This window comes from Melanostigma gelatinosum, assembly GCF_949748355.1.
Source record: "Melanostigma gelatinosum genome assembly, chromosome: 7".
Taxonomy (NCBI): Eukaryota; Metazoa; Chordata; class Actinopteri; order Perciformes; family Zoarcidae; genus Melanostigma; species Melanostigma gelatinosum.
This window is the reverse complement of record NC_136640.1, coordinates 17136235-17396071: the sequence shown is the minus strand read 5'-3', so window position 1 is coordinate 17396071 and position 259837 is coordinate 17136235. Positions and strand designations below refer to the sequence as shown.

Below are 259837 nucleotides of genomic sequence, written 5' to 3'. Positions count from 1 at the left end.
TATTGTTGACGCTCATGCACGTTTAGCCCCCACCAGTGAAAAATTAGATGAGAAAAGAGGTAATTTCCTCTTTCTCTCAAGATGGTGTGTAATTGTGTGAGCTACAGTGAGAGGGGGGGGGGTGTATGTGTGAGGCTTCTCCCTCCCCGTTCCTTCTGACAAAGTCTTTAATTCACCGTAATTATACAGATGGATTGAAATATACAGCAAGACAGGGAATCACTCCAATTATGCAGAGTTGATTAAAACTTGGACCCCATGCCAGGCTGCTGCAGGAGCATGTGGGGTGGGGGGTTGATAGTTGATATGTGCACCATAGAAGCACTGAACACATAAAACCAGTGAACATCTGCATCACGAGGACCAAACCACATTAGAGGATTTTTGTATCTCTTGCAAGAGATGGGCGTTTCACTCTCTACCACAAAGCTGAAATGTAACAATATACAGTTTGATGGTGTGGTGCATAAGGAAAAAAGCTCACCACCTACTAATGAAGATGGATCAGTGCTATTCATTTACTGACAAACGCACTGGGTGTACAGCACAGCCCATCTCCTGTGTTGTGTCGCTGCATATAGCTACAGCATTTACAAGCAGTGGTGAGGATAAGTCCTTGGCATCGGGAGACTATGGTCGGTGGAGGAGAACGAGGAAGAGACAAGGAGAGGGAGGAAAAAAAGGGGAGATGGAGAATAACAGAAAAACAAGACAGGGAGTCTAAAAGTATGAGGGGGGAAAGAGAAAAAAAGATCACAAATAGGGAGGAACAGACTGAAAAGGGCAAGACATTTGTCACCCTTTCATACAGGACCATAGGAAGAAAGAACAATATCATTAATCTCCTGACATTTCAATATTGTATTAACCTTTCTAGTGGAATTCTTTGGGCTCATTAGTCTTTTTTGATAGGAAGAAAAATAATAATCGATGGAACAAGCTCTGGACACGATCTAGAAATATACTGCAATCAAATAACATACAACCTCAAGCCAGTCATATGATTCTGACCTGTCTTCAGCAATCACTCCCATTATCTACTTTGAATTCATTGGTTAACATACAAACGTATCAAATAAAAAGATAAATGGGGATGAAAGGGTGCAGCTGTTGCTCTCAAGTAGGTCACAGTCATAAAAGACAAAAATGGCTCTGCTGTATACAGCTTAAGATGGCAACACACAAGCACATCAGCCATCTTATGTGAAGAGAAAAAAGCCCCAAGGCCACACAAAGCGTAATGAACCCTGGTCTCATCTTCCACACTCAGTCAGAGGCTGTCGGCAACAGAGAAATAGAAGTACGAGTAGTTGGTATGGAGGAGAGATGAATCCAAAGGTGCCCACATCCTTTGCAACTCACCGCCACCATCCTTCCCTCCTTGTAATACCTCTACAGCCTGCTCACCCTTGTCCTCACTTTCTGTCTGTCAATGCCTGAAGAGCACCAGCCATTCCAATCACCAGCACTCCCCCAGGTCATTTGACTAAGAAAACACCCTAATTTATCCCCATTATGCGCCCTCGCTGAACATCGAGCACCGCCAGGCCTTTTGTCTATCACCATTTACATTTAGCCTCTATGATTGGTCGTGTCAGTGTTTTGTTGAGCGTGTTCAGCGATGCTGTTGAGCAATGAAAACATGTGTCCTTTGAATGGTGTGATTTTATGTTTGCATTGGGCATTCCTAACCTTGGGGAGGAGTAGCATGGGTTCAAGGGTTATTTCAATACTGTCATTAGAGGTATACCGAACACCTTGTCTAAGGCGAGAGCCTACTAATGGGTTTCTTTGAATTTACAGGGAAATGAGTGGGTGGTAGTTTTATACTCCTCCACTGTATTTCTCTCTGTGTGAAAGTGTTTTTATTAGTCTTCTATTTCATAATTTAGCAGAAATCAATCGTATTTGTAATAAAAGGAAAATTGCTTTGGACAGGAGCCATCAACAATCCATGGCGGGTATAGACTAAAGCAGTGATTCTCAACTGGTGGGACCCGTTTTCAGTGGGCCTTTGCCTGACAAAAAAAAATTGTGATTTTATTTTGAAGGGCATTTTCTATGCAGCGGAATTATTCCAGCATTTACGGCACTTGTGGTGTGAGTTGTGAAAGTCAAATCATAGGACGATCTCCAAAAGAGAGAAATGGCCAGAGAGTCTCATCTGCTTAACTTGGTTATGGAGGCATCAACATGTAATAGAGATGGTAAATTAACAGTGAAAACTCGTCATAGCTTAATTTAACATTCATAATTACACTTCATGTTACTTCTCCTGATCTTTACCTCCTATAACAAGGTCCATAGGGGCATCTCAATAAATAAACATGTTATATTATATTATATGTGTTATTTACTGCTTTTTTTCGTGTTGGAATAAATGTTAAATATTTAACTGCAAAGTAGTAATGCTTGTTTGATACTTTAATTTTTTTGCATTAAATCATACTGGGATGTTTGCTGAAATTGATAGGATGGCCCTACCTAGAAAATTTTCCACCAGTCTTATAAGACTGTATACTGACATCAGTCATTGAATGCATGCTTCTCACACAGGGTTCCCACGCTTGCCTTGAAAAAAATTTCCATGCTACCTCCTGATTTTCCAGGTACCATATTAAGAGATGATCTATAGGCCCCTGAAGCTTTCTGCCCCCATCCGCGCCCCCCTCCCCTCACACACAACCCCCTAGGACACCTGACTACTTACTTGATTTTGCCAGTCAAGTCTACATTGTAAATGCTTAGAGATTATGTCTTATTGATAATATCAATGCATGAAATAATGCAACAAGCTGTAGATGAACAACAAACGTATTTTGTAGACCCAGACAGCCAGAACCTCACTGCACCGACTGTCTCCTAAAAATTACATTCCCCCAAAACTAAAATGCATTCTCAATTACGTTTGACCAAAAACGTATTTTCTCCCTGATTACGTTTGTGTTTGACTTATTACATTGACGTATTACAAATACATTTCCAATCAACATTTTGACACCACCACCGCCTCTCCTTCTCCCTATTACGCGGTCAGAATACTACCACAACACGCCGCCTGCCTCCGGCAGAAATGCGCTCATTCACGCACGGGAACAACACAGAGTTGTCGGCCAAGATACCACCAAAACACCCCGCCTGTCTCCAGCAGAAACGCGCTCATCCAGGCCGAGCAATGAGGAACATTACGCGGCTACAATACCTCCACAAAGGCCCACGTGTAAAATCCGGGAGTATTTGTCATACGTCAAACACAAACGTAATCAGGGAGAAAATACGTTTTTAGTCAAACGTAATTGAGAATGCGTTTTAGTTTTGGGGGAACGTCATTTTTAGGAGACAGGACTGCACCATTAGACCACTATTACAAGACTTGTCATATATTCATTCGTCAACTGCCTTCTTCACTGCCTTCTTCTTCTCCACCTTCTTCTTTTCCACCTCCTTTAACTTGAGGGTCCTCAACATATGCAGCGTATATTTTCGTGTTCTCCTGCTTAGAAGTTTAGCAAAACTCAGGCGTTGAGCTTTCTTCAGGCCCAATATTCTGAGAAGTTTGTTGTTTTCCATCGGCCATTTTCCACTGGCTCCAATCGGGAAGCCAAAGACTTTGACCTCTGTCACCCGAGATCTGCTCTGTTTGATTACAGGGGTTAAGGGACAGTACTTTCTCTCTTTCTCAGTCCTCGCTTTCCTCAGGGAGCCTTTTTTTTTCGGACCGTATTGTAACGTCCACAATGAGCACCTTCCTTTTCTTTGAGCAGATTAAGTCTGGAGTTAGGATCTTCCCGGAGGGCATTATACAGCTTTTCTCTTTCTCCACTCTCCAGCCGTTGCGCTCAGCTTCTGTTACGAGGATGTCACACACCTTATCGTGTCTTTGGAAATGACCAAATCGACCCACAGGACATCCCCCCCACAAGACTTGCGTCCCCCGTGAGGGTGCCTAGCTCAGGGAATGCCAAACGCTGTCATGTCTGGTTAATAATATTGTTCAGAGGAGCTCCGTGGATTGTATCGAGCTGTATTCACTGTGTCTAGCAAGCCACCGGTCGCTGTTTACTACAGCTGTAGGAACACAAAATAAACTGATTTGGCTGTGATTTAACGGAAAATAAACCGACAAAAAGGGACTCCGAAATAACTACATAATGATGCCGATTTGTACTTGTCTTCTCCAACAAAAAGGGACTCCGAAATAACTACGTAATGATGCCGATTTGTAGGCTACTTGTCTTCTCAATGGAGCTCTGATGGATCGGTGCTAGGCTATGCTAACATCGTAGCAGCTCCACCAGCACTCAATAACGTCATGTAGACGTAAATACGGCAGCGTCTATTAATTGTTTGTACCATATGGTTTACACACACATGTATACACATAGTTTGGTCCGGTCTCTGTTGATATGAGGTATCGTAGAGCTCTGGGTGAACACGGACGGCTACAGTATTTATTTCCTGATTCAACAATGGCAGGAAGCCAGTGATGACAGGGGGAGCAACTCAACGCTGATAGGCTATCGCGCCACAGCGTCACGAGACTATTTCGCAGAAGTTGAAAAATTTCAACTCGCGCGTTGGCGATTTTGCGGCGTCCAACGCGCCGCGCCATCGCAAAATCGCGGCGGGCCAGTCTCATCGTGTCTGTGCATAGACTTTGTATGTAATCTCGACGTGCGTCAAAAAATCGACGCGTCCGGTGTGAACGCAGCATTAGTAGTCTACCCCAGGCTTTGCACCTGATCAGCTAGATATTGTGGCAGCTCCCAGGACACCTCATTGGTCTGAGTGTTCCAGTAGTAGTAGCAGCCAAAGTTCTCATCCCACACCTCCTGCCAGTCTCCCATCTCTACACCCACTGCAAAAAAACAACAACCATGCTTGGAAACGGATCAAAGCAGATTTTAGGTGATATATTGCAGACAATCCTTATGTTCTGCTGTACTAAAGGTGGCTGACAGATTTCAACATCAAGGCAGTTAATTTGTCAACCAAATGTGTAACCTAGCAGTATTGATGAGTTGTATTCCAAAGAATAATTGATTAGTATTGTAGTGGCCATTTGTCGGCTAAATCAAACTTAAACAAATAATAATCAAACGCCACTGATGCACCGTGGTCGGTATTCTTACGCAGCCAGATGAGAGTGAAATGTCCAAGCAGGATACCATTTTTGTGTATTTATTAAATAAAGCAAATAAAACAAGCAAACAAACTAACTAAACTCCTGTCGTGCTGTCTGTCCTGTGCAGTGCAATGCTGCTGTGCATTTGCTGTGCATTTTCATTTGTAACTTTGTAGTGTGAAGCATTCATTATAACGTTTAATCTGGTTGTCATGAAGAAGCTCTGGACAGATCATTTATACTAATGCCCACTGACATGGTTTGAGAACCACTGTTATCTAACTTTTGCTCTCCAAGCATCTTAGTTTGCACATATTTAGATAAGAGAAGTCTTTTTCTTTTTTTGTATTGTCTCGCGTGTACGTTTTGGTGACATTGCAGGCTTTTTCTACACTGTCAAAAATGAAGCAGCTCTAACTCACTTTGTCTATAGAAAAATCTCTTACTTCTTGCCCTTCAAAGAGGGTTTAACAGAAGAATTACATGAAGTCCTAAAAATTACATTTTCAGTTGATAAGACAAGGAAAGAAATTGGTAGTGAAGTAAAACTACATCATCATGAATTGGAGAGAGTATAACACTTGTGGTTTGACAAAAGTGTCACATAGGCTGGGAAGTGAACGGGGCGCAGATAGACCTGCTTTGAAAGCCATAGAGTGAATTAATTAGATCTATATTAGAATATAGTGTATGGATCAGCAGCAAGCACAGCCCTTAAAAATGTTATAAATGTTATTATTCAATATCAGGCAATGAGATTATGCACTGGTGCCTTTTTAAAACAAGCCCAACTGCTGCATTACAGGTGGAAACGGGAGAAATGCCGCCAGAGTTAAGAAGAACTCAGTTAGCATTGAGCTATTGGGCTAATCTACAGGGCATCCAACACAGGAAACTCTAAAACCCTGCTGGGAAAAGTAGAGGAGGGAGACCAGAAGCTTTCAACTTCAGTCCAACAGTTCCACTACCAGAAATAGCACCGTTCATACTTCCTGATGCAACAGTAGACTTTGCATTATTAAAAAATAAGAACAAGGGTAGAGCGGGTATTTTTAATTTGCATACATTACAGGCACATATTGACAGTTAAAAGTATGCTACTTAAAGTAGGAAAACATGATACTGGCAAATGCTAGTATAGTAGACAAGAGGAAACGGTACAACATGTTATTGTACACTGTCAGAAATATGAGCAAGACTAGCAGCTAATTGGAAACCCCTGTTCTTAGAGGCTTAGATGCACCTCATTCTGCACATTGGATGAAGCTTCCAGGTTAAACTGTCAGCTCCCGCTCTGGCAGGACTACTGAAAATGCATCGTATCATCATGTTAACTCAGTGAGTTCCCAGATGTTATCTTCTGCAGGTAATTATTACTTGCGTCATCCATATTTAGAACTCCTAAGTCAGGGGTCGGCAACCCGCGGCTCTTTAGCCCCTCTGTTGCGGCTCCCTGAGTCTTTGTGCGAAAAAAAATAAAAAATAATTTATTATTTATTTTTATGTTTTTTGTCAGTGGACAATCTTTCAAAGGGAACACCTCGGTAAAGGGAACAGACTCGGTAAGGTTATCAATGGATAAATCCAAAAAAAGAAAACTCCTGGAATAAAATAGAAAATAGAGAATTTAATTCTGCGTGGACGTATTTATTTGCGTTCACTGCCAACAACGCTGGCCTACCTGTATGCTTAATATGTGGCGAGAAATTTGCAAACAACAAAAAATCGAATGTTGAAAGACACTTTCAGACCAAACACACAGCATTTGCTGAAAAATATCAAGCTGGAGATGCGCTAAATATCGCTCCCGCCTCACAGATGACAGCCTGCAGTCCTGTTTGAAGCTCAAAGTCACATCTTACAGCCCTGACATAGAGAAACTCTGCAGCGATGTTAAGAAACAAAAGTCACATTAAACAGGTGAGAACACTATCATTTAATTGGCTATTATCTTGGAGAAACATATTTATTTTAGATCCTGAACTGATGTAGTTGTGTTTTTATGTTCAGGCGCGACGGTTGATGGCTGTACATGTCTGAGGAAAGAAGAGGATGACATCGCACTGAAATGGACTTTAGTCTTACTTAAATACAAACTGCCTATTTTTTATCTTCACTCATTTTAAGATATTAGGCTGCAGCTATATGTTATATTTATTTCTAAGTAAGCTACTTTTTATTTAATATTTTTTCCACAAACATGGGGAGAGGACCCAAATAGACTTGACTTGTTCCGTGTTTGATTCACTTCTGCAGCTATATGTTATATTTATTTCAAAGTTATTTTATTTATTTTCCACAAACATGAGGACCCAAATAGACTTGAATTGTTCCGTGTTTGATTCACTTCTGCAGCTATATGTTATATTTATTTCTAAGTTATTTCCCACAACTATGGGGAGGACTCAAGGCCTGCATAGTTCTGTGTTTAGTTCTGTGACCTCAATGTAGGCCTACACATGCCAGTGTATTTTTTTTCTCCTCTTCATGAAAGTTAAAATAGCAATAAAATGTCAAATTGTCTATTCTTGTTCTATTATTTCATAAATACAAACTATAGTTTTTGTATATATAATATAACTATATAAAACGTATATAAGCTGTGATATCGAATAGCTTTTGCGGCTCCAGACACATTTTATTTGTTGGAAAATAGAGCAAAATGGCTCTTTGGACAGTAAAGGTTGCTGACCCCTGTCCTAAGTGTACGAACACGATTCTTTCGTATCTTCTCCGCCTTCCTCTCCGCCTTCAACCACGCCTCCTTCTTCCGCCACACCACCTTCTTCTTCTTCGCCTGCTTTAACTTGAGGGTCTGTGAAATATTCAGCGTATATATTAGTGTTCTCCTGCTTAAAAGTTTAGCAAAAATCAGGCGTTGAGCTTTCTTCAGGCCCAATATTCTGAGAAGTTTGTTGTTTTCCATTGGCCATTTTCCCCTGGCTCCAATCTGGAAGCCTAAGACTTTGACCTCTGTCACCCGAGGTCTGCTCTGTTTGATTACAGGGGTCAAGGGACAGTACTTTCTCTCTTTCTCAGTCCTCACTTTCCTGAGGGAGCCTTTTTTTTTTCGGACCGTATTGTAACGTCCACAATGAGCGCCTTCCTTTTCTTTGAGCAGATTAAGTCTGGAGTTAGGATCTTCCCGGAGGGCATTATACAGCTTTTCTCTTTCTCCACTCTCCAGCCGTTGCGCTCAGCTTCTGTTATGAGGATGTCACACACCTTATCGTTTCCGCAGCTCATGTGTGAACCATGGAGCGGAGCGTGAGAAAATTACCTCACGTGACTTGACAGGGGCATGGAGATCAAAAACATTGCTCAGGGATGTATTATAGTGTTCCACTAATTCATCCATTGATGCAGAGGATGGGCAGGTGATGAGCTGGAGATCCGTGGTCATTGTGGCTGAGTCAATGTTTTTCCAGTTCCGGAAAGACATTTGACGTTTAGGTCTAATAGTAGGCAGCACAAAAGTCAAGGCCATTGAGACCACCTTGTGGTCGGACACACCGAGATCATAAACCTGTAGGTTACTGATGGAAGCAGAGTCAGTGATAACCAGATCCAGAGTGTGCCCCTTGGTGTGAGTGGGAACCTCAACATGCTGCTGCAGGCCAAGACACTCAAGCATACTCAGAAAATCTGCTGCAATGTGACAGGAGGGGTTGTCGACATGGATATTTAAATCACCAACAATGACAATGTTAGTTGACGTAGTCCAGAGTGAGGTAAGCAGATCACTTATCTCAGGTAGAAAAGATGGGTTTGGTTTCGGAGGACTGTATATGAGAAGCACTGTCATGGAGAATGGAGGTTTGCATTTGAAGGCCAGGCATTCCATAGAGGAAAGATCAGGCATTGGCAGAGGAGACAGTTTCAGTTCAGCCCGGTGCATGATGGCTAGTCCACCACCACGACCAGAGCTGCGGACTTTCTCCATGTAGTTATAGCCAGGGGGGCATGCTTCATTAAGCGCGGAGTAGTCTCCTGGTTTATGCCAGGTTTCAGTTCGGCACATGAAGTCAAGCCCTTTGTCCAGAATATGGTCTTATATGAGGAGGGATTTATTAGTGAGGGATTGTGTGTTTAGCAGCTCCATGGTGGTAGGAGACAGAGCTGAGGGTGGAAGTCTCTGCAAGCTCCGTAATACACTGCGATCCACTCCATGTTTCCCATTTCGCCGAGTATTGGGTAGTCTCGCGATGTTTCCGATGATGACTCCTGGGTTTGTTTTGTTTGGCCGTATATGCATCATAAGAGTTTTTGACATGCTCCAGCATGTGCTGGTCTAACTCCTTCTGTTCCAGTGCCCTCAGGAGGTGCTCGTGTGAAAAGGGATCGGAGGCCTTCGCAATGTCGATAAACACTACTGCTAGGGGGCACCTTTCTGACTTACTCAGCTTCATAACTCCATCCAGAATCATAAGGTTCTCTGAGCTGCCAGGGGAGGCAATGAACTCCCTCTCCTCTTCTTCACTTGTGGGGCCTACAGCACTCTCAATTACCTGCTTTTAGACAAAAACATAAGGGTGACATATTAAAGCTCAGAATAAATGTCTTTAAACTAATTCACATTTGTGTTGGACTTAAATGAGACTTGCCTTCACTTTGGTCTCCTTCACAGATCGCGGGGCTGCAACAATTGCAGCACTTTCCTTGGTGTGATGGGCTTCATGCGCTGTGCTGTTGCCATTGACACGAGAGCTATAAAGAAAAGTACAAAATACATCATACACGTCTGAATTGCTGTACTTGAGACAAACCCAAAGAAATGTTTAAAGAATTGTACTTGAGGTCAGATAGGTACAGTGAAAGATTAAGCTGCTGCTCACACAGTTGTGATGATACTGTGTCTCTGTCAGTTCCTCCGACCTGTTAGTAGTCTGCCCCAGGCTTTGCACCTGATCAGCTAGATATTGTGGCAGGCAGGTCAATGGACACCTCATTGGTCTGAGTGTTCTTGTAGAAGTAGCAGCGAAAGATCTTATCCCATAACACCTGCCAGTCTCCCATCTCTACACCCACTGCAAAAAAACAACCATGAGATGCTTGGAAACAGATCAAAGCTGATTTTAGGTGATATATTGCACACAATCCTTATGTTCTGCTATACTAAAGGTGGCTGATAGATTTCAATATCAAGGCAGTTCATTTGTCAACCAAATGTGTATCCTAGCAGTATTGATGAGTTGTATTCCAAAGAATAATTGATTAGTATTAAATGTATTATTATAATAATATAATTATATGAATGGATTGTTTTTATTCCAAGTACACCAGCAGCTTTAATGCTTCCTTATGTTATGGAGACAACTATAATTAATATGATATCTCTGTCTTATAAAACATGAACACATCTTAAATACAGCACACAGTTACCTCCAGAAAGTGAGCACTGAGTATTGTACTCAAACTCTGTGCTTTGTTGGTTCTTGTCTGCATCACAGCTGGTGTCTGAGTATCAACCTGAGGTATTGGGTGGAGAACTGATTGCAGTTGTTGCTGAACTTGTTGTCTTTACTAGCAGCAGTTGTCCAGTTAAATGATGCATTGTTGCGGATTAAGAAGCTGTTATTGGAGCGGTTGGTGAGCGGCGTGTCCAGCGGTGTTATCAGACCGACAGAGTGGACGTTTGAAGTCACGGTTTGAGGCGGACAGACACAAAATGGAGGACTTTCCTTTTCTTATTAATGCTTAATTTGTTTTGCACAACTATTGTGAAGTCCACACATAAACTATAAAGGAACGAAACATGAATTGCTCTCCAGTATGACGGAGACTTCAGCAGCAGAGCTACGAGTGAGAACAGACAACGAAACCGAGGAAATAAATGAGACGTTTCTGGATTACATGAAGCAACAATCAAAGTTCAAATTAGAAAAGACGACATAAAGTAACTAGGACAGTACTACACAACTCAGATAAAGTCCCCAACATACAAGAGGGTCCACCTTTAAACATTTATAGCATTTATAGTGTAGCTATAGTGTACCGCACAATATCGGCCCGCGGGCCGAGAGTCTGAGACCCCTGCTTTAAAACAAAGCTATTCGTACCTTAGCTCCCATCTGGTTTCCACGCTGGCCCGCCTGCAGGTGCAAGATTTCCCTCATTTTGACGGTAATTAAACAATCTTTCGAATACCGAGCGAAACAGAGCTGTTAATGTATATGTTACACTCGAGCTGGGGCTTCCCTAGACACTGAATTGATTTGAGGATGCTGATTGGCTAAATTGTATTTCACTCATTTATATCTTTAATCAGCATTAAAGCGTCATTGGCTAAACTGCTTCATAGACCCGCCTCTTTGGGGCAGATTTCATTATGGGTGTGTGATGGTGTGTTTGTGTAAGAGTGTCCCCCAATGTCCGTGTACGTTTTAGTCATCCGTTTTACCGTTCAGTCGGAAATACGGAAATACCATGGTATTCTCGTTTTTCGTTTTTGTAAATCCCTTTTTTGTTTTTTCCTTTTAAAACAAGACGCAGAGCACAGCAGGTAACCTGAAAGAAGAATATTTCAAAATAAAAGTGAAGGCAATATAATGACCGTATGCAAGAAATTAATACATTAATTAATTAAAAAACTTCTAATAAAACAAGACATGGTGATGTAATAATATATTGAAGTGCTGAGCGCAACTGCCAACGTGTTTATTTATTGTGGTTTTAACTTATTGATCATTCTTCGTACAACCATTTAGAACAAATGAAACACAATGTTATTTGATCTACCGATATATTTTATTCTACTTTAGGGTAGCACTGTTAGCTTAAGATGACGTTACTTATACTGTAAAAACGTTTATTTTTATACACCATTTCTTTTCACAGAGAATAACTGCAATATTAACTTCGTCAAGTTAGCATCATTGCAGAAATTACAGTATACTTATGGTAAGTACTTCCAAAATAAAGTTGCCAAACTGAAGCAATCAGTTTACAATAGCACACGATCATGAGTTCATTTTGTATGTGAATACTGATAATAAATATGTATTTATTTATCTGTTTGTATTCAACGATATTAATCAAGGATTAATGTCATGTAGTACAGAAATGACGCGGGCCGCGAGTCTGAGACCCCTGTCCTAAAGGTAGAAGTAAATGATTTGATTCGTTTGACAGACTTCTTCAGTTCTGATACCGATACCTATAGGTTTTGGGTATCTGCCGATACGGAGAGCCTTTGTTACCCAAAGTGCTGAGTGAGCGCAGTGTTGCTGTGGGCACTGTGCCCTTGCAGTTGAGTTCAGCCTTTTTGCTTTTGTCCACCTAAAGTTAAATGGAAGAATCGCCATTGTTATGTGAATACATTTGTTTTCATGCATGACTAAAAGCTGAGTCATGCACAGTATATTGGATGGTGTCCACCTACCACAGTGTGTGCTATACAGTAAATGTTCATCATATGCTTATTAACTTCAGTTTTTGAGCGCCTTGTTTATAAACCGTGGCGGTTTGAATTGTATTTTGCACGTGTTGATAAATGAAACTGTTTCATTCTTCTCTGACTGCACCTGCAATTTAGCCACAGCTGGTCGGCCTCTTTGGATTCTGCTTGGTGTGTGATATTGCTTCCTTAGCAAGAGTGCTGATTATAAGACCTATACTGCAGTGAATCTGGTGAATATATCCCGCTAATCAAAGGGCTTATAACTGTTAATAATTATCATAAGCAGTTTGATAAAGACGATAACTCATTGATTAAAATGTTAGATGGTGAGATCAGCTTAGAGATGCAAAGAGGACTGCAGAGAAAAAGCTGAGGGAGGGAAGATTCCAGGCGACCGCATCGAGGAGGCCATATTCCTCTGGGTTAATTGTGTGGACCCCATCTGCACTAAATAAGGATGGTTCGAATGACTGGCTCAGTGACAAATGGATGTACAAATCACCCAGATTACTTCCCAGTTATTAAAAAAACTCTTGGTTTTGGCTGGCTTTCACACTCCCTCTCTCATTACGTCTGGCAGTATCCCCACTGACGGCTATCTTTTACAATAACTCCTCTCCGCTCAATTTTCACATGTTGAAACAAGCCAAAGTGTTTAACATTGATTAAAAGCAACTTTTTGTAATGATGTGAAATTATGATGAGTCGGTTGGTGAGATCATTAAACGTAAATGAGTTTTGATTGATTGTCTGAAGAGGTGGCGTTTGACCTGCAGCTGCAGTGTAAATGGCTGTGGAGAGATGCTGGAAAGCTGTCTGCACGCTGTGCACCTGTGATGGCGGCTTCCTTGCCGACGCTCCCGCGGAGGATGGCGACAGTAAGATGAGTTGTCAGACAGTGCACAGCTGTACACTTAATTACCTCCTAGTTTGGGAAGGAGGTTAATGAAGCAGTTTGGCGTTCAGAAATGAGAGACAGCCTGAATGTGCACAAAAGAAATTAGTTTCTGGCTGCTGGAACAGGGCGGGAAGCAACAGCAGTTCAAATTATCGATTGGATAAACCGAAACATTTGAAGGGATAAAGAAAGAGGATGCTTGAAGACGAGTTGGGGTTACTGTGGATTACAGATGTGTACATGTTTATTTCTATACAGAGTAATTAGGCATACTTGCATGGGTATATTACATCCTGAGTGAATCTGTTGTCTTCAAATGTTCTTCTTTCTGAGAAATTAGACTCATTCATTCACAGGAAGTTGGTGAAGCTGATTGTGTGCAGGTGCTATTTTAAGTGCTCAGAACCTGTACAATGTCCTTAAGAAAAAGACGTGTTATTTTGTAAGACTTCTTAGTGCAATCAGTGGTCCACTTAGTTCTTTTGAAGTTTAAGATTATTATACGATTTTAACCGAGACCATTTTCTGCTTGTGTAGTTTTGTGGCTTAATCTACAGTTTGACAGACATTGTTTATGCGGCTAAACAAAGGATCAGTTATTGGCAAGGCATTTTTCTTAATTCAATTGTACATTATTATAGTTTAGTAGAGCAATATGTATGCATCGTCATGATAACATGTGCTAAAAATGCAACTTTACAAACGGTCCATGAAAATAAATGACTACAGCACTAACTGGTTGCAAAAATGTCTTCATGATCGACTAATCTGCAAATTATCTTCCTAATTAATCATCTACTCGTTTGGTTTATTAAATGTCACAGTCGTTAAATATGTCCCTCACTATTTCCCAGAGCCCAAGGTGATGTCTTCTTTTGTCCAACCAATAGTCCAAAACCTAAAGATATTCAGTTTACCATCTTCAGAGGACAACATTGAATCTTCACAGTTGTAGGGCTGGAAACTGGTACTGGTACTTACTCAAACAAGTAATTAGTTATTAAGATGGATAGGTAATCATTTGATTCAGTGCATGTATTAATCAACTCAGTTTTAGGTCTGTTACCAATCATTTGCTGAGCATTACAGTTGGTGTATACTATAAGTGTTGATATCCTATAGGCACAGTAATCTAGGTATTTTTCACTCAAGGTGACCTTCAAACCTTCAAAGTGAGGGAGGAAAAAAATATCATTGTACTAAATGCAACACACAACCCCATTGTCAATTCCCCTTCCCCCAGTTATAATGCTGTGGACATGCCACTACACTTCTGAGCCTTCCCTAGAGCACACAGGTAGAGTAACTGTAAGGACCGGAGCAAAGACCATCCAGCCTCATTGTGCATATTCATGCCATTATGGGGTGAATAACCCTGGTAGCCAATGTATCCGCTTAATATCCTTAATCACCTGCATCTCATTGTGGGGCCTCGACACACCTCCACTCATTAAAATGATGGATGGAGGCATAAGGGGATGCTCTCCCCTGTTCCAAATTTGTTCTTGTTTAGAAAGGGGCTTATTAGCGAACACCTGGGGGAATGAAGGGGGGAAGGGAGCTCCAAAAGCTGAGAGCGCAGAGGAGGGGGTGAGAACTCTAAGACCACAGTGTCATAGCTAAACCATAATAAACATACTGATGTTATGAATTAAACATTTTCTCTGTAAACATCCAATCTCGGCACTAATTACATAATTTCATTTCCAAAACTAGAATAGGTTGTTACGCTTCTGATATTACATCTGTACATTCCTGTATTTATTTACATTTAACAATTGACGTCAAAACACAAATTAAATGGACAAGAATATCCACCAATTGTTGCAGTAAATGAGTTCAGTGGAAATTGAACCTGTCATCGCTCTGGTGGCTTTGAGCAGAGGACTCTGAGCCGTCGGGCTGCTGAGGCTCCAGGATGTTCAGTTGTGCAGCCAGTCATTAGCTTGTAAAAACACAACTTTCATTCCAGTTCTTTGAGGCTCAGGAGGAAGTATAGAGGGGAGGAACCTTCTCTCTTTCTTCATCACTGGTGTTCCAATAAGCCAGACAGACAGCGGTTGACATTAAAGACTCCCATAGGCCAGGTTATTGCTTCTGTGAGAACAAGCAGTAGGCAGGTTCGATGTAATAAACTGGAACACATTTATTTTGGTCGGTAATTAGGATGGGTTTCTGTCTAGAACTCCCTGTGTGTCATCCAAAGTCATCCTCTGATTTTATGGATATTTTGTTTAGCTGCGTCAGCAGTAAGCCCACCGGTGTGAGTGATGGGAAATAAGAGGAGTACTGTGTTTGCTCTCTTATGTAACCTCATTGAAGCCTCCTTACGCCTAATTGGCAGCAATCTACGTCTGTCAAATTCAATATAATTCCTTCACCGTTAGGTTTAGCGTCCCTCCATGGCTCCAAATGCCTTTACTGAATGACATGGGATACTGATATTGTGAGTAATGGCAAACACTGATGGAATTGGCATTGGGTAATGCATTTGAATAGCTACTGTACAGAACAGAAATGACTGTTTAGCCTCTGAGCCAAGGATATTGATAGTTCTCTCCTTGACTGTGGTTGTTGAAGTACATCGTGTCCTGTCGGGTGAGGCCAGCTAGGATGATTTCAAATTAGAATGCAGTAGATGCAATGACATTGAGCTTCATTGTGATGCTTTTCAGTTAAAGCTATAACAAATGTATTTGTAAACTTGTATAAATCGTTTTTCATAGCTCCACAAATGTTAGTGTTGTGTACCATAACCATAAAATGAATTGTTTGAGATTACTTTTTTTTTTTTAGTTTGTTAGTTATATTTGTATATTGTAAACCAATCGCATGAAAATATCCTTTTCATTGCATGTGTAGCCAAAGCCTAATACAGATTTGCCACACGGTTGCTCTTGGCAATGTGTTCTTTCATCACCATGAACATGGTCAACCCCATGTTGTCGCAGAGCCATATGTGCATGCATAAATACTTTTTCCCATGTATTAATTGTAAGTATTTTGATATTCGTGACATAAACTAGATCATTGATTGTTTGAAAGGTGAAATAGGAGTGGATACCACTGGTACAGATACATTGGATCATTTAGTGATACAGGCCCTATGAATAGCTATCGCCTTGGAATGGTTGCACATAATGACAGCTGCTCTAGCATTGTTGTTGTGCCTGCTGATCCAACACAACTTGTAAAATTGCTACTTCTTTGTTCTTTTTGTTGACAGCGCTAATGCCTGGCAGAGCAGACACAAGTATTGCTCTGCAAACAGGTGATTGAGGATGTATCTACGAATGTATTTATGTACAGGGTTTCCCAGTGCATTCATGGCATGGTTTAGAAAGTGTATGCATTTGATAAATAATGTTAGTCAATCTTAGCTTTCAGCTAAGAAATATGTTGCTAACAATATATTATGACTTTTTTCAGCATACTATAATATGGATTTTTCCATATAAAAATACTTTGACCTAGTCATGATTTTTGACATACTATACTATGACCTTTTCACGACATTTTTTGAAATAGTATACTATAACTTTCTTTGGCATACTTTGCTATGACTTTATTTACATATTACAGGATTTCTTTTGTTTTTTACATTCTACACTATAGCTTTTAAAATACCATACTATGAATAGTTGATGCTATTTTTTGATATACTAGAATATAACTTTTGTTTGACATACTTTACTATGACTGTTTCCCCATACTAAAAAGTCCAAATATCAGTAAACATGAACAAGTCTCTCTTTAAGAGAGAAACTGTGTTCACAAATATTGATAGACTTTTCCAACTCCATTGAAATAAAATATTGGAATTCTTAATTTAAGTGGTGTTCCCCCAAACATAACTTGGTATTTCATTTTTTTTGGTAAGACTGTTTTGATATTATCCTTGAATCATTAAGAACAAGCATCGGGGGTGACAGATATCCCTGTTGTGGTCAGGTGCATGTGATGAATTAATGATAAACACACTAAAAAGCCATATATCTGTAATTGTTGAACATAACAGTTGCTCTAACACTGCTATAGAGCCTCGCCAATGCACGACAACCTATGCATTTATATAACTGCTTTGTTTTTTTTTTGACAGGTTTTTGTTAAGAAAAAGAGACAGTCCCTTATCCTCTCAGAAGGTTGACACAACACCACAGGAACATGTATAGTTTGAATTTTTTATTCATCTCTTTTTACTTTTTTGCTTTACGAAACAAATGCTTGCAGATGTCCAATGAATAAACAATAGCACCCTTCCTCTAAAAACAGGGGTCCCTTACCACATCAAGAAAAGAGACTCTTCTTGTCCAATTACAACCTCTCCAGATTCCCAAAGTGACTCTTATTTCCTGTATTTGACATTTGTTTAAGTGCATTAGTAGACAACATAACCATTTCGATTAATGTGCAATAGCTGAGTTTATGGTCAATGCGAAAAGATATATACATTGCAGCTATGACTCACATTAACTGTCTTTCAACACTTGAGCTAGCATCAGAACTGGAGAGGGAGGCAATCACGACGCAAGGAGTCTCCTTTCAAGCCCAGCCTTCGTAAACAGCAACCTTAACCTACATCATCATCAGGATTAACTAGACTTTTTTGTCACACCTGTTTTCCTCCAGTAAGACAAAAAGGTTAATAGATAGAATGGTTTAAAATAAAGTTTAGTGATTGTGCTTTTAAAACCAAAGTAAAACAAACATTGACATCAACACGAAACATAACAGTGCATTACAAAATACAAAAGAAAAGAAAAAAAAAATCCCAAAGTGGCACTTTCTTGGGGCAGCTAAATAATATAGCAATTTACAACATGGATGGAAATGATAAAATAATAATTATATTTACTGGCATAATAAAATTAGAATTCACAAAATAAAAAAGGAAGACAAATTTGAGGTACCACAGAGGGTAAAACAAGAAGACATCATGTATACACGTATATTTACACACAGTCCACATCTCTCTGCTTGCAGCTGTTGTATTACAGTAAGAACTGACTGTATGGGCTCTCCAAAGCTCTTGTCGAGGCAAGCAGAGTCATGTCAATGTCTGGAGTAAGACTTCACTCCATATTGCATTGGAATTAAACGTAAATATACTACTGCGTATTTTGTTTTGAATGCACTCTTATCTTCAGACACGCTTTCCTTTTTTTTAATGGACATAGAAAATGATAAGGTAGAAAAAAAACCATTGGTCTGTTTTCCAGATGTAAAGAAACACTACTGATGTACAGCATAATGGCAGCCAACATGATGGTGAAATACTGAGATATTTAAAATTGTAAGAGAAACAATGGTAATCCACTCTTGGAAAAGTCAGGTCAGTTCCTCTTTTCCTCATCTGTTCTTCAGCTTTCTGCCATCTAGGTGAAAAAAGCAAATATTTTGTTAACATCCATCTTTCATAGCTTGAGCGATATATTGACGTCAGCGTACTGCAAATATATCTCTACCTCTGTACATACAAGCCAGTAAGTAACAAGAAATTGTAGTATAGAAATGTGTAACTGGGTTTGAGGTAATTTAGAAACATCACGTATTCGATTACATAGTTGGACAACAGAAAACAGACGTTTGTACTGTATGTATCTTGGTCATAATCGTTAATGTGTAATTTCTATTGTATTTTTTAAACTCTGAAATATCGTTATTGGTGTGATCTGTTGAGTGATAGCCTGTGTACTCAAACAGTGTTTATGATATACTATTCTATTACATATTGTACTGTGACTGATGCAATTACTTTTTCTTTTACATATTAATGACAACTATACTATGACTTAACATCTTAACATACAATACTTTGCCTTTTTATATAAATTTTCAATGACATTTTAATAAGTTTTTATGACATGCTATAATATGACTTTGATGAAAACCAATACTCAGTTTTTTTACATTTTCATGAGAAATTATAACTAGTGCTGGGCGCGTTAACGCATGTTTTTTTTTTATACTGAAAAACGAGACAATACATAACAAGAGGATGACAAGAACAGTGGGATAAAAGCCAGCAAACATCCTGTCGTCAGACTGTCTCATGTTTGCCGTTTTGTATTTGAGATATGATGTCCCTTCAGGGTTGCCGTAGAGAAAAGGCGACTTCCGCTGCTCTCCCTGGAGGCTGCGGTAAAGTCAGCAGACACTTTCATTCTTCTCTGACATCATAACCAAAAACAAGAACGACACACGCGCCTTATTTGCTACTGTCGACAGGCTAACAAACCCTCCAGTGTCGGTAGCTGCTGAACTCCAATCCACCTGGGCATGCAATCAATTTGCCTCCTTTTTTACTGACAAAATTCAGAAAATTAGACAAGCAGTCAGTGCCTCCACATCAACCACAGGATATGTGTTGTCCCGATCTCTGAATAACATCCATTCAATGGACCGTAGAAGCCTAGAAGACATTATACAACATCTGAAGTCATCCTCCTGCTGCTTCGATATTCTACCAACACACTTTTTCAAAAATATTTCAAACTGCATGACCACTGATCTTTTACAAATTGTAAACACATCCCTTCTCTCAGGTGTCTTCCCACAAGCCATAAAAACTGCAGTTATTAAACCGCTCCTAAAGAAGGTTAGTTTAGACTCCACAACAATGAAAAATTAAAGGCCAATATCAAACCTAAAATAATTGAAAAAGCGGTTTTCCAACAGCTGACCAGCTTCTTGGCCGTAAATAACTGCTTTGATGTTTTCCAGTCAGGCTTTCGACAGCACCACAGCACTGCAACTGCTCTTGTTAAGGTTTTCAACGACATCCACTTAAACATAGACAATGGCAGAAGTTCAGTCTTAGTGTTACTGGATCTCAGTGCTGCATTCGACACGGTCGACCATGCCATACTCCTAGAAAGACTAAACATCTGGGTGGGACTCTCTGGCACAGCACTTAACTGGTTTGAATCCTACTTGAAGGGCCGAGAATACTTTGTGTCTGTGGCTGATTACACATCAGAGCTGACTAAAATGACATGTGGTGTTCCCCAAGGTTCAATACTGGGGCCTCTTCTGTTCAACATCCACATGCTTCCACTAGCTCAGATTATGGAAAACAACAAAGTGTGTTATCATAATTATGCAGACGACACACAAATCTACATAACTATGTCACCAGGGGACTATAATCCCATACAAGGGCTGGGTAACTGCATTGAACAAATCAACAACTGGATGTGCCAGAATTTTCTTCAATTAAACAAATAAAACAGAAGTAATTGTTTTCGGTACCAAGGACGAACAATTGAAAATCACTGCTCAGCTTCAGTCACTGATGTTAAAACCCACAAACCAAGCCAGAAATCTAGGTGTAGTTATGGATTCAGATCTCAACCTGAACAGCCATATCAAGACAATTACAAAATCAGCCTATTATCACCTGAAGAATATATCAAGGATTAGAGGACTTATGTCTCAACAGGATTTGGAAAAACTTGTCCACGCATTTATCTTCAGCAGACTGGACTACTGTAACGGTGTGTTTACAGGTCTCTGTAAAAAGTCCGTCAGAAAGCTGCAGCTGATTCAGAACGCTGCAGCTCGAGTCCTCACTAAGACCAGGAGGGTGGATCATATCACCCCAGTTCTGAGGTCTTTGCACTGGCTTCCTGTCCAACAAAGAATTTACTTTAAAATCCTGCTGTTGGTTTACAAAGCATTGGATGGTTTAGGGCCAAAATACATCTCTGATCTGCTGCTACCTTATGAACCATCCCGACCCCTCAGGTCGTCTGGGACCGGTCTACTTTCTGTTCCCAGAGTCAGAACTAAACATGGAGAAGCAGCGTTCAGTTTTTCTGCTCCACATATCTGGAACAAAGTCCCAGAAAGCTGCAGGTCTGCTGAGACCCTCAGCTCATTTAAATCAAGATTGAAGACCTTTCTGTTTGCTGCTGCCTTTAATTGAACCACATTCAATTAATATATTAATCAATTTCCTGCATTTTACTACTGCATTTTGTTTTTTAATGTTTTAATGAATGTTCTTAATTGTGTTTAAATCTCCTTTTCTTTTGCCTTATGTTTTGATGCTTTTAATGGTTTTATGTAAAGCACTTTGAATTACCTTGTTGTTGAAATGTGCTATACAAATAAACTTGCCTTGCCTTGCCTACATGTTCGTGCACCTATGCTGAAATTCATGGTAAACACATTTAAACGGCACAGATCGGGAGTGAGCGAAGGACTTTGAAAGTTAGCGGAAACATTAACGTGAGACAACATCCGGTTTTCAGAATAAGATGCCAACAAAGTATGAATTATATTCACATTAAGTATAAAACATGCTACCTGCATCTCGTGATCCAAATGGTATTGCCCTTTTGTTCATATAGCAGTACTTTTAAAATTAAAGTGCGCAATACACTACTTTATAATTCATTATTGAACTTTGCCATAACAATGCGATAAAATATTTTAATCGTTGCCCAGCACTAATTATAACTTATTTCGTGATATCCTGGCAACTTACAATACCACGATGTTTTTATGATTTTTCTATGAATATTTTTTACGAGATACTATTCTGTGATGACCTACTATAATATGAGATTCTATATTATGAATTTATGATGACAACCTATGCCCTAACTTTTTACGACATTACATTTTCATCACCTACACTACTTTGTAATGTTTACCTCAAGCTCTTCATCTCCTGGTTGGAAGGCCCCCGCGGTGTTAAGGCCCATGTCTGCAGGGTTCCTGCGGCCTCCTTCTCCTCTTCGCCGACCCCCTGAGCCCCTCGAGGACATGGAGCTGGAAGAGCTTGGGTCCCGGGGGCTGTTGACTGTGGGGAACTGGGGTCGGCTATAGGGCAGAATGTCCTCGGAACCTAGGGACACAGAAAAGTTGTAGGAGGAATTCTCGAACACATTGCATCGAGGGAAACCCTCACATTGTTCTTGTTGTACCTGGGTGTTGCCGTGCCCTGCTGGTGGTGCTACCCTCATGTTTATTCCCTTTCCCTCCATGAGCAGTCTTTTGTCTCTCTTGAGCGTCTTTGCGTTCAGATGAGCTGTTTCTGGGGTCCGAGCCCTCTCTCGGCCGATAACCCCCCGTTCCTCCTCTCTTGTCTCGAACCTCCCCTGCTTTGGGGGAAATCACTCCCCGGCCCTCCAGGACTGCCTTGGAGGGGTGTGTGGGCGACTTGACCACTGCCGGAGGTGGGATTGGCGGAGGTGGGAGACCTGAAGGACAAACACAGGAAGAAAGAACATTAACCACAGACATCAACTTTTCTTTTTTTTTTAAGTTTTGAAACTTTAGTGTGTATCATCTTTCACTCAGATGTCTCAGACCTGCAAGGTGATACACAAACACAGCTGCAGTGTGTGCACTCGAGAGGCAGAATCTGGATAGATATTTATGAGATTTGAGTGAGAGGAAGAGGCGAGCGTGACGGTCAGCAGCTGGCTCTCTGACCTGCTCGAAACTCCCCTGTCAATGAATCAATGCTCCTTGTCCTTGAGCCATATTCATACGAGGTGGGCCACACTGCCAGCTAAACAAAATGCAGAGAAAAAAAGCCTAGTCTGCCTGCGATCAATGGCTTTTCATCAGCTTCTGACCTGAAGGATGGTTTTGTCAGCAACCACGCTCATAATCCACACAGGATTAGAAGGCTAATAAACGTATCACGTGGCAACTCTTACACCTTGCTTTCATTTGGAAAGCAACCTTAGACTTTTTAAGATTGTGGAACACTGGACTTTGTGGGGCAGATGATGTCTTGTTGGTACAATCAGGCAGCTTCAATACACTCCTTCCTGAATACAAAAGGGGGAAGTCAATATCATACAGCAGAGAGGCGTCTGCAGTTTTTTAATATCTCTCTTGCCTCCTGAGTCTGCCTAAGTCCGATCAATGCCACAGGCTGTGAGATATGCCTCACTACTAGGGAAGAGCAGAGCGCCTGTTAGATTTATGAGTGAATATCTGCGAGGACAGTGCTCAGGTCTGAAAAGTGTCTCTGGGCTTGCCAAGGAGGGTGTATTGGAGGGCCTGGTGGTTAATTAAGCAGACAAGGCTGAGACCGATCAAGAGAGACAGGAAAGGGTTAAGTACAGAGAGGAGGTAGACAAAGGCACTAGAGTCAAATACAATATGAATCACATGGGGGAATATAACTTTGGAGCATCCACTGTGCAAACGAGAGTGAAATGAGTAGGTAAGAGCCTTCTCTTAGGCTGTCTGGATAGTAGTCTCAGTCTAGAGTACATGGAAAGGTAAAGAGACGAAAACAAACAAATTATAGAAACGCACGTAGTGTGTGTGCGCGCATTACAAACAATGTCAGGGTTTTATTTCTTTACTGTCCTTAACTAAATGAAACCCCCTTCCTTCACCTCAGCACCAGCCTTCCAGACTACAGAATGGGAGGGGGAGGGGGGGTATATAACCTCCAAATGAAAAACAATCCATTCAGATGAAATGTAATCAGCAGGAGAACTGGTAGACAGACAGAGCTGTCAGTCCGCCCCCTCACTGCTCAAACAAAGACGGAGGAGAGGGGAGCTTGGGAGAAGAGGAGCGAGTAGAACGGGATGGAGAGATCATTTCAAAAGGGAGGGGCAGCGAATGGGGAAGAAGCCAGGATATAAGGACGATGGCAGGAGGCGGAGGTTTAGGGTGGGGGGGTTGGATTTTGTGCAGTGATATAGCCGGTCTGGCTCCCAGTGAGTTGGACATTAAATCTCCCTGTCAAGCGCTTCCAACACTCAAGGACACCTGACACTAAGAGGAGAGCCATCTCTGGGACAGCACATACTGTACACAGCGGAGTGATTGTGTGGTGATAAAAAAAAAAGAGAAGATATTTCCACACATCAAAGCCGAGAGGAAACGGGCAGAAAAAGTGTTTTCTCCCCCACTGGTAGGCTGTGTCGTAAAGAATGATGCTGTAAAAAGTAAATTGCTCTTTTACTTAACAAGGTTAAAGCTCTTCCTTCTGTGTACAGCTGCTCCGGTATTTAGCCCCCGTTTAGTTTATGTTCGACTCCGACCGAGTAAAAGGTGGCACTTCAGTCTGAGCCACAGCACCTGGATCAATTTCATTAGTGGCTAGAGTGGAGAGACATCCCAGTGTCAGCACAGCCAAGCTGGGCAGAGCTCCCCTGAGACACACCCCCCCCCCCACTCCTCCCCGCCATGGCCCTGGCCTCCAGCCCGCTACTCGCCCGATCTGTTCAGCACTGCACAGATTAGGAGCAATGCCATGTATGCGTGTGCATAAACACATGAGAGAAGATGATAAAAACTCAGTCATTTACGGACACTACATCACACTAAACTGCATTTTCCCTCCCATATCTGTAGAGGGAATGGAGGCAGAGTCATTGACACAAACTGGCCATCTGTGTGCTTGTGGGATACAGCTTAACTATTTTGTGTCTATCTCTCTATTAGTCTGTTGGCTGTATTAAGTCATTAGTACCTTTACAGACAACCCTGTTCATACCCATTACCAACGTAAGAGTTAGTTAGTAGATGATAGTTGCAATATTTCAAATCACAGTCAATATTATAGGCCAGAACATAAATTGAGACCATTTTCTATAAATTAAACTTCAGGCCTGAACAGGAAGTTTACATAGAAATACACAAGTTATATTTGTAGCAGCAGAGTAGCTCACTTGACATTAATTATCCGGGTAGAAATCTACCATAACATGCAATACATATCCCACATGAGTTTACTGGATATCTTCCTTTTTGAAAACAGTTTGAAATCCTAATTATTGTGTTTTTGTTAATCATGTGTACCTTCATTATAGGGTTCACGTCGCTGGTTTCCTGGATGAACTGCAGGATGCTGTTTCTGCTTCTTAGGAGGCCGCCTGTGCACAGCTGCCATACTCATGTTACTGTCTGTGGACACTGGGCTACCAGGACGGTGGCTTGGCGGGTTTATTTGGTATTTTCGTGCTGAGAAAAGCAACAAATGGATAGTTTAGTTTGCTTTACCGTTCCTTGTATTTTTTCGCAGTAACGTTTCTTGTGGATGTGGCGACTATATAATAAAACCTACCAGAAGCTCCTCCAACTTCGGGACCCAGTGTGTTGGGATATTTGGCCACCCTGACGCCTGAATACTCTGCAGCTGCAGCAACCGCTTGAGCGAAGTCAGCATCAGTGAAGAATGATCCGTCTGATGAGCTGACGGCACTGGACCTCCCTGAAGAGACATTATCCTCTTCAGAAGCGGATCCCCATCCGTTGATCATGGAGCCGGTCACCGAGCTCTCCAGGTCGCCCATGCTGGACGCGGGCGTCTGTTCAAGCCCTCGTAGCAGCAACCTTCGAGGGTGCATCTGGGGATGGTGGGGGTGTGTGTGGTGGTAGTGCATTTTGGCCACCTCTGCATCTGTCTCGTCGCCCTCCTCTTCCTCTTCCTCCAATATATCATCCTCCTCCTCCATACCATCAGTGTCCAAGGCCAATGGGCTGGTGATGTACCCATAAGTGTGTGAAGGGGAGAGGGGCCTTGGAGGGGCTGGGGGGCTCACAGTGTGGCGCCTGCAACGGGTAAGAAACACGCAGTATCAGAAACCCGTCATGTTTTGGATATATTCTGTAAAAAAAGTAAAATATACCAGCATCATGGGACCAAACTGCAAATTACATGTAATTTAAATTCATTCTGATGATTTTCTGAAGTACACCTCAGCAAATGTTTGCGAGTTTGTGGCTATATTGTCCTCTTTCAGAACCAGATAATAAGCAATAAAAAAAAATGCCAACAATGACGTAAATTATTATTTAGTTTGGCAGCTTAATCTTGAATTGATGGTGTCTTCATTTATTTGAGCACTAATGAGGATGAATTCCTGCTCACAGCTGGTTTACCACAAAAAAAAATATTACTTGGACAAATATTAATATTTAGACTGTCTTTGTTATTTCAAACAATCAAACCATTGCAAGTCGATTTATATACTGTACTGAAATGAGCTGAAACAAATGGCTCCCAATGTAAGAAATCAATCTAAGATCTGCTTTTGAAAAATGGCCACGAGCTCGGTTCAATATAGGCTTTGGAATTAATGGGCTAAAACATAAAAAGAGTTGTGAATTTCAAATACTTGGGAGATTGTGATTCTCTTTGAGGCTTCAAATCATTGATAAATTCCCTGAAAACCTTTACACCGCTCCACTCTCCTGCTGCTACTTGTTTCGCTAGTAGACATCACACAGGTGTACCTGCGTTCATGGCTGTCAAGTGCGTCCTGGAGCATTGGCTGCATCTCCTCCTGGGGTGAGGGGGTGAGAGTGGCTGTGGACTGGTGACTGTAAGATACAGCTGCAGGGGAAGAGGCTGCCCCTCGGATGGGAGGGGTGGGCCCCCTCTCCATCTCCATCTCCTCTTCCTCCTCCAGCTCATCAGGCTGCAGGTACATGTGAGAGGGGGGCATGGGGCACTGCATGTCTGGTTCACAGCTGCCAACCGAGGGAAACGAGCATCGTTACCGTCGTATCACTCACACAAAAATAACGAATGTTTTCATATACTGAAGCCAGGAAAACATAAACTGAATATTCATGGCACCCTTCTATCAAGGTTTGACAAGAGCCTAGCACTAATGGATAGGAAACCCTTGGGGCAAATGCTTCCAATGGAGGCGAGAAACGGCAGAAAAGGCGAGAAGAATGAACTCTTATTTAAATAGAGTGTGTGCATGCCTGTCAGCTTGTCTGTGTCTTTGTGTCTGTTCAGACATGTCCCACCTTTCTTCCATCGACAGGGAGTACTCCTCTGTGCTCCGACTTGGGGGTGGGTTTGCAGGGGGAGGGGGCAAAAGGTCAGCCCAATTCATTGTGCTCTGTTTGGGTAGTTTGGGGGTGCGCACTCCCTTCTTCTGACCCTGACTCCCTGCTCAAAAATGAAAAAAAAATACTGTCAATCGCAAGACACCTGCAGACACACATACTTATATTCACTCTATCTCTGAAAAGCACATCAATTATTAATGTTGAAGAAATCGCAGGGTAATGAGCAAGGAATTGACAGCAGTTAAAATACATTAACACGACTGGCTGACAAAGAAAAGATCATTTTACATGCAAGAGTGCAAAGGCTAATGCTAACCCTCCACTTTTATGCAAGTGTGCACACATACCTCTCAGCTAATAAATGATGGGACATACTATAAAGCACAGCCATTTCCCTGCAGCAGTGTTGGCAAGTACCAAGAGGAAAGGTAGGAGGAAGGGGCCCAATTAATACCAAACTATTAGAATTGTGAACCAATGAGCTGTGAGGTGCAGCGAGCACTAAAGGCTTCTCCTTAATGGCTTGAACTTCAAACGCAATATCAGAATGGATACATGGCATTAAGGTGGCAGTGTTGCGTGCCGTCTGCAATGTGTTATCATTTGTCCTTGTCCGCAGACATTGAGGCCCTGATGAAATTAGGCTACTCCATACTGGAATTAAAGTAGAGCCAATTAAAGGAGAAACAAAACAGAATAAAAAAGGCTCCTTTTATCAAATTTGTTTTAAACATCCCTTAGATGACGTTGCACCCAGAAAACAAAAGGAGCAATGAGCAAATGCCTGGCATTGTGCTCATGTCTTTGTTTGAAGTCATTGTTATCAGTTTCCACTTCTCTTCTGCAATTTTCCACTTTCTGAAGGCATCTCCCTTTCAATTTCTCTTCAATGTAAGCTGACATGGAAATTAATCAAATTACCATTTAAAAGCATGCATTATTAGCATCTCAAAGTGATTTATTGCTGTTGAGCAATACTGGGATTTTCAAATGGAGCCGTGGGTTGTGTGTGATTATATGGTTCAGAATAACAATAAGCTGGGAAAATTTGGCAGTTAAATTAAATTAGGTCAAATGGGTCATAGTATAGTATGTTAATAATAAAGTCATAAAATGTCCTCAAAAACGTCATTTGAAAGTCATTATTTCACTAAAAAGTTGTTCTGGTTTTTCCTTTATGCCATAACTTTCTTACCGGAGGTGCTACTGCTGCCTCGGTCGGAGCTGTTGTAGGAGCCTCCAGTGTGAATGTCATGGGCCTGGTTGTAGGGGATGGTGGCTGGCATAGGGCTAGGGCTGTCCCCTCCTCTGTAGCGGTCTGAAGGTGGGAAGAATGGAGTGTATGGTTAGTACGGCCCCAGCCAGACATTTTGCCAAGTCAGAAACTTGCAAGCAAAGCATCCACTTTTGAGAATAAGGAAATGAAGGACGGTATTTCATCGGTAGAACAAAACCATTTCGCAATGGAAAAGGGAAATTCTGTATACCATGAAAATACATTACACTGTGTACAGTGTTACACACAAGAAGAGGCATGCAGTTCATGCTTTATCATTTTCAGGTGAGTAGGTGAACACATGCAACATCTGCAGAACACATCTCAAAAACTATCACACCAGATGTGGTTCCCTTCTGCAGGTATAATAAGGTGATGATAGCTTCGTTCAAAGCGGTTAAATATCTTTGTCTGTCCTTTAGAAATCCGACACCACAGATAAACACTCACACCTGCCTTCATCACAAAAAGAAAACCCGGATACCACATGACGACAGCAATCCAGGCCTGGCCCACATTTAATGGCAAAGATTGAACATGATTGCGTGGCGGATGATGAAGGGTTACATGAATGCCATACAGAGAGGCAGAAAGAGAGTGATGTTGACTGAAAAGGAGCGAGAGACAGAACCGAGGAAAATACGAGCATGGAACTCTTCTACAGGCTTCCACAGTGAAGCTGGATGAGCCGGGAGAGAGGAGAAGACAGAGGGAAAAATCAAGTGGAGGAAGTTCATGGCTTGGAGATGACCTCTTTAACCATGGCTGCTGAGTAGTCCACACACTCACCCTTGTTCAGCTTGTTTTGCTCCATGATGTTGTACTGTAGCTGGGAGGCCATTTCTTGTTTCTGCTGCTGAACTGAGGGGGGCTTCCAGCAGTGTTTTTCATTCATCTCCCCTCCACCCAGGAGTCCTCCTCCACTCCCTCCGGTTCCTCTGTCCGAGTTAACGTTGTTGCCCATGATGGAGGACTGGATGAGCTGGGTGGTGGCGTACGGTGTCGGCTGGCCCCCTGGACCCACAAAGCGGCCATCTTTCAGGTTTGGGCTGTTAAAGGTCTTCATCTCATTGATCTTGTTGGACAAGTCGACGTCTCCATAGACTCCTGAATCTGGCACCATGAGGTTGGTCTGCTTGTTTTCCATCTGGTTGTTATAATTGGCGATGCAGTCGGCTGGAGAACATGAGGAGGTTATTTAGTCAATCTCGTCTAAAGCTGATTAGCTTAGGAGCAGTATGCCAGTTTGGTGAAAGTTTGAAACAATAAGGCATCTACTGTCGAGATCAAAGCATTTATTTGAGGAAAGCAAACACATTTACATAACAATTTCAAGCTTTGGAAAGAGGGACACTAGAGAGACATGTTTTCATATTTCCGTTTATAGTCTCCGTTATATTTGCCAAATGATGATCTACTTTAGGTGACTGACACAGGTGGTATAACACCTTTCTCGCTCAGTCTCATCCATGACTCAATGTGGGTGTCATCTCTGTTATTTTCCATCTGACGGTGGGAGCATCTTTGCTCATTGAGAGGGACAGAAAGACACGTCTGTATCAAAGACCTGGAATGAGGCTCGCAGTAAAAGCACAGCGCCACTGACAGATCCAATTTTCTCTGGCTCATAAAATATTCAAATCCTCCAGCAGATCTAAGAGCCAGCCTTGCGGTAAATACCAAGGCCGGCCGTAGGTGCACGCCGCTCGCGCCACGCGCCTCACATTTCAGCAGCACGGAACAGTTCGACACTTCAAAGGTTGACGTGTGAAGGCGCCCCTATGGCTCAGATAAAGGGACATTAAGTCCTATTTCTTTGCACTGTCACCTAGTCAGTGATCCTCTTAATGTTCACAGAGTTTAGTTTGGCACACACAAAGCATGCGTCTGGCAAGCTCCTCAGTGTCATACAGCGGGGTGTCATGCGATGAGTGAGAGCTGCCTTTAGCCTGTTAAACATCTTACACCATGTTACGGTAGGGTGGAACACTCAAACCACAGACGGCTGATTAGCACAAAGGAAAAACTAAACTTGGTGACTATGTCGACAAAATGAATTATTAATGCTCATTGGGAAAGGTTTGAAGCAGGCAGAAACTATTGAATGGCTGGATGGATATTAGGCAGAACAGCTGGACAGGAATTATGGGCTGCCCTTAAAGGCACAGTCCCAAAGTGCCTAATTTAGAACATAAAGCATTTCATTGCAGGCCAAGTTTCCAAGGAAAGGGTTGTTTAAGACTTGGGTCACAGCTGAAAATGAATAACTAAGTCCTGTGTCATCCAAGCTGACGTTTTTGGCGACAACTTTTACTCTGCTCCCTTTGATGTGATAGGTCACCTTGTGTGTGTGTGTGTGTGTGTTACAGTATTGTATAGTAATAGTGTATGTGATTTTTCCCTTTTTTTGTCAACTACACTAGTGCTGAATAAACAAAAGGCCACCTGGTGGTGTTCCATAAGTCGCTTTCCCTTATTTCCTCTCCACCTATCCTACATTCTCGCTCTCCACCTGCACTCATACATTTCAGTGTATTAGCATATAGGCATTTGTCATCACTCCTTTCTCCCCCCCCCCCCCCCATCCCATCTGGTCTTCCAGGTGCACACTTCTCCCTCTATCATTCTCTCTTCCTCTGCTTCTGGCCACCGTCTGCAGTCCAGCCTTGACCTCTTCGCCCGCTGCCCATTTCTTAAATAACTGAGCACTTAAGGGAAATTACATTACCGGCTATAACAACAGTATGGAAATCAGCAGAGCAATTCGATTAGCAACAGAGTAGAGCCATAAGCCCCTCTCAGTGTGCTCCTTTTATTTCCTGCCTAAAACAGCTCTACTTTAACCTCAGATAAATCAAATACACAAGCACACAGCCTCTCTTAATCCTAATATTTCTTCAGGTCTTTTTCTTGTGGAAACCTATAGAGAGGAGAGATACACAGAACAACTCTCCAGGGAGGTAACCCAGATATCAGATTGTGCTTCCTTTTGCACCGTGGATTCCCCCGGCTCCTACATTTGTTATCTCCACCGTTATTTTGTCAAGGGCTGCATCATTGCGTTTGAGGGAGTGTTTATTTTGGCTGTCTCCTACATACGGAAGTGTCGGCACTACATACCTGGGCGGCTGTACGTTGCCAAGTTGCTGTCGCTGTTGCCATTGCCTGCAGTGCAGCAGTTGATGCTGCAGTCTTTGTGGTTGGAGCAGGAGTTGGGCCACGTGTCTGCCAGCCAGGGCTGAGTGGCAGATTCCCCAATGTTTAGCAAACCAGGCCTGTAAAATAAATGGGACCAAATGGTTAACAATAGTAAGAGACTAAAGCCAATACCACAATAACATTTATGTGAATGAACTAAAACACCCACAGTAGCACACGATTTGAAAGAGATTATGTGGAATTTATTCATCCAGCAGCTGAGAATAGGAAACATCCAGCTTTACTACTTTTTGCCTTTTAGCCACACACACACACACACACACACGCGCTCGGGGAGCACATTAGAAAAAAGCCCCGCTAAATAGATTGTGTGTGCTTGACTTGCACACAGCCGATGACACTTTCCCTAAGCCCTCACGAGCATTAGCGAACTGCCTGGATTAGACAACCAGATAAAATTCACTCCCAATGTTGCGAAATGTGCGTCCTGAACAGCCAGTGAACCGCAAATGCTCCCTGAGTAGATTCTATGATGTCACAAAACATCTCTATCATTAAAAAAAAAAAATGAGTTGAGCTATACGGAAGGAAACTGGAGCACCAGAAGAGAAACCCGGGCGGACCAGTCCTTCACGTCATCTCCTGGCCATCCGGCTCTATTGTTTCCATGCCTTGCTCCCCTTTCTTCGGCTTTATTCCCAATACAATACGAGATCACTTGTTCAACTGGATTCTACTGTACAACGTGACCTCAGGCCAGTGTTAAAAGGGCTGGGACTAAATAGCCTTCTATTGCTCATGAAATGAAGCAATCTAGCATACAAAGGGAATGCAGGCTACTCTACCAGGGCCATATACCATGTTTCAGTATTCAGATGCCCACAGTATTACTTCCAGTTTGCATATTCCAACACTGAATTAGCATTGAATTACGCTTCCTCGTTCCCTCTCAAATTACTCATTTCTTGGATTCATTTTGGGTAATGAACACATTTGTCTTGCACAGCCAAATACGATCTCACAATAGCTCCTCAATCACCCCGGCAGTTGTGTGTTGATATTGAAAGGCCATTGTCTTTGTGCAGAGCCGACACAGCCATGCTGCATATGGGATTCAATCATAGCGCTGGATAATATAATGAATATGGATTTACTGCTGATGGCTCCAAGCTAACTATTTATTCACACATGAACAACACGCACACTCATGTACACTTGCAGTCAGCGCTGTGTGCATTATGCACTCTCAGTAAAGACTGGGCAACAATTAAATACATATTTCCTCTTTTTGTCTGCGTACTCAATTTTCACTATTTCCCCGCTGTATGTAAACATGTGGTAGCGAGTTGATGCAGTGTTTGTCATGCGCACAGTCTCAGATGTCAGTGTATGTGCACAATGCACCATTCCACAACATGAAGAGGTGTGTGCATGTATCTCCATTCATCTTTTAGGGTGAAGCTATGGCACAGCCTTGTGGTTGGATGTGGCTCTCCACCATATAGGATGAGGATGGGCTCCTGGCAGACTACATGGGGCTTTGTTCCTGTTATCACATATTTAATGCACCTCCTCACCCCTCCTCAGCTCTCTGCTGCTTAAGAAAGTCACAGCACTCCCCCTAGTGTTTGTTGGAAAGAAGTACACTTGCCCAACCCTACTCATCTGTTGAGGAGCTTTACCATCCTCGTTCAATTTACCAAAATGTGGTTAGTATTTAAAATATTACTGAACAGACTCTTTCTCAAAACAATAAATAAACTCTTACCTTCCAGCGCTGCTTACACCTTCTCCTCCTCTCTGATATGCCACTGAAAAGAGAGAAAATAAGTTACGGACATGATTTATTACTACTGTCATCACATCAGCATCTTTGTCATGGAAGGTCCAATTATTAATATTGATTATGAATAGTTTGTTTTGTCAGCGATGATGGGAATGCTACTTTTTAACAAGTGTGAGTTATTGTATCAGTTTAAGTGAGAATGTGAATGAATGTGTGTGTGTGGCATAACTTCGGCTGAGTCACACACACACACACAGAGCAACAGAAACAGGAGGAGGATATGTAAGAGGCTTATGAAGAACGGAGATGCAGAGCTCTTTGGTTGTCTGGCTTGGGTTCAGTATGTTTGAAGCTCTGCGCACTGAAAGTTGGACTCTTTCAAGGAGCTCTAAGCTGCCGGTGTGTGTAGGAGAGATAAACTTCCAACTTGAATTACAATCTTTTCCCTGAGAGGAGTGGAGGTGGAAGAGGAGGAGGTCGGGCCTTAGCTGTGTCGATTCTGTCTCATTTTCAAAACAGCAAGTGTGGCTTTGGCCCTTTGCATGCAGACAGAGGAGTTCTTAGAGTAGCTCTCTCTAATGCAGACCAAAGTATCAAAATCTAATTCAAGATTAGAATTGTAGCATAAGGCACTGTGACGTCCTGGTTTTACACTGGCTACCAGCACAGGGATTTGTTTTCTTCTTAAAGAGACAGAAACCTAACCACACAATCAAGGAGTGGGTTTCACCTGAAAGATTTCCAGCAGATCAAAAGAACAAGCTTGCAATTATTCTACCTGATTGCAAGCCTCGAGGCAGTCAGGAACAACACTGCTACTGTTTATATGTGACCTCTGCACAGACAGGATCAGCCATACCACAAACACAAACTGGACTACATTGTCTCTCTCACGCTCACCTTTACTTCCTCGCACCCATTCACTGTTTCACATTCACCATTGCACTAAGCACTGCCAACACCCCTGACACACCTCCAGGGAACAAAGAACTTCAGACGGACGAAAGTCCACGAGTGGAAGAAAAAGGAGGACTGTAAATACAACCGCGCAGAGAGAGAGAGAGAAAGAGAGAGAGAGAAAGATAGAGAGGCACAGAGAGCTTTTCTTTTATCTGTTTTACACTGTCTCACTTCAATTCAAAGATATAGCTCCGCTACCGCTTGCCTATCTAATTGGTATGTTGGAGCGCTGGCGGTGTGTCATTCTCTTAAATCCCCTCTGAAGTTGCCAGCAGCACTTTGATCAAGTTACCACTAGTTTTAACAGCCTCTCAGTCGTGTGGCCTGCCCCTCTAGAAGCATTACGCTCCGACACGACCCAAGCATTTGGGTGACCATTTATTTCTAGCAGGTAGATCTCTAAACTGTGCCAATTTTTGACTCGTTATTTCTTGGTGCTCACCGAGTGTCCCCTCGCTTTCTTTTCTACAGTAAACGGCTCGAATCTATTAGGAATGAGGCTGCTCTGGCCATTAAAATGAGCGTTTCACATATGTATTGGAAAGGTTGTTGCTCGTGTACTGTGCAGCAAATGAATAAAAGTAGACATCCCATATTGTATATAAAGTAAAAAAAGCAAGAAAGTGCTTACCTGTTGGTGTGAAAGTAAAGGATGGCACTGTAGGGACAGAACAAAGAAAGAAAATAAAGCATTGATGTATTGTGCATAAGTTCCTGGGACTTCATTTATAGGCTTCATCACCACATAGTTTCTTTGAAAGTACACAAATTCACAAAAAGTATTTTAGCCTGCATTCACACGCTACTCGCTGGCCCCTAGTCTTTGATCCCTGCAGACATCCCTGGACCCAAACCGGGGGGGAAAGTGAGTGTTGAGCCAGCTGCTGGTTCAAATCCTGGCTCAGACTGTCAGAGGCCTGCTGGGCAGGGGTCACACACTGCGGAGATATCTGTTGCTATCTCTAACACTCACATCATCACACATACAGCTCAATTACTTACACTTTGGCATGGAAGGGGGCCCATGTGCAAAGGAAACATAAAGCAGGCAGATTCAGATTCTGTATCATGGCGAGTTTGGGTTGTGAGTATCTTTTATGAAATGCACTTTGTTTGTTGCGGCCCTCTTTGAAGAAGTAAAGGAAGCTAAAGTATGGATTGCCGTTGATGCAACATTGCACCATGCCAGTAGACATCCAGTACGCTGCCTTAAATATGTGCATCGTAGAAATGTTGCTGTCTGTCTTCAACCGACAGAATGAGATGAAAGACGCTGCTGTCACATTTTCATTTCCTCAAACAATTCATTCATACAGAACCTGCACCAACAAATGTCCACTAAATGCCACAAGCGTGTCTGAATCTCTCTTCTCGATGCTCAAACTAGTCTTCAGAGATGAGCAGTTGGATGGCTGTTTGATGCATGCCTTTGATGAAGGAACAGACCAACACTTGGAAGGCAAAACATCTGTGAGAAATGCAAACGTGATTGAAATACATCAACCGGGATCAATTCTTACACAAGAACGTCACAGATGTTCAATCCCGGACTAGACGAAGCTTTTACTGAGCAATGCGTCTTTGTCGAGTAATAATTTGGTTCCTGTAATCTCAGGCTTTCTTTTGTTTTAGCTGATGCGTTTGGAGTATTTCAGTTGCAAGATTGTTTTTGAGGATTTCTACAGCAGTCATAATAACATGTGCAATACAATACAGTATGTCAACACATGAGCACCATAGGGTTTACATGATAATCATTGGCAGGGGAATAAGAAAAAAAGCTATTTAATTTTTTTTAAAGTTGACTAATTTGAATATCGATAGAGGCAACACAAGCATACACTGTAGCAGATGCACACATACACAAGTCTCAATTCAGACAATTTCACCCCGAGTGCAGATTGTTGCTTCATGTGGTTGCAATTATAGTCCTTTCAAAACATTCTTAGTAACCAGTTCCAACAAAGACCGTGGCCTCTTGTGGTCTGGGTGCAGGAGGAGGAGGAGAAGGAGGGGGGGGGGGGGCATGTCTGCCTACTGTGCCCCAGAAGAGCTTTGTGAGTTTGTGAGTTAACATCAGCATGTAGAATCACAGAGAGTCAGAGGGTAACATCAGCCTACAGTCTACAGCCGCCTGGCCACAGATCAATACTGTCACGCAAAGCCTTCAAAGTTACTATTCTGTATCAGCGCGTTGCCTCTGAAGAACCCCTGTTTGTAAGTTACTTTGGTTAAAAGAACACTGGTACTGTCACTGAGGCTATTAGCTTGGATGAGGAAATCGCAGATTGCACATCATTTCTTCCCAAAGCAACACTAACTCTGGAACCAAACAGCAACATCCAACAACATATAGGCATGAGTGTGTTATCAGAAAATACAATAAAATCAAGACATCATTTGAAATGTCATGTTGGTCTTTCATAAGATGTTCAAAACAATATCTTTTTCATACCAAAATACAGAAAGCCACAGTTGTGACCATTAAAGACCATATATAAGTGTACAAATTGTGAAAGACCACAGCGCTTAAGGAAAAGCTGAGCTGAGGTGTCTCTCACTTTCACATGACTCACAACTCCCACTGTTAGCATGACTGCAGTGGGTTCACTGTGTTTTCTGTATAACAGCCACAGATTAGCACATTGTCTGTGTGCGTCTCAGGGTTGAAGGGCGAATCTCCTCTAACCCTGGCAGTCAGCAGTAAACCTGAGCCCAGGAGTAAAGACGGCGCAGGTAGCACTCACAGGCAGCAGCTGCACAGCCCAAGGCCACACATTAAGCCAGCCCCACACTTAAAGGAGACTCAGAAAGAAAGGCTAATAGCTCTCTTTATACTCTAACTATTGTGGGCAGAGGTCGGGCATGTCATGAGCCCTGTCACTTTGACTCAAGTCAGGTACAATCCGACTGGGTTACACTGTGGCTACTCTAGAAGGTTGAAATGCAGCGCGGGTCGTGATTCTTGGATGTTTCTAAACATATGGTAAGTAGACACTAGCTTGCGAAATGCTCAACTCCTCCATATCAAAAGGCCCCTCTCTAAAAGGACAGTGAGAGTACTTCAGGCATGGGCAAATGTCAGCATGTCCTTGATAAAGAGGTATTATGGTAAGACATTCTCTCTTTCCCAGCACAGTCAGAGGGGAGTTGCTAAAAGCAGAGTTGTTGGACCTCAAAATGCACTTTACTGAAAACACTCTTCAACCGCCCTTGCAGAATCAGTGTGACAGAAGTATGAAAAAGAAATAAAAGACGTCTTCATGCAGGACTCTCAGCGGGGGCTCACATCACATCCTAAAGCGCTCTGTTGGACTTTTGGTTCGACTTCACCTCAGGCACTCTACAAAGACATCTCTCTGTGTGCGACAGGCAGGATGTGAGGTAGGTTGGCAGCATTTGAAGATGGACGAGATTGGTTTGAAACAGAAATGAACACAGTACCGCACAAATAAATATCGCATTACATTTTCTCACCAAATTTCGCAAGAAAACCTCATGTTACCCCAAACCAGCACTGAACATCAGAAATTGAAGTCGATATTCCTGATAGCGTAAAACGTGTCCTGATGCACTTATGTACTGACCCTTGCGTATGCCTGCATAGCTGCTGGAGAGGCCATTCCTCTTCTTTCGGTGTCTGTACAACCAGATGCTGAAGACCATGAGGATGATCCAGCAAGCGGCTCCTATGCCTGCTATGAAGGCCGGCTGCTTGACCACATCTGAAATCTGCTGGGATAGGGGGTTCTGCTGGTCCACGGTCTCTGTCATTCGCCCAGATGCATCTGAGGATGGGGAATGGAGGAGATGTAAAAGCAGGATTAGAAAGGATAGAAACAAAAAGGTGCATTTGGTGGTACGAAATCGGATAGCACAAGTGAAAAGAGGGGATTTAGGAATGTGAAAAACAAGAGAAAAGAGGGAACGAAATATTATTTAAAACTCAAACGATGTGGAAAAGCCTGGAATAGAGAAAGTGTATTTGAAACAAATGGAGTCAGCACAGTACATACATATGAACATTCTTCCTTCTCCCGATGCACAAAAAGATTGTTCCTCTCAGCGGGTGTGTATGAGGCTGGGTTGTGGAAATGGAGTCGTTTCTCTCTATTATTCAAAAGGCTTTCATCTCAAATCCCAGTCAACAATGGCAGGTGAGCAGACGAAAGCAACCAAAGACATTCAAACAGAGCCTGCGCACCACACGAGCCTGATGGAGCCGGATAGGAAAACACAGAGACGCATCACTTACACCGAGCAACGGTGGATTCATAATGACATGAATAAATCCAATGAGATCATCCTCAAATACAGTAATTAGCAAACTCGGGCACATCTGTGAAAAGCGAGGCGTGAACGCCTCGAAGCTGTTTCTACTGTGCGATGCACTGTGTTAAGGCGCCGTCTGTACGGCTGCTCACAACAACTCGCTCTCCTCATCTGTCTATTCTCTCTGTGCTTCTCCCTCATGCGTGATACATGAAAGACTTCTTCGGGTTGCCCCAACCCCCGTTATTCTGAAATGTCTTCATGTTCGTGTTACTTTGTCTTCATCTCTTTTGCTCAAGCCTTTCATGTTGCAGTCACTCTTCTCTACCAACTCTCTAAGCCAGAGGCAAAAACACTTCCCAGACAAAACCAGCTCCCTGCCTTTGCCCCTCCATATCCCTCCGTCTGTCTTTGTCTCAGTCCGTGTCTCCATTCCGCTGCCTCTCTTCTCACTCCTCTGTCTTCCCAATGTGTGGCTCTGCCTGGCCGAGTGCACGGAGCATGCCAATGTGACTAAGCAGCCCACAAGGGACTGTACAGGTATCTAGGCTGGGATGACGCACACAAGCTCAGAGTGTGACAAATGCATTCGGGTGAAGCGCTGGTCCCCGAGGCACATTGTTCCACTCCAGTGTTGGAACATGGCAACAATCACCACAGGAACTCTTCAAGGGAGACGAATTGTATCAGTCACAGCCGATGCTTCTTCGTGCCCATCCCAGCCCACTCAATCACACATTTACAACCAGGTTGAGTCCTCTCTCTCTCTCTCTCTCTCTCTCTCTCTGGGTGGGGCAGCAAGCTCAACAGGAATTGAATGTGCCCGCGTTGATCACACTGCCAGCTACTGTAGCTAAAAGCCATCTCTGTGCTCAAAAACTACCAAAGTTCCCTTTCATCCAAACTCATCATAGTTTCTCATCTTCCGTGGCAAGTCTGCTGATGTCTCAATAACAGTAATCACTTCAATTGTTGTTTTTAAGCATCGCTGGTGATGAAGAAAGGGAAAACAGGCAGAGGCTTGGACTAGTCCATCACAAAGAAAGGAATTACATAATAGTCTGTTTACTTGGCAGAGAGTCATATGACTGAAAAGCTCGTCATTTGATATGGACTGGATTAATGCCATAATTATTTGTCAGATGATTGGGTTTCATTCTGTGTGAAAGAATTGCCGGAGGACATTGTAAGACAGCAAACGTATCCACTGACAGAAAAATAATAAGAAGCATGTGACCTCCTGTGAAGAGAGAACTAAAGGTTGTTTCTACCCACCGAGCTGGAAGAAGGTGATATCGCTCTTGACCCCGGCACCCGCCCCGGTGCTGGCTGCTACCTCCACGCTGTAGCGGATCCCTGGGGCCAGACTGGGAATCAGCACGGATAAGGCTGAGCCGTCAACTGTACGGTTGATGTGGTACCGGCTCTCATTCCCCAAGCACCAAATCTGCAATAACAGAGACAAAGACAAAGTGGAGATCGAGGCAATGTTTGGAGAGTTTCTTGACAACATTCAGTTTGGTAGCTGCCACCAATCTGTGTCCTCGTAATTGGTTGGTGCCGCCATTGCAACATGTCGGCGCACCGCGGGTATTATGTTACATCTCTGAGGTAGGAAAACATTTTACAAAATGGCTTCATGTTTTACAGGCCGTGCTCAACACAGGGTCAGTATTAGCCGAGGTAGCCATAACACGGCTCCGTGTAGCCGTAAGCCAATGAAAAACAAATGGGGATCAGTAATCACCCCCATAACCCAATTTCAGCAGAAGCTAAGTGCTGTCACTCACAGGAAGGAGAGTAGTCTCACAGGCTGACTCAAACCAGGGCCACAAAGAGAAGCATACATTCAACTCAGCATGAGGCCTGAAGACCTCCACATCCTGAACCCCCTGACATTCTGCTTTCTTTACCCCCCACCTCCTCCCACCAGTTAACCAGGTTAACATACACACTTCCTTGGGCCTGTCCTATACACGTGTGCGCGTGTTTGCTCTTCTGTGATGGAACTACAAAGCCCTGAAATTTTCTGTGTGTCTTAAAAAATTGAGGTAAGTGGAAGTGCCACCAGGGAACAGGGCCCGGTAATGAGCAGGGAACGCTCTCGAGCTGGACTTAAAAACCATGAAATTACTCTGAAGCCCATCACCAGAAAACATTTACCTGGAAAATGAACAGTGGCTTAACTTTTTCACTGGCTCTGCCTCATCTCCCCTTCCGCCACTAACCTATATTTGCTGTGACGCAAAAAAAAAGGCTTTCCAATTAAAGTACAGGACTGCCACAGGATAACGTGCGAGTGGACAGCTCTGTCCAACGTGAGGTCATTACGAAAGGAGCAGACATTATCAACTAAGGAGGAGGGAAAGGGGACTCATTATCATTCCAAAGAAATGACTGGAATTATAATAGAGGTCTGTCTCTATTATTACAGCGTGTTACCCTCCACTCTCTTACATGTACACTCTTAGCTGCCTTTACATGGATGTCTCCACTAGATCATATAATACCGTGAATACAGTGAAGTTCACTTTTAAGTAGTCGGTCCACTTAAAATGGTGCATTCTTTTAATTTGCATTTGTATCAGTGGAAATAAATCGTTAAGATAATGTATCTGTATGGAACATGTCAGCAATTAATCTCCACTAAACTCACTATGATCTTTAATGACTACCAATAGAAAGGAAAACAACCTATCAATAATTACCACAGATATTTCTCACTACTCTTCACCTTTGGATGGCCACAACATGTGTGGCTCTACCATTTCCACCAGGTGGCACTGTTTCACAACAGTTTCCAACAGCTCCCCTGTTTTAGACTCCTTTCCTCTGTCGTCACACAGAGGAAGAGCACTGGGGAGTGTACAAAGGTGCGCCTCAACCAGGAATTCATTATCTTTCCATGTCTGCGCATTGTCTCTTTCTCTGTTATCTGCTCTATGGGCATCCCTGTTTGTGTCTCCTTTGTGTGTCTCCACAATACGAGTCCCACTATCTCAGACCCGAGGTAGCTGCTGGCTGTTTTGTTTTTTCGTGTTACCTTGTACTCCTGGACCACCCCATTCTGCTCGTCTTCTGGAGGGGGTTGCCAGGAGACCACGATGGCGGTCCCATTGTCCCCGCTCTCCGCCACTGTAACCTCGCGAGGAGGGGCACTGGGGGCTGAGGGGGGGGATTGACAAAAGATAGAAAACACACCTTCATACATGAGACATGCATGCAGTCTCTCCCTGTCTCCACTCATTCCATTTAGCTTAATCTCTATGTGAGACAGAAGCTGTGGTGAGAACAAAGGACGAGTAATCAAAATTACAATACAAGTGCCTTTGTGTGGGTAAATAAAAGCAAATAACCGTTTGCTCAAAACAGACAGGGCTTTCTGAACGCGGGTAGTATGGTGGTGTTTAAACGCCAACCTGCGGCCCAACGGAAATAATTATGAACGCAACATAAAAGACGTAATCACAGCACGAGTGTTAAAAAAAACAGGCATTTTTTAGAGCTCCGAAAACCATTATCAACAGAGTTGGGAACAAAGGAGAAGAAAAAAAAAAAAGATCAAAACACTCCCACACATGCAACACTGCAACACGCAGACATTCACCAGCAAACGCTCACATTTCTCTTAACTGGTCGCTACAGATAAAAATTTGCAGTTGGGTTTCAACCAAACCTCATGAGACTGCCACAACCACACCCTACGAGACATTAGTAAAACACTTGCACTGAAGTGTTGTATACTGGTTTCCATAGGGCCGTTTAAAGAGCTGAACATCCACCGTGGCATGCTTGAATACACCACATTTGAACATAACATAACCGTGGCCTTACTGCCTGCTGTGAACAGCTGCTGTATACTCTCACACATGCAGGCTGTGCATATAAAATTGTGTAAACATGAAAACATGCACGCACACATGCAAGCACTAAAGCAAACTCGCACACATCCACATCTCCCCCACCTTCCTCCAGCGTCTTGCCAATTTTGACATCACTGTCTGCTCCCTGGAATTCATTGAAGAAGGGGCGGAGTTTAAATTCATATGCGACTCCCTTCCGAAGCTGCGGCACAACGGCGCTGTCCTCCCCAGGGGTCCGCACCTCGAACACAGCCCATTCGCTCCTCTGCAGCCCCTCCGGTGAAGGCCTGTACATCACCTTGTAGCCCTGGATGTACTGTGACTGTTGCTCCACCTTGTGAATGACACGGGAACACAGACAAAGATGGTGTCAGCTTGACTTGATTAGCTGCTTCACAGTTCAGTGGAAACTGATACAGTAATGGAATGGATTGTCGCATCACTGGAAAGCTATGGATTCGTGCAACTGATACGGCAGGCGCTGGGTGGAATGGGGTGCTAACTCATCACATCATCCCTCTGTTCATCCATCCACATCTACATCTCTCTTTTTGACTGTCTCTCTATGCGCCATTTGGAGCAGCAGCGATTTGTGCGAACCGCAGTATGAGGTCATTGGCCAGAGGTTCCTGTAAGTCTGGAGCTGGTTAAATCGGGCCCAGGCTCCCAGAACAGCCTGTCTCATCCTGTCCTGCTCTCCAGTGTAGTGACTAGATGCTGAAGTCAAGGAAGAGGGGGAAAAGTAGGTCTTACAGAAGTTGAGAGTACATGCATCAGCATCAACAACAGCATCTGATGCAGCTAAATAAAGTGTTGCTTTATTATATTATAATTTATTATTAGTATAACTGCTCACACGTATGCTTACATCCCTAAGACTCCCCGTGGAAGGCAAGCAGTACCGGCTCAAGATTTTACAGATTTTTTGTTTTTTATTCCTCCCCCATAAAATATGCTGCTGGCTCAGGTGGTCTTCATTAGCCCGAAAACTGCACAACCATTTACCACCACACAAAGGAAAATGTAAAACCAAGAAACTCCACATTGGGAATAGATTTAACCCCACAAAACAAGGAAACCGTGGCACTTAACTGCCATGTCAGTCTCCCCCATGTCATGTGTTTTTTTGGAACATTCCAAGGAGACAGGGTAACTGGGCAGTAATGTTTTAAATCAGTCTTGACATGTCAGTATCCTTTTCACATTTCCTCAGTCCCATTCATCACTCACTATGGCACTTCATAATACCTGGGAATGTAGGGGTGGCCCTATGTCAAAAGGCACAACAGGGACTCCTCTTAGCTTTCAGTGAGCCATCCCACAGACCAATATCAACTCTACGAGGTGGACAGTGTAATTATATTTCCTCATAATAATAAAAAAGATACAGTAACCAGACCAATCGCAGGTGGACATAAGTACTTTACATTCAGCTTGTACCAGCAAAGAAAAGCCACAAAAAGCTCCCATTTATACTTGTACTTCTTCCTCTCCCACCTATCCGTTTTAACATCTGTAATCCATTTCCACTTAAGAGCATGAGTTGGCCGCCTCTTCCCTCTCACTTGTTTTTATTTTAAAAGCCTTCAAGTGTTTTCAATCTTGCAATCGGGCACAGGCTGGCACGCCACGCACTGCTATACGGTACTACATGGCCCGCAGAAGGCTGGGCTCTGTAGTCTGGCTTTCGGGCAGTTGAGTGGTCCACTGTGGGCAAAGCCGAGAATTTCGGTCTCTGGCCAGCGGACCAGTTCAGGCTCATGCCAGATGGACACTAAGAACTCTTGGACAGTGTTACAAGCTGCTCCCTGCAGTGTCGTTCCTCTGAAGGGTGCTAGAGCGTTAGAACATTAGCTCGGCTGAGTGGCCTGACGAATTGACCGTAGGCATATCACTAAACTAACCTTGGAGCTTTAGTGACCAGCTATACCAATGATCCATATGGCCATCTGTAGCTGGCTGCAGCTGTCTGAAGATAAAGAAGGAGAGCATTATACTCACTGTCCACTGCACCCTGACAGATGAGGAGGAGAGAATGGTGGGGTTGTGCAGGTGGATCAGCACTTCTCCCAACTCCATTTGGATCTGTCGATGGTCAACACCCTGACTGGTGGGAGGGATATCTGTACGCAGCAGCACAGGCATCAAATATGAATCATCTTGTCCGAAACTACAGAAACGCATTGCGTTACTGTCTATCAAATTCAGTAAGAAGGCACTTGTCACCTTGTGTTTTCACAGCTTCAGTGATAGGACTGGGGTCACTCAGCCCATAGGCATTGGCTGCCCGTACTAGGAAGAGGTAGACTGCACTGGGCTTCAAGCCCTTCAGTACAAATGACTCAGTTTTCACGTGCTCTGCCAAGGTCTGCCAGCTGCTCCCTGATGCATGACTGTGGACACACAACAGAGATAATCAAGGTTTAAGAGATTGCATGAACGCCATGCAGTGATTTAGTTTCTGATCGTTGCGCTGATTAGTTTTACCTGAAGGCCTCTATTATATAGGAAGTGGGTGTGGCTCCAGCATTGAGGTTAGGTCTCCAGGAAAGGGAGATGGAGGTCCGGGTAACGTCAGTGACCTCAGGTTTGGAAGGGGCACTGGGGATCAGGTTTGGGTCAGTAGGCCTGTTTGGCTGGACTGGGACTCCAAACTCTTAATGTGGAACAGCGAAAAGGAACAAAACAGGTCAGAATGTAGTTTATTTCCCAGTAAAAAAAAAAACGTCATTCAAAACATCACCAACCTTTATTACCTCTCTTATTTCATTTTTTTTTTCACAAAGGAGGACAACTCCTGCTCCGACACTAAACCTCACTAATGGGTAAGTCTTACCGTGGACCTCTAAGTAGGCTTTCCATGAGGCCTCTCCACTGGGCGTGGAGGCGATGCAGGTGTAGGTACCAGTGTCACCAAGCTGATGGGAAACAGAGGAGGATATTTGGTCAAATGGAAATTATTCAAACGTGTGCCACAGTTTCGTGCACTGGTAGTCATCTCTTTCCCCGTTTCTGCCTCTTGCTATCTCCCCCCCCCCACTCACACACCATCACTTTCCTGCTTATTGACATTCTGGTGGGGTCTGTAGCAGGCAGCTGTCATTGCGTGATAATCTTAATATCATCTGTGTCATAGCAGAAAGTAAGGGGAAGCAGCTGGAAAGGCCAAGAGGCAGATCATTCCTAGTCAAATGGAAAATATTTTCACAGGCTCATTGACTAATTGGAGACCTGTTTCTCTGACTACCATCCCCCTGAGTACCAAACATGGAAGCCACTGCTCTGTGCAACAGATGTGGTGACAAGCTGTACGGAAAATATAGAACCTTCATTATTCATACAATTTTTGTTAGATATAAAAAGGAAGTTGGGAAAAGTGGGGCTCACTGACGTTTTAGAGTGCAGTGTGCATTGGTGAACTAGAGTGTAGTCATTTGTAATTTAGTTATATTTCAGTACAGAGATTACACAACACCAAAAAGCACTGACAGAGCGTATACTTCTCTCTCTCTCAGGCGGAAGTTTGTTATTATAAATAATGGACAATGTAATCTGCATTATATCTCCATCAAAATACACAGAGAGAGAGACAATCATGTGGTACATGTGCCAGATTGTTTCCATTCAAAGTGCAGTCGTACATGAGAAAAAAAGAGCTGGAAAAAAGCCCTTTCTCTCACAAAATTCTTGGATCGACACCTGGATTTTGGATACAGACCAATAACAACTCATTTGTTTCTTGGCTCATGGTGTTTGAATTGAAATCGGTTGACACATTTTGGAGAGGGTTTGCTCGCTAACAGGCTAATGAGCAAAACACAAAACAAAACCCCCTGTTGGCAAAGATATATGGCGTGTTTTCACAGTACTGCATTTAAAAAAAGATATCCCCCTCTGTCAACTGCAGTCAACGTCAGCGGGTAAGACAAATAATTCTGTTTTGGTTAGGTGGTGATGCATAGCACGCTGAGGGCTACTGTGCTGGTGTGTAAACAAAACAAAGAGAGGAAAACATTGAGATGAATTGAGTGTGAGCATGTCCTGCCGATGGACCCTCAAGGTGCGTATTGTTTTGTCTGGGAGACAAGACAATGTATTGAAACTCAATAACAATAAAACTCACGCAAGCACATTGTTTAAATAAATGACCTCACGCATCAAAAACATCTTCATTAAAATGTTGTCAGGGAGGAATGACAAGTTCATGAATGCAAAGTGCCTGCGGAGTTTACGCGGCTACAGCGGGAGAGGGATTCAGACGCATCCCCTCCTGCCTGCCTTGCACTGGCAGCCCAATCACACTGCAATCTTGTCACCGCAAGACATGCCAGCATTCATCAGAACGCCGCAAACTGACGCGAACTCTGACCCCGCGACGCCTCCATCTGGAAGACACGTCAGCACCCCCCCCCTACATGTCTTTCCCTGAGAGTGTGTTCAGCGTCACGCAGCTTGCCATCACATCCCACATATGTGCTTACACGCAAAATGACACACACAACCCACTGCGCTCGCTGACTGACGAGAACTACAGACTGTTCGACTTCACAGACTCCATTTCAAACCTGCAGCAACTGAGTGACAGCCCACTGAGGGCTGGCTGCTGGCAGGGAACACATGCTTTATTTACCAACCAGCAGGGGTTTGTCCATCACATTATGGATGTGATGTGTGCGACTTTGAAGTATATTTGAAATGGATCCAGACATGAAAGGCTGTCGAATAAAAATAACCTTGATTAAAAAAAAAAATAATAATTGTATTTCTTAAGAAATACAAGGCAAGTTTAAACGTCCATCGTCAAAGAACTCCAAATGCCACCGAACATGCCTGGGGGTCCTGTGTTGTAGGTTTACCTTGGTTGATGTTAAAAAGGGATCTGAGCATGTTTGTACATGTGAGCAGGTGTCTTACCTTTGCATAGCGTATCTGCAATGCACCCGTGTCCAGCTGTTTGACTCTGGAGTCATGTGTGGACACCAAGACACCATCCTTCCTCCACAGGATGGTGGGGGTGGGGTTTCCCGTTGCCACACAGTTGAGGACCACTGTGCCGTCCACAGCTACTGTCTGATTGGTTGGGCCCTGGCGGATAACTGGTGGCGGACGGTCTGAGATAACTGTGGAAGGAGAAGGGAGAATGAGCAATTATGTGTCGCGGTGGGGGGGACTGTGAAGGTGTTCATGTGCTGTAGCAGGAACAGAAAGAACAGTGGATTCAGACAAATACAGCTTGTGTGCAAGCACACAAACAGCAGAGAATCTGCCAAACAGCATGTAGCAATGTGAAAACTGAAAGGGTTGTGGGAGAGGAACTAAATCCAATTTGAAGAACTGGAAACAATTTTCTAATCATTCAGCAGCAGGAGTCGAAGCAGCGTAATTAAAATGAAACAGCCTCAGATACTTCAGTCTTCTCGCTGCAGCTCTAACAGAAGCCTGGCAATACCCATATGATCGCTCATGGCCAACAATCCCCTGGCCCATCCCCCAGCCATAACACACAACACAAGGGAGAAAATGCTTTAAAAAAAAACAAAAAAACCATCCACCCAGAACAGACAATGCTATTAGCATGAGGGCGTTTAAACTCCTCCTCCCTGCCTCCCAGCCTGTGAACTCTGTGTGCTCAACCAGTACACAAAAACAACAAAGACACAGCGAGAAAGCATGTATTCAAGAGACAGAGAAAAGCTGCAATGTGCAGAGAATAGAGGAGATGAAGCGGCAGAGGGAAGAGAGGTGAGAGACACTGTAATTACATGCACCCGGTAATTTTTCCTTTTTCATTTTGTCTCTAATGCGCTATTTCATCAAATGGGTTGTCTGCCTCCCTCTGATTATTATCATTCACAGCACTATTGATGACCATTGCTGTCAACCCCACTGATTTACTAGCAAGCTACATTCAGTGAGGAACAATCAAATTAATACCTAACACAGTGTAACCGCAACACATGATGTATGCATGTGTTCATAGATCCTCAGAGCCATGCTGAGGTGTAATCTATTGGCCGCTTTGTCTTTGCTTTTGTGACGGGGATGGTGCAATTACTAAAACATTGTCAGCATGACCTGTAATTACCAGATCTGCCTGCAGAGAAGTGGTGGCCTCGGAGTGGCCTGCTCACTTTAATAACTGTTATTATTATCCAGAGAGCATGACAGAATGAGAGCGAGAAGAGGAGAGCGAGATGGAGCATAGCATTGTTTGGCCTGAAATGAAGACGGACATTTGGTAAATGAAGGGATGAATCTAGGTGTGTCACAGGCAAAATAATAGCTGCCCAGATCTCTGCGGGAATGGTGGAAAGGAAGCCACGGTTAGTCTACCAGGCTGACAGGGATTGGCTAACGGAGTAATTAGAGGACCCAATCCAGACCTCACCACAGAGCCACAGTCTTCCAACGGTAGACAGCAGCAAGCCAGCTAAGGAATACCGAAGAAGACATTAGCCAGTGTGAAGCCAGCAAAGCCAAATACCGAGACACAGTCTGGGTGCACAGGCACCAGAGAGTCTCTACCTCTGACAGGAACACATTGAACAGGCCAGACCTAACCTCGCAAACCTCAATTCGGATATTAATATGCTCTACGGCATTTCAGATGAGCAGCATTATCCGCATGAGCCAAAGCTTATTCGAAACACCAACAGTTATCCACTTGAGTTTTCTTTCAGTCTTCCTCTAATTCCCTCTGAGACTTTGCTGTGTGCAGAAAACTGTGCTGAAAAGACGGTTGCTTACCGTCAGTGATCTCCAGCAGAGCCTTGGTGAGGACACTGCCAGCAGTGTTGATGGCCTGGCAGCTGTAGTAGCCCATGTCTGAGCGCTCAGCATCAGTGATGGTCAGGTCCCCCGACTGAGACACAGAAAACCGGCTGGAGGGTTGAGGAGGTTGGTAGGAGAAGAGCAGGTTCTATGGGGGATCAACAAAAAGCACAAACAGTCAGACTTCTATGAACAAAGACTCCAAAATGGCATAATGCATGCAAGCATCTGTCTTAGAATATCAGCTATTAAGTGAACCATGCCTTCAAAATAGTTCTTCCCACAGCTTTGAATGAGTATGGCATGTTTTCCAAACAGATGAAGAGTGTTTTAAACATTGATCTTGGTACATCTTATTTACCTGACTGCCTTCCCGCTGCCAGAAAATGGCGGGCTGAGGGTTTCCGGTGGCCTCGCACTGGAAGGTGACGGTTCTGCCAACCCCAACCACCTGGTTCCTTGGTCTAACCACAAATGCCGGGGGCACTGGAGGACAGCCATGAGAATGGTTAGCCATTGAATAGATGAACACAGCATATCATATTATTTGACTTATCATAATATTACAGTTACAAGTAGTCTGGGTTATTTGAATAAAAGACAAAATACATTTGACTGCAGCTATTGTGTGTCGACTGTATTAAAACATGGACCGAAGAATTCAGTCTCCCTTTCAAAACTTTGCGCAAGTGTGTATTACAGCAGATTAGCAGTACACTGATCAAATTCACAATGCAGGCATACACTAGATGTAATGAATGGGAAAACCAACGACCTCCTCATTTGCATGGGCAAGGGCATAGACCGTTAAAATTTACATGGAAATGGAGAATAAATTTGAGCCATCTGTCCATGCTGACACCCTCCAATAATGCAGGCCTCAACCAGGATGCAGTACCCATGCATCTTCATGACAAATCTGGTCTAATAGGCCATCTATGTGAGGACCCACACCCTGAACGTATAGAGGCCCACATGCAGGCCAGTTTACACCTCAACTCTGAAAAGGTCCTCAAATTTGCTCAATACAGCTGCAGTGTTTTACATGAAGTCAGGCAATCTGAAAACTGTCGTCTGAAATACAGACACAATTTGTCCATGAATAAGATGGGGTGTTTGGTGATGCATAAAAGGGGGAAATAATAGAATGTAATGATGCGGCTTTACCTTGGAGGCCCAAGCGGAGCATATTTTTTACCCATTTAATGTCCTTTTGTCACTGTTGCCCATGACAACAGAAACATGAGTGCTGATTGGAAGGTGGAGAAGTGATGGGAGGAGGATGGAGGGGGGTTGTGACAGCTTCCTGTCTCTGTCAGGACGGTGAATAGGTCACGGGTGACATTTCAACTTACCAGATATGACTAAAAAGGAAACAAAAACACAACAACAACAAAACCCAAAGATGAATAAATAAATAACAAACAGCAGGACATAAAGAGGAGTGATAAAGAAAACAACAATGTGATGTCCATGGATACAAATAATCGTAGTTAATATTCTATGAATAAAAGACAAGTCATATATCACCCTTGTCTCAAACCCTAGGGTCCACATGAGACACGTATGCACACACACACACACACGCACACAAAAACCATCTGATTCAACATTTCTCCTCAGTCCGAGGACATATTCAAAGACAGGAACAATTCTGGATTAGGTACAATAAAATGACAAAAAAGGCACACAAGCAATATGAAACACACGAGACAGATGTTTTATGCTTAGCAGACATAATGTTTGCTTTACTTTCTTCCTCTCTTTCCAGGTGTGAGAGTGAACGTCCCTCTGCCCTTAATGAGGTTCAGAGCACCCTGAGGAGCAGCTGGATCACAATCCCTCTGACACAGCCTTGCAAATGTAAACCTGGTTCATAAAACCACAAGGTGAATGTTAACTGTCACTCTTTGTGCCATAAATCTCCCCCCGCCAATCAGTCACCTTATCTAATCTGTCTGCTTCAACGGCTCCCACGGAAACATAAACGCTGTCAGTCAGAGTAATGACCGAGCCCTGCCTCCTCCCCCTGCTGGCCTTTTAAATGCAGATAAGACTAGCATCAAACGCTCCCAGAAGAAGATGCTCACCGCTATCCATGCGTGAGAGGCTCTAGGTACACACAATCATGAGAACGTACACACCCGCAAACACACAAACCCCCTACAACACCTCCACACACATCCATTCACGAGTGGCTAAGCCTTTAATTCGGTAACCCTACCTCTCCCATGCCGCTGTGATCACAGTTGTGGACCTGGAGGGAGAGGTGAGATTTAAATCTGACCGGGCTACTTTGTTGTAGACTTTCCGCTAGCTTACAGCGCAGAAGGGAGTCTCCATCAAGAAGCTGATCACAGCGGCTGAGAAAAACACACTGAGCACGGTGGCCTCCAGCCCAACAGGAGGCAGGCTATGTACCAAACACCACAGCAGAGATATTAATGGGGATTTGAGCAGTGCTGCTGTTCAGTGGGCCTGACATCAACACAAGAGTAGGACCGCGTGCAGAGGATTCAACATGATTAATAGTGGCTCCCATTGGGAGGTCTGTAGCGTGCTTTAAATGCTCCGTCCTTCTCTTGAGATCGTCTATGCTGTATCAACTGAAATGTGGTTCTCACAACTTTGCGTGACTGTGAGTAATACGCTATAAGGGTCTATTTGATGGTTAAGACAAATCAAATGCAGAGATACAGAGATAGAACAATGAAAAGCATCAGTTATATATGTGGCGCTCAACCGGGTTTTGGTATTCATCATCACTGTAACAGTACATGGTGGGTTGGCAGGAAAGCTACTCTCACTCGCTCTGTTTTGGCACCAGTTCCAAGTCTCCTTCCAGCCCCTTTACATGGGTTATTAGCAAACGCTGCTCTAGGGACTGTCATTCCATTCAAGACCTTTCTACACATAAATCACTGCTAACGGCAAACTTAACCAGCTGAGAAAGAATAACACCCTGATTTTCTGAGTTCTGTCCAACACAATCTGAAATTTGCATTTCTTTTGGTGGAAGTTTAATTAACAAAGTATTGTATAAACATTATCTGAACACACCAGACCCAGATCAAAATGCCTTTGTGTGATTCTTTAAAAAATACCCACTTTCACATGCAGACTCAAGCAGACTCAATAGCTGAACAGCCCATCTCATGCTACATGTGGTTTAAATGAATGATTTTACGATGGAACTATAACTGCGGCTGGTGACTTGGCCAACTATGAGTCTCTTCCATCAATCAATGACATTTTTTACTTGACATATTTTAAAGTCCAAAGGAGGTGTAGTGAACTGACAAACGTGTGGAAGACAATAATTCACTGATTAAGTCGTAATGAGAGCAGAGCACATTGAAAGGAAACTAGACCAGGGCACCACTTCCACAATGTCCACATTGTTCCCGAACAATGTGACCATGGAAGGTGTAAAAATTCTTCTCATTAACTGTCCAGCTCTTAAAAGGGATTTGCTTTCCAACATATCTGCAAAATGGTGTGCCTTGCTGTATTTTAATTTCCACATATTGCAATGATACGCAAATTGCATAATGACACTGCAGGGAATGACTTTATTTTTAACCAGTTTTTGGAGAAAGAAAAAAAATCCAGTTTTAATTCTGTTGGTTTTAGCGCCCATTTACACATCACAGCAGAGAACTTGAAATCAAAGAATATTGACATTAATTCCACTTTGGCCTTATATTTCAGATTCCATATTGTTTTGGGGTGTAGTTTGCTCTGCCAGTGGCTCACTACCGCTGAAATTATTATTCCTGCCCCCCACATTAATGTTGTCTTCACTACTACAGCGACATCTTACTACCTATGGATCGTTTCGCTGCCTTGGCCTGTTTAGACCTACAATTACCCGGCCTCTCTTTCCTTTCCTGTGCCCGCATCTGTAATTAGAAGCATGTCATTTCCGGGTGTGGGACTGTGGCCTGCTTGTCTTTAATTAGCTGGACTACTCAGTGCCCACAGCCTCGCTGGCCTCCTCATGTCCTGGTCTGGATGAAGCTCAGGGATCTGAAGGGTGGATGGAAATGGTTCTAGGAACTTAGAAGGCTCAGCGGTTCAGGCATTAGTCCGATCGAACCACGAGAGCAGAACGAGGATTCCTATTCTGTTCTGCCTTCCACCAAATTTGACACTCCAAGAAAGCATTTGTCCCGTAAATCTATTGCAGAGGTTTGTTTTCCATACCTGTCGTATAACATGGGGGTTGAAAGGCATAATGTATGAAAAGAGGGCTAGTGCCACGCTTCTGCATGTAGGCAACAGGGAATTGGCCTGATGTTAAGACATTTAATTTCCACTGAGGACAAGAGAGGTTTTTAGCATTTCAAAGATGATTCTAAGCCAGGGGAACAGCTTATTGAACCAGCACATCAATGCTGCTCCCTTTCATTAACTAAGCTTTCATCAGGGTGAGAGAAAGAGTGAAAACAGGCAATAAGAGAAGGAGATATATTGATGGGTGTATCGGCAGGTGTGGCTAATCTTGCTCTTCAACCAATCAAAAGATTGCTGGTGTTGTGAGAGAAAATCAAGAAATAACTGCAAAGGGTAGCCATGTGATGATGAAGTATCTGTCTTTGCGGGTGGGGGGTTGGCAGAGGAATACAATTGCCTTGTCTCTTTATATCTCTGCAGCATAGACTGCTGGAAGTGACATTAATATGACTGACCTCACCGCAGAAACATCTCCCTCCTCCTCTATCACCATAACCGCCCCCCAGCCCCAATTCCCGACCCGTTCTGCATCAGTGACAAGCTGCAACCAAGACCGACATATTCACTGTCCCTCCATCCAATCCCCATCTCCAATGCACTAAGCCTCCTCCTTCCTTCCCTTCTTCTCTCACCTGAGTCCCTACATTCCCATTCGTGTGGCGTTAAATGGCCCCTGTGTTTCTCTGATTCTCAGGAGGGTTTACGGGTGATCCCGGCCCCCAGTTCCCTTGAATGGTTTCTTTCTGAATGTTCACACACTGTGACCAGCTGCTATATATTCCAACTTTGTTAATGAGATGTCCGATGGAGAGGGCCACAGGAGACACACAGCTATTCCATAGGTTCACATATAGCACTGCATGTCTTAAAACATGACGGAAGACATGCCTCGAGAGAAATGCCACTTGTATTGGGCAATTGAAATCGATTGCTGCTGAGCTCCGATGTCCACAACTCCACAGCTGTTATGGATTTTTGCGTTTCTTTTTATTAGAAATCAATCAGCTAATTGAGAGAGAATAGTTGAACGTGATGACCGTGTCGTGCTAAAGCTGAGGGCTATTATTGCAATTTGGTTGGGCTAAATTGCATTTGAATCAAGCTGCACAATGACCCAAAATGGAAATGAACTCCAAATAGCTGACCAAGGAGCTGTAAATGAAATGTTCAGCAGACTGAACAGTGTAAAAGCTGAGACTCGTCTTACCGTGGACGGTGAGCGTGGCCGATGCCTCCGCCTTGCCCACCATGTTCTCGACCACGCAGGTGTAGGAGCCGACATCAGCCGAGGTCAGACGGCGGATCTTCAGGGTGTGGTCCTCACGAATCTCGTATCTGGATTAAAACAGGGTTTAATGTATCCAACGTTGTCATATACACAAAAATTGTATTGACACAGACACAATGCGTCAGCCGACGACATAGAAAAAAGCAAGCAGTGGATCAGACAAAGAGAGGAGGAGGGTGCGGGAGAAAGCTATTGTGTGATGAGTCATACCTTCCTTTGGGCAGGTCACCATCGTCTTTCCTCCAGCGCACGGTGGGAACCGGGTCACCACGGGCCTCACATCTGAACTCTACACTTTGATCCACTAACACCACCTGGCTGCCTGGGCGACGTACAAAGTTGGGACGTTCTGCATTGATGGAAACATCACGCACATGTATAATTATAGCACGGAACGGTAGAAGTGGAATAATGTTTTGATTAAGTGAAAGTCATTCAATTTGTTGCTTTGATATCCTCAATGAATCTCAGTCCTGTTCTTTGTTGTCAAGCTTTAGAGCGAAATTGTAAATTAAATTGAAAATGTAATGAAATCCAGTGGAAGAAGCTATCTTGAAGTTTCAGTTTTAGGTCCTGTGAGGTGTCCTGGAATGAAATCGACGATGTAATGTGAGCTAATCAAATTTAGTTTTTATACAGAGACAAAAAAAGAACATGGTAATAGCCAATTTATGGTGAAGGACATAGGTTAAATAAAACACAAATACAGTCTGGATTACATGGACTAGACAGCGCACAGAAGTGACGAGACAAACTTAAGAAGAGGAAACGGTTACTGCTTCGTGGTACAGTATCGGCTTTTAATTACACGTGACAAGACACTAAATGAATTGAAGACTTGACACTGGCACAGAAAGTCTAAACTCTGACTCTCTCTGGACACCAATGTTTATTTTCTACATTCTAAAAGGCTCGATGCTAATCCTTCTATTTACTCACACATTCCATCGGACTTGGTCCCAAAAACGAACCATGGTGGTTTACGATTAACCAGAGTTTCTAGGTAACGATGCTCCCTCAGATGGACAAACACAACAACTAGGGCCTGGCCTTGTTTAAGGCCTGATAGTATTATATCGCTATTAATATTTCGCTTCATTGTTCCTTCTGACAGATCATAAGAGGTCTCTCAGGAAAAGAGGTGAAGAAGGTAAAAAAATAAATAAAAATCAGGAATCTGGACATGCTCTCTGCTCGGGACACAGAAGAGTATCGGGGCCAGAGGTCATTGATGATGAAATAGGGTGCAGCTGGTCATAGGAGAAAAGCTGCTGGGGCCAGCGTGGGATTCATAGTTAAGTGTGAGATTGGAGGTCATCTCACACTCTATCTGATAAAGGTCAGTGACACCATTTAGTTCCCTGGGAGATTGACAATCTAAGCTTAACATCTGGATTGGGTTTCTCACTGCAGACAAACAGGGAAAAAAACGTATGTGTGTGTGTGTGTGTGTGTGTGTGTGCATGTTTGTGAGTTGTCTGTTGACAGCGAGTCAAGAAGACAGCGGATAGAGATAAATAAAAAAGAAAATATTCATCACCAAGCACTGTGAGTTCAGCTATTTCACTTTCGCGTTCTCCGACCATGTTTGTGCCGACGCACACATACTTCCCAGCATCACTCTTCCGGGCATTTGTGATCATCAGCTTCCCTCCGCGTATCTGAGGGAATATAAGAGGAGGTGAGAGGCTTATCCTGGAGACGGAAAACAACAGTATTAGAGTGTGAGAGACACTTGGGGCCTTTGGCTGACACAGAGAAAGCAGAAAACAGTGTAGCTCGAACATTACAAAAACATTTCCTGATTGCATTTAAGAATGGCTCGGAGCACTTATCAAAACTCTATTCCAACACAATGATGAAATGTACTCACAAACACATAATGGCTTGGTGCTAAAGTGGGTTTTGGCTCTGAGTTTATTATAGCCGTTTTTTCGCTGTTTCCACTCAGCTTCCACTTGAAGTCTGAATCACTATCAGTCGGCCTGTTCCTCCTCAGGGGTAAGCTGAGCCAAAGTACACTTTCCCAATCCAACACAACCACAGGTCCCTGCGGGAACACCTGAGGCCCTGCAGGACTGAGAGCAATTTTCCAGTCGCCTCAAAGAGCTTCAGGATAGTTTTGGCTGTTATCGTGGGGTATATTTTAAAGAATCGGTTTCTTGGATGTATTTTTTTCAGTGTGTGCATACAACTACAAGTGAAGCCCACATGAACAGCACACACACACACACACACACACACACACACACCCCCAGCAGTGAATGTCATGTCTGTTATTTCCCAGGGCTTTGATTACAGGCCAGAGGAGGTGCTTTGTTCTCAGGCAGTCAGAAAGGCAGCCCCGGCCCCAGCACAGGCCCCTCAACCCCTTCTCTCATCTCACAGCCATGCCAGTCAGCGCAGACACAGACAATAGCATGGCGCACCAATGACCTCTTTGCCTTGATGGGGGCTTAAGGTTTTAAACGCACACATCAGCCCGCGAGACCAGGACCACCACCTGCAAGCATGTAATCGATACCCTCATTAGAGGAGCACTGACACAGAGCTTGACACACAATATTGCAATAAATGCGTGACTGCCGTGTTCAACTCAAGCCCTCCTACATGTGTGTCCACTTGAGAGCTAGAGTATGACACGTCTCTGTGAATCTCCATCACTGTACTTCACATGCAGTCAAGTTTTCATCACTTGCGTGTGACGAACACACTTGTATGTGTGGATTTTAGTTTCTGTAAAGTCGTCAGGCTACGTCTAAGTGTCTTGATGGACAACTTTGCAAGCAGACACATTCTTCTGGTTTAGAGGCATTCCTGCGCCCTTCAGCCCTGTTTAATATTCATGATAAAGCAGGAGGGCAGAGGGACTTGAAGAGGCTGTGGAAGGCTGGCTTATTTAGGGAATCCTGTGGTGCTGGAGGGGTTTGAAGTATCATTATGTTACTGTTTGTTTGAGGAAAGGCTTAACAGCTAAAACACTGTGACACTCACAAAGGCCCAAGGTCAGGGCAGAGCATGCAGCAGAGAAAGAGGGGGGGGGGGGTGTGTACCGTTGGGTCCACAGAGCTTTGACATGAGGATCCACTTAGGGCCCCGTCTACTCTATCTATATTCTTACCTCTGTGTGTCTGTGGCAGTTTACCATTCTCTACAGAAATACTTGGAGTGCCAGAGCAGCAGGGAGTCCAAGAGCAAGTAAATGAATGCAGCAGCGGCGGCCCTCGTTTTCTCTGCATGCATATCCTCTCCACACAACACAGCGAAGCACACAGGCGGCTGAAAGCCCCAACAATCTGTCCATTATCCCTGCATTACAGGGAGACGGCTCCATCCTGTTGCCTTTTGTCTCGTGTCATTTGGCAATGCTGATAATGAAAAAGAAAGCCTCTATTCAACACGCATTCTGTTGGTATTCACACAGCAGTTATTTTTACAGGCTGACAATTAGCCACAACGATTGCACAAAAGGAGGAGGACAATGTGCTGCATTATGGTCGTTTATGATGTTGCCAACAAACGCTTGCTCTCAGCAGACAATGGTCTCGGTTTGAACACTGGCATTTCTCCTGTTTCTGTTTATTCATCCTTTGCTCATGGTTCCTGAAAGACCTGTTTGACCAAAGTAGAGAGCGATGAGGCCAGGTGCTGCTAGTGGCACAGCAGCATTACAGGGTAATAGCCCTGCCTCGCTCCTCACGGCGTGGTGGGAAACTTTTCAAAACCGCCCCACATGAAGTCATAAATATATGTGAGATGACACACAGCAGGTCGCTGTTTTTTTTACACACAGCTGCCTACAATAGAAAGAAAACAGACGGGTTCCTTCTGATGTGTCTGCCTCTCTCTGAAGTTCATTCCCCCTTTATGCTGCAGCCACCAAAGCCAAGCCGACCTATCCCAGTAAAGTGCAGTACAGAGGGACCTCGCTCTGATCACCAGGGATCACCAAGGAGACTGCACGTTCCAGCATGTTGCACGGTGGGAGGAATGAACTGAACCAAACAACAATGCAGGCTGGATGAGGGGGGCCCATTGACGAGCTCAGCTGTTCATCACATTATAAAGATTACACCCTCTGCCTCCCTCTCCAAAGTCTTCACTGGCACCAATATTCCCTATATTCCATAAACAAACTCTGAACATCGCCCCATGATTGTCCTATTTCTAATACGACTTGATCTGTTAACATGGGTGTCTGCCGGAGGACCGCCCAGACTCCTATCTGTCACCACAGTTGATTACACAGACCGGTACTTACACGAAAGCATTACATGACGTCGCGCGCTACTTTTAAAGCGGCCTTTTGGGAAGACTCAGTCAGTTTACTGCGAGCAACACCAGCTGGTCCACGAAGCTCTCTTAAATCTACCAGATCCTGTTTTCAGTTCTACAGAAGGCCCAACACTGCTGCAGGCTACATGGACAAAGAAAAGTCTTCAGAATGTTTCCTCTGAGAGGATTTCACCCATCAGTGCAGAAAATCACATTTGCAGCATTGATAATAAGTCGTCACTTCCACCATGCAGGGGGTAGGATGGATGTTTTTGCAGAAATGATTTATAAACAGGAACATGTTTGTGTGTTTTATTTGATAGGGATAAAATGCAATTAAGAGAAAGGCCATGCGTGCTGTGTAGTTTGCCATTAGGTGATGAACAAAACTGGAAAGAGGTTTAATGTTGGGCATCGTCTCCTCCAATAAAATAGTATTCCTCTTTTTAGTTTTGTTCATTACCAAATGGCAAACCGCCTCATGCTGTATTGTTTCATTTTGCCTAAAATACGAACTTAAGTGCAACAGTAGGCACAAATAGGTAGTTAGGTGTGAATGCAGTAGAAAATGCAGTAGAAAAAGAAACACAGAGGAAGAATACTCACGCTGTTTATGAGTTTGATTTTGGGATCAGGAGCTTAGTGCATGCAACCTCAACTGGCCCTCGCTGAGCAACACTGCGTTCCGTCATGTGCAGGCCTCCGTTGCAGGGAGCCAACAGCGATAAATCACTGTTTCAACTTACCCAGTAATGGAAATGTTTTGTACACTACTAGCCCCGGATTTCATCATTACGCTACAGGCATACAGAGCTGAACGTCTTTATTAGTATCTTGGATTAATTATCCGAGGAGGATCTGGTTGTCCGTGACTGTACTGTGAAGTTCGCCATCGTCAGCACTCGGGGGGCCCAAACCATTTGACTGCTCAACTACTTCACAATAAGCAGCCAGATCCTTAAAGCCCCACCGGTCAGATTGTGAAAATGGGTTCCAGAGCCACAGCTAACTACTTCCTCCTCACTACCTGTGCTTGTGTTAGCCGAGTGCTGAGTCAGCCTCGACTGCACACATCCAATCAGTACAGTCGAATGAAAAAAAAAAAGAAGAAGTTTCGTCCTAATCATGGAAAACAACTATGGACCCAGAATTGTGTTTGGCTAAGACAGTTTGAGTTTGGATTATTGATTGATTGGTTGATTGATGCTGCAGTAGCGGCTGTGCTGTTCTAATTAAAGCTGAATAATTGGGGGTTTGGTTGTAAATCACATGTAAAGTAAAGAGTTGTTTGGCTCTCGCAGGCACTGCTGCTGCTCAGTGCAGCTTTCTCCTCTTTGATTTCGGTCAGCTCATTCCTCCCTCCTGATACACGCTTCTCGTGGTTGATTTCATCAGCAGGTCATCGCTAATCAATGCACCACTGCTGACTGATTCTATCTGCCTCAGTCATTAGAGGTTGTAGCCAGCTCTGGGTTTTGGTAATTGCCGTATGTGAATAATGAGGCAAACAAATCAATATTTCAACAAACACTGAAGCGGTGGATTTAACCTGCATCACTATCTCATGCATTTAAACATGTCCTTGTTTACAAAGCAGTCTTCAGGCATCGAGTCGCCTACGTGTCAGCAATAACAATGTTAGAGTTACTGCACTTTGCAGACAACAAAAACAAAAAAAAGATTCTTACCGTGATTCTCTCATCTCGGTCGTCGATGTTTATTCCTTCTTTTTTCCACGATATAGTGGGTTCGGGATGTCCTCGTGGAGGCTGACACTCCAGCACCGCCGGCTCTCCTGCTGCCACAATCACATCTGCAGGGTTTTGTCTGAAGTCGTCACGTAGAACTGAGAGAAAACAGAAAGAAGAGGAGAACAAATTAACAAAATGTCAGTATATCCTCCTTTAGGGAACACAAAGCAAATCAACAGTTAAAGAAACAGATCATTTAAAAAAAACTGAAAAACAAAACAGAACACCTTGAGCTGTTCCTACATTTAGAAAACCGAAGGCAGCTCGTAAAGCAGCAGCCCAGATGTTTTGAAACAAATAATTAGTTCCGCACAGATGACAAAATGTTAGAAACACATTGCTATTAATTTGCCATGAAAACAGTAACAGCCACTCCAAAATGTGTTTACAGCATATAAAATTGCCAAACAAATGTGGGCTACTGCACACACTAGGTTTATGCAGTTGCTTTTCCATGGCCTACTTGCTCACATATATCCTTACTGTCAATAAGCTTTACAACAGCAATAATGAACAGATATTTGTGCCCATCAACATCTCGAATAGCAATGACCTTCCTCTTTGTTGCTCGAACCACACAGCCCTTCATAAACACACACACACACACTTTATTATACAATGATGAGCACCTCTCCATCATCAAGGCAAGGCAAGTTTATTTGTATAGCACATTTCAACAACAAGGTAATTCAAAGTGCTTCACATAAAACCATTAAAAGCATCAAAACACAGGGCAAAAGAAATGGAGATTTCAAAAACAATTAAAATGCAGAAATGCAGGAAATTGATTAATATATTAATTGAATGTGGTTCAATTAAAGGCAGCAGCAAACAGAAAGGTCTTCAAACTTGATTTAAATGAGCTGAGGGTCTCAGCAGACCTGCAGCTTTCTGGGACTTTGTTCCAGATATGTGGAGCAGAAAAACTGAACGCTGCTTCTCCATGTTTAGTTCTGACTCTGGGAACAGAAAGTAGACCGGTCCCAGACGACCTGAGGGGTCGGGATGGTTCATAAGGTAGCAGCAGATCAGAGATGTATTTTGGCCCTAAACCATTCAGTGCTTTGTAAACCAACAGCAGGATTTTAAAGTCAATTCTTTGTTGGACCAGCTCTTGGATCAGCTCTTCATATCTCCCTGACGGTTCATATTTACATCCCCATGCTCATACACCCGTGCTATCTTCACGTAGATGAGAAGAATCTAGATCTAATCTACCATTGCTGCCTTGCTAAGGACTTTGATATGATGTCATTCTTCTTTGCATTGATTTTCTCCACTGGAGTGCTGTAAAAAGAAAAGATGACACAAATTCCTAGTTCTCATTTGTTGGTACAAATTTGACACTGAATAGATGTGAAGGTTTGAAGAGATGAACTGAGCAATTCGGATTTTTATTTGAGGCTTAATGCAAAATCAAAATTGTGAATCTTTCCCTGCCTGCCTTTTTCAGAACATCACATATCATTACTAACCGGTAGTTGCATCAACGCAGATCAATGGATATCTATTTTTTGAGAGGCAGAGCAACAACATATCTCTGGACTTCATATCTCCAGTGTTACAGATAAACTGGAGGTTTATTGAGAGGGGAGAAAGTAATGAAAAAAGCCACAGGCTCCCTTCTGCAGACAGTGTGCCAGTAATCATTTCCCCAGCTTTGCTGCACATCGATATAAAAACTTATGAAAATAGTGCTTGTAAATTTCAAGCTGAAATTCAGGCCACACACAGAGTATGCAAGGTCAGCGCACTGTGTGAATTGTTGTTGTTTTATGGAAGAGTAATGTGAATAGGCTTGTGCCTGTGTTTTGGGGATGAAGCAGAGCTTTTGCAGTCTATTGTCTCATGGTCCTCAGCTTGCTCTAAAGTCACCTCAGTCACAGATCAAAGTCAGGTTTACCCCAGGACCCCCTTACCTACCGACAGCCAACAGATTCCTGACTAATCCCCTTAAGCAGTAAATTGGACAGTGGCGAGCCCAGATACTGCCCTGTGCTTCTTGTAGCGTGCAATGGGAATCCTGTTCAACAGTAGGAACAAGGTGGTAATAGCTTCCGCAGTCCATTGCTGCATAATCAAACACACACACACACACACACACACACAGACAGCTACGTACAGCTGTAACATTACCGAGCCTCAATTCTCTAAAACAGGAACGGAAACAATTCAAAAGGATTCATCCGGTATTTTGCCACTCACACCGCTTATCAGGAGGAGGTACAGATCTACAGACACATGCACAGATAAATAACGCTGATGTTTGTGACCCCCTAAATCTTTTCTCACACTCCCTCGGATCCAACTCCAACTCAGCGGTGCAGCTGCGTGGCGAGTGAGCTCATTTGGTATGGTTAAAAGCAGATACAGTCATCCAGGAATGCAAACGTAAACACCAAACATCCGATCCATTAGAGCGCCAGCTCCGTCTGAAGAAACACTGTCTCTATTTGTATCAGCAAGGTCAACTTGTTATGGAAATAGTCCAAAATCGAAGACCCAAGTCAGCCCTGGCTCATAACAGGTAAAGAGCAAATGAAATAATTCACATTTGTCCCGCACGGCTGAGCAGAGCTTGTAATAAACGGCTGGGTGAGTAAGTTCAGTCACTTTAACTGTGACATTAAGTGCACACGGTCTCCTCTCAGTGGGTATCTGCCTCCCCCGCTGGCCCTACTGGAAAACTTTCAGCTAACATGCAGATGCATTTGTCCCTCTGGAAAAATAAAAAGGGATGTGTGGGGAGGAAAAGAGGGAAGAAAGGATGCTGTATCGACTAGCTGGGGGCCCGAGGGATAGCTGGCATCATCCAGTGTTTACACCAACAGCGCAGTGAACGCCGCCCCTCCTTAACAGGACGAGCTCGCTGCCCTCTCTCCTCCTCCACACCAACACCTCTTTGTTATAAACACAGCTGAGTGCGGTGCAGCAGACAGCCCCGAACATCTGCGTTGTGGAAAACAAAATCCTCCGGGATGGAGGGAAACCGAGGCAGCCAGACAGTCGGACACAGATCTGGATGAGGTACAAAGCCTGAACCCTTTCTCGCCAGAAGCCCCGTCAGATCCGGAGCTGTGTTGGAATCGGTTGCCTCTGGACCCCCTGGTTTAAATAAGGCATCCAGCATTCCACCTTCCTGTATACATACTGCATAAGGCCCTGCTCGCCTGCCTCCCTAACTGTTCCTGTTGTAGGACCCAGAATATGGTAAAACAATTGGGATGGACAGTCTCTCACGCTGCGTGCTGTCCTAAAAGTGTGTGTGTGTGTGGTCTGTGTTTGGGATAATAAGCCTTTACTCTGTCTCTCTAGTGAGCCTGCAGCTGTCCCCTAGCAGATAATATTTCCTGCACTATTACCAGGGGGCCAAACTCGATGTGTGTGGATGTGTGTTTGTGTGTGGAGAGGGAGATTTTCAGTTTGTGGCTTAATATGTGGAAATGGGTCAGAGTCACAGGTCCCAGCATGAAGACGCCTCTTTGTCCGTCCTGGATTTGCTCAAATATGCTGATGATGGGATGAAACAGAGTGAATATCCGGACCTGGACGGATATCAATACGCTTTGTCAAGGTAAAGGGATCTATTCTGCATCGCATTTCCTCCTTTCAGTAGGCCAAGAACAAAACACATCCTATCTCATCTGGCTGACACGCCTCGCTGCAAGACAAACAAGCTGACAGTGCATAAAACAACCATATCTATCAAAGCAGAGTTTTGGTTTGAGCCCTGCCAAGTCCAGTCTAACCAAAATCCACAGTACTGTTTGATAAATCACTCCCCAGGTCCACAGTAGCAAATTGGAGCTGTGCTGAGGCTAACGCAATTAGCTGCCATCATTTCTTACATCCAAACACTCTATTAAAGGTCAGCTGAGATATCTGCTCTCAGCTCTGAAAGCTCCCAGGTTCATCACCCCCACAGACTATCCTCTGTCCACTCACACACTCACACAAAGGCACACACACACAGGCACATGCACTCTTTTCCTCAGGAAATTGAAAACAGATGTTTAAATGTCAAATTAAAATGAGATTCCCGTGCTGCCCCTCCAACATTAATGAAAATGAAGACTTAATGCCACACACAAGTCTGGGTGGGGAGATCAGATGAGCTTTGTTCTGAGGAAATTAAACCAAGTACAACAAGCTTTCCCTCAAATCTTTGGAAGGATACAAAAACAGACCCACCAGGGAATTAAAGATGTATCAGAAGGCACCCGGAGTCAATCCTGCACAGAGCAGAGCACGGAGCACAGCATGGGTCTCGCCTTTGGCTTTGGATTTTTCCTCGAAACAGAATGGACATGGCTAGCCCCTTAAGGGACACGGAATGGATGACAACAGCAGGGGAAAAGAACCAAAGAGAGTCGATAGAAGATTAGAAGCAAGGGAATAGAAAGAAGCAGCCCCATTTAATGAAAGGAAATCTATCTCTCTTCCCTTTTGTCTCTCTTCCTGGTTTTGTTGTTGTCGTTCTGCTTCTTTTAAACTGATTAAATTCATTCTATTTGCTTTACAAGCTTCCACAATGTCAGGCCTCAAACATCTTCAGATATTACCTGAGGAAATATGGCAGGGGTGCAACAAACACTGAGAAAATTCCAAATGGCTAACCAGCTCCATATGTTCATAGTTACATGTGTAACTGCTTAAAGCCTCAGCTGCAGTGGAATTGCTCCCATTCATTTACTGTCTACCGCCTCTCTGTGAAGGAAAACAAGTCAACGCCTGAATAACAGCTAAATATAAACAGACATGTGGAAATGGATGTTTCAATGCTACTTCTTTGTAAAGAAGACTGTCACATGTGCACATATTCAAATCTACCTCATTGACACATTTATCTGTATTAAAACAAGGCTTACATTGGCTGAGCTCCCCTCCAGTGCATTTCCGCTTACTGTACAACACAAATCCTTTTTCCCCTTCATGTGTGTTGTTTATGCCATCAGCAAAAATCCGCCTGATTCACAGTGCGGCTAAACCCTCCCATATTGATGCTGCTCACCTTGCATCCAGCTCTGTCCTGTGGGACAAACACCTCTCATTCTCTCCCCTCCATGCATCTCCCACTTTGTGTCTACATTTGTAGCATTTGACCCCCTTATCTTACCTCTCTGTTAGCTCACACACACTGAGCAGCTTACACCAAAGACAGGCTCATAGAGATGCTGTGTTAACCCATGCCACTCGATTGCAAAGGGTGATTTGCCAGCGGCGTGCGTACAGCGTGTGTATGTTTGTGTTTGCAGGGCTTAAATATGTAGCTTTGCTGGTTGGTGTGAAGCCATAACAGGACTCCTACTGTATTTTGGAGAACACTACCTCCCTCCTCCCGCTCATTCCCTTGTCCCCCCCCCCCCCCCCGACCCCACCACCAGGGGGATGAGATTGGACACGGCAGGCTCCCCTCTCTTTCTCAATCTGGCTCTCGTTCCTGGGCTCTGAGCTCATGCCCTCTTGCCCACCCTGCAGACACTCGATCCTATCCTGCAGCATAACACTGCCTGGGATAGATGACCATAGATATAAACTTTGCAGCTATGTACACAAACACAAATACAGACACAAAACTGACACAAAGGGAAGTTGTAAATAATACAGGACAATTAGAATAAAGCCGTGATACACTCTCCGCTCCTAAATGTTTTGCTCTTTTAGAATTGAATTCATAGATTGAGCATTTACATTCAAATGCTGTATTGATAAATCATGTAGAAAACAATAGAACCTTTCCCGGAAACCGTGACATTCAATATGAGGTCACATCTGCAGAGTCACGTTGGTAAAAATAAGCTTGACAGCCTAAGTGCCTCGTTCACCGCAAAACACCTTGTGGACACCCGTAAATATGTCAACAAGAGCAGACAGACTATCACCCAGCTGGCCTTTAGGGTTTGCACCTGCACCGCCATGAGGTCATCCTCCAGATTCACATGTGATGTCATGTCACTGGACCCGAGACAGGATGCCCCTGTCAGCTTTATAAACATTGAGAGCTGGAACAACCAACTGTACGAGTCCATGAGTAAATAAACAAAACGCAGACATATGTACATGTGCTCTCAACACGTCTTACTTGGTATAAAAAGGAAAAACACAAAGTTATTGAAAAATGACGATATCTCGACAACCGTTGCTGGTCAGATGAGACCGTGACACTCCGTGCTTTGATTGGCGTCCACAGAGAGACCAGCACATGTGCTACTGGCTGTAGAGATATACAGATACAAATGTAAACCGCGCCATGTAGGGGAATGAATCACGCGGGCCCTGTTGGTGTGTGGATTAAAGCGCGGGTAAGGCGAGGGGGGCAAAGGCATTTACACTGTGCTGTGCCTGGTGATTACAGTCTATACCTGGCACACGCACCAAGTGCAGATGGCTTTGCGGACCTTTCGGCAGCACAGCAGAGGGCATATCTGCACTCACTGTGGCCCAGCGAGGCTGCAGAGAGCCGAGTGCAGAGGGTTCAATCTCAGCGCTTCACCCTCTACGTTGCACACTGCAAGGCACACATGTAGACCTCATGCGCATAAGTATCCAACAGCAATTATGTCTGTACGTAAAGAAACACGTACATAAAGAAACACAAACATGCGCACACACACACACACACACACACCACATAAAGGAAACCATTCCTCCACAGACGCACAGACAGAGAGGCCATTGAGTGCCTGTGTTTGTTTAAATGGTCATAAGTCTTTTCGTCAGGCTTGGACAGAGAGATGGCGTTTGGCGAACACGGCGAAAGGCACAGAGGGCAGTGGGGAGGCAGGTTTATGTGAGTGAGTGAGTGAGTGAGTGAGTGAGTGAGTGACTTGGCACCTCATAGTTCAATAAACAGTGCCTGTGTGATTGGAGTGCCGGGCGAGCAGGACGTTGACTAAAATAAAGAGTGTTTCGAGTGCTGGGACTGCACAGGCAGGAATGTCGGAGAAAAAAAAAAAACAGAGCTCGAGAACGACTCTCTGTTCAAAAATGTCTGGAAAAAAAAGAAATGAATTAAAATCCCATATAATTCTAATAGGAACACCCATCAACATAATGAGAACTGTGTAATAAACATCTGTAAGGGATTAGCACATTTAAACGTAATGACTGAACAACATAGAAAAAAACACTTTTGGATGAGTCAGCTTCACAGATCAGCTCGTACGCGCCGTCCGCATATGAAAGTGATTTCAAGTGCGTTACCTGTTGTGGAAACACGGCATCAAGTTTCCTGGTTACTAAAATGCACTCAAACATGTATAGTTTTCTCATTAGGGACAGGCCAAGCTCAATCAATTATTCCGTTTACACAGCATAGAACTGATGCCAATGGAATACATTCGGTTTCCATCCAGTTTCACAATGCTGTAAAACAATAATGAGGGAGGTGAGGAGACTCAGGTGAATAAACACACTTTACTAGAAGAGAGTTGCCTTTATTTGCAGCACCACCGCAACAAAAAATGACTTCATGACACAGCTATTGCAACAGTCAACACTGAATAACTTAAAAATGTATGCTTATGACATGTCCTCATTTGGCGAGCCAGGTTGGACCGGCCTCTAATCTTGGGTACAAAGATGGGAGCTGTGTGAGTAACTCCTGCCTTCAGTGTTGTCAGTCTTGTTCACAGGTGGAGCTCTTAGGCCCACTCCCTGAGGATGAAGAGGCTATGAGAAGCCCAGTATCATATCTCTCACCACTCACCGCACGGTCTCCAGCCTGAAGGCCTTTGCGTGGAGCAACAAAAGAGCAGATGTAACACTATAGTGCACACACACACATGTACACCTGTACATGATGTTCTCTCATTCTCTGCCTCTTTCTCCCTCTCACACACTCAACACAGGCCGAGGCAATGACTCTCTGTTAGTAGCCCTCAGTGCCGTGTCAAAGGAATGAACCACTTCCCACGTGTATATATACACAAAATGAAATGTGGCTGTGGCATCCAGGCAAATCTTGAAGGCAGAAGAAGAGTGATTTGAATCAATGTCATTTACAGATAGTAACACATCGCAACATTCTTCATGTATGGAAAAGTCAAAAGTGCTCACACAAGCCATAATAAAAAAAGAAATCTGTGTGTCTGCATGTTGGTTACAACTTTCTCTTGGCATACCATGCAATTATTATACTGTATATTATTACTATATAACTGTAACACCTGTCAGTATGTTTCTCCTAATGAGTGCATCACTTTAAGGACTTCTTTCTACTGAAGAAATAGTTCCAATTAAACTGCTGACAGTGTGTGCTGTGGATTATCCAGAGTAATGGGAACATTGATTCTGGAAGAAAGATGGACATCTCAAAACCTGGACATAAAACCAGTTATCTCCATGGACTTGGGAAAATATTTATTCTATCTATATCTCTATCCTCTTTCTCTGCCTCTAAATCTTTTACTCTTTTCTCACTGCGGCTCTCTCTTCACTGTCAGTGTTCAGCATTACTAGACTGTGGTAGTCCGCCTGAGTCTTCACAGTGTAATAGGATTTCACACAACGCAGTATATGCAGATTGCACATTTGTCACCATATGACGTTCATTACAGTAAATCCCTTTACCTCCAGAAAAGCAGGCATAAGCACGCCGAGAGCCGTGGAATATCTTTATCCACTCGTTCCGTAATCCCGCTTCGTGTTTTACACAGCTCTGTTCAATTTGTGTCAGTTTTGTTTGCTGACAATCTCTCACTGTGAGCTGCCCTCCCGTCTGTGTGGCCCCACAAGCTAACCCTCTCCCAGCATCTGCAAAGATGAGGGCTTATTAAAACAATCTTCCCAATTAACATTCCAAGCCCCTGGAGCCCCACCAGCCCTCCCCTGGTCCTCCTCCACATCTGACCCCTCCTCGGCTCTACAATGACAAAGAGGCTGTGTGGGACCAGCCACGGGACCCTTGGATATGACTGGCCTGAGAGGGGGATGTGAGGCAACTTGTTTTTCTTCCTGAGGAACCGAAATCTGTGCGGTTATCTGTTTTTACACGTGTGTTTGTTTGTGTGTTCATCTGTGTGGCGTGTGTGTGTATGTGAGAGGAAAAGAGAGGGTAGAGAGAGGGATGTTACATGAATTGGTAAATGAGTTACCACCGGTCAGGGCGGCGCAGTCATCACAAACGCTCCTAATGCGATGTGACACGCAATGATATGGGTTCATTTGCACAGGGTGGATAGCACATGATCCCAGGCAGGAAGGAGTCCTGGAAGAGGAGCCTGTCAGCTTGCTAACTCACACCATCAGAGAAATTACATTCATAAACACAGCACACTTTCCCGCAGAGTGCCATTTGACCTGGCTCTTACCCCCATCTGGGCATATTAGAACACAAACATCTGCTGCAGATCTTTTCACTTCTCTATTAGCCTGAGATCTCTCGACCAGATTACAGGACGCTCCCCAGTCTCTCGCTCATCTTCCCAAAACAAAGATATATCACCGACGAACAGCGGAGGCTGATACAGTGTTATCCTACAATGGTGCTGTGCAAACCAGGGCAGGGGGCTGGTGATGAGACCTCTTACAATGACTGTGGGTCTGGCTTCGCTTCATGTCAGAGATAATGAAAATTAAACGCGTTACAAAGCTTCTGCTTGCCTTAACTCGGCTGGGCCTTCCAGTGGGCAAGATTTGGGTGGTAACATTCGGAAAATCATCAAAAGTAAGCTTGCGTTTTGATATTTTTTTATCTTCAAAACCCCTCAAAAAAACAGCTTATTGATGCCAACACTTTTCCAACGTAAGTAGCTCGCAGCACAAGCTCTAAAAGTAAAATCTAGAGAGAAAGTCAGCAAGTTCACATCACTGACCTTGTACCTTCAGGCCTCCCTCTAAAGCCACTCCCCCCAAAATGATATTCACCAATGTAAACAGCGTAAGCAGCTTGTGGAAGACTGGGGATGTGCAGTGAGTACAGGGGCAGAGTGCACGTAGGTAGACAGGCAGGTTTGCTCGTTCGATCTTTTTATTCAGGACGAATAAAATGATTGGAGGGATTAATAACTGACACAGAAATCTGATTTCTGGGTTTTTTTTCAGAGCAATTGATTCATTGATTGTTGTCGGTTATGCTGCCATTCTGTTTGGGTTACACTTCATTAATGCATACTTAATGAGATCCAGTGGATGTGAGGTGTGAGGACGCTCTCTATTTAAAAATATTTAGGCTAGTGAGTTCCTTGAATCCAACCTGCAGCCCTTTGCTGCATATTGTCCACTTCATATCTATCTTCAACTGTACTGTTTAATAAAGGCAAAACAGCCCCAAAAGCCTTTGCAAAAATAAAACTGATTCAAAGCAGAAGAGTTAAAATCCTTCCATTGTAAATTGGTGCAATGGAAATCTTAGCCTAATATATGTTGTTTACAATGAAAGTCGAATTTGATAGAGGTTTAGGAAACAGAGGAGTGAGCGATTGTTGTGGAGAACAGCGAGTCTCGGTCGGGACACGACCATAAACTAGGATTACATCAGCGGCTGTTGCGGAGATGAATGGGGAAGAGTAATATGATAGCAGCAGTGTGGGGGGAAACAGGCAGGCACAGAGGAAACTGGGGAAGGAAAAAACACAAGGGGATCCAATGTAATGTTACAGCAGACCCCTCAGTCTTTCGTCATGGCCACTTTCATTTCCAGCACGCTGATCCCTCTCCAATCACTTTACCAGGCACAGGGGAGACAGCGAGAGGCAAGAAAGGACGAAGAGGGACGAAGGAGGAAAAGGTTGTAGCGGTTGAGGAAAAGTTTGGAGGTGGGGGGGGGGGAGAGACAGAGGTCCTCCAGAAATATAGGGCACAGGAATGTTAAAGAGGGGGTGAGACAAAGCAAATAAGGGCACTGGGATCCAAACATGTGCTGCAGCTCCAGAGGGGCACATCTTTCTCTGATCAGTTGCCGTCCCCGTTTCAATGGTTTCCACATGGATCCTAAACTCTCACAGATGGACCCGAGGAGATGAAAAGATGCCCATATCCCTATCTAGGAGGGGATCTGTTACAGTGGGAAGAGATACCGAAAAGACCGGAGCGAGGGGAATGCCGTGACAGATAGTGTGCCAGAAAGAAATCGAGAGCTGAAATATCATCTTTAGCACTCGCTCACCGCGTGAGTGTGCATGCCTAAGTGATCATTGCCAAACTCTTTGGAGCTATAGCTTTTCACTACATCTGTCAAGTAGTCCAACATGAAATATCAAGCATGGCTGATGCCAAGGAGAAAGTGTTGTATGTGTGCCAGAAATTACCCTGATCCCTGTGAAATTGACACTGTGTAAGGTTTCAGAACTAATGCTAAGCCCTGGATTTTCCATCTTTACATTTTCATTCGATGAGTCACAGACAAAAGAAAGGTTCCTTCATGGTTTTTTATTCTTCTTTGTTTTATGGTATACTTTGCTACTGTTCATGGCGGGAACATCTTGGCGAGCTGATTTATGATCCCTCTCCCCACGGTATAAAGCCAAGCCAAGCAACGGGGGAAATTTAAGGCTGTACCGCACCAGCGCTGCTCAGAGAGGACTCTAAAATATCTACTCGATTTATAGAAGTGGGAGAGAAATCTTTTTCTCTTCTGAGGCACTGCTTTCCTCTTGCTTAGACCCCCTGAGTTCAAGCTTGGCAGTCTGACGAATAAAGAGGAGTGTCAAGGTGCATATACTGTCGAAACATATTTTGTATGGTTATTTTGGGTTTTTTTAAACAGTATTTCTGCTTTAACGTTGACACAGCCTGTCCATTCCAAGTCCATCTTCTCCATTGTATTATCATTGACGACGCTCTACTTTTTTCAATGCCATTCTCCGGTCAAGTAATTTCTGTCTGATGAAAAGCAACTAACTCCGACAGCTGCCCATTGAAATCACATCTGCTGAAAGCATTTTTACGTTAGTAATGTAATGTCGTGATGTCTGTGTAATGTAACACAACATATCAGAGAAAAATGTTCTCAGAGATGGCGGACAACTGCTGGCTTAACTGGGTGACATTTAAAAGATAATATGAAGTAACGGTGTCACATCTTTTCAATCCCATCCTCGGCTGGCTCTCTCTTTAACACAGTTGGTGATGGATCTGCAAAACGTCGACATCTGAAAAATGAATATATGAACACCTAATCATGTTGAAGAAGCTTCCTCTGGCAGTTAATCCTCTTGGGAAGAAGACGTGCCTTGGCAAGGATGGTATGAAACCTATCAAATGTACAATATAATCAACTTATTAAAGATCAGCCACTGGCATGTTTAAATTTTCTTTTAATAAGGGCAAGTTATCCTCCTGGTTCTACTTTCTATTTGATTTTCTCCTTTTCATTCCTCTGTTACCCAGTCTGCTGAGGCTGTAAGTACAAAACTCATATTTATTCTGACAATGATATATATATATATATATATCATTTTTTTTGCAGCGAATAAGCTCTGAACCCTGACCCTCAAATCTTATCTCTCCTCCTCTACTGCACTGTGTTTTGCTGAGCAGGTGCCTACAGTGACAACCGCCAGAAGGAGCAACCTCTAGTTCACCCCTTCATAAAAAATCCTACTCAAACATGCAAAAGAGGAGCCCATCTGGGGCAGAGGAGGGAGGCGGAGAGGAAATTTAAGAAATGGAGGCGAAACAACAGGCTGGATGATTTGGAGGATAAGGGAATGCAGGGTAAGTATTGGGGAGGGTGAGATGGGGGCAGATGTTGAGTTTTTCTCCCAAAGGGGGAGGCAGGAGTGCTTGAGATATATCTTCTGCTATATTCAAAAACAATGAAAGCGTCAGTATGATGACACACATTATAATGCCATACAGAACTTGGCTGCTGGACGCTTGGCTGAGATAGCTGTGTGTGTCCGCCTCCGAGTTCCACACACAGTGTTGAGGGAGCGACGGGTTCAGTGTGTGTTTGAGGTCAGTGGCCGTGTGTACACACACAGCAGTGTGTTAAGAGCGGCCGGGTTGTGTGGTCAGTGGTACATCTGATTAGCACCTGCTGACCCAACCGGTTCACCGCACTCACTCGGAGCAGCAGAGCTGGGGGTGTATAACAAGCAAGCCTGAAAGCAAACATGAAACACTCTCCTGTGCCAGCAAACAAATGCTCCCCTGGATGAAAGAGTATGAGATCAACAAGCCGGGCATAAAACCCCCAAAACCATCATCCTCTCCCTCAGTATCTCTTCAACAAATTGAACAACAGTACAGATAGGTCAGGACACGGCGAACAGATCAACTCTTCCCAGCTCTCCTGAGATAAGACATGCCGAACGTGCCTCACATGGGAACACAATTTACCACAAAATGCTGCCACCGCCTCCCCCTCTGAGCAAATCATCAAATAAATCTATGTTTAGTTTCTGCCAGGCCCAACTATGCCAACAAAGCCTTGATAAGAGTGAGTGCAGCTAAAAAAGCTACATTGTGCTCAGCAAAGGGGAAAAAGCAAATCAGGGAGAGGATGCGATCGGACTTGCTGCTCCAGAGCAGCGCATGAGGGTGTTCAGTTTGTTGTGGGGAAGAGCAAAATAAAACAGTTTGCGTCATACGGGTGAGACCTGCCTGGGAGCACAGGTCATATGGGTGACTTCTAGAAAATGTTCCTCCACTAGCTCAGTTGAGCATCGTGTTATATTCTGCCGGGGTTGTAAGGGACTGGAAATATCCCAGCATGCACGCATTCTAAGGCTAATGCGGCAATCAAATATTGGTCGTGCTGGTCCGAGACAGTGATCGTCTCAAAATGCAAAAGAAATATTGTGTAGATACTAGATCATCAACATAACACGGATAGCCAGACACTTGACACTTTCCACCTGAATTGCATATTTTTGGAATACAGGTTGAAACTCAAGCCAAATTCTGCCAGACAAAAAAATCTGCTAAACACTGCACATATTTTAAAAACTAAAATGATCTTCCCCTGCAAGCAATTGGATCTGAACGCAAAGTTTAGCAGTGGTTACAAACCCCTATCCCTCCACCCCCCTCCGTTGTACCAGAGTCAACATGCCCTCTATTGTCTGAGTCCCCACCATGTTGTCTCTATCTGGGAGAGATAGCATCTCAGCAAGCCGTCTCTGTGGAGCTCTGTGGCTTTCCTGAGACCGTCAGAGCCTGTGGGAGGCAGCACACCTGCACAACAGACAATAGCAGTGGCTCGTATAGACTCTGCCAGTCTTTGAAGTGGCGATGGATGTGAGCTCAATACCTCAGGCCCCCTCTTTTATCACGCATCACTCTGTGGTTTCAGCATGCAGCCTTTGTGATGAGAGATGGCTTTGAGATGCGTCGACCAGAGCTTTTCATGACGTTCAAGTGTTTGGTTGACCAGCCGTTCTACAACAGAAAAAGGTGTTCACATGAGACGTACATAAAGATTACGAGGATGTCTGAGGGGCTGCGGTGCACTTCCACTGCGGTCTGATCGGCCAAATTTTCATAGCACAGTTAGTTGCCGTGGGGTCGGGTATCAAAACAGAGACAGTGAAAATATACAAGTGAGGGAGAGACAGATCATGGAAGATGACCCGGAGGCTGCAGTATGTTTAAGTTGGGGAGGGATAACACCACAGACAGAACTTTACATTCCACTCCAGAGTACCACAGCCACATCTAATATCACTTCCTTCAGTCGGTGGTGTCAGCCCACTGTCTAACAGGCCTCATAAGCATAAACTAGCTGTGAAATATGAGATCATAAAAAGCAGTGGCTTTTTCGATTATGAACTATATATGAATTATTCAGAGGCTATACTGATGGCAATATTTTTTCTCCCCATCCTCCTGCTTCAATCTCTGTCCCATAGTTATCTCTGCTTTTTTTCTGTATTACTGCTGCTCTGATTTTCTCCATATATCAATTTTTTTCTCCTCATCCCTCTCCCGCTCATTTCCATCCTGTGGGATGAGCAGCGCTACTGTTCAGGGAATATCTGGGAGGAGGAAAAAAACAGGAGCCGTGTCTGGAAAACAAGGGAGTGTAACGGTGTGATTGACTGGCGCTAAAGTGGACACCTCACTTCTTGACAGGGCTACAACAAAGGCAAGTGAGTGGAAACCTTGACTAGTAAACAGAGACATCCCCAGCATGCCAGACGCTGTTCCAGTGGCAACTCTGTCATCACCTGGCTAAAAACTCGTCTGTGTTGTCCTTACAATCCCGGTGTCTGACCCTCTATCTGTCACCATCTAGTTTATTATCCCTCCTTAACTATACACCATCAGCCCACGGCCTCAGGATAATACATCTCTTACTTTACATCACTGTGGTTTACTTTGCTTGCCTAAGCGTAGTACTGTTGGGGCCAACGGGGAATAGACCAGTCAAAGAAGTGCATCTCCTCTCAGTGGGGACAGACAATGTGTCTCTGCATAGTGACGAGTAATGATCTCTCTGGGGTTCTCTGCCTCACCGCATCTCATACATACATGCATACGTTTCACTGTGCCTACTGCTTTCTAGCCATACAATTATGTGTGAAAAGAAAGAAAAGCAGACAGTTCCTGTTAACGATCCAACTGCATAGCCCACTGCCGATGTAAGTGCTCCATTCAATGGCTACTACAGGACCTTAAAGGGACAGTGTGTAGGATTTGGTGGGATCAATGTGGTTGCAAATTGAAACAAACTGAATACCCCTCCGCTCACTCCTCCCTTTCAAAGACTGCGGTAATATGAGCCATGATGTGTACCACGATTTTGCAGCTAGCAGTTTCCCAAGTGTTTTGGGGGATCTACCGTGGCCTCACGTAAAAGCATGGCAGGTTCTATCTGGAGCTCGTGTTTAGTTTGTCCGATCTGGGCTACCGTACAAACATGACGGTGCAACAGGGCGGAGTCCGTGAAGAGGACCCGCTCCCTATGTAGATATGAAGGGGCTCACTTTACACTAACAAACACACAACTACTATTTGTTTTCGGTGATTATACGCAAATGGCAGTTTTGAATATTATATTCCATTTTTGATAATATATTCCCCAAAATGATACACAGTGGCCCTTAAAGTGGCCGTTCAATTTAAGGAGGATTGGGATTAATGATCACATTTAAAACTGTAGACTGACTTCTCAGTGGTGTTCAGTTTATACTGTGAGCAAAATAGCCAAACGGTTTGAGTTTGGATATGTACTCCATTCTCAATACACGCTTGAATACTGTTGAACATGTAAAAAAGGCTTTTTCTTTAAACTTCTTAAGAGGAGTTAGGATGCTAAAGCTCTATTCTTATGGCAGGAGACTGCATAAAGCACATGTTCTGAGATCAGTGAATATTTTCTTGGCCAACTTCCAGTTACACATTTTGAGTTGTAACTTAGGTTGCATTATATGGGTTAATCAAACATTTCAGTTCCCAAGTTGTCTCTGTGTCCTCCCTCATACGGTGGAAGTGAACACTGGGCCAGCTGTTGGTTATCACTGTTGATTTGACCTGAGTTGTGCTCTCCTGTACCCTCAATGTGTTTCATCTCACTCACAAAAACATGATCGTGGTGTGCCGGTCCAAAACACACACACACAGTGCCGTCCACGGAGGAGAATACAATCCATGAAAACGTAATTTCCTGATCCAGAGCACATTTCTTTCCTCTTTTCTGTAATAACTAATGAGAAAGAAAATGAAATAACCTCTAAAGCATGACATCCATTCACCAAGTAGGCCACATGCTCTGGTTTTCCCTCTGTTTCATCCAAACCTTCACATGCACATTTAAGCATGCAGACACTCACTCACAAACACCACACAAGTGCAAGCAGGACACTGGGTGCACCGCTGCTCGTGTACTCCAAAATTAAGTGCTTTCAATGAGTCATCCCCACCGCTACCAAAAGCCGTTGTTTAGAACGGCTGAAGAAAGGACCCGGCGGTGATCAACCTGAATGGAGTAGTAAGAGCAATCCATGGCCACTCCACATGAGATAGAAAAGCAATGCCCAGGCTGAAGAGGCCCTCCACCTTCTCATCTGTCCACTAAAAGCCCTCTGTCACTGCTTCACGCGTGCATCCTCACCCACCCACGCCCCATATAAGCCCACAATGAGCCCTGGGCTAATGCATAAAACAACACAATTAAAGCCAAAATGGACAACTCCCCACTCCAGTGGATGAGCATGCACGAGAGCACTCACTGTGCTGATGTGCTTGTGCTGATGTGAGTTTGACCACTCTTGCATGCGTGTTGTGTGGGTGCGTTGTTGTGTGTTTGGTCTGAGAAGCAGAACAGAGTTGACAGCTCCAGCCAGCAGTAGCCCTTTGACCTGTGGTCTGAAGGGCTAGCGTAAGAAGGCAGCGCTGGTTTGCAGGAAGTTCTTCCCTCTGGCACAGAATCCTTGGCAGGTCACCATCAAACACAAAAGCCACAGGCACATGGACCGGGTCCAGGATGCCACGCTTGGTTTGAACTCTCACTTGAGAAAGAGGAAAGAAAAATTATTTCCCTCGAGAAAATCTTGGACGAAAGGGAACTGAGGAACAATTCAGCAGTGTGCTGCACTGGAGTCAAAGAAATCTAAATCAGATTTCCGCTCTAACAGGCCAACCTCAGCTCACAATGATGGTTTCACAGAAGCAATATTTGCTTCCAACTACACTTTAAATTGCAAACACAATGGCCCATTTGGTATAGCCCTGATATATTGGTCTGCTGTCTTTTTCTTTGGGCCAAGAAGAAAATCATTCTTGGTTTCTGTGCTGCCTTGCCATTCCCCACTTCTGTCACAGCTATTATTTCATGAAATCGGAGTCCTGGTATTCTGTTTCTTTTCAATTTCCTTTTTCTGCAAAGACCAATCGTTCCCTTCGCCCATATCAACCACATCTTATTGCACAGCGAAATGTGCCAGAAATATCTCTGGACCAAGAAACAATCTCAAAGATACATTCATTAAAATTTCCATTTCAAAATAGAGGGAACGAGCTTTGCTTTCTCTCAAAAACACAAAGCCAATCATTTTGGGATATCAGTCTGCCGTCGTTCTACAACGCTGTATTATCTGTTTATTTACTCCTCTGAGAGTGTTTGTGTTTGAGCAGCACTTGTTTTGGACAGACAACATGAGCTCAACAGACTACCAAGGAGTTCCTGACAGCGCTCCCATCATTTCCTTTCCACAAAGATAATATTCACTCTAATGTAGACGAAGAGAGAAGCTAATTGACCTGAAATCAAAGCTAATTGTCTTCCATTCAGCCTCTTCCTGTCCAAGAGCAGAACAGACACTGGGGAAATATTCCATGGCCCAACTCACAGAATACCACCAACAAACAAGCCTAATCAGCAGTGGGAAGTGTAACACTGGACTGAATCTGCACCTGCAGGGCGTAGTGAACCCCTGGCTAAGCTACTGGGTACAGACGCCCTGACCTCTGTTTGCCTGCATGCTGCAGGCTTGGCTGATGCATATCTCCTTCTCTGGCAGTTCCCACCATAAAGCCTCATTCAAACTGCCATACTTCATCGCAGGAGTTACCCTGAGACCCGCCCCCAACTCCCCATGGATCATTTTCTAGATTTCTTTCCGGCATAATGTTGTAACGCTTCCTCCTCTGTGTATGTGTGTGTGTGAGAGATTGAATTCACGCTGGGGAAGAGAGGGATGTCCCCTTCAATTTTTTAAGATCTTATCATTGTTCTTTAACTTTGACAATTTCAATTTGACTTGACTCACTCAAATATTTATCTTGACAAAAAAATAAGCATTCAATTATTGCCACAATAGCAATGAGCTTTATGAACAGCAGTAAGATGACTTTTAAGATGTTTTCCAGCCCCGGGTTTAGCCTCTCAGGTTTTTTCAACTGCAGGAGGGAGCTTCAGAGTCGGTGAGTGTGGCGCTTTAATTGATGCGGCGATAGAGTCTGATTCATGTTACATTCTACAAGGAGAGCCATGAAGTATCCGATGAGACCCTGGGCAGGGTTACATTAAAGGCATTCCCGTGAACCCTCAGCACTCCACAGCACAGGATCCCGGTCTCTGTTTCTCCCTTCCAGACAGATGCCAGAGTCATTGTTTTTTCTGAGCCTGCTTTTCAGAGAGAAAACCCGATCTTACTGGCTACCAGTGTCACCAGTGGCCCCCCGTCCTCCCCTGTCATTCAATCCCATATCTCCTCCTTTCAGGAATGCACTTCAGTCACTCTTTCTTATTCTCCCTCCCTCTTCTCACCGGACCGTGGTGCCCTAGGCAGTCTGGGGGCAGTGTGTGTTTGGCTGTCCCAGATCTATTCATCCTCTCTGGTGAAACGGGATACAGTGACCTCCTCTGTGTCCGGTGGTCTCCATCCCAGGCTCCTGTCTGGTAAGTGTCATGGATCGAGAACCTGTGAGGGGAGGGGAAGGTAACTCGATGGCTGGTCAGGAGACAAGCCAAGAACATGAGCCGGTTGGGCACCGCAGAGAGACGATACTGGATCAGAGTGAATGGACCAGCAGGAATGTTCTGCAGCGAGTTCATGTTAATGCCTCAAAACTCAGAGCCATCTGTTGTTCTGTCATTGTTTGACTCCCTCAAACAAATCAGTGGAGGATAACCAGGATCCAAACCATGAATAGCAAACAATGCTGTACTGTTCCTCAGCGATGGATAGGATATGTACCTAAATGTGTCCATTTCTTTGCCATTTCAACACCCGGTGACACACTTTAGCGCTGGGAGGAAACCGCTCGCTTCCAATTAACGAACAAAACTCGGGGCAATTACAGGAAGGGTTCCTCCATTATGAAAGGGGAATATATGACACCCCCTACAATGAGACATGACAACCTCTCTGCACCTTACATTAGCATAATGTACATTTACCACGTGAGACACAATTTGCCTGGAAAATCTTTCCCCCCACAGGTTTATTATTGGGTTTGTGTCCATTAGAAACAACTGAATTACCATCTCAATTGACTCACCATACAGTTTAGTCTTTGAAAGAGTAATTGGATCCATTAAAGCAGGAAAAATTGCAAGAGACCGTAAGATCCATGTTCTTTTGTCTGCACGGTTTGTGTCTGTGTGCGGGTATGTGTCAGGGGATGTGTGTGTAAATGCCGGTGCACGCCAATTCCTCTGGACTTTTTTTGCTGCGGTAGCAGAACAATTGTTAATTGGGACCAATTAAGATACAATTTCAGGATTTTATTTCGTATTCCTTACATCGTACAGTTAATGACAATTCTCAACAGGAGCAACACTGAGCTGACATTTTAACGTGGCTGTCTATCACATGAGTGCTTCTGGCGGTAAGCACTAGAAGATAGAAGACTTTCTGTGATATTTATGCAAAATCACTTCACAAACACATTCTCAATGTAGTTTTAAATCTAGTCATTTGTATATAAAAGGTTAAAAACATCAAACTCCTATGATTTTATTGTGTTTGATGATCAGCTGCTGTGTCATTACTCAGTGAGGATTTTTCTTTCAGGGCTATTGTGTGGTAACACACTTGTGTTATCTGCTAGCTTGCAGAAGACAAAAAGTGGAAAAAACAAGAGCCGGCAATATGTAGGATGATCCATGGGTAGACTGGTCACCTGTGTTTAATAGCTTAGCGATGTGAATCCATTCAGTTTAGCCTTAATAAAAGCCCCTTTTAACTTTGCAGCACCTACGGCTCTGTGCAGCTCATCTAGCAACTGTTCAGAAAGCCAAACAGGAGTTGTGCTCTGTGATAAATCTGAACACGGCCAAAGGAAAAGCTCCTCCAAACAGACCTTGCCTTATGATGAATGAACAAGGCTGCAAGAGTCCTTGAGACACGGGGGTTACTCGGAAATGCCACAAACCTATCCGTCTCAATTGTGTTCAACGGCCTGTGATTTCCATGGGTCCATGCAGGAATGTGTGTGTGTGTGTGTCCCTGTCTGTAAAAAGAATGAATGCTGCAAAGCCATTACCTGTCTGAAATGGTGGCCCAATTATGACAGTCTCCTTCAGCATGCAGCCTTGCAAAACCAAACTCCATGAAATTGATTACACCCACACCTGGACCTCATTTGCGACTCTATTTTTCTCGCCCTCCCCCGTCACCGACTCTCCGCCGGGCCCTGTTCATTTTCTCCCTACAGGAAATATATACGCTTTAAAGATGCACGCATACAAAGTAATGGAATATTTAATCCTGGACACCAAGGCAACAATTGTGTTGGGAGGCAAAAAAATGCAAAGATAATTAATTTTTGCCGAGATGTGAGAAAATCCAACAATAGCTTCCCCCCCCCCCAAACCCATTTGAGACAAAGAGAGAGAGAATGGGAGGGTGAGGAAGAGCGATAGAGAGAGCCAGAGAAAGAGAGGGCAGGAGACGAATTTCTAGATGTTGAATAATCACTTGGCTCCCGGTGTTGCCCTCCTTCCTGCTATCATTAGCAACCCCGACTCTTTTATTCCCTCATTCTATTCTGTATTCCGTTTCAGATTGACCTCCTCCATTACGCCCAAGGTTACTGGGGCGAGCACGAGGGCATTCCTCTGAGAGAAACAGCAACGCTTGGCTGCCACTCAGTAAATAGAGACGTTTTATGGGTGTTAGTGACAGTAACACTGTATGAGATGACAAATCTGCCGGTTTGGTTGTTCTGAAAACAAACGATGGAATAAAGTTTTACTGCATAAGTACGGATGGATACCGAGAGGTTTTACAATGCTGACTCAATTTTCTAAATATCCCATCGTATCGTATAAGGACGGGAATGGTTGAAATATCAGAGCAAGAGTTGTACGATATTGATTCAGCATTAAAGCCTTACAGAATACACTGGCAGCCAGCAGATAACCAGCGATGGTACTTCTGTGTCCCAGCTCTTCGCCTGTCTGGCCCCTGCCTTTGGTCTTAGTTAGCACCTCTACTGTGCTTCGCTGTGGTCTGTTATAATGAGCTCTCAGTCCTCAGTGAATGATCGGGCAAGGGGTTGGAGAAGGAGGAGGAAGGGGGGAGAAGAGACTGTCATCTCACTCCCTCACAGCTCCTGGAAACAAAAAGAGCCTATTTGTGTTCTGCTGTTGACCTCCGTCTCTCAGTGGGAAAATATCTGGGGACTCCCTCCGCTCTCCATCTCTCCATCCTTCCGCCTGTCCATGCCTCCCGTCATCGCTGACTGCCCGGTAGCTATGCATTTCTGCTGGTTATGTTACAAGGCTTTTTGCCTCACAGGGATATGTTTCGGGGAAGCTATGACAGCACATTCTAAGTCAAATTGCACACAGATGGCTTATATCATTGAGTGTTTTCAAGAAAGAACAAATATTGAGTTATTTCTCTCCACGTCAGGGTCTTGGCTTGATCTCAGTTTTTTCCGAGATGAACTCCAGGGACTGTCTGAACTCCCACTCAGTTAGCGAGAAATTCAACATGCACTGATACACTAAACACGCAGAAAACAGAGCACTTTTACTAACAGAACAAAACTCTCCACCATGCGGTGGTAGCCATATACTATAATGGGGAAAATAAATGACTGCAATACAAAGCGTTGACAGGGAATGTGTCAGATCTGTTTGGTTTTGTGTGTGTGTGAGGTAAGACAAGTAGTCGCGCGGTGGTGGGTCCCACATAGCAGTAGCTGGTGAATAAGCCTGGCTTACAGCTGACTGCGAGGCGACCTCTCCTCTCTCTCCTGACTGTTGTTTTGCATTCTTCACAATTAGAAGCGCCCGAGCATGCCAGGCATTCCTAATAGAGGTGTTTTACACTAGCGGCTGACACCATCACTCAATCTGAAGCCAATGGTCCTTTCCCAAAGGTCAGTAGCTCAGCCTCCTCGAGATGGGGGGGCCCACTCGTCAGTGTAACAAAGCCACACGCCTCCTTCTTTTGTTCCCTCCCTCCTGAGCCTCACTGTAAACCCTGACAACCAACACTAAGGCTGGGTACTAGATAAACCAAGGCTCCCTATAGTGACGGATGACTCCTCTGCTCCCTATGGAGTGGTCTCACCGACGTCACGATCTCCTTAGTTACGAGGTCGGTCGGCCATGTTGGAGTACATACAGATCCTACATGGCGGCGCGTAAACAAGGAAGTGCGGCGAAAATACAATACTTTGAATCACTGGATAGTGCATCAAAGGTTCGCTACCTGGCCAAATTGAAGGTTATTGGTAACTTGGATCCCTATACGATGAGTGCAGATCGTTTCAGTGCCGATCCTACTTATCTTCCATCGGTAAACTACGCCAACATCTACACGTATCTCGTGAACACCCCCAGTCCTTACACAAAAGACGAGTTTGAGTGCTACAAAGGGCTCGACGCTTATAATCAGTTTGTCAGTGGATGGGTCCGAGACGTCAAAGCAACGGTCGTCGACAATTCTCATCTCGTCATTGGAAGAGTAAATATATACAGATCTGGTCCGATATTTAGCAATATTCAATGTTTACTCAGCGCAAACAGACACGTGTGTTTGTTTACATTGTACGTGCACGTCATTGTGTGCGTGTGTGTAGGAATTCACTTTCAACTAACTCCTAACTTCATCCCCCCCACACATATATATATATATATACATATATATATATATATATGATCTGACGTTAAACTCATATCAAGCAATGCTGCGGCTGCATCTCTGTGTTTCGCCTGTTGTACACGCTCGACACGTCTCTGGTACCGACTGCTGTCACGGGCCGATGAAGCTTCGGTAACCTTCTCATGTCAAAGTTTAATTTATATTTCCTTTATTAAATACTGTTCACAAACGAATTTGTATATAAAATCACGTACCACTTATAAAGTGATCCGCACATACTCTAGTGTACGCCAAATTCCATTCCTTTATATCTCGAGAGATGCGTGACAGCCATTTCTCGCGACGTCGCTTGGATAGCTCCTTCGTGTCATTTCCTTGATGTGTAATGACCGCTGGCAAACGAAAGAATGATTTCTTGTCTCTATCAGCTCTGCTGCCACAACCAAAGACAGCACAAAAGTTCACCACCGATAGGTTATGCGACTCAGCCGTGCATGCCAGTGGCTTTGTGTGTACTCCAACATGGCCGACAGCTAAACTGTGACGTCACACGAGACCACTCCATACCAATGAAGACGAATGCTAAGCATGAATTATTAAGGGGCAGAGCAGAGCGGAATATTTTGATATTGAACCCCCTATGAATAATTCCAGCAGGGCTACCACAAAAATGAATTACCTTGTTCTCCATGTACTGCAGAAGGATATGCTCTTCATCTCCAGGGGTTCATGTAGTGAAGGGAGATGTTGGATGCAATGTTATGGACATAAAAATCCATCTCATCACGATATTTGGTATTGTGAGCGATGCGAGAGCAGCCTGAGCCGCGATATGTTTGGACAGTTCAGGATCGTATATTCTCTTTGATCCAGTGGTCAAAGACGGGTCCCCAGAGAGACTCGCACTGGGATGAGAAGTGTGTGGAATGCAGAGGGGCTGGAGAGAGCCGAGGATTGGGGTTGCGTGTCCAATTATCTAGCAAGCAAGGCGAGAGGGGAGCTGGCCAATTAGTGGAAAAGGGGAGAGACCTTTGCTGCAGACCTAGTGTAAACCCCCACAGAGAGAGAGAGACAGACAGGCAAGCCGACAGAATTGCCTATGGAGACATAAGGAAGAGAAACTGAAAAAAAGTCAAGTCAAGAAGGAGAGAGACGGAAATACGGATAAAATGTATTTCTCTCATGAGGTGAAGAGAAAGAAAGGTGATGATGAAAAGATTGTTTGTTTTTGTAAGGGAGTAGTGCTGATGTACATAATCCTAGTGCTGTTGAGTGTATAAAATAGTACCGAGTACTGCATTATCATAGGTTCATGCTATGTTTTCTGCTTAAAAAATAGCCTTATCTTTGCATGATTTGGTTGAATCTGGTTAAAATCATACAGTTCACCTGTTTTCTTTTTCCCTTGCACCATTTAAGGATTTTGCTGTGTCGGTTGCAGCTGTTAAATGAATATACTGTTAGGTGAACACTGGAATATAATTAACATTCAGTACGCTGTTGACATTCGGCTCAAGAAAATATGATGATTTCAACCTTAGAGAAACTGCAGCGAGCCAAATCCTTGAGTGAATAACACTTAATAAGGTTATTACTTAATGAATGATGCCACGTATCCACCTCTACAAAAGCTCTCTGTGCCGCTGCCAGTGTTGATGAGGTTTACTATAATTGTCAGTGAGCTTGACAATAATTACCCTCTCTCTTAAAGAAACTTGTCAAAGTGGCTGGGGATTACATCCAGGGGTGAACAAAGAGGAATAAATAATCTGCTTTTTCCTAAGACTCTATAGCTATTTCATTCCCTGTCCAGTGGGAAGATGCTGTTGTAATGTGAACCCTTCAGCACATCTGGAGAAAAGATAAGTGAAACAATTAACAATCATCCATTCTCACTTTGCAATGAAGAAGATCAATGATTCATTTAGAACATAACTAATTGCTCAGGTTAATGGTACTTAAACTCACTGAAGGGCTTCTAATTTAAGGTAATTTCATTTTGTTTGTTGGAAAGAGATTGGTTGGGTATTTTGTAAAAATGTAATTTCAAAGCACAAAATAGAATAAAAAGAACACTCAAGATGAGCTGTTGAGTTTAAAGACATGCACTGAGGATGAGTAAGTTATGGTGCACAGCCACAGGCATGAACAAAGGAATCACGTGTTTGCTCAACTAACTGAAGTCATTCACCCAAAACAAATCACCTAAAAGCTCTATCAATATTGGTGGTAACCCATAAACCTGTGGCCTACCTTAACCATTCCTCAAATATTTGATTACATTCCTGTATCACTTCATTGCCCTGACAGTATAAAGTGATTGCTCACTCACTTCAGGAATGTCTGGTGCTTTCTCAATGTCTCATTTAAGTCGAAGCAAATTGAGGGGTTTTGAGTCAAACCGTGGCCAAGTCAAGTCCAAACAACGGATTTTGTCGTTTAAGACCAACTGTATAATTTCTGACACCACAGGAATGGAGCCACAACTCTAAACCGAGACAATGCTCACTCACTTTGAAAGAAGACGAGTAACGCTGCCCTGAGGTCTGACTGCCATTCCACTATCGTACACTGCAATAAGGAGAAACGGTCTCCACCGCAATCAAGAGCGTGGCATTCTCTCTCTCGGCATGTGCACTGCAGATTATCATCCGCTTCCGAGACTGAAGGACATGCCCAATCATCATCAAAGCAGCAGCCTCCGTTTCTGACCTTCAGGAATGCTCCTCTCTGATACAGAGAAACATTTAGGGGCTGCAAACAGGATATTAAAGACCTTAGTCCTCTAGTCTTAAAGCTGGCTCCCAGTACAAAGGCTCCTGCGAGCCAATAATTAGCCACAGGTCCACTTCACACGCTCGCCTTGACCCCTGACCTTTTTTACTCACCACTACTTCCTGTGAGCATATTTAGGGTCCAGTTGTAAAGGGCCCTTTGATCAAGGAGCAACACAGATGTTTAATACATGCAAAGCCATTAGTAGTCTTTTGTGCCTTAATACATCATAATTTGGAGTTAAGCAGACAAAGGTCAAGAGGGCACTCTGGCCTGACCTGGGAAGGCCCTCAGTGCTTGATCAGTGGTCAACCTTTAACAAGCCAGCAAAGAGAGGGGGCTGCTTGGCGATGTGCGAAGTAATACAATTTACTCCACATCAGAACAGAGATTAGAAGTAAATGGGAAAAGGACAGGGTCATCGGTCTTTCAGCCCTCAAGCCCACTCCCCCTTCTTGCATGGCCACTTCCACAGCTGCTCGTGGATAACTGTGCTGAATAGAAATCATACAGAGAATGAGCAGAAATTAAGCCTGCTGTCAGTCTGTCCGTATGAAAGAAGAAAATGGGTCAGGGATAGTATCCAGAGAATGTGCATTTGTTCAACACTGTGTGAATACTTTTTTCACAAACAAAGATGTTTTATCTTCCCCTTTGTTGCTTTTCTCCATTCTGCTTCCTCCTCTCTACTCTTTGGCTTTCCTCCTCACTCACTTTGTATCTCTAAATCTATATGCTTGGGCTCCAAAAATATATAAATGATTCATATGTATATATATACGGTATGTGTATATAAAGGGACTACTGTAACAAAAAGGGCACATAATGGGCCCTTTTCATTTTAGGTCACATGAATAAAGAGTTGAATTATTGCCGGTAAGCAGATGGGTCCAGCGTAAATCATCAAAGGAGCAGCACTTTGTTCATTGTGCTGATGTGGATATCAAATGAAGACATCAATAAAAATGACTGCAATGTCTGAAAGCACATTATGCTTTTAATAAATCAATCTATTTCTATGTTGTGGCAAAATAGCTATTTCTCTGTCAGCAATTACAAAGCTGCATGGAGCGTTCACTCAGAGTCATTCATCATCAAATACTGTGATTCATGCAGAACCAAATAGCTTGAATAATTCCAGCCCCTTCCCCGACACTCAAAGGACACTATAACAAATTGACACAGATAACACAAGATGTATTAAAGGGTGTGGAATGGGTGGGGAAGGTTGCCGGCTGGCATCTGGACAGATTAAGATGCAGGATCTTTACAGCCCAGCATCTGTCTTTTGTGCCCTCGGGCTTAAAGGAAGACCTCGCACTGCGCATCTTTCTGATTGAAATCTGCGGGTGACCGCAATCAATGAAGACCTCTGTTTGCCAGATCAATGGAGGGCAACAGTAGGTGATAGGAATTTATCATGCTGGAGTGGGTTATGGGTGTGTGTGTTACATAATCACAACGCATCCTTACACAATATGACGGCAGCACAACAGCCCCCCCGCCATCGCAACTAAACTGACTGACAAGAAGAAACGACGGATTGACAATCGTCCCTCTCACTACTCACACCCCTGGAGCTGAATCCATAATCATCGATGAGCATACACACAAAGGCCCACAAAGAGATATAGTATGCAACGGTATATCTTTCAAGATATAGTATATTTATCTTTTGTTTTATTTTGTTTCAGTGTATTCTTAAGTAGTTTGTGTTTCCAGACGATACAAATCAAATCATGCATGAAGATAGCTGTATGTTCTAAATCCAATCCAAACACCTGGATTTACGAGCATTTCAAGTTTTTTTGGCAAATGCAGAGCAATAGCCAGAATGACTGTTTGGAGTCAAATAAATAAGCAAGGAGCAATGAAGGGAGCCGTGTCCATCCATAAAAGGTTGGCCTCCAAGAGATGAGAGGAGGGAATGTAGGTTACTCATCCTCCCAAATTAAAGGCATAAAAGAGATTATGTCCACCAAAGCTCTCACTTCTAGGCCAGTACACTCCTATCCCCTCTGCTCATGGATGGACTTATTTTCTGAGTTTCTATCCCACTTAAGTTGTTAGCAAGCAATGCAAAACAGAGAACATGTGCAGATGTGTGTCGTGGATACACGGTAATAAACAATCAAAGGGACAGAGACATCAACTGCACAAACACACACACACACACACACATGCGCGCACACACTGCGCACACTCACCTACCACCACCATGACTGCACTGCGATTTGCATAATTAACTGTTTGGAAAGTGCCATAGGAAAGACACTGTTGATGATTTACCAAGGGAATATAGCCCATGGGATATGGTGGGCTCACTGGAATACATGTGTAAACACTACTTAGACGCACTTACCTCCCTTTGAACACCTGTCTAAATACAGCGCAACATTCAAATGGCTGTTTATGCTCAGGCGCTGACCTTGCTTTTCTCCTTGGGAGGATTTTAAAAACAGAAAATCCTCATCCAACTCCTGCATATGTTTAACACACAATGCACATTGACCTAGCTTCAAAGGCAAGCACGCTTCAGAACCATCTATTTAAGAGGAGCTTTAGCGTCAAAGCGTGGAAAAGAACACCCCACACTGACCTGACTATTTTAAGTCATGAACTCTCACCTTTAGACTACACGAAGAAGAACACTGAATCCGACCTGCATTAAACCATTAGACCTAAATTAATCACACAGTAATTACATCGGACCGATCAGAACGCAGGCTACGCATTCCTGTATCATACACGGACCATATCCAAGCCAGCGAGAGAATGCCCTTCCGGTCTGCAGAGCATTGTGAGCTTATTTTCATGTAACGAGGCAATGCAGTGCAACTGCTCATGGGGAACAGCCCACAGATGAATGTAAATACCGTTAACTCCCGGCTCCATCTGCTCGCCTCACTGAGGGAGCAGCGGATAGAAAAAAAGAATGCTAACATAAGACCAGGGAGCAGATATCCTGAGGCGGTGCTCCTCCAGCATGATGGTTATTTGCTTGCAGGGCAAATAGGAGAGGAAGGAAGGGAAACTACAGAGTGCGGAACGCGCCATGAACCCACCACTGGCCCAGGTAATGACAGAGCAGAGCTTCAAAATGAGTAGGTGGGGAGAAACATGTGGAAGGACAAGTGAGTTGAATAGGAGCGAGAGGAGGAAGGAAGAACTCACAGACAGATATGAAGTTGTCATTTGCTCTTCTGTCTTTTTTTTTTTATCTCGAGAGGAAAAGTTACCCAAAGTTTCCCTTGAAAGGAAATGTTCAAAAGGAGGATATCTTCAAATGTCTGGCGCTCTCTTGTTGCGAGCCTAATTATCACCAACGTATCTGTCAGAGAATGAGGTCTAAAAGAAGTGTTTTGTCAGAGGAAACAGAGAAATAGAGAAACAGAGTGGGGAACAGAGGAAATATTGACTTTGATGAGCCCACATTTATGCTTCTTATGGACGGCTCTCCACGTGTTGTATTTTCATTTTCCTCCCCCGTGTTTGCTGAGATTTGAAGGTATTCTGGAATCTCCCAAATTGCTGTCGGCAGGAGGGCTGCTTTGAGAGCAACCACATCCCAAAGGGAAATATATGACGGGAATGCTTTCATCCTTCAGAAAACTGTCTCTACGTCTGTAAGAAGTTCATCACCGCTAACTCCGATACACAGAGAGACTGCCCATGAACAGTTGGCAGGGTTCAGACTCTTCACAACAAATGGATTAGTTGGTTCCCAAGGGGTGACTGTTTATATGTAGCTAGTCACGAAGACATACATAATGTTCTGTAAAAGACATCATCTCTGATGATAGCACAGGGCTCATTAACAGCAGCACTATCATCTTGTGTGATCGTCTCAGCCCTCACCCTTTCACCCCAGATTTTCTGAAAGGTTAAGAGGGGGACCATTTGTTATAAAGAGAGGATTAATCCAGCTGCAGGACTGTGCTGATAACAGGTGCCTTTGTGCACCAAGTTGACATAGACAAATTCACAGTATCTATATCCATTTATCCGATAGAAAGGTAAGTTCAGACTGGAGAAAAGCAATGCCACACAGATTCATCTTGCGGGAGTCCACTTATTTGCTATATTGAATGATACAGACAGAAAGCTAAAAACATGCACAAACATGGTCGGTCACATGCAAACCCTCGGACCTAACATGTGTAATATGTGCAATACACAGAAATAGCCAAGTACACATAAACTCTACTCACAGCTGACATGGAATCCCTTTATATGATAATTTTCCACGGTTGACATGCTGGAACTTTGATAAGCCAAGTCAGGCTGAGAAGATAAATGTGACAGGGTTTGCAGGGGACCACTGCTAACGTATATGGAGTTTATTTGTCAGGACAGTCTGGCGTGAAAGTGAGGATATGGCCCAGTGCTCTTCCTTGTTCCAGGTGAGGGCTTTGGCTATTACATTTAGTTCCATTACAGCAGCAGCCGCTGACATCCAAGCACAGGGAGCCACCGCAAAGCTCCCAAGCATCCTCACACAGGTGATGGGCGGAGAACAGCACTCTCTTTATCTCGGGGAAGTTGACTGGGCATGCACGCTCATGTTAAGCAGTGCTGTCACATTCACACTTGCTGGCAACAGTCTGTGACTGTTGGCCATTGACCAGCTCCACTAGTGTAGCTGAAAGTTAAGCACATCTCAACAGCAGCTGTCGAAAAAATGTAGGCGTCAGTGTAGTGGAAACAAAATCGAAATTGGCATGCTCGCAGGGGCAAAACAGTCTGTTCTCCTGCGGAAAGATGGAGGAGATCAACCTTGGTAAAGCGAGCCAGAGACTCATCTTTATTCTGATGATGATGGGTCAGCAATTCCCACTTAGCCTCCGGTGCCAAATTCTGCCGATGTAAGTTATGTGACTGAAACGATACAGCTGGGTCACCAAGAGTGAATCATAACCCATTATGGATAACTGACGGTCATATACTGCTCTCGTAGAGACGGCTCAGGTCACAAGGCCAACCCCGGCGACCCATTTCACTCCTACATATATGTATATATCAGCAAAAACAGCTTAGTGATGAAATAGACGATACGCTGGGATAAAAGGGTCCATGAGCCTGTATTTACTTCCATCAGTGGATTTGGCCATCAGTGTTTTTTTTCCGTGTCCCAGCGAGATTTCACTGAAGGTAAGACATTACAGCCAGGAATAATGGCACGACAACAGGCAGGCAGGGAAGCTCAAGGATCTTCTGCTGATAGATGAAGAGACTGTCAAGTACTGTGGAACACTGCTGATACGCAGCTAACTGCAACCAAGGGCCCCCAATTAGTTATGAGGAACTACAATCATTCACACTTACCTGAATATAGTGATTAAGCGTCTTTCACCCGTTTGATCTCTGAGTGTGTGTGTGTAGTGTGTGTGTGAGATACAGAGGGGGGGGGAGAGGTTGCACACACATCCCATCAGACTTTGAGGTATGGTGACGAAGTGTGGCAAACAGACCTTATTAACAGAGGAAAGCTTTGAGGCCCTCATTGCCCCATCTCCACCTAAACACAACAAAACAAACAGAGTGACCCCGCTTTAACCCCGGCTCTGTCCATCCATCACCCAGCAGCACACACACACACACACACACACACACACACCAACACACACAACTGAAGCACATATCTCTTTCTGCATTGTCGACATTAGCCCTACCCTGTGGAGAGATTCATGCTGCTTCACGCCGTTAACAGCTCCAGCTCTCACACACAGTTTCACACCACAAGCAATCCAACAAATCTAACAGCTCTCCCATATTTGAACAGGTTCATATGATTTTTTTTCTTCATCCATTGCTAGAAAAAAAAAAGAAAACTCTTCAAATTAAAGAGCAAACTTTTAGATTTAACAGCTTTCCACCTGCTTGTTAACAGAGTTGGAACAGTAAATGTGTGCTGCGCTAAAAAAAAAAAAAAAAAACCCATAGCTCAACAAGACTTTTTCCTCATTTCCTGGAACACATTGTGACTGTGAAAATGTACTTTCCAACATTTTACGAAGAATTTCTTCTAAAGAGGAGAGGAAGCTATAAAAAGGCCTATCTTCTGACAACCAGTGATCTCTTCAACTTTGTTTTTCAATCTACATTTACCATATTTTTAAATGATGGGTTTTCAAGCAGGACAGTTAGATGGCACTTCCATTCCTCAAGACACCAGACCGACAGATAAAAGATAAGGGCTTAGACAGTCAGACGTGGTCAGTGAGGCAGAGGAAATCCCCATCATTTGTCGAAGGCCCTGCAGACGTATGTTCAAGCTCACGTCTCAACCCCCCCCTATCTCCCTCTCTGCGCTCGTCTCTCGCTGGTTTAAGGTTCATGTGAAGGTGAGGGTTGCCCCCCCCCTACCCTTTCCAGTGACCCCTCGCCCCCTACGTGTCTCAGAGCAGCAGACCCCCTCAGGGATCGACCTCTTTCCCCTACAAACAAAACACACACACACATGTTGCTTTTATGTGCTCCGCAGGTGTTGCTACACACTGTCAAGCATACAAATTCCCTGCACATGCACACAAACACACTAAAACACAGACAAAGGCCCAGAGACTGACCGGTTTGATGGTACGGGCATTGTTCCTTTTCAAGAACTACGAGATTTAAAGTTTGGCATTGCTCTATGCATGTTTTTCAAGTTGATAAGACCTCATTTGGCAATACCTATGCTGAGTGAAAACTCAGGCACCTCCTCTCGCCCCCGGTCTTTTGATTCAAATGGCAGGTATACCCTATTGTTCACAAGTAGTGTATTTAGAGGATTTAGACAGTGCTCCATGTGCCAAAACCTTTTAAGAGGATGTAATTATTGTAATTTGATCTTGAATGGTGCAACAACAGAAGAGTTGTTGCTTTGTGGGAGGGCTTTTCGGGGCAAGGGGCAGACAGACCTGGGATGACCCTGATGGGAGAGAGGACGATCCGTCAAAATGCCGGAGCGACTTTAAATCAGTAAACATTTCACTGCTACGCCCGCCTCCTAACACATGTGATGAGGGATGTTTCACAGTGCCGTGCAAGTCATGCGTGCATTCCCAGTTACCTCTCACCCATCCCCACTGCAAATACATCCTGGTTTTCTGGGCTGTTCAACCGAAATAGTCCCGGTAAATAAAAAGCTCCAAAAAACCAAACTCAGCAACAATTTGTGTCATTGCACGTCCCCCTGACAGAACCGAATGCCACTGATGGACTGATAAATGTGTGTACAGCTGGTAATGACCAACCAGTCCTGAAACAGGAGGACATACTGCTACGCTACAGCTGCACCTGAATGCACACACCAATACACACGGATAACGTTATGCAGGGCGGAGACGCTCAATCAATTTCCATCAACAATAGTCAGTAACAGACAGCATTAAGTTTGCTCATCCATGAAAATGAGATGGGAGTTTTTCAACCACATAGCTGGGTGTCATTGCAAGCAGAGCACTGTGCCCTGACCCAGCTGCTTCACCTCTCAGTGCCCTGGCAGCACCCCCAGGCCGGTGGTGTTAATGAGAGGGCAAGAGGGCAGGTAGCCTGGGTTCATCCATGAAGCAGGGGGCAAGCAAAGGAGGCCAAAGGATATGCAGGCCTGAGATGCATACTAAAAGGAATCAATTACAAATTCCATTGCCAGCATTCTTTGTCAGTCCCATCGCAGCTAATAAAGTTGCCCTGTGATCCAAAAACCCTGCTGAGGGAAGCAAATCTAGAGGGAGACTTCTGCATATCTTCATCCCTCCGTCAAAGGCAGCACATCTCAACGTTAACGGTTGTTGTCACCTTTAGAGGGGGAAGGTTGATAGGAGGAGGGGATTTATTTCCGTCATGGACAAGTGGCAAAGGGGAGATGAGCAGAAGAGATACAACTCATTTGAATATGTTAACATACAACAAATAATTTAAAAAGCCATGCATATTCAACCCTAACATACAGATGTTTGCGATGGCGAGGAAGAGAGTGTGTGTTGTGTCCTTTACTCCTACAATTGCAGTTTATTCCCCCACAGGACTGTGGGTTAAGTGACAGCATGGGCCCATCACGAAGATGAATGGTTCTGTCCGACACAAGGCCTTTTAATTAGCTCCAGAAGCCTTTTATAAAGAGCACGCACACACGTGGTGTTACGCACATGTGTTCACAAGCAAACACAAGGACACATATATCAGAACACACATTTTTGTTGGTTTTTGGGAAGTTGGAGTGGATTAATATTTTTGTGAAATGTGTGTTTGAAATACGCAGTATTTCAAACACAGATACACAACAACAACAAATGCATTTGATAAACCCCAGCCCCCATCTATGTACAACCAAAAAATGTGGGCGTTCAAAAGTAATTTCCGCTGAGTGAGATCAATCCATCATCATTTTAATGCTAGAAAAAAGTGGGGGGGAGGGGTGTAGCAGTGGTGAATTGTGGGAGGCACCGGAGGAGCGAGAAGCCTGGCAACCAGACGGGTACCATCAAGACCGAGACAGGAAGCAAGAGATCCTCTGGCTCCTTCTCATTCCCTCCCTTTTCCCTTCTTCTCCTCCTCCAAGAATCTTCCTCCACACATGGTTGGGAATGGAGGGCCCCATCCACCATTAGAGCGTGGGTGGGGCTATAACAGGGCCTGGTTAGGCTACGACGAACCACCAGGGCTGTTGCAATTACAAAGTGACTGATACCAGATGATGAAGCTTGCGGCATCTCACATTAACATCCACCATATCCGCACCATCTGCCCAGATGAAGGGCTATGGGGGGGGGGGGGGGGGGGGGGGGGGACAGCAAGCGCAACGCAAATACAGTACCATCCAATTAGTGGGGCTGCCAGCTATCCAGAATCATGTTGGTGGACGGAAAGGAAGGAAGACTGCCTGAGTGGGACAAACCTGAGCCACTGAGCAAAGAAGCAGTAACTGTGGTACATGCTCTCATTAGCAAAAGGTCCTATGTTGGGCTGCTACAAACTGGCCGGCTATGTGCATGTGTGTGAGATGGAAAGAAAAAGTGAGAGTCGTGAAGAAATAAAGAGAGAGAGAGAGTGAGAGAGAGAGAGAGAGAGAGAGAGAGAGACATCATTTGTTTTGTATTTGATTCACCCGAAACCGTTCAGTGAAGTGCACATAATGGCTTGATCTGCCAAGCTCTTCCCCTGGAATGTTCCCCTTTTATTCCTCCTTACCATACTCGTTCAACCACTCAGACACACACACACACACACACACACACACACACACACACTAAAAGCAGCAAAGGGGCATAGAGTACATCTGTCACACTGCTGGGGCAAACACCGTCAGCCTCACAAGACACCACCAGCTGTTATGGAGCCTGACTCAAGGTTTGTTTATAGCCCATTGTTTTCTCTGCCCTGTCTTTCGCTCCTCAATTTCAATTTACTCAGATACACGCGAGCACAAAGGAGGGCAGTGCGTCAACGCCCACAGGCCTTTGAAGTGCAGGATGAATGTAAGTTTAGCCAACTGAGAGCAGCTTAAGGGTGAGTGCGCTCTCCCCTCTGCTCTGCAACCATTTATTGCACCCATTTGCCAAGATATAGGACACTGGGGCTACACCCCCCACTAATATGTTTTCGTTTGCATCTACACTACTCCACTACTTCCAACTTTTGAAAACAATGCTGACCCCGTTTTAGTTTGAAAACTGAAACAGAGACTTGTGAACACGATGACACAGACCCATGTTCACTTCCTCATTGGGTCTTCAGTCATGAAGTGTCTTTCCCTGATTCGTCACGGCCCTATCATGTGACTCTTTTCCGGAAGAAAAACACACATCAGTCTTGATTATCGGTCGTTAATTCAAAATGAACAACTAATTAGAATTTGATTTGAAACTAAAACATATCAGTGTAATTGTAGCCTCTGGGTATGAGGAACGGACCAGGAAACAGAGAGCATCTTTCCTGCAGATATAAAGGTGCAACATAAGCATCCCGATTGGAGGAAAAAGTTAGCAATAAATATGATCTATATTGAACATCTTGGAGTAGTATCTGTTTTTACCACACATTTCCTAACCCCCTCCCGATGGAAATAAGATTCTCAATAAAATAAGAATTTTGATCTGATCAACTTTAAACACTGACGGCCCTATGAATCGGTCGGGTGCACAGTGAGTGACTGCATTCCATTCACTCAATCCTGACATTCTATGTCTGCATGGTAAATGGTCATAGCTGCCGGGCAAGTCAAACAGATTTGATTTCACTCATATCTAGTAACAGTACGTTTTTCTTTCTCCTGCGCTGGCTGTAACAGAATATGCCTTGTTCCCCTTGGCCTCGGGAGAAATCTTCTGCCTAGCAGGGCTAGAGATGGACGGAGCGAACCCTGACTAACTGTGGCTGGCGGCGGGTCTGTGGGGAGAGGGCTCATCAGCATTCTATTGGAGAGGGAAAGCGGGATAGATAGATAGAGAGGAGGGCCATGGGAGGTAGGGGAGGGGGAAATCAATAAGCCAGCCAAGTGTATACTTTCTGTGGTACGAGCTGGTCCAAATTTTCGTTTTTTCCCTTTCACATAAAGGGATGGTCCACAGCACTCCCATCACAGAAACACCCAGAAAAAAAGATATCTTGAGACAGATATCATAGACAATCTTTGGAGGACAAATAATCCAATCATACACCCACTAAGTCGACAACTTTTCTTAGTTTTTGCAGCAAATAGCCATCCCAAACTCATTATTGTAAGAAAGATATAGTGCTACATATATCTACAGGCGTAAAAACACACCAAAACCAATATTACTGAAAGAGTCATGGGGTGCTTCTTCGAACACATCCATATACAGCACTCTCTTAAGGGGGATTTACTCATTTCATTAAATACACAGACTCTCAACCTTCTTTTGTTTCCCCACATCGGCATGTCTTGCCAGGGTGTCTCAGCGTGCAGCTGATCCTTCTGTCTCTGAGTTGTCCCTGTGTGGGAAATATGAAGTCCTGATTATGATGAAACATAGAGGAGGGGGAGTCGTGGGGGATGACGATAAAAGAGAGCTTCCCCTGACAAGTGCCCTGACACCTCTGTGGAGACAACTCAGGAAAACAGGAAAGAAGAGCTCTTTATACAACTTCTTCAGCATTTCAAGCTGCAGGCAAAATATATCACACCCATGTCTGACAAATTCTGGATTGAAATCCAACTTGTTGGCTATGTGTTCAAAGGGCATCTCTGTTGCCACCGTCATTGAGAGAGAATGCATTAATCAAGCTGACATAAGGACACTTAACCTCTGCCCACAGAGTCAGCAAATGGCCTCATCGATTCCTGAAGATCAGTAAAGAATGGCAAACAATAGCCGACAATCACTATGAGCTCTGTGCGGAGGGCAAGGCCGAAAGCCTCTCCCACAAGGTCAATATTGGAGCCACTCTACGCTGATAAGGAACCAATGGGTGATAAAGAGAGGGCAGCGGCGGTGAAGAGTTGACACTGTGATACTTTCCAGCTGAATACATAAAGAAGATGACCTCATATCCTGTTTTTTATTGTCCATCTAGCAAGGTTCAGTTTCCTGAATCAAGGTGGCTGTTGTATGATTCGACTTGGGCTGAGAGAGCTTTGACTTGAATTTGAAATAAAATAGAGGGCCCTGGAGCTGCCTGACACAACCTAGATCTCCAAAGCGGCAGCTAAAATCATTCATCCTGACTCCTGTCAACAGCGCCATGTCACTGTTATTCAGGCTTCATCTATCTGAAAGGGCCATGTTTGATGAAAGGACAGCTGTCATAGTGGGGGACCGGCATAAGTAGTTTGATGACAGAGCGATGCTGAGAGAAAAGGAGGTCATGTAGCTGAGAGGCACTTAGGAGCCATGGACCAAGGGGGCCAGGATATTGTTCGTCAACACGACTAACCCCACGGGGCTCACAGAAAACAGTCTGGCTCTCATTTAGCCTGTCCCTGTCTCTCCAATTGGAACCACAGTACAACAAACATACCAGCACATAAAAATGGATATTCAAAATATCATGAATAAATACGCTGACGTTGTTCTTTCCACATGTGACAGGTGATAAGCTCACGAGCATGTCGATAATGACTGGATGATTCAAACATTATCAACCCAATCTTTAGATCGTAAAGCCATGAAAAGATGGAACTCAAATGGTTTCCATGGAGACATTGGGTAATATTTGCATGTTTACACCGTATGAATGGACCACAAAATAATCTAATTCAGATTTGTATTGTCTCAACATCTTAAATGGAAACATCTGCTCAAAGTTGAACCAGGCAATTCATTGTGTGTGTCTAACGAACAGAATTCTACTGAAATGAGAGAAGAGTCTCCCACTACGACGCTGCAAATGTAGTCTGTTTATCAGAGTAAAATCCATGTGTGAACAATCTCTGCTCACAGGAGGTGAATAATAGAGACACAAACACATTTCTTTGAAACAGAAGTCTTGAGTTAGCCAAAAAGAGCTACACTCCCCAGATCCTGATACAGTAAAGCAGCACAAACTGACCGGGTAGTTAAACATAAGCACGCTATCTACAGTTCACTGACATTTTTCTGGAAATTTTTCCAGTTTTCACTCACTGCTATATAAAGCCACCCATATGCGAGTTGGCTGGCGTAACCTAAAGTCTTAAAATAAAGGAAATGTTGAACAAGCCAAGACATTGAAACCAAACCTAGACAGTAGCAGAAGAAAACACAGCAAACACTGGCGTGTGTCTTGTTGGTTTAGAGCAACATGCAATCAACTTCTTTTCATATTTTTTCCTGACAAGGGCTTGCAAACAAAACCGCTTCGTCCGAACAATAGAGCGATGATTGTTGCGGGCATAAAGTGAAACTTATCTGTCATGTCGCCCCCTTCCAGTATGCAGCACCGACGCTTTGAGAAGGAAAAGAAAAGCCAAAAATTGTCCCTCCGGTACAATGGCGGCCTTTGTCAAACTGCAAACTGTCAAACATAGCGAACAAAATGGTAAATGTTATAGCAATGAAACTGAATCCCTGTTTGTGGCTGGGTCTAACCTGCTCAGATGTTTGGCAGGCTTTTTATGTGTCTGGGGAGAGGAGAGCAAAGGAAAGTGGTGGAACATACAAAAAGCCTTTTCAATGCTTTACAAAATGCCGTGCTATCAATAATGCAGAAATGCTTTCTCCCTCTATCAACTATCTGTCTTTTCATTTAGTCTGGGGAATTGCTAGTAGCATGCATTGTTTTTTTATTGCTAACCAGATGAACCTACAGTATTTCCACGTTTAGTCTTCTAGTGACCATTAGTTTGGATTTTGGCTGTCAACACAAATTGACAAGTCACCCAAGCTGGCTCAATGAAGGACCCAAGGCAGCGAGTGTCTCTTTAGTCGAAATGAAGAAAAAGACGAGATGATGGAGGACGCACAGGATAGATTATGACTACTTTCTTTGATTGTCGAGGACCCTCGATTTGCATGAGGGCCCTCCAACCTGACTGGACTTTGATATTTACAGGAGGAAAGCCAGACCATTCCTCCTATCTCAAGGGACAATGATTTTGTGCCAGTCTTTGACATACTCGACCAGATTCAGAGCCGTGGCCGTGTTCACTCACCCACTGAGAATATCCAGATTTATCCTCTTTCACAAAATCTCAGGCAGGGATACAAATTACATGTGACATCACATTGTAAAGACATTGAGCAGAACTGTGGCATTGAAGTAGGCATGGACGGGAGGAAGGAGAAGATGAAAGGAGGCACCAGGATGTCACAGTGCGTCTATTGTGGATTGTTTTTCAAGACCCAACATGCCCTATTGTAGAGAGAATTCAACCGTGCCTTCCTGTGCACGTCTGGTAATGAGGGTGTCCAACCAAGCTAACAACTACCACCCGAACAGACCAACACAATGCAACACACGATGCATTGTCAATTTTACTATTGAAAGCAGCTTTGCTTGCTTCGTTTACCTATTCACACTGTAGCCCTGTTCCATAAATAGATGCGGCCAAATGGTACAACATAAACTTAAGACCGAGTTGTGTCTCTCAGCAGCATCTGCCACTGAGTAAATCTGCCCACAGCCTGCAGCTGTCAACAGGAAGCCCAGAATGACCTCCAGACACACACATGTGCTCACACAGTCAAACACACACACACCACCCTTTCATCTGTCCATGACTGGCCCAAGTCCAGCACTATATATCTGTTCCACTCCCTTATAATAAAAGTTAATATTCAGTCTTTTTCAGCACTCTGGGTTATTATTACAGGAAAATGGAGTTAGTGAAATAAATTGTGTCAGTGCACGATAGAAATAAGCAAATGAAAGAGTGCTATTGGACATTTTGTAAACACATGCTATATTTAACTGCAGTGGCAGCCCATATACCCCGTAGCAGAGTGTCGACAAATGAACGTTCTCAAAAGAGGGAAGGGTTTCTGCTTTTTGTCAGTGCAATAGCTCCTAGCACCTCGAGTGCTGATGTGTCTAGATTGTCAGTTTGCTCATATTTTCCCCCAGCCTGTTGGCGGGCAATTTATTTTCAGTTTCAACAGATTGTTATTTCGTGGGCTGGCCAAGTCAGTTTTGGTGAGAGCCTTGTAAATGTCTTTTAAGATCTCTGATAATTAGGGAGACTATAGGCAGTTCACAGAGTGGAGTACATGAAAGTGGCAGTTTCCTATAATCTATCACTTAGGCCATATCCACACTAGGCCGTGTCTCGTTGGATGCAGAGTTGTCAAATAGAACCGATCTCCGTCCACACGGGAGTTTTCAGCATTATTGGAGCATCCACACAGCAGCCTTCGAAGGCGGACAGCACGTGACCATTAACGTACACTGGGCAAGCGCGTGATGGTGTAAACAGGAAGTGGATTGCTTGCTTAGTGAAAAAAAATATGAGAGTAATAAAGTAGTCTTTAACAATGAAAGGTTGTATTTGATACTTAAGATCTTCCTCTATAAACTCAAACAGACACAGTTCGTGGAAAGTTTTATTTTTCAGACGTAGTTACAGCGCTGCGGATCTCTCTCTCTCACATCAATTTTACTTTAAAATCAACACTTACACGGAAACGTTTACTATTATGGTCCATAAATGTGGTCAACACACGTCGATCACTCGCTTCCTCTGTGTTGTTGTCTGTTGTTGTCGTGGGGGCTGATGAATGTAACGTTAGCTCCATTGGGATATTCCTTCATGAGATACGGCATCAGGGGATAAGCTGGGTCACCCAGCAGAAAAAACAGGGACATCATCTTCGCCCTCTATCAATTCTTTAGGGCATTTGCTCCATCTTTTAGGGCACAACATCATGCAACAGCTCCGACTCGCTAGCTTCTAAGCTCATTTTAACATTACCGCCAATGGGGAAATGCTAACCGCGATTAGCATTAGCGAATATAATATATCTTCGTACATATTTTCATAAAGAAATACTTGCAGACTAAGGTCTCTCAAGGCTACCAAACGGAAAAAGTAAAACGAATCAGCGTCGATCACTCGTCTCTCACTCGTTTCCTCCGTTTGTAGCTGTAGCTCTGAATAGCATTTATTGCTAACTGTAGCTTCAGACAGCCGCTCCGTGGGGGCTGATCGCCGATGGTCAAGCAGCTCGCTCATCGCTCGAAGAACAGCTCGTCTCCTCCGCATGTAGGCATTAGCAGCATTGTAAAATGACGCATTTAACTCCACAATAGCTGGTACTACAGAGAACAAAGCAAGTAAGGCTTGCCATTCGTTATCCATGTTGAAATGAATCGCTGCTGGTCGCCCGGCTATTTTGTTTTCTTCCGGGTCACGTGATAGTGAGTGTGACGAATCAGGGACGGAGACATCATGGCTGGTAATAACCAATCCAGTAGCGAGCACGGGTGTGGGCTCATTTTTTCTAACAGACATCCGTATCCGACGTCTACACTGAACCAAAACCCCGGAGTTCTCAAATACCTCCAACCTCGGCGGAGTTTTCAGGTTCCTCCGTTAAGGCTGCTCCAAAACTCCGGCGTGGTGTGGCTGCTCAGTGTAAACGTAGGAAAACTGGACTAGTGTGGATATAGCCAGAGATACAGACGGAGAGAAATAAAGTAATTGGTGTGTGTGTGTGTGTACTATATGTGTGTGACACCCCCCCCCCCCTTCAGCCTGTATCAGGAAACATGTCATGTCTCATAATTTTCTATTTCTCATATCATATCATGGAGAATACATGGGCTGCTGCAGTATTTACTGTACAGATGGTGTTTCGAATAAAAAGGGTTGTAAGTGACAGCTGAAGCAACTGCCCTGTGCAAATCACATCTTTCATCCGTCTTCATTAAATAGACAACTGAACTGAACGGAGTCAACACCATTGATGAAACAGGACCAGAAAGCATGTACACATACACATACACACACACACACACGAGCAAAGCAAAGACGGACCAACAGCGATCCATTAACAGTAATGAGTGTATACTAGTGGGCTCTCAGGGTCTGTCAGCGGTAGAAAGACTTGGGGTGTGCACCCTGTTTCTGTGCCAACCTGCCATCTGTGCCCAGTGCCGGCTGAGTTAATGAGGGGATTAGGCCCACATGCACAGCCCTGGGACAGGCCCCTACCCTGCCACCAGCAGGAGCCCACCACACCACCACTTCAACATAGAAAGCATGACAGAGGCAAGGTGGGCACACATGCAGAGCAGAAACCCCACTGACTGTCGACGTGCAAGGGCATGTGGGTTGTTGTTTGGCCATTCCTTTATGGATAAGATTGTGTGTTTAAGTATGTACCCGTGTGGGCGAGGACACGTGTGCATTTGCGTGATTATGTTTTGTGGATGTACTAATAAAGGACTGAAAATCTGAGCATGATGCAAGAGGAACTCTGAAAAGGGAACACTGGAGATCACGGGGGCTATCTCCTCATCTGGCAGAAACAAAAGAACTGCTTGATTAAAGGAAACCAGCAGCAATAAATGTGTTTGACTAGAAAATAATGAATTAAATTAATATGAAGAGAAAGGGACGATCTGTTGAACCAAGAAGGAATATGTTAGCAGCTCTGTTAGGCAGTGACCCCAGCCAGCACTGGGAGCACATCACTGTTTACACCCAACACACCCCCGAACCACCAGAGACTGCATGTCCTGAGGCAGCCAGTGACTTTACAACGGCCGACAAGGAGCACAAGGGCCCTGAGGTCCTTCCGGCTTGTGGCGACACCTTTATGTGTCCTCCTCACGGCCATCACCACCTCTGCTCAACACGCGAGGCTGAGATAGTGGTCCGTAACAGATGAGGTGAGGAGAGGAGGGCGATGCCAAACAGTGAAGGAGATTTTAAAAAAAGCCTTAAAAAAAAAGACTGATTACAAAATAAACCAACAGATAAACAAATAAATCCACTGACTTTGTGTCCAATTAGTTCTTAATTACTGCACACTGTGCCCTGGGAGACATACATTAATTAAAAGAGGCTAATGGAAGGCAACAAGGGAATACCTGCCCAAAGCCTCCCTCTGTGTGAAGAATGCTTTGTATATTAATTGTATGTCACAGTTATATTTGTCATGGTGTTTTTTATAAAATATTATTTTAATATTTTTGTTGTGATTTTTCTATTTTCTATTTACTGTATGTTCTGGACTTTTGCAGTACCGGTACATTTCCTGTGTTTTTATTTCCTCTTAATATGTTTATTGTCTGCACCAAACACCAAGTCAAATTGCCTGTCAGTGAAAATCCTACTTGGCAATACAAGTAATTGTGATTCGTTAGTATGGGGTTGGTGTGCAGTGGGACAGAACGAAAAATGTAAGTACACACCATGAGAAAAAAAAAAGTTGGCATTGTAACCAAGGCTCAAACCTCATGAAGCTCACATTTTATTATTATGGGTTTGGGAAGTAATGAAATGTGAAATCACAAAAATACTAATATGCCACTGAAAATGGGCATATAGGTATTATCCGCAAACATCTACCAGCACTCTGGACATTTTAATTCAAAGCGTTCATGCCCAATATTGCCTCCTGACCACAATGAGGAAACTTTAACGACAAGTCAAATTCTTGGTCTTGGCAAAAATGTTAATTTGCCGGGTCACCCCTCCGTGTCTGAGTTTGTTTCTGTCCACAAACTGCTGCTGGTTCTGCTCCCGCAACTGAGATGGACTTTCTTTCCTTCTTTTGTCCTTTACGGCTGTGGAAACATCATTATACTGTGGCCAGCACTCCTCTGAGGGCAAGAACAGAGACAGAATCCAGTCCGTACGCACATTCAAGGGTCAGACGTAAAACCATAACCTCTAACATTTAGACCAGAGTCTTTCTTTTTCCTCTTTGTGCCGTGCGAAGCTACAGCAGTCTTAACAATTGAGTGCCAGTCTTCCCATGCAACCAAAGGGCAATTATGTTTATGTCTTGCCCGTCCCTTTCTCCTCCCCCTGTCCCCCTCCGATCTACCCGTCTCTCCACACTGGCTGATCAAGGCCCTGGGAGCCCTGTAATAACACTCTGTTTGGACACTCATCACTGATTGTCAATTAGAGCCCATGTCTCTGGTGACCCCCAACGCAGACACTTTAAGGGTCTGTTGACAGACTCAGTCGTCTCTACCTGGTTAGTCTCCAAATTGTTTAAAGCGCCTCAAAACATCTCCAAACTGCTGAGTGTCTCCAGAGCTGCTGTGACGAAACCGAAGTCGCCACAGAAACAGAGTTAGCAGGCAACCAGTAGACAGTAAAGCTACGGGCCAATGGCTGAATGCGGCATGTGTTACATAATAATGAAATCAAATCACTGGCGCTCTCAGATATGGAAGGAGCCGTCACTATTTAACCAAAGCCTAATCAAGAAAACAAGAGCCCAGAATACACTGAAATGGAATGAATGGCATAGCTTTTCTGTGCCTCATACAGAGCCTATCGGACCACTGGCAGAGCTGGCGGAACATTGTCCAGCGGTGGTGTTTTATTGGAGGCTTTTATTTGTTAATGTGTCTGGGCTCCTGCACTGTTGAGAGAGAGAAAGCCTAACAGAGAGGCTGTTGTGCATGGGTCTGGCTGAGCTCCACTGCCCCTTCCAGCCAAACTACAATATTCACACTTTTGTTTCAAAGTCTTATGAACTGGGAGCATTCTCTGTGGATGAATAGTCACTCTACCTCTTCTCACACACAGTCATTTTATTTTTTTAGAGTTCACAGTGTCAGCTGGGCTGAGAGCAATTGTTCAAATGAGAGTGCCTTTGCTTTACTTCCATCACTGTTTCTTATCCAGCCGTCCTCTGTGTCTTTCCGGGTTTCTGAATAGCTGCTTACACCCTCTCTTTCATGGTGCCCTCACTGTTGCTGGAACAGTGACGCCTAGGCAGGGCCTGGGTCTTAAATAAGGGCTCAAGGCCTGACACATGTGGCCTGCGAGCTGACAGCAGCTTTGTGAGACTAGGGGTATGGGAGTCAGGGGGGGGCAGGGACACTCAGGGAGGAGAGACAAGCTGAAGGAGCCCCTTGAGAAACAGCCGGGGCCAACAACCACAACAACACCTTAACAAGGGCTCCAGTCATCCAGTGGATTCGAGCTGGAAGGAAAGGAAGACACGGAACCACTGCTAGATGCCAACAGGAATCAAGAGACCCTCCGTCAGAGGGACGCTAGGGCTGAAGGGAACCTACAAGGGTGACTGGACAGATGATGGACTCAGGGTTGGAGACAGGGATAAAGAGGGTGAGGGGAGGACGAAAATAAAGCAGACCATATTGGTGTGCTAATTGCTCAACAAAAAAAACAGTTGTGTTTGTCACAGAAAAGAAGCTGGAATAAATTTGGAGGTAAACTGTGTTAAGGCAGCGTAAAAAGGGATGATGTGAAGAAATAGGAACAGACAGGTGAGACGAGAGCTGCATGAAAGGGTGTTGTGTGTCACAACACATTACTGCATATGCCATGTTAGGTATCTGTGAAAGGGCCAGCAGGGAGATAAACAACTCAAAAAGACATAGATAAAAAGAACAGCCAGAAAAAGTTCAGCGTGCCAGCAGGGAGATGGCATAACAAAGATTACAACAAAATACAGCATCACAGAGTCACATTTTTTGAGTTAGATGAGGATCAGCAAAACGTCTCCGCAACAAAAAAGCATTAATGATTGTATTGTTGGTTATCACCTATAGGATTTCAGCAAAAGCTCTACTAAACTGAAAGAACTTCAATGCGAGGGAAAAAGAAAAGGCGAGGAGGAGGAGTGGGTGGTTTTCCAGAACAGCAGACAAAGAGAAAGACAATTACAGAGGCTCCAAAAAGCTATTCAGTGCATTTTGCTGGGAACTGTTCCTCCTCCATCTCTCTCTCTCTCTCTCTCTGAGTCACTGTGCACTCCTCTGTCCGGATCCCAGCCTAATCCTTCACTTTACCTCCATCTCCGATGATTTCACAGTTGTCACTGAACGCTGAGTTTCCTCTTTCTTCCCACAGGTTTTGACTGGGGGGCATGCCAAGAAGGCGTCCAGATAGTAAACTGGCTAGAAGGGGGGAGATGTGTGTCTCAAACTGGCAAAACTTTTCTTCCCGGTTGTTAGCATTCTCCACAACAGCATGTTAAAACATTCGGCTGATGGCCTTCACACACCGGGGGCGTTCTTTTTGTCATCAAAATGTTTTTCGAACTGTTGTTTTTGTTATGAATACTTTTACACAGAATGCAAATATTGCGCAGCAAGAAGTACATTTTTGCACTTTAAAACATCCAGACCGGAGTCGTTGCCTTTGGAGAACCAGAAGACTAAGAGAAACATTTGCTTCAGTTAACATTAGAACCATCAACATTTCACCAACAAGACAAAAGAGCCTCTATGAAGCCAGAGATCCAAGCCAAAGGACTACTCAGAAAGAAAGAAACACACACACACACACACACACACGCAAGCACACACAACCCAAAGGTCATGATGACATCCCCACCTGTCCCCAACCGATCAACTCATGTCCACACATTGCGTTGGAAGTCTGTGGCTGGATGCAAAGGGACTGAGCTGGAGCAGACTCCCTGTCTAATTACAGTTAGAGAGGTCACTGTCCATCCTGCAGCTAATGTGGATTTACTGACACTAAACCCTGCCTTAACAAGCCATGGAATCCATCTGACAGCAAGATGAAAAAAAAAGAAACAACATTCAGCTGTGCAGCATACTTAAGAAGACAAGAGACGGTTGCTAATGGTTTGAAATGCCGCTGAATATTAAATCCCCTCTGTCACGTCCACAATTGTGCCCATTGATTCCCTCCTACAGCTGCAACACTGTTTTGCTTTCTACACTTTAGATCTCTTGAGATTTATGCCATGAAGCTATGCCGCTGGTATGCGACTACTGTGGGCAGTGGCGTGAATAAGGACTGAAACGGGGTGAGAACCACTACGCTGGGGCAGTGTTCTTGGCACAGACAGTGCCATGTGTTGCCCTGCTGGTTACCACTACACACGGAGGAGTGAGGTGTGGTAACAGTAAACAGCCTGGACACAGGAATGCACAGGGCAGTAAAATGCTATACAACGCCATTCATCACAGCACAGCGAGCTCACCAGGGGCACAAATATCAGCGTTTCCCCACACGCCCTGTTCCCCAAACAGATTTCGGCATACTTTCAGTCTCCCGCCGACTATAATTCTCCCCCGTGTGCCTTACTGTCTATAACTGACTGTCCGACATTCTTGCGGTCTGTCGCTGATGTGCCTGTCAGTGAAGCTTTTGTTATTAATAGCTCTGAGAGTAAACCATTTGAGGTTTAGCATAATGCCGCATAGGCCGTGGCGGTGGATGCCAGAGGGGTCACCTCTGGGACAAAACCTCGGAAAATGCCCCTCGAGTGGAGGGGCACAGCAGCTGAGGGTTGACAGTCTATTTCATAAGAATGGGAAACAGAAAATGTTTTCAGGAGGGGCTGGAGGACGACAACTTCACATTGAATGACACTGCAATAAATTGCATCGCATTGATAGGCGATGATGGTAATATATGAGTCACCATTTGTAGGGACTAACCTGGCATATTCAATAAAAAGCAAGTGTCTGTGACCAATGAGAGGAGGCGCGGTCCATATACACTGCTATGGATCATTTAGTCCACCATCAACAGAGTAGAGCGGCGGAGCTAAAGCATGTGTGCCATTCAGGAGTTGGAGGTGTCTTCGTGTGTTTTTTGTACCTTGAGTGTACAGGCTCCCCCAAAGCCTTTGGTGATAAATCCAAACATTTCTGTCAAACTTAAACACACCATAAATCTTTCCTCCGAGCCTGTCAGCAACAAACAGCCTCAGGGACCGATGTGTAAAGGCAAAAAGCAACGAGTGACAGCCAGCAATCTATTCTCTGCTCGATGTGTCCCCCCTCACGACGAACACAATCACCGTTTATCTCACTTTTAAGTTTTAAACTTCCAGTCCCCACTTTTTCCCCGTTTCCTAGAAGTCAGCATGAGGTGCGATCCAGACATTGCTTTATATGTAGCCCCCATGTCCTGTGCTTTTTCTATTCTTCCAGGGATTCCCAAGGATATTGGACAGGCAAATGACTTAACAAAGAGCTGGAATTAGAACAGCGTGGAAGAAGGTGCTTGGAGCTAAAAAAAAAAAAAAGGAAAAGGAAACAATGAGCGATAAGGAAGACTGCACAGGGAAGATAATTAATGAATAACTGCATCAAATGATACAAGCTGCAACAGTGGGACCTCTTGTCCTACTTCTGCTGCGTATTACACACACACAAAGGCAAACGCACACAAATAAAGGGGGGGAGGAAGAATTAAGAAGCAGTTCCAGAAGGGATTGAAGAGTGATTTACCAACAGACTTCCCCATAAAAATGTCGAAAGGAAATAAAGTATGAAACAGCCTGTGTCGTTGAGAAACACAATGAAAACAGAGAAAAGCTGGCAGACAGGGACATTCATACAATAATGCTGGTGAAGCCACTCAACAAAATGCTGGTCAAACAGTGGTAAGACCCAGAACTTTAAGTGACTGTGGGGGTCGGTTCAGGGGTTTTGTCTCACAAAGGGGGTTTTGGAGTTCACTTTTATATGTTAGTCAGCTTATCAGGGCCACAACGGACACAGACATGCCCCAAAGAAAGTGGACAGAGCCAACTATTTATATGGAAATCCTGACACCGTGTTTGAATTAATGATGCAGGTCAGACCAGGAACAATTTTATATATACTGGGGAGATAATGAAACCAGTTTCCAGAGGTGCGTATTGACTACAAGATGTGATTTGTAAATGAATATTCAAATATATTCAGTCCATGGATCTCACGGTAAATTGTGAGAGGTATTTTTTCCAAAGTTGCCGAAGTGCCTTATTTCTGTGGTAGGTAATTGAGAGCAGTGATGTGAATAGAGTGTCGGATATGGTGAAGGCCTGACTCTCCCCTCAGCGTCAATGTCTCTCCGAGGCCCAGGAAAGAACCATTGTTCCATCGAGGGACACAAAAAAGGGATTAATTTGAATTTGGTTTACAATGCCTTTCAACTTAATCCATCTGGCCTGTGCCCCCAAGTTGCCGGCTACTCCCTCCATTCCCCATTCACTCTGCCAGTGCTCTTTGTCTACAGTCGGGGTAAATGTCAAATCTACCACTGCTTGGACAGACAGACACAGCCCAGAGAGATACGGAGACAGAAAGAGAAAATGAAGACAGAAAGAAAATAACCCAACAGTTCGGGAAAAAAGCTGGTTTCTCATTCTAAAAGTTGATTTGATCAGTTTAAGTTTCACTCCCAATTTGTACATGTATATTCAATGAAATAGTGAAAATCTCTCTGAACGCAGAGGAATTATGCACAGCACTGTTGTAATTTGGCTCTAACAGATGGAGATCTGGCATTTGGATTTTTTAAATAACAGGCTGTGTGAAAATAAAAAAAAGTCACGTCCTTCCTTCCTGCGCAGTTACTAAGTGGCCCGAATTATCTGGCACCCCTGCTGAGAGTGGTAAGATGAGTCTCCCCATACATCCATCATGTCTGTTTCCTCCCCTTCCCCCAGACATCCAGATTCTACCAAACTACTACACAGGGTTGCTGAGGGACATTTCAGTTTGTTTGTTTCTTTGCTTTAATTATTTCTTAAAAAATGTAGTTTCTGCCATTTAAACTATCTCCCTCTTTGACATTTTCCAAATGCTGTGGCATTAAAAATGTAAAACATGGCAGACAGAACTACAATGAAGTAATTTCCTAACCTACTGGACACATTGTGGTGGTTTGAAGAGAAGCATCCAGAACGTTTTATACATCCATGGTATGCAGTATTCTGGAAGCAACGACCCAAAATCACAACATCTAATTTTACTGCAGAGTGGTTTGGAGAATAGAGTGAGAGGGTGATTGTGAGGCTGCAAAGGGAGATACATCTACAGGGAAACGTTAACGGCACAAAACTAGACGTTTTGAAAAACAAAAAAACCTCATTACCATTACCGGCTAAAATAATAGCACTGCCTCTCCTTCACTCTCTCCCTTTACCCCGGAGCTGCTGCCAGAGGGACGGTCGGACCACTGAGCTCACAACTCCCACAGCGCAGATCAACTGAGGACAAAATCCCAACAGTTGCAGGAGACATCTGCATGGCGGTGTGATGTGGAGAAATGACTGAAAGACCTCGTTAACAAGCCTTTCAATTAGCAGGAATGGCAATCTGCAGCAACAAATATCACTAAACGCAGAAAAATGGTTCATTTGGAGCTTAATTAATGCAATTCATCTCGCTCCCGAGAGAGCTAAGTAAAACACAGATAATGTATACAAGGAACAACGGAAAGCGAAGACAGATTTTAATTAGAGATGTGTTATCAAACAACTCCACCGTCTCAGCTGATGTCCTTGTGGCGCCGTTTAAATGCTCCCCTGCATAAATCAGGAAGCTCGCTTTCGACTAGATTATGCATAGAAGTCAGTATAACTGTCCACAGATTATAAAACATGGTACCAATTTTCTCCTTTTTCTTCACTTAACTTCAGCTCCAATAACAGTACTTCTTACTTTGTCCTTATTGCAGCAAAGGGATATATCTTTTTTAAAAGTAGGCTGTAAGACAGGCCAAGCCACGATGAAATAACAATTTACAAGTCCGCTCTGATATATTATTCATATATAGTTGTTTGCTGCGCACAGAGACGTTCAAAGGGTATGGAAGTAATGATGCCAGATGATCGCTGCATACTTTTCAGATTGATCCTAACACGGTATCGTCATGTTGACTGTCAAAACATTTCAAATGTAAGCAAAGCATCTTTAAAATACATCCAAAACCCCTGCAGCTATACGGCTGTTCCTCGAGGAAGACCCATGAAGATAACTGAAAAAAAGAGGAAAAAAAAGTTGGATAACCAAATTTAATTAGGATAAATACAATAGCACAAGGCAAACTGTGATGCCTAAGGGGGGCACTGTACTACTCCAATTACAGATTTGTTTTTTGTAGGTCAAATCTCAGTAGTATGGCAAGGATTGAACGAATATTCAATTACACAGTGGCTTAGTTCTAATATAAGCCAGTAGATTTAGCTGTCAGTCAAAGTTTGACTGCATGCAGCATTTCAACTAGAATAAATGGACACAGTGTTGTGGCCATGACAGATGTGTTTAACCTACAATGATCCTGCATCCTGCTTGCACTTCCTGGTACACAAGCACGCTGTCAACATTGTTTACGAGAGGTCTTTTTCACATGCCGAAAAACGTCCGTTTTCTGGCCAGTGTCAAAAGTGAGATTCATGTTGCATAAACTGCACTGTGGTTTCTATAATACTGCAATTCTTCATGACAATGTTCAAAAGTGTATACTTTGGCCAGAAGAAACAAAACATTGTGAGGCTTAGAATCTGAGAAATGCAGCGTGCAGAGCCCCCCCACACAGTGAAGAGGTGTATTGAGATGGACAGCTCACACCACCCGCCTCCCATATAACATTAGTCCTGGCTGTGTGTTGCACATTCCAGGCCCCCTGAGAGTGCCAGGGAAGTGGGGCCCCTCCACAGCGGATCCATCTATCGAGTGCTAATCCACCGCTGGGCCATGCAAAACAGGGGACGACCAAACATAAATAAATAAGAATGAGTCAGATCTCTGTCTACTTTTCCCATTTCAATCAAGTGCTTGGATGGAAACCAGACGGCACGGTCACCTTCAGGGGTCTGTCCAGGCTCAATTAGAAAGCCCCTCACTGAAAAAAAAAGCAAGTGATTCTTTTTAAGCTCTTAAAGTGTCTCTCCCTGCTGGCTGAGAAGTGGGGATCAGGAAGATTTAAAAAAAAATGTGGCGCTTTTGCCCACAAATCCGCCTTTCTCCCCACACAGGCTGTCAAAATGTACAAAGTTCATAAACAGAGACAGACAGGATTAAAAGGTGCAAGGAGGGAGGTCAAAGACGAGGGAAAGGGAGATTGAGGACCCCCGACTCCGTCTGACAGATACCAGTCGACAGCAAGCACCAAGCTAAGGCTGAACACCGAGACCACACTGCTGCAGCCAAAAAACAGCGAGGACTGCAGGACAAGCAATGTCTGCAAACAAAACCCTAATCTATTTATTAAAATAAAGAGTGGAATACATGGAGGGGTTCGTGGTCTCTATACCCAGGAAGCATTATCATGTAAATGGTAGTTACTGTACAGTAAAAACCCTACTTTTACTAATGATATCGGCTAGGCCTCTGAGAGGGAGGGCTGTATTCTAAACATAAGTGCTCTTCAGGGACACTATCCCTGCTTTTTGTCTGCTACATCAAAGAGATGCAGCTGAAGAGCTTCCATTTCCGAACACTATGTACTTTGTCGATGAAACTTCCCTATCGCTTTCTCTCTGACAGTATCCGTGTGCATGCATGACAGGTGCACAGGTACGTGAAGACGAATGCTCCCCTACCTGGCTATGTCATGTTTCCTATTATTTCACAGACTAAGTCCTCATCAGCACGCACTGGCTCCCATAAATAACTGAGGAGTTTTGTAAAGCGGTGTTCTATTCGTGAACTATGGTATTTCATTAAAACCCTGCTTGATAGCGCACTTCATTTGATTACATCCAGCTAGTGTTATGCTCTACAGCTGTACCTCTATCTACTTTCACTCATCACCCACAGTGTAATTCCACCCTGGACTAAATTTCATTATCCAATCCCTATAATTTGCGCAAATATGGTGATGACACTTCTTTGGATCGGGAACAAAGGAATAATATTAGTAAGAAAAGGACAGCTGGGGGCAATGGTAGTTCAGCGATGCAGCAATCCTGGTGGTTGAAAATACAGCCCAAGAACATTTCCACGTTAACTGCTGTTTACTATCTACGTCTCACTGTATTCCTGACCCAAGGGTCATACTGTGGCGATGGTGAGAGCCTCTTCTCTTGGTCGAGTCCGGAGACATTCTAATCCGTCAGCCATTTACAGTCAGCAAGACGGAGTGATGCTGAAGCTCCCTGATGAACACAGGCATGTAGAGGGTGTAAATCGGTTTCATCTGGAGCCTTTCCATACACCCAAAGTGCACACAGAAGTACGCACATATGCACACTTCCACACATCCACACCCGCACATCACACATCACCGCTGAAGGATTTTCCCTTGGGTCTCATCCGTCTCACTTTGTTCCACAAACTCACTCATGATCATTTGGAGAAAAGGGAAAACCTTCGCGAGCATCTGTTTAACTTAGTTCTACAGGAGTGCATCCGAACAGCCTTTTAACGTGACATCAAAGCTGACCGATGAATATGGTCCATACAGTACTTAGCAACTATGAGCACTCAGTACACTTCAGCTGGAGATATGGGACTAAGAGGAACCATGATTACTGCATGGAAAAGCCTGACAATAAGGAACTACATTGTGCACCTTGTGACCAGGTTCCCATAATGGCCTGGATGTAATATTCCATGATTTTCCATGATTAGAATGAATAATTTGTACATGTATGATCTTAAAAACTGTATTCTATCCTGTGACAAACAAGTGTCATTCTGCAACATCCAGGCTCGCTGAGGAGAACATCTTCCAGCTTCAAATTACCATTTTATATGAACAAAATTGGGAACCACTGATACATTGATGTTACACATGTGAAAAATGGCTTGACACTCCTTGACCTGTCCAGGAAATTCATCAAATCGACATTCCCTGTCTCTTCAAAGATATTCTGAAAACCCCATAACCAATGGGAAACCTGTTAAGATAAAATATTTTCCTATTACTTCACCGAATTCCTCAGAAAACCCAGATAGTCATGGTAATACAGGGGCGTATTTAATGTAGTCTACCATCTCCATCCAGCAAACCTTTTGTCTACAGGCCAAATAGATGCTCATTCTCCATCTGTGGCTGAGAGGATTAACAGACAGGCGAAGGGAGAGTCTTATCTCACCTTGCAGAGATAAATCAGGCAGGGATACGACACTGCTCTGGAGAGCAACAGAGAGAGATGCATTTGACCAGAGAAGCCACACACAGTCTGCCCGCCAGACTGTTTGTTTAAAATTTACTTGAAGGGTTTATGCTCTGCTCGGCCTGCCCTTAGGAATGAGCGGCCAGTGGCCGTGGGCTTCAGGGTTGTTTGGAATGGGCAAAATGGTCACCTTGATCTCTTCTCCCGTGACAGTTTCCAGACAACATGAGACAAAAAAGCTGTCTGCCGACAACTCGGCCTAGTTCTCCTCTACAACTGACCAGACCCTGATTTTTCACCTCTCTTGGGAATATTCTGGACACCCTTTCATATATGCTTGTTTTGTGGTATAATAGAGCCAGAAGACACGCTTGTTTTAACAATTTGGAAAACAAAAATCTGACCTGTGAACCGTAGGTATCAAATTCACACATAAACATGAGAAAAAAATACTGAATTGACATGCTCTCCAAAGTTACAGTCACTTGTTACGGTCCGAACTGTGACACGCTGTTGTAATACTCGTGCGCACCGACCTGAGAAAAAAGATCTATATCACAAAAAAAAGAGCAAATTCTGACATTTCCCTTGCGCCCAACAGTACATACCAATGTGAATGTTATAGGACTCCTTGCTTTATGGTCAAGATGAATAACAGTTGATGTTCAAAATGAATATATTATAGTGTAGAGGACAGCTATAATAACATCTGTGTGTCTAGAGGACAAAGCTGACTTTATGTGGCTTTGCCTAAGGGGAAATACGAGGAATCTTGTGCGGGATGAAAGGAAACCATATTTTCTGATACAATTCAAGCTTGAGAGTACTGCAAGAGAAATTACGTTTGTGGCAAAGCGAATCTAAAAAAAGAGTCAAGTAGTGTGTGATCCAAAGTCATTGCAAAGGATTTGTTCTTGCAGCGTTGCTTTGCCACGGCCATTGCTGAGACTTATCATTACTGCCATCTTTCAGAAAAATAACTTCTTAGGAAGGACAGACACTGAACATATGCCGCAAGTACAGGACGAGACACAACTTAATGTGTCTCAGTGGCAGGTTTTACACGGCTTTACACACAATTTCAATAAAAAGGTGTGTGTGTGTGTGTGAACCACCTAAAGCAATTAGAAATATTGATCTGCATAATGGTCTCAACAATCATTAATCACAAAGAGCTTCAGTCTAAATGAATACCTGATGAGATGCACGTTTAAGGGAGAAGAAGCCAACAGGAATCTTGGTGGAGTCAATGTGCATACATGATGAAATACGTGTGCCTGATGGGCTGAAGGTAAGTGAAATGATGGTCCTGAAGGGATATTCAATGTCATTATGGAACTACTTTAACAACTGATTCGATCAGGAATATGCTCACATCACCGGGATTCATAGCGGAGGCTATAGCTGATAATGAAGACAGGTAGGGAATGATATATATATATATAGAAAAAAAGGTGGAAAGTGGATACAGATGGTCCTTTCATCCAAAACGCTGTCATTCATTTTTGCATATAAAAAATGTTCCCCACCACAAAGAGGGCATCCTCAAGGTGACCTCTGGGGCTTGACACATCAATGGATCAGGTGCAGGCCAACTGTTCTATTGAAGGTGGGAAGCTGAAAGGAATCATAGCAACTTCAAAGGAACCATTGGCGAGACCAAGAGAAAAAAAGACAGCACTTATAACAGTTGACATCAATCAATAACGGTTTGGGGAAATGGATTCCCATTCTGTTGACCAAAAGCAGCGCCGGAGGGGAGAATAAAGATTGTGAGCCTCCACCAGAGCGCGATGGCCATGACGAGTTTAAGGGCATGAATTACATTTAACAGCAACTGGCATTGTGAACAAACACTGCAGTGCCAAGGGATCAAAGCCTGCTGTCAGGCCGCTGTGGCAACTGAGTGCTTCACCGCTGAGGACAGCGGTCTGTTTGCCAACAGCAAATAACCGCCTCTGGCCCATTTAGTACCATCTCTTTTTATATTCTGCACACAAAAGCAGTCTGCCACTGAGATGACACGAGCTCTTCTCAGTGGCTACCACTACACCGCCCGATCAAACACAGAGCTGTATGTGGAACGAGCCCAAAGCCAACACAGTAAAAAACTCTGAACCAACCCGAGTACATGAACACTGCATACCGCCAGGCCAACACAGAGGAATTTGAAGTCCCTTCTGTTTTGGCTCATTTGTTATCCCCTGCATCTGCTTTGCATGGAAAGGTATTCATTGGTCATGCAATCAAGTTCAAGAGGAAAGCAAACTTAACACATGAATACCAGTTTTAAAGCGATACAATTCTTGATGCCAGACCTGAAGTCATAACAGAAATATTTACATTCGTCTTTAACAGTTCAACAGAAGTCCAAAGTCACGTAAAAAGGCAACAGACCTGGGTCATAACAGGGATCACCCTGCTAGGCTTTCACACATTAACGCAACAAAATGAAGCCCTAACATAGAGGAGGAAACATCTTCTGGTAGAACAGACTGCTATGAAATGGCCCAATGCCACAGGGCTGCCAGTGAACAGAAAAAAAGAACAAAGAAACGAGTAAAACAAAAAAAAAGGTAAGAGACTTGAGACTGACTTTAGAGAGATATGTCAGCTGGCAAGTGCTCAAACAACCCCCAACTGCAGGCACATGTAGCTATAAACACACACACACACGCTCACAAACAAATGTCACACAAACACGCACATCACACTCTCTGGGACACGCACACATACATTCTGTGGCAGCGTGCTTATAGAGAGTTGCCAGCTGTCGGAGATCTTTGAGGGAACAGAACACCACCTGTCCCCTTATCTTCCCCTCAAGAGCCAAGAGAGAGTCTCCGTCCAACTGGAGCCACCTCCATCTACTCTCTCATCCCGTGCTTAATGGCAGCTTGTCCGCTATTTTCTCCTCAACAATTTATCCCTGTCTTTGTTGTTCCTTCGCATCTCTTCTTCTGCTCGTCTGATCTCATAGCACTACATTCTGCGCAGTTATGTTGAAGCACATGAAGGCTTTTTTTCGACGAGAGAGTAATCTCGATGTTGTACCTGGAGTCCTGGTGGTGATGAGGCCTGATGTTTGAGGTTTATATTCAGGTTAGGTGGATATTTTCGCCAGATGTTTTGCTCCTGTTGTTGCTAGATAGCAATCTGGGCATCAGGTCAGTGACAGTGCGTGTGTGATGGGGTGCAAGGTCAACATTTTTCTGTCTCTGTGTTTACATTTTCTCACTCCTTCACCTCTGTGCCATTGTTTTGCTTTTGGCTTCACTGAGCGTTTGGGTACAGATAGATTGATGGAAGCCAGGCCAGAGCAAGGGCCAACTCCAACCATAGCTTAACCCAGTTTGGCTGCGTTCCGTGTAAACACCCGCCAATGTGATACCCTCACAGAACCGTGAGAGTAAGCACAAATGACAGCAAAATCAGTCCTGGGCTCTGGGGTTAAAACAGAGTTACCAGGCTCTGCTACAATTCATTTACTGATTTAGAGTACAGTGTTAATGGAAGCTTTTCACGTAGCAGTTAAAAGAGATGAGGATTCTCACAATCTGTGCTGGCAGCTAGAGGGACGCTCGTCAAATAAAAGCAGCATGTGCAGCAGTTTCCAGGTGTAGAGAGAATGTGTGTATGATGGCAGTGCTAATGGGCCAGAGTTCCTCTCGGAAACACACGCTCAAACGCGCGCGCGCACACACACACACACACACACACACACACACACACACACACACACACACACACACACACACACACACACACACACACACACACACACACACACACACACAGACCTGCCTGATCATACTGTACACACAGCACAGGAGCACTTAAGGCTGGGGAAGCATGGTGGAAGAAACTAGAAAATGCATTTCCTGCTGAAAATGCGTTGGAATGCTGAAAGCTGAAATGAATCTCAAAAACATTGCTGAAAATAGATATCCAATTTTTAAAAAATTGCAAAAAGCTGAATAATTCAAAAAGTTGAAATTTTACAAATATGAAGTTATATCACCCCTCTCCTGAAAGAGCTGAACATTTTGATATTCGAACGGTTTCTGTAGCTTAAAAGAATTCCAGCAGTAGTGATATTTGTTGTAGTAGTAGAAGTATTATTCACAGTATAAGTATGAGTAGCATTTGAATAAGTACTAGTTGTAGCAGTAGTGATATTTGTAGTAGCAGTAGTAGTAGAAGTTGTCGTCGAAGTATTTGTAATTAGAAGAAGTAGTAGAAGTAGTAGTATCAGCAGTCATACTAATAGCTGTAGTAGTATTAGTACTGGTTATTAGTACTGGTAGTAGCAGGAATAGCAGTATTAGCAGTTGTGGTATCAGTAATAATAGTAGTGGTAGTGGTAGTAATAGCAGTAGTGGTAGTAATAATATTTATGGTAGCAGTAATAGCAGTAGCAGTAGTAGTAATAGCAGCAACAGCAAAAGTTGTAGTAGTAGTGGTAATACTAGAAATATTAACAGTAGTAGTAGTTGTCGCAGTATTAGTAAGAGCATTCATTATTTCAACAAAAAAGCCTAATTTTGAGCGAAACGTTTAAATACAGTTAATCCATGAGGCTTTTATTTTGAAAGGGTGGGACTGGGTGGGGGAGGGAGGGGGAGAGGAGACATAATCATAATGTTTGACACATAAACAGAGGTTATTAAATGACAGGCTTCATCACAAGCAGTTCAGTTAGAATTCACTCTCTGGGGCTTTTATTTTGAAATGGGGTGTGGGGGAGAAGGGGAGAGGAGACAGAATCATAATGTTAGATAAACACAAACCGGTTATTAAATGACAGGCTCATCACAAGCATTTCAGTTAGGATTCATTCTGTGGGGCTTTTATTTTAAAATGGCATGTGTGTGTGTGTGTGGGGGGGGGGGGTGGAGGAGGGGGGAAAGACCTCTGAAGATCCCTAAGACCTGAATGACTGTATGAGAGACACAGAGAGAGAGAGGAGTGTATGTGCGCGTGTCTGTGAGTCTGTGTGTTTATCAACATCACTAATTGGCTCAATCGCAAACACCTGTGTGCCTGAAGCCATTTCATGGAGATAAAACAGGGAAACACCTCTCAAACAAATCATCAAAACTCCCATAACCGTAGCTCCTATTGCTCCGATATTAATAATTGAGGGGAAGAATGAGTCGAAGAACAGATCTTGTAAAAATTGTGTCTGTAGTGTAAAAAATGTGGCTTAACTGGCGATCTAGAAATGGGGTACTGTGTTCTGTGGAAGATGTTTTTGAAGCAAAATTTAACATTGGTCTCTATGGAGCAGAAAGTTGGTTTTCCTCTCAATTAACGGCTTCTGTGTCAAATGTGGAAATCTGTGGGATTCCACAGTAATTTTTCTACGACAAGGACAAGATAAGCTACTTCGACATCCAGAAATTATGCATGAAGAGTGAAGATTGTGGACACAGTGGCAAAATACAAATGTTTTTTTTCACAAGAATCTCAAGCTGCTCTTCACTCTAGCGGTGACATCACGCACTCTAAGCTGCGCAATACACACCCATTATAAAGTCAGAAAAGGGCTGAAAAATCATAAAAGTTAAATTGCTGCAGTTCAAAAAGTTTAAAAGATATCAAAAAGCTGAAGCATTCCAACAATGAGTGATGGCCCAACCAGCTGTCTGGAAAGGATGGTCTGAGTCATGGAGGCCAGGCTGATGTTTTTCAGACAACCTGAGCAGTACTATAACAGATGGAGGTCGCCACTGCGTTGCACAGCTAAAATTAACCCAGCAGCTTAACATGAATTAAGCTGGGCCCCTGGGCAGGGAGCTTGCATCCCACAGGATCGAGGCGGGTGCTGGGCAGGGAGTACCAGACCAGCAGGGTCCAGACCGCAGCCGAGGGAAGGTTTCACGATATCAGCAGGGTCGCCTCTGTCCCAGAGCAGTCACTCCAACTCCTCTGAGGTTGACAGTGAATTTACATGGCACTGGTGAATCTTGGGTAATGTGATTAAATCCTGGCAACACACTGAGCGATGATTAACTTATTCTCTCCCCTCTCTGTGCCCTTCCATGCCGCTTCTTCCATCTCTGTTGGGCAATCAATAAGCTATTATAGCTCCAAACAGTGGGGTAAATTAACTTATGGCTCCACCTGCAGAGTCGGCACTCTCCACTAATCCCATTGGCAGGGAAAAAACGAGACTGGACGCAAAGGCCAGGCCCCGAGATCATCTGCACCATGAGTATCGGCATGATGCTCACATAGAAAGCAAAACCGGTTCCGAGGACCAAACATGGTGCTAGCAGTTACATTGGTGAGCAGGGGAGTTGTGCAGTGTCTCTTATGAGTGAGCACCGCACCACAAGTACAAGAAAGGGATTGTGTGAAACATTGTGGATACTGGTTGAATGCGAGTTGAAAACTGGTATAGGTGAGTGTCATATCCAACGCTATTTTTAGGGAAGTGAAGAATTCTGGGAAAAGGACAAGATACATCCAGCCCGGTCACTGAAGGGCTTTCTATCCCAGGGAGCCAATTGGCTAAATAGAGCTGAGGCACCACTGACAGATTAGAATCTGATACGAGTGCAAGGCGGAGAAGGAGAGAGAGAGAGAGAGAGAGGTCTGGAAGGGAGAAAAGAAATGTCACCCCCGGGCCTCACCGAGTCAGATGTCAGCTATTTCAAACTCACCCACAGCAACAGACTACTGTTTGAATTTTGAATGGATCCTCTCCACTTCTCTCCTTTTACACATGACGTCCCCCTGTCTGTCTTTTATCCAAAGCCCTTTGCAGTGTATGGTTACACGGTGATCCTTTTGTGTCCTTGCCCCACCCTGTTCAGTAAGGTCACGCAGGCACAAAGAAGAGGTGAGGGTGTATCTGTTCTATTCATCACTTAGTCAGGCTGCCCTTCTCCTGATGCTCCTAATTAGACTATTGCATATGTTTACATACACTCCATTGACGACAATGATGTAGTTAAGCCTGGGGTGCGGAAACAACATTCTCTAAGTTAATAAGAAGAGGCAGATGTTTCAAACTAAATCTTTTTTTCAGATATGAGCTGCTTTCTCTGTTCATCCTTTTCTTTTCATGCCCTTTGTCATTAGTGCATCGTTACGGTGGTAATGGAGTCAATCCCTTCATTTGTAACGCGAGACCTCGCATGCGTAATATCTGGGGCTTAGAAAATGAAATGCTGGTATTACAGAGAGGTCAGGAAAACTGAACGCTTGCATAAGAACTACACCGTGATAATGAGCAACAACTCTCGCTCATACCAGGCCCTGTTTGAGGACATGCTCTTGTATCTGTGACACGGCAACGAGAGACTCATTCTCTCCCAATTGTTGCTTTAGTGATCAGATTATCTACCACAGCAACCAAGGACAATTAGACGAGAATTGAATGTCATCACGTCTCGCCTGTTTGCGTTTGTCATCGAGTGATGTTGCTATCCACAGCAAGTAGACTGCATTTCACTTGTAGTGAGACAGCACAGGGCAGATCATTATCAGTGTTTGGCTCAGCTGCTTACCTCACCAGCTCTTCCTTCCAGTCTTACTCCAGGCTCAGCAACATGCTACAACTCTGATAACATTTCAGATGCCAACCCCCCCCCCCCCCCCCTTTCCCATCATTCCTCCTTCGCATAGGCCTTGGCAATAAAGGCCGTCTTGCTTCAATATTTTTCTCTTCACAGGAGACAGATTGAGGGAAAGCAACACAGTGGGGAAGAGGGAGAAATAGAAACAGAAAGGAGAGGAAAACATGAGATAGCATGTTGCAGAGGAAAGATATCAGATAAAGGCTGCGATAGCACAAGGGTGTCACAGACTCTGTCTTCCTATGGCTATACTGTTCAGCAACTAAAACTCTCAACACCTCCACAAACCCAACAAATCTACAAATTACGTTTCATGTCAGCGATAAAACACAAAATGACACGAATCATGCAAAAGTTAATTGTATAATAATTGTCTATAATGAATATCCAGAACCTAGTATGCGATTGTTACTGTGCCAACATACAGATGTGCAGTATGTGGACTCCTTTGTTTACAGTGTGCCATAAACTGCTTTGTTTCACTTTCGCGAAAGCAACTGAAACTCTGTGTTTTGGAGCGAGCTTGTCAAGTGCGTGCCTGACATTTCACTGCTCTTGTTTTGTACCATTGCTGTGCTTCATTTCACAGCTAGATGTGTGCACTCTGCTGAGAGTTAGAGCATAGCTGAGAAACTATCAATTGAATTGGTCTGTCTCCTGGGAGTAAACAGTGAAGGAAAAGAAAGAAAACAGGCCATCACAAGGTCCACGCAGGCTCTGTCCCATTGCCAAAAATATGTGCCCCTTGTGCACATTTGTTCTAACTTTCCCAGAATGCCGTCTGAAAATCCCTGAAGTTCCAGTCTCCAAACCCCTTAATCCTCCCTAACTCCATCGTCTCGGATCGAGGAGCATGATAGAAGGTTTCAAGTGAGGGCTTAACCCAGGTTTAATAACCAGAGCATGTCCGCAGAGCAGAACACCCCGTCATATGACCAGACACCAGAATGCAAGCGCGCACGTACACACGCACAAACACATAAACGCACAGCCTCTCGGGCCACAGGAGAGGCTCACACCAAGAGGAGATTACACCTCACAACAAGAGTAATACCCAGGTCTCCACAGAAGAAGTGGAGATTAGAGTCAGCAGCATACATTCATCTGGTTCTCACAAGCACTGACACACAGCTTACCACCAATAGCATATATCACATAAGGAGCAACACCAGAGACACACCTCAGACAAATATGGAAACATGTTCATAAAAAATCCACATGAAAACAACTAAACACACTTACTGCACACTCAAACATGCACACGCTTGATGGTTTTTAAGAGGGGAGGAAGTGAAGGTCCTCAGGTGCTATCAGTGGTAGTGAAAGTACAGGACCGCTGGACTCAAGAGCCTGCATACTGTATCTTATCTGGCCTAGACTAGCACTTCATAGTATTAATATCATACTTCACTATCCTGGGAGCCTGCACCCGTCCTATCCATGATCCTGTTCTGAGCTATCGCCAGAGGCAGGGATTACATAGAGATGAATAAGCAGTCACTGTGGCGACCAGAAAAAAAAAAAAAAAGCTCTGACGCACACGAGTTTCGGGAAGTGTCCAGACACCCAGGCAGAAAGCTGCGCAGTAGCTCTGCTTTTTTCAAAGATATCCCAAGATAGCTGGGCAATGTCAATGTGTGTAAATAGACGGATTGCAAAAACCTTCACAGAAACAGAGGAGAGGGCTTTAAGTGGACTCCATAAGTCAGCATTCCCTTCCTCGTTAACGGAGACACGCCATTTACAACATGAATGCTCACCGAGAGAAAATCCGAAAAGGCAAGAACAAAGAGGGTGTCAGTGTGAAACAGCTGTGTTTAGCATATCCAATGCATTTCACTCTTTATCTTTGTAAAGAGAGAGATCAAACAGGGAAACATCACTTCCACTGAAGGGACTAACACAAGCTACGCTTTCTGAATGAGTATTTTAGATAGCGTTTTTAAAACCTCGTTCTCCAATGCTCTATGTTTATCACTTTGCGGTGCAACTTCCTCCGAAATTCCACCCGTGACAATCTGATAATGAAGATAAGATTCGGAGTGGGGGTCACCGGGAATCACATGGGAATCAGATTATCTCTCGCTCTGTTCATTTTGGATTCTCCTTGTCTGAAAATCTCAAACCGTGCCCAGTGTTGTCTTCATCCTGTGTCTTCTGTAGGAAGACAAGAGACAGAAGGAGGGATGACAGGGGCTCTGGTGTACTTTTGGAGGCCATGCCTCCCTCGTCTCCCCTGGCCCAGTGGGCTGTCAGAGACGGGTGGAGCGTGGAGTGATTGATGGGACTTTGGGCAGGCTCCTTTACCCACGTCTGTACACCTGCCCCTTTAGCAGGCGCAGATGTACAGACTCCTTCACACAGCACTCTGCTAGACATTGTTCACCAGAGTGTCGACACACTGACAGATTGATGGAATCAAACACACATACACACAACTCACGCACTCCCCAAACGCAGCAGGTCTTGCCTCACGCAATCTTGTTCTTCATTCTGATATAAGCCAATCCATTCATACTACTTTCTCTCACTCTGTGGGATGTGTGTTCTGTTTCGGCTTGCTGCCAGTGTTTGCTGTAAAACAACACAAAGCAGCTAAAACTCTGTCAAAAAGCTGCCCTGCTTCCCTGCTCTGGCTCGTATCCGCTGCTACACTGCACTCTTTCCCATGGTGAGCGTTTTGAGCCCTTGGCCTCGCATCTCGCCAGCAGTATTAGTGTTGGTCGGGGAGGGCTACGTTGGCAAGGTTGTGCTTGTGTGTTTGTGCATACCGTGGTAAAAAAAATCCCCAAGTCAGTGTGACATTTGACACATTTTCACATGAGTGAAAGAGACACAAGCATCTTCTTTCTCTTCTCTGCTGCTGTCACTGCATTATGTCAGCCAATATCTGCCAGGACGTGTCTAACGCACTTGAACATGGTCCAAGTTTTAAGGCCCGTATTCTAGTCACTGAGTGCTGCGCGCCATCAGAGGCACCACACATTTTTTTTTTGTAATGCCACCTTTTGTTTTGTATCACAGACATTTTTCACTGAAAATGGCATTTAGGTATCGACCAAACACAGCAAATAGATGCTGCGGGTTTAATTGCATTGATTTATGCAAACACCCGGAAGTGCTAAATATGTTATCGGTTCAACAGACCACATGCATGATAAAAATAGCTCTCTGCATATATGGATTGATGGAAGACAAATTGAAATGCATGTGTGGAAAATATCTTCCCTGCAGCACTAACAGCATTGGACTTAAACAGCCGTGAACAACAGAACACACGCAGCAACTATTCAGAGGAAGATACACGGAAAAATAAACCATACAGGGATGTTTTCTGAAGCCGACATGCAAAACTTTTTACACTGGTATGAAACAGTTTTATAGCAAGGCATAGTTCAGCTTTGACACACACACACACACACACACCCAGCTTCGAGATTGTGGATGGGGTCTGCATTCCAACATAAAACAGATTGGAGTGGAGGCCAAGGAGAGTCAATGGTGTGGAGCCCACGCCTCAGCTGCCTGTTGACTCATGAAGCAGACCCTGGCTGTGCCGTTTGCACCAATTTGCTCTGAACCTCCCTGAGACAAATAACTGCCACGGAGCTGTAACACACTCTGCCTTCAGTTTCCTGGCAGCTTGCCAGCACACTCACTGCTGCTGCTCCTCCTGGGGTTAGCAGTCCTGATTTGTTCTCCTTCTGCTCTTGCTCTCTCTCCTTCTCCTTCGCCGTTTCTTTGTCTCTAGCTCGCTCGCTTTTTCTCAAAGTCAATTTTTTTTTATTGGATATTGCCGAGCAGAATAAGGAGGTGAAAAGGAGTCCACATGGTACCCAAAGTGACAAAAACAGAGGGAGAGATGAGAGCAAGTCCATGAATTAAAAATAAATGAAACAGAGAGCGGATGCACGATACTGCCACTCTTGTAATAAGTTAATGAAAGGCAAAATAAATAATTACTGTGGCGCCAGGTGGTGAAAGAAGCACTTTCAGTCATGGGGCTTGCTCAGATCAGCGGGTGGTGGCCATGCTGCTTTTAGACTGTCGCATGCCAGCCAAATGTCCTCCGCTCTGCAGATGACCCCAAATCTGTCAGGATGAACCCTGCCGCCTTCAACACACCCGGAGCCCCGACCTCCCCCCACTAATCGGAGGGTCAGGGAATCCAGCTGGCTGCACATGGTGACGGAGATTTCACATGAGCATCAAGAGCAATGAGATTCGGAGATAAACTTGGCTGACTGGAGTTATATGCAATGGGCCAAATTCAAGTAAACACCCCTTTTGCTTCTGTTGTTAGTGGCTGTAAAATGTAAACTCTGCCCGTGTAGAGAGGAGTCTGTGTGTGGAGTCAAGGCTCACAGCCAAACATGTGCGGTCAGCACTGTGCAGTCAGCCAGGCCACTAGACAGCAGGCCCTGAGGTTATCGCTTGCTCAAGTGGAGCACTGGGCCGTCCATTACCTCACTTTACTATCTCCGCATCCAGGAAAGGGGAAACTAAGCTATTCAGAGAGCTTCTCAGGGGCCTCCTCCACAATGCTGGGTAAAGGAGATGACTGTGACAAGTCACCGTTTACAGTATCCTGCACACATGTTGTATTGCGCCAAGGATTACAAAATAAGAGTGAGTGCATTGTCCATTACATTCTCTCACAGATTTTTGGTTTTGAAAGATGCACAGGTTATGGAAACATAATCCAAATGTTTCAAATACTTTTTAACAATTTCAATGTGGCCTTTCTGTTTTTAGTTCTTTATCATATGGAAGTCGTTGAGCACAAAGGAAGTTCATTATTTGATGTCACACAATAGAAAAATAATCTTATTTCAAGCCTGTTTGAATATACAAATTAAATGGGATTCATGATAAATGCATTAGCCCAGGCTTTGGGTAAGAGCTGAGATAGAGAGATTGTGGGCTGTACATGTGGTTAATGATAAATCAAACAAACTGGGTTAGCTCTCACAGCCTGGCAAAACAGGACTTGTTGAAACTTGGATTATGTTAACAATCGCTGTTGAGTAAGGGAAACTGTAAAAGCCAGGCTCTTAGAATAACATCTACAAAAAGTTGTGTTTTTAGCTTTTAAAGTGAAAACGTTAGAGGCGGAGGACTCTGCAAAGTAAACACAATTAAAACCACGACTTCCTTCTTTGGAGTTTCATTGGAAATTAAAAGCAAGGTTGTTCCTTCAACTTACACCGAGTCTGAGTAAAAACACAATGTTCAACTCACAACAGTTAAGATATGGCAATCATCCTAAATGACAACATAGCATCCGCAAGGCTCTAACACTTTCTAATATTTCCTTCATGAACCAGATGTACGTCTCGTAGTTTCTTCACTCTGGAGTTTAAATGAAGCCTTGTAAAGACAACTCCTGTGTTTCTGGCCTTTTTTCTTTGAAAGGGTTCTATCCCGGTTGCTCCGACAACATAATTATATGTAGTTAGGCATGAGCTGCAGAGACGGGAGTGAGAGACACCAACTAAGCGAGAAGGAGAGAGAGGGCTGGAGCACAGTGGCTTGTCATTATGGGTCTCTTTGAACCTTATACAGAATGGGCAGCCCAAACGTGAGACCGAGCCAATGGTACTCTGTGCTCTGGTCCTCACGAGTCCTGCCAAGTGTCTCGTTTTTCTACTGGACCCACCTTTGAAATAAACACTGTATATCATGTACTGCTAGGCGGGAATACCTTTAGCATCATGACCTGTGGACAGTTATCTTGTATTTTTCTTATATTCCTATTTCATATTCATAATTAATTTGCCTCTAAGGCAGTTTGGATAATTACATTTAAAATGTGCCAAATTGTAATTGGTATTTTGAGAAGTTTGGCTGGCATTAGATATTGGAGGACATATGAGGACACCTGGAAGGAGACTTCTACTCTCAATCCAACAGCTGAGCTCATGGAATACATCATAAAGAAATCCATATTATTGTTGGGAAACCTGTAACGGTCTCACTGAACATTTCACTTAGCTAACATTGAGGATGGAAAATATCAAAAAAGGCATTAAGAGAAGAGCAGTTTGTGGCCTCTGGACCTTCCATAAACCTTAAATTAAAAAAGACACAGCAAGTAGCTCTACTCTATCTGAAGAACACCTCATACCCAAGACCATTACCCTCAAACAGCCAGGAGCCCATGCCCAGCCCAGCAACCCCCCAAACACTCCATATTCAAAGACACACACACACACACACAATTCTTTCTTTCCCCATCTTGATCTGATTACAGTGGGCGGGTTGGTGACAGACACTGGGCATGCTTGAGGGGCGGCTGATATCTGAGCTCTCCTCCTCAGCCTTCACTCTCAGCCAGTCAAGAGAGCAAAGAGATAATATATATGAAGAGCTGACCTCACCAACGACAGCAGCCTTTACAGAATCATGGGAACAAATTTGTCAACACAGGTCACCACTCACAGAAAGACTAAATGGTTTGGAAAGATTATTTTCCCTCATCGCATGACTGCCAAATATACTCCTAGCTAATGTGTCTCCAAGACTGCTTGTTGACACTCGAGATGCTTAAATCCACTTTACATCAAAGCTCGCCTGTTGTTGCATGAGTGTGGCTGACAATAAAGGGAATAGATGATACTTCAATGAAATGAGTGGGAAAGCTCCTCATTAAAAGATGACGAAACACAGATGCAATGATTGCATATCTTTCGATATGAAACCTCATATCTATCTCTCTGAAAAAAAAGCAGAAGCAGGGCCCAAAACAGAAAGGGCTTTGTTCCCATTGTAGCTCCTGACCACCTACCATGGGCCCTTTAGTGAAGCACTCACCCTGGAATGATCAGGCGGGCCGATTCTCCCCCAAGACTCCTGCCGGCCTACGGAGACCGCTGGGCCAAACACATCCTGCCCATCTCCTAAGAGATTATCCAACTCAATGAACACATTGAGCACAGAAACACTGAAGGAAACAGGAGCCTGCTATTCAGCTGCATCTAAACCCAAACTCTTCCATTCACACCCACGGTAAGGCCGAAGAAGAAATAAGAGGACGTGGTGCACTTACTGGCTACTTCCAGCGAGGCGTTGTGGCTCACTGCCTCTCCCAGGTAGTTGCGGGCAACACAGACATAGGAACCTTCATCCGGTTTGCTCCGTCGTCCATGGACGATGCGTAGAAAGAAGAGGGAGCCACTTGGCAGCAGCATGCGCTGAGAACGGGGATTGTCCCTGTCCGTTTCCACCCGCTCTCCATCCTTGTACCACTCCACTGTCGGGGTCGGCCGCCCCTCCGCTTTACAGTTGAGAGTGGCGGGCTCCCCCTTGGACACAATCAGGTCAGACGGGTGCTCCACTATCCGGGGAGCGGAGTCCTCCTGGCGCAGACGGGATCCTAAGAAGGAATGGCAAACATGAAAGTTTACATCTGGGAGGATTTACACCTTTGAATGTCTTCTATAGTCCTTATTTAACTCTGCCATAATCAAATACGTTACATAGGACCTACAGGCCTGTTGTCGTGGACTCTATAGGACAGTTGTAAAGGCAGCTATACCTTCCTCTGGATATATTAACATAACAGGCATCCTTGAATTACCTAGCAGAATGTTTTAACCATGCAGGGTTAGTATCACATTCAATTCTTAAAGAGTTCAACACATAATCATGTGTATGTTCTAATTATCTACTCTTGGGTGAGAGTGTAAATCTTTTTTGTGTTTTCTCAACATGTTTGGATGAGTAACGTACTAGAATGGATATTGATGTTCCCCAAGTATGTGTGCTTCTTTACTTCGCCACAAAATATACTGATAAACAATATGTATAACCTATTTACATAAAGACAATATAATTTAAAAGAAGTGGAACACATTATTTAAGGTCCAATAACAGGTACTGCTGATGCCAGTAGTGGAGCACAAATAAACTACCATTCTGTGAGAGAAGTAACCCTTTAATTACAGTAACAGCTCCTTCAGTGAAGCTTAGCACTGCTCCAGCTATGGGACTGTAATTTCTCAAAATCAAAGAGCAAAGAAGAAAAGAAGGAGGCAACAGTAAACAGGAATATGACACGCCTTTAAGGTAAAAGGAAATTAAAAGATAAATGATAAGATATGGATGCAGTGCATATCTTCGGGGACAAAGAAAGGAGCAGGAGTAGAGATTACTCTGTTGAAGAAAGAGTGCCGACAGCAGTGCCAAGGGGGTTAACACCCCAGTGCTATCTCAGGCCATTACTAATGCTCTCCGACCAGTCAGCTGAGGCTATCAAACCTGCTTTACATGCTAATTAGCTTCCTGTTGTTAATTCCTGAAGGGTGGGACTTGATGGCTGTGAATGCATTGTGTGCCAACACACAATAGGATGTGTGCGTGTGTGTGTGTGTCTGTGTGAGGGTGAGAGAGTCTCCCCCCACTTGCTATATCTCCCAGCGTAGGCCTTTGGATCTCATTCAGGACCAATTAAAAAGAGTCTGGTCCAATTGGAGGCACAGGCCTGCAATTCATTTACCCAGCATCCCGTGAACTTGCCACACTGCCTCATTTCTGTGCCCTCCACCCATCCCCCGCCATCCTACAAACCTGGTGCTGAGAAAGCATCTTCTCGCGGTCGCTGTATATTTTTGCTAAAGTCAGCATAATCAGCGACAGCTCCGTGGAAAGATTAATCACTTCGATGCAAATGTGTGGTGTGGTCAATGGAATATAATTAATCATATACCCCAATGAAGGACATCATGATCAAGTAATTCCTCGACTACAGTTTATGACAGGGAAGACTGTTTTTCTTTTTTTTATCTTTGGGCATGCATCTTCTACACTTGTTTTTACACAAATCTCATGCACACACTGTTTTCCTTTGAGACTTGTTGAAGTCTACTTCTTTGGGAGAGACTTTCGTGTCTATATCCTGCACGTACCTTTTCTAAAACTAACTGCAGTGGTTGTGTATGGCTGCAATAATGGTGGGAGAACATAAATATCAAAATAGCTAATGAGCCACTCGAAAATAATTAATGAGACGCTGCGCTTATGATTGTGGAATATTACAGGATTTTATGCCACATTAAAAAAAATTGCCAGTAACAACTATTTGGAGCAATTATACCAAAGCCAATGAGTTGGTGATTAAATATTTAGTGGCAACACATCAAATAAGAAAACCCAGTATTTCTGCCTGTCATTGTATAGATATTAGGAAAAACATATCTGTAGAGATTAAAGCATTTCTGGGAGACAGATGGTGAATTAGAGAAAGCGGCAAATCAAGCCTTTAGCGGGGATGCTGAACAAAGTTTATAAAAAATACATGTCTGTGCTTCCTGGCTATTGGAGCGGCCTGAACCGCTACCAGGCTAATTAACCTTAATTTGTAACGTGCTCCCGTCAGAAGCTTTTGAACCTGCAGACTATATTATGCTAACGAGGCCCAGCCCTTTTGGTACGGCAGCATACTGGCGCACAGAGCTGAGCTAACACTCCTCGCTATGCTACCATACCCAGGCCCACTACCACCGCCCTTCACCAGACAAGGCGGGCTAATATGTTTTATTAAAGAGGACTTTGAAGGGCTCCGCCACCATCTACTCAGCCCGTTCCCTTCCTGATTTAGAGAGATCCTCTCTAATTTAAAATGGTCTGAAGTTTGGGGTTTTATGGGGGAACCATTAACTATTTAGATGTGGCCCAGTGTGAGGAGAGCTGTGCAGCAGGGAGCGCTGTGTTTGATCAGCGGCTGTTTACTGTAGATGATTACAGCGGATCTGCATGATTAAGACGCAGACTGAGAATACAATAAACGGGTTACAGTGTCCTGTTACGGGGAAGCTGGTAAGAAAAAGCAGGTGTACACACATTCAGCAGTTCATATTGCGCTCTAATAAGTGTGGGATTCCTGAGTGTGAGTGTGTGTTTTGAGCTGTGAGTGGGTGCGAGAATGTATCAGTTACACAATGCTATTATGCGTCCCTTGTTCCTGATTGAATTCACTGTGTGCATGTGTCTGTGTGTCTGTGTGTATTTGTGCTGTGCTGATCCCCATAGACCAGGGCTCTCAAACTCATTTTCACTCCGGGCCACATCAGCATCATGGTCGCCCACAAAGGGCCGGTTGTAAATGTCACTACTCGTAACATATTGTTAAATAACTCTCTGCATTCACAGTTTAAAGTAGTCTTCAATGTACTCACAATACATTTCCATGTTAAATGTACAGTAACCAGTCAAAGAGCTGCTTCTAACTGTTTAAGTATCTCATAATTTGACTTTCTATTTCATAATTTTGACTTTCAATCTCATAATTTTGACTGTCAATCTCATCTTTTTGATTTTCAATCTCATAATTTTGACTGTCAATCTCATCTTTTTGACTTTCTATCTCATAAATTTGACTTTCTATCTCAGAATTATGACTTTCTATCATAGTTATGACTTTCTATCTAATAAATTCGACTTTCTATCTCATAATTTCGACTATGGGGATATTTTTATCATTATTAGTCTAACTTAAAAAAATTAATAAAAAGTTTTATTTTCTTTTTTTTTTTCTTCTTTTTTTTTTTTTGCTGGCGGATTCGCGGGCCACATAAAATGACGTGGCGGCCCGCGGGCCGGGAGTTTGAGACCACTGCCATAGACACTTTGAGTGACCCCAGTTCCTTCAGCTCCATTACCCCTCACCAGGGGAAAGAGACACAGGGGGCACTCCCATGTCCCCCTCTACAGGTGCATGCTTTCAGAAGATGGCCAACCAGCTGACTTCACTCCTTCCCTACAGCATGTTTTGAAGACCAAATCAGAAACACGGGAGGAGCAGAGTGCACACTTCACTACTGAGCCAAGCTGTTCGGCGTCTCTTTCTCGCGTCTCCTCCCTTTATTTCAAAGCGATGCCCTTCCTTCTCCTCTGCTGCTTTCAACCGCCCTCGCTCCTACTCTCTATCCCCTCTCCTCCCCCCTCCCTCGCTTCCAGAAAGAAAATTTGAGATGAGCTAATGCAATACACTTCACTGAGGGGAAGCTGGGACTTCTACTGCAAGGATATGATCGATTGGTGCCTGAGGCAAGATTCTCCTTCTCCCTTAACCCTCTCACTTGCTAGAGTGAGTCTTTTTTCTCATTTATTCACACACACACACACACACCTACACACACACACACACACACACACACACACACACACACACACACACACACACACCTACACACACACACACACACACACACACACACACACACACACACACACACACACAGTTAAACTATGCTTGAGGGAGCCTTTGCTTGCTGTGGAGGTGATTAAAAAAAACTATGACTCTCTGGGACTTTTCTCTCAATGATAAAAGCAATCTCGGTAATGAACAGCAAACCATGAGAGCCCAACAGCAACAACAAGCACACTGAATTGAACAGCCTCAGACCCATTCGCACAGCCACCACAAGGGTCCAGACCCAGACACTGACCCATGTGTTCACACACTGTCTTCATGCATTCTAGGATGCATGAGGACCTCCGGCGTATTTGCCCACTCTGAAACTAGGCTCTTTCCCCAGTCCAATCATTGATAGACAGGGCATGATCGCGGGATTTGCAGTGGTTCTCAAGAAGCCAAGGTCACTTGGCTGCCCATTAGATCACCCGGCATACTATATGGATCTATATTCCACGAGATACACCTGCTTCCTCTATCTGACAATGAAATATTATGCATAAGAGATGGCTGCTACTGATCATGCCAATAGATCATTATGGGGTGCACTGAGCAGGGCACTCATACTGCACTGGACCTCAGTGGGTAAACTATCAGATTTGGGGGCACTGAAAGACATCATACTAATAACAGGTGACATAAAAAAAAAAGATTTAATTGTATAATCTATAAAAGTTATCAGCATCAGTTTACAAAAATGTTAGAACATTTTACAGACAGCACACTTTAAAACCAACACGCTGTTGGTTGTAGCAGCCAGAGCAACTCCACAGTACTGAACTAATGCATGAGAACAAGGAGAGGTAGAGGAGTGAGACAGCGCCTGGACACAGGCAGGAGATATGTAACTGTAGATGCTATCGTAGTTTATAAAAACGCAGCGCAAGGACACAGGGGACAAGGATAGAATATCTCCACTGCACATTCAACCCGTGCTGCACCATTCAACCGGCTGTTCTGTCGTTTGTCACTGTTAACAATGACATCAGTCTGCAGTGTAGCTTATACACTATAGCGATGATAAGAGCTGCAGTATTGATTATGTATGATTACATAATGCAACAGTTAGTATTGGAAGAATTTCACTGAGATGACATTTACTGTCAGAGATGCCAACTGCAAGAAAATGCAATAACATCTGGTTTGTGGCTCTACAACGCTGTCTGGGAGGCAGCAATCGATCGAACTACTCTGACTGCAGGCATAAAAGACGGCCCTGGAACTACAAGCTAGACTCTGAGCAGCCTCGGGACAAGAAGCAGCTAGACAGGGTCAGCTCTGTCAGAGCCAGGGTCATTGCTTAAACACAGCATCTTTGCCCTTTGCAGTTCAAAGCTCATGTAACCCCACAGGCGACATCACGAGTGCTGCATTTGTATTACTAATCACTCTCTGCATAAAGATGATAGAGGAAGGCAGACCAACAAATCAGACAAAAACCACCGGCCTGGCAGAAGTAATAAGTTCAGGTCCAATGATTTCCCGAGCATGAAAAAGCCAATGTGCCTCTGTCTCTCACAGCTCTTTTCCTTGGCAGAGTGTGAGGTGGAGGAAAGGAGCCAGGCACCTGCCCTTTACCCCGGAGAACTCACAGGGGAGAGGGACAGTGAGGCAATTTAGATCTGTTGTCACTGAGGTCCCCTGAGGTATAGGGAGACGGGCTAATGTGTCGACTTCCTTGAATGATAAACCACACTTCACAATGCTGGGTCATTCAGTCCAATTCTCGCTGTGGATCAAACGATCCCAGCCAAGGATTGCATGTGTTTATATCGTGGTAAAGTTTCATTGCCTCCATAAAGCTTCTCAAGGTAACAGAATCTCAAAAAGGCCGATTGCTGAAATCGGGAGGTGTTGCCGTAGCATGTGAGCCGTATCATCACACCCCATATCAGATGTCCAGCTGAGCAATGGCAGAGATATGGAATATGGGTCTGCGATAAGGAAGGCCAAGCACAGTAGGGCACTCCCTATCTACAGTCACATTAATCTGTGATTATGGGATTTAAGAGGGATTTATGGCAGAGATAAGGGCAGAGGGCGCGTCCCTCGGGGTAGCCAGGCAGAGACCGGAGCCACGCCTGCTCGGGACGCTGCCTGCCAATAAATGACTGAAAGCAAAAGAAAAGGCACCCTTTTCTGTTGAATTAGAGACGATAAGGGAGAGAGAGGCCAGAGATAAGAGAGAGAAACAGAGGGAGAGACGGAAGCGGAGCGAAAAAGGCAATAGAGAAACTGAATCTTTTACCGTTCCAACATCAGGATCCCACCCTGGAATGCTCTGCGTGAATGACTTTGCCAGTTGCATCAGATCAGACCTGTTTTTAATGTTACACAAGGCTATCACTTACACTCCTAAGAGGCAGGATTAGAGCCCCCGTGTGTGAGTGTGTATGGGGACCCGGAGGTGGGGTGACGGAGGGGGGTGATGGATATCTTTATGGCCTCTTTCTTTCCTCATCTCTTTGTCTCCGTTGACCAAACAGAACGGGGTACGGTTACCGCGCTGATACCACAGCAGCACTTGAGAACAGATATCAGTTTCCAAAAAAATAGTGCCGCCGTCGAAATTAGTGTTTTTTTTTATTTTTTTATCAAAGCAAAGCAAACCTGAAACACACTACCTGAGAGTTTACACACAACACTGCCACCCTGCACTACACTGTTTGATTGTTTATCTGTATTTGCTGTTTTAGAAACGAAGTCCACACACTCACAGACGATTACAAAGCTCCCATTGATATTTGAGTGATGTATGGCTTCTGCAGACTGTAATGCAAACAAGACACAAAGCGCCTTTGTTGATTATGGTTGAGACATTGAACAAAGTTGAGGAAGTAATCAGTAAAAAACACAGACTGTCATAACTGCAAGGCTCCAAACACAATTCAGTCATTTGTTAATTTCATTTTAAACAAAATGAAGGTGTGATACACAGAGAAGTTACCATTGGTTAAAAGCAGATCAGTGACTTGTAAAACACTAAACTTGCTTCGGTTTTCAGCAGTTCTGTAAATGGGGACGAATAAAATATTAAGATCACCGTCGTTGCCTCTGATCGTCCTGATGCTTATTGGTCATATATGATACAGAGGTGGCAAATCTGCTGACATTACATCAGGATGGGATCCAGCAAAGCCCCCCCCCCCTCCTGGCCCTGAAGCACTAGCCCCAAAACTGTCTGTGTCAGCTGGGAAACGCATCCCTGACTCTCACCTAGCAGACCAGGCCGGGGGTGAGACAGCCCCAGCAGAGTGCTCCTTTGGGAGGCTGGGGTCCATCCTGCTCTGGGGCCCCCATCTGGAGCTACGACAATGGGAGCAGTATTTCCACTTCTCCTCCAGGCTTTCCCAAACGGGCCCGACACATTTGAAAGACACCAGGCGTAATCAGAAGTATGACAGAAGGAGCTCTGATGCTCATGAAACACCTCCTAAGTCAACCGAAGACAACACGCACATCTTTGTTTCGTCTTTCTTTGAAAACTCATCTTTTTTTTTTTTTTGGTAAGCTCATAGATGAAAGCCATGAATGGAAACTCCATTGTTAAACAGTGCTTGATTGAATACAGCTTTCCTCTCACACTTTAAATATCCTTAGCATGCTCACATAAATTGTAAGCATCATAAGAAGAAGAAGAAACTGTGAAAAGACAAAATGACGAGAAGATAAACTATGCAATCATGAATTTTCAACAGAAACCCAGGGGACACAATTGTGGATGAGTTGTGGCTCCTCCTGATGCCAAGCAGCCCCAGTGACACAAACAAAAGCTGTCAAAGTCTGCAGAAGGCCACGAGGGCAGAATTCATTCCTGCAGGATAAACACAGTTGCTATGCTTTATTATATCCATTCACCGAGACAAGCAGGAAAGCTGTAGTGGAAAAGACTGGAACGCTTGTTAGGAGGCTGCCTGTCAAATTGGCTCTGGAGACCATGAAGGCAGACGGGCTGAACAGAGCGGATGCAAGCAAAGAGTTGGTCTGTCTGTTCTGTGTGTGTGTGTCAGTCTGCCTAGCATCTACCCATCAGTCCATTAACTTGTCTGTGTACGACTTTGAGCGGCCTCCTCACGTTGACCCTGCATATTCACAGCGATGACCTAAGAAGAAAACTTGGCTCGTGCTGCTCATGAAATAACTCCAACATCGGTGTCAAAGATGTCGTTCCTTCAGCGGGGCAGAGATCCCGGGAAAAGAGCGGTAGTTAATATGTGCTGGGCTTAGACCCTCTAATAGGAAGCCTCTGCATGCTCCACAGTCAAGGTTGGGAGCACAGATGGGGATTACAGAAAAGAAGCACCGGGGAGCGTGAGTGGGCAATTACATCTAGTTTTTGTTTTCCAACATTGCCAGTTAATGATGAGGTTTGACCAGTGCGTTCGCAGTGATACATCAAAGCAGCCTGCAACAGCAGGATAGGAGAAGCAGGGGTAATTGAATATGCTGGTTAGGGCTGGGCGATAAATCGATTTAATCGATTAATTCGAATGTGTGCTTTAAGGCGATGTGTTTTATTGAAAATCGAGAAAATCGCCCCCACTCCTCCCCCCCGTTGGGTTCCCGTAGTTGAGTGCGCGCGCATTGTTTACAAACGAAAACAATGGCGGCCAGCAGTGAAGCTCTCGTTCTTAAGAGAGGGAAGAATGTGTCTTCGGTGGTCTGGAAATGGTTCGGGTTCATGTCATCTGACACCGAACAAACAGCACCACGATGTAAGGTCTGTCTAAAAGCTATTGCTACAAAATCAAGCAGCACAACAAATTTAATGCAGCACCTCAAACAGAGGCATGCCGCCGAGTGGGAGAAGCGTTGCGCCCTGAGCAGGGAGCAGGACCGCGGGAGCACAAGCGATGCCGTCTTCCTGGCAAAAAATATTTAGAAAAAACATGCACTACTGTTTAATACTGTTGGTTATGTTGTGAATGCACTTGATTTTGTTTACATGCACTTATTTACTGTGCAAAATATGTTATGTTGATGTTAGATCAGATGTTGCACTTTTGAAAATGTGAATGTTAAAGGGTCACATACATTTTATTTCATGCTGTGTTTGTATCAGTGTATTCAGTTAGAAAAGCTTAGTGTAAAAAGTTACATTTGCACAGTTGTTTACAATGGAAGGCTACTATTTAATGCCATTTAATGTTATGTTTAATTTAATTTTATATTTAAATGATTCAGGGAAACAAAAGAGTGACCAAATACTTTTTGTATACTACAGGCACCTTTCTACAATGTTCAGGTTTTGTTTGCACTTTATTTTTATCAACCTACGAGGGAAAATCATCACAAAATAAAATAAAAAAATGTTTTCAACAGCTTCTGTCATCTGCAAAAATTTGTGGGGGAAAAAATCGATTTAAATCGTGAATCGGATTTTTTGTAAAAAAATCGGAGATTTTTTTTTTAGGCCATATCGCCCAGCCCTAATGCTGGTACATTTATTTCCCAACAGGGGACAGCAGGAGTCTCACTGCTGACTTGTTCTTCCATCAGCTGCTCGAGTTGAAACCCTCAAGAGATTAATAAATTGCATTTCAGCAAAAAACTATTTGTTTAGCATTTTGAAAAACAAATATAGCGTTAATAGCGTGGATTATAAACATACAATTAACACGAGCAGATGGGTAAGGCTCAGTTTCACATTATGCAATGATTGCACAGGACTGGAAGCAGCACTCCAGGTTCAATGTAAACACAACTGTACGCTGAATTCAATTAAATCTGCCGTCTGCTCTGTTCTGCGTCCATTACAATCCGGTGCGATGGTCTGCTCCTCCCAAGGTCACTCTTAGGACTGTCTGACCAGCCGTGAGGGGACTGGGATAGGTGGCAGGCAGGGGAGGGGCTGGCGAACACTGAGGAGAAAGGACCAGCACACTCAGCTGGCACAGCCTAGCCAAATGGAGTATGGCATTTGGGCTGGGTGCCAAGAAAAAGAAGAGAGATGCCAAAGTGAATCGGGGCAGGCACGGCCAAAAAGCACCTAATGCTTTTTAAATGTTATTTAGTCGATGGCAGCGGCTGATACTGGTCTGCTATTGGATCAGTGTTGTGTTACAGTCCCTGAGAGCAGAGACGATGACCTTACGTAGGCTATTCCAAATGTTCAGCCAAACACATTCTAAAGTAAATCTCAGACAGCTGGGTGTTGAAAGGGAATTGCAGTTACAGCATTCAGACGGGGGGGGGGGGGGGGGGGGGTACAACGGTAATGCCGGAGTGCAGAAACCTGGCACATTTCCTTCTCGTGCCCTTTAGGTTAAAAGGGTAAGCGCGGAGCACATAACATTGGACCGTCAATGTGTGAAAGCTCGTGTATGTGCAAGCACACATGTGACAAAGCTTCATTCCGCTGCAGTGGAGCTGTGGATACAAGGTATTATTAAAGTGAACCGTGGCTCCCAGAGGCATAGCGTGGGTTAAGACTCCGTGGAGCCAGTTTCTCATGCGGCAAGATCCCAAAGACACCAGCATGGCCTGTGGAGCGGGGCATGGCCCGAGTCCAGCCAAATGGAACACAAATCGCCCCAAACGGTTCAAAACCTGGCCTGGAAAAAACGAAAGTGGGACGTAAGGCATGCCATGTGATGCACAGTAAATATTTGGTCAAAATTAATGAAGGGGCGAAGTCTGCCAAGAAGCCTTTTTCTAGACGTCCACAGAGGGGAGACTGTGCCCAGTCTGGCATTAAAATTAAATTTCCTTCTGCAGACAACTGCTCACTGGCAATGTCTGCTTTCCAGCACCCACTTACCACATCCTCCCCTCAAGACACATACCAACTGTCCAGGTACACGGTGTTTTCTTTCATCCTTCAACTGAAAATGACTTGGTCATAAATGTGTCAGTCTGTGTCATCTGTCAGTTTTCTACATCTGACAGCAGAAAAACGGTCAACGTCTGAGTAACATTTCTAAGGAAACCGGTTTTCCTCCACAGTTGGAGACGGAGGGGGAGGGAGGGGGGGAGACAGATCTGTGCGAGACAGCTGTGATGACGAATGCAAGAGAGGAAATATCCCTATCAGTTTTGAAAGTGGAAATAACCACCCTGAGGATATCTTTCTCTGTTCACTGACACTGAATTGCATTGATTTCCCCAACTTCTCCCTTCACAAGTGGTCAACAGTGAGGCAGCCAATAAAGAGACTTTTAAATCCATCAATTATGCGTTATTAGTGTCTATCAAGAAGGGTGTAGTCCGCCCTGTCGTACTAGAAAGAGACAAAACAGAGCAGAGGGCAAATATAAAGACCATGTATGCGATGGATGTCTGAATGAAAAAGCAAATGCAAAGGAAAGAGGCGTAAGATCAGCTCAATCAAAGTCAATGTGTAAAGAAAACACTTTGAATCATTCTAATACGCTTCAAGATGTCGAAAGAAATAGACGTCGTTATCACTACATCATTAGGTAGAGGTGGAGACAGAAGTGAGTAGTACGCTCTGATTAGAGGACTGTAATAAGATGGGATAAACACCGTCTGTCAGGACTGAATGTCAGAATGAATCACAGCAGTCAAGTAGGACCGCAGTCATCGCAGAGCGCCTTCACACATTTTGCAACAACGTTCTCTGAGTCAAACAAAGGTGTGATTACTGAAGCCAAGTGCATGTAGGGAAATGGAGGTGTGGCTCTCTTTTTTTTGTATTTTGAACTATGGGGCTTCAGATTAAGACTTGGTGACAGACACGAGGCAAAATGAAAAAGCAATCTCTTGTGCTTAAAGCCTGAAGAACCTGTCTCTCAGCCTGAGACTACAATTGTTATTCAATTAGAGCTTTCAGTGTGTGGGCGAGGAGAGCGGATGTGGGAGGGAGAGAGAGCGACTGCAATAAGAGGGAGGATAGTACAGTAGAAGGATACTAAAAACGTGACACGAAGGATTGATTCAAAAGCTCTGCAAGTCTCAGAAATGATGAAGTTTAAAAGCTTTTGAAAAGGTGAAACTCCAGAGGCTCTTAGTAGGAGTCAAAAGCATTGTTCAAAGGGTTCAATAGAGGCGGCCCTTTGTACGAACAGAAAGGTCAACACACGTTATCTACAGCAGAAAACATAAATTAAAAAAATGTGGGATTGTTCATTTGTCTTCATGTCAATTGTCACAACAGATTTAAAGGAAAATGTCACCAATGTGCAGAACAAGCCTGATAATAGACCAGGATCAAAATGAATCTCCCGACTCAGAGCGACTGTTGGAAATCCACCCGGTTATTTGAATCCTCCTCACCATGGTTACAGCTGAATGGTGGCAGCGGCTCCAAAAGCAGTCCTATAATGGTGAATCTCAAGGTCACCTTCTCATTAATTATGTTTTCCAGCGCTTCCTCCTAAATACAGCGCACCCCTCCTACTTTCATCTCTGCCTTTGTGTGACAGAATCAGCCCCCGAGGAACGCCACGTAAAGTTGCTGATGCAGCTCTGGATGAGAGCGGCTTCTTCAACACGAATCTCCTGAAGCAGTCAATCGCACCGTGTGGATTAAAAGAAATGTGTTTCAACATTTTAAATAAACAGGAAATAATGTTTGGGGAAGGAGAACCTTGTCACCAGAGGGAATCTTAACTACGACAGTATAGCTAAGAGGGGGAGGGACCAAAGACGTTAATCAACTAATTAGCAGTCTCTCTTTTAACTGCTAATTTAATCTATCCCTCTCAGCCTCTTAAATGGTATTTTTTCCCCTGTCAGTTATAACCAAAGAGAGGTTTAGCATTTCAAAAGTGTATCCAGGCCTTGCAATGAGGGGGTAATAGAATGGTCACAGAGGCTGGGAGGAGGCCTGAGCTCAGGGAGGGAGGAAGAAAAGAAGGACACTGGGGAGAGGCCGTCCTCAATGCCACCGCTCAGTCTCCCCATGTGGAGAAAATGAAAGGGAGGGAAGTCTGCGGAGCCTTTTTAAAATGCACAAGGCAGAGCACCCTACGGTAGCATGGCTTCTCCGCCACAGCTAACGCCGGGCCCGGGGCAAGCCTTCTAGGAGTTCCTGAGCACGCAGGATTTAGATCCATGCGGGATGTTGGCCGCGCTCAAACCAAAACCTCAATGCCGCACTGAAGCTTTGCACCAGGATCATTTATTCACTCAGCCCTTTTACACATTAACCTCACCTCTCCCCAGATGTCCACCTTTAAAAGAAAAGAAAAAAAACAACAACACCAGCGTCCTTGCCTCAAAGTGTTCAACCACTACCATCCTAATCAGCACATTTGCTGCCATGGGGGACCAGTGAGAATATGCAATGTGAGCACAGAGAGCCAGATCAAGAGAATTCCCAGAGCTGGTGTATCATAGTATGTTTGACTGCTTCGTCCTCCTCTCCATCCCCCTTCCACACCCTGGGGTAGCCTTTGTGTAGCGCCCCCCCCCCCTCGACACTCCTCACACACCCTCAGTCCCTCGTGAACCATTCTCTTCCCCTCCTCCATGCCTTACAATCGCCCTGTTAAGGCGACACAATGCGGCCTCCCAGTGCCCACAGGCTTTTTTCTGCGTGTCAGCCTGCTTTATTTAAAAAAGGCTCTGCACTGACCAACCACAAAAAAAAAGGCAAGTCTTAAAACAAATTGTGCCAAAACAAAAAAAAAAAAGGAGGGGGATGGGTAAGAGGATGAAGAGATTCCTTAAGCCCCCTTTCGCCACCCCACACATACACAAACGCACTCCCCACCTCTCCTTCTCGCTCACATCTATATTACTGGAGTCATGGGCAAACTAATCCACGGCGAAGCTAGATTAAGTAAACATGCAAAGTGATGTAGAATCAAATGGGGATTAGCATTATGCAATTTGCTTGTGCGTTGCTTGTGTCTGCAATTCTAACGCTTTGCATTTCTCATACCAGGAAGCGAAGCCGCGGGAAGTCAAAGCGTGGCATTTGTGAACTGAGACAGAAACCAGACGACACCTTTCATCCTATAAGGACATGTCATTTATCACTACCACACCGACTGGCAATAGGGAATGTTTGTCCTCCACGTCAAGTGTTAGAACAAGATGCGTTCACTATGCCGACTGACCCACGAGTCTAATATCCTGGACACGCCTGCTGCTTTCCAGTATCAGCCAGCTCCAGACTAAAAAGCGAATATGAAGTTATGTTCCGGAGTATTCTTAGTGCGGGCGGCTTAGCTCTGTCTGGCTATACGTTTGTAGAGCTTAGACTGGCAGAATATTTGAGGGATAAAAGTGAGACTTGCTAAATAAGCCATAACAACATTATCAGCAAGCGATGGGCATAACTCTCCTCAGTTCCGACCGTCGAAACTGAAGCCTGGTGACACATAGCAGCTAACTCCTGAGGAGTTTCAAGCACCAAGACACACAGGGCACTGAGATGCATCCTCAGTTTTACAAAATGAACTATATCCTCTGACGCGTCGTGCAGACACGCGTATCAGTCAAGCTGCAGCCGCGGCAAATTACAAACCATTGATGTCAGATGGATTTGTTAATTAATCCAATTAAGCAGTGCTTTTAGGTAATTAGGGGAAAAGCAGATCATTAAGAGCCACCGCCTAATTATCTGCCCTAAAACAAACTGCTTTGAAATGTTTATCTCGTCTGTCATTAATGACTTCGCCACAGTTCTCATGAACAGGAAGAGCACACGGGCTGCCCTCCCACATTCCTCCATCTGGTTTCACAAAGCCAAAGTCGGCCTAATCCTGGATCTTAGGGTGTAAAACCCTGCTTGATTTGGATCAGATTAATGTAAACTAGTGGAAGTTATATATATATATATATATATATATATAGCTTCATGGGCACTGTCACCTCGCACAGGTGTGATATTTGTCAGCAGACCTGAGGCTCTTTCTATACTGCCCGCACACAACATCTGTTCGCAGAGTTAAAAAATCATGATTTAGGGCCCATTTAGAATTCCGCTATTTCACAAAAAAAAAAAAAAGAGTAGAAAAAAGCTGTGACAGCGCTTGAAGGGAAGAGGCTGGCTTTAATGAGCAGGTTTTAAGGCCAAAGGAAAGGTAATCGTAAAGAAGACAGGAGACAGAGATGGCTCTCACCTGTGGTCTCTGCTCATTAACTGGCCCTGAATCCTGCTGTGTCCTGTCATATCGTCATGATGTAGGAGGTGGAAGGGCTCAGCAATTTCTCAGCACTTACGAGTAAATTTGTCAAACCTCAACGGGTAGGTGCTGCCGGGGGCTGGGGCTGATTACCAGGGCACCAATGACTCCCACAGCCCATTCGATTTATCAGCACCAGCACACGGTCACACTTATACACGGTGCTGTGCTTGCATACGACCACCCAATGAGTTTACAACAACATGGATGTACATTTTCAAAAAAGAGGTCTGATATTTGCCTTGACATTATATCCTGCCTGTTAATATGCGTCATTCAAATCTCTTGAAAGTAATCTGGAGTGTCATTTTGAGCACGAGGAGCACAGACGCCTCTTCTGAATGGTTACTCTGAGGCCAGCATAAGGTCTGACGGCCACATGGAGGAGAGATAACAACCATTTAGTGTGGCAGATCACCTGATAACAGGGCCGAGCATGACAGCGCAGGGCTGCAATAAGCATGTCAACACAAGTTTGACAAGGACGAAGGTCATCTCGTCCCTCTCCCTCTATTTCACACATACAAGTGGTATAAAAATACTTTCACAATCAGGCCAGCAATGTGAAAACGATCTCGATTCTATCATCAGAGATGTTACGAAACACCATTAGGAGTTTGTTTGAGAGACTTGATACCTTCCCTACACTAAGCAATTACCCCTCCAATTAGCAGCAGCTATGAAATCTTTTTTTGCTGGCAAGTGGTGCGTAATCCAATTTTCCTGACACGAGTGTCTAATCCACGACCAATCCGTTGAGTATCTGCTGTCCAGTCCGTCTCTATATTAGCAGGCCCTGTTCTCACGCCTCTCCCAAGAAAACCTCCCCAGACATCCCCACAGCCGGGGCGTAATTGGAAACCCTGGTGTCTGACGGTCTCTCTCACAGGACAGGACCATTAGCGACTCAGGCCCGGGCTCAGGATCCGGCCGAGGGCGAAGCAGATGGAGCCACCACCTATAGCTCGAAACCCTCACCTCTGATCCTACTTCCTGTTCAGGCGCTACAGTGTTTCCTCAAACGACTGTGGTGTTGCAGGATTTCCCCCATCGCTACATTTCTGCCTCTCTACATGAAACAAAGACCCAATTCAGGAAACTAATCAGGAAGCACGAATGACGTTTGAATACGGACACATTCTGCAGAAAGTCAGTGACTCTGAATCTGGACGAACACAGCGACCAGACAGAGAATTGAGACCTTTCAGTTTGGGCATGATTGAGATCCCTAACATGTGTAGTCGTGCAGAGAGACATTCTTTTTAGGAACAGATAGACACAAAGCAAGAGTTTGGAAAGAAAGGGGTTTTGGAGCTACGATAAACAGTAAGAGCAATGTATTAATATTTCAAGAAGTAAACTACCTTATACATGTTTTTTCTTCTTAATCTGTTTTGTACAAGCTTCTCTTTGTGTAAAATGACCCACTTGCTGCCATCCAGGGTGCACTTTTCCTAATGTCTTATAATTGGGTGAGGATTTGCTTCCTCACAACTCAGAAACAACTGACCTGGAAAACCCAGCTATCATGGTCCTGGAGCTCTATCAAGACATCATCCATGTGACGGGTGAGGAGGAATAATGTGTAAGATAATAAGGAACGATGGAAGCAGCATCAGAGGACAAAGACAACTGAAACCCAGCGGGCAGATCGCCACACAAAGCTGAAATAAAACCAGAGCAACAGCCAAATGAAAAATAAGAAATGTGGCCGATTTTCATCTTTAAAACATATACAGAATGTTGCACTCGGCAATAACATTCATGCAATGGGCAGTGTGGTGACATACATGGAAACATGGTCTCCACAGGCGCTCGTGCTGTCTGTATGACCGATGATAGCTGCTCCCTCCACTGATCCCACATGGCTTCAGCACTTTATGTGTGCTCAGCTCTTAAAAGTAAGACAACCCCTTCACCCTGAGGTTTTACATGTTTTGGTCAAGAGGGAAAATTTCGCTGTGGTGAATCAGAATTGCCTTCCTCATTGCAAAGCATGAGACCGAGGGTTGAAACACACTCCGTGTTTAACACAAGTCCAGTGTTCAAAAGTGTTTTGTTATGGTTGGGGAAGTTAATGTCAACACTTTGCCCTGGGGCAACTATTTTTCACTGAGATGACATTTATTATGTTAGTAACACATTTTAATACTTTTTTACAATGTTTTAAATTGAACTGCTTTGTTCTACATGTAATTAATTCCAGTTGTATTGTTATGTAAGCTCTGTAGCTTCACAAATAATTAAAGAGATTTGTTTTCACCTTTGACCTTTTTTATATTAAACTTGTAGCTAAAATCCACATGAAGGGCTATAATAACTTGGTCACTGACTTACCTGAGCACACATGGACAAATCCTAACAGAAATACAAATCCAATAGAAGTTGGAGACATCATTTAACGCCTCTCTTGTGAGAAATGGCCTTGTGTAATCCAAATTATTCAAAAAGGCAATTTAGGCATCCGCTCCGTCATGTCAAACTGCAAAAAAAACTAAATCTTAGAATCCAGAGTTTAAAAATGTAACACCCAGATTTTAGTTTGTGAGTCACAAAAAAAGCTAAATATCACAACAGTCCAGGAGCAGTTTATCAAGAGCGTGCATTGGCTTCTTGCTGTGGATGAGTGGAAGGCTTCAGAAAATGGAAAAAGAAAACATAATACAAAAACAGTTCTCCGCAGCTCTAACACACCATGTTACAACTGCTAGAATATGTGGGCAGAGAGGACGGAGAGCTTCTCCTTTGAATTCATCCCGCTGCTGCAGCGCGCTCAGACCACTCGGGCGATCTCAATCAAACCATTTCGTGCCTTTGTGCAAAAAAAAAAAAGGACGAATTCCAAAATCCACTGTGACTAAAAGTGAAGTCAAAAGTGAGTGAAATGGCGCGTGCGGTCGCTGCAGTCCACAGCTGAAAGCCTCTGTCCTTGCAGTCACATTATTTCAGTCCAGTCTTGAATCTGTCACTTGAGATCGGAAAGTTTGCGAGTTAGTCCTGTCCTCCCTCATCCACCGGATCCGGGACACAAGATCAGTGCAACTTTTCCATCACTTTGCCACCGTTTTCTCCGCTGCTGCAACTCCGGCTGATCCTCGCGCGCGTCGCAGACCCCGAACCTCAGGCGAGAGGGGGGAAATACGGATTCATATTCACTGCGTTTCATTCAAGGAAAGCGGAGTGCCTCGGCAATTGGTATGCGCCTCTCTACCCCCTCCATAGACCCGACAATGTTTCCCAGAGAAGAAATTTAACCTCTTCGAGGCTGGATGAGCGCACGCCGACATGCGAGACTACTGTATCTGCTTTAACTGTGTCCAATAATAAGAGAAACCTCATCAAAGTACTTGGACATGTTTTTATTTCTTCTGCGGTTCCATTAATACAAATGAAAGCAACAGCCGCTTCCAGTGATATTCCTAAAGGGACTTATGAGTATGTTTTTGGAACTTGCCAGTTATCATATAATGGCTTTACCATACTTTAGGGGTTTGTTTTGTCTCCTGTGGTTTCATAGACCATTAATATCCCAGTATTACAAACTACAATATATACATGCTATGTTTATCCTTCTGCAATGTAGTAGAGGATGAAAAAAAAGTAATTAATCAAACTGCCCAAACATGATACATTGTATACATAGGTGTGCCGTTTTCATTTAAACACTTTTATTTTCCATGTAAAGCCTCTGGTCTACATACAGGCCTGTCGTGCCTGTGTTGGACTGAGCGCTTCATTCTTAATGTTTCCAAAAAGCAGCCCACTTCAAATATAATTTAAGAATATATTACATTCAAATTCCAAATTTACAATGTACAGTTAAAGTGCATAAGTTCACTGTGACTACATATGGTTAATTAGAATCGGACTGTTTATCTTGTGATCCATGTTCCAAATGTATTATATTCCCTCAATGTGACATAAACTTGGGACTCACCCATATGAAAATGTGTTTCTCATCTTCTTTTTTTTTTACTTAAATGAGTCCGAGCTTCTCTGGGTTCACTTCAGCCTACAGTCCCTGCAATTTATTTGCCCCTCTGAGTCATAACCGACCTCAGACACAGACTGCTTATTTTAGACTGGCCAACACCAATTGCTGTGCAAGTTATCGTGCATTAAAAGATCTAAAATGTGGGGGGAAACATGAATGACTAAAAACGAACAGCTGAAAGACTTCCACATTTCCGCAGCTCAGCTCAGCCCAGAGCTTGTGAATGGCTCCACTGAACATTAGTTACCAAACAGCGCCCTCCAGTGGAGTTTGACAGAACAAATCCAAGACGAAAAAGTCCATATGCTCGGCCTATGTCAGCCTGGTGACACATGAGTCATCAAAACCAGGGCTTTTCAAAGTGTGTCATGTTTCAAATACTTCCCACGTTTAATGACAATCTTGTCCCAGAAAAAAAAACATGAAAAATAGCCCTCATCAGCATATCTTTTCAAATGGACCACGACAACACTCCATTTCACACATTGTACAGTGAATACACAAATGCAAGTACATCAAAGCAATCATTGAATTCCAGGAACAAGTTAGACACTGTTCACCCAAAAATAATGCCGTTCATCAACAGTCACGGTAGATTTGGCACCCTGCTGTTTGCTCTAAATGTATCCATTTAACCAATTGAATTTGAAAACCCCTTTGGATCCCCTTCAGTGACCCTTGCATGTCTATGCACCAGTGTGAGACCCCTGCTGGAGTCTGCATGAAGATGACTGCTACCCGACTGACGTATTCAGACAAAAGTCTGTCTTTCAACTCTGAACATGATTTTATTTCTCATTCATCCATGTGTCCATTATGTTACAGTTTTTCACACTCCATTCCAACTTGTTCCTCGTGTGCCCCATTTTCCTGAAAGCGTTTACAGCTCTGGATGTGTAAAGTGGCTGTTCAGCTGAATACCACCAATTGAGGAATACAATTTCCTCTATCCAGCAGCAGGGAGCTGTAACATAGAAGCAATTATCAACAAAGCCCTGAACAGAACAGGAGGGTGTCTGTGAGGGCTGATTGTTGCAAGAGCATGCGAGTGTTTTGAACTTTTGATGAAGCACAGCAGAGTAAAAAAATGCAAAATTATAACTGTGTCACGCAAAACAGACATTGTTATCGCAATGTCAGTAACAGAGTGCTCTTTTTCTTACATTATCTGCAAATAATAGAATGATAGAGGGGGATTTGCTAAACGTAGAAAAAATGGACTGATGTCAGTCAATTGTTATTTTACTGGTATTTTTGTGGCGTTAGATTTCAAAGAAGCACCCGCCCTAAAAAGTATATACATATTTGCCCATGGCCCCACCTCTATCAACACATTTTCATGACTTAATGTTGCATCGAACCCTTTTGTATTCAGGTGTAGTTTCGCCATTTTTCTTTGGTTGTCAAGAAAAGAAAAAAATCCCACAGTAAGCACAAGTTATGACAGCAGAGCTCTGTGAACAGGGAGGCTCTGTGTCCTCTCTCCTTTGCAACCTTGATCAGAGCAGCAGAGGCAGGACAAAAAAGACATATTCCCAGGGCTGTGACGGCAGCAGAGAGCTGTTAACACCTCGGCCAAATCGGTTTCACACAAAACAACTTCCAAGAATATACACAGTACAGAAGGATGAAAATCCCTCATCCCAAACTGCAAAGCGCTCCAAGGCTTTAATGCTTTAACAACCAGTAAAGAGAACCAAAACAACTTTTAATCAAGTCAGAAATGTGTTGAGTCATTAGCTTTTGGATGACAGTTACGTAATATAGCACTTTTTTGTACTTACTGTGAAAGACCTGCTTACATTTGTGTGGTTTGTTGTGGGAGTGTCTCATCGTCTGGTGGTTTTGTTGAAGTCCAAAATTATAAGGCAGCCTTTTGCACCAGTGAGACTTCTGTAACCCAGCAAGGCGATGGGCCCTGAGTGGACCCTTGTGGTCTTTAGGAACTCCCAGCATGACCAGCACGGCAAACAGCACCACCAGCAAACACACAATCTGCATGGTGATGTGTCCGGACAACACACAGCCGGTAGATGTGAAAGCATAGAACTATCATCGAAAAACGCACCGTTCTTGTTTGCTCGGGGGCTGCGGGCTGGTGTTCTTTGAAAAGTGGAAAATAAATTCAAAATCCAATCCAAAGACCCTCTTGAAAAGTCTGAAAAACTGCAACAAACCGCAAACATTGTCAAACTTCCCACCAAGAGTCCTTCATGCTGCTACCCTTGAGATCTGCCAAATATATAAACCCCTGCTGTCCTGGCGGGTCTCCTAAATCCAGTGACAATGTGTCCCCCCCCCCCCCAGAGTACGATGGGATCTTAATGAGGGCAACTCTGTATCTCTGTATACAATGTGCATGGTGAAGTTCACACCCCTCTCCATCTCACCATCGCTCAATGGAGAGACTGCTTCTCATCTTCCCGGCCTTTTTTATCTCGGATAATTCTCCTTTTAATATTGAAAAGGAGTTCGTGGACGGGCCGTCTTTTCTATGCGGGCGGCCGGACGGGGCATCCTGTAGGCTCCGTGCTGAGTCCCTTTTCAGATGTGTTGGACTCCTCACAAAACCCAGGCCCCCCCAAGCAGAGAGGTGATGGGGCGGCGAACAGGCGGGGTAAGACGATAGAGCCCGCTTTCCCTTTTCCCCGACTAAGACGATTAAATGGCTTTTTCAATTCCCATCTCACCAAGCTAGGCGGCATAAAACAAAACCTTTCTCCTTCGAAAAGATACTGCCTGTTGAGAGGCAAACAAAACACTCTTTTCCAGTAGACGGACAAGTAAAGACACTTTTCCATCCCCAGGAAAAACAGTTTTTTTGGGGTCGATTTCGCAGTCCACATTCTGAAGCTTTACCTCCTGAATATGTTCGGAAGTAAACAGAAAGTTGTCAAAGTTGCAGTCAGAGTCACCTTGGACAGAATGTGGTCAGGTACAGTATGTCTGAGCTTCCTTCACAGGCACTTAAGTTGGACAAGTTATACTTCGCTCGCCTCACATTCACGACAGTCTTCTATCATGTTCATGTCCTGTCCTTGAGGATCCATTATTTCATTTATTCACTGCGTAACTTTCCCTTTTCTAAGATAGCAATACAAATGTGTCGTCTTTGTGAGTTGGCAATGGGCAGCGCGTCTCCAAGGTGTTTTGAAAAGATAAACACGAAATACATGAGGTAAAAGGGCTGCGTTTCATTGAGCATTCTCCAGAACGAGCAGTAAATAGCTGCAGGGTAACTTTGTCGTGCATCAGTATTTGGGCTGTGATTCATTTTTTGCAGTTACATAATTGGCCCATCAAAACTCAGAAGCAGTGTCTATGATGACTGAGTGAACCAGTCAGGAGGGCAAGGTCCTCTGACGAGAAAGGGCGAGACTCCCAGGCCTGCTTTATGCTCATACACACACTTGCTGTGTGAAATAGGTGAGGGAACTTGATTAAGCACTGGCTGGGCCAATGGCATCAATTCCCATCATTCTAAAGCTCTGTCCTTGTCTCCTCACCAACCTCAATGGAGGACCAAGGCCTTAAAATAGAGGAGTGTAAACATATGGGATTGCATTTACTTAACTGAGCCAAATCTTTTTTGTTTTTAAAACTTCCTGTAAGACGTTGCATGATTGATAAGTGTGGTTGTTTGAGTCTGCAGGATCTAATGTGTTAAATGAAGACTGATTCGTCATGCAGTCGTCTTAGGAGGAGGAGCTCTCCATGCTCTGACACGGCACTCTTGAGAACGAAATGATTTGCAGGAGGGCTGACAGATTGTCAACATGGGACCGACGAAGACGGAAAGGAAGGGATGGGACACACAAGTGACGTGAGGTAGGAGAGGAGAGATGACCTGTGGGCCTGAGGAAGTTATCGGTGTAACTGTGTCACCGCTAAAAGAGGCGACAAATCATTTCTGATCGGTTGCTGAGAGAGTGGTGAAGCTCCGGGAGCACAAACCATGCCACAGCTAACTGCACAAGGTCCTGATTAGAAATGTTTGACTAGAAATTACGTCATGCAGTGTTTCTAACTGCAGACCAGTCAAACATTTTGATTTATATCCATTTTGAAAAACTAACATGGCTTGTGAATAAACATAAAGACTGCCCAACAGTAATAACAAAGATACATTATTTTGGGCTGACGTGTAATCATCATTATTTGGACATTTGTCTTAAATGGGGCCAACAGACTGAGTGAAATTCAAATCACAGCTGGCCAGTCAGATTAAAAGCAACCATATATAGACCGTGACACATATCCGCAGAGACTGAAAGTGAAGCTCTAAGTGCTGTCTTGTCATATTTCTGGAACATCAGAAACCTCAGTGATTGTCAGGCTATTTCACTCTTCCTGTCCACAATACTGTGGCCCCTCGGCTCTACACAAGAGCTCAAGAATGTATAACTCCGGGCTCCATCCCAGAATAAATACAGTCGACCCACTCGGAGGAACATCAGAAACAAGCCAGGCAGTCCTTTAAAATCCAGAAAAGACAGAAAATTCCTCTTGTCACCATCGTATTGAGAGTTTGCCAGAGAGGAGAGGAAGGGACAGGCGACACACAAAGCAAGTGAGATGCAAGCAGAGTGTAACAAAACACAAACAGAATAGTGAGAACATTCCTCTTCTCACTGTAGCCTCTCTGTGCTGCTTTCAGACATGATTTAAAAAAAAAAAAAGACAAGGGTCCAGTGAAAGAAAATGACGGAGAACTAAACAAATCTGTTTCTGTTCAGGGAATGCCCCCATGCATGACTCTGCTGCAAGAAATGTGAGGCAAAGGGGAGCGGGGTGTGGGGTGTGGGGGGCAGACACCGAGGAGAAAGAACGAGGGGGGGGCTTCACAGGATGCCGCGTCGAGGTTTGGAGCACAAAGCAGGATGAGGCGATAAACAGGCTGTTGCTTTTCCGCTTGCCTGCGCACACTGAATCCCTCTTTCCCTGTGTCTTTTAATGGGCCTCACATTAGCATCTGTTTAACGTCAGCCTCGACATGGCCTGTGGAGGCTGATTAAAATAACCCAGCTATCACATAACATCCTGGCAGCAGCATCAAAATACAGTCAGATGCGGGGGATATTTGCAGCAAGAGACGTTCAGGAGGTCAGCGCGAGCGTTCTGCACTTCTGTTTTCAGAACAATGTTTATTTGTTACTTCTGTTCACACTCCCCTGTGAGATTACGTTCCATACGGAAAGATATAAAGTGAATTGTGTTAGTAACAAGTCTTCAACATTAAGATTACAATGCAGCACTTTTTTTTGTGTATGTCCATGCGTGACTGCACTAGTGTAACGGGAAGATAAGATTTGAGAACGATTAGAATATTAAAGTTATCTCTGACTGTCCTTGACCGGCGCCTCACTCCTTCCCACATAGAAATGCACAATGGCAGAAACAAGCAACAAGAAACAAGGTTTGGAGACAGAAGAGCTTTAACGAGTGACAGAGGGCCTCAGGGTAACGGAGCCAAGAGATTCCTTTTTGTTCCTATCGCTGCTGGACCTCAGCCAATCACATGGCAGCGAGATACAAGACAAGAGCCTGACCAAGAGCTGAGCTCAATCAGAGCAACAACCTGACCAGTATTTAAGGGAAAAATAAACAGTAATTTCAAGGTTTCCAGGTCAAAGTTCCCAGGCGAGTTCCCTCCTCTGACTACGGACTCCCAGCTTCCTACATCATCCCAGCTGCCGCCTCGGGGGACCCACAGCCCCGGGTCCACGGACATCCCTACGCCAGTCATTCCTGAGCCCTCCTCTCGCCCCAGGACACGCCGCTCCATACCGTGCTTTACACCAGCACCGCGGCGAGCTTCGGTCGCCCGTTCTCTCAGTCCTTGCTCGTCCACTCCGCCACCACTGGTTGAATCCTCGCCTCCATCCACGCGTATTGCACGCGCAGTGTTGCCGCCTCGTCCCCTCTTCGCCCCGACGACGCTGATAGTCGGGGACTCAATAATCAGGAACACCCGTTTTTTCAACGCGGAGACACACTGTTTCCCCGGAGCAACGGCTCAAGACATCCTGCTGACACTGCCTGGCCTGATGCGCGCCCTCCCGTCTTCCATTCGGCGAATTATCGTTCATGTGGGAATCAACGATACAGCCCTCCACCAGTCTGAGTTGACCAAGATGGATTTTACAAATCTTTTAAGCTTTTTAAACAGCTGTGGACTGTCTGGTTTTTTCAGTGGTCCAAGTCCAAGTGGCAGTTTTCCTGCCACTTGGGGAGCACAGAAGCCGATGCTACTTTTGCAGCTCGCTAAAGCCGTTTTACTGTTTTTTTATTTACCGACCTTCACAGACTTTCTGACCTCTATTATCAAGCTAGTCAAAGTGCTTCTGGTTGGTGTTTTTAATCTGCATATCAATGATACCACAGACTGTATTGCTACTGAGTTTCTCAATATTACTGAATCTTTTAATTTCACGCAACATGTTTCTGGCGCCACTCACAGGGGTGGTCACACCTTGGACCTTGTGTTTTCTCTGGGTCTTGATATTGATAATACCCGTTGTGAGGACCTACTGATCAGTGATCATAAATGTATTTTCTTTGATCTTTCTGTCAATGCTGACCCCGTGTGTCTGAAACAAACATTCCACTCCCGCATTATTACTCAGAGTACAGCTGATCAGTTCTCTATGCACTTCTGCTGTGATATTAACACAAATCTCGATGATGTTGAACACTTGACACAGTCATTTAATGAACATTGCACCACTTTGCTGGATAAAGTGGCACCTCTGAATGAAAGGACCAGGGCTGCCTATAACACTACTCCGTGGATGACAGACGCTGTGTGCAGCCTGAGACAGAAGTGTCGCAGGACAGAGCGGCTCTGGAAAGCTACTGGGCTAGAACTGCATCGCTCATATCTCAAAGGCCTCAGAGTTTCTTTAAATACTGGAGTAAAGGAAGCTAGAACTGCTTATTTTGCCAACCTAATATCTTCTTCAAAGAGAAATCCCAAGATTCTGTTTGACACAATTAAGAGAATTGTTTCACCGTCTGTCTCCACTTTACCATGCTATTCTGTTGACGATTGCAACAAATTCCTTATCTATTTTATTGATAAGGTAACAGGTATTAGGTCTGGCATTCAGCCTGGGATCTGTTCATCTACTTGTAGCTCCTCGCAATCTCCTGCTGTTCTGGACTCTTTCCAGCCTATCAGCCTTCAAGACCTGATGGACTTAATTAACAAAACAAAGCCATCATCTTGCCCTCTGGATATAATTCCATCCTCTCTATTTAAGAAAGTTCTGCTAACTATTGGCCCTGCAGTAACATCTATAGTCAATTCCTCATTGTCTACAGGAATTGTCCCTTCCTATTTAAAACATGCCACTATCCAGCCCTTATTAAAGAAACCTAACTTAGATCCAGCTTTGCCCATGAACTACAGGCCCATATCAAAACTGCCTTTCTTGTCCAAAATTTTAGAGAAAGTGGTGGCCAAACAACTTACTGCTGCACTGGAGAGGCACAACATGTACGACAAGTTCCAGTCTGGGTTTCGTAAGCAACACTCTACTGAAACCGCTCTCCTGAGGGTTTCAAATGACATTCTCATGTGTGCTGATGCAGGTGACTGCTCTGTGTTCGTTCTTCTGGACCTCAGTTCTGCATTTGACACTGTAGACCATAACATCCTGATTAAGAGGCTACGTGATTGGGTGGGCATAACTGGCATAGCGTTAGACTGGTTTACATCTTACCTCAATGACAGAAGTTTCAATGTCTCTGTGGGTGACTTTGTGTCTGTTACCTCTCCACTGTCTTGTGGTGTACCGCAGGGCTCGGTTCTGGGGCCTCTGCTATTTTCCCTTTATCTGTTACCTTTGGGACCGATCATAAAAAGATATAATGTGTCCTATCACTTATATGCAGACGATATCCAACTCCATCTGTCATTCAAACCCAGCGAGGCATTCACATTAACTTGGCTCCTGGACTGTGTCAATGCCATCAGAGACTGGACGGCAGAAAACTGCTTGCAACTCAACGACTCTAAGACGGAGGTCCTAGTTATTGCTCCAGAGGAGTTTGTCCCCATGATCAGGCAGATTATTAGTCCACTCTCCTCTGCTGCCCATTGCAACCTGCGCAATCTAGGGATTTTCTTTGATCGATCCATGTCGTTTGACCCTCATGTTAAGCAGCTGTCCAGGTCATGTTTCTTCCATCTAAGAAATATCAGTAAACTGAGATCTGTAGTATCAACACCTGAATTAGAAATGATCATACACACATTTATCTCTTCACGCATTGACTACTGCAACTCACTTTTCACATCACTCAGTGTATCTGCTCTTAACCGTCTGCAGGTCATCCAAAACGCTGCCGCCAGATTACTCACCAGGACAAATCGACGGTATCACATCACCCCCGTACTCCGATCTCTCCACTGGCTCCCTGTAGCATCTAGGATACACTTTAAAATTCTCACCATCACTTACAGAGCACTTCACGGTCAGGCTCCGGCTTATGTAGCTGATCTACTTTGCCCCTATTCACCTGCCCGCACTCTCAGGTCAAACGCTCTAGGTCTTCTGTCAGTCCCACGCACACGATTTAAGACCCGTGGTGACCGAGCCTTTGAGGCAGTGGCCCCGAGGCTCTGGAATGCTCTGCCTGCAACGCTGCGCCTCGCAGATACTGTGAATACTTTTAAAAGCCAGCTCAAAACCCACCTGTTTAGGCTGGCGTTTGTGTAAAAGTAAACCCATGTCCTAGACCTGCTCTTAAAATATGTTTTACATTTTTATTTTATTTTTTATTATTTTTAATTTTTCTCTGTGTAGATAATTTATTGACCCTTGGGTCACATTGTGTTTTTATGCTTTTAAATGTCTGCTCTGTTAAGCACTTTGTGATACCACTGTCTGTGAAAAGCGCTATACAAATAAAATTCATTCATTCATTCATTGAAGCAACTCAATTAGTGCCCAATTAAAGAGAACCAGTTACACATTCAGGACACATCAAAAAGATTTTTCGAGACTACAGCACATTACTTGACAAGACTAATAGTTCAACAAGGTCTGTTGGCTTCATCCTCTGGGGAGCATGACTTTCTGTTAAAATTTGCATTGCAATAGTGGTCAAGATATTTTAGTCTGGAGTCTGGACCATAGTGGTGCACTGACACAGCCATCCGTAGAGTCACACCGCAAAAGTGTGGCTAAAAATACCATTGGCAGTTTTTGTGGGCTACATCAACTATAATAACACTTTGGTTTTCTCCATATTTTCTGTCATATTATTGAAAAGAAATCAATCAAAGAAGTAAAAACACAAATTGCTTTCGCAGTATTCTAGACAAACCTCAACTGTGCACCCAAACTGTCATAGAGCTGAGAATTGATGGGACACTAATAATATTTTTTCCTCAAAGTTATTTCTCACAGAAACTTTCCAGAACTGTACTTAGGATATCATTCTGCAGTAATTGTGGTTTTCAGTGGGGCCCTAGAGCCGACATCATTGACTGATCTCTCTCTGAAGACCCCGAAGCAGAGAAAAATGCAAAGACCACTGCTCATGCTAAAAGCATTCCCCGTCTCTCAAATGAAAAGCCTATTCTTTCGGCCTTTCGCTGGCGCGATCAGCTGCCAAAACAAACGCTGTGATGAATGTAATAAATATGATCGATGGGATATCTGGCGCTGCTGACCTCACACCACGCGCCAGAGTCCAGGGAGCAGGTGCTGCCCAGATTTACAACCCCCCCCCCCGCCCCTACAGCTCACACCGAGTCTCAGAGAAACAGGCTTAATATTGGCTGTGGCTGAACTTTATGTACAACATGACTATGCACGAATCCTATCACCTCCAATAAAACCAGCAATGATTTTACAGACCATCAAACCATCAGTCATGGCTGACAGTTATGAGTGTATTTTCTGCTGGGAGGAGCGCACAGGGCTGTAAGTGCTCCTTGTGTATTTACTTATGAAGATAAGCTGGATTAATAAAACATAAAGAAGCTAATTGATCTGAAGGCAGTTCCAGCTCTGGAAAGGAGCACAAACCAGGCGAGGCGTTTTATCAAATAATAGCAAAGACGCTATTAAGATTGGATTTACCTCTGAGAGTCGTAGAGCGCAGCCCAGTTTCTTATGACACTTTAAAAACTTAGAACACACAAAGTACTGGGCACAGACCGACAGTTTATGTGCACTTAACACTTCTGTCTCTAAAATATATACAATGAAAAAAAAGACTGCTTGGCTGATGAAGTTGTGGCTGAAATTCGACAGCGGCTCGGATTTTATGAAGCATGCCTTATGTGAGCTCTCCAGCACATCCAAACAGCTGTGAAGCTACAGCTGTTATACAGCTAATATTATATAAGTCTCAGTTGGTGTTGTCCAAGAAACAAATGACCGAACTCCTTGCTGTATATTACAGAGCGGTTGTAATTACTCTTGACAAAGAATTATGCTACTAAGCCAATACAATATTGTACACACTGGTTTACTGTCTTGTTGACAGGTTGTTGACCAGAGGTGTATTATGAAAGATTGGAAATCTCGTTTGGAAGTTGCTCACTGCGCCAAAAACTCTGCAGACTTAACAGCTGTTGAAGCCCTGACTTGTCTGAATTGCTTTGTAATGCATGGAAAACAAGGAGGTCAAAGAATACAGAGCCAAGTATTCCTCTGAAGTCACAGGAGCCACAGCTTTCCCTCCTCTCCACTTTGAGATGGTGACCCATTTACATCCTGAGAAAACACAGATTATCCTTTCACTGAGAAATTAAGTGTGTTTGACGGGGCAGGAGCAGCTGATTATTAGCACTTAGCAAAACCCTATCCAATCTTCTTCCCAATTATCACGAGGACACTAGAAACGTGAATCTGAATATCCTAATTTAATTCTCCCCTCATAGTCTTTGTGCTTTCGACCCTCGCGCTCTCGTGCTAACTCCCATCTCAAATCTTACCCCCACCCCCCTCGAGTGCCTCTTGACCACATTACTCCACTTCCTATCCTGACAAGAATGGATAATAGAGACATTTCCTTGGATGTTGCTAGGCTGTGTGGATCAGGGAGATGCAAAGAGATAATATGTGAGAATGCAGCTAGCTGAGCATGTAGCACACTTTCTGCTATCCTGATTGCCACGGTACTAAGAGTGATGAACATGAGATGTGTGTCACGCTGATGCTGTGTGGTGACTCTTGGGTAATATATGTCGTGGGTGACACTTTGAAGGAAATTGGATTTCAGGGAGGGGACTCAAGGCCAGCGCCTCAGCCCAGTGATGAGAAGGATGACCAGAGAGCAGACCTCTCCATCTCTCGCATGGTAAAGCTGTCAGTGCCATGTACCCAGACACAGAGCACTCAAACTCCTGCATCAATAAGGGATCAAAACACACCGTGGCTCCACCCACTGAGCCTCAACAATACAAGGACAATCTGTAAGCAACATCTCTGTTGTCAAGGTATGCTTTAGTCACACAAGAGCTAAATGATGATATTGTTTCTCAATGTAGAGTTGAATATGCTTAAGTTTATATGCCGTTATGAAGATGAGCAACAATTTTTAATGTGTTCTTTTCAAAACAGCTGGCGTCACCTAAAATCAAATTATCTTGGCTGTGCATATACAATATGAAGAAGAAAGCAGTATTTGATATGCGGGGATTAACTATGCAATGATCCATCATCTAATTATTTATTCCTCTTCAAAACAATGGCAGTGTTGTTAGCAACAACTTGTAGCAACCTGCACCGCGCATTTTAGTTCCTATTAAACAAGCGTGTATGTTGCCCGTATGCATGTGAACAGGACCTGGCAACATGTTATTTGATGTGCAATGAGAGCAAAACGCTCAGAACCTTTCATTCATATTATCAAAAGTAAAGGCAGTGTGGCAGATTGCGGCTAAACTTAGTCCGATGCTAAGACAGCTGTCATATCAAGTTTAGGGGTCGAGGTCGATATCACATTAAAATGAAATATTTAAGAGATAAATATGAAAAACAACAGTCCAAAGTGTTAGTAAAAAACTCTTGTTGGCTCTTTTCTTCTTTTGCTTTCAGAAAAAGAAGAAGGCCTCCATTATCATTATGCAATACTTCCAATGTACATTGTTCATGAAAAAGTTAATGTAAAATGAACTAAAAATGAACAAAAGTTTGGGACCCAACCTTTTGACGTCTAACCATTTAAATCTATCTGTACATGTTTCACCGAAGCATTTGCACCTTTGTAAATTCATATTTTCTGGATGTTTTGGAACAACTTGCCACCGCCTATTCTCACCAGTTAAAGCTTTTTTCCATAAAGAATGAACAATCATATCACAGCTGTGACCAATAGCATTCAACACTGACTTTGTTTATTGGATTTTGTGGCATGCTGGCTGAAACATTCATATTGAAGTATAAATAAGGCTTAAAGCTAATGTATACTTCAGTGGAAATGTGCCATGTGACAAAGTGCCAGCTGACAGAACTGTGTCACACAACACTTTCACTTTCATAGTTCAGTGATGGTGTGAGGTCTTAGGTCAAGTTAAATGCATGGTGTGTCGGATTCATGGGAACCTACTTGCAAAAGTGGAATACACAGTAACATTCACAAATGTGCATAAACATATGAAACTGAGAAGTGCGCCATGTTGCATCTGCATGTTTCTACAGGAGCCCAGAATGGACAAACCAAACATTGGCTCCACAGAGAGCATTTCACGGTTTTACGTCACCTGCCAGAGAGTGCAAAAACTGAGGTATCACCAGCCGCGGCCGAACTTCCGTTGCTCCTAGAGCACTGTTACCACGTTAAGGAGAACCTCTGAGCGAGGCGAACTGCGTTACCACGGTTTTTCACTCTGCGCCTCACGTTACGTGAAAAGGGAGTAGTGAGAGGAAGGGTTTTCAGTTGGTTCCGTAGGCATGGAAATGTAGTATGCCTAAAATGTGTGAGGCACAAAATGCCTATCCGATCTCTGCGATTGTTCGGCACTGACTTTGTTCTCACATCAGCCATCTGCACATCCATCAGAACAGTGAACGGTTTGCAGTAGGGGCGACCGCTTTAGAAACAAATAAAACATGTTTTGACAGTAGTCTGGAGTCCTCTATTCTGCAGCCAATCAGTGGCGACTGTGTGCCAACCTTCAATTCCCTCACCTCTTCCCCATCTTTATTTCCATAACCTGACAAATACAGCGGCTCTCTGAAGTTGCCGTCCTTTGTGGTCTGTGACGAACGCAACGGTAGCTGTCAGTGCAGAGGGAGGATATGAGTGCTAATGTGCTCTCTGAAGTCACGCTCAGCCTTTCATGTCGAGGCAGAAGAACCGAAAGACCCGTCTCTTCTGTGTATGTCTGCCTGCCAAGCAGCGGCTAGCAGAGTGTAAGTGCGAGACTATTTTAGCGTGCCTCTCTAATCCACTGCCTTCACGCAGGTCAGTCTCATTTATTATGAATGTGAAGTTCTGCGCAAAGCTCTTTGATATCGGGAAACAATTTAGAGCTGGCTGAGAGTCAATGTCTTGTGGGACCAATAAAAAACACTTTTAATGTGTTGCAAACTTCAGGTCTTCAGCATGTGGTTCCTTATAAAATTCACTGTAGGCTCGATTGATCCCAGGTGACTACCATAGACAGACATCACCGTGTCATTGCCTAAAACCGTGCAAGCTGTTTTAAATTTGATATGATGTAAAAAAAAAAATGGGTCAGGTTACAGTATGAGCCACATTGATGTTTCGTTCTTCGCTCAACTCAACTCTTTATTTCAGAAAGTAAACGCATTAGTAAATGACAAGATTGCAAGGACATACCACCCTTCTTCCTCAATGTCACGTGTAAGTGTGAGATCAGACCAACTGGTAAACTTACTCATAATTCAATGAACCTCTTTCTTAACGAGGGTCACTGAGCTCAGAGGCAAAGACAAAATCAAACACAACCAGGCACCGAAAGACTCGACACTGTAACGCTTGAAGGTACACTCCATTTTCACCCGAGCTAACAACTGGCAGCTGTCAAGATTATCCTCACGTTCCATGCAGAGAGTCACGCTCTCTGGAAATGGAGTCTTTGGCAGCCGCCCGCTTTGTTCTATCAGCCGCAGACTGAAGTATTAAGGCACATTAGTCTCATTTCCAATTCACTGACCGAGCCAGATCGATTCCCTTCATTTTCATGCACAGATGGGATTAAATGTTCAGATTAAAGATGAACTCCTGGCACTGTCCACTGGACATATTTATCATTCTAAAGATGAACCCAAATGCAATGAGGCAAATATAACATGATTTTCCCCTTTAAGCCCTCATTCAAAACTTGCCAAGTCTGTTGAAAACTGGGAACCTTGACTTTATGGCTTACACAGAGTTTAAACGGAAACAGTCCTGCATTATAGTTGTTTGGGCTCAACATTTTAAATGTCCCGGTACCACTGATGAAAGGAGCGGAGCGATACTGATGATAATCGTATGGTTCAAGCTAAATAAAAACGAGAGCTGCCAAGCTGCTGCACACAGTGGTGAAGCTCGTAGCGCTTTTGGCAGCTAATTTGGACTTCCCTTCTCTGCACAAGATTTCCTGAAGCTGTGTGAGGTCCAGTAAATGACCTCGGGAGGTAGGACAACACACTGTGAACACTTTTTACCCTCACTCTGGGGTGAAGGGCTTAAAAACAAGAAAACACATGCCTCATTACTAATTTTCTCCAGACTTGAATCCTTTGTGTGTGCTCATGTGTGTGTGTTAGCCAGTCCCTCAGGTGAGGACCCCCTTTCCGGCACTTCATTTCCCCACAGAGCTCTGCGGTCTGAGGAGATACAGGCTACATAAACTGATGCATTTGAAGTGGCGCTCTGTGCATCCTTTTCCCACAACTCTCCCTTTTCAACACTCAAAATTGGGAAAATCTAAGCAGCTGTCACAACATGAAGACCGTGTATTTAATATATATTTGCCATGGAAACAGCTGCCTTACATTGAAGTGTATTTATTCAGTCTCAATACTTTACAAATGTGGGAAGATTTCGCTCCCAAAAGTGCATTTTGTAATCCCTTTGATTACTAGTCTCAGGTGTAGCAGGTTTGTATACCTGGTGTAATAGACAACACATGATTGATTGTAAAAACAATACAACAAAGGATGGACCTGATATTTCACAGTGGTTCTGTATGTATGCAAGGACACATTTAGGTATCGTGAGAAAGCAGCAGCAGTACCTGTGTAGCCCAAAGTGTTGTCATCCTCGTGTTCGGTGGTGGGAGCTGGTGTTGCCCCTTCGCTGGCCCCGTCCTGAGCGACTCCCGTCTCTGTCAACAATAATACCACAGGGACTGAGAACCCAGACGCATTCTGCCCACCTTCCCCACCCACGGTCCAAACCTCAAGCCCTCCGCATCCTCGACACGAGCAGAGAGCGACCGCACAAAGAAGTAGTGCCGGGCTCCATCCTTGTAAACTCTGCCTCTGTCTGCAGAATCCAAACACCCACATTGCAGTAAACAACCCAACACCCACAATCCCAACAGTTGTGTACAATCCAAGTGTCTCTGGGGGAAACACAATGAAAAATCAATCAGCCGTTGGGTATAGATCCATCAGATTGATGCAGTTTCCAGCTTTATTTCCCTCTGAGCTCAGCAGGAGGTTGTTCTGTTGTCCTGTGTTGGGCTTGAGTGTAAGCGTGTGGGTTTAAAACAGAGTCATCTCTATCCTATCAATAGCCCTAAGTGGCTGCACCCCTAAGGGGACATATGGACAGGACAGAGGGAGGGAGGGAGGACCGGGGCACACTCCGCATGATTGACAACGCCTCTCTGCATGCACACGCACACACAGTCCTGATGCAAATACAATGATGCGCCATTAATTACTAATCAGCTCCTTTTGATTCGGCCGCCCGTCTTTGTGCCTGTGTCCTCTCTGGAGTGACAGGCTGAGTGTGTGCGACAGGAGGTGTGAGGGCGGGACAGTGTGGGGGGGGGGGGGGGGAGGCCAGGAAAAGAGAGGCCAAGAGGGGTGTATATGTCTTACGGGGGAGATGGGAGGCCAACTCTGCCCTTATGATGGCTCCGTGTGACATAAATCAGACTCGGCCATGCCCATTCTCTTTGTGGCTCTCTGACAGTGGGTTGATTTGAGCGAGATGAATCATAATCAAACTGCATCCAACCCCTTTAGCTAAGTGAGCGGCAGTCTGTCGGAAGTATCCGTTTCCTTAATGAGCTCTGGCGTTGCTTCTGATCAACAGCAGACCGGCAGATGGAATTGTTCATCGCAGAGCGCTTTAGATCAGCGGGGTGTGAAGAAGAGGGTGACCCGTCACTTCATCTGCCCCTCCCGCCGTAGGAGAACTGACAAAAACGAATCTACGCAGACTTTTTCAAAACACACTGATGACCCCAAATCCCACTTTACAACAGTTATGGACTCATCGTTAATTGTAGACACACAAAAAAAGACATTTAAAATGCAGTGATCATGCTTTCCTCCCTGCTGCTCCTGTAGTGTTGCAAATGAATGTGACAGCAAAAGGGGCTTCACGCTGGGCCGAACCTATTATCTGGCACTTCTCCGCCTGTCTGTTTATCCAAACAGCAACGTCTGACTGAAGACGCTACAGGAGAGCAGGGCCTCTGAGTCACACAAAAATAACCACGGAGGTTACTCGGAGTCATGCACATGAATGAAGTGCGATGATACACATGACGTACGAGATGAGAACACCACACGACAGAAACACAGACATCAAGCAGAGGCCGGCACACTGTCTGACACTTACAGCATGACACCAGTCAGATATAAGTCGGGTTTTCAATTCAAAACAGGCAAATTCAAAACATCTGCCTCTGTCAATAAAGTAGCTGGGAACAAAAGCAAATATCAAAACACGAAGCTGTGCAGAAACAAGGAGTAGAATTATTTTAGCAAAAAGTTCACTTACAACCACTAACAACCATGTACAAACCAAATAATTAACATATTTTCTTCCAATGTTGAAACAATAGTTTGACTCGCTGATTGGCTGGTCATTAATAGACATTAAGCGTATGAATGGAGAAGGAAAGTTCATTCTTGACAAACTAATAATACAATTTAGTCAATATAAATATTACGATTAGCATACAATTCTTTGCAAAGAGTATTAAATCTATCTGTTCCTTTATGTCTTCCTCTGTCTGATTCCCTGTGTGGTCCACAGTCAGAGGTCCAATTAGAGACCACTTCAGAGCTCATTACCAGGTGGAGTGCCCCGGTGCCCCTGGGGCATCAGAGTCAGGACCTCAATGTCGCCTCACTACCCACTTTTAGCCTCGACACTGCATCCAGCTCCCCTGTTGGCTAATGAATGGGGCACATGTGCAGATAACTGACTACTCACCAAAAGATACAAAGGCAGGCCTGCCCGCCCTACAGTCATTCCTCCTGGGCCCCAGACTATAAGTCCTGGCCCCCGAGCCCTCCTCAAAACATGAGAGCATGTCCTCTTTTCTGGCTCGCAGGCCTTTCTTCATTCCATGCAGGCTTCTGGCCCCGTTTCTATAGAATATCCATAAATGATGAGGTCTACTCAAACTAGATTGGACTTGAGTGGTTGTTTGCAACGCCGTGGCTGCTATGTGGACCCAATCAGCACAAGGCCGTGTGCAACCCGACATGACAATAAACCTGATGTGTAACTTATTGCCGCTGTGGTCAAGGTTGTTTAGTTCGACAAACGCTGCAAGCGCCTAATAGATGTAAAAGAAGAAGCCGGAGAGGCTATAGCTGTTGTCTCATTGTCATCTTGCCATGTATTGGCAGCAGTGCTCTGGCCCTGGCAGCCTGTATAAAGTGATGGATGGGCTTAAAATGATGAGAGAGGGGAGTCTGACTCTGGGGCTTGTTAACTGGACTGACTGATTATTTGCTGTACTGTAGGAGAAGTTCCTTCACACAGCCTGAGCAGAGAGGCGGCATATTTCTGTAACATGACCTCAAGCAATTTCAATGATTAAATTGTTTTCTTGGAAAATGTTCTCCCCTTACATCTCTTTTTTGAACAGCCGGCAAAAACGCTAATTGTGGGGCAAAGCAAGCTCGATTTCCCTTCTTTCGTTTGTCGCATTCTTTTTGCAAGTTGAACATTCAAATGAGGTCCCTGCTCCTTAATGCATAACACCATCTTAAGAGTATCGTCTACATTTTGACCTGGATTCAATAGCTCTGACCATTATTGAAGACAGACAAAAGAAGACAAACAGTACAAAAAGAAGTCTTTGAAAAAAGTACTTTTTTTTTTAGCAGAAGCTGGTTTGTCCGCTTCATCTGTTTCCACGGCCCCGTTACACTAATTTCCATTTTGATTACACTTTCTTTGTTTTCTGCATGACTAATGGGGTTTTAATCGGGCCTTGAGAGAATACATACATACGCTGTTAGCACACACTGCTGCAGAGAAAACGAATTGGGCAAAGTCAAATAACTCTTAAAATAACTATCAAAAAGAAATGTGCGGCATTTAAACACAAAGCCCCTGAAAGGTAAGTGATGAATAACAAACGGTTTCAACAAGGAGATCTATTTATTAATATCTACTTCTGTAAATTTGTATCTTTGTAAATTTCTAAATATGTAATTTGTATTTAACTTGTGCCTTCTATTTGTATGCTGCTATTATTATTATTTTTCTTTTTTATTAATTTGTTTTATTTTTAACTTATTTTTAAAATAGTCATCGAACCGGAATAAAATAACAATGAAGATCTTTGTTATTCTGATCGATCTGTTTGTAAAAAACACAACAACAATAAAGAAAAATCAAATAACAACTTTAATATCAACAAGTTATCATTGCATTGTTAAAAAAAACAAAAACGAATTGTTAAAGTAAGAACAACCAGTGGTAGAAAGTCATTAGACACTGCATGGTGTCCAACCAAACTATTGAGAGAGAAGCCTTTAAAGGAACAGTTCCACAATTTTGTAAATATGCAGAAACACCGAGAGTTAGATTTGTAGATTAATATCACTTACGACTCGAGAGAGGTATCGATCTTACTCTTCGAACTCTTGCCAATAAAGTAAATCAGTATTTCCCTCAAAATCGAATAAGAGGAGCAGAAGGGTGTAGAAAATGACACTTTCTACACACACACACACACACACACACACACACACACACACACACACACACACACACACACACACACTGCATCAGCTCTGCAGCACGATTGGCCCTTAACTTTCATCATGTAATAAACACTGCCTCCATAACCACTGTAAAGTATACTGCCACCGCCTCCACAGCCAAAGCTGTAATGGCAAATTGATGATACATTTAACTCCAGACATTTAATAATTGGAATGCCAGAGTCGTGCACCATACATCACTAGAGAGGGAAAAACGTATATTTCATGATATGTATCATGACTGTATATATTTAAGGTCACGCTGCCAAGCACATGGTCATTTTTAAGTCTGCATTGCAATTGGCTTTGACTCGATCATTAAAGGATTGACATACAATTTATTAGCCGGTTAAAACATAAAGGCGAATGCCGTGTGAGTTTGGCTTACATACCAGAAACATTATAGACACATTTTGCATTTTCATTACAGTTTTTCTAAGTCTGTGTATGCGATACTGAAATAATGCATGGAAGAAAGAGCAGGAGAGGAAGGGATTTGATTATATCCCAGCCACAGTTTAACTTTACACACTGCTATTATGTTTTCAACAGCCATTAAAGATTCCAGCAATAATAGCGACAGTGACAAACTGCAATAATTAGGACTACATGAGTTCCCATGGGTGAACTGCAGTGAAAAGCAAATTTGAAGTGAACGTTAACATCAAATGATTTTGCAGATGTTTACCACAAAAACCCTCTGATGTCCTTGACACTCACAGCTTCATTGCTCTTTGCCGCAGCTGGAGGGAACATAAGTGAAATGACAAACAGAACCGTTCCGATCACACAGTTTGTGAATGAACGGCAGCACGCAGGATTTCCGTTGTTGACAGCTACACTGCAGTCGTCTGTATTGTCTCTCTTTCCAAATACCGTTTCGTTGGTTACAAAACCCACAGCAAATACATGCACGTCAAAACCTCAATGTTGAAATGTGACTCATCGCTGAAGCCCTGATGGGCTGATTGTGGTTCAATAAAAGTGCAAATGTCAGAGGAGAAATATGTGACAATTGACTTCGTGATAGATTTGCTCGGAGGGCATCGGCAACCAACCACAAAAAGAAAAACGGAGAGAAAGTGCAAAGACAAATAGCGTTGATCGGATTAAAGGGTGCTAAATATTGCATGGTCACTTGACTGGACTGCTGTGCACTTGCTCAGCAGACTCACTGTGAGTTAGCAGCTCTGTCACAGCTGCAGTTGTATCCCTGGAGAGCAGGTTGATTTGGAAGAAGGGCTTTTGAAAAATACTTTTCAGGGATATCTCGTTGACACACCTTTACATTACGCAATGCGTACTATAGCCTACTTGATACTTTGCTTCTCAGCTTTGTTTCACATAACTGATGTCTAATAACTTCAAAGCCTGCGAGGAGCCTAAACTGTCTCTGAACTTACTCCCGGTGGATCTGAGGCGAGCCTCCTCCAAGCTGTCAAAAGCCCAGATGTCCATCTCTGTGACACTGCAATACTTTTGGTGCCCATAGAGAGACAGATTGACGGAATGGGGACGGAGAGAGAGTGAGTGAGAGACTTCACTTAGTTGAGGAAAAATAAGGTTTTTCAAGGTTGTAAGGTGAATCGCTTCTGAATGCCTGTTATGTATCAGTCTGATGTGGCGTCTGCAGCTCATGGTCGTGACTCATAAGCAACTTGTCGGCATCCACGCCGCCACAGCCGCCAGACAAGGCGACCTTCTCTGACTTCTCACTGCAATACCTGCCTCTTGCGAGAGCCGTGCCTCACAATGCCCTCAAATACCATGAGATGTCTCTGCATGCAGGGGCGATCTGGCTAAGAGACTCTGAGTAATGACAGTCAATACTTGTTTGTCTGATACTTTTTCTGGTCCTATATCTGAAAAAAAAAGAAATTCACCATCCTTTTTCACTAGCCCAATTACAAAGAGGACAAGAGACAAGGGGAGGAAAAAAAGTCATGCATATGAGAAACTAGAGGCTTATGACTATGGGAAATGAGTTTAGAGGGAAGTGGAGCAAATAATGCAGACCTCATTTCAAGGCTGTGGCACATTAATGACTGACTACAATGATGCTACCTTTCTCTGCTCTCCGATTCGCTTAATCAGCCACATGTGCTCTTAACACAAACACACACACACTCGCAAAAACACCCGCACACAAATTGAAAGGCAAAGGAAAGAGCCCTCAGACTGAATTCACATGTGTTTTTTGTATAATCCTTGAAAATTCCATTAATATGTTAATGTGAACGATTCTTTCCCAAACCAAGAGACCAAGAACCAAGCCTCTAATCTGTCATCCCTCCCAGAAACATTTGCTGGAGCTGCTCCATTGACAAAGCCTGACTTTCCAGCCACCAGGACAATTTCACTTGAGCTTTTAGACTTAAATGAGATGCATACCAAAGTAGTGGTAACTGTTTTCAGCCAGAAAATGTCACCATACCCGCTCGACTCATGGCTCCAAAATGTGTTTATCCCGGTTTGATTGGAGTAACATTATGCTAATTTAGTTGAACAAAGATGTTAAAGCTTGATAGGTGTTTATCATCCCCAGTTCATCTGTGCCCTCAGTGGCTGGTAAATGCCTGGAGGCTGTTTGTGCCATTAAATGTAAGCCGAGGGGAATTCTGAAGGTTTTTAATTAGAGATCCAGAGAGGGGAAAATATCCAGCAGCGATGTATAACCTTCACAGTCTTTGATGTGATGACACCCGGCTTTCAGTTCACACAGGGCACACCTACTAATCTCTTTCTTCTCTCCAGCTGTGTTATGGTCAAAACAAATGAGCAAACACTAAATGCATCCTGGTTTGGCAATGTTTGCTGCATAGCTCCACTGACACTCCACTAGTCATTGGCCAAAGAATGCCTGATGATGGCATTAGATGAAAAGGTGGGGGATCACCAAAGTGATAACAATTCATCTTGAGAAGAACATAGATGTATTTTCCAAATTGTATGACAATACATTCAATAGTTTAAGAGGTATTTGACTCAAAACCATAAATGTCAACCCCATGGTGGTGCAAGATAAAAAGTCAGGGGATCGCCTAAGTCACTAGGAATCATCACTTGGGGGACATGAACGTACGTATGCACAGAAATGCATGGTAATCCATCCAATAGTTGTGATATTTCACGTTAAATCATGAATGTTAACCTCATGGTGGCCCTGGTCGTTAGGATTCATCATCTGGACAACATGCATGTGCATATGCACACAATTTCATGGCAATACCTTCAATAGTTGATCAGATATTTCAGACTGGATCAAAGTGGTGGACTGACCAACCGGCATCTGAAGAGCTAAGATAGAGCCAACAAGTAATTACATGTTTCTTGTCAGAGGGATTCTAAGGAATTCCAATTAAAGTCACTTTCTAATGAAGGAGCCTGAAACTAGGGCTCAAATTATTAAAAGAAACTAATACATGATTTGCCCATAGCACATCTCTGGTTGTTGTTTAGAAAGATGCAGACAAGGCACTTGGCACACGGCAGTTTGCTAATGACTTCAAGGTAATGATTCTGTTCACTTTTCTGTGATTGCCTGTGTCACAGTTCAGTCGCCATCTGATCTGAAGTCGAGGAAATTGAACAAACAGCAGGCACTATCACCCTTTCCCAGCCTCTCTCGCCCACTGTCTACACACACATACACACACTGCGATTGGTGCTCATCAGGGAGGAACATGTGTATGCTAATTTACTGGCGCGCACACTAACTATTCACAGTTCAATGAGAGAGTGAAGATAAACCAACTTATGCTCTCAATATGTCTAGTTCTGATTAGAGGAGATGGAAATGAGGCCCTGAGAAGATGTGCGGTGAGAACATTGCAGGCAAGCAGCCAGTTTCTCAGCACCCCTGAAGAGAAAGCCAACGATCTCAGTAGACAGCCAGATCAATACGAGCAGCTTAGGTCACGGACGTTGTGCCAGGATCTCGCTGCTCTTTGCAGCATGAAGTGCAAAGTAGTTGGTGAGACCACAAGGCGGCCATGAAGACGGTCCAAATCCACAGGCTAACATGACAAGCATCACTCTTCTCTTGTTCTATTCTAAGTTACAGTAGTTTACAGCTGGGAACTATATGAAATGTCAGCAAGCTCGAGGCACGGCTTTGATTATGGCCTTTGTGACACTGGATACGGATACTTAGACACTTTGCAAGTAGTCACACAGTCATGCACAATTTGTAAAATCATTTTTAGTCCAGAAAACCCAGGGACCAGAGTTTCAAACATCCAGCAAGTCACTGGAAAGGAATGTAAGAGAAGTTGCTGGGGAGCCAGCTGAGATTATACTCATTCAAGGTCTCGTCTGTTGTTAAAAGAATGCCTTTGGCATTGGCAGGATAGTTGTGTTGCGCTAAAAGAAAGACAAATGATGTGTTAAAATATACAGAAAGGCAGTAGGTTGTCGAGTGAAAAAAGTCTTAGGCTGAAGGAAATGAAGTCCGTATCACCTAAGGCAAGTTTCGTGTTCATATTCTTCAGGATGAAGGCTGGATCAAGATTTACAATGTGAGAACTCGTCGTGTGCTTTTTCTGACAGGTTAAGCTGTATATTTTACTCATGGAATTCAGAGTAGGGCTGGGCGATAAATCGATTTAATCGATTAATTCGAATGTGTGCTTTAAGGCGATGTGTTTTATTGAAAATCGAGAAAATCGCCCCCACCCCTCCCCCCGTTGGGTTCCCGTAGTTGAGTGCGCGCGCATTGTTTACAAACGAAAACAATGGCGGCCAGCAGTGAAGCTCTCGTTCTTAAGAGAGGGAAGAATGTGTCTTCGGTGGTCTGGAAATGGTTCGGGTTCGTGTCATCTGACACAGAACAAACAGCCTCAAACAGAGGCATGCCGCCGAGTGGGAGAAGTGTTGCGGAGGAGGGAGCAGGACCGCGGGAGCACAAGCGACGCTGTCTTCCTGGCAAAAAATATTTAGAAAAAACATGCACTACTGTTTAATACTGTTGGTTATGTTGTGAATGCACTTGATTTTGTTTACATGCACTTATTTACTGTGCACAATATGTTATGTTGATGTTAGATCAGATGTTGGACTTTTGAAAATGTGAATGGTAAAGGGTCACATACATTTTATTTCATGCTGTGTTTGTATCAGTGTATTCAGTTAGAAAAGCTTACTGTCAAAAGTTACATTTGCACAGTTGTTTACAATGGAAGGCTACTATTTAATGCCATTTAATGTTATCTTTAATTTAATTTTATATTTAAATGATTCAGGCAAACAAAAGAGTGACCAAATACTTTTTGTATACTACAGGCACCTTTCTACAATGTTCAGGTTTTGTTTGCACTTTATTTTTATCAACCTACGAGGGAAAATCATCACAAAATAAAATAAAAAATTGTTTTCAACAGCTTCTGTCATCTGCAAAAATTTGTGGGGGGAAAAATCGATTTAAATCGTGAATCGGATTTTTTGTAAAAAAATCGGAGATTTTATTTTTAGGCCATATCGCCCAGCCCTAATTCAGAGGAACACTTGGACTTTTTTTTTTTTTTTTTTTAAATGTCCAGAGGATTTTTGGAAAAAGATATCAATCCAACCAGCCCTCAAAGGTAAGCAAATGACCTGATCTTACCTTTAACACAACATCTGACATCTCATTAAATCAAAGCTTGTTTCCACCTGATATCCTGCCAGCGGGCGTTCAGGTGACGACATAATTATAGGCTATAAAACAATTCAAATGATTTCATTACGCAACTCTATTCAGGACTAAATCCTGTCAGATAGATTTACTCAATTCATTCTCAAGAAAATATGTCTTTCAAAGCATTTATAAAAGCTCAACTATATATGCGCAGTATATATTGTTTCGTTATGACGATGATCAATGTAAGATAAATTGGTCTGCATTTGTGAAGACAGCTTTAAGTGTTGCCACTGAATTTCTGCATTCGGCATATAGGCTGCAGAATGACTGATATGCAAGTGTGTATATGAAAGAGGACGGATACCAACTGTGACATCCATGCCCATAATTCATGTGGAAAGACATCAACAGTGGCCTCACATGGGACCATATAAAGTTTGTCAGCTTAGTTAACCCTCAAATCATTAAGTCCTGAAATATAGAAATTGCTCACAATACCCAAATAAATGATTCAATATTAAACATTTTCCAACTACGAGTGCCAAATAAACCCTGCTGGGCTTCTCAGGCATAATGAGTTCTGTTCGCTACAAAGCAGTGGTGTCACATGACACATGGGAATGCCGAGGCACCCGAGGGCCAGAGGCTGTGAGAAGCAGATCGTAAATCCCGAAAAGGCAAGAAATGCAACAAAAGACAAAGTGCAACTCTCCACACCTCCTGTCGAGGCCTCATGCAGCCCTCCCTCCCTCCTGTCACCACTTCACCACACAAAATCTGCCAAATTTATTAGTGGCAGGTGACTCTCTGGATTGCATCTAAGTTATGGACTGATGTGCTATACTGCAGTGTATAACATTACCATCTCTTTGTATTAAGCTTGGACACAAAACGAAGACTTTTATTCCAAAGACACTAGATACTCTGTCCTTGAAAGTTGAGAATGCAATTGGTGGCACACAATACAATGTACAATGCAACTGCTTTATCGCAGTAAATCCACAGCTTTGCAAACCACACAAGGCACCAACAACATTTTTGTAACAATCATGCGTCCAAGAGGGCTACGGAGGGAGAAACGAATGCCATGGTGTCAGACATCTGGTGGTAATATGTCCAATAGTGCCTTCATGTGCTGTTTCACTGTTACCCTGCAACACTGCTGCTTTCTCAATGCTGAAAATGTCTGCTGCCAGCAGCAGAGACAAGAGCACAAAATGAAGTATGTGGTAAGATGGGTCAACAAATGCAGAGGCACAGACGCAAGACTAATGGCAGTGGCCAAATCACTGAGTATTTGCCACTTTAGATAATCACCAGTCGTCTTTTCAAAGTGAAGACACAAAAGAGACTGTTCAGTATGATAACCCTGACCGTGTCTCGTCCAGACTTCCAATTAGCAAATGAACAAGTCTGGTTCATTTTAGATTCCGCGGGGTGAGACTCCACCGCCAATCTTCATTTGTGCTGATTAATGGCGCTGCCATGGCTGGCCTCGACTGAGTTACACACTGTGGGCGATTCCTGACTGTTCCTCCTATTCACACAGCACTCACAAAAGTCAGCAATACAATTATATTACGATCTTGACATTATAGGGTTGAGCGTTGTTACAGCAAGATGATACCATCTCATTTTGCCAGTTATTTCCAGCCACTTTCACATGGACTTGTTGGAGAAACGATACCTTGAAGTGTAATTTTCTGAGACTGCCACATATGGTGAGAATGATGCTCAATTTAGCATTGCGAGTGAAATCTATACCCAACCATGCATTCTGCATCCCCAATTGACGTCGACTTAAAACCCAAAGGAAAAATCTCCTTTCTCTCCGTGTATTGGGAAACAGATGGCTCGACTATCTCCACACAGATGCCAAACACAAACTCTCAGCTAACCAGGGTTTTGGTGAGAAAGACCGTGCTTATGCTGGTGGACAGAACTGGGGATTGTTGTGAGGAAATGATGTGTGAAAATGTTGCGTCAGCCAGGGAGGGATGCTGATGCGAAGACCCTCTCAGTTCCCACCACGGAAGACCAACCACGGACACAGCTGGATTGTGCTTACACCGATGTGGATCTGCCACTATGGAAGCCATGCGGACAGGCAGAATTAGTATAGCTATTAAGCTAATTTCCAAAACCATGCTCTTGGAGAAAATACATTCTATAAGTCCAAGGACTGAGCAAAAAGGAACCACGCAATGAAAGTTTTTCTTCACAGATAGATGTCTTCCATTAAAATTGTATAGGATTGCCAACTGTGATCACATCATATTTGGTCCAAGTGCAACAGTCACACGGGAGGAATTTCCACGATCTAATTTGTTGCTCAAAAACAATCACTTGCGCAACTCTCAGCCATTAGGCCTCTGGTCAATGGAGTGACCACAATGCGTCTGAGACAGCCATAACAACACAAAGCCTTGAGCGTCGAGATGCTCTGCTCTCTGGAGGTGTGAGGCATTTCCTGCAATTACCACGTCATCAGTGAAGTAAAGGGAAAACAGAGGCCCCGGCAGATTCTTGTATGGGATGGTAAACAGCTTGTCGCGTCTTTGCTGCGGTTGGCTGGTAAACGTTGGTGCTGTCAGCCAGACAGACCGGCTGCTCTATATGCATGCATTTATGTCTGAGTGACCTACAGTATGTATTTCAGGAAACCAAAAGAGAGGCTGTCTCAACAGCGAAAACGGTAACGAAAGAGCTGACAAACTGTACTTTATTTGAACCCATTCTGTCAAACTTGAGTATTTTAATGTGTAGCCTTAATTATTTCTTTTAATTAAACAATGGCAAGAAGAGTATAGCGAATGAAATCTGAAGATCACTTTTTGCACAACCAGAAGGGCTTTTTTTACATCCACATTTTTAGCTTTCCCACTTACCCCCAATTATTTTCTACTGTATTTCTAGTCACTGCTTAATAGTCTGTTGGACTGGTAAGGGTGTAAACAACTATGTGTCTCCTCTGATATTGGTCTTCTCATTGCTTCCAATAAGAGGCTTCTCCAGGTAGGTAAAACAAGTCCAAAGGTTCACATCATCCTGTCCAGATGGACCTCCTCGAGAGCATGAACCTTGACCAACCGGTATGATTTATCAGAGCAGCAGAACACGATCCTTCAACAGCTTCCTATTGGCAATAACAACGGTTTCACATGAAGACCATCACCAAACTGTTGGAGTGGATGCTGTAATAAATATTAAAGGGGATAGATCATGAAAAACTCGCTTTTTCAGTGCTTGTGCACATACATTTGGGTATCTGGTGTACCAGCCAATCCACAAACTGTAAAATAAGACAACCCAGTTGTTTTTTTGTGGTCTGCCTACATCAGAAAACATGTGATTCAACAAACCATTCTGATTTGGCTCCCTTTATATGTCACATGCAGGCTCATTAGAATACATTTTTCCCACAAGCCAATCAGAGCAGACTAGGCTTTTTTATGAGGGCATAAAGAGACAGGTGCTGAAACGGAGCGTTTCAGACAGAGGGTGAATGGAGGTATATTTAGACTGACAGTACGAGAAACATATATATATTTTTAAGATTAAAGCCAGTAAACATAGTCTAGTAGAGACCCCAAAATATAAATATGAACCTGAAAATTAGCATGATATGTCCCCTTTAACATGTGATGCTGCTGCATCTGCTTAGCTTTTGTGAAATAAGAAGCAGCATATATGACTGTTTTTTATTTTTAATGTTTTTTTGGTGTTCAAGCTATTAAAATAGCATTATGATTATGCATTGTTCTTCACACCCAACCAATATGTGAGTCAGCAGCCAAAATAAATTATATAAAAATAAAATGGCACCCACTTAATATCATCTCTACTATTCACATTTGTTATTGTTTATGAATGTGGTCTCATGCTGCTCTGCAAATGATCTCGCAAATGTGATACACTTTGTCAACATAAAAGCAGATTAAAAACGCCCAGAATAGTACAAGGTCTAAGTAAACGGCATCAAAGTAACAGATGTCAGGACCAAAACAGAATACAAATGACCAGTGAAAGCATGTGGGTTCTTTTCTCCCCATTTCATATGTAATTGTATATGTCTCAGATCCAGATGTGGAAACCAGGGCAATTTGTATGTGAAACATTTGCTTGTAAAAACTGCTGAAGTGAAAGTGGCGTGAAAAAGGAGAAATAAAACATCAAGGAGCGGGAGGAGTGGTACCATTTGATTTTTAACCTCTGAAGACCTGTCCCAGCACTAGATGACCCTTGACCCTACATATCCTCACAATCCCAGATCCCTGTGCTTACCCTCCGGCCCACGCCTGTCAGAGCCCCATATTTATGAAGCATGTCTGATCATAGTATCCACCTGTTTTTTCACTTCTCCCTTGTAAAATGTTTCAATTCTTCTCATAATTCTTAAAGGTTTTATTATTTCATGTGAATGTAAAATGCACCCAAGGCCTGTGTCTCTAAGCACAATACCCAGACAAATTGAATACAGTGACTTGCTGTGCAGGATTTTAAAGTGAGCCAAAAAAGTAACCACAAAACAGGCTTAGCTAAGGCGTTATCTGACGCTGCCTTCTGTGGAAATATTTCTTATAGCTTATTTTTACTCATATAATGAAAGAATCGGGCGCTCTACACGTTATGCACAGGAGTGAGAGGAATATTCAGATACTGACCCCAAGGATTGCCCTTATTCCATCTCCACCTTCTAATATTTCCCAGCCCACCGCACCTCTAACCGACCGACCACATCCTCGTTCCTGACTTCGTTGAGATTCTCAGCTTATTGTTACCGAATTAACACTAAACTCCTTGGATATAGAGAACCAGGAAAGGTGTGATGAAGAACAGAGCTCAGAGAGGGACAGTAAAAAACTGATTGAATAAAACAAACAAACAAAAACATCTGGGCCCTGGTGTGCGTTTTTGTCGTATTACATTGTCAGATCATGTGTTAAATGTCCCTGTAATGCTTCTAAACTTCCATGTCTGTTAGTTATGGAAGAGTAAGCGATGGACATCTTGCAGTAGAAAGAAAGATTTGGACCCGATGCTCATAGGATCGATCCCAGATATCAGACATTCCTTATACAGACGTGTGTAATAATTGTACAGGCCCGTGAAGGTCGACTGGTTTGGGCTGTGTGTCTGTGGTTACGACTGTCTGGACTGCATCGTGCCTCTGACCCAAACCACAGGATTCAGTCCACAGCTCATTAGCACTCATTCATTCCCTCCAACTCGACCAAGCTGCATGTCACTGTTGCCATCTATTGGATACATGAGTTTATTTCCCTTCATGTGCAAATCCCATGGAAAATAATTCATGCTAGCTACAGCAAAAACTCATATTTACAGCATGGGTGTTGGCACAGTTGCAAACACAAAGTAGAAACTTGCTCACAAGGAGGGCTCATCACTTCAGACAAATTAACTGTAGACTTATCCATGCAGAAGCCTAATGTACTATAAGCAGGAAAACATCATTTCAACCACACATTTATAAATAATGACAGTCTTTCAGGCCCTATTTTTGTCAGAGAAATGACTTCTTCATTTACTTTTCTTGCAGTAATACGCGTGAAAAATATGCAGACATTAAAATGTATCCATGCAATAGCTCTGAATACCCGACATTTCTCAAATACACAAGTGTCTTGTACTTAAACCGAATTCTCAGAAACAGCAAGTCATATTTCTGTGTCGTCTATTAGCACCCAGTGCAAAGTAAATCAGCCGTAAATCCCATAATCTTCCTCATCCATCAAAAGGATGAGCTCATGTCAGAGAGGAGAACCAAAACCGCAGCAAACAGCTCCAGGCTGGCGGTCCACTTTGTGGACTTGCAAGTAACAAGCTGGACCAAACTTCATCTTTATGCATGAATACTGTAAATATACCGAATCAATTATGCACATTGATGTCATTTTGAACGAGGGGCAGTACATCGGCTCGCAGCAACACAATTAGCCCACTCCGGAGTTGTCTTTTTGTTGTTGTCAGAGTTTAGAAGGAGAAGATGTGAAACGCAGGGAGTAAAGTCACAGGCGTTAAGGAAAGGACTGAACAGAGGGACATATCCAAGATCAGAGGACTCGAGGATACAACTTGTCACTAAAAATAGAAAGCGATATTTTGTTCATGTGCGCACGCTCACACATCTTGCTTCGTCAGAGTGAGGAGCAATGCCTTGAGCAGTCTTAGGGAGTCAGTCTCAGGTTGCAAATAATAGCTGGTGTCATAATCACTTATATCAGCAGGCTTCCCTCATGCATATCACTGCGTTATTTGTGGGCTGCCAAATGGAACTTCTGTATGCAGCCTGGCACATTCAGTATAAAGGAGACGAGTGACATAAACACATTTTTAAAGATAACGTTTTCACATTTTAGTGGTTATTACCGATGAAGCATTTTTAGAAAACACTAACACGACCCTCTGCCACAAGAGAAAAGGTTGGGGTGATTTCTATCATAACGGGCTGTGATGCAACACAAACATGGATCACAATAAAAATAGGACACATTTAATGATGTTCAAATGCCTCCTACTCCATTCAGTGCTGTGTGTCGATGTTAAGCGGAGCAGCATCTTCCAGAATAAATATATTCCTGTCAAAATGCATGTACAGCTGAACACACTGCAAATTAAGAAAAACTAATGCATATGGGCCAAATGAAGAAACATCTTCACCAATTAGACAACAGATTTGACAGCATTTAGAAAAAAAACAGCAGATATCGGCAACAACATCACAATGTTAAAATAAGCCAAAGAAAACACTGACAGAAAGCAGATTTACTGACTGCATAATCCGGAGACGTCGACAACAAAGGTTGTCGCGTCACTTCTATGTGTCTATAAAAGTGTTTCTATTTGCAAACTTTTTCAAATTGATATTTCCGTGTGTAGTTAAGTTGGCGAATATGTTTTGTAATGCAACGCATGAGTTGTCAAATTGTTTCTTCGTTTGCTTGCGTTGCTGCAGTGAGTTGAGCTCTCAGGGCCACCGTAGTATGTATGCAGGGTTTAAGTTCACAGTGAGGACTCCACTTCTGCATTCATAGACAACATTGATGAATGTGGAGAGAGACAACCAAAACAGTGAAGTTGTGGGTTAAAAATTCAACTTATGTACACGTAGCCATTTGATCCATTGTTACGATATAAATTTCATCATAGCTGCTTTAATTAAATAAAGTTGAAACACCTACAAGCTAAAGTTGCACGATCATTGACGCCAGGCCATTGTTAGAAAACTGTTCTATGTTTGATATGCGTTCCAGGATTGAGAGCCACTGCTGTGTTTCCAGTGGATGTTTCCTGAGTGAAACATTGTAATGTAATTGTCTTGAATGTGAGAGTCTCTTTTCCTGGTCCACGGAGAGGTGTTGGTACAGGTAAAGGATAGCACTGAGTTAGAGCTTTACCAATAAAGCTCATTGACAGGGAGAACGTACACCAGCTTTTAGTTGTAAGTCCAGTGTCTCTGGTGCAAGAGAGTAGAGGTTGGGGTCAGAGTATAGAACGACTCTGACATATGTGCCAAAGCTCAAGCTGTACGTAGTCAATTTAGCCAGAACAGTATTTCCCATATTTTATCAACAGCTTAAAAATCGAACTTTTACTTTGTATAGTATATTCTATGGCGTGCACAACAGGTTTTTGCCGCAGTGCTTGCAGATGTGGAGCGTTTTTTTGCAAAAGAATACAGCTCATATCACTTTCAACTTGTAGTCTAGCAGCACAATTGACTGCTTGTTGACTGGGCAAACACTCAAAACACTTCCTACTCAGAGCACGATAGGAATCCAGACAGAATATTTTCAAATTTGAAAAACTGTCTTATTCATTAAAAATACTGTAGAATCCATGATTTAGTTTTGCAGCAAATAGTGCAGCAATAACCCTAAATGTCCTGCCAGTACAGTGTTTAAGGAAACTCATGTACAAGACGTGCTGAGTTATACATTCTCAACAGTGAGCTGATAAGAAACTGGGATTTGAGACCAGTTCACAGGTTTAGACATTGTATCCTCAAGTAGCTAAATATAACACCAAACACTAGACTTCCAGTGTCATTGCCATCAAAACCTGTAAAAAGATATCGCGTTTCATGCCACCCTGAGACCGGCTTGTGTCTCCTTGGGAAAGGCAAGTGACCTGCTCCAGCTTGACTTCGTGCCTCTTCCATCCCATTCCAGTCATTTAATCTTGGAACGGTATCAAGATAGCGATCTCCCTTTGACCTCCACCGAGGGGACGGACACAAAGGGACAAACTCCCCACTTCATCACTCAGCGTCAAGCGGTGGTGGCATGCCAAACAATCCCATTAGCCTGTAGCCAAAAGCCTGAGGACAGAAGCCATGTCCTGGATCAGCCGCAGCTCTTTGCTCAATTTGAACATCCTCTCTCTCCTCCCAACATCCATGCACTCATGTGTCAGCATATTTAATGAACTCTCTCAGAGCTACACTCGGCTTTTACTCGGAGGAAATAGGCAGTTCCATACCTCTGAGTAGCTTTTTACAACTCAACACTGATCAATTAATGACTACGAATGAGACCCTGAGAGATATTCATACAGGAATATTAGAGTGATGCTGAGAGCAAGAGGAGAGCAGGGAGAGGGATAATAAATGAGGAATTGCAACTCACAGCAAATCCAACAGCAGAGAGGCACTTCCACAGTCGCGCACATATTGATACCTCTCAAAGCTGGCAACACATGCCAAGGTCGTTGGCCTCTTATAGACGATGTATTTCACTCTCATATCCAGGTGCCTGTCGCAGAGGAATGAGCGCAGACTCAAACGGCAACCTGAGTAATCAAAGTGGCACACGAACGTTGAGTGCTCTGAGAGAAAAAGAACAGTGAAAGAAAAAGTAGAAGGTATAAAAGAGGTTTGACACTGTTGGTCTTTTCACAGAGGAAGAGGAAGAAGGAAAGGAAGCGAAGAAGAAGAAAAGTGAATAAAGTGTAGCAGAGGGAGGAGGAGTTACTCACGGCTCCTGTCACCTTTCCACCTCCAGCTTCCCTTGTTCTTGCCCGAGCCGTCCCCAGGTACACAGACTCCACTCAGCACCTCCGCCAGCACCAGCAGCAGCAGCAGGGGCGTCCGCCCGCCGGCCATGCCTGCCTCTGACGCCTGCATTGGGGCTACGGCAGAGAGTCGAGGGCCATGGGGAATGCTATCTCACAGACATATCTCCCACAGCTGGATGGATGGATCCAAAACAACAACAGCACGTCCTCCTCCTCCTCCTCCACTCCCTGTGGAGCGTTAGCCCTCGGCTGCGACACTGGCGCCCCAGAGGGGTCAAACTCCCACCGCAGATACGCCTCTTCCTCCTCTTCCTCCTCTTCCTGGGGGATTGGAATGATCCCCCCTGAAGGCAATAGCCTCAGAGACCAGAAGTGGCAGACAAGAAAAGTAAGCCCGGATTTCTGGAGCTTCGCTCTGAAATATTGATCTGGTATTTTTTCTCTCTCTCTGCACTCTTCCTCTTTTTCAGCCCCTCTTGGAATTAGGGAGGTATTTATTGCAGTCCTGGTCAAAGCCCCTTCCTGAGCTCAGTAGCAACAGCTCCCATGAGCAGAGATAGCACAGGAAGAAGCAAATTGTTTTCCCTCTTGCCGAGCAGAACCACTTCGGGTCACAGTGTGGACCGGTGACACTCACGGCGACACATCACTGATCCACCGGCAGCCAACTCTCAAGTCACTCGTAACAGGCGGTGAGTGAGTGAGTGTCCAGGAGTGTGTTTCAATTCATGTGCGTCCTCCCCCTCTCTCTCTACGTCCATCTACCACTCGTCCCAGAACACATGAGCCAGTCTTGATATGAAAATAAGGAATAAATCACAGAGATAGTTCACCACAGAGCAGCCTTGACTTAGTCAACAGAGCGCCTGAGAGAGAGAGAGAGAGAGGGGGAGAGAGAAAGAGGGAGCGAGAGAAAGAGAGAGAGTATATCTAGCAAAGGAGGGAGGGAGGGAGGGCGATATGGAGGAGAGAGACTGAGTGAGACGAGCATGGAGGGTGTGAATGGCAATTTCTCAAGTGCAAAGGTTCTTGCGCTTTTTGCGTGCCCATGATGCTCGTTCATGAGTGTATTTTCACAGCCTAACTGAGCGCCAACCTGTGCAAATATGTGTGTGTGAATGTGTGTGTATGCTACGACTGAAGCAGATTTACTGTGATCTAATGCTTTCCCAGATCTAAAACAAACATAAAATGCCCAACCAACCGACCTGCCCAACATGCACCTGTACAGACAAGTGCGGAGACCAGTTTGACTGGGTGTTTGTGTGCATGTGACGGTAAATCTTTAATTGCTGCAAATGAATACCTGCAACACAGTTTAGAAACGATGTCAGCTTTGCAGTTGAATGGTTACACTGCAATATATGCATGAACTACAATGGTGTCTCTACGTTTTTGAGCTGACAAAGGTATCACTTGTTCATCACGGCATGAAGCATGCTGCTGGGAACTTCATCTTTATCATAAACATACAGTGTAATTGTGTTGTATAAATTAGGAACCACGGACATACTCACCAGTTCCTAAATGCAGGTACAGAGGACGAAAACAAGACTTTGGGGAGCAAGGGAGGAACAATTGGCCAGATAAGAGGGTATGAGAAATAAATGATACACTATTAATTCTAATCTTTTGTAAATGCGGGGTGCATCACTGGGAAACAAAACAGTTAAACACCCCCCACAGTTTTATAGAATATTATAACTGTACATAATTACTTAATTTATCCCCAAACCTCAGTTTTGTATTCCAGCACTGCACCCTGTAAGTAACAAGTATTTACAAAAAAACATACAATTTATTGCTTCTTTCCTCCAAAATTCCCAACTGTTGCTCCCTTGTTCTTGTCCAGTTTGACTTCAGCAAAGTACTTTATCGGTACCTGATTTATCCAACGAAACTGCACTGTAAATCGCGGGCTGTATTAAAAAGTGTCAACAAAAATGAAAAGAATAAATTCTATAATAATAAATTCTCCCACAGATTACCACATCTTTTGGTCATTAAAGTGTCTTTACACACACACACACACACACACACACACACACACACACACACACACACACACACACACACACACACACACACACACACACACACACACAGTAAAGACTATTTTTGTAAAAAAAAACAGCTCAGCAGGTCTTGGTTTTGAGTTACATCGCTCATTTCCTCCGCCTGCGCGGAGGTGAGTGCAGGTTAACGTGGGAAACTGGAGGTGTCAGCAGCACCTCCCCCCCCCCCCAGAATGTCTCTCTCATATGCCCTTCATTACCGTTGTGTAAGATGCCATTACCAAATGTAGGCTGCTCCTCAGCAAACACAGTGCAAACCACATCAATGGGGATTTACAGTGAGAAGTCAATGCGAGAAGGAAGAAAACATAAATCTGTATGCTGACTTATTTGCTGAACGCTTCACGTCACAAGCCATTATAAAATACAGAATGTGAGTCGACATGTGCTGTTCACAAATGAGATCACCCGACGTTCCTATTTTCTTCAATGGTGTGGACAATGCCCTACAAAAGTGTCATGTAATGCTGACGTAGTGGCCCTTAAGAGCCATGCTCCTGGAGATGTAGTTAATCGTGTTACATTCGCCACTGATGAAAGTCTGAACAGCTCTCTAATGATTAGGCCTGTGGAATAATTACCACTGCAGTGAGGACGGGCCACTTCAACCCCTCGGGACGCCAATCCAACATTCCCACTACCTGCGAAATCTCACCGCTAAAGCCAACTCGAGATTCGGACAATGCAATGCAGATTCCATGCAGGGAGAATAAACGGCTTGGTGAGCTGCATTTACAAACTGTCGACAGGTAGCCGGACGTGTTTTTGACGTGTTTTGTTTTTAAGGCGACGTGCATCTTTGTTAACACGCAGCCTGAGAAGGAGATTAGCTTTGTGTTTGCTCAAAGCCAAAGAGTACCTAGTACACAGACGGATAACATTTCTTGGTCAGGTTACAGAGAATGGATACACTCATGAAAGAGGATTACATCATCTCTCAGCACAGTTATTATAGACTTAAGTACACATCTTTTGTGTTGTGCACTGAAAGAGAAGAGAGGCAAGCATCAACATGTGATGGTGATGCCACTAAGAAACTGTCATACTGTGTTATTCAATTCCAGCTGAACTGCACCCATGTGAAATGCTATCATATACCAACATTTATTATCATTAATAAGCACATAAGCACACATGGTAACAAACCGGCAGTTCTGCTAATTAACATTAAAATGATATTACTGCCAAGCCACATCTAGTTTTCAACCAGAGGTCATGTTAACCACCCGTCTAAAGGGCAGTAGGCAAATGTCAGTACAATATATCTGAGAAACATTTTCTCATTTAGCTGATTCATCTGATACTGACCCTCTTCAAACTAAATGTTGCATGATAGAAAGCAGCCTTTTCTATCGGCACCGTGACTCCTGCTGATCACCGTTGATCTCCGGCACCGCCCTGGACTTGTTTATCTGCGGCATCGAGCAGAATTCACAGGTCCTGCACACGTCTTGTCAGTAGTGGAGCCCCACAGGGTCAAACCTCTGCCTTATCTTGTCACCCTCTGCACACGCTCCCCTGTTTGTGTCAACAGTGAGGCACGCGTCATCTTTGGATTTGTATGCTGATCGCTCAAAGTAATACATATAAACTGCTCCACACTGAGCCTCAACCAAGAACCGCCTTGAGGGGACGAAAGCAAGGATGAGGCAAGCTGGGAACCAGCTCCAACACTGCCCAGTGATCTACTCCCCCCTTTTTATTGGAGAGACAGGAGAGACAGTCCTCAATGCTAAACTATTGTAACGCACTCCTCACTGGGATCAGTCGGCAGAGACCTCAATAAAGTCAGTGACACACCACTAAAGAGAGTGAAAACACGATCACACCACAACCTTTGTGTTCCAGCTCCAGACTTGCTGCTCTCTGTTTGAAGGAAGTGCTAACCCCTGCAATCCCCATGACCTCAGATCAAATGACTGCCCTCAGGACTCAGCATGATAAAATGCTTATGGTTAGAAAAGTATCCAAATGATAAGCTGCGTGTTTGGGCTGAAAATTGCTGGCTTATGGTGTTAAATAGTTTCAGGAGCTGAAGGAAGAAGCACATGTACACATAGATGCATCGTCTCTAAAAGCCAAGAGAGAGTCTCTGTGACATTGTGCATTAAAATGATTTAATAACCGACGCCCTGCTGAATGTAATAACGTCTGGTCAAGGTGGTGGCTTCTTTCTTTCAATCCCCATCTTTATCATTTTCTCTGTAAATGTCATATTAACAATATCACTCTGAGTTTAATATGTATTGTCTTTGTCAAGCGTAAAGCTGGCACAGAGAGAGAATGTAATTGAGGCTTTTTGTATTGCCGTGTTTCAGAGCATGCTTCTCTCACAGCTCAGCCTCATGTCGTAGCCTCTCAAAACATGAGCCGCCCCCTTTCATATTTTATTCCCGTCTCCCTCACGTCAGTATGGTGTTTATGAGGCTCACATTCTGGCCAACGTGATGTGACAGCAGGGTTGATGGGTGGTACAAAGGCACCCAGCAGGCATGAACAGGCAACACGAGTACACAGCTTGGAGCACAGCAAGAGATTCGGGGGGGGTGATGGATGCACTCACACTGAAAGCTGGCCCATGGGAACACGAACGTCAGTTGAGTCAGACATTTCTTTTTGAAAACTTGAAGATTTGACTTTGTCGTTGGACTTGACACAAAGAGAGAACGTTCCTTGATCTGAACATCCAGCCCTATGACACAGCACATCCTATCCTCCAACAAAACAAATCATGTGATTTTCTGCTGAAAGTGGGATTACATTTAGCATAGTAGCTGTTAATCTGTTGCAGCAATTCGTCTTTTAATTTGTCACTGCTGTTGGATATAACAGCATTGTTATATTATTAGGCGTTTCCTCCTGTTTCTAGTCACTATGCTAAGCTAAGCTAACAAGCTGAAGGCTGCTGTGTAATATTTAACAGAGTGGTATTAATCTTCTCACCCACCTCACTGCAAGAAAGTGAATAAGCATATTTCCAGAAGCGTCCACCTGTTTTATTTAGTCAGTGGCACCCATAGCAGTCCACATTTTCCCACTCTATAACAAACTCCATATGTATTAGTATGAAGCTTGTAGGAGCTGCTAGTTTGTTACAGTAATTTAACATCGAATGGCAGACTGAGTAGGATTTGTCCGTTGCAGGTTTGTTTACACATTTAAAGTTGACCCCGGCTCAACGACACTAGACAGCAAGTGTAGCAATCTCCATTCTTTAGCGGAGCTTCCGGAGCTTCTGACTCAGACGATACTGATTACAGTGTAAGGGTGAAATAGATCCTCTGGGGGAGGAAGAGGAGTGACAGGTGGAGGCTGAGGCAGCAACACAGCAAAACGAAAAGAAAGGAGAACATGTGGGCAGAGGGCAGGGTCTCGACCGATACGGACCCCACCACACACTTCTAGTAAGAGATGGAAGACTTTCTGTCGTTGGACTTGACACAAAGAGAGAATTATTTTTGTATTAAGTTTTTTAGGAAATTCTACTCATTGTTCCTTTAACTCTGCAAACGTCTTAAATCAAGTGAGGTACAACTTTGCTTTTGTAACTTCCTAATACAATAACTTACAGAATGTCTTTTTCAGTGCATTTCATTAGAATTGTAACTGTATTGTTTTGGAGGGAGGCAGATGGAGCATAAATTAAACATTGGGACTGTGGCAGTACAGTGACACTGTGTGATATAGTAGTACAGTTCTGTTCTCGGAAACACATCTTAATGCATCTGCTGCAGAGCCCCTGCTGCTTATGAATGAGCTATATGTCCGGCATGATGAACAGGACCACGCCCAGCATTCCTTGCATGGCCAGACTACGACGGTCCTCTCAATCAACACCGCCGTTCCACCCACACCTCCAGCCCGCTATCTGTCTTCTTCAACGCGCACACACACACACACACACACACACACACACACACACACACACACACACACACACACACACACACACACACACACACACACACACACACACACACACACACACACACACACACACACACACACACACACCCCGAGTGACGCCACTCTCCAATCAATGAGAAGTCACAGGAGGAACCTGGCTGGAGGTTAACATGTGCAGGGAAAAGCACATGTGATCACTTAGTAAGACATAGAGGCAAAGAAACACCTTGTACGCATTTACGCCATAGCTGCATGTTTTCAGTCTCAATAACAGAACGGCTTTAAGGTCATTTGTTTATGTTCATACTTCCCATGTTCCCTCACACGTCACACAGTAAGTGTGCAATGGAAGAGGTTGCTCCATTTGTGTTGCTATGAATGAATCTCTGCAGAAGGTTTCATGGATATAGCCAGTGAGTGCAGCAGTCAATACAATAGTTTGATTTTTTTACAGCTTTGGGAAAAAAATATTTTTTAAAGTCTGCTTTTTTTTTATCATCATAACATTAACATTGAAGAGAAAGATAGAATGACCCAATGCAGCAGATTGTTGTTTTACATCTTCTGATTTTATGATACCGAGCTGCTGCACTGACGCTGAAGCGTTTGCTCGTTTGTAGAGACTTACAGGGCTAATGTCATTCACCTCCCCGCCCTCCACCCCAAAGTTCTGGTTTCATTCCCTGTCGTCAGCGGTCTCACCTTGCAGTGAGATTCCAGTGTGCAGCACTATCGTCCAGATCGCACAACACACTGTGATTTACAGCTGCTGTTGCTGCAAGGCCATCTGGACCATAACCACTCCTGAATTCTCAGCATTAAACTCTACAGCTCTCTCCCATTCTCTCTCTCTCTTACTCTCAGTACAGGCTTCATTTCTTTTGCTGTATGTCTGCAATTCCAAAACTATCTTCTTTGCACACGTGTACATGTGTTCTATCTAGAACGAATAATGTTCACCTTATCGAAGTGCAACAGGATTCAAATGTATAAAAAACGAAGTATTTTCATTGTTAATACTTGATTAAAATTGTATCATTTCATAGAAATAAAATGAAAGTGAAGAAGATAAATGACAGTCAAACAGTCTTCATAAAATGTGGCACAAATAATAAGTGTTAGTAACTAAACCTAAAGAAAAATGGCTTCATGTTCCTCACTTTTCCCATTTGTACTGAACACAATATGCTTGAAACAGAATAGAAAGTAACTGAACAGATTCAGATTGATTACTTCTTGCATAATGCATGTGCAGTACAATTGAATCTCTCCGCCTCTCTCCTGTAAATACACTCACACAGAACAGGTTCACACTCACAGCAAGGGCAACTTTGCTCATCAACATGGTGCTTTTCCTCGCACAAAACAAAACAAAAAAAAAGGTGCCAGGGGCCACTTAAGCTGGAAATGATGTTTAATATGTGTGTGTTATCAGTGCAGTGGAGTCCCCCTTTGGTGAGCTTGCACTTAAGACACCTGCACTTTCCACAGTGTAGAGTATTTCGCAGAGTCTACACAAAATCTATGAGAACACACCAGACACAATTACTGGCGTTGGCTTTCCCCCAAGTACACAGGTGATAATCACCTAACCCTCAGTGTAAATGTGCCTCATTTATGGTTATGAGAGTGTCATGACTGTGGATCTGCATCTTGTAATGCTCCACGCCCCTGATTCACTGTGTCTCTAAAGAGCCTTCTGCTGCAGTTTGTGTTCACTGGAGTGCGTGATGAGAACCAGGTGAGACATCTGGCGTCATATAAAGATGTGTTAGCATCAAGAGCAGAGCCCTACAAGCGTCAAAAAGAGCAGCCAAATACAGAGCAGATGTAAGGAGGGTGCTGTTGAGGTCAGCCGCTGTCATTTGATGATCACCCGACAGGGAGCGGTGTTGGATTCAGTCAATATTAAGGTGAGCCACATCAGCCACTGATTCCACCCGAGAGAGGTCAGGGTTTGGGTGTAGAAGTGACACCTGGCAGCAGGGTCCTGAATTTAGACCCTTAGAGATTAGATCTGTCAATCAGCCGCTCTCTATCGACAAGATCACATAAACCACCGATTGATTGGAATGAATTATTTACAGATCATGTACACAACCCTCTGTCCTCTAGGAACGGCAAGGACGAGCACTTTCCCGAGTAGGTCAGGTGAAGGAGAGGAGCATACGAGTCACACTGAAGAGTCACATTGATGTGTTGTAAGTAACCCAATGACAGTTACATGCTGCACACAATACAGAACACACAAAGTAGTCAACACAAACATACGAACTGCTGTATTTCTCTTAAGAAGTCTGACACATGAGTCAGCTAAATAAATCGAATAAAAGTTTGTGAAGGTGTTTCTTTTTTCCTGCTTACGGAGAGCTTTGGATAACAACTGAGGCACACTGAGATACTTTTAAGAGGCCAGGAGAGGTGCTTTTACTTTTATGATTACAATTATTTATATTACATATGTGCACTATCTCATGGGTGTGTGTGTGTGTGTTTAAGAGCGTCTTTCCTATTAAATTTAGTGTTGCACAGAGGGACACTTCAAATAAAACTGCATCCCACTACCTTTTGTGCTGCAGCTAAGATATTGCATACGCTAGAAAAATATCTCCAAAGGGCAGCAAAGGTTGTCCACATAAAACTTTTATGTCATAAAATTGAATGGGAAATCACTCACGCATAAATTGGAAAATATTGAAGCTATTTTTATTCGTAAATCAAACTTTAGTGCCTGCTGTTGTGTGGGGCAGAAGATAATAATAAAGGAAGGCTATGTGAAATACGTCCTCTGGCCAGGAGGTGGCACTCTTACAGCAAACAAACATAAACCTTGAACCAGGATCTGAGACCCACTGACTGGTGCTATTAAGCTCGCGTGCATGTTCCAACCTCATACTGTGTCTGCTGTTGAATAGAAACTGATTTCAACCTTTTAGTTTACAACAGAGTCAAGAAGAGACCATGTGGCTAAAAATCGACAGCATTGATGAGAAGAACACAGATCACGGGGAAAAAGAGATGAAATCAAAGCAGTTGGATTAATTCCTGATTCAAAACACAAAGATTCATGTATGCAACTGTCCTGGACCTGGTATTGATGTCAGGCTACAGGAAGCATATTGTTTTATCAAATTCATGTGCTTTTGTCTTTGCCAAGTTTGAGGTTTATTAGTACGGCATATCTTCTAATGTTCCATTGTGTCCATCAAACATCTTTAGAACGCTTTAGTTCCCGTTTAGAGAGCAGTGATGTGCTTTCCAGGTCCAACAGAGGGCAGTAGAGTCCCGTGTTGCGAGACTCTCAGGGCCACTGCTTCCCCAGAGCTCTGACTACTCATGCAATCCTTTCCTTGAGCACATCCTGCTCATGCTGTTTCATTGGGACTAATTACAGTGTCCTTCATCAAAAGCAAAATGTTCATGATTGATCTGGTTTCTTCCCAAATTGATGCCAAAATGGGCGCATTGGGTAAGCGTTCACTAATTGGTCAAAGTAAACACACACGCATACATACCTAAGGTACGGTATATGCTGACATAACGCTCATATTAAATACTCAAGTGTCTCTCTCCTCCTCTCCCCTCAGACCTCCCGATCGGTTTTATTTTCCCACTCCTTTGCACCGTTTCCTCTTTCTCTCTCTCTCTGTGAATTGAGGGACCAATAAGCCTTTAATCCTTTTAATACAAACTTCCAACAGAATCACTTTTTAATTGCATGAAATAAACAGTGAATGCGTAACCAGATCTCCTCTCAGGATAGATTTAGTTTGTCTACCGACGGCGGATTAAGTTGAAAAGTAAGCCTGCAACTTATTTTGAGAAAAAAAAAGAAAAAAGGATGAAAGAGCGGAGAATAGCACAGGATGTCACAATAATTCCTGTGCAGCTCGGAGTTAGCCAACACACGAGGAGAATAATCATATGGAGATGATGGTGGTGGCTCTGTGATTAATGGGCCCATTTTCCTTGCACAGCTTGGATAGTGGGCCTACTTGGCCCCATTAAGAGAAAGCCTAAAGCCACCCAGTTTCCCTGTATGCCATTCATCAGGCAGATATGAGCAACAGAAAAGGGTTTTTTCCTCAACATCCATGGAATACGCACTATGAAACACACAGAAACACATTCATCTCTTTTCTGCCTCTATTTGATATGGTCTATGCATCTGCGCACCTGTGTCAGAGGGTATCATGCCTTATAGTATTCAGAGTGAGACGGGAAGAGGAGACATGCCCGAGCTTCTATCTCCGTAATTGGTTCTACCTGCTGTGCAGAATCGGAGGCAGGAACATGCTTGTGTATTTCCTTCCGTATTTGATGGACTACAGGGAGTGCGAGAGCAGCAAACACTGGCCAGACAGCCACAGAGACACGCCAGTGCCCCTTTTAGAGCAGTATGCAAATCCACTGTTAAATTTCATTTTTCTAATCCCTTTAATCAGAAACAGGGGAATAAAGCCAGCTGGTAGGAACCGATGTTAAGATGTAATTAAGCATCTGATTGAATTTCAGTGCATACCAGAGTGTGTGTGCCAAGGCGAGAGCAGGAGTAGGAGGAGGGGGTATAAAATAGGCCGAGGGGGGGGGGGAGGGATGGGCACTTGTACACCAGATTGAGCGTTGGGGTTGGTGGGGGGGACACATCACCCGGCGACGGGGGACCCGGAGCTCGCGGCGGGCTTGGTATTTTCCAGCATGCTCCACTGCATGAGTGAACAGCGATCAGAAGCACATTTTTATACATTACTAGCAAGGCTCCCATGTCAATCATCTCCCTGCTGGCATCGGAATGTTTTTTTGTTCTCCTGCTTGAATCTCAACATAAGGTCCCGGAAAATAGACACGGACGCCATCACTACAAGTCGCCTCTATCAACAAATACTGGAGGAAAAGCAGTGGAGAGGTTGTTATGGTACATTGTTTGCCTTTTCGAGTGAATTCTGACACGGACATTTCCTCTTCCGTCTCACTCAACATGGGTTTGCCGTCACCACGCACTACTCTTCGGGTCAATGTTGACGGATACGCTGCATGCACACACCCTGCAGCCCACCTGGGAATTGGCCAAACACGTATCGCCGTCTCGTTGACAAAGCCGCACGTGCGAGAGAGAACACACACATGCGTGAAAGTCTGTAATGAAATTTATTCACTCCAAAATGCATTCACTTCCAGAGAGACAATATAAAGGCCGGTCTGGGGGGAGGGAAGAGCTGTCACACCAGTTTAGTTGGGCTTGGATACAGAGAAGATCCATTACTGAGGCCTTTCATCACCAAACATTGCGTTGCTACCTGTGGGGCTCTGAAGCAGAGCGGGGAGTAACGGAAGGGGGGGGGGGGTCATGGAGAAAATAAAGGCACACAAAGACAGGCGACAGAACCTGACAGGTCATCATGCGTGTGCCCTCCCACCGTCCTTTCTAAGTCATCCTTCACCCTTGCTCTGCGCCATGACTGTCAGCACCCCAAGGCCCATCTGGTGAACAAGATGCCTGCTGATGAGCAGCGCCAAACGAAACCCAGACCGGCCTGACCACCACCGGACTGAACACAACGGTATCCGTGATTAGTCAAGAATATAATGGAGATCACTACATCATTTCAATTCGTCCACAATGTCCAGTCAAAAATGGTGAAAGGGAGAAAAATGTCTTGCATGGACACAAACAAATCGTGATTCCGTATCTTTTCTTACATCTGGACTAGATCTGCACACACAAACACACATTGTGACACCATTACTACAAGCAGCTTGCTTTGTTATGGTAATAACGTGCGAGGTGAGCGTGTAACGCTGAAAGCCAACAAGAAAAAATAAATTGTTCGTTTCTCCTCCCGTCAGCTCCCTGAAAGATTTAATGCTATGTTGTCACACCCATTTACTGTTTGTGCAAGCAGCTAGAGATTGCTCTTTGTCCACAAACCACAAAGAGCAGTGGACCTACCGTGCTTGTTTACAATTCACTGTTAGAGATCCACAGTCTCTTTCAGGGAGACAAAAGGACAGGGGTAAGCAGTGGTTCAGAGAAAGGTGATGTATGATGAAACGTGAAAGCAGTATTGATTTTTCCTCAATTGTGTTTGCTCCGTTTGCCACTATTAAATATGGATTCTGCGCAACTGTCATCTTGACTTTGTGTTGAAATTGACACTCTCTCCATAAAGGGCTATAGCTTTCCTTGAGAAAGGCCTGTGTCAAGCGAAAGATCGGCCAGAGACTGCGCGTTTGATTTGCTTCAGAGGCAGCACATCAATGCCGCAGCAGTTCAACTCAGGTTAAAAAGCACGGCGAGACCAACAGCAAGAAAGAGAGCAGGAATGTGAGGAGGATGTGGGGAATGTTGTCTCAGAAAGCACCACGCCTGTACAAACACTATTATTGAGATTATGAACTCACCGTGGCCACGTGTTCCTTGTGTGCACACGGGCACATGTTGTTTGATGACAAAGAGATTATGGAGATAATGGCCATGGTAAATCCCCCCCCCCCCCCCAAGACATGCTCCGAAAATAAACACACAGGGCCCAGTAAGTGGAAGAGATTAATCTTTGTTGAATTGTGCTATGGCGCTGACCCAATCCCCCCGTGATGGGGACACTGTGTCTGTTTCCCACCCACTCCTTAGTTACCGTAGCTCAACTGGCCTTCAGCGATATCAGGAAAACATCTGGCTAACTACTGGGGAAGAAGGGCAGGAGCAGTAGGATGATTACTGATTATATATATATATATATATATTGTTTTTGTTTTTTTTACATAAATTACATTTTTAGAGACATAAAAGAAACAGTTCCTCAAGTGAAATAATAGTCTGTGTCAAAGGATTGTATTCCTTGTGTGTTGGAACAATAACACATGAACCAATAGAGTGCATTAACAGCACATGTGTTTCAAAAACTATATCCGGGGGTTAAAGCATCATTGACTGACTCCTCTGGAGGAGGAGCATCCTTGTGAAGTGTGGCAGTGACCACACAACACACGCTGTCTGAAGCAGCCATAATGGCCCAACATCCCATTACTGCCGTTCCTGCCTCTGTGTGGATGAATAAATCCAAGTTGATCTCCATCTAATGTGCTGTTTAAAGCCATTGCCTGTGACAAATGGCACATTATCCTGGATGACATGTCCTTGTGAAGCTGTTTCTGTATTGTAGCATCTATTAGATACGTTTGTTTGTTTGATTAATTGAAGAGTTACTTTGACCATTAGCACCCATTTGAAGAGCAGGCGCTGCTCAGGAGAGGACCGTTGAACACAAGTTGCTAATAACCGATGTATTATATTTGAAATGTGCGTGGCAATTTGGGTATGGCAATTGGGATGATGACAATATATGAACGTTTGAATCGTTGTCATCATGTTAAAGGCACAATTCAGGATTGATATGTAAATGAAAAGGTTGTAGGGTCGCCGAATATGAATATGAAATGCTGAATATGAAATTTGTTTTGTCCGTTTTGTATACTTTTGGTCTGGGCCTTTTTTATGGTTAACCCTACTCACCCTTAAGTTCATTTTAAAGACCTGAACACTTTTTCAATCAGCCTCTCACTGGGAATTATGGGATAATAAATAAACAACCATTGTCTTTGTCATTTCATCTCAGAGATTTTCTTTCATTCTATCTTGGTCTGTGTTCAAACCTCATGCACAGTGCTGGTGAAGCAAATTAGCTGAGCTTTTGACAGTTAATCCGCCATAAATATCACTTCAAAAGGTTTTTAACGATAAATGCCAAGTTAGTCTTTAAGGGAAATCCCAATACTACAGCAAGCAATGAATCACATTCAAATTTAAGGAAAGCCTCCTTAGAACAGTGGTGCCCTGTTTTAGCAGCAGCAATTCAATAAATCACATATTGATGTAATGTTTGGGTGTCCACTTACTTCCTGCCAGGTACTGTGTCAATCCCACACTGATTGATCGTTCTTTCCATACGTAGACTAACACTAGCCCCTTTGAATGTGTTGTTTACATCTGTTGTGTTTGTAAATCCATGTGTATTTTTATTTTTTTTTAATTATGATCAACTGAAAAACACTAAATGCTTTAATATCTCCTGAATCTGTAGCCTTCGCACTAAGCAATGTGTTAGGCAGCATGCTAGATACTTTAGATTAATAAACATAGACTCACATATGTATCCACACACACAAGTAGATGCCCATACAGGTATGTTATCCCTACAAAACCAGTCTCATTATTCTGTGTCCCCTGACATTTCAGCACCACGGAGAGCTCCCATATTAATCTTGAACTGTGCGTCTCCTGTTCCCTGCACATCGCTGCCCCTAATGACAGTTTCATCACAACTTATTACTGCTGGCCCAAACTTGAGCTGAAATTATGTAAATGCTGCATGTTTGGTGCGGAAAACATCTTTATGTTTTGCTCAATGGTCGCTGAAGCGGGAATCTAATTCTGCACACCAACAGCCTAAATGAATCGGCTTGTTACGGCTTGAATAATGGTCTGAGCAGAGGGGTCGGCGGGCTGAAGGTTGAGAAGGAGAGACCCACTTAGTTAGGAGCCCGCCTTATCGGATTGTACCCCCGCCTCATTCATTACTTTCCATCACTTCCCTCATTTGCAATAAGCAATATCATTACAGGATGATTTGCCTCAAACGTGGGGTTGAAGTAACATCTCGAGGCAGGAATAACTGCTCCAAGATTTGTAATTTGGGCTGCAATATCAGCCGGTAATAAAGCTTCAAATTCACTCTCAGCCTCGCACACCCGCCCTGCCCTCTTTGTTTTGCCTCTTTGTCTCTCTTCCTCTCGCACACACATCCCGACAGGCAATAATGCAGAGAATAACACAATACACCTCGCCCTTAATAGGATTTTCTTGAATGCACTAGATCTTAATTGCTATTTCAGGTGTCCAAAGTATCTGCTTCTGTCTGACTCGCCGACTCTCAATTTGTCTCTGAGTCTTTGTCTTTCTGTTGCTCAGTCTCACCATTTGTCTCTCTTTCTCTCCCCACGCTCCCGCCCATTTGCGATGAAACCAGACTCATCCTATTTATCTAGGTAGCAGAGCAGCCTCAAAGGCAGCAGGCCTGATTTCCGATTTGCAGCCGCTTTCTTGATGTGTGAGAGCCTACAAACCTCAACATGAGTGACCTCCATTCAGAGTTTGGATCCATACATTGAAAGCTTTCTCCCCTGCAGTTATCCTTCCATTTACAGTACACTTGACAGTCTAGAAAGGCTCAAAGTAGGTTGAGTTAAAACCAACTAAGCAGGGGTTCAGCCGCATTCTGACAACTTGGACTGGCTTAGCAAGTGCATATGAATCCCTCAACCATCCCTCTTGCCACCATGTGGAAAACCACTGGTGGGCACATCAAACGTCTTAATGGTATCCCAGTTGATGGAATGCAATGCTCAGTAATTAGATAAATGTCCCGTAACCACCGTTTCAGTGCATGGTAGCCCGGATAAGCCCGTGACTCCCATCAGCTTGTGACGAAATTAAAAGTATCACACACCTATTTTTAAAATGAGTACTTCCCTATCATCCAGCACTCATGAATTTAGTTTGCCCGGTGAGCAAAATGCAAGGTGAGACAAGAATGCAAAGTATAACTTGTGATATGCCTCCCTGGTTGACATTTAGCACCTCCCACCTCATTTTCAGTCTGAAAATGTCACTTGAGGAAATTAAAAGTTTCTAAATCCTTGCCCTTTGGGGGGGAAGTTGATGCTGAAACACATGGTGTTTTGGGGATAGAGCTGGATGGGTGGGGCCGAGAAGAAATCAATGTGACGCTAATCGGTGGTTAACAAGTATATAGAGGTACATCGAGGTAGCACGTATGTCGAGGTACGTACCACTTGAGATTGTGATAATAATCACCACTGCAAAAATAACAGACAGCCTCACTGCCCCCTTGTCTGCCACATGAAGTGTGTGTGTATGTGTATATGTGTACGTGTAGGTGTGTGTGTGTGTTGGGGGGATGGGCTATAGGGGCAACAGAAAACAGACAGAGGGATATAAAGAGAAAGACAGAAAGAGCAGCACACCTGCAGACTTGTCAGAGTAGGATTCAGATAGAAGTTGCCCGTGTGAGGAGAATTTCTCCCCTTTTGTCTGCATGGTCATCGATTGTGAGACAGCTGAGGATCGGCACAATAGCCTGCAGGCGGGGACAGATGGGCCGGTGCCGCTGGAGCACTCCGGCAGCACCGGCTCGGTCTCCTCTGTTGGAGTCAGCCGATCCCAGATGGGTGGGAGGACAGGGGACATTGAGTTATGAGTGATGCAAAACCACTGGGTAAGCATGCCTGAGCATTTATCATGATTTGGGCAGGTATGTGGCTGTGGGAAAGGCTTTTCAGTGCAGGGCAGCGCACTGACAAAGTGATAGAAAAATAAAAAAACATATATTTTCGGCGTGACTTCAAGGTCGATTTCCCTACATGCTCAGGGAGATGCTCCCATCAGGTGAGGAGGGCAAAGAAAGTCTTCCGAGAGAGCATTTCAAATCATATTGAATTTTCAGGTGTGCTTGTTCCATTTTAGTCTTCTTTTTTTCCCAGTTCTGTCTCAGACATATCCTGTTCTCAAAAAATAAACAAAGAATGGCTTCTCACCTCTCTTGGCACGCATATACAGAATACGTCCTCCTCTCTGAACAGGAGGCAACTTTGTATTCTGTAGTCGCGTCTGTATATTTAGGTGAATGGAGCTGTGGTGCTTCTCCTTGGCTCTAGGTCAGGGGCTTTGTCCACTAGGGACTCAGCCTTCTACAGGCTTCTCAGTGCTCTAATAGGGCACCGAGGGAGAAGAGGTTTCAGCCATGACTACCTACCTCATGTGGCAAGCTTAATTGGGTATAAAGAGATGTAGGCCTCTCTGCGCCCTCCACCTTAGGGTAAACCATATGATATGTTTAAGTAAAGACTCCAGACATGGTGCAGGTCAAAGCTTGCTTTGCCTGGAAGGGAAGGAGAGTGCCTGAGTCTTTGTATTCTTGTAGTGTGCGGGACATTACTCTCAGGTGAGCCGTTTTCAGTTTTTCATGATGACCACAGCGGTGCACTTAGGGCTTTGTCGGCATTACCCCCGTTTCAAGGGGGAACTGGCCTTTACATTGATGAATGGACTGGGATGCCACTGCTCTCCCGCTTTCTTCAATTCCTTCTTTAAACATATAAATCAAGTCAGCCATTGGATGTGTAGCAGCACTGGGGCATTTCCAGGGGTACTACTGGACATAAAACCTCCACACACTCAGAAAAAACAATCCCAATAAAAAGGTGGATAAATCACTCGGAATCTGCAGGTCAATAGTATTGGACAATAAACGTCGTCTTCACCGTTCCGTCATCAGTGGTCAAAGGAGGGCTGGCAGGAGGGATGTGGTGGGGGTGGGCTCAGCATGGAGGGAACTGTTAATGTGTGTTAATACACTAAAAGCCATGGGGCCTTTTCTAAGTGATGGATTGTCACTACAAAATGAATGTCTATGACAGCTAGTGATGAGCTATAGGTCAGGGAAGAGCAGTCAGCTATGGCAGGTAAAGAAGGCTATATTAGTTCAGGTATGTGATAAATGTAAGGGAATGATAAATTCTCCAAAACATATGTTTACAGTTCAGCGCAAGAGAAACAAGTGGGTACCCGTACATGTCCATTAGTTTAGCAGTAGCTTTGGAGTATACATCTTATCCTGGATAAGCCCCTATCTCAGTTTAGAGAAACCTGGTGTATGACATAACACCTTATCCAGGTTTCTGATCATTCTGTCATGTGGGCAGATGCGTCCTCATTTTGTGTTACTTTAGCAGCCAGTCACTAAAACAAAAGACATGATGATGAACAATGTAACAGGAAATACAACAGTGAATAAGAGGGGAAGTTTGACAGCAGTAATGTGGGGAATAAATGGCATCGTTGCTCCCGTCTTCCATTGCTGCTGAATAAGCTGAAGAGGGCAAATCAAGCAGAGCAGCAAATGATCTGGAAAATGAACAAAACTATCCCCAAATGTATAAAAATGAAAGACTGGCAGAGACGATGAGATATCAAGGAAACACACGGCTATGAAATGCACTGTAATCTGGGCACCAACTGTATGCGCTAGAGATGAATTCCATTGAATTCACATTTTAAACATCAAATTATTAGACACTGCCCATTGTGGCAGCAAGAGAAAAAAATGGAACATAATGCAAAAAAAAGGATCCTACAAGACCTGGATACTGGTACAATTATTCCATATAATCCTCAACAGTGATAGGAACAGGTTTATCATGTACCATGCAAATGTCATCTGCAAAACCATGACATTAGTGTCCATGTAAATATGGATTCACTCATGAATGTGATAAGACCTAAGAGTAGACAACCATGCTCGCATCTCTGCAAGGCTGTATAATGTTTACCATGTTCACTATTGTAGTTTAGCATGTTGCCACATTTATTTTACTATTTAACGAATTTGTGCCAAACACATAACTGAGGCTGATGACAATGTCATTAGTTTCACAGGTATTTGGACATGAAAAAAAGTAAAGTAGCAAATTTCTAATTTGACCAAATGATGGTACGAGATGAAAAGTTAAGGGATCACTAAAGTTATTTGGGAACACAAATAGTATCTCAACAACCAATAGTCAGTAGACCGACAGTCAGGCCGACACCTCCAGCCACACTGCTTTATGGGTAAAATCCCAAAGAGAAGAGAGTAGAGTCCAGATGCATGAAGCAAAGAGACACTCCAGCTTAGTGAAATGCATATTTATACACAGAAACATTATCGTGATACCACTTTGACACACACGAGAATGGTACATTCCAATACCTCATCATCTATCCATTATCTATTCATTTTGCTTCCAGCCATGGGGAGTATTCCTCAATGCTGGACCCAGCATCACCACATGACTGACGGCAAATCAATACTAAGCGGCCCGGTTCTCATCCAACATATGGCAGGAGAGCAGAAACATCTGGAAACGTCAAGACTTCTGAAAGCTTCGTTGGTGGAAAACACCATCACATACACCAGCCTTTCGACAGGTACAAATACAGTACATGTGTGGGTGTACAGTTGACTGTAAAAAGCTGACCTAGCTGGAATGGCACAATCCCAACGAAGAAAGTAATGAAATAGAATGAAACCAGCGTAAATCTTTACAGCAGACGCCCGTAGCGCTGACGCGGCATAGCGGTGAGGGCCTGGTGTTTGACGGCACATGTCAGATGTACTGAAGACGTGTCACGCAGGAGTGATGGGAGCCCTGTCAGCGCCTCACTCATACCCCGTCCCAGAGCGCTGCGTCAGCTACCTCACTATTGATTGTCAGGCTTCTTTGGGGAATTCGGCTTGATTCGTTGTCGCAGGAGCAGCAAAAGCAATTGAATAGAGAAATCAGATGAATAAATAAGCAATGTTCTGCATGAGGGCGCTCAGGAAGGACACATTGACACGGTCACCTTGACATAACCCTGCAGATCTCTCCCGGAGCAATCAGCGCTGCCCAATGCAGTAAAACCCTTCCACACTGATACACTCATCCCTAATGACTATCTATGTGCTTTTAAATAGATAGAGTCCCAGTGTCTTTCACTGGGCACAGTTGGAGGGTTTTTTTTTCTTATTTTTCTTCAAAATGGCAGGGGAATTTCTCCATCGATTTATATTGCGACTATAAAATTATAAAACCAGTGTTGAATCTGTCATTAAAGGGCTCATTAAAGTCTGTAATTGCTAAGCTGGATACATTTGGTGCTGTTAAAAAGAGAGTGTCCCGCCATTCGTTATTATCACTGTCATCGTGTATATGAAAGTGTGTATGGCACTTTGACAAAAGGCTCAGTGGTGACCGGCCTCTTGTCATCGAGTATGGATTGGGAACTTTCTTTAAACAAAACCCATTTTAACTGTAAAGAGCAGGATGAGGGACGCAAATCTGTGCATATGCTTTACCTGCATCTCCTCAAGTTCCTTTGGAAATGGAATTGAAAGTGACAAAATAAGATGGATGAAAGATCGAAACATCGGATTCATTTGTTCAATTCAACATGCACTTGCAGGAGATACAGCTTTTGCATCGAGTGAAAAGGAAATGTTGTCATTAATTTCACTCTGAAGGGAAATCACACTTTATGGCAGCTCATAAATAACTTTCTCTTTCAATTCTGTAATTCATCTCTCTGGTATGATAAGCGACGGGCTTTTTCCTCAGAGCAGCCGACTTGACAAAAACACATATATGAAAAACTGAAGGGCATAAAAAGGTAATTTCTGCTATTAACAGTTAGACTGCGACTTAAGCTATGTTGAGTGAGAGTGTTGTGGTCCTATTCCAATCACGACGCTCTGCATCCTGCTGTTGCTTGCCGGGTCGGGAAACATGAGCTCAGCACCTTGGACCTCCCCCTCAGACATGCACAGAATGGCCGTGTCAGCACGCTGCGAGGACAGTTTCTTCCTTGGGCCACTTGTTCAGCATGCAAAAACGTTTATCATGCTTCACTGTGGCTGGACAGATACCCAACATCCTACTCTCTAACACAAAAGAAAGCCTTTCGAAAGACCAGACGTCCATGGTGCAACATGTACTAGTAGAAAAGCTCAACAGCCTGCGTAGTTTGGTTCTCTCATAGTTTTACTTCCAATCAGTAACAGGTAAAGATGAGCCAGCCCGTGGGTCTCTCGGGCCAACCTCCACTCAGCGCACGAGTCATCAAACACGACTCTGATCAAGTGATTAGATGAGTGGTGTTCGGGTGGAAGCCTCAGAGAGACTGGCCGACTTTTCTCCTGCACTCACAACCCCGGCCCGTCAGGACGAAGAGAGGCAAAAGATACTTCGAATGACAGTCCACTGACAGCAATATGAATGACCCAACACACAAAGGTCTGGAGCAGCGCAGCCCTTTGATAAGGCACCCTGGCGCCTCCACCGCCACCTGGCCGCAATCTATATGAATCGAAGTCCTGTATATTCCAGTGGCCAATTAATGAGTGGCCCTGGCAAAGGGACACTGTCCCTCACACCCCCAGTCCCTGCCAGCACGTCATCTATATAGTCTGATACTTTATCACAGACAGAAAGAAGAAGAAACACCTGTCAGAGATGGTGAGGGGCAGTTATCTATGGTAATGTGCTGGTGGAGTGGAATGTGTGAATAACTCTGTGTGTGCGCATATATCAGCGTCATGCAATTTATGAGCAGAGCAGAGGTAAGTGGGCAGGTTGAAGGCCTCTTCAACGCTGTTGTTCATATGGAAATGAGAAGTAATGAAGTTGACACTGTCAACTTCACATCTCTTTGCATTGTCACAGCGATAAAGGGCACTGGAGGTAATTCATTTCAGTCAAAACAATGCATGAGAACGGCATGGAGACGATGTCACAGACACTGAGGAGGCCGTATTGTGCTGTTGTCAAGTTTTATGTCCTCACAAATCTGTCTAATCGCTCACAAGACTTCACAACAGAAAGTCTTTAGCAATTAATAACTGTCCATACTGTCCATTCATTTATGCAAATACAAAAGAATGTGAGCATCACAGTCTTGCCAAGTCTCTGGAGTCGGAGGCAAAAAACTCATAAAAGCCAGAAAAGGTCTGTTTATGCACAAACGCAGCAGCGTATGCATATGCGGTCCCTGCACCAAATGTGTAATCTCCTGCGTACATATTGGAACACATCTCATTATAGTGAATTCATTTTGTGTCATTGTAAAATGATGCACATGTGCAGGAGCCCACATCCACAGTTAGCCACAGATGGATGTTGACACACCCACATTTAACCATGTTTGGACATAAATCAGACTCATTCAGTCCTTCATCTGGCGTCAACACGTACTTTAACACCCTAAAGCAGCCTTTGTGTCAGTTATTCACACAGGTATATTTCACACTTCTGTCTATGCATGCATGCTGTAAATCCTGTTTAGTGGAAGACACTGCTTGTTCCTAAAGGAGAGGTTCAGTTTTTTTTTATTATATATTTATTTATATTTAAGTTACAGTTGAGAAGTTTTTTAAACTGTCACCATCCTGACATATGCTCATTCTCTTATTGAGTTCACAAGATTCATGAGCAGTGATTGTAAGGCTGCGTTGGAGACTCCTCGCCTCTGATTGGTTGTTTTTTTTTATCTGGGTGCGGTGGTATTTTGCAAATGCCATTTGAAGCACGCAGAGGAATTTGATTTTTTTCACAAATTATCTTTCTCATGTACTACTGTCAGGACATAGTGAGTGTTTGAGCAAATATAGCAATTGTAGCTTCAACCGGTCAGAACTGGTCAGCAATTCTCAAACAGTAGCAATTAGCTAACCATCAAATCTATCCGGGCATAACAAACTGTGACTAATACTAATGTTATACCAGCAAAATGGGCGTGAAGGATATATCAATACATCATTTTGAATAGCTGCTGCTCACGGGGCACTGTAACCTTCAAGCTACGCCTTGTGCAGTCGGCTCCACAGAGCTGATACAACTGAATGCTGAGTACACAGCTGCACTTGTGCACCAAAGCCTGAAGGTGTGACAGACACAGGCAATAAAACTCGGCAAAGAATGGCAAGATGGTGGAGGCAGCTCTGTTCTCCTTTGCCCTCACCGTTGGAGAAACAACATTAATATGAGACGGAGAGAGTGGGGGAAGTGCAACATATGGATCCAAGAGGAGGCAGGAAAAAGGAGCAGGTAAAGCTGACATAAGTCACCTGAAAGCTGTTTGGGTTCTACCTGCATCAGCGTCGCCATCATCACCATCACTATCGAAGCTGTCTCTACAAACAAATGTGTGTGAATGTATAGTGTGTGGAGCCTGTGTAGCTGTGGGAGTGTATTGTGTCTGACTAAATGCATGAAGGTTTTCCCTTTTCTTAGATACTGTGCCCCAGCTGTGTGTGTGTGTGTGTTTAACCCCCCCTTCCCGATACCTGGCCCTCAACGTCCTCTCAGCATCCTTGAGCGCCTGTGACGGGCACGCAGCCAGTGACTGAATGCCCGTCCGTTCCCTCTCGTCAGCACTTTCGCTCATCCAGCTCGTCATCAATGCTTCGCGGTAATAAAACCAATGTCATTCTGCTCCTTGTGAAGTTCACGTGGAGAGATAAGGGTGGAAAATCTGCCACTGGCTTTTTGTTCCAAATTAATTTCCCGCCGTCTTTGTGCGCACCATTTTCCTGGATGGCCTTTTGTTTCCTCGCCTGATTTCAGCCGTCATTAGGAATATTTGCTGCTTTAAAGTCCATTTCCATTTGACTTTTATCATCGAGTGCGTGAATATGTGTGCTTTCTAAATGGGAATAATTGATCAGGTGAGGTTGTTCCGGAGCAACAGGAGCACCTCTTTCGTTAATTAAAGCTGCATGTGGCAGCCGTACACATTAGGGAAATGGGGCTGTAGATCAGGCCTATTACCTGGACATGATCATCAGTGCGAGGACTTTGTCCAGGGAAATCTCCTACAGCCCATCAAACAGAGGCTTTGCTGCAGCTAAGATCACCTGGTCTGTCTCCCTCATGTCATGCAGGAAAAGAGAGTATGATACTGTGAGGAACGTATCGACGTTTAGGGAGAGACAGTCATAAAGAAGGGCAACCACGGAGCGAAACGTTATGGTATCGTCCGGCCATGACTCAAATCTTTCCTCTTAGTTACTATTATATCAAAACAGGAAAGTTCCTGAAGTGTAGACAGTAATCCATATCTCCCAATGTCCCCGAACATTTCTTATCCAAATCATTACGTGTGCCGTAGACTGCATCGTGTTGTAACTGGGCGAAGAGTGCCTGTGGAGATTGTGAGGGTGCAGTTGGGACAACAACATTAAGAGGAGATAAGGGAAACTCATAAAATAGCAGCGTTTCATTTCCTAAAAACACAATTGATGCCGGGCTGCCTGACGGACTACTATCAGCCGGTCCGTAGAATCATAGCTTGGTTATCGTTTCTCTGAATGGAAAGGTAGACCGGGACCACACACGCAGCTGTGGCTGGGATGTTGATGTTGATATGCAGGCAAACTTGGATGTCGTATTGTAAAATGCCATGTCGTGAATAAGTATTCATTCCAACAAAGTTTAAAATGTGTGAGAAGTACTCTGTGTGGAAGTTAAGTTACTAAATCCTGTTTTTGACTTTTAGACTCCATCCATATTCTCTCCATGCACCTGACCTTCTGCTGTAGCACAATGCACATTCATATTTCATATCACCAACACAGATACACACATTTTGCTCGACACCTCAGCGTTGGGAAGTCTCTACAGCACAGCATACGGTACAGCCTGGCTACCCCCTCAGTGTTCTACAGTGCATTCACACAAACAGACACACCGTCTATAAAACAGTGTTCACTCTCTGCTGGAAGTTTCATTGTTTTACATCTTTGAATTAGGAAGGATTTCATTTGGCTTTTCAAAGACAGATCTTAGATCGTAGTTGAGTAGAAAACAACTCTGTGAGCCGTGACAATGCTATAATACTACACTTCAACTGTGAGAATAAAAACCACTGGTGGATGCCTGGTTGTCAGACCCACGCGTTAGAGGTACTTTGCATAAAGTTCAACCTTTTTCAACTTCCCCAAATCACGATGTATCTTTCGTGTTTTTTTAATACTAGTAGGCTAGTGGGGTGGCACCAGCATGGTTTTTTTATGGTTAAATCACAAAAGCATCAGTACTTGAGTGCGTATAAGTACACAGGGCATGTGACTAATGGGGACGAGGCCATCTGAATATACCGAAACAAGGAATAATGTGCATTATTTGTCAGTGGTGGTTGATTTATTGATCAGAGTTTGTGTTGCATGTCCTATAATATGCATTGAATCTTAGCTCAAGCACCTCCAATAAGATTTGACTTGGTGATCAGCAATCTTTACATCTGAGACTATTTCTAACAAAGGATGGATAGTAAACAATCCGCCCAATCTTTCTATCACTCTTCACGAAAGATGGACACCGAGGAAGGCACCTACACGTCCAACCCCCTGAGCTGATTGAAGTTTTCACTGAGAAAGAGGTTAAAAATAATGACCAGACCCTTCCTCGTCTCCTCTCCTCTTCCTCATCGATTGTCTGCATGTCTGTGTCTCAGTGTCTCTTGGCAGCAAAAGCCAAAGTGATGGAGACAAAAGGCGGTTTGGGTATTAATTCAGCGCTCAAGTCTTCTTTCAGGATCCTTTCAGATGCAAAACACCGCGCTGGGCATTGGGCAGAAGGGGACGCTGACAATTACAGCCTCACATTGAGCCACCGTTGGAGACTCACTCTTCAGACAAATGAAAGAGCTGAAATAGCTTCCATTTAAAACGGCCACTTGCCAGAATAGGGGGATCATCTCCAATATCTCGTCTCGAAAGGGAAAAGATCAGCGTGCATGGGAAATTGAGCACGCAATTCAGTACTTTACAAAGGCCATTTAGGCTCCATGCACATAATACCCAGTGGTCTTTAAAGCTCAAATTCAATGGATCATCAAGATTAAGCGGCGTCTTTCTGCTTTTTCCCATAAATCTAAATCACTAACTAATCCACTCCGCTGTGTACACACACGCACACACACACACACACACACACACACACACACACACACACACACACACACACACACACACACACACACACACACACACACACACACACACACACACACACACACACACACACCTACACACACACACACACACACACACACACACACACACACACACACACACACACACACACACACACAAATGAGGAGTGCACACAATCATATTCTGATTAGCCAAAATTGCCTTGGCCATAAAGAGAAAATCAACAAATATGTCTGGAAATCTCTGTATGGGATTTCTGGGGAGACAAACAGAGATGTTCATTGTCTTGCCAAGCAAGTAGACACATAGATTTCCAATGGCGGATGTTGCTCAGTTTGTCTGCTATTCCCTCAGTGTACCCAATCTGCACAGCTGAGTACAGCATCCAAATTGACAGTTTGTGGAGACGGATGCCTGTTGCGCGCCTCATCACATGTTAAACCAGAACAACACGGCTCCTGAGTGTGTGAAAATTGACAAATGTTTATTGCTGAGACTAACTGTCATATTTGACTGTCCTTTAAAACTTCAACTTCCAATTCAAATATGCTGGACCCATTGGAATAAAACAAAGATTTGCAGATTGGTTGAATAATATAAACATTTCATGCAAATAGTTAATATCGTATTACATTTTGAGTTAAACCTTTTTCTGTTTTAATTACTATGATGTTATTGTGTTTAAAGAATAAGTTATGACTGTTTGGATTTGCCTGCTGGAAATATACTTCATATACCTGCAATATGGAAACAAGAAAGCCTCCATAGTCATTTGACAAAATCTGAACAAAATCAAATGTCTTGAGGGCAAAAAGGAAAGTCTTAAAATCATCCATTAACATGCATGAACAGCAGTTCCTTTTTAAAAAGTGAATGTGGCAAGAGAGACACGGTCTTATATTGTGTGCATGAGATGCAGGTAGCCACACAGCACAGGTATAAATAACAAGTACTTGTGTCCGAGAGCACAAACAGCTGCAGGGGGACTGCTGCGTGCTGCTGTAGGAGCACAAACAGGTTCTTTAATGGAGAGAGGGATGTGAGGAGAAATTCATTTGTGCAATGACACTCTCCAGCAGCCCTACAGCACAAACCCTGGAAGAGGGATGTGTGTGTGTGTGTGTGTGTGTGTGTGTGAAGGGGTGGGTGTGGGGTAGATTGAGGAACGGGGTGCCTGTGTCTCTATGGAAATCCTTAAACTCTGCTGCATGCACAGCACACCATATCACACATGCATAGACGTGTATACACACACACACACGGTATGGTGAGGTTGCATATGGAAAAATGTGCAGCGATTCTATTGTTGTATTAACTGCTCCCACATTGCTTTGTATTTGATTTAAAAGCAATGATGCAGAATGGGAAGCGAGTTCATTGTGTTTTTCTTTGTCACATTCAAACACGACAAAGGGAATTTTCATCCACAAATCCTTATTTTAACCACTCGCCGTGTCATAGTGTATGAATATTCAACAGGAAAACTTCATGCTGCTGCTTGAAGGATGTTCTGAATTAGATTAAGAATGGCCTAACGTTTACTTAGTATGCTTAAGAGGTTGTAAGTGTGTAGGTGGTAATGATTGCTAAATTGGTCAGCAAATTTTTTGATGACATTACAGCTTCAGCCAATTCTGTCGATCTTGCTTAAACTGTTGGCAATGACTCAAAGCATCTGATATTATCACACTTTTTTTCAGTCTAATTAGAGTTCACCTTGATGTCTTGCTTTTGGTTCTTTACAGTAAGGGCGCCCTGCCCTAAATCTCGCTGTCCCCTTGGACTGACTTTGTTATAGATTCAGCCTCAACAGTGCTGAGGTTCAAGAGGAAGTTACCCTGGATACATGTGAAGCTGTAGCCGAAGGTGTGGAATAAAGAAAAAGCACACTCGAGTTAAGGACATCAACTTTCAAGCCTCGGAGCAAAAATATGAAAGAAACAAGCCAGCTGTGTACAAAAACACCCCCTGACACACACACCTCCATGACAAAAAGAGAACGGCCCAGAAAATAAAAAGAAGGTGAATAATAAAACAAAAACAAATGCCCAAACCTCCAGGAGCAGATTTTTCATTATTAAATGATGGCCTGGGGTTGGAGGGAGTATGATGAGGAAACACTGGCTTGTGCCTGCTGTGTAATTCAATGGTGGTCGGATGGAGTGAGAGGCAGGCAGATGATAAGCACTGGGTTCTCTGTATACGCCCCAGGACAGATACAATGCACTTATCTGTGAGCAAAGTCGCTTCATGTGGAAAAAAACATTTTTTTAAATTATTTTAACTGATTAATATTGTTTCCTTATGGAATTGTTGCAGCCTCAGAAATGCAAAAACAACACAGAGAAAAGTTGTGAATGAAAATAAATGATGTAAAAAATGTAATTGCGTCACCTACAAAACAAAAATGAACTGAAATGAATAACATAACGTGATTTTGAATTGGTTGTCATAAATATAACATGCAGTAGCACATAGCACATGATATGTATGGAAACATTGCTTCCAAAATCTTTTATTATGGTTGGGATTTGGGACCGATTGATTTTTCAAAACAAAATATCGCAAAGATAAACGGTAGTGAGAGTCTACATCAATGCCAGCAGCTCTGCGAGGTTACTACAGTGGTAATTTGAGAATGTGCTAACATTCTCACAGCTAATACGCAGATTTTTTTCTTGGCTTATTAGCACACTAACATTTACTAAATAGCAAAAAAACACAAAGAACAGCTGAGGCTGACATGAATGGCAATTTTATTAAAAAACAAAGTCTATGGAAAAAATTATAATTTGACCCAGTGAGCTGAGGCATTAATTAATGGATCACTGCAGTTATTACAATTCATCCTGAGGGGAACATGGAAGAACTTACCAAATTTCATGACAATCCATCCACATAGTTAGATATAATATACTTACAATTAGAAATGTCAACCTCATGGCCTTAGAGCCAATGCATGAAACCGTCAATCCAACAGTAAATAATTTATATCTTCGTGAGAGAAAATGTAAAACATCTCCAGGAAGTAAGGCCTTCAGACACCACAGTGATTGGTCCTGCACCAAACCATAAGTGTGCATACCCATCCACAGTTCAGACATAGTCCACATTCAGTCAGTAGGAAGCACAAGAGATTTCCTGACATTTGATTCAAGCCTCGTCTGCAAACGCCCAACAATGATTTCAGTTCCACTGTAAACTATTGCATCAGCATGCCTTGCTTTGATTCCATTTAACACAAAAACAAACACGTTGCTCCCTGAACACAAATACTACCATAAATCCTACATACTGGTGTTGGAACAGATTAAACCACAAACAACACACAACATAGCTGTGAATGCACGATATCGGTTGTCATTTGTAGAAGGAAAGTGAAAAGATAAAATAATGCATGGAGTGACAACTGGGATAAGCACATGTGCAATTTCAACTGACAAGAGTAAGATTGGTTTGCTTTTAGACATCGGTATGGACAGTGCTCAGAGAAAGGGACTAGTCTAGCCTTTTCTTGACAAAGCTTTTTAATATGTCTTAATGGAATGAATGGTGTCCCGAAATTGTATCGTTCTCCACAAAAAAAAACAGTCAGTCACAAGAATTTCATTATATGAAATGCCAAGCTTTCAATCCTTTTCCTTCCTCAAATAATGGCGCAATCTCCCCTGAGAGAGAAGAATAAAACACAGTGTTGAAATCTGGATTTTTCACGTAAATACAATTACAGGGCATTTTGCAAAGTGCTGTATAAAGCAATCAGAAATCACTCTTGAAAGTTGGCAAGTTTACTTCATTGGTAAAAAGCTTTTGTCTGCCCTTTGCCAAGCAAAGATTTTTGTATGGCTGCTAGTCAGGCTTCGAATTCTCTCGATGGGGATTGAAGACGAGCACAGTCATCCCTGAAAAATGGCTGTGACTCCATGGACTCGTGCGACTGGTGCCAAAGTAGACTGCTTCATTTTTCTGGCTTTAGCTTCAAATTAGATCAGACATCAGAAACGACCTTCAGATATCAGCAAAGCAAATATGCTGACAAGGATGCATGCGAGAAAAGAGGCCAGTGATCAAGATTTATGGAGTGAGGCTACACTGTGTGTCAAGAGCGATACGTGTCTCATCAACGGTGAAATGAAATGTCAAATTAGTTTGTGTGAGGGCGCGTGTGTGTTTTGGCTGGTCTGCAAGAATGCGCTAGTCTAATGGCTGTTTGTACACACGATTGAGAGACAAAGAGACAAATAATTTGCCGTCCAATGAGACCCAAAGTGAGTGTCAAATAGGGTGCTTATAATGCAGAACACTAATAGAGCGTCAGCAGGACAGCGGCAGCAGATCCATTCTCCTCGGGGCTCCGTCTTGCCAGTACCTGTTATAAACTTCCTCTGCTGTCGTGCACAATTGGTTCGGTAATTTAAAAAGGTCAGCATGGCTCTTGTGTAATTCAATACTCTCATGGTGCTGTATTAACCACATATTTAATCACCCGCAGGGTGGTGTGCAAGCTGAATACTGAATGTTAAAGGAAGAGGTAGAACCCACAGTGCAACACCTAGCCTAGCTCTCCCTGATATGCATGAGTCACAGGATGTAGGAGGACGAACGGCTTATCTATGAGGACAGCTCTGTGTTTCCACTTTAGTTGGGAAAACATCTGGACAATGGAATGTTTTAAATAAGGAATTCATGTGCGAGCGTGGCATGAAATAAAATTGGATGGTCTGGGGAAAAGAGTTTGTTTTAAGTTGTTTGCACAACGGAAGAAGGGTGAGGAAATTAAATTTGTCCGAGTTGCAATGTGGTATGAAAGATGCAATATCTCGTGTTATGGAGTCGGGTTGTCTAGAGACGATCAAATTAAAGGGGCAGGTTCACCTGAAGTAAACTAAATTCTCTAGCATGAGACATACAGAGCTATAAATATTTCCTTCGGTATAATTATTCTGCAAAAGACAAGATCTCAGAAGACTGCAAACACTATTGAGATACATCATTTTATTAACACGACAATGCAGGAAAAATAAAAAAAAAACACAAAATTGGACAGTTGAACTGAATATGAAACAAATAAAAATGTAACTACCCACCTCCCACTTGAAAAATATATGCACCACCTGTTGAACTAAGGTTGGCAGAGCATTATGGGAAAATGATGATGCTTCACATGAGAAAACCAATCGCAAAGTAAACAACTCTGGTCGAGAAAGAGTAAAGATGAATAAATATGCTTGTCTTTAGAAATTGAAAAAACACGAGCCATTTTCCTTGTATGCCCCACCATGAAATGAGGTAAAAAAAAAGAAATCACAGGCTAGTTGAAGGTTGAATCTGGTCAAGTGAACATATTGGAAGCTGGACGATTCTACTTGTAATTCCTAGCATACTGGGCTTCTGTGCTTTTTCCTACAGTGAGACAGTGTACACAGGATACTGGCTCATTAGCGACGAACCTGAGAACGTTAACAAAGCACCTCAGAAAACCCAGAGGATGAAAACGATAATAAAAAGATAGCAGGGAGCCATTCCTTTTGGGAACTGCCGCTATTTACTAAAAGTCAGGAGAATTAAAATAGCAGTCAGTCAGCCAGCAAGTATGCAAAGAAAATCTAAATCAAAGAGATGCCTTGACATTTCCCTCTCATTGAGAGATAATATGAAAGAAAAGACACAGGGTCCTGGCGGAGTTAGACTTCCCTGCATCAAGATATTCATGACAATTTCTTTATGCTGACACTTTTGCAGCAATCCATGACTCAGATCTGAAATCCCTCTCTGGTTTTGGGTGGATTGTCGCTGAAGCTGAACGCTTCGCTTGCGGCGTCAAGCACCTTACATAAGAATCCATTTGTATCCATTTTCAAATCTTTGTTCCCAACACCAATACTCTTAGACACGTCATTCTGCACTTGCTTCTTGTGGGCCTCACCGTGTATCTTTACAGCCATAACTAGAACAGCATATCAGGGAGAGGAGATACTGATAAGAAAAGCTCTTGGTTATCGCACTTTGATGCCGTAAGTGTTAAGCAAAATGCACTAGGAGACGAATTCAATCCTAAAACAGCTCTAACTGCTGCCAGTCAGAAATCCTGCTCCCTGGGTGTGATTGAAAGCATTTTTGCCAAGGCAGTGATCCCTCACCTGTGCTCACACACATGCTCACACACGCGCACACACACACACACACACACACACACACACACACACACACACACACACCGTTAAATCAAAGTACAGGGAGCCACACACTGCCCTTTGCCTGACAAGTAAATTGCTTCCTAGATCGTGTTGGTAAAAGAAAAGACGGTGAGAAAGAAGACGGTGGCATGGCCATGGTAAAAGAAAATGAATGAGAGGTGAAAGGCAAATAGCAAGAAGCGAAGGAGCCAGAGAAAGTAGATAACGGAAAAGCAGCGAGTGTGAAATGCTCCGCTAAGCAGGACTGAATGGACCTGTCGTCCTGCCTGATGAGAGCAATGGTGGAAACAGGAGAGAAATCAACAACATGAGAGGACTGTCAAGTGCGGTGACAGTGGAACCCATCTAGGTGATTCTCTTACTGTATCTGCGACAGGGAGACGTTTCAATAACACGAACCGATGGGAGAGAAAAACACATTTCTTCAAAAGGTCCAAAAGAGGCACGTAAAAGCAAGCCCATTTAAAATCGTTTGGAGAACAAGACACAGAACAGAGTACGTTAATGATAGACGGAGATATTTTGAGGAGTTTTTATCTGGCAACGTAAAAAAAAAACAGTGCACACCTCCACAAGACAATAGCCTATTTCTCCTGGAAAGTGCATCATTTAAACTAATTTTACCAAAATCATGAAAACCAACAGTCAATGGAATTCCATCAACACTAGCAGTATAAAGACAGTATATGCTACTATATCCAAGGATCAATATCATTGTCTTCCTATTCTATTGTTGTTTAGAAGTCACTGACGTTTTGTTAGTGACTTAACAATAAGAAAAAAGAAAAGGGGGAAAAAGTATCAACATGGACTGTTCCCTAAGAGCTGAACTGCAAAAGTTGAGTAAAAAAAGTTTTAATTTTACCTCTAGCTCTCAAACAAGGTTCCCTATTTCATTCATTTGGGATGACCTTGTAACTTTTTGACAGAAACCACAGAGTGCTTCAATAATAGATTTGAGACTCGACGCCTCTGTCAAACCATGCCCCAAACACTCAATCATGATACACCACTTCTATTCAAGCTCTCCTCAGGATAGGAAGCTAGCACCAACAGAGAGTTTAGTCCAACATCTGCCGCACTGGAAACACCCAGAGCATCACCAACATGAAGAATGAACTGTTGCTACGCCACCTATCTTTCTGCACATCTGCTAGTGTCTGAGGTAGGGAACTAGTCCTGCACACACTGACAGAAATGGCATGATTGCTGTCAGTGCATTCAGGACACAGAGGGCTCACAGTGGATTTTCACATTCTGAAATAGTTTTATATTCACTTTTACTTAGTAACAAATGTCCCAGATGAACTCCATTCATTCTATTCTTTACATCGTTATCAGCATAGCCTGGAGCCACTCTCAGGATACACCCGGCGCATGGTATCTTCCAGCCAATCAGAAAGCAATAAGCTGTTTCTCTCATTGTACTGCACTGCAGCCAGACAAATGCTTACCTAAAACAGGTGAGTTGTCAAAGAAAATCCTTTGTTGCAATAGATGTAAATGTGGATTGTGCTAAGATCAAGGTTGCAATTCTGGTGCCAAATGACGCAACTACAAGGTTCACATGGCAACAACAGATAGATCATTAAAGCCACGGCAAAGGTGTCACCCACATAATAGTCAGACAATCACACATACACACTGACAAACCATGATGATGGAGACAGACAATGAAGCCTTCATCGAGGATGAGAAGACATGCCGGTGCAGAGAAATATGACATGTCTTACCTGGGACTAAAGGAACCTCTTGGCCCTGAGCCAGCCTGAGCAGAACCGTTATGAGGAGGGGCGTGGCCCCTGACCACGTGCCACGCATTATGATGCTCACTGTCCTGGCATCACTGGCCGTCAATCTGGGGAAAGAGGTAAACGGAAAGCAGTTAAAGACTGGTTGTGTTGTTGAGCGCCACGCTGGGTTGAAAAACAAAGCGAAAAAAAATGGATATTCAATTTCTGGTGCAAATTACAATTAAATGCAGGACAAAACAACAATTATTTCAACAGCATGACCATAATACCTAAAGCGACGCATTTCTAATGCAATTCTAAAGCATTCGTGAATACAAAGCAGCTTCCATGGCAAACGATAAACAACGTAAAGGAACTTAATAGGTTCCTTTACGTTGTAAAAGTATAGCAGTTAAACCCATAATTTATAATCCGAAGAGAGTTCAGTCTTAGAATGTTAAGAAGATTGCAAATCGACTTTCTCTGTTGCTAAATTCTTACTCAGTATCTCCTTTTGTACACACACACACACACACACACAAACAAATGCCTTTGTGTCATATTGATTTCAGACAGGTGAGACAAAAGTGTCTGAGTTTAGTGGTGTGTGCGAGAGAATGCCGCTCTGCAGACATCACCTGCGCATCGTGACAGGGACCGTCTGTAGCATGGAAATAAATCAGAGGATTCTTTGGATCACCCATCTGTGGAACAACCTGTTCACCCTTGTTTGATTACACGCAGCAGTCCAGGCAGCCTCGGCTGCTCCGTCTCCATGTCTTTCTCCGTATCTCTCGCTCTCTTTCACAGCTCCCTCTTTGCACTGCTATGCACTCTGATTTTCTCTTCACAGCCCTTTTTTTCTTCAGGCATGACTTATTCCTTGAATTGGATATGCTTCAACTTAAATATGATGGACTTACTTTTCATCATAAATTCAGTCTCTTCAGGCCTTGCATCTTTTGAGATGATGAGGCGCATTAAGCATCGCCTCCCCACAGTAAAGAAGGTGAACGTGTGTGACAATGGAAAGGAAATGCTCACCAAGCAAAGATGCTTGGAAAGGTTTCGCACCCGAAACTACATTTCTTTTCTACTCCTGTGCGATGTTCTCTTTCCAATCATGTGTTAAATGTCCCTGTAATGCTTCTAAACTTCCATGTCCTTTTAATCCATGCAACACCAAATGGACTATTTGTCACTTATTACTGGCAGCTCCTCCTTTTCATGCCATCCTTTTCTTCCCGTCTCTCTCTTGCTCTCCGTTCTGCAATAGGTTTGCAGGAGAAAGAAGGCACAAGCACACGTATTTGCTCTTCTAGCTTTCTCTCCAATCTTATCTTTGGGTACTCAGTAAACACTTTTGAGCCTGTGAAAAGGCTGTCAGATCCCAACCGTGGGGGAGCTCATTGTTGCAGTGTGCTTTATCGTCACTTCTCATTCCTTCAGTGTCACAGCCGAGCCAAAGCATTATGTGTTGTATTTGCACGATTGCTCCATTTGCATGCGATGATGACAAGCGTATTCCCAGCTCAATGTCCGATAAAGAAGTCCCTGTGGTTAGACTGAGAGATAACGTCCCATTCACTCTGCCTGGCCACCTGAACTAGTAGCACACCGGCTTACCTGGAGGAGTAACGGACTTAGGTCCCCTCCATTCTTCTTGATAATTGTGTCAGATAAACACTGCATCGTCTTCTTGCAGGCAATCTGATAAATATCCAATTACCAGTCAGAGAATGGCTGTGACAAGTGGTCGCCAGTGGTCTTCGGTTTGGGAATGTGGAATGTGTCCTCAACCCAGAAGCAAGCGGTGGGGATCGTAATTCAACACCCATGTTCCATTTGATTAATGAATGGCCGGATTAGAGATAAAGGAAGATATATTTGTGCCATCCTCTCTAGAAACCGCAAACACACATGTGAAGATGCATCGCAGTCCAATCAATGACTCTTCCTCTGTACTCATTATTTAGCCCGCTCGCATTAAAGGAAATGAGCGTGTTTTACAAGCCTTGTTTCAGTGGCTTCCTCTGCGTTCTCTACCAATTCCGTTTGAGAGCACTGAAAGGCCCTTATTGTCTCCCTTCATCTGACTCATTGATGGCTGGATGTATTGAAGCCAATTAATCAGACAGTGACAAGAAGCACTGCTGCTGGCTCAGTGACCAGCTCCCACAAAAGACAGGAACCATCAGCAGAACAGTCGCTGCCCACAAATAGATTTTCGGATACCTACTGAACCAAGGCGATGTCAATCAAAACCTGTGGTTTCTCATTGTGACACGTCTACAAGACCGAAGCACTTAAAACTCAAACTCAACTTGTTAGTAACATCTTGTAACTCCAGATTCTATGAGTATAGGTGTAGTCCTCTAAGAGCTGTCGCTATTGGGCTTTATCGCAAAAAGTGAAGGTCCGAAGTGAGAACAAAGCAAAAATCTGGCAAGCTACTCGTGCTGTTAGACGTCTAAGAGGCCGTGAGCAGGTGCATGTTGTGCTGCCGGCATTGTGATGACTCTCAGCTGTGCCACCATTGTTATGATGCCTGGTAGGTCCTGAAAGAAAGAGGTGCCTTAGATGCAGGCAAATGATCCGGAGAAGGAAAAAGCTGCTGCAGGGCTCCTGGCTGTGGTGGGGACAGAGAAAAACCAGCACTTGAGATGCTCCGTATCCCTCAGAGTCCACCATGGAGGGAGCTGAGCCAGCTGGCTCATCCGTAATGTCTAAGTTAGTCGCAGGTGAACTGCCAAGCTGCCGTCCCGCCACCTTAAACACAAAGCGCAGTGAAGCCTTCTGCTCTATGGCGCAGCGCCTCCAAAGGCAAGCAAACACCGACTGGACCATCCCGGCCGAGGCAGCTTCGCAGGTGGATGGTCCGACAGGAGGAAGTAGACAATTTGGCAGCCGGTACACCGACAGCTGGACTTCTTCATCTTATTAACTTCTTCACCTGTTGACCGTATGACACTGAAGACAAAATGGGGGCAGAACTACACGGCTGTTATGAATAGAAACTGCAGGCGTAAGAGAGGCCTGTGCAGGGCACAAGGGGCGTGAAAATAATCTTCACGACAGCGCACGGAGATAAACCCAACAGCGAAAGCTCTTACAGAGCAAAGCCTATGCGAAATAATACAGACAATGTGGATACCATCGATGAAAACACAACAAAACGCAGGTGAAATATTTCAAAGCAGCAGGTAACTTAAGGGGAAGCTAGTTGGAGGCCTCTGGAAATAGGAATGAACTTCTTACTACCTCTGACTGGACCTCTACTCCTGACCGCTTAATCAGTTTCTCTTTCATCTTCTGCTTTTGTGTTTCTGAGGGACACTGCACATTCTTACCCTGGATGAACCAGAGGTAAGGCAGAGCAGGAAGCAAAAGTATATAACACATCTTGGTGCAGGGCATCATGCAATACTCTTGAGTGTATATTTGGTATTTGTGTTCCTGAATGTTGACTGTAGTTTCTGTCAATATGTTGTGTGTACATGGATGGACTGTGTGCTGTTCTCTTGAATGCCAAAGATGAATTTTCACTGAGGGACACAATAATCGCTGCACCTCTCAATGTAATGTTGTCCAGTCAACTACGACCTCAATGACAAATATCTGATCTAAATAACACATTCATGACAACGTCAACAAAAAAAAGAATATTTTAAACTTCCTAAAGGTAGAATTTATGACAGAGCCGTTGCATTGAACTGTCATAGATTGCGTTCAATGCAATCATACACTAAGTGTCCCCTTAATTAGGAATTAAGGGGACACTTAGTGTATGATTTGCCACATATATCTCTTTGCAATAATAATATTTTGAAAAAACAAGCAGCAAACATCTCCTGTGAAAACGTATAAGTGAAAAACAAATAAATACATATTTGTTTCTTGTCCATCAAATTTTGTTTTGTATTCACATTGTCTCCAAGACATCATGTGGTGCAGTTCGATGATTTCTATAAACTCATATTAGCTTTCTTAAATAAGACTTCAGCAGTGTTCATTGAGTATTTTTAGTATGAAAGTGTTCGCTCCCTAGAGAGAGGAAGGCTGCCTCGCAAGGGCCGGTGCTAGCCGTGGTGCTGAAAAACACATGACAGCATCAGCGTTCCATGCTGAGTCTGACAACGGTCGTGTTGGAATATCATCACCAACTTGTCCCGATTGGTGGGAGCAGGTTGATGATTAGTGTGAGTAGTGTTTTCCTGTTTAGCTGCAGCGGAGGTATCCTGGTGGTTGAATACAGGTTTGCTATCGGGGCACAGCACAACTTTATTCGACTACCAGGACAAAGATCAACGCAGGCTGCTGATTGGGAGCATCACTGAAGCACTTGGGAATGCACAGAACAAGATATTGTCCTTCCTTTCTGGCACAGGGGTTGCGTTAAAAAGCAGTCGCTTTGCAGACGGTCTTGAGGAGTTACAATTACTGTCTCTCAACATAAGATATGTGAGTGTTTAGACTTAAAATAACTTAAACATATCCGTTAAACATCTGTGTATTTATTGCTCTTCTTCACTCTTTCTCCGTCTATACGACTGTTATAAAATGAAAGAAGTTGCTCATCTGTATCGTACTTTTCTTGATATGAAGAAAGATTCTCTACAGGTTCTTCAAAACCCAACAATGCATTTTTCTGCACTACTACTGCTCACCCACGCACAAGAGCGTTAAGAGTATTGTGCAATTTAAGTTAAGTATCAACAACAAAGTTGCTGACCCCAAAGTTCAGCATGAATGTATGCCCCTACACATTTCTTTAAGCGTCTCGTTAAACACCCCAGACAAAACAAAGAGAGGGCGCAGGGATCACACACTCTTCGATGAATCATTGGTTCTCGCTCACAGATGTAGCAAATTAGTTTTTCTCATTCGCACTTAATAAACTGTTCTGTTGAGGTGCTAGATGCATTGCTATTTATATGTGACTGGGTTGCTGTTTGTAGATTAATTACTAGGTTTGCACGTAGTCCTTCCATGAATGCTTAGCAACTGCTGGCAAACTGAATCCTTCCACCTGTACAATTTGAGGCATATCAAGTCAAAATCTGTGATGTTGGTTTTGAGTTTTGTTGAGCGTGACAGCGGAGCGTGCATATAGGATTCAATTCTTGGACTGGAAAAGTTTGCGGCTACAACTGTCCCAACTGGCAGTTAGCAGGTGCTACTCTTGTTATAACTATGCCAAGTGTAAAGCTAGAAACTGGTGCAACCGACTCCAGGGCGCTGGTTCAAAGTCACACAATAACATGCGGATGGGAGAGCAGTAGAAGTAAGAGGAGTTTGTCTTGAAGCACAGACACGAATGCAAATCTCCTTCTCCAGTGTGTGCTGCCGTGTTGTGCTTTGTCAGCGTCGTGTTTTGACGGATAGTTCCTGTGCCTCTCAAGCACTATGTTCTCCATGTCACCGTGGCTACTCCTTCCTCGTAAAAATGCCAGCACTGGATTAAGCATCTCACATTCACAGTACATTATGCTTCCTCACTTCATTACAATAAAAGGATTAACCTGCCCGGGATCAGTGAAGTGATCGGTGGGGAGGGTGGACGACATGTGGCTGAACTGTCCTTCCCCCTTAGCGTAGATCACATATCTTGTGCTCCTCCAAGTCATGCTACTAATCATCCGCAGTCCTGCGGGGGCCACGGCACAGACTGTTGCAACACACCGGGACCAGAAACAAATCTGAAGCCATTAGGACGCCCTGCAGTTGACTTAGATAATAGCATATGCTCCATCCATTCCACAGGGAAAGACGCTGCTTCACTGCCCCACTTTCTGTTCATTGCTACTGTATGCCATGTAGTGTGGGCTGTTCACAAGAATCGTTCTTAATGGTGGACGCTATTTCAGAAACTGTTCGGTGTGGCCTAGATGGAAGCTTTATATTCTGGGAAAGATGTTAAAATGGCTATAATTTAGGGTAAAGTGTCTCTTCATTTCAAACTGTGCAAAATGATGGAGATATGAGAAGAAACCAAATTAGAATAAATTAGAAGAGCCGAAAGCGCTCCAGCGTGACTGGGGAGATGGGTCTGGTCACATGTGGCCTCCCTGCAGCGATCCGTCTTCTCATGAATGTGATCTGTGATAAATTAAAAGCTGATTATTTCGTGAAGGGAGAAGCCAAGCGCTTGGCCCCGAGCCCCCTCGCTGGCGGTGATGGATTAGTCCACAGTCTGCTCTATGGACCTGTCCCCACTGACTGCACAGCCACGGACGCTACAGGCGTAAGTGCCTCCTTTCGGGATCCCATCTCTGACAACTCTTAATTTATTTGAATAAATGCTCCACTGTCTCTTTAAAAGGACAATTCCATTTTCATCACGAGACAGATGGATGGTTCTTTGATTTAAAAAAATATATGTTTCAAGTAGTATTACCATACAAACATCCAGTCTTATTTATCACTGATACACGATAAAGACATTTTTAAAAGCTGGGGAAAAGTCAGCTAGTCCTACAAACAATAATATTCAAGTATATTGCCATTTACTAAATACCAATCCAACTGTATTCCACCTGAGCAACCTGAGCTTATGTTCTCTCAGGGTTTGTGTTAAATTTCTTAGCCATAATATAACATGCACTAAGAGCAACACAACAGAAATGTTTTCCCTCTGAGACAGTATTATAGCAGTCAGAAAGCACTTGGCAGTTCTGTGTCCGAGCTCAGGTGCACAGTCCATGAGCTTCCAGGTAGCTGAGGGTTTTTTTTACATTATAGTCCCATTCTCATGTGTCTGAACCGTTTTCCCTGGGTCGGCATCATTTGGACGGCCTACAGCGCAATTTGTCTGCAGTCATTGGGTCTGCCTGAGCGGGAACAAAGGCGGTCAGTCTGGCTATTGTGTCCTTTTCTGTCCCATATGTCAGAAGTCTGCTGCACAAACAATGCGGCAACTGCGAAGAGCAGTCGTTATCTTCCGTAGAATCGCTGTCATTATCCTGCTCCAATCATAACCCTAATTACAAAAGTTGCTTTGTAAGCAGGTAGATTATGAAATGTTAATTACCCGAGCACAATGCAGCAGGCGCATGTTCAAATGCCACTCACTATTGTGGCCCGCACAAAAGCAGCACACGTTTTACCCTCTGCCATATGCAAAGCAACGCCGGGTCCCATGGCGGTCGGTGTAAGCCCTCATGGCGCAATCACAGGCCTCTTGTCATTAATAATTTCTCATTAATAATAGTTCTAATGAATCACCCTTAAGTAGATTATCTGACATAAACCAATATGTCTGTGCGCGTGGTTCTAATTGATGAACTTCATCCTATAAACTACTCAACCTCACATACAGCAGCTAAACTGAGCTTGATAGCTCCAAGACGTTAGACTCAAACCCTTGTGTATTTTTTTCATTATCAAGGTTCCACTTCCCTTGTTCCTGCATATAGATACTCCATTTGGCCTCGTTCCTAAGTCAATGGGCTTGAATATCTGTCACGGCCACCATACCAAAGACATGCAAAAACATACTCAGGGTATATCACTTTAAAAATGTATAAAGGGATCAAAAGTTGACTTTGGCAGGGTAACCATTTGTACTCACCTCACATATCATTTCAAGGATAATGAACATAGATATGTCCCACTTTCAGTGCTACATTCATTCACGTACAAATGCAGCTACGGTGTTTAAATTTGCATTTTGTTGCAATACACAGCAGAAAGATGGACACGGGATGATTTTCCCCAAGCATAGTGCAGCAGCCTTTTTGCATTAATCGCCATAAGGGTGCACTTTTCCAACCCACTCTGGCAAATTAAATCCTCAGAATAATATCTCCATCATTGCTGTATTTCTCTGCTCTGACACAAGCATCTATCTAGCTTTGGAACGCAGCGCAGCAGAGCCTGCCAACTCGGCAAGACCTGAAACCATGGGGCAATAAAAAGTGACATCAGCAATGGGAAAGTTAATAGTGTGTTTCAGATGCACTTTCTGGAGGAGGGGAGTAGCAAAGGTTTCATTCACTGTAAGTGACAGTGGCTGGCAATCTCCCTCTGCCTCCCATATGCCCTTATGAATTCCAACCTGCTCTGTGCAATAACTTATGAATAGGTAAGGCTTCCAGAGGGGCTCTTGTGACAGACTATAACGTCTGGGCATCCTCCGCATTTACAGTCAGTGTACAGATCATAGTAACAGCTTGTTTTGCTTATTCATCTATTCAACGCGATGTGTGATTGCAGCTGGCAGTTCCCGCGTATTGTGTATTGTAGGAAGTGTCACACTGCTGGTTGTGTCAGTCAGTTTTTTTTTTTTACTTCACTTGAGCCTATTTCTAACTTTGAGAAGCTCATTTCGGCACAGCTGTCAGAGGACGCCCCGAGCTGAATAAACAGAATATAGAAACACACAGACAGACTGAAGACAACATGACTGCAGGCGTCTGCTTCAAATTGGGCCACAGACATATTTCCCTCCGAAAGTTTCTTCCACAGTATATCTGATTTTTGCTTGTTTATAATGTGGCACACCGCTTATTGTCTTTGTAGTGAACAATACTGTTTCATGTATCTTTAAAAAGTAACGTCATCAGAGCAGTACTGATGCTATTCTTGCAATAAAACGCTGGGCCTGTATTCATCAAACTTGCTCAGCCTAGAAGCAAATGAAATTCAACAAATTAAAAGTAAAGAATGAGACGCATGTATCAAGTGACTTACTCCTACTTACAGCAAAGTGTAGGAGAAGCAGTTTTCAAGGGATCACATGATTAATCACAGGCATGCTTGGAGCAGGAATGGCCAGACACAAGAGTTTACCTCTCATTTGCCCCATGGTTTGTACTTAAAAGGTTACCTGCCTTGGGCTTTGAGACACCAAAAGGCTGTGTCACAAACTGCTACAAACAGGGGTAGAGGATCTAATGAAAGGAGACGTTCATGCCAAAAAGAACAACTGTCATTTCAGCAGTGCGCTAAAACAACATCTGTCGAGTGTAGTGAGGAGGTTGGGTTGGAGGGTTGGTTCAACAAAACGCCTTTAACACCATAAAGGGGGATCATTAACACAATGAAGATAAACTGACCTGAATAAAGTAGTAATTTTAACCCAAACATCTTTCCTTAAACCTAACCAAGTCACTTTGGTGTTTAAACCTCACCAAGTCACTTTGGTGTTTAAACCTCACCAAACCTTTACCATAATGTCACATCATAATGAACACATTTTGTAAACTACAGACAAATGATGTCGTCTTGCCAATAGGGGCGTCAGATCACAAAACATCAACGATTGTGTGTTTTTTCATTTAATTTTGAGGAGTTGTAGAATGAAATATCATATTGTGTTGCATTATGGGATTGCAGGAGCTTTTAAAGCTTGACTCAAATAGGAACTTAATAAGTATATAGTTCAGCCTATACTACTTTGAATTGTGTTATTAATATAATAAATACATATCTTGTAAGTTTTGTAAGAGCAACACTGAACCACTGGAATACCCCTTTATCCTACATACATGTTTTATTGTTGTCAAAAGACATTGGATAGATATTTTGGATCAATAGACTTGAGATTAGGAGTGAAAGTGAAGGATTTTTACTTTTCACTTTCCAAATTGTAACTGTCAGCCAAATACAGGTAGTGGTCTCAAAAAACCCTTGAAGTGATACTGTATGTATATCAGGAGATGGACTTGTTTAAAAAGCTCTGAAAGTGGTACAGTTCTTCCGACAACTCATAGTGGTAGAGTTTCATGCTCCGACAAACAAGGATCAAATGTGTGATATGAGACATGAGAACTATACAGGGATAAACAGCTGCAGCTGCAGAGATCGACACAGAGCAGGAAATAAAGAAATAGAAACTCAGGTAGATAATGAGAACACAGTTGGTTTGTACGGTCTCTGTGCTGACAGACAGGAGCAGTGGTCCTGAACATGTACGTCGTTCAACAAGCCTCTGAGACGAACAGGCCTCCTCCTCGGGACTGTCAGCCTTCAGCAGAGCACATCATCTCTCCATGAGGATTTCATCACATTAGCGTAAGCCGGGGCACACAGATAGGAGCAGCAGCAATACTGTATCATCCACAGGCAGCCACACAATCACCAATTACAGCTATCACGCACCCTGTAATTAGCGAGAATGACTGATTTGAGCTTGTGTAAAATGTATTCATATCATATTCAGATTACAAATAAGCACATTCATCTAATTAGCTCGCATAGCTCACGAGCTTTATGAAAGTTAATACATTACGATACCCCAAAATCCAGAGATTACAATGCTCCAAGGTTCTCGTTAGAGTATTCACACACTGACAGGCAGGGATCACAGCCCCCCTTTCCCTGAGCCAATTAAATGTCAGGGTCAAAGTGGGCAAAGTCAACTTTGTTTCTTCAATGTTTTTCCTGAGATTCTTCTCCAAACATCTTCTTATGGGAATGTGCTCAAGGTAATTTTCTTACTACAACTCAACATTCACGCTATTTTGCCAAAAATACCGTTGATTGCGTGCAGCGTAATGTCTCAGGGAGACATCGATTATTGTTTCAATGTATGTTTTAAATCTCCTTTACTTTTGCCTTTATGCTTTTAATGGTTTCATGTGAAGCACTTTGAATTACCTTGTTGTTGAAATGTGCTATACAAATAAACTTGCCTTGCCTCTGCCAATCCTTCCTGTCTGTGTTGCACGAAATGGTATTACAAGCCAAGTCAAATTGTCAATTACAGAGCATGTCACCCACACTGCTCCGCCGTAGTGATTGTTAACAGAACGCTTACAAGAAGGGGCATTTTACAGATTCCTCCCTCTGTATTTATCTTGCCACTGTGGCAGGCAAACAGAGAGAATACCGAGTTGAATATGCATTGTATCGCAGAGGACTTTCACACTTCTTGAATTAACTTTGCACTCACATGCTCCACGAAGCAGCATTAACATAAAGTGGCTCATTACAGTCTTGGATGGCTACCGGGCCGGTTGCGTTATTAATTTGTTGTCAGGATCTGGGCGTGAATCAAAAAGAGCAGCACACAGCCTCCTTGATGTTGCCCTTGTTGAGTCTTGTCCCTTCATTAGTGGGTTACGCCCATATGTACTAAAACAGAGACACGCATTACACTTATATTTCGTTAGTTTAATCCGTTAAAAAAACCGTGTACATACGACTTGTGTTTTTACAGGACTTTATGTGCCAGACTTTTTCTTTGTCCTGGTGTCTCACCACTGCCCACACACTATGTATGACTCGTCTATGACTTGCATTTATCTGACCTTCCCTGAGCAGTCTTGGAATGAGATATGACAACTCAGTAAAACTTAAAACGACAAAGTGAATTTCTAAAATGTACTAAAGATGAAAGTTTACAAGAGTTGCTCCACATTCATATCATGTGGGACGGAACGATTGAAAAGACACCCGTGATTTAAGGCAAACAACAACTACAGATACCATGTTACTGATCGTAAATGTGATGTACACACTGGATGCACATGTAGATTTAGCGTACATTAAGCATAAAGATTGTACCTTGAATAATGAACTTAAGCAGATAAGAGACATTTATGCTTCCTTTTCAGACACCATCATACCTGTTGGATTTATTGCTTTTAATAGTATTTCTTTTTTTTTTTGTTATCTAATATCAAAGTCATAGACAGTCAGTTTAACTTCAGTTGAAGCAATTCTACGGTTTCAACAGATATAAACATCTGGTTTCATTCAAATTCTTGTGGAAATCAACATTAAAAACATAACCGAACTTCAATGTTATTTTTCAAATTAAAGTATCTGAAATCAACATTCATTCCAATTGATGGTCAGCTCTACATAGTTTCAATCAATCACGTATACTAAAAAGACCAAAAAAAAGACAAGTGTTCCTGCAGACTCGCATACACAGACATGAAGCAGCACATGTGCACACGGACAAACACAGACACACAAACTAGCAGACAGACTCAGAGGGTATTCCTGTCTCCTGCACCCTGATGTAGATGGATGCCCCTGGCTGCTGATCCTGAATCTACATTGGGTCATTCCAATAAGCAGCGTGGTCCAACGAAGCCCACAAAGTGGAGGGAGCAGAGAAGCTCGGGAGGAGAACTAGTCTCCCAGCCCTGTGGGGAAACAACCTTGACACAGTCATCTGTCTTAGTTACACTGGAGTTAGACCTACTGACACACACACACACACAGAAGAGCTGGGCCAGCCCCTGCAATATCTGCTATGTTGTTATGATACCGCATTAATGGAGGTAATAGAGTGCATCTAAAAATATTGAAAATATCGCAGGGAGAAAAAGAGGTTTGGCTGAACATAATGGATGACAAAAGTACTAGGGTGTTAGGGCTGTTGTTTCTCGGTCAGCTGCTGGCAAGGATGCAGCAAGGTTAGATATAACCTTACTTTGACATCGGTGACTTCTGACCCCGTCAGGTGAAGGTAATATGGGGAGGTTGAGGGTGGAGGAGGTCACGATGGAGAGACACAGAGATGAGAAGTCTGGGGAGGAGAAAAGGCGGGACGAGGGCGTCACAGCAGTGAGCTCTCACTCAGTCACCCCGGGGCTGGCTGTGTTTACGGAGCTGTCAGTCACGTGGGGAGGCCTCTCCCAGGGGACACGGGCCACCAGGGCGATGAGAAAATAATAGCCCCTTCTGTCGGAGCTTCGAGGGACGGGGCTCTGATGGACACCACTGGGAATTAGAGCCAGCCTCCCAGACACATCCCCGTCCTACCCTTAAATACTGGCAGGATAGACACTCACACAGGCCGAGATAAAAACATACCAGTATCGCCAATAATATCAATATCCATGCTAAGAACGCCCAATATTTGTAATGTCCTTGCGTGTGTTGGCCACATCATTGAGATCCCCTAGGTAAAGTTTTAGGAGGTTTTTGTCCTTAGCAGTATAAGCTATTTCCAAAAGGTCTTGTCAGAATTTCCTTTTTTTCCTTGTGGTAATGTAGCTGTGACCAAGGACTTTTTTTGGAATGCTGAATAACAAAATACTCATGAGTCCTCTCAGTAATTGTTCATTGTTTGTCTCCCGGGTGTGCTTTTAGTGCAGAATAGCTTGTCAGGGCAAAGTCAGCCAACGATCAAATCAGAAACGTCCAAGCACCCTTGAATGCATCGACAAAGAGGGTTTTCAAAGGGCTTTGCAATTCGACTTCACAATAAGGGATGCCGTTCGGGCGAAAAATGCGAGTGATTACCTATCTCAAAAGATCTATGCAAGTTAATTTTCCTATTCCAAGGAAATGAAGAGCAATCAATGGCAGTGAGGAGATCAATGCAAAAAAAACGTGATGGGTTTTAGAAGATAATGTGTGTATACACAGTACACACAGTTTGCAATGAATAGGACAAAACAACTGGTCTGCTTCTAAAACAAACAGTGTCAGACTTGACGTGAGGCAAGATAGCAGACTTACCCTCAACTCCACATAAGGATTGCAGTGTAAAAAGTCACACTGTAGAACAGAGCTTCAGTATGTCCCTCGGTGATGAGCAGGATTTGATACCACTGCTCTATCCATAAAAATCACACTTTAAATCAGGCTGAACCTCCATTAAAAGGGTTGAAAGATAGTGGAGCTCATCATTCTAGTGGAGCTCATCATTAGTACAAACACTCAGAAATCATGGGGTAGCATCTGTTTTCTGCACATCCTCCCACATCAATGCTAGGAGCAGTAGGCCTCAGGGAAGGGGGGCGGCAGAGGGCTATTCCCCCGTCCCTTACCATCAATAACAATCTCTACCTCCACGTAATTAAAGGGGACAAACGATGTCCACGGGGCCACGCCAGCCCATCATTAAGCAAAGCAACTATTGCACAGAAAATGTGCACACACATGAGGAGAAATAGGCTCTTCACACACCAGTCCGGGACACATAATGGCCATTGATTCTGAAAGGACATGGAGAGAGCACATTTCACTAAATCTATTACACATAATACATTTTTATCTACCTGGCTCAGTGCTAACGCTGCACATTTCATGCTTTGTTCCCAGCTGCTTCAAAGGGGGCATCGAGCGCCTTTGCCTTCGGGAGCCTAGACAAGATGATGTGCTCCTTTACTGATGACCTGGCCTCTGTTGTGGGTAACCACTGCTCCCACAGACTGCCTCATACATTACAGGACAGACTACAAAGTCTCGCATCGGCACACAAACGTAGACGCGTGTGCATTCTCAATGAGGGATGATTCACATTCATGTATGCAAGAGGATTTTTACAAACATACAGATGAATGTGCACACATACAAAGAAAAAAAATTTGACTTTGTTACAAAATTAGAGCAGCGCAGACATCTGAGACACAGACAGACAACACACACCAGCCAGACTGTGTACTCTTCCTCATCCCATCTGGAATTGGGTATTGACATCAAACACAGAGTCTCTGCTGTGCATGCACAAACCTTGCGACTATGTTTAAAGATACTGAATGAGACAAACAAGAGCATGCAAATAGCAGCCTGCAAAAGTGACCTTGCCGCGCGCTTTTTGTGCACTTGATGGATCACTTATCCAGTCTCGTCATTGTGTTGCACCATAAAAGGCACATTATTCATGAGAGTAAGCATTGTGCAGGTAACACGGAGCACACGTCAAGACTGGAGATTGAGGGACTCTCAACCCAAGCAAAAATAACTGGAGTAGTTAGCTAGGGATCAGCGAGATCAGAAGAACTTGAAAGTGGGAAGGTAAAGCTGGAGGAGGAGAAGGCAGAGAGAAAAAGAATAAGAAAAATGTGCCTCCTAAGTACTGTAGCTCTTTACTGCCTCATTCCCACATTCCAAACTGCCTCCAAGTACAGGACAGGCCAAAATCAAAAGAGACTTCAAAAAAAACTGGGGAGTGAAAAACAGCCCAAGTACAGCTCAGTGCCTCCTACTGGGATCCAAGCTGTTTTTGTGACTTTAAAACCTGTTAAATAATGCAGCACCTTACATCAAGAAGGAACACAAAATAATAGACCGCAGACATCCCACCGAACGCTGGGTAGTGGGGCTGCCTACCTACTGATGTATAGGGGATGCCCAGAGTTTAAATATAGAGTTACAAGTTAAGGGAAGAGAATAAAATCTTGATGTTGCACATTTTGTGATGATTTGATCTATCGTGCTATTTTAAGGTGTACATGTAATAGGAAGTTTTAAGGGAAACAAACATATTTGAAATTGTATTTTTCATACTCAAGTTCAACTGAATTCTGAATGTCTCCTCCTTCCTTTTTGCCATTTTTCAGAAGATGATAAAACCATCTAAGCTTCAGGCTTTTGGGTGGCTTTGACTGACATTTTAAGCCTCTGTTGCTAGGAGACGCCATAGCTCTGTGTAGTCTACGAACATCCCCACAACAAGTGTCTTTAATTTTTTTTCATTCCATTTTCTAACAGCACGTAGCTGGCAGGCTAGGCTAACTAGCTAGATAGCTTAGCGTTCCGACATTGATTCCCACATATTTTGCGGATACATTATTTCCCGACCTGCTGAGTTGGCAGCTCCTGTATACCCGGTGTGACCCATGTTATAGAAAGCAGGGGTTATCTGGCGAACATTAGTCATTTCTTTTTCCATTGGTCCCCTGATGGTTAATGACCAGACTGTCAAAACCTCACAGCAAACAGTAGTTCTTTGACCTCAGCACTATGTCACTCTGTGATATGAATCAGGACACAGAGGAAAAATTAAGCAGCGTCAAAATGATTAAAGCTAATGTAGGGGGCCCTATTACAGCAGAGGACTTATATTCCATCCTTTCGTTGGTAACAATGTTTAACTTCAGTTGCACATAAACCTTTGACATAAAATAAAACTAAAAATCGATCATGTGCTGTCCAGCATCTTGGGGTCGACGGTGAACAAAGGAGGCTTTTTGCATCCGCAGAATGGCTAGTGAGCATTTACATTTGCCTGTAAGATCTTCGGCGTAGGTAAGCCTTGCTCATGCTGAGGCAGCTCACGGTCCAGGAGCTTATCGCCCAATGCAGGGGCATGAAACAGCTTACAGCAGGTGTACAACACAAGCCCCTGCATAGGACAGCAGCCTGCCACAAAGGCTTACTCCAAATACATTTCCTTTAATGCTAAGTGGCAGGCAGCTAAGAATTGGCTCCCATCTTAAATGTATTTTATATATTTTTTTACAGTGAAGCGCGGGACGGAGCATCTTAGTGCCTACTGCTTCTGATCAAAATCATACTATATATGGTTTGTATTACTGTGAGTTGTGGAGCAGTAAATGCGCAGTTATCCTGTGACGAATCATAGAGTCGAAGCCACATTTTCTATCGCTTCCATTTCACACTTTATGGAGCTCTACATCTGTATGACATTCCATATTTGGGGACAAAGGAAATTCCTCTTCTGTGACAGCGTGTTCATACGGTAAATACAAACGAATCAGTTCAAGCAAACTGCTATATCCGACAGTTGAAAATATATGACAGCCCTCATTAATACAACAGCCATATCAGTGTGCGCATAGTTTGAGATCTATTTCTGCCATGACCAAGTTTGCATGAGTGCTTGAACAAGAGCATAAGCTATTTGCAAGCTATGCGTGCTTCCAAACACACACAGAGTATATTATGATTATTTCTTTTGGAGAGCAATCTTCCAGGTACTTAACAGCATTAATCTCCATGTGGCGCTGCAGATTGTCTGTTTGATTTACACAACACCGAATCTCCTTGAGAGGCAACCGAAGATACCTTAATCCACGTCTTTGATCAGCATCTCCTCTATCCCATTCCCCATCCTCCTCTACTCTACAGCACTCATCCTATTCTCCTTGCCCTGTTGTTGATGATGATGATGAAGTCTGCTATTCTTAACTCACAGCATATTATTCTGCTGAAGTCCTTGCTGCATTTCAGTCAGTGATTTCCATTTGTCATGCTGCTAAGTGGAAACCCAATGATGTAAAAGAAAAAAATAATTGAATTATTTTTAGGAGGAATAATTGTTGAATGAAATAAAAATGATCCTTGGGCCTTCCATTGCCTCACGACATACAGTAAAGTAATTAGTCAAATGTAATTAGAAATTGTAATCTGCTTCCAGTGTGTACCCACCTGCAGATGAATGACAAACTCCTTCCAGCAAACATACCCGAACTCCCTCTAGACATGACAAATTGACTTGCCACCATGGGTGACTGACGTGCCGTCCAGACGGCACCATAATGACCACGTCATGAGGGAATGATGAGACCTGCCGACAGCTAGCAGCGCTCGACCTTTTGCACGCGAGGTCGGGTGTCAGAGGGAACAGGATCTCCCTGATGTTGGACCCGCAGCCTCAGGGCTCGGCGGGGATGAGCCACAGACGACGGGCAACCTGAGCTTTTCAATCACGCAACCTTGCAGGACAGTGATTTCATTCGGAATAGCGTTGGAATGAAAAATAAAAACAATACAGAAATCAATCGTCGGCAACCTCAGGGCATTTGAACATCTTCAGGGCGGAAGGAAGATGGAGAGTGATGGCTACTTCCTTTATCATTTTCGCTAACAAAAGGTTATTATTGTTTTTTTCTTCTCCGATTCTATAGCAGCACTGTTTTCTGCACTAGAAATAGAGGGCAGGGTCGAAGAACTTGTTCGATACCTTTCAATCATCGCTGCCAGTGAATATGAATAAGGGAGAATATATTTCTCACAAACTGGAAATGTGATTGCAAACAATCACAATTCCGCAAAGCAGTTCTTGGGGATTTACGAAAGAAGAGTCTGTGTGCCTTTCAAAGAATCTTTATTCACACTAGTTAGTGTTGTTGGTTTTGCTCACTGGATATTAATGTCTTGTTAATTTTCTGCCTCCTGTCTTATTTCCAAATATCACTAATCCTGTTCAATGAAATCTATTAATGTTCTGCTTTGGCTGCCACACACACACACACAATTCCAAGTCTGCCCATAAGCCCCAAACTTGCCATGAAGGCATATCTGGTCCGCCTCTCTGGATTAGAGAGATTTACTTAGGCAACCAGAGACGTGTGACCAGCAGTTCACAGTGGGAAAAGTCACCCATTCCACAAACAAAGGCAGGAATAAGCCGCACATAAAGTGATTTTCACGTCTGCTATTATTCTCCTTGAATATGGCCCTAATTTCTCATTCATCTGTATCTGATCTCAGTTTTTAGACTTAATTAGTGCCATTTTGATCCAATGTGACTCTTCATATTCGGATGTGGTCATGACAAAGAAAATGAAAAGGTAATGACGTGTAGACCAGATGTGCGGTGAAAGGAAGAAATATAACACTGCACTGAAGCAAATTATGATTTTTCAAAAGCATTTTTCTTTGAAATGTAACACATGTAAAGCAAACACAAAATAATTTTCATTCGGAATATCTAATAATATTATTGTCAATAATAATCTATGGTTTGACATAAAAAAGGACTGAAGCCCCAAAAATAATTCCACACAATGGTTGCTTTAAGCAAAGCAAAGTTGGCCAGTAATGTGGGCTGTGATATAAAATGAAAGTAAAGCATTATTATGGAAAATCCACCGATCCAACCCCCCCCCCCCATCATCTCCTCCATCACTGCAACTGAAGGAGCAAACGGATAAAAAAGAAAATAAAAGGCTCTTCAGCTCTCTGGGAAACTGAATCAATCTGGAAAGAACCACTGTGGCAAACTCAAGCCAAGACAGGTCAGACTCACGCAATATCACTACATGACAGTCCGGAACATGAGCAGGAAGGGAAAACATGAAGCGATGCCACAGCAGCAGCGTGGACCGAGCTCCTGCTCACAGAAATCCTCACAGCCGTTTTGTAAATCTCAGAAGCACGCAGCAAGTCGGATTAATGATAGTGGTATGCACAGCGAGGAGACTCCTCACAGTGGGTGACAGGGACCAATACACAGCACCCTATACACCCGACGTATCTTTGACCACAAATGGAAAAGTCTTATTCACTTTGGTTGGCAAAGGGGAAAGTTATGATAACATAAAAACACAGACCTCCAGAATTGTTCTCTATTGTGTGCAATGTATTTGTTAGAAGTTCATAACGCTAGCAGTCCTTAACAAATGGGAAACTGGTTTTACCATTATTCTGCAACATTAACTTAAATAATGCACAGTCACACAATAACTATATTCTATAAAATGTTATTGCTGACTGAATTGAAGAGACACACCGGCCTCTTGCTGGCTTTTCACTAAAAGGACTCAATTCTATGTTCATTCAAACTGTATTGATTCATTGACCCTCCCTGTCCAGTGCAACCCCTGCCCTCAGGCTGATAGATGAATCGCCTGGAAGCATTGGCCAATTTTGTTGTTGTTGCAGTTACTACGAAGTACATATGGATGCGCCTTATTCTTGTCCCCTTCGCTCTGATGTGGCCGGTTAGGAAACTTTCAGCACCACAGAGACAGGGACAGCTCCGCCAGAGCCGCACGAGCCTCTTGTCATTCAGCATGTCAACAGGCTGCTTTGACAGGTAACAGGCACACCTGTCGAATCACAACACAACGCAACACTGGCTGCGGGAGGAGTGACTGTATATTATATGATATGAACTCAATCAGACATACGCTTTGCCGTTTAAGTTATATGTCTTGTCTTCAAGACATCAAGACTTAATGCTACGTAAAGGCACCGTGCTGTACGCATCGCATAATGCGAGCTGGCGTGTGTGAGCGGCGTCTATAGTCCGATCAACTGCAGCCCAGCCTGTACGAAACAGACAGAAAACACAGCTGCAAAAAGAGCAACGCGCACTATTCTTTCACCAAACTGCAGCGCATGTCGCAGCACTCTTTACAGACACACCAAGTGGAATCCAACTTACCCTCTCCAAAATGATGCGAAGGATGCTGCGCGTATTTGTCCCTCAAAAGCAGATGTGATCCATAACGGCGAGTCCGTGAAACTTTTACTCGCTGCGGACGTTGCAGAGAACGACAACCGTGGAAATGCACAGCGTGCAACTGTAGCGATTGAGCGACTTTGACTGGGCGCTTGTTATCCTTTTTGACTAGGAACAGAACACACTGGAAACTCGAACCAAAGCAGCGTCATTTAATGGAGCTTATCCTTCAGGGTGAAAAAAAGAGAGTATCCTGAGCCGTTATGTATGGAGCAGTTAGTGCAGCGGTGGAGAGCCGGCGCATACAAATCTGTCCATGCTTTCTCCTGCAGAGAGCAGCGGCGTCAGCCTCCCCGGGTCCTAAAGCTGCGCTAAACTAATGGCGCCGGTCTCCCACACTGTGCCTGTCAGACCTCTTATAATGGCTTTACAAACGACAATGTGTCCCAATCACTGAAATGAAAATATAACAACCAATTTTTTTAATTTTTAAAAATTAAGTGATGGTTCCAGTTATTTCTAGAGAATCCCTTCCACCAAACACTGGGAACATGCAATCAAAATTACGGTTTTAGTTGCTTTCCGTGCATCTTTTGCATGTGAATGTATTTGAAGCTATCATGTTTGCCCACTCGAATAATCACGCGGGTCATCACCCCTCTTAAGAACAAATGTGTGGATACAGTTCGGTTTAGTGGCCTGGTAGCCAGCACAGCATCACCTTGATGTTTTTTCACTCTGAAATCACGCAGTAGCAGATCAACTGATGAGTCACTTGGAAGTAAAAATGGGCTTGCTCGTCCTTCCTGCCAGATGAGTGCAATCACTTCTCTTCTAACGCACCATTGTAATGGCCTCTGCGCTTTGATGACTGATGTCAAAGTTTCCCCAATGTCGGTGCTTGTATTCTTCGGTATTAGAAGTTGGTAACGTCGGCTGCTCCCAGGTTCATGTGCGCAACTTGACAATCCGCACACGCTCTAATTGGTGTCTCCTTATACATTTTAAGTGGCTGTGAAAGCACATTGGCACATGGAAAAATTTGCTTGCTAAATTGAATTCTGAATTCTTTGTTTGTCCTGTCTGGAAGTATAGCAGAGTGGCATATTCATACATTCGTATCAGTTTGCATATACAATGGATGCAGTTACCCAAAAGTTGAATGTCAATTTGGATAACAGCTAAAGGTGATCCATTAAGTTCAGAACAAAATATCCGTCTTTGGCTTAAAGCGTTTTGATCATTTAGAAAATGAGACTACTTTGGAAGTACAATGTATACAGCACATTAATGTTCTTCAAATCATTTTTCATGATTGGAGAGGAAGTGTCTTTTTATCCCAAAGGAAAATCTCGCTAGGACAAAAAAATCAATTTGCCTTCAAAATTGAATTTCTATATTGATGCATTTATGTATTCCATCTCTCTCTTGAATCAGTCCATCAATTCATGCATTGTGCTTCCCATTTTATTTCTCTCCCTATTTGGCTATTCAATGCCGAGCCACTTTGCACACAGTAATTTCTTTTTTTCCACCCCAATCTGTATTTCTTTAAGGGTAAATACGGATGTAACCTCTCCCCTGTCAATCATTGCTGATGCTGGCTTTTTGAAATGGATTGAGTAGACATTCAGGTGCTCCACTTCTCTCCCTGCATCTTAACAGGCCTGTCTGGTGTGGCCAGTGAGGGAGAGAGGTCATGCCCAGAGGGAATGGAGACCACCAATCGGCTCCAATTCATCCCCATAAACTCTTAATCCCACACAAAGAACTTTAGTGAGCCACATGGTCTCCACGCTGCATATCGTGTGTTAGGAAGGAGTGCCAACTGCGTTGGTGTCTCATGTCTAAATTAATTAAAATGCATCAAAGAAAAAGAAGTGCTGTCTGTTCAGTTGTTAATAAAAATTATGCTTCATTATATTTTAGTGTAATTAGTTTAAAAGTCCTTGGATAGAGGTTAACATGACAAATTACTGTCAATATTGAATTAGACAACTGCAAACTGCTGAAGTAAAGTGTTTTTTTCTGCATCATCTCACCAACAAGCAGCACAGGTGACAGTGCTAACAGTAAAAATCCAATATGTTTGTAATCATGTTTTTTTTAAAGATATAAATACCAGATACTTTTTGCTAAGTCCATTACTTCGTGAACAATAACCTAATATACCTAAAAAATCTCCTCTGTATTCCTTTTTTATTCTCAAAACTTGGATCAGGAGAGTTCATCTGTTCATTCATCTGAACATATGTGCCAAATTGGTTTAAAAAATGTGGGGTAAATAATGAAATTGAAAAATGTTCTTTAATTGTATATGTACTAATTAAAAGTAAAGAAGCTTAAAGACATGGAATGAAAATGTTTCTAAATTATTGACTATTGAAGGCAGAAGATTAGGCTCCTGTCTAAAATGTCTTCAAATCCACTCAACTTGGTCAAGTAATTGAGAAACAATGGTGACAAACTAATTCATCAATTAAGCCATCCCTGGACTTTAAAGCTGCAATCGTTGATATCTTTGGCCACTTTGGGCAGCGGAAGAAACTGAATACAAAACCGTACGCAACATTTTCACCCAACAAAGTCATTATAGATCTAGTATTCATTCGGAGTCGTGTTTCTGTTCACCTGACGGATGTAAGTCCAACATCTAATATATTAGCTGCTAAATGCTCCACTACATTCAGCAGCGAGTGACTAACTTTGTTCGCCTTTTGGCTGTTGTGTAGGTACCATGGAGTAACTTTACAGCTCTTTACTTGCTGCATTTGGAAACATGGTTGTTGAAGAGCTGCAGGCCGGGAAACAAAAACAATTAAGAAGCTAAAACACTCCTTAGCACTGAGGGCAACTGCAGAGTAGGGTGATAATTATCTGTGGGTTTATTGTTGATATAGGAATATTGATTCGTGCAGCTTTAACATTAAGATCTTCCAGTAACAAAGTGTGTGGGAGAATAGATGTTTTATGTAACAACTACCACACAATAGGTTAGAATCACATCTCTTTACATTATCATCACCGCCATTGTGGTTGTAGCACTTTCAGCTACATAGTCTGTCTGTATGTAATGTGCTGTTTAAATTGAGATTACTATCATATTATCATCATTGTTGTTGTTGCAATCTTGAATCCATTCAACGCCATTCTTTAGTCTGTGACATGCCACTGTACGTATATGTCAGAATGTAATCTTGAGAGGCAGCTGAAGTTCAAGTCCATTTACATTCACTCTGTGTGCCTGGATGGAAAGGAAAACTGAGGAGTCAGCTGCTGAAACCACACTTGATATGCAGGATAAACGCCTACATCTGCAACTTGTTAATCATACAATACCAAGAAAGCAATGACACGCCATGAGGTCAAGCATTAATCTTAAATAAGAGAATAAACAACATGATCTTTCATTCAAGCACACAGGTGCTGCTGCAGAGGAGAGCAATGCACGATTAAATTCTACCGTGTATAAATATTAACAGATGGCAGATGAAATGTATTATGGTGTTTATATATAATACCTGCTCATGAGGTTGAGAACGTCTGCCATACTTGGTGTGATTAACTCCTGCAAACCGCTGTCCCTCACATTGTGTCGAGCTGCTGGGGTAGCTGGTAGGTAGGAGAGTGTGACATTAAACTTTTTACTGATTCTAACAAGACTTTTGTGTGTGTGTGTGTGTGTGTGTGTGTGTGTGTGTGTGTGTGTGTGTGTGTGTGTGTGTGTGTGGGGAACAGATGGAGAGGAAACAGAAGCAGTTGCAGATGGGCATCGGTTGACTTGAACATTAACTTGTAGACAGACCGACACAGGTCAGCTTTCCAGGAGGACTGCCACATGTTCAGCTTTAACCAGCCAGAAATATCATGCTGCTATTCCAATGCAAACGTACCTCAATCCACACACACACACACACACACACACACACACACACACACACACACACACACACACACACACACACACACACACACACACACACACACACACACACACACACACACACACACACACACACTGAACAATGAGAGTATTGCACAGGTTTACCTCATCGTTATACTGTGCAAGTCTGAATAGCAGTACTCCGATATCTGCTTTCAAAAATTCCATAGTGATTAATCCTACAAAGCAGGTCAAGTCTATTTTCCACACAAGGTGCACGTACAGCTGCAATAGCTGAGATACGTGCTGGACAAACGGTGGTGAGAGGGAAGATTCGGACAAAGCAGACTTTGGGAAAATGGACTAATACGTGAAATGTAACCACACTGAGGAGAAAGGAGCCAGAGCTGGTGCAGTCAGTTGAAAAGTACCAATTAGATCTAGTTGGACTCACTTTTGTTCACAGCCTCAGCTCACAACAGGGGGTGGTTTCTCGCCTTGTTAGGACATGTCTATGGTGTGATGTTTCGGAGAAATTTGGCATCAAAGTTGCTTCTAGTTGTGGCGAGGAAAACTCTGTTGTACGTGCACATCAGCAGGGAGAGAAGTTACCGGGCAACATGACTCACAATCATCTTTTACCTTTGATTATGGTGTCATCGCAAAACAACGCAATTCCACATTACAGAATGTAGAATCATCTACAGTGCAGTACATCATGTTTGTGTAATTTATGACAAAACATCGCTGGAAGAGCACGAATCAAAGATGATGTTTGTACATTCACTGCATTATGAAGGGCTTTCAGTTTTAAAGAGTTTTGTGGAGCGCTCAGATTTAACGGTGACAACGAGCATGGAGTAACGTCCATAAAATCAAATGAAAAGTGTGTATATTTAACAATGTTACATGGTAAATGGTCGGCATTTAAATGGTGCCTCTCTACCTTACCAAACCAAGGGCTCTACAATTGGCCACACACATTAATACACCAATGGTGGTGGAACCGCCATGCAAGGTGCTGGCCTGCCGTTCAGGAGCAACTTGAAGTTCAGTGTCGTTCTCAAAGACACTTCGACATGCAGACAGAAGGAGTCTGGGCACGAACCGCCAGCCTTGTGAATAATAATGAGAATGTAATTCAAACAAAGAAAGTGTGTTCAAAACATGTATGCAAATGAATTCCCATGTCACAGTAAACATTATGGATTTTTTTCATACTTTCATGTACTATGTCAAAGCAAGGATTACGTTTGGCTGCCATTAATATTCTGTACTGTAGGTATAGTCAGTATCGTCTCAGGATCTAAGGATTCAGAAATTATATATTTACACACTGTGTTTACATGCAATGCAATGCTTGTATAGGAACGTAAATATAGTGTACATTTATACATAAAATCATGATAACAGGGTGTATTTCTATTGCAGATTGAGTGGTTTCAACATAAGCAATATATGCACAAAATAGTATTCTTCCTGAGTCCTTAATTAACTTTTAAATAATAACCTTGAGTATCCTATTTAACACGTGGGCTTGTTGCAGTGTTCCTGTGGAGACATTCCATGCATGGCTGACTGGGAAGAGACCTTGGTGGGGACCGTGGCTCACTGGGTTAAGAGGGTCGTCTGGGAACCGGAAGGTCAACGGTTCGATCCCCGACTGGGACGTGTCACGTGTCGAAGTGTACCTGAGCAATACACTGAACCCCCGGCTCCCCGGGCGCTGATCAATGGCAGCCCACTGCTCCCTATATACAGGGATGGGTCAAATGCAGAGATACATTTTGTGTATGTGTAAAAATGTATATGACAATAAAAATGGTTTCTTCTTTCTTCTTCTGGTGCAGGCGTATGACATGCTGCAAGGATTACAGTACATCTCCCAAACGTCCTGTCAGCACACCGAGATGCCTGCGTAAAAGGATGTTCGGCCTGCGTTGCTCATCCCGTAGGCACTTCCACCCCGACTCAGATAGCTATCGGATGACATCCAAATTTGCGAGCAATTATTACGCATCAAAACATTGTCTATTGTCTTGGCGAAATTCTGCTGCATTCGAAAGGCTGTGTGGAGCCTTGACAATCTGCTTTAACATTCTAAATGTTCAAAACTGTTGTTGGTGACATCTATGTATGGCAGCTTTGTTCGAACTCTTGGTTTTAGTTACGTCACAGTTATGGCAGGAAAGGTCATTACTGTAGAACCTTTTACAGCCGACATCATCAGAAATATTTGTGTGCATGTTAGCGACAAAAGTGGTGTTTTGCTTCAGCCGCCCAGACACGTTAGGAAGCCTTAAACACTGAATGAAAACTGTTAACAGCAACGAAATGTCTGGTTGTTGTTTGTTCGGTTGGGCCACCGACCAACCGTCGGTGTTTGACGAGTTTGAAGTGAGACCGATTGAATAAACACATGTTCTGTTTGTGTTTTCAACAGCGGTGTATGGCTCCAAGCTATTAAATGTGTTGAATACCACTGGACTGAACAAAAATGCTCTTGTTTGTAGCATCCATTTTAAAATTCAACATGTGATGGTGTTTGACGTTCTGTACATGACCACAGAATAAGCAGTTAAAAGCATCTAGTGACTTGTATGCTCATAATGTCTCACTGGAGTAATGATTTTTGCACCAAACATGTAAATACTGGGCCACTTGCTAATGTATTCTACCTACTGATTTATAGCATAAAGATCTGGAAAGTCAACTTGTTTAGGTTGCATTTACGATCATTGATTTGATGATTTTAATGGCCGCGCATAGCTTGACAACCTATTGCACTTCTGTACTGCGTGCACACACTTAGTTACGTCATCATTGTTTCAAAAAAGTCTCTCACTGCCCGGCCCACTTATGCCTGTGAGGCTGTCATCTCCCCTCATTTTACATAGCAGAACAAAAACAACTTTTTTTCCCCCTCAACCTCCCGTATCCAAATAAAATAGCCTGCTTCCTATCCCAGTGCCATGTTAACAAAAGAAGTAATTGTTACGAACTGATCATAGCGTTGACAGCATTGTGTTTATGTTTTTTCCACTTCCTCCTGCCTGTGTAAGTCTGAAGCCAGCCAGTGGTGTTTGTTGTGGCTTTACAAAATACGTACTGCGGGAGACAGTTAACAGACGTCCCAGTGTAAACTAAAAAAATGGTAATACCTGTTTTAGCATACGCAACACAAGCAGGCTAAGCAGGAGATCGTCTCTCTCTCATACTATACGTACACAGATTTGAAATGATGTAATAAATATCTCCATCATGGTTCAGGGAGGTTGGCTGAAAGGTGAATCAAGCTGACTAAGAGTGTACAGCATGCAAGCAGCTCTGCAAGGCTCTACTCAAACACAGCAATATAATGAAAATGCTCACGTTGAAGTTTTGCAGGTGAAATATTTACCAACATGATAAGAATGTCATTCATTTTGTAGGTGTTTGGTCAAAACCAAAGTGTTGGGCAAATGAAAACTTTGTCCTGATGATTGAGATAAATGACGGGTTCAGGGATCACAATGCATTCAGTAAAATAGACAAGAGACAGTTTCTTGTGTTATGGCAGAATGAAAAAGTCTCAAGAGTTCAAAACTCCAGCGACAATAATAAGTGACAATTAAATTGACAACAGGTACAAATACACACGCACACAAACAGAAACTCTTTGATAAACTTGTTGAAAAATATGATAATATACCTACATATATATATATTAGGGGTGTAACGATACGCGTATTCGTATTGAACAGTTCATTTTTTTTTAAACCTTTATTTAACCAGGTAGTCCCATTGAGATTAAAAATCTCTTTTGCAAGATATAAGTCACAATACTACATAACATTAAGGAGCAGTTTTGGTTTTTTATGCTTATGTGTTGCTAAGAAGACCGCTTGCCTCGAACATTTTCAACAGATTGTCCTCCACAGATCTTAATCCTGGCAGTTATTTTGTCTCGGCAAACACAGGTGTAGCAAATAACAATAATTGTTGCATTCCATTTAGCTGTGCCAGCGCTAGGGCCCCAGTATTGTCCATGCTGGCTCACTGGCACGGCTTACTAGGCCACCGAAATGGAAGTGAGCCATCATTAATATTACACCAGACAAGTCAAAATGTCTGCTGTGAAAAAGGCCTATAATTACCAGTGTGTTATAAGCCAATACAAGTCACAGCCAAGTCTCACAGAGCAGCAGTTTGCAGTCTCCTTAGCATTAACGGTAGAGGGAACGGTACTCATTTTGTATTGTGATAAATCCTGCTCAAAAGTTTATATTGTTTTCTTATTATGGTTTCCACAGCACACAAAATCCATAGGCATTGGGTAGTTTATAGGCGTGCATCAAAGTTTTACCATTCACCCGGGATGGCCACAGCAGCACAGAGGGATATCCTACCGATCACCATCTCCACAGCAAATAGCTCTGTGTATTGAAAGTTAATTCTGCGATGAAATTAAATTATAAACCATGTCCAAACAAATTAACGTCAAGCCGCAAGCAGGTGCGTTTTTTCATTTTTTTTTGACAGGTTGAGGGCATTAGTAATCTAACGCATGAACTCTCTTCTCCTCTTAGCAAGGGTCCCAGCTTCCAAGTAATACACCCCACTACACCGCCCTCCCCCCCACCCCTCCTTCCAAATCCCATTTCAGAAAGCGTCGGTGTGGAGGCACACGGGGGAGAGAGGTACTACTCTGCTGAGGGATATATATCAATGTGCCATCCCAGTGTGGATCTACGGAGAGAAAGGTTTCATCCATGTTCCTAAGAGTCAAAGCTGAAAATATCATCAAATATCTCACTGGGGGATTTACGTGTTAAAACATTTATACTCACTTTCAATTACAATTTGGTTTCTCATCACAGAGAGAAGAACATCACCGTGGAAGATACTGCCATGGGATATAGAGATGCATTGAGCCTGATATCCAGTTTGATGTTGCTAAGCAAATAATCCTGATAGGAGCGAAAAATGTTCAGAGTGCTTTTTCCCCATTTTACAGTCTTGCGCTCTATGTGATGAATGTAGATTGATAGTTTTTCTCCATAGTTCAGTGGGATACCACGAGTCCCTGATTCTGCTCCTCTGGGACAACACGCTCCCCAGACGCCAGCTATTGATCCGGCAGGTTGCAACCAGGAGGAATAAGCGTTTGACTGATGGAACGAGATTTTTAAGTCACTTGAATGTCATATTTTAATCACACACAGATGCATAAGTGTTTACAGGCTGCTAATGTTGCAGAATTAGTAAAATATACTTTACTTTCTTTAACAGCTCAACAACATATCTAAAATCAGTCTTCAAGCTATACAAAGTCATGAGAATTGCATGTACAGTAAAAATGATCCAAGTCTTTTTCTGTCTGTTCATCTGTGGCCAATTGACTCCGAACACATGTAACTTCATGATGTTGGACATTTATTTGTCTGTGAATGACTCTTTGGCAAACAAAAGAATATACAGTATATTTACTCATGCATAGCCTATACAGCATATAAAACATAAAACATCCCATATTTGGTTTGATAAAAAGGCTTATAGTCATTTCTATTCTGTCACCATGTGTGCAAGCATACTTTGTGAAAAAAATTTCAACACTTTTCTAAATAATGAGTATTTTAATAAGGTAAAATAAAGTGTGTGGATCCCTAAACGACATCATTATTTCTCCTGCATGTGTTCCCAGCCACACCAAAAGTTTGGAAGTCTCATTATTATCCCACTAATCTGCCTTTTTTTAAAGAATATTGAAAAAGAAAAAAAGAAAAAATACTCAAGTTATAAATGATCCCATGAGATAAATTCAACTTTGAACCTTTTTTTTTATTCTGCTGAAACCAACGGTTTGGGACCTCTCGAATGTATCTCAACTAAGTCAGGCTAACAAGCAGATATCCGGTTTAACTAATCATGTTTCGTCTCATCCAGGGATTACGATAGTTTGGGTAACAGTGCGCTTGTATTTTAAAACAAAGGCAAAAATTATTAAAGAGTTGAAAACATGGGCATCCTTCATATGATTGGCTGAGTTCTGATCATGTGATCGTGATTTCGCGAGGTAGGTGTTGAGAACTGTCCCAGCATGCACCGAGACAATATATTCATTCATAATCTCAATAGGCTCAGTAGAGATGAGCTGCACCTCGCCTGGAAAGTGGACGAGCCGCAGCAAGGAAAAAAAAAAAAACTGCAGTCAAGTCGGACAGTTTTCAGCCGCCTTCAAAGAATAAACAGGAAGTCAAAGAAACAGTTACATCCTGTTAGATCCGACCTGTAGGCTACATGTAGTTTGCAGACCTCATACGGATTCATTCATATGTGCTTGTAATATATTTATGTGGAAATGTGCGTTCTGTAATTCTTTCTTTGTATGTTTGCCTGTGAAACACTTTGCTGCTCGTATTGATATGTGTTGTATAAATAATCTGTATTATTAGCAATCACACAAGACATGTTTTTAGATTAAACCTTTGTTGCACAACATGAGACTAATAGCCAATAATGGAGCGTTGGATACAATTACACAGAAAAATAGGATTTCCTAAAAAACGTGGTGTTTTCTGTTAAATCTAAGTGCCAATCAGATATTTGATCCGACGACAGCCAGGCGTTTTCCCATCATGCCCTGGGTTATGCGGTCGGTGGAGAGCAACTGCAGCGCCTGGCTCTAAAAGCTGCGGCCGCCTCGACCTTGTGAGGTTATCGTCGACCACGTGTGCATGACGTCAGAACAAGTCGGGATCAAGTCGCAGACAAATCTAACCGGCATGCATTGAGCGGCAATCGGCGGTGATCGATTCAAAGCAGGACTGGCTCACCTCGAACGAGCCTATTGTGTGTGTTAATGCACTGATACAGGCGTCATTTTGTTATTGTAATCTACAGTGTTCAAACACTTCACTGTTAAACAGTCTACGAGTGATGTTGGTGCTTGATTGCTGAGGTACTCTCCATGGACTAGCAAGACACTTACAGTCACTGATGATCATAAACCTGTTGTGAAAAATATATGTTTGGTTCTCTTTTTGTTTACGAACTTGAATTCATTTTTATTGTATTGATTTGAATAGGTCAGTAAAGTGCAAAGTACTTGTGATAATTACAGATTGTGATGCTTATATAATTACCTGATGTTCCAATCTAAAATCATTGACTCTTTTATTATTAATCTAAGAAAGCGAGCTATTTGTGTTTATATGACCTCATGTACAGTATGTGGTTCACAGTAAACCATCTGCGTCATGATCAAGCTAACTTCCAATAAACCTTCCCTTTCGCAGGTTTGGGCCTAAAGACTTGCTCCTCTATCAACAGTTCCAAATAAAAATGAAGTCAGCTTCAAAGACCCAAAAAGAGAGTCAAAATCGGCAACATCGTAATCTGGATGATTTAGCTATCCACATATGAAGAGCGGGGTCCAGGTGTGGAGAGCCACGTGGATGTTGAAAGACGCTCTCGTTGAAACAGTACTTTTTTGGGAGGCGGAAGGTCAATGAAGGCTTTTGAATAATGATGGATAAACACAGCAGGTGAACATGGAAACAAGATATTTCCATAAAGCCTAATGGAGGCTTCACATCTGCTCTTGGACAGTTAGTCTGTTTCGTAAAAACTTTAAGACAAAATGTATCAGCAGGATGAAATGAAATTCAACATCTCTCTCGTTATACTCTTCCATGTAAATAAGGTTGTCAGCCAAGCTCCAGCGCATTTGCGTGCTCACATCTATCCATCTATCTATACATGTCGCCCAGAACACGCACAAGAACCCTGCGTGGCCTTTCAACTTCATACAGACGCATACAGTAACAGGTGAAGAGACAGAGGCCGGAAGAGCAGCGGAGACATAATAAGTATAAACCCAGTGCCATCCTCCTGGATGAGTGGAAGGCCAGCAGACATAGTGTACAGTCGGGGGGGGGAGGTTAGTAGCAATCATAGCAGACACTGAGGGGTGCAGAAGATTGAACCAGTCAAGGCTTGAACAGGTGGTTATCTGTGGCAGAATCACATGTGAAAGGAGCTTTTGCCCTTTGATAGAGAGAAGATGAAGGGTGAGGATAAGAAATGGTTATTGATCGACTGCCGCTTTATCTGCCTCAACCCTGACCAGCAGACAATGCAATCTAACTGGGTCCAGAAAGGTGCAAAGCTGCTGATGGGTTTTTAAAGTACTTTATTCACATTTGTACAGTTATCTTTCATCAGAGGCATTCCACCTCATGCCTGTTCTTACTTTACGGCTGGACTTTATTATTAAAAACAATTAATAGCAAAACATTATGAATAGCAAAAAGGAACATCGTTACCTAATAGAAAAAATGACTATGTGTAGTGAAACAGTCGTCGCTTATAGTTACAAAGCCACAGCGAGTTATCACCAACTCTGCAGTTAAAGTTGATAAGGCAATGTCAGCAATCAGTTGCCTATATAGACACCCAACAGATAAGGACCAACATTGGCATTCACTTGGAGTCATGTTCCTGTTAACCTCGTGAACGTTTTGGTCTCCTGAGTTACATATCTGACTCTTGATGCTAAATGCTAACATTAGCCAGATAGTCGCTAACTGTGGCAGTCTGCTATTTGGTGCTGAACATCTTGTGAACTCCAGTGCATGCAAACATGTTTTCTTCAACAGGAATTTACTTGTGTGTAGCTTCACTGATCAAATCCGAATCAAAAATATCCATACTGCCCCGGCTGCACTCAGCTATATAATTTATTAAGTGTGATTGCTTGAACAAAATGCACGGCGCAGATTGCATTTGCATCCTCTGACACATTACCATTCAATAAACCGAAAGCATTGGTGTCAGGGGAGATGTGTGGTGTTATAATGAGGAGCTGCACTGCTGTTTTCAAACGCCCCATAGCTCACAAAATACACAAATCCAGATATATACAACCAAGCAGACACACCAACACCCACACACACCATAAAGTCAATGAGGGCGCTCCAATAAAAAGACTCCTCTCTACAAGCAAAGATCATTTTGGGAACACTGATGGAATATGGTGAGCCCATGTGGCTCGAGGTGGATATCAATTAAAATGATGTATGGCCGCAGTGTTTTCTAATTGGGACATGGCGATGTATTTAATAACACACATTAGAACCCTAATTAGAAGTAAATTGAGCTGCAGCCCATTGTCTACCAATCAACATAGTGGATTGGGTGGATAAATAACCCCAGTCGGAGGGTCTCTGTGTTTTAAATCGCTTACATTTCCAGAGACATCCATTTGTTTTCTCCGCCTCACTTTGTGCAGCATGCGTTTCCGCAGTTCTTTGTTTTACGCTCTGAGCTGATTTAGAAAAAAGAAAAAGAAGTGCTCCTGATTATGATCATCCTTTTCCCTGAAAATATACTCCCCTTGTGCAACTATGTGATTGCCAAATGTGACTTCATCTCAGAGCGAGAAACAAAGAAGTCAAATCAATCACATTATTAGTCCCAATAAAGCAGCAAAACCTTTTCACTTGGCAGGAGGTGCCTTCCATCACAGATAATTAGAATATATATGAAAAGGATGTAAAGTAGAAAGGACCACATAACCTTTCCAGTGACTTATTAGTCCATGCGCTATTTGAACAAAGGCTGTATAGTAGAATTAATGTGAAACCTGACACCATATTTCTTACATATCGGAATAAACAGAACATCTCTGTGTTGAATTGGTCTTCACTAATGCTCAACGTGCCCATGAAGGGTTATTTTGAGGAAGAAAATGCCCAATGAAGGTAAGTATCCATATCACGGGTTGTTTGTTGTTTTACAGTACGATTGTTTCTCTGGCAGGTCAGCCTACTGTAAATAGTAGTCATACATCCATGCTGACTCCAGAGTAAAAACCCCTCTCAGCGTGTTTTATAGATTGGAGAAACATTTGACAAGTCCTCTGCAATCGGATGTGTCAGGATAAAGGATGATGTGTTTTATGGGTCCTGGTCCGAGCAGCAGATCTGCTCCTATAAACATGCACTACAATTTAGCCCAAGGTGTGCACTGGAAAGGTTATCCAATCACCCCTTTGAAAGTGCCTCTCAAAATGAGTAAAAATGTAGCGGCGCAAAACGCAGAGCGCTCTTCTCTCGGCTGACTGAAAACTTTTGCGCTCAAAGAATCCGACTGTTCTTCATGTGGCTGTCTTCTTACACTTTTCTGTACATTTTCCCCTCAAACGGGAGTAAACACACCTGCGTATTGATCGCATTCTCACTCGTACTGTGCTGGTTATCTATATGGTAATGCAGGGCTGCATGTCTCATTTTATTATTTCATCTTTCTCTGTCTCCTCATTACAACAGAAGAGAGCTGTGAACACCTCCTGTGTAACTAGATAAGGCCATTTGAATGGATAACACATTCTCCTCTACATACAAAGGGTTATCTTTAAAAGAGCAAGCCCACCTGCTCCAACAGAGCCATTCATCATTGTAGCCCTGTTTCCCTTTGTCTTGGGTGAATAATTAGCATAACTTTGCCAACCAATCGCTTATGTAGAGGCAGAAAGATGGATAGATGGATATTATCTGCCGGACAAGTTAAAATGTCAGAGGCGGTAGCGTCGGCGGATAAATTTAGAGTGCCTCTCGAAACACAGAACTACATAACAGGGTCCTTTTGGATTTTGGCACAATCTTCAATCCTATTCATGCTGAAGTCCAGAGTGAGCGGGTTGCCATGTTAATGTGCTGACATATTACAGTGGAGTCACAGCTAGTGTATTGGATGCTTTCTCCCATCTTTGATCACAGTCCAGCTACTCCCTTTTTGTACAAATGAAGGGTCTGAAGGGAGCTATAACAGCCTCACCATGAACAGATTGTTGAGTGTAGACTTGAAAGGTGGCAATAAAAAAAAGGTTTTTACTTTGCTTCTTCACGGATAACAGGCTGTGGTCAATTAGGGTTAGATTGGATTTCACAGTCGAATAAAATGTCCGTGAAAACTTCAGCAACTCCTGCAGCATAATCCCCGTCTTCACTGTCCATCTGCGTGCTAAGTGTGATCCAAACCGTCTTATCTTTGAAAAACTGTCTTGGCTAAGTACGCTGCTTATGCCTCAATTATCTCATATGACGGAGTCAAAATCCAATCCTGCAAATAATTATGTTCATATACTGTACCGGTACTTATGATTTGCAACAGCAAATACATTTTGAGAGAAACTTAATGCCGCCAGAGTAAAATTCATCTTCAACATGTTTTAATGTTTTCTAGCGGCTGAAGTAATTATGACTGCGGAGCAAAGGAAGTCAGGTGACAAAGTCCGCACAGAGATGACGTCAGGGTGGATGGATGGGTGACAAAGAAATCAATCAAATGTGAGATTGCTGTTAGTTTTCCGTTTCCATCCGTTAATAAAGTAAATTTTTTAAAGCATGACTACAATCGTTCCATAATCTTAAACACGTGCTTATTTCTGTAACCATAAAGATTCCCTAAACTTAGTGAAGCGGTAATTTGAACACAAACCAAGAGGTTTCTCTTTTTGTGCCTCAATCAAACCAAACTTTAGTCGTAGCATGCGTCGTTCGACACGGCATGTAGAAACAATATCTGTTGTGGTGTAATTGAGAGGGTTTGTTGTAATAAACCTAACAATGAACGAGATTCAGGATGCGATCCGAGATGTTGTACGCCAACCAACCTGCTACTGTACGTCTGTGCTGTACAGGAAAACATCACTTCCTTCATCAGAAAAGAAACGTCGCCAGTGAACATGATCCAGGAATCTCACCTCACTGTCAAACCTCCAACTTGTTCGCAGTTTAACGATTGTCATCTGGATACGTCCCTCCAACAGTTACTTCCTACCGTAGGTGTGACATTAGAAATGGATATTGCTACCGGAGCACTATAAAGACATTTTGTTTCAACATTCCGATACCATTTTATCTCCCATGTAAACCGTCTATTGTAGCAGCCGTGATTCCAAATTCCTCCTTCCTCTCTTCTCCTATAACCCAACTGTCCCTTTACCTCAAGCCCCATAATATCAACCTTGGTTTTATCTTCGACTCTGCCCTAAAAGTTGATAAACAGATACATCTGCAATTCATTCAGAATGTTGCTGTTCGGTTGTTCACGAAGACAGAAGTCATCACAGATTTGCGATTACGGCTCCAATACTTTGGAACAATCTCCCTTTCACTAAACTTATTTAAAACTCAACTTAATCCCTTCATTCTTAAGCACGTTTGGCCATGAATTTGACCCTCCTGTTTGTTTTATTGACTGTTATTGCACTGGTTGTATAAATGTTTTAATATTTTTAATATATGTATTTGTTTTTTCAACACTGTAGCACTTTGGTCAACTTCTGGTGTTTTTTTATTTGTGCTCTATAAACTAAAATTAAAAACTTTTCACATCCATCCTTCAAGCTCAAATGGTAGACTTAAGTTCTTGCATCACTCTAATTAATATTGTCGTAATTTGCATAAAGCCACATTGAAAATGGCAGCAGGGGACACGACTGGGAGTCTGTTCAAAGACGCAGGAAAAATAATTGCAGAGAATAAATCCCAGTACCGCTGCACATTTCTATTCATCCTGAGATTCGCTCATGGTCAAATGAATGTAGTGCGGAGGCAGGTGTAATTACGAGTTGTGACACAGTCAGTCTTTCCGTGCTTCAGGCCTTGTGCCGGCAGCAGTAAATATAGCTAATTGCATCCTCTGCTCCGCAGCCTCTTTATCTAAACTCAGCAAGACACAGACCTGCCCACCCAGCACTTCATTACTGTGAACCAACCTAATAGGGAACTGATGTTTTTCACCATCCTCACAAATTGCTTTAGAACAGTCAGCAGCATGTTACAACATGGACAAAGGACTGATCTGCCTTTTAATCACACCGTTTCAGTCAGATTAGACACAAAGCACTACTGTGGTCCACGACTATTTGTTGATCTTCGGGGAAAATTATGAAGTCATCATACCTAAATGCCTTCCAAAACGGCCCAAATGATTGTTGTTTATATGTTCATAAGTGTTTTCTGACCTACCTTAATGTCTGGTTATGTTTAGGTGATTGAAACTACTTGCTTCAAGTCAGGGCTACTGCTGCCATTGCTTCTGATGGAGGATCACTATTGGCACAACTACAAGAGCGTTTAAACAAACAACTGACACTGCTGTGTTTCTGGTGAGGACCGTCTCCGCAAAGACAACCATGCACATTTGAAATATTCACTTAAAACAAAAAGAACAGCATTGGATATTTAACCACGAACGCAGTAGTTGGATTGGATTAAATGAACACTGAACTCAAGAAACGAGATGAAACACTGCTGAGTGGTTGACAGGAAATGAATGTAAGGGAATAAAAATGTTGTGTCTACCGTCGGCTCTTTTATAGCCAGTCCCCAGGTCAATACTAGCGCGAGAACGAGCCGGAGGACTGAATTTCCACACAGTTCAACTTCTTCATTCTGGATCACATTAGACTGAATGAAAGGAGGATCATAAGGATGACACCAAATTCATTCCACATAATTCGTCTGTCATTTCTGTGATAGAGCACATCTCATTTACAGTAGCTGAGATAATTAATTCCGCCTTGATTCAAACCAGGCCACTTCATTATTTCCCACACTTGACTTTTTCACCTGAGCCAGAATATGCACAGTCTGGCATTTATTTAATCGGCCATCCAGTACATATGAATTTGTAATGTATATTCAAATTAATCATAAAACTCACATGCTTTATTTCCCATTACTCATGTTGGGCAATAAACCATCAATCACATTATCACAACAATCTAATTACAGGTGAAGTGTAAATTCAGCAGCTCGAAGGTGTTTTGTGTTTAAAGGTCGGGTGTAAACCCGACGCCCCCAGGGAGTAAATACAACTGAACAGCACCTTTCACACACTAAACGCGCAGCACAGTACGCTCCATCTGGCCACTCAAACATGCACTCATGTCATGTTAACGTCAGCATGTTTGACAGGTCAGGTTGTACAGGCTGAGCAGCTCATTGATCGCACTGCAGACATCTACGCGCCGAGAAGTCCACTGACGTGAAGGCTGAGAAGGCATTAGAGAAGGTAAACTGGTCCGACGCACAAACGGAGCTCTCTGAGCAAATGGAAAAAGTGGAGCAATAATGAATGGGCACATTTGTAGTCATTGTGTGAAACATCCTCATTCCTCACACCCAGTGTCATGCTCATTCACATTCCAGCCACACACACTCACACATACGCCTGTGTCTCACACACTGCTGTATCCCTGCTTTTCTCTTTCTCATTTTCCCCCTCAGCCCTGCCTGATTCCCGCTGGAAGCTGGAGGTCATTGATGTGAGGAGGGAGAGAGACGGGTTCTAGCCTCTGAAAATCTCACAGACTGTATATAGCCATCCCATTATAATTCAGCCTATAGACATATATGGCCACTGAAACATAGAATAGAAATGACATTTATTGCATAATCTAAGAGTGAGCATTACCATTGTGTATTCATCCCCTGTCTCCTATATGGTGATATACTAATGTGTTGTTCCAAATATATGGAGGCAACGTAATTGCTGGCTGGATTGTGTTCAGTGACTTCTGTAAAAGTGTGTTTGGTGAGATCAAGAGAGCTAAATACGATGCAACTTCAGAAAACAACTAACAGAGCACAAGCTTCTTTTGTGCTTTGTTATGTATTTGCACGGGTTTTATGTACTTGAAAACACACTCTTTTAGGAAAACAGAGATGCAAAGTTTTCTTCATTCGCCTGCATTTCGTCCGTGATATTAATGGCATAGAGCAGGGGTGGCCAACCAGTCAGAGAGTAGGAGCCACATTTTTTACTGTGTTACCGCAAAGAGCCACATCATACACATGGGCACACATGAACATCACCCCATCCCTTCCACACACACACACACACCTGCTCAGCCAGATTGATTGGAAATGTCACACACCAACATGATAATGACAGAAATTGACTCCTACAGTACTAAGACCACAGGCCAGTCATTTTCAACAATGAACATTGTGTGAACTGTCTCACACACACAAACTCTCAGTTCAACCAAGTCCACAAACAAAAAGGTCCTCGAAATGGCAATTCCCTTATAACTGCCATTTCGAGGACCTTTTTGTCCAGAAATGGCAGTTCCCTTATAACCCAAACAGTGTCGTTCAGAGTAAATATGTATGGGCTGACAATTTAGGCCAATGATCCCAACCCAATCGGCCGACATAGACCCAATTGTCCTCCATTCCTACAACATGCAAAAGAACTCATCAAATAGCTCAAACAGTCTGGAAATTGCACCGAACATCTTATCTGAGGTCCTGAGCTTGCTCAACAAGGACCCCGTCTCTCAGCCCTCTAGAAAGCTATCTTCGTTTAGCAGCATGCTAATGAGATCAAACTAATTAATCCTCGTAGAAGGTCCTCTTGTGTCCACCATATGTACATTTTATAACAACAAGTAATTCATTCGCGTTTTTAGAGGACCCAACAAAAACCCTCTTGACTCTAAAGACTGAAAACATCTATTTTTGAAAATTCCCATTCCCTAATTTTCCACAATTTGCCATACCAAGTACATTTGATTGGGCTCTCATGTAGTCCAATAATCCTAACCCAAAACTCCCAGATGTCAGTAGGCCAGTTTTTACCAGTCTTTTCTCTTTCTTTTTATATTTTAAATCAAAGTAGAGATTTGGGACCTTTTCCTCTTTAAAGAAGGGCTTGTGAATATGAATTACCTCAAATGTAGTGCTCGTAGCTGCAAGGTCCCCAAAAATAGGCTCAAAGGTCAACAGTTGAGCCATATTCCCATATTTTGGGGGATTTTTTTACCTATGCAAGAATGGTCATATTATCTCAAATATTTGTACCAGAGACCCCAGATTGTGGACACACATTGTGGACTGGGTCTACAATAAGGTCACGTGACCAAAATCCCTATAAATGATCTAGAAAAGAAATTGGCCTGTATGAAACTCAAAACTCAAAACAAGTTATCAACCTTGACACCCCCCTGGTGTCAGGGTTGATAACTTGTACACCCTGTGAAGAAGTTGGTCAGATTGGATCAACTTTTATTTCTAAACTTGTCAGAGCCCTGCTTTTTTAATATGTTGTAGACATGCCCAAATGTGGCACATTCATGTTGGATGGCACTCTCTAGCACTTAGCATGCCTACATGGGAGGAGGGAGACTTGGCCTACATTTGAATAGGGAATTTTGATAGGATGAAATGGATTATATAATACTGAATGTTTATCACATGTACAACTTGTTCTTAAGATGATCAGAATCATTAAAGGACGAGAAAGTCTTTCAAAATTAGGACTTTTTAGGGAACAGTTGAAGTGAAGAGGCAGAGGACACATTTAACCGCGGGTGTCAATAAAAGTCAATAAAAAGAAAAGCGTCACAGAGGAGCCAGGATGGCAGATAGACATTTAGGTAAAACATCTTTCAGAGCAGATTAACGCTGCTGTAAATCTCAAGTGAAGACTTGGATGAAGATCAGACTCACAGTAGACAAAGAAGCTGATGAGTCGAGCCAGCAGGAAAACACTCAGCAGCCCCAGAGACAGAAAAACAGCTCCATCAGATCTGCTCTTCAACTTTGAGCTCCTGGGACCTGAACACAGAGAAGACCAGTGAACACAGTCATCAATACAATAAACGACACACATCTGATCACATTATCACCTGTCCCATCGGTGGAAGGGCTCGAGTCGTCAGGTTCATCATGTTCATGGATGTGTAATTCCTCCATCGCTCTCGAGGATGCCATCTACTTCATAGAAGGTCAGCTCTGCAGCACACACGACATGCAATGAGGAAACTCTTGTTGGTGATACATTTTGTGAAATGCTAACTTGCTCTTTTGCTGAACATTAAAAGACAAATATTGAACATGAAAAACTAAGTTACAATTTCGAAGATGTGTTTTGTTCTCTTTAGCGGCACCTGTGGCCATAAGTGGTAACTGCAGGTGCGTATTCACATTCCAGAGATCCAAACATTCTTTCTGAGATAGATAGTGACTTAACAGACATTTATTTATGTGAAAAACTTTGAAATCATTATCTCAAGACTGGAAGCAGCGTGCCAATCTAAGACATCAATTTACTGACCCATGAAGTAGAATAATATGGATAATTTACTGTAAAGCTCTCTTTATGCAGCTTTAATAAGAGGCCTAACAGCATGACAGTGAAGTGACATCCTGTCTGAACCTGAAGACAAAGACAGCAGGACGGCTGTGAGGAATTCAGGGCGGTAAAAGACTACCAAGGTTTACTGATGAATTCATCTAATAAGATGATAAACACAAGAAGAGATCTTAAGAGACTCGAGGAACATTTTATACGATTTTAATTATGTTCATGACCACACACACACACACACACACACACACACACACACACACACACACACACACACACACACACACACACACACACGCGCGCAGACCAGAACAAAGAACTGTGAAGTCAAGCTTTAATAAATGAAACGATGAAACCTGACAAAGTAAACTACCTAAAAAATACAAAATCTGTCTTTTTCTACATTGAAATGTGGAAGCTGTCCGCTGCTGATCATACACACACAAAAGTTGACATAATTTCAGTATCATTTTCATATATATTAGTAAAACAGGGACATTTTACTGCACAATGAATAATGAGCACGTTTTGCTGATAATACTAAAAATCTTAAATACTTTTACTGAAGTAAGGTTTTGAATGCAGGACATTTCCTTGTTGTGGAGTATTTTCAAAGAAAGTGTGATATTCATACTTTTACTTCAGTGAAGGATGTGAATACTTCCTCCAGCACTCTTTATCTGACAGACATCAGTAAGAGCTCATCAGTGCTTCATCATCGCTTCAAAACAACCAGCGCTAAACGCTACAACACGGAAACGACAGAGAGCGATTGTGTGGATTCAACATGATGTGTAAACTGTATTTACATTCTGTGTTTGATCCTCGTCAGTGTATTTTCCTTATTTCCATTATTTTGTATCCCACAATAAAGCAATCAGAAGGTATTTATAAATGTAAAGCGAGGCCAGTTCATTGGTGCAGCAGCTTTAAAACACACAAACTCACTGCAGTCAAGAGACGAGGTCACTCTGAGGAACTGTTACTCAGGTAATCGTACGACATTGATAGATGCAGCAGGTCAGTCATTACATTTCTCCACGATCATGTATTTACTACATTCCTTTGAATGAAGTCATGATACAAGGCACTGCTCCCTGTTCTTGTTTTTTATGTGTGTCATGTCTGTGTTAGTGTGACAGCTCTTTCAGTGCAGTGTGAACTCGGGCTGCACAATGAATCTAATATTAATTACAATTATGGCTTTTCCACACTTAGATGAACATAATTGTAACAGGACGGTACGGAGGACACAGGAATTAGTGGCAGCGCAGCAATCACAGGCAAAGTCAGTTCTGCAGGTTTTTAATTTAACGAACTGAAAACAACTCAGTCTTTCTTTTTGGCAGGAGTTTTGCCTCTCTCTGAGAAGACCTCCACTGGTAGCAGTGCTTCAGTCCAAAGATGTGGGATGAGGAATTTGCACATCCCGTCACGCCAGATTCCTTGTATGTTCAACATACCATGGCAATAAACGGTTCTGGTTCTGATTCTGATTTGGCTGGAGGGAAGGTGTTTCCTGCTCCCATTGTAGTGGATAGACCAACAGGCTCCGTAGTTGACAATTACCAGAGTGCTGATCTGTCATCTCGGTTGCCTAAAGTCCTTCCTGCTTGCATTGGAACTCGTGCCCAGTCAAGAAAGTATGAAGATGTGGTGCATTTATCTGAAGTGGCTCCACCTGTTGACAGTGTAGACTCTACACTGTAGAGGATCAAAATCGGTAAAGCCAACATTTTAAGAATCTCAGTTCTCATAAAAATGCTGTCATCCATCTTAATTTCATGCTATCGATGAAACCAAAAGTCTCCGTCTCATTTCACACTCGGGGATCTACATCATTTTATGCTGTGCAGTTGCTACCAAGGAGCACAATGAGTTTGCTTTCCGCTCAGGCAAACACAGATCGGCTTCCTCTGCTATTTACTCCGTTTTCACTCTGCGCCTCTCCCTCCCTCTCCCTCCCTCCCTCTCTCTCTCCCTCTCTCTCGCCTCATCTTCATTTGGATCTCCCTGTTTGGAAATAAATCACATTCATGGAACACCCGAGTTGGCGATGGGAGCCGGGTGGGATCAGGGTCCCAGGTGGACCAATTCAAATAGCATTCATTTTTTGTACTGGGAACACACACACACACACACAATACAAAGGTTATGGTCAATCACACCCCATGTCCTCATGGGTCACACATACAAATTATAAGCTCCTGCACACATACACATTTGCTGTCTCACTGTTTCTTTGTTTTGCTTCTGTCTCTCTCTCCCTCACACACACGCGCACATACACACACTCACACACACACAGTCTCTCTGCCAT

The 259837-nt window shown here is 43.4% G+C and overlaps 1 protein-coding gene across 1 annotated transcript; it reads right to left on the bottom strand.

Annotated features, from left to right (window-relative positions):
• Nucleotides 1-17591: 17591 nt before the first annotated feature.
• robo1 (roundabout, axon guidance receptor, homolog 1) lies at nucleotides 17592-148230 on the bottom strand. The gene is made up of 29 exons (XM_079272101.1): nucleotides 147680-148230; nucleotides 130101-130427; nucleotides 60788-60945; nucleotides 56365-56485; nucleotides 55035-55173; nucleotides 54744-54871; nucleotides 49662-49786; nucleotides 49277-49448; nucleotides 47444-47649; nucleotides 45366-45447; nucleotides 45017-45185; nucleotides 44756-44922; nucleotides 44531-44652; nucleotides 42632-42863; nucleotides 41710-41831; nucleotides 39942-40113; nucleotides 37982-38182; nucleotides 35026-35052; nucleotides 33417-33459; nucleotides 31610-31764; nucleotides 29279-29665; nucleotides 28409-28531; nucleotides 27169-27313; nucleotides 26644-26880; nucleotides 25472-25959; nucleotides 25207-25368; nucleotides 22356-22631; nucleotides 22083-22276; nucleotides 17592-18797 (listed from the first exon to the last, which is right to left on the bottom strand). Exons 1-29 carry the CDS (start codon nucleotides 147738-147740, stop codon nucleotides 18783-18785), a joined length of 4956 nt encoding a protein of 1651 aa, XP_079128227.1. The 5' UTR covers nucleotides 147741-148230; the 3' UTR covers nucleotides 17592-18782.
• Between the last annotated feature and the right edge of the window lie 111607 nt (nucleotides 148231-259837).

Coding starts and splice junctions, on each gene's coding strand:
- robo1 (XM_079272101.1), bottom strand. CDS start 147,740: ATGATGTCTCCAACTTCTATTGGATTTGTATTTCTGTTAGGATTTGTC. Junction 44,653..44,755: donor TGAAGCTGTGAAAACACAAG/GTGACAAGTGCC, acceptor TGCTGCGTACAG/ATATCCCTCCCACCAGTCAG. Junction 25,960..26,643: donor CTTGACAGCCATGAACGCAG/GTACACCTGTGT, acceptor TACCCGTTGCAG/GCGCCACACTGTGAGCCCCC.